This window comes from Dendropsophus ebraccatus, chromosome 7 (assembly GCF_027789765.1).
Source record: "Dendropsophus ebraccatus isolate aDenEbr1 chromosome 7, aDenEbr1.pat, whole genome shotgun sequence".
Classification (NCBI taxonomy): Eukaryota; Metazoa; Chordata; class Amphibia; order Anura; family Hylidae; genus Dendropsophus; species Dendropsophus ebraccatus.
The window spans coordinates 144713745-144996202 of NC_091460.1; the positions used below are offsets into that span (position 1 = coordinate 144713745).

At 42.8% G+C, this 282458-nt stretch overlaps 4 protein-coding genes, 1 long non-coding RNA gene and 1 other non-coding gene across 10 annotated transcripts; 3 read left to right on the forward strand and 3 right to left on the reverse strand.

Annotated features, from left to right (window-relative positions):
- Positions 1-40797: 40797 nt before the first annotated feature.
- Positions 40798-50159, reverse strand: LOC138797083 (uncharacterized). The gene is made up of 3 exons (XR_011363891.1): positions 50070-50159; positions 41009-41144; positions 40798-40903 (listed from the first exon to the last, which is right to left on the reverse strand). It is a non-coding gene; the product is annotated as an uncharacterized lncRNA (long non-coding RNA).
- A 136-nt stretch (positions 50160-50295) lies between these two features.
- On the forward strand, positions 50296-56018 carry LSM6 (LSM6 homolog, U6 small nuclear RNA and mRNA degradation associated). 3 transcript variants are annotated; one of them, XM_069976877.1, is made up of 4 exons: positions 50296-50392; positions 52454-52555; positions 53487-53600; positions 55785-56018. In XM_069976877.1, exons 2-4 carry the CDS (start codon positions 52462-52464, stop codon positions 55817-55819), a joined length of 243 nt encoding a protein of 80 aa, XP_069832978.1. In that variant the 5' UTR covers positions 50296-50392; positions 52454-52461; the 3' UTR covers positions 55820-56018. The 3 variants fall into 3 exon arrangements, with proteins under 3 accessions (XP_069832978.1, XP_069832975.1, XP_069832977.1); XM_069976874.1 differs by having other exon boundaries at positions 50308-50426; XM_069976876.1 differs by having other exon boundaries at positions 50308-50415.
- Positions 56019-87835: 31817 nt separating this feature from the next.
- On the forward strand, positions 87836-106023 carry REELD1 (reeler domain containing 1). Its single transcript, XM_069976216.1, has 7 exons — positions 87836-87869; positions 93579-93798; positions 99067-99289; positions 100635-100768; positions 102141-102393; positions 103283-103346; positions 105421-106023. Exons 2-7 carry the CDS (start codon positions 93594-93596, stop codon positions 106021-106023), a joined length of 1482 nt encoding a protein of 493 aa, XP_069832317.1. The 5' UTR covers positions 87836-87869; positions 93579-93593.
- Positions 106024-122147: 16124 nt separating this feature from the next.
- SLC10A7 (solute carrier family 10 member 7) lies at positions 122148-243583 on the reverse strand. Of its 2 annotated transcripts, XM_069976878.1 has the most exons (12): positions 243205-243562; positions 233548-233630; positions 228322-228458; positions 219965-220040; positions 201689-201727; positions 154352-154387; positions 154086-154169; positions 144199-144364; positions 142747-142798; positions 140932-141005; positions 126866-127011; positions 122148-122426 (listed from the first exon to the last, which is right to left on the reverse strand). In XM_069976878.1, the coding sequence occupies exons 1-12, from the start codon at positions 243302-243304 to the stop codon at positions 122388-122390; spliced, it is 1032 nt and encodes a 343-aa protein (XP_069832979.1). In that variant the 5' UTR covers positions 243305-243562; the 3' UTR covers positions 122148-122387. The 2 variants fall into 2 exon arrangements, with proteins under 2 accessions (XP_069832979.1, XP_069832980.1); XM_069976879.1 differs by lacking the exons at positions 122148-122426; positions 126866-127011; positions 140932-141005; ... (2 more) ...; positions 154086-154169; positions 154352-154387 and adding an exon at positions 181760-181879 and having other exon boundaries at positions 243205-243583.
- LOC138797960 (U2 spliceosomal RNA) lies at positions 161793-161985 on the reverse strand. Its single transcript, XR_011364047.1, has one exon. It is a non-coding gene; the product is annotated as a U2 spliceosomal RNA (small nuclear RNA).
- Positions 243584-274700: 31117 nt separating the features above from the next.
- POU4F2 (POU class 4 homeobox 2) lies at positions 274701-276216 on the forward strand. Of its 2 annotated transcripts, XM_069976882.1 has the most exons (3): positions 274707-274789; positions 274859-274907; positions 275284-276216. In XM_069976882.1, exons 1-3 carry the CDS (start codon positions 274707-274709, stop codon positions 276214-276216), a joined length of 1065 nt encoding a protein of 354 aa, XP_069832983.1. The 2 variants fall into 2 exon arrangements, with proteins under 2 accessions (XP_069832982.1, XP_069832983.1); XM_069976881.1 differs by having other exon boundaries at positions 274701-274898.
- The last annotated feature ends 6242 nt before the right edge of the window (positions 276217-282458 follow it).

A 282458-nucleotide genomic window follows, 5' to 3' on the forward strand; every position in this document is an offset into this window, starting at 1 on the left:
GGAGAGGGAAGAGGGGGACGAGCTATAAGGGGGAAAGAGGGTGACCAGCTATAAGGGGGGAAAGAGGGGGACCAGCTATAGAGGGGGAAAGAGGGGGACCAGCTATAAAGAGGGAAAGAGGGGGACCATCTATAAGGGGGGAAAGAGGGGGACCATGTATAAGGGGGGAAAGAGGGAGACCATCTATAGAGGGGGATAGAGGGAGACCATCTATAAAGGGGGACTATCTCCTATAGGATTAGCACCCTCCTCTCCTGACATCCTCTGTGCTGCTCGGACCTCTCCTATAAGATCAGCACCCTCCTCTCCTGACATCCTCTGTGCTGCTGTGACCTTGGGGGGGGGGGCAACATCAGGGGACCAGGTGAGGTGGCGATATGTTTATTGGGGGCAGTGGAGGTGGGGTGGGCAATGCTTACTGGGGGTAGCAGCAAGGGACCAAACATTATGTTTATTGGGGCCAGCAGGGAGGGGAGGCAGGCAGTGTTTATTGGGGACAGTGGGGGGGGGGACGCAGTAGCAGATTATAATGTGGGCGAATTGACTGGGGGGGGGCCCAGGTTGGGTGGACAGCCCGGGGCCCAGGGTACATTTAATCCGCCACTGATTGCTGTTGCCTAAAAAAGTCTAAAAATATGCCCCCCCCCCCCCAAAAAAAAAAGACAAAAAGAAAGACCAAATACCGTAATATCACATCAAATTCTTCTTTCTGTACATAGGGCTGTGTGTGGTAGAAGAGCTCGGCGACATTCAAGCTCGGGTCATGGTGGCGGTCGTGGAGATAAGCTATCGATATAAATTCCTAGAAAACCTCTCCAATAGACAGGAAGCAGATTTGTCAGCTAGCATCGGTGGGTTCCTACTAACACAGTTACTTTCCACAGACAAAATAACATGCAAGTCGGAATCTGAATGCAAAACTGGGAGAATTTTTTTTTTTTATAATAGATTTGACCTGTAGAAATTGTACACTGAACTTTGTAGAAAATGTTACCAAGGAATGTAATGAATCCTTTTGTCATCTAGTAGTGGAACAAATTAGTTCCTGTCTATTGGGATTATGTGTAATTCTACAGGCTTTATTGATGCGTCACGTGGAATACTTTCTAACTCCCAAATGTTGAAATAAAATTGAACTTTCAAATTCAAAAAGTTTCTCTGTGCAGCGATTGTGTGGCCCGAGTGACCTCCGAGCCAAGGACAGAGTTAATTATATGGGAGATGACGGACCTTTACTGTTAGCAGAATGTTGCCAACCGTAGGTTTACTGTAAAGCCTGACAAAGTCGAGAAGTCGAGGAGATTTGGACATTTAGCATCAAATGACAAAACATGAATACGTCTGTTTGTCAGACAAACCTGCAGTCCTGGCACGATCAGCAAACTTTCTGATATGTATGGGAAAGGAAGGATTTAGCATGTTGGATTTCACCAAGCCTAAAGCTGGGCTCACACTGTGTTTTTGCAATTATTTTTTTTTTCATCTGTCTTATAAAAAAAAAATGGAGGAAAAAACAGATGCATCGTCTTTTTTTAGTGTACACAAAAATGTGGTTGATCAAGTTTTTATGCATGCCAAAAAAAGGATGTGTTTTGACAAATCTTAAAAAAAAAATTATAATGGAAATAAATGAAAAAAAAACAGATCAAATGGATGCACAAAATGTATCAGTTTTTCCATCCACTTTTTTATCTGTTTTTTTTTTCCCCCAAAAAAAAACGCAACGCAAGAATGCAGTGTGGCCCAAGCCGTATTCTACTTTCCTATGGGAAAAACAGTTGCAAACTAAATGATTCCACTTTTTTGGGAATTCGGTTTTAGGTTTATGTAAAAAATTAACTCTCTGCTCTTTGGCAAAAAACATCAATAGTAAATAGCCAATATTAGTATAAAATGTCCAGGGGCATCGCTAGGAATAAATGTCCGTGGCACAAGCCTCCAAAGTTTAACCAGCTTGAGGGGAAAAACGAAAAACAAAAATTTTTTTACTCACCTGTCACCCATTGCTGAGCAGCTCCTCTCCCAGCAGCGCATGTTCTCCTGTCATCATGTGGCGCAGGCAGCATAATACAGAGACACTGCCTGCACTGGATGTCCCTGTCCCTACAGGGCATTTATAATATGGGGACTACTCAGGAGGGGGGCATCTACAACAGAGGGACTACTCAGGAGGGGGGCATGTATAATAGGGGGACTACACAGGAGAGGGGCCATCTACAACAGTGGGACTACTCAGGAGGGGGGCATCTACAACAGTGGGACTACTCAGGAGGGGGGCATGTATAATAGGGGGGCTACACAGGAGGGGGGCATCTACAACAGTGGGACTACTTAGGAGGGGGGCATCTACAACAGTGGGACTACTCAGGAGGGGGGCATTCATAATAGGGGGACTATACAGGAGGGGGCAGACAACAACAGAGTTAGACTCCAATCAGAGAAGATGTCACTTGTGAGTCCCTGGATGTACTGTAACTGTGCTGTAATATGCAGGTATAATGGTCTGCATGTAGGGGGTTGTATACAGTATGATAGCATTAGTCATTAGGTGGTGGTATTATGTGGTCAAGGCATGGCGGGATTATTTTTGTATGCTACTATAGTTTTAGTAGGGTTTTCGTTTAAGATTCTTTTTGTCTATAGGCTACATTTTTGTTTTTATGTCTTGCATTATAAATGTATTGTTTGTGTGAGAAGAGGAATTACTATTAAATATAATTAATATTGGCGAGAATTGGTCAGGAATCAGCTTTTTCCATTCTTCACAGTGAGTGGAAACCACTTGTGGCAAATTGATGCAACTCAGAGGCCCCGCGTCCCGTATGTTTTAGGGCTCTAGCGACGTCCCTGAAAATGGCCATTTTTTTTTACCTGTTTAGGTCCATAAAACGGACATTGAAGCAGCAAAACATGCCAGCGACTTTGGTAGTCCAGAATACTATGAACGGGAAGCCAAGTTTGAATACTGTGCTATCAAGTCACTGTGGTGTGTGGTAATTGTACCTGGGTGATGGTATGGTCAGGTACTCCAAGAAATCGGCATAATGGAGCCGTATACCACAGGTTAGTTTCCATAAGTCCCCACTGCACTGTATTTGCACTTTAATTGCCTAATTATAGCAGTATATTCGCATTGTCTGATGTACCATTACAGTCATGTTATAATCGGATAATTTGACCATATATTCCCCCGATGAACCATGTTGAATATTGACAGGGAAACGCGTTGAGCAGGTTTTTTGTATAGCAAAGAGGAATAATTCATTTCTTTTCTATGTGATAATTGTTAATGTATCATGATATTCATTAGGCCGGTATATAATTCCCTACTGTAGCGTTGCCCCTTTGAGTAGGTTGACCCTGACGTTACTTATTATCTAGAGTTTTCTCAAACAATGTTTGTTGTGGTGTTTTTACACTTTTAGGCTATGTTCACACTACGTATATGTCCCGCCGCATATTTTACGCGGCCGGACATATACCTGTGAAACTCCGGCCGGGGATTTACATAAGTTGCGGCCGGCTACGTACGGTCCGCGAACTTACGCCCGTAGTCTACTTACGCTTCCCGAGCGCCATATGTAGCGATCTGACAGAGGTCTTTTACTTGGATATCTTCGGCTAGCCCCGGACACTCCACAGAACCTTTTGGATCGGCAAATCAAAGTGCAAAAATGAAGAAATCGCCACTCCGTACGGGACCGCATGTTACGCTATGGGCGTAGGTTACAGCATTTCCGTCCTGAAACAACGGTCTGGTTCATTTTTTACGGCGCCTCATACGATCCGGGCGTAAGTTCTTACGTAGTGTGAACTGTGCAGCCGTACATCGTATACTTTCCATTGTACGCAAACTATGTAAATCTCCGGCCGCTTATTCACGGAACGCGCTACGGCCGGAAACTTACGTAGTGTGAACGTAGCCTAAGGCTATGTTCACACAGCATAAAAGTACGCCCGTTGTTGCAATCTGCAACAACGGCCGTATTTTGTACGCCTAGACACCCTGCATGTTCTTCTATGGGATTGTTGGTGTATGAAAGGGGTTGCCCAGGCAGGACACTTAAAGAGTCACTGTCGTATTTTTTTTTTTTTTTTTTTGAAGAAATCAATAGTCCAGGCGATTTTAAGAAACTTTGTAATTGGGTTTATTAGCCAAATCTGCCATTATCTGCATGTAAAAAGCCTTTTCCCAGGTCCCCCCCTCCTTCCTCTTTTTCATCCACTCCAAAAAATCTGAAAATTGTGACTTGTTGCAGGAGACGTCCCCTGTCTGTTCTAGGGAGAGGGGAGGGGGGAGGAGGAAGGAGGGAGTTAGCCGGCAGCAGAGAGCAGAGAACAGAGGATTACAGGCACAGAGCTGGGTGACAGCTGTAATCCGAGCTCAGACAGGTCACTGGTGACTGTCACAAGAGATATCACGTTAGATATTTGTAGATTAACTCTTTGTTGTCCTGTTTTGGTCTTTTCTTTAGCTCTCTCCATAGGAGAACAATGAAGACAGAGGGGAGAGCTTCAAACTGCTTTTTCATGATAAAAATGCATTTTTCTGATAATAAACCCAATTACAAAGTTTCTTAAAATCGCCTGTACTATTGATTTCTGCAAAAAAAAATTTCACGACAGTGACACTTTAATGGATATATACCTGGGAGGGGGGGGAGGTTTTGAATAAAATAAAAAAAAACAACATACACTCACCTTTCTGGGTCCCTCACCATATTCTGCAGCCCTGGTCCATGCTTTGCACCTGGGTTTAAGGATGTGTTGTTATAGTCCTGCTCAGCCAATCAGCATCAAAGGCTAGGTACCACTGTAACTGCTGATTGGCTGGCTGGGCCTGTGACATCAGCGGCTGCATAGCTGGGACTACAGTGGTATAACACTGGCAGCTGTGCGGTTTTATGTATGTTTATATATGTTAAATAGCTATTCCTTTTTTTAGGCCGGAGTTGTCCTTTAACCATTTATCCCTGCCTCTGTGTACACCCCTCATTGATGCACAGTAGACACGTTAAAGGGGTGACCTACTATATCAGACACAACTCATGGACACATACAGTATGTCACAGTTTCAAAAAGAACACAGACGTTTGTTTTTTTTATCTCCCATAACACCTAATCGAATGTTTTGACTTTTACAGCCGATTGTGTAACAGCAAACCTAAAAAACTATTGTACTTCTATAGGTTTTCCTGCCATTTATTTGCACAATGGACTTTAGTTCAGGACATTTTCTGGAGCCTTCAGACGGAATATTACATTAGGACAATTATAGGTAATAATCAGGAGACGTAACCTCTCCTACCTCCCAGTCTTTACTCCGCAGCTGTTGGCCGTCATTAGAGAGTCCGTTGACCTAGTTCCAGGGCAGTTTTGTTCACTTATTTTACCACAAATGAGGAACAGGATAAAGTTATTAACCACCAAAGGCCAAATTTACCATGAGCATGAATGTTTATCCTGAAAGGGCCAAAAATACACATAAATGCAGCAACAATTATCTGAAGCTTTTTACTTACTTTCCCCCCTGACTGTCACACTGGAGAAGTTATTATACTTACCTCTCAGTGCTGCTATGGTATACTATTCTTATAGATTGGGAACATGGAAAGTAATAATGCAAATCTGGTAGAAAATGTTGTATTGGCCACTTCATCACTTGACCATGTGCTAAACTTTTATATTGTTACACAGGCTGATGAAGGCCCGATCAATATTGTAAATGAGCACCGATCTGCTAGATCACTGGGCCTATTACATGGCTTAATGATTGTCTATCAAAGGCTGCACGGACATCATTAGCGATGTCCATGCAGCCCTTGCCCAAACAGTTATTACATAACCTGTCCACACTCCGGCTGTTCTCCTGACCTCTGCATGCTTCTCGGAGCCGCGGCATAACTGTATGGAAGGTTTTCTAATGACATACAACATTAGATGGTGCGGTGTCAGGAGCTACAGCGACACCATCCACAGCCAGAGGCAGCTATAATATATGGTCAGGCTCCTGCTGTAATGGCCGGCATTGGAGCAACTGTAACATCTGGGAGGATAGACAGAGGGAGCAGGCTGCCATCCTGTAAAATATGATAGGGGCCCCAAGGCCTAAGACAATCCCTTGCACCTGCCAGGTGTCTTTGTCTTTAGTTTTGTGTTATCTTTCAACGACTAATATAGCAGCGATCTGCTGCCGTCGCTCTGTGAAATAGGTGTCTGCAACCGCACACCGACTCTATCTGCTAAGGGCTTCCCGGATGATCAGCGATCACCTGGGCAGCCCCCCTGCAGCTCCCCGCGACCCCCCCCCCGGTACTCACCCGCGGCAGCGCTCGTTTACTTGCTGACAGCGCTCTTTGCTCCTCTCAATCACCCTATGTAATAGCGGCTTTGGTTCACCTTAGTAATTTGGCAATAGTTTGGCAAAGTCCTCCATTACGCATGAAGCCTAAATAAAGGTCCCGGTGCAGCAGGAAGAAGCAGAGGTGGATGTCTGGGAATAAATCAATGTCCTGTCTAATTTTGTTGGGAAATCAGTCATATACGTATTTATTCTAGTAACTGCATTGTGTGCGCCGCACTTCAAGTGACATCAATCACCTCCCCGAGCAAAGAGGAAAAAGAAGACATTTCATTCTGGAATCGTCTGTGGAAAATAACTTTTTCACACGTACAGGATCTGCAGCAGACTTGATGGCCCAGAGTTACTGCGCATTGAATCTGCAACTTCAAATCTGCTGCAGATCCTGTACGTGTGAACGCACCCTTTGTGTGATTTTTTCCCCTTCTTGTAATGTAATCTCTAAAACGGCACAAATGACGGCTATTTCTTTCCATGAGCGGGGTGTTGTGCCGAGGGGCCTCTCCCTGCAGCCACTTATTATATGTAGGGATGGTCCGAACCGAGTTTGGTTCAGGTTCGTACGAACCCGAACCCTTGGTAATGATTCCCGCTGTCTGCCCGCTCCGTGGAGCGGGCGGATCCAGCGGGAGGACCGCCTGGAAAACTGGGATACAGCCATAGCCAAAGGCTATATCCCAGTTTTCCAGGCGTTACTCCCGCTGGATCAGCCCGCCCGCCACGGAGCCGGCAGACAGCGGTAATCCGGTGCCGAGCGTTCGGGTTAATACGAACCCGAACCTCGGCAGGTTCGGACCATCCCTAATTATATGTTGTGTAGTATATTATATGTTGTGTAGTATATTTTATATGTTGTGTAGTTTATTATATGTTGTGTAGTATATTATATGTTGTGTAGTATATTATATGTTGTGTAGTAATAAGTTCTCTTTTCTTTGCTCAAACTCTTTCATATTTTCCGCATCATTTTTGTCTTTATTCATACACTGCGTCGGCTGCGATGGTTCTTATTTGTTCTTATTTCTTGTACATGTCTATGTATTATCTTGCTGTAGGTCCTTTTCTTTGTTGTGACCTGATCAGGGCCGCTTCTGCCATAAGGTGACATGGGTATTCCAGATTCCACAGTATGGCAGATTCTGCGCGGTCCCGGAGGGGCGGAATAATCCTCCCCCAATGCTGTCATTTTAGTTAAGTTTAACTTAAGCAATCAGGGCCCCTCTCAGTCCCTGGGCAGCCGCTCACCTCTGTCCTCAAGTCTCTGCCTTCAATGCTCACCGGCATTGAAGGGGTTAAAGTGTCCCTGTCTTTATAACTTTCAAAATCTAAATCAACAGTAGATTTTTTTTTTTTGCTTCATGGAGAACACGGCACTTCCTGTTTTCTGATTCTTTTTTTCTAAAACAGTCAGAAAACAGGAAGTCGTGTGTATCTCCGGCCATCTGAGCGCTCACAGAGAGAAGGCCGTCATGTGATTGATGGACACATGGAGACGTGACTCTCTGTACTGGCCGGAATTCCTGTGTTTAGTCGGTTTTTTTGCCCCTGAGGAGAGCGGCCTGCTCACCAGATCTTCTCCCGGCCGGATCCAGGCTGTGCATGAACAACAGAGGCAAAAAGCTGTCTGAAAATTTAAAGTGACAGGGACCAATTTGGACCCTATCACTAAACTGATCTATGATCACTATGATACAACTTGTCACAGTAATCATAGTAATATAGTTAGAAAATGTAAAAAAAATAACAAAAATGTAAAAAAAGTAAAAAAAAAAACACTTTTTTTTAAAGTAATTGCACTATTCTAACGGCGGTTAATAGTCGCGGTTTACACCCAGAATGCCGGGAACCACCTCCATATTAAGGTGCGTTTACAGATTTATCTGACAGATTTTTTAAAGCCAAAGCCAGAAATAGACTATAAACAGGGAACAGGTCATAAAGGAAAGACTGAGATTTCTCCTCTTTTCACATCCATTCCTGGCTTTGGCTTCAATGATTTGTCAGATAATCTGTCTGTGTGAACGCACCATAAATCTGGTACATCCTTGAATAGAGTATAGCACACAGGCTTAGGGTCCATGTACACAGAAAGATTATCTGACAGATTATCTGCCAAAGATTTGAAGCCAAAGCCAGAAACAGACTATAAACAGAGATCAGGTCATAAAGGAAAGCCTGAGATTTCTCCTCTTTTCAAATCCAACCCTGGCTTTGGCTTCAAATCTTTGGCAGATAATCAGCCAGATAATCTCTCTGTGTAAACGCACCATAAGCAATAGGTCAGAATAATTTGAATTACATTTTAATTATCTAATTAACACACAAGTTCCAGCCTGTGCTCCACGAATGGGGGGGGGGGGCTCTGCCTTCAATCTATGAGGGGGGGTTTATCATGGCGCAGTGTTAGGGGGGAGACAGCTGCAGCAAAGCGAAGATTTATTCACCTTGTGGGACACTCATACACTCATACACTCTTAGTGCCAACATTTCAACATAATTTCCAGGAACATTTTGCTGCTGGGCGATGTCTCTGAGCCGCTCACATGGTATACAACATGGACGGATCCTCTTACCTGGTATATTTAGGGGTGGGCTGGTAAAGCCAAGGGCATTTTACATCTAAAACCACACGAAACAGTTACCTGGAAATGAATGTTTTCAGGTGTTTTTAGGATGAGGTCCTTTAATAATCAAGTCATTTAGATTCTACAGCAATTATTAAAGGGGTTGTTCCCCCCAAAAATATTTTCTTTCAAATCAACTGGTGCCAGAAAGTGCCAGAGATCTGTAATTTACTTCTATTAAACAATCTCTAGTCTTTCAGTACTTATCAGCTGCTGTATGTTCTGCAGGAAGTGGTGTATTCTCTCCAGTCTGACACAGTGCTCTCTGCTGCCACCTCTGTCCATCTCAGGAACTGTCCAGAGCAGCAGCAAATCCCCATAGAAAAGCTCTCCTGCTCTCCAGACTTTAGAGAATACAGCACTCCCTGCAGGGCATACAGCAGCTGATAAGTACTGGAAGACTTGAGATTTTTCAATAGCAGTAAATTACAAATCTCTGGCACTTTCTGGCATCAGTTGATTTGAAAGAAAAGTTTTGGGGTGAACAATTCCTTTCAGCATAGCAGCCATTTGTTGTACAGTCTGTGTCTTCAATATCTCCTTGGTCCAGTTCTGATGCTTCCCTTGCATTTGCTTTTGGGGTCAGCATGGGCACTACGGTTGGTCTGTGGCTATGAAGTCTCATACACAGTAGGCTGCATTGCAATGTGTCTTCTAAAAAGTTTGTAATATAGCTTTTTCGGCAAATGTTGCTCTCTGCTGCCACCTCTGTCTATGTCAGGAACTGTCCAGAGCAGGAGAGGTTTTCTATGGGGATTTGCTGCTGCTCTGGACAGTTCCTGACATGGACAGAGGTGGCAGCAGAGAGCACTGTGTCAGACTGGAGAGAACTTCCTGCAGGACAAACAGCAGCTGATAAGTACTGGAAGACTAGAAGTGAATTACAAATCTACATAACTTTCTAAAACCAGTTGATTTGAAAGAAAAAGATTTTCACTGAAGTGCCCCTTTAACTACTTAAGGACAGAGCCGAAAAGGCCAATTTTCCATTTTGCGTTTTTTTTTCCTCCTCCTTAAAAGAGCTATAACACTCGTATAGCGTCTGTCACCTTACTGTGGTATATATCTGGATTATGCATACACCCTAGCATTTGCATTTTGTTTCTGTACTTTAGGGGAGATTTATCAAACATGGTGTAAAGTGAGACAGGCCCCGTTGCCCCCGGCAACCAATCAGATTCCACCTTTCATCCCTCACAGACTCTTTGGAAAACGAAAGGTGGAATCTGATTGGTTGCCGGGGGCAACGGGGCCTGTCTCACTTTACACCATGTTTGATAAATCTCCCCCATTGTATATATATATATATATTTCTGCCTGTGTTGTTTTTATATTCCGGCAATGAGTCTTATTATTCAGTATTACCTGATTCTGCAGCGATACCGTAACCATCAATCTCCTGGAAATCCGGCAAATTCACAAATCTCAGAGACTAAATGAGGCGACATTAACACTTCTCTATCCAGGACGTCCATGTAAGATGCAACGACAGCAAGAAGCATCAACAAATATTATGAGTGTGAAATGAATCAGCCGTCTCCTAATGAACTGTGTTCTAAGTGTCCAACCTGCGAGACGTTCTGCGCCACATTACTATGCGCTGAGATGGTGCTGGGGAGATAGTTTGGGGCCTGATGGATTTCTCGCTGCCATTTAGTGGCTGGTGCTGTATACATAGCTATACAAATTGGATTATAATCAGCATTCATCAGCCGTAATAAAGCCAGCATCCCACAGATGTGTTCTCAAGAAATAACCATGAATCAAAGGCGCGCTCCGTAGTCGTCAAATATTTATCCTTGGAGCAGCCGAGCATGTTACTTATAGTGGAAGCACGATGCTATCATGTACCGTCTGACCTCAATACGGAGGAACAGGCTGCTGCAAAGGAAGAAATCTTTATTCATATTAACCAATCTGTATGTGTCCTCAGGACATTTTTTTCGGTATGAGAATAGCCATGGCGCTATATAGATGCAGTTATTCACACGCTTCATTTGTTGTAAGAAAGGCGAGCGCAGACGGAGAGCGGAGATATTACCCGTAACAACCGGTCTGATCCGGGCATTTATTAGGTAGAACAATTACATCTGGAAACTCATTGGTTGATATGGGAAAAAGTTTATCTGAACTTATTGTTTATGAATAAGGCCCAATCTGTACGGCGTGCAGAGTTATGTGGGGTGGTCAGGGCCTGGCTGCCAGCGCTGAGCCTTGTGCGTGAGTCCTGCAGGATAGGGAGGGCGGGGAGGGCTAGGGAGGTCAGGGAGGGCTAGGGAGGGCTGGGGAGTGTAATAGAAGACAACGATCAGCCAACATTAACGATTGTCGGCTGATCGTTGTCTGACGTCTTTCAACAAAGACAGCAACAATCTACTGCCATCGCTCCGTGGTATAGGAGTGGTGGCAGCAGACCTCTGCAATTTGCTATGGGCTGCTGACAGCACTCGTTTGTTCCTCGGCATCGTCTGGTATGATATGTTTTATCTCCCCATCAGCTATTTGCCCATGTCTGCAGCTCTGGGCATGATATACACTCACCGGCCACTTTATTAGGTACACCTGTCCAACTGCACGTTACCACTTAATTTCTAATCAGCCAATCACATGGCGCAAGTGCATTTAGGCATGTAGACATGGTCAAGACAATCTCCTGCAGTTCAAACCGAGCATCAGTATGGGGAAGAAAGGTGATTTGAGTGCCTTTGAACGTGGCATGGTTGTTGGTGCCAGAAGGGCTGGTCTGAGTATTTCAGAAAATGCTGATCTACTGGGATTTTCACGCACAACCATCTCTAGGGTTTACAGAGAATGATCCGAAAAAGAAAAACCATCCAGTGAGCGGCAGTTCTGTGGGCGGAAATGCCTTGTTGATGCCAGAGGTCAGAGGAGAATGGGCAGACTGGTTCCAGCTGATAGAAAGGCAACAGTGACTCAAATAGCCAACCGTTACAGCCAAGGTAGGCCGAAGAGCATCTCTGAACGCACAGTACGGCCAACTTTGAGGCAGATGGGCTACAGCAGCAGAAGACCACCCGTTACTAGCATAGTGTACCTAATAAAGTGGCCGGTGAGTGTATAACTACTGACAGAGTCTCTTTATGGTCTTACAAAACTATAAATATTGATATATTTTTTTAATAAACATAATGATAAGGATAAGTTTACCCTGTCCAATGATTAACAACAACTGTGCCTATTGACCTATAATTGAATCCATCGGGTTCCATCAAAACTGACAGAACTCCAGATGGAGAGTCCAACCAGAACATTTGATGGCCGTGCGAATGCAGCCTAATGTTATAAATTATTGTGAACATACCGTATATCACAATTAATAAGTGGACATTGGCCTATGATTTATCCTGTCGCTGTCTTCCTCTCAGAGACCACATGTTACTGTGATTTCTGTCAAGCTGTTAATTGTCTTTTGCAGAAATAATTGATTAATAATGGCCATATATTACAGAAAGGGCTCATCCTCCGATACATCCTCACTGACTCTATTCTCCCACTTGTCTGAATCTCATACAAAAAAAGTTCTAATGCATCCAAAAATGTAATTCATATTTCAGGGATCTAGAATTTTTAGAAATTGTACAGGTATCTTCATAATAATCTGCTGTGGATTTGATGGTGTGGCTTTCAGCTATTTTTTACATTGAATAAAGGGGTACTCCACTCAAACATAACTGATATGTTATGTTTGATATGTTGCTGCCCATTGTGAGACTAACAATTCCTTCCATACTGATCCTGGCTCAGCACTCAATTGCTATGGGCTCCAGTAGCCCATAGCAATCAAGCACTGATCTCATTGATTAATGCAGTACATATGTGCTGCATTGATCTCTATGAGAAATCAGTGTAGTTAACATAGAAGTCCCCAAGGGGGACTTCAAATGACTGTGTAAAAAAAAAATATATATTCTCATTAATAAAAAATCCCATCCCATAATAAAAGTTGAAATCACCCCCCTTCCCATTTTATAAATAAAAATAAATTAATTAAAAATAAACGCTGTATGAGGAATCTCCCTATTAACTATTAACCCTTAGGGGACACAGTAAATTTTCAGTTTTGCGCTTTCGTTTTTTCCTCCTTGTGTGTATAAGGCCATAGCGCGTGTATGTTTCCACCTAGAGACCCAGATGAGCCCTTATTTTTTCGCCGCTAATTGTACTTTGCTTTGCTGTAAAACTAGAAAAAATATATATGTGTGGAGAAATTATGTGTGGAGAAAATATATGGGTGGAGAAAATGCAATTTTTTCTTTTTTTTTTTTACACCGTTTGTCAGTTAGGGTAAAACTGACTTATTATATATGTTCCTCAAGTTGTTACGATTACAATGATATGTAACTAGGTTAAAAAGTTGCATTTACGCAAGTAAGGTACCAATAGAAAGTACAGATCATGGTGCAAAAAATGATATATCCTTTGTAAGGATGGCGATAGAGCAATTTTAAGAACATTTAAAAAGGTTTACATTTTTTAAAAGCTAAAAAACAGAAAGTGCAAAAGCAACCCACAGGTGTACAACCCTGTAGTGTGAACAGAGGCATAGAGGTGCTGCCATTTTTCCATTTTTTTTTTTACATATCGTTGTAATTGTACCGACTGGAGGAACATAGATAATAACATGTCAGTTTTATCATTAAGTGAACAGCAAAAACACAAAACCCCCGAAATGAAAAAATGCTATTTTGTTTTCCATTTTAAATATTTTTTTCTGGTTTTGCTGAATATTTTATGGAAAAATTAAAGGGGTAGTGCGGCCATTTACTTTTTCTGCTTATTTAACACACATTACAAAGTTAAATAACTCTGTAATGTGTGTTGATAAGCTGACACCTCCAGAAGTTAAATAAAGTATTCATACCAAGACGAAAAGGGCCCTCAATACACGTTACAAGGAACACTGTTATTCCGTTAAGACAGGGAAAGGTGTACCAAGGCTAATTTCCCATGTCAGGGAGACGCATGGTGGTGACACCAAGGTACTACAGTCCGTAGGCTTAGAACGAGTGTTTCCTAATAAAAATGGCGGACGTGGCCATCAATATCTACTTCAGAGAGAGTCTATGTGGATAAGTAGACTATATGCAGTGGGACCCATGGGCCTTAACGAACGCAATGATTTTGGATCCTTTTTGTAATTAATATTTGTTTTTAACATGTTTTTAATGTTTTGAATATTCATATATCTTGTTACCTATTTATACAAGACCCTCCCCCGGCAGTGACGTCCGTGGGCCTGACGAAACGTGCCATGTGCACGTGAAACAGCTGTCGCCTAGACGCACCTGCCTCTATCTCCCTTCCCCGCACACATGCTGAAGTGAATCCCAAATAAAATGGACTATGTTTTGCAGTAAATGGTATTCTTCTATTGGATGAAATTCCTCTTCTCCCGGGCGCCATCTTGGGTCAATCAGAGCGGGGGGCAGTCCTGTTCTCCTTCCTCTTCGCTGTCTTCCACAGCAGTGAATGGGAGAGGAAAAGGCCTTTTCATTGGATGGAGCGCATCACATGGCTTCCAGCTTGCTCAGCTCTGATTGGCTGAGCTTCCTGGAAGCCATGTGATGCGCTCCAGCCAATGAAAACGCTGCCGGTGCGCTTGCGCACTAGCAAACTTTTTTCTTCCATTTACTGCACTTGGACCCGGAAGTGAGGACAGTGGATGAAGATGGCGGGGACACAGCCGGCGGGAAATTCAAACGCCAATCGTCACCAGAGGTATGGTAAGTATATATCCTTTGTGTGTCTGTGTTTTTTTTTTGTGGGGGGGGGGAGGTGGCGGAGTACTCCTATGAGTCTAGCATTGCTAAGTATAATTGGTGTCGCAAAAAATAAGAGCTCATGTGGGTCTGTAGGTTAAAAAAAATGCAAGTGCTATGGCCTTTTAAACATGAGGAGGAGAAAACTAAAGCGTTAAAACAAAAATTGGCTCGAAACTTGAGGATTATCTAGGTTTATTCCACCTAGATTAATAATCTATTGGGAGAGTTGGAGAGAAGGAGATTCAATAGAAGGAACACAAATTGTTGGCTGTTTATCTTTCAGTATAAGGCCATGTTCACACAACATATGTTTTACATAAATCACGTCCGTTGCTGCAATTTGCCGCACAGACCTGTCAGTTCACACAATGGAAAAGTATGTAGAAGAATATTATTATGGTATCCGCACTCAAAAAGGTACTATTACACTCTTGGTTACAGAACGAGCATCCAACAATAAAGAGTGTTAGAAAATGGAAAAACTGATTTAAAAGTGACCAGCATTGCTTGGAAGGTGTCAGCCTATAAAGAAATGTTATTCCAGAATTATTCAGTAAACGTGTCTCAGGAGTGGAGACGTCCTGGCATTTGCAGTAACTTTTGATATTGCTTCAGACAAGTCATAAGTTACTGATCACACCGGGTGTCACACCTGAGACCTGCTGCAGTCCCGACATACGACCAGGTGTAGCACACGGCAGGACACCTCACTCCCCAGCAGGCAGAACATCCATATTGTTTGCTCCATAGTATGTAATGAAGTGAACAAGTACGATTTGATTGACAGTCAAGGAGAGACACGCACTGACGTACACTGCTCCTGGCTTTATCTTGGGATTGCAGCAAGTCTCAGGAGTGAGACCTGGTACAATCAGTAACACTTGTCATGTTCAAAGTTAATACACACGACAGTAAGGCTTTAAAATAAAATACTACAAAAAAATAAATAAATAAATGGCCAGCACATCTAATACAACTATCTTCACTTTACAGGTGCATGCATGGCTGCAATACACGCAAGAGAGAAATGCAACAGCACACTGCAAATGCTTAAGCATGTGGTTACAATAAATTATTGGCTTTGCCACACTACAAGAAAAACTACATGTAGCTCCAGTCTAAGAGGTTTTCTATGGGGATTTGCTGCTGCTCTGGAAAGTTCCTGACATGGACAGAGATGGCAGCAGAGAGCACTGTGTCAGACTGAAAAGAATACATCACTTCCTGCAGGACATACAGCAGCTGATAAGGGCTGGACGAATGGAGATTTTTTAATAGAAGTATATTACATATCCCTGGTCCTATCTGAAAGAATTTTTTTTTGTGAACAACCCCTTTAAATCTTATTAAAGCAGCCAATTAAATTTCAGCTCTCATTTGTTTTTCTCTCCTCGTTTGTATTGTAATCAATTGAATCTAAATTGTCAATGACTGGAAGGAAAATATCAACAAGTAAAAAAAAAACGCAAAACAAAAAAAAATAAATAAAGAGAAAAATGTTTATGAATAAGTCTGAATGTGAGAAATGTTAATGTCACGGCTAAATGAATTAAGGGGGCGACTCGGAGGAAAGTGTAATGAAAGAAACTGTCAATGGGAAACAGTCGGATCCATCCAGAGTGCACATATTGTGTGGGAGGACTCTGCTCCCAATCCTTAAATTATACCTATGACTAAGAAAACTGGCTAATCTCTGCAATGTTTCTGGGCCATAAATGAAGCTGAAATTACGCAGTGGTTGAAGCTTTAAATAACATTTCGTGAATGTTACCGGCAAAGATTCTTCTGAGCAACTGCAACATTTTTTGTAAAACATCTTCTTTTTTGCATATAATCCTGAGAAATGAGCAAAAAAACGTTCTAGGAAAGGAGAAGATGAATTGGAGTGAGAGAGAAATAATTTTTCATTGATGTTTCTCGAGCCAATTCAGACAAAGAGAACATCAAGTGCCCTTTCAGGTAGGGTCACTAAACATAATATGAGGAAACGTGAATCTTCATCTTATTGAGAATCAGCAAATGTTACATAGAAAGAACAAATCACCGGACATCGGAACAAGCTTTGCTGATTATGTCACCGCACCGTATGATGAGACGCAATACACAGGACTTTATGTTACATGAGGCTTTAGACAGGTTGGATGTTTTAGTGCAACTCCTCATACAAAGCTACAATAACTTTATAGTTTTTTATTTACATAGCCACTTCTTTTGAAGTAGTAGCAGTAGTAAGGGGCTGCCCTGATCAAGTGATATAGTCACACAGTGCTATACAGAGCAAGGTTCAGTTTCCCTCATCTCTTTAAGGAACAAACAGATGTTATATCCATTCCAGATGTTAAAGTAGCAACTCTGACTGTGCATGCCGATTTCACCACCTCAGACGATTGAGAAGAATCCAAAAGCCTGAAACCAATGAACAAAAAAAGAGCAAGGCCACCCCCAAACATTTCATATTAGACAAGAATAGACTAGAATCTGACTTTCAACTTTCATTTGTATAAGCCTGATAAGAGGTAGCCTATCTGCTAGAGATGGGTTGTCCCTAATGTGATGAAGATCTCAGAGCACACAGTAGGACAGATTGTTAGCCTTTTGACCTAGCAATAAAGGTCATCTGCTTTTCATAATGGCTTCAAAGGGGGTGGGGGCTTTTAAGGATGTGATATTTTGTATATTTAGTGAGGCCATTACAATATAGTGAAGCCATTACAATATGGCTAGAGATGTTTACATTCCTTACAGCTTATGTTAGTAAACACTAGTGCTACGTAACTAACTCCTTTTGTATCTCAGCCAATGAAGTACTGACTTGAGCCTTAGTAGAAGAATACACACCCCAGGATATATATACTGGCTGCCATGTTTGAATAGAGGAGATCCACCTTAACCATCAGTATGTCAGGGTGCTTGATTCTCAGTGCGCACTATAAGGCTATGTTCACACTACGTTCACACACACTTTGCACGTGTGTGCACATTGCCTCTCCTTCTATGGGGTCCCGGCCGGAGCATATACACATCGCATACGCTCCGGTCGGGATCCCATGTGGCGCCGCAAACAACTGACATGTCAGTTTTCTGCGTCCGCAATTCAGTGAATTGCGGCCGCAGAAAGACCTGTCAGTTCACACAATGAAGCGAGGGCAGGAACCGAGCGGTGTTTCAGGAAAAAAGACTACTTTACCAGCATCCCTGATTCGTCACCGATCGATTATGGTAAAAAGAACAAAGCAGCGGTATATCTGATGGTCCATTTAGGGTACTTTAAAGGTGTTATCCATGTTTAGAAAAAGCAAACACAGAGGGAATGCAGGCACCACGGCTTCCTCTATTCTACAGACCCAGTGTCCGATAGCACATTCTATGCTTTGTGGTGCACGTTGAGAAAGCAATAAATTCAGCAATATAGATAAGCTTCACAAGAAGTTACAATGGCACTCACCACGATGTCAGCGACATGGATGCTTTATTTCAGGAAGATACAAACAACAGTAGCAGGTGTGTTGCAATAGTGAGAGCGACTATGGTTTCGCGCGTGCACGCTTCTTCCGACTCACAAATTAGGACTAAACTGATGCATTTTGTGAAATGAAACGTATTTCAAAGCATTTCAGAAGCTGTTCTGTTTGAGACATTTACACTAATCCCCCATGTGCCGCAATAATTTATAACCTGTCCGGGCCGGGCACGCTCAGTCCATCTGCATTTGCAAGGTACTAGCACTAGCAGTTGGTCTCTTCTTAGCCTAAAAGCAAGAGGGATTGTGGGAAAGTGCGTGCATGGCAACAACAGGGTGGCATTTCAGTAAGGAAATACATGGGGGGAAGACAGTACAGGGATGTGAGTTACTTTACTAAAAAATTGCCCTCCTCTACCTATATGTACAGTAAGTAGTATTAGAGATGAGCGAACTGGGTTCGGGTTCGAGTCCTTTCGAACCCGAACGATCGGCATTTGATTAGCGGTGGCTGCTGAACTTGGATAAAGCTCTAAGGTTGTCTGGAAAACATGGATACAGCCAATGACTATATCCATGTTTTCCACATAGCCTTAGGGCTACTTCAGAAGCCACTGCTAATCAAATGCCGAAAGTACGGGTTCGGATCGACTCGAGCATGCTCCAGGTTCGCTCATCTCTAAGTAGTATACATCTGATTTGACCAACTCTGCTACATGGCATAACCCCATTAACCAAGTTCACACTTATAATATAATTTTCCATATGTGTCTCTCAGCAGCTCTGCTTGTGAATGTTATTACGCACTCTATGTTATAATGTATCGGAGCCCACTGACTTTGCTCATTCGTTACAAATTGCAGATTTGTCTATGATGTCCTTCTAAAGTTCCCAGACGCTGCATAAAATAACAGTCAGGTTATCTCTGAAATATAAGCCTACATGCTTTATTCTTCCCGTGATACCAGAGATAAGTACCGTAGTCCATGGATTTATTTAATGTTCCCTTAAGATGTTTCAAACTGCAAAAATAACCACTGACCACAGGATTTACTGCCGCTTAATGTCCAGCCGGTGTCCCTGGGCACTTCCAGGAGGTTGGTTTACTATTGAGGTGAGGACATTCTGTAGCTTTTTATTTTGGCTCCATAATCGACCAGTATATAATGTCTGGTACTCGGTGCCCTCGCTGTATAGTACACGGAGTCTGTTAGTGGCTAATGGGCTCCTGGTCCATGTGAGGAGACTTGTCAGCACTCCTTGGTGTTAAGCGTCACAATTACATTCACATTTTATTATATTTGTTTGCATAGAAGAATGTGTAGAGATTCTCATAGTCATAGATGGAAAATAATTTGATGCTTAAAGATTAATTCAAATTTTTCCCTTATTATTTATATTGAAAACCTAATGGAAGTTTTTTTTTTTTTTTTTTTAAAGAAAATTACCTTTACAGACACTAATCTTGACCCTCAGTGTTTTCTATATACAGTTGTGCTCAAAAGTTTACATACCTCGGCAGAATTTTTGTTTTCTTGAATGAAAACACACAAAAAAAATTTTTTTCCCCACTCGTGGTTAGTGGTCGGGTGACGCCATTTATAGTCAGACTACTGGGTTTTCTCTTTTTGACTACCAAAAAAAATCCAAATGACTCTAATCAAAAGTTTACATTTCCCAGTTCTTAATCCCGTTTATTGCCGCCTCTAACATCAATGACAGCTTGAAGTCTTTTGTGGTGGTTGTGGATGAGGCTCTTGATTTCCTCAGATGGTAAAGCTGCCCATTCTTTTTAGCAAAAAGCCTCCAGTTCCTGTAAATCCCTCGGCTGTCTTGCATGAACTGCGCACTTGAGATGTCCAAATGATCAAATCAGGACACCGAGATGTCCACTCCAGAACCTTCACTTTGTTCTGCTGTAGCCAATGACAGATCGGCCATCTGTTGATGGAGTCTGCCCTCAGGCAGGCTCTAAGAGAAGATTGCCAATAGTACTGATCAATGCTATGCTAAGGCATTGATCAGTATATGCAATCCAATGATTGCCTATTTTAACTGTAAAATAAAAGGGTAAAAGAAAAAAGTTTTTAAAAATAAAAAAACCCTTTTAAAATAAGTTTAAATTACCTCCTTTCCCATTAAAAAAAATTAAAATATCTAAAAAATAAATAAACATATTATATATCATATCATGCAAAATTGTCAGAGCCTATTAAAATTAAAAAATAACATTATTCTTTCCACACAGTGAACAGCGTAAACAAAAAGGGGAAAAATCAGGATTGCAAATTTTTTTTTTTTTAAAGTATATATAAATAAATAAAAAATTTATAAAAAGTGGTCAAAATTTTTCTTGTTCAACAATATGATACTAATAAAAACTAGAGATTGTGGCACAAAATAAAGTTTTCCTCTAAAAAAAAAAAAAAGTTTAAAAAGATTAAAAAACAACAAAAAAGTAAACTTTACAAGGCTTTACAAGTGCGGCCAGCTAAGGTCTGATCGGGATCGGTTTTATAGCGCACAGATCTGCACGCACAATGAAATTCATTGCTTTTCTGATTTCCTAATTTAGCAACTTTATTCGTTTTTTTTAGAGGTGCCCTAAATTTAACCTCTGATGTGTTCGCCAAGACGCTACTCTGCATTGATTTTTCCCTTTTAAGTTTCTACCCAGCACTTGTAATCCCGGCCTCGGCCTATGTGCTATATATTATTGCTACTTTATCTCTTTGCTCACACGGCTGCCTGATAAGCATGTAAAATAATGCAGAGAGAGGGATCTCCCGCTAGGTGAGAATGTTTCCTGATAATCTCTCTCACCCAAACTATTTTTCATCCAGGGTAAGATGTCGCATCTCTATATCGGGCTTACTCCTGGAAATGAACCATTTGGCCGGTGTCTTAATCATTTATTGACTTTGCGACTGTTTTAGTAGGAGACTCTTTGTCACAAGTATAGAGAGATGCATCACACGGGCTGGAGGAGTTCCAGGATCTATTGTACAATTAAATGGCTCTGACTAAGCTCCAGGCTAAACAGCTAATGCCTCACAATTTCATACATAAAAGGCATAAAAACAATCAGTCTATAGGTATATCTGTATACGGCAGGCGATACTGTCTACAGAAATGGATGAAATGAAATGTTGTCAAGAACTATAGAGAACCTGGTTCTAGAGTCACAATCAGGCATCTCCTACATAATAATATGGATACATTAAAGGGGTATTCCAAGAAAATAAAAAAGTAGGGGATCCCGGGGAGTCCGACCTCTGTGCTCCCTGCTCTCTGTATCGGGCCCCGGATTCTGTATGATGAATAGAGTGGCTGGTACAGCACGTGATCCACGGCTCTATTCATTCCTATGGAGTCGACAGAAAGAGACGAGTACATCGCTCTTCCAGTGTACTTGGCTCTTTCCGGCGGCTCCATAGAAAAGAATAGAGCCGCTGGTCATATGCCGCATCCGCAGCTGGGGCCCGATACAGAAGCCGGGGCCCGATACACAGATCAGTTATTTTCAGATATTTTCTTGGATTACCCCTTTAAACCTCAAATAAATACAAGACGCCCTGTAAGGTGGACACGGCTGAACTGGAGCGGGTGCAGAGGAGGGCGAGCAAGGTCATTAGGGGAGTGGGGGGGTTACAGGACCAGGACAAGTTATCAAGCTTAAGGCTATTTAGTCTAGAAAAAAGACGTCTTAGGGGCGATCTGATCCCAATGTACAAATATATGAATGGGCAGTACAGAGATCTTTGTAGTGATCTCCTTACAGAGATCATCACACACCAGCAGCACAGACATCATCACACACCGGCAGCACAGAGATCATCACACACTGGCAGCACAGACATCATCACACACCGGCAGCACAGAGATCATCACACACTGGCAGCACAGACATCATCACACACCGGCAGCACAGAGATCATCACACACTGGCAGCACAGAGATCATCACACACTGGCAGCACAGATATCATCACACACTGGCAGCACAGAGATCATCACACACCGGCAGCACAGAGATCATCACACACCGGCAGCACAGAGATCATCACACACCGGCAGCACAGAGATCATCACACACCGGCAGCACAGAGATCATCACACACCGGCAGCACAGAGATCATCACACACCGGCAGCACAGAGATCATCACACACCGGCAGCACAGAGATCATCACACACTGGCAGCACAGAGATCATCACACACCGGCAGCACAGAGATCATCACACACCGGTAACACAGACATCATCACACGCCGGCAGCACAGAGATCATCGCACACCAGCAGCACAGAGATCATCACACACCGGCAACACAGAGATCATCACACACCGGCAGCACAGAGATCATCACACACCGGCAGCACAGAGATCATCACACACTGGCAGCAAAGATCATCACACACCGGCAGCACAAAGATCATCACACAGCGGCAGCACAGAGATCATCACACACTGGTAACACAGAGATCATCACACACCAGCAGCACAGAGATCACACACTGGTAACACAGAGATCATCACACACCAGCAGCACAGAGATCATCACACACTGGTAACACAGAGATCATCACACACCAGCAGCACAGAGATCACACACTGGTAACACAGAGATCATCACACACCAGCAGCACAGAGATCACACACTAGCAGCACAGAGATCATCACACACCGGCAGCACAGAGATCATCCCACACCGGCAGCACAGAGATCATCACACACTGGCAGCACAGACATCATCACACACTGGCAGCACAGACATCATCACACACCGGCAGCACAGAGATCATCACACACCGGTAACACAGAGATCATCACACACCAGCAGCACAGAGATCACACACTGGCAGCACCGAGATCATCACACCCCGGTAACACAGAGATCATCACACACCGGCAGCACAGAGATCATCACACACCGGCAGCACAGAGATCATCACACAGCGGCAGCACAGAGATCATCACACACCGGCAGCACAGAGATCATCCCACACCGGTAACACAGACATCATCACACACCGGCAGCACAGAGATCATCCCACACCGGCAGCACAGAGATCATCACACACCGGTAACACAGAGATCATCACACACCAGCAGCACAGAGATCACACACTGGCAGCGCCGAGATCATCACACCCCGGTAACACAGAGATCATCACACACCGGCAGCACAGAGATCACACACTGGCAGCACCGAGATCATCACACACCGGTAACACAGAGATCATCACACACCAGCAGCACAGAGATCACACACTGGTAACACAGAGATCATCACACACCAGCAGCACAGACATCATCACACACCGGCAGCACAGAGATCATCACACACCGGCAGCACAGAGATCATCACACACCGGCAGCACAGAGATCATCACACACTGGCAGCACAGAGATCATCACACACTGGCAGCACAGAGATTATCACACACTGGCAGCACAGAGATCATCCCACACCGGCAGCACAGAGATCATCACACACCGGCAGCACAGAGATCATCACACACTGGCAGCACAGAGATCATCACACACTGGCAGCACAGAGATTATCACACACTGGCAGCACAGAGATTATCACACACCAGCAGCACAGAGATCACACACTGGCAGCACAGAGATCATCACACACTGGCAGCACAGAGATCATCCCACACCGGCATCACAGAGATCATCACACGCCGGCAGCACAGAGATCATTTGCTTTCACAGGAGTTGAAAAGGCTGGCTTATACGTGCGTCTGACGTATGGTTTGTCCCAAGGGTATCAAGGGCATAGATTTGTTAGAATAATATGGGCGCGCTATTTTAAGCACAATCCCGGCTGTGACATTATTACCCTTTAGCCTACAGAATTCTTCTAGATCCACATTCAGAGAAGCAGAGTAACCGTATGTATTACTGAGATGTCAGGTAACTGTGCTCCAATACATCCCAACTGCACTCTATTATACACTGATATACAAATGTCTGCCTCTGATTTTGATTGATATATATAATCAAAGAAAGAAAAGAACAGCCAGTGCTTGTATAATATAAAATCTACCAGCTACAGCTTTTCATCACTTCATCGTGGTCAAACACCCTTCTAAAGTTTCAAAATATTGTAATAAAAAAATATATATCGATTTTATCAATTTTATTCATATATTATTATTTTTTCATTAATATATTTTAAAACTTAAGATTAAATATATAACATAATATGTATAAATCATTTATAAATAAATAAAAATATAACAAATAATAATGTATAAATACATAGAAATAAAATAAATATATAAATAATTTAATATATTAATAAAAAAAAAATACACACAACACACATATATATATATATATATATATATTTTTTTTTTTTATTAATATATTTTGAAACTTTAGAAGGATGTTTGACCACAATGAAGTGATGGAAAGCTGTAGCTGGTAAAATAGATTACACATGCACCCATGAGCAATGTTCTCTATGGTAGGATCCATACTGCACTAAACAAGCTGTGTGAGTCTGAGATTAGAGAACTGTATAGGACACAGTAAATGGACATTGTCATATTCCCCTAGTTGCCTCATCAATCACAGTAGAGTTTCTGTGACACTTCTCTAGGAAATCCTCCACCTGCAGCGTATATAACTTTATATGGGCCAATTTAATATATTTTTTCATGTACATTTTTATGTCTTTCATTAGCATAACTAGTTGTATGTTTATTAGGTATAGTACAGGGTCTGGTGGTGTAGCCATAACGTTTTCTGACTGCCAGTGTCAGGAAAGAATACACTACTTCCTGCAGGACATACAGCAGTTGATAAGTACTGGAAGACTGGAGATTTTTAAATAGAAGTAAATTACAAATCTGTGTCACTTTCTGGCACCAGTTGATTTTAAAGAAAAAAAAAATTTGGTGAGCAACCCCTTTAAACCTTTTAGAAATATGAACCCAGGTAGCATAGAATAGTGAGATAATCAGCTTTTTATTTTTAGCAAAAAATCACTTTAAAAGGAGTCTCTTCTTCAACATATATTTCACATATAATTTGTTAAGTGGGAAAAATCCTTTAAGTTTCTGAACAAGCGCAGTGGATTTTTTTTTTACTATATGACCACCAGATACATTAAATAATTGCATCAATGGTGACTTTATAATTTTATGGATAAACAGATATGAGACTTCATCTCGAAGGCGTTAGACATTAATCCTAAATATTTTAATTATCAGTCTGTAATCTTGGTGCAGCCTGGATGTGACTCACCGCACAAGGAGCAATTTATTCCCTGGCAAAGTTACATTAAACCTAACGGCATTTATTTTGTTTAGGGAAGAAGCTGCAGCCTCTTTTAGTTTTTTTTTCTTTCTAATCTATGTACTTACCATTCTGTGTATCTATCCATGACTCTCTATAGCAGTGGCCTACACCCAGTGACTCGGAGCCACTATTCATTTGCAACTAGAGATGAGCGAACTTTTCAAAAGATTTTTTCGGATTTCATAGTTTAAACCATCTATATGATACGGGGATAGTGTATTTGGTTGAATTTAGGGCTCTACATGTCAGTAACATCACCATTACAGGGTCTATGCAGGAAACTCACCATTACAGGGTCTATGCAGGAAACTCACCATTACAGGGTCTATGCAGGAAACTCACCATTACAGGGTCTATGCAGGAAACTCACCATTACAGGGTCTATGCAGGAAACTCACCATTACATGGTATATGCAGGAAATTCACCATTACAGGGTCTATGCAGGAAATTCACCATTACAGGGTCTATGTAGGAAACTCACCATTACAGGGTCTATGCAGGAAACTCACCATTACAGGGTCTATGCGGGAAACTCACCATTACAGGGTCTATGCGGGAAACTCACCATTACAGGGTCTATGCGGGAAACTCACCATTACAGGGTCTATGCGGGAAACTCACCATTACAGGGTCTATGCGGGAAATTCACCATTACAGGGTCTATGCAGAAAACTCACCATTACAGGGTCTATGCAGGAAACTCACCATTACAGGGTCTATGCAGGAAACTCACCATTACAGGGTCTATGCAGGAAACTCACCATTACAGGGTCTATGGGGGAAACTCACCATTACAGGGTCTATGCAGGAAATTCACCATTACAGGGTCTATGCAGGAAACTCACCATTACAGGGTCTATGGGGGAAACTCACCATTACAGGGTCTGTGCAGAAAACTCACCATTACAGGGTCTATGCGGGAAACTCACCATTACAGGGTCTATGCAGGAAACTCACCATTACAGGGTCTATGCAGGAAACTCACCATTACAGGGTCTGTGCAGAAAACTCACCATTACAGGGTCTATGCGGGAAACTCACCATTACAGGGTCTATGCAGGAAAAAGGTCACAAATGCAGTAAAGGAGCAGCAGTTGTGATTGGAGGCCAGTGGAGGTCCAGCAAGTCATTTGAGGCCAGTACAGGAGCAGCAGTAGTCAACATGGAGGACAGGCAGGAGCAACAGTAGCCAACATGGAGGCCAGGCAGAAGCAGCAGTAGCCAACATGGAGGCCGGGTAGGAGCAGCAGTAGCCAACATAGAGGCCAAACAGGAGCAGCAGTAGCCAACATGGAGGCCAGGCAGGAGCAGAAGTAGCCAACATGGAGGCCAGGCAGGATCAGCAGTAGTCAACATGGATGCCAGTTAAGTCCCAGCAGTAGTCAACATGGAGGCAAGGGCAGGCACAGCAGTAGTCAACCTGGATGCCAGTTAAGGCCCAGCAGTAGCCAACAAGGAGGCCAGGCAGGAGCAGCAGTAGCCAACATGAAGGCCAGGCAGGAGCAACAGTAGTTAACATGGAGAGCAGGCAGGATCAGCAGTAGCCAACATGGAGGCCAGGCAGGAGCACCTTCACCAGGTATTTTTGTCTCTCAGGATAAGAAGGATGTGATATACACACTTTCAATCAGAAGGGTCCAAGTATAGAAATTGTGTGTGTGTGTGTGTGTGTGTGTATATATATATATATATATATATATATATATCACTTAAGATACAATGCTATACACCTGAACCAGGTATTTTTGTCTCTCAGGATAAGACAGAAGTGATACACACTATCAGAAGTATAGGACTTGTATATCTGTACTGCACATTTTGGTTCCGTGCACCCTTTGCTGTCCTATGCCTAATCTATCTATCTTTCGCCCTCTCTATATTTCTCTCTCAATCACTAGATGTTTCTCCTCTCCGCTTTTCTAATCTTTACTTTCCTTTCCCACAATGTCTTCTCAGTAGTCTGTAGTACACAACAGCAGCTTGCTTCCTCTCTCTCTCTCTCTCTCTCTACACACTGCGTGGTGCGGTAATGTGACCACTCCTTTTAAAGCAATACCGATGTCACACAGGGGTGGGCTAGTGCAAGATCCCTGCTGATTGGATGTGTTCCGGGCATCATGGGAAAGAGCTTTTCCCGCCCGGAACACTTCCTGCTTTCTAGAATGGCGGCTGCCATTTTAGTAAGCAAGAAAAAAAAATTGTAGCGGATTTCCAAAAATCCGAATCCGATCGGACTCGGATTTTTGGGAAAATCCGAACCAGATCCCATACCGGCCGAACCGGTTCGCTCATCTCTATTTACAACCCCCGACACTGAATGGCAGCAAAAGGTGTCAGGGTGATAAAAGGCAGAAAAATGTGGGAATCACCGCTCAAAAAAGCAAAATTTTTAATAGGTGAATACTCCAAAGCATCAGTACTCACACATAATATACTTTATAAACACCTTCACGGGTCCTTAGTCTGTAATCTCATTTGCACTTTTTTTTTAACCTAAAGCCAGAAGTGGATACAAATAAAGTAATAAATATAGACAATATAAATAATAATATAAAATATATATATAGGCAAAGTGAAAAAAAAAGACTGATTCTTATCGCCCCCTTTGTGGCTTCAAAAATGCATCGAAGACTGCTGCAAAGTGGGATGTGAAAAACCAAAAATTTTCCATTTACATTTATGCTTAACTAGGGTTAAAGAATGAATTTTCAAATGATTCATTATGCAGATACTCAGCCAATGTATAAAATCCAGCTAGTACTACTCCATTTACTTGTCGTTCTATTTCAAACTTCCTGGAATGCTTTAGTAAGGTCATGTGATCTCATAGTGACCCCCCTGGAAATTACATGTGTTTCCTTGCTCTTAAAGGGGTTAGCAATCTGCACCGTCTCAGCAGAGACTGCCGTATAAAGTTGCATGGACTGTTCTACGCAAGAGGAGACAGAGACTCCCATTAGAGTAAGGGTTCTATTAGACAAAGCGTTTTTTTGTTTTCGCCGATTAACAATCGCAATGAGCAATTTTGGGAACGACCAGAAATCATTCACCATAATGCACAGAGCCATAACCATTATTTACTATCGTTACTAAGATCGTTTACTCCTTCTGATCCCAGCAAAAGAAGGAGCAATGTAAACATTCACACAACATTAGGCAATATTTAGCGAACATTTAGTGAATGATTAGTATACGATTAATGATGATTTTACGTTCAGCTTAAAGAATGCGATCAACGACACACAAACGATTTTTCCTGCATACACATGGAAAGATTAACATTTAAATTTGAACACTTTAATAATTTTTCACACGATAATTGTCCTGTGTATTAGGGCCCTTCCTCAGGGCCGGAGTCAGCACCCGGCTTACCAGGGCAAGTGCCCACCACTGGCAGATTATAATGTGGGCGCTTTGGGCGGCTGACTGAGGCCCACAACCATCCAAACCGCCCACCTCTGATGACACTACAGCCGCAGCTAACTACTATATAGAGGCAAAGAGGACGAGAAAAATACCTATAATCTGGAAGATTCTGTGAGTTGTGGCCAGGAGACATCTTTATGGTGTCCTGAACCAGATGGAAAAGAATAAAAATAGTGAGCAACTCAGATCAGAGAAGACGCCCCACGTGAATCACTCAAAGTAACTGTACTGTTATCACTTATATGATGTGCAGAGTCTGTCTACCATTGCTATCTACCTGCAAATGGGTCAGTGTATGGGGGGATACAGATATTTATACTGTGGATGTTGGTTTTACTGTCGCCACCTGATTTGCTCCACAAAGGCGCCCGCTGAGACTCTGTCGCCCAAGGGCCCACAAAACCCTGCAGCCAGCCCTGCCCTTGCTGATAATTATTATACAGCTCCTGAGGCGCAATTCTAATGGATTCCAAGTGAGTGGCTGATCAGAGGTTACATGGCTGCTTACATAGATATAGTAATGTATCGATGCAGCAAAACTGGGATGAAACGTCCGAATCTGCAGGAATAGTGACAGACAATGTGAAAAAAACGGCCATTCTTTTTAAAAAGGTTCATGCTAAAATGATAACCAAACGGGCAGTAAATATGTCTGTCTCCCCTTTTTTTTCCAGAGGGCAGAAAAGCAAATATCATTGCAAAAATGACTAATAAACGTTGTCTATGTATTCCTTTTTTTTTTTGGGGGGGGGGGGGGTCTTTATTGTTCTGTGGTGTGCTGTAAAATAATTTTTGGGAGGGTTTTTTCTGCTTTTAATGCAACTATTAAGAGGCTAAGTTAAAATAATGGCACACTCCAATAATTAAAGGGGAACTATCGGCAGGTTAGACAAATGTAAATGTCCTATTACACAGAGTGGCGGCCAGCAGACCATTGCTAGTGGGATAGTTTTCTTTCAACATGTTTAAAGACAACAATCAGCCGACATTGTGCATGTCGTCTGATCATTGCCTTTATATGTTACATAACGTCCGATAATCGGCCAAATACGGGCGATAATCGCTTGGTGTAATAGAGTCTTAAGCAGAGACTTATCTGTGGTGATAAGAAGAGGCTGCTATAAAGTCATGTGTACATCATTACAGTAACAGGTGACTCTAGTAGGTAGATAACATCTATGCAAGTCAATAGCAGGTCCCTGTGGAATGACCTTGTAAAGGTCACAGACTATGCTCAGTAATGTTTCACATCCATCTCAAGGTCACAGGTCCTGTCTATTGTCATTTATGTCCATGAGGCTTACTGTAAAGCATTTAAACAGGTACAATACAATAATGTACTATCCTGGGTAATACGGACATAGAAATTCAGGACTCAAATATCTGTAGTCTTCATTCCATTTATAGAAGCTTTAATTAACACTTGTCATAAAATATGAAGCGGAGCTGGGTGAACCTTCAGCATGGGAGCTAGGCTAGTGTTCCTTCCCGTAAAGCATAGCATTAAAGGGATATTCCACTTAAACATAACTTTTGATATGTTGCTGGCCGACATAACAAAGTAACAATTCCTTCCATACTTCAGTTCAGTCTCCTTTCCCCAGTTCTGAGCTGCTGCTTTCTGCTGAAGACACAAAAATCTGTGTGTGAGCTTTTCTCTCTGTCTCCCCCTCCCTTCTGAGACGGCTGATGTAAACAAGTCCCTGGCAGGCTGTATCTGCAACATTGTAGCTTCTTTAGTATCTGATTTTAATCAGTAAAAGAAAATCTAGGCGATACATTCCCTTTAAAGAAGTTTTACAGTGATAAATTTGGTGCACGGCAAGTTCTCCACCTCCTTGGTGCTATTTGTGCTAGAATTCTCTTTCATTTTACTTAGTAAATCCTCCCCAATGTCTATAGACTCAAGGAAAAAATTTAACTTGTCAGAATGGTAATTTTTTGTTAATTGACTTCTCTCTTGATACATTTTGAAGCAGATTGGAAAATACATTGAATTATTCAGCAAGCCAAATACTGGTGGTATAGCGGACCCGCAATGACGGGTTCCTCGAGGACAACGATATATAAGATAGAACCTAGCAGGAGACGCCGTTTTCTTCTTTCTGTTATTCATGATGATTTGTATTAACAAGAGGAATAATAACCTGGCAAATAAACAAGCAAAACACTTCAATAGTATAACATTTATTTTTATTAAATTACAGGGAAAATTAGCATTTTTTTATTTATTTTAGAGACGGTTTTATCCCCAATGTCGTTACTAGCAAATAAGAGAAACTGGTAAAGTAATCCCCTTCTGCATGCATAGGCAAAATTGTGATTAAAAATAGCTTTTTATTCCTGTGCAGAATATCCATGAATGATTTACAACATTGGCGCAGTCTTAGTTATACAGTCCTTGCTCTAATTAGGTCAGGAAAATAGTTGACTGTAGCGTAAGTTCCACAGCAGATCGGATTATGTGTTAAAATTCATTAGATGAAGCCGCCGTTCTAGGTAAATACGGTGTTTTCCAGTGCAAGAAAAGTTAAATGTTTGATATCTATTCGGGATATAAACCAAATATAATTAGGCAAAGCAAGAGGAAGCTATTGTCGCTTTGTGGGTTAAAAGTGCACGGATCTTGGCAGGTTCACTAATAATTTAACTTGGCTGGCCTTATTAAAAAAAAAAGATGATATCAGAATGTTGACTTAAAGTAATGAAGAATTATTCCCTCTTGATAGAGATATTTAGAATGCGCCGTAGTCTTCATGGGGTGATGCTCTTCTCCGTATTTCACTTTTTGAAGTGCTTCCAAAAACTGCTCAATATAATCATTGGAAATATATCATGTGATAACGCTGATCATTTATCGAGATCATTTTTAGAGGAACACCGCATGAAATGGTGAGCTGCTTACTGTCCATTTTGTTGCTTCTGCTGCTTAGGGGCTGATATGGGAGATGGGGGTCAATAGGGCAGGGCTGTCATCTGTACATTCATAGCTGGTGGACTGGCGGCATTCTCTGCAGCACCTTCATTCATACAACAATGTTTCATCACAAAATTACAGCAACAGGTGTTATCAGGATATAAGGATAAATGGAGGGGCTCACTCTCTATAAAGAGGCAGTCTGCACATCAGAAAATGGAGAGGGCACTCACTATAATACGGTTCCTTTATTGTTTCTTACTTTATAGCGAACATTAGCAGCCGACTTCATGGACGCCAGCACCTTCCATTTTCTTTCTACTATCTGGCCACTGCGTTAAAGGGGTGCCAGCGTGGGGGCACTTTTTTGGGGGGACCAGGGAGGAGGTGGCTAAAATAAAAGACATCCACTTACCTCCCCAGTTCCAGCGGCGGGTCCCGCATCACGATGCTCCGCTGCCCGGTTCCCAGCCGCTTCCTGGTGTCTGACGCCGCCCGAGACGCTACGTCTCAGGGCCACTCAGCCACTCATTGAAGGAGGCGGGATCCGAGCGGACTTCAAACGGATCCCGCCTCCTTCACTGAGTGGCTGAGTGGCCCTGAGACGTAGCGTGGACGTCTTTTATTTCAGCCACCTCCTCCCCGGTCCCCCCCAAAAAGTGCCCCCACGCTGGAGCACCCCTTTAAAGAGGCACTGTCATTTCAAAAACTTCCCTCCAATTGTGATATTTGAGGTTTCGTGATTTCTAACATATCTGTAAATGAATTTACCAAAACTTTCTCTATACCCATCAAAAACAGCCCCAAACACCTTCACCCTCTCAAATACACGTTTACAAAAACAACTGATGGCGCCCTGGAATCTGATGGTCATTCTATACGGTCCTCTCTCTGCGCTCCCCCGGCTATTAGACACTCTATGATAGTCAGGGATACAGTTATTACATGGAAGTTGATGTGCCAACAATACGGCCGACCCTTTAAATGTTACAAACACTTCTCACTATGGAATGTTCCTGACTTACCCCTGGGAACTTACAGCCGGCTACTTTCAGCATGGAAACTAAAGGGGTGAAGGTTTTAGGTGACTTACTTTACTCCTTAGAGCTAATTCACAAGGAGTAAAACTGGCTGAATTCTCCACCGTGGAATCCCGCCAGCGTCTGTGTCATACTGGCAGTCTATGGTAGGGCTTGCGTGCCTCCTTCCTCCACGCGGAAGAATTGACATGTCAATTCTTCTGAGCAGAGAGGCACGGAGAGAGGAGGTGTGCAAGCCTCCCATAGACTGCCAGTATGACACGGAGGCTGGTGGGATTACACGGTGGAGAATTCCGCCAGATTTACTCCGTGTACACTGGCCCTTAGACTGAAGATGGTTAACTATGTCTGACCTTTTTCACATCCCTGCCTCCGACTTTCTTTCATACCAGCAACTTAAATCGTACTTCGCATCTAGATTTAAAGCCATTGCCTCAGAAGCCCCCTATTGACTTTGATCCCCCCCCCCCCCCAGGAAAATCAATACCTCTTCTATAGAAGAAGGTAATACCGCGCCTACTCCTGGCTTCCCCCTGGGGAAATATTGGGAAAAGGTGCTAAATATACCCCAGCTAGCACATACAAAAAGGGCTATACACCTTCCGGAAACATGTAATCAATAACAAAAAATGGAGGGAAACACAACTTAAGATTCTACCCAACGCAATATACGCTGTTACGCTACCACCTTCTCCCTCTCTTCCTGATCACAGAGCAGAATGCCTGAAATGCAAATTTCCCAAAACAGACCTCCTCCATGGCATTTGGGCTTGCCCACACCTGGAAATCGATTGGAGGGAAGTAACAAACATTTTGAAGGACTCTACACCTTATTCCTCCTATTTAACCCCTGTAGAAGTGCTGTTCCATGTAGGTCTACAGATGAATATTACAATCATCTCTTTACTCTCGCCCATCCTACCTTGGCCATAGCTATGATGTACACATTGAACGAATGGATATGGTCTGTCCCGCCCTCTGTAGCGCAAGTGAAAAATAAATTGCAAAACTGATTTTACTTGGAGTGCAGACTTACCCTATGGAGTAAGGAAGAATAAACCGGTTCTCTCTTTCGTAAACTAAGGCCCCTTATTGTCAAACACTTCTCAAGTACAGAACTGAAATACATAGTCCAACCATTTACTCAGTCTCCATGGTACCTAACAGAGGACTTGAAAGGGTCTTTGGGCACACTTAATCTGGACCATCCTAGGTGTAGTCTTCCTCCTCTAGCTACCCCTACAGTGGAGTTTCCCAGCTGGAACCACATGCATGTCCAATGTTTCTGGGATGTCAAGCTTGTGATCAATGGGCCTGTGATGGGGGAATTAATCCTTATGTTAATAGTTTGTGTTTACGCTGATACCTATTTGAATGATTATATACCTTGCATCCAGGACTTTGGTTAAATCTCCCACTTCTCAGGAAGACCCAATGGGTGTCAATTCCAAAATATGTTGAGCAAACCCGGCACTCACCAAATCATTTTGCTCACTTATTGTAAAGCAGTATGCATCAGGTTTCAGTAAGGACGCGTTTCGGCCAAGCATGGCCTTCATCAGCTAAGCTGATGAAAGTTATATGCCACGGTGGGATTGTCACTTTTCATGCTTGAGAAAGAGCACCCAACCCTGCAAACATTGCGGATTTACTATAGACTGCACTTTGGGTGAATTGTCTTCATTGTAAGTCATTGTGGATTTATACGTTTTATTACATAAATGTTTTAAAAGGAATTTATGTGGAAGTGTGTTCTTTTACAATTATAGGTTTGAAGAGCTTAGACTGTGTATCTGCAATCTGTAAGCCACACTACCTGCTGAAGATGATCCACATTGTTCCTACAAGGTAAATCTCTCATCCCTAACCACTTGATAAACAGACCGGACCGTTTTTGAAAACCTTTCGCTGGCAGAAATTTTTATATTTTTTTATCACTACTACCTCTTGGACCTGCGCCTGTTTTACCCGCCTTGGAGTGGAGGAGGATACTGATTATCCACAGGATGGACCATCATAAACTGATTGGAAGGATGCCAACACCTGGAACCCCCCACTGATTATTTGATCATCATGACCACAGAACCAAGTGTAAATGAGTGGGTATGTTATCGTCAATTTTCACATAAAGCCTGCCTGTGGAAGACTGTATGTGAAGATCGGTCAGTGTTACTTCTTCGGCAGCCAGGGAAAATAATCAGGACCCTTACAGTCACACTGCGGGGGTCTCGATAGGACAGTGATGGGAGCACAGCCCTCTATAAAGCGAGCTCAGCTCCTGCGCTTACCAAATAGAGCTCATGCATATAATGGTGTAAATAAATGCCATGCGTCGTTAAAACACAGTTTCCATGGCATACATTTACATCCATTGTCATTTAAGGGAATCTGTCACTAGGTTTATTCCGCCTTAAATGAGGGCAGCATAAACTAGAGACAGAAATGCGGAACAGATCAGTGTATTATTTGTATAATTCTGCTCAGCTGTTCTCCTAATATGCAGGAGAATAGGATTCTTGCCACACCCCTCCCCCCACCCTCCAGCTGCTGATTGTCAGTTTCTGCCTATACACAGCATGGATAGATAGCTGCCAATCAGCAGCTGGTGGGTGGAGTTTTCTGCTTCTCATGAATATCCAGGACTACTGGGCTCATGCACATAATGGAGAGAACTACTTATTGTCCATGTTATTCAGGAGGAGATCTCTGGATCAGCTGCACAGAACAATGTAAGTGATACATCATCCTGTTCAGCTTCTCTGTCACTAGTTTATGCTACCCTGAGATAGGACACCATAAACTTACTGACAGAGTCTCTTGTTGTTTAATTTTTATTTTTTTTTTTTTTGCAGAAATCAATAGTGCAGGTGATTTTAAGAAACTTTGCAATTGGGTTTATCCTCATTCAAAAAGCCTTTCCCCGGGTCCCCCCCCCTCTCTCTCATGCACTGCTCATTATCAGGAAATCTCGACTCTTTTACTTCAGTCGGGCCCTGTGTAACCTATGGAGAGGGGAGGGGGGAGATTAGTCGCCAGCAGAGAGCAAAGAACAAAGGATTACACGGTGGGACCTGTGTGAAAGCCGGTATTCAGAGGTCAGAGAGGTCAGTGCTGACTACAGAGGAGATAGCCTGGTGATGTAGCTGTAAATTAACTCTTTGTAGTCCTATTTTGGTGCCTCATCTCCCTCCACCCATCCCCTCTCAATAGAGAACAATGAAGACAGGGGGGAGAGCTTCAAACTGCTTTTTTAGATTAAAAAAAAGCATTTGTCAGCTAAAAAAACCCAATTACAAAGTTTCTTAAAATCGATTTCTGCAAAAAAAAAAAAAAATTTAAACAACAGTGACACTTTAAAGAATGCTCTATTATATTACTATTATATTATATATCACAAGATCACACAACGAGTTACATCCGCAGCAAATATTTTCATGCGTACGGCATTATGTTTTGTTTTTAAGGTGGAATTTCAGTCATTGTTTTTTTTCTCCTCGACCAAATATAATCTTGAAATACTTTGAGGGAAATATTGTGAGCAATATCACTTCACTTTCCAGATATTATTCACAGTGGGAGGAAGAGTATTGGAAAATGATGGTCAACATGCAATCTGGCTTTTAGCTTCGCTCTCCCAGGAGAAATTTCATTATCTTTTCTGTTTCAAGTCTTGCCTTTTAAGCTTCCAAGGTCAGCTCTGTCTAGACTCTTCAGCAGCTTCAACTTCCTGCAGCTAACACACATTCACACAATAGGTGCATGACCTCAAAATGCGCCAGACCCCCTGACTAAGCGGGGAGTCCTTTCTTTCATTATTTCTAGCAATTCGCTAGGTTAAAAATGGACTGATGTAGCGGCACAGCTCGCCTGGCTGTGATGATTACACTTCTAGAATCTACGCCGCTACCTTGTTAAGAGTGACATCATACCATATTAACCATCTAGCTGCCAAAGAATAAAGAAACCATTTTGCTCTATATAAAGATATAGTATATACAGTATATAGTATGTACAGTATGTGGATTAGGAGGGGGTGTCTGTGTCATTCTTATAGCCCTATTTCACGGAACGATTATCGTTCATAGACTCGCTCCAACGACCGCTCGTTAACGAGCACTTAACGATTTTTTTAAGCAAACGATAACGCGTGTGGGAACGTGAACGATATCTGTAGTGTAATGATTTTTATGCGGTCGTTACATCGTTACATGGTCGTTTAAAACGTGGGGAGATGTAGGTAGACATTTCAAGAACGACTGAAAGATTTTTTATTCAACGAAAAGATTAGCGAATTATTGTTGAAAGACCAACGATTTTTTTTCAACATGTTGAAAAAAAATAGTGAACGACTCAACGACGATTTCGATGTTGTCGTTCGCTCGTTTACAGCTATTCCACAGAACGAATATCATTAACGTTTGAACGATTTTATGAACAATAATCGTTCAAAAAAGTTCAGTGGAATAGGGCCTTTAGGGCTATGTTCACACACAGTATTTTGCTCAGTATTTTGCAACCAAAACTAGGAGTGGATAGAAAACACAGAAAGGCTATGCTCACACACTGCTAAAAATGAGTGAATGGCCGTCATTTAATGGCAAATAACGGCCATTGTTTTAAAATAACAGCAATTATTTGCCATTAAATGACGGCCATCCACTCAATTTCAACATTGTGTGAACAGATTCTTTCTGTGTTTTCTATCCACTCCTGGTGAAGCAATGAAGGGATTGGGGTAGGGGGACAAGACAGGGTAAGGGTCCTATTAGACGGCCCGATCAATAATGTAAAGGATTGCCGATCTGCTAGCTTAGCGTTTGTTTACTTAGCCTATTACATGGCTGAATGATTGTTTAGCAAGGGCTGTATATATATATATATATATATATATATATATATATATATATATATTAAGCGATGTCTGTGCAGACCTTGCCCTAAACCAGGGATAGGGAACCTTTGGCCCTCCAGCTGTGGCAAAACTACAATTCCCATCATGCCTGGACAGCCAAAGCTGCTTTGGCTGTCCAGGCATGATGGGAATTGTAGTGTTGGCACAGCTGGAGGGCCGAAGATTCCCCATCCTTGCCCTAAACTGTTATACATCACCTCTCCACGCTCCCACTCTTCTCCTTTCCTCTACTTGCTTCTTGGTGCCGCGCGCTGCAGCTTCGGATCAGTCTCTTAACTGACAGGCCGCTCAGCCAATCACTGGACGGGAATCAATCAGAGGGCGGGAGAAGACCGGGAGACGTAATGTATAACAGTTTATTTAATTGGTTATTACATGTAGTGATGCGCGGTCAGCGGCCGATGATTCTTGGTCCAGACCTAAAGACACGATCAGCCGATGATAGTTGTCTCTATTACACAGATAGGCCTAATTCGGACAATTAATGCTACGTGTAATAGGGCCCTAAGTTTCAGGACACCCTTTTATTTAAAAATTGAAAGGGAATATAACGTATCTGAATACCCCAGCAAGTATTGGCTGAGGGGACCTATCTTTTAGGCTATGTCCGGAACCTGGCCGCCATCTAAAACATAGGCCCCCTCACCTATTGTATGTTATTATACGTTAGGACATACAGCAGCTGATAAGTATTGGAAGACTGGAGATTTTTTTTATAGAAGTAAATTACAAATCTCTGGCACTTGCTGGCACCAGTTGATCTAGAAGAAAAAAAATGTTGGTGTACAACCCCTTTAATGTGGTTTTCCAGGCATTTTACATGTCTATCAAACTGTAGTGACGTTGTAATGGGAAATCCATTCCGGAGAAACCCTGCCCTGCCCTATTTGGCTCCTGTTTTCTCAAGGAGTACAGCTAATTCTAAGGCAACTAGGAAACATGTAATACATTTAGGCAGGTAAATATAGTGATCACCTATAGTAATTTTACTGCAGGTTCTTAAAAGTGAATGTATCACCAGATACATCGCATTCAGATTTTACCGTAACAGATCAGCTCCAGCAGGGGGATGCTGGGGCCGCAGTCCTTTTTTTAAAATTGCTGCCCTGTTCCTGTGCATAGCACCAGTCTATTTCCGAGCACTGGGGGCAGGCCCGTTGGCCCCCAGTGTGACGATCTCCCTTTCCCTCGGTGATGCGGTTCCATTGATTCTAATAGAGCGGCGTCAAAGACTCGAGGGCAGATCATGGCCTGCCCCCAGTGCTCGGAAATAGACTGGCGCTATGCACAGGAACGGGGCAGCGGTTTAAAGAAAGGACAGTGCACCAGCATCCCTGCGCCAATCCGTTAAAGGAGAAGTCTAACGGAAATTTTTATTGAAGTATTGTAATGCCCCCCAAAAGTTATACAAATCCCCAATATACACTTATTACGGGAAATGCTTATAAAGAGCTTTTCCCCTGCACTTACTACTGCATCAAGGCTTCACTTCCTGGATAACATGGTGATGTCACTTCCTGGATAACATGGTGATGTCACTTCCTGGATATCATGGTGAGGTCACTTCCTGAATATCATGGTGATGTCACTTCCTGGATAACATGGTGATGTCACTTCCTGGATATCATGGTGAGGTCACTTCCTGAATATCATGGTGATGTCACTTCCTGGATAGCATGGTGATGTCACTTCCTGGATAACACGATGATGTCACTTCCTTGATAAAATGGTGATTTTACTTTCTGGATAAAATGGTGATGTCATTTTCTCAATAAAATGGTGATGTCACTTCCTGGATAACATGGTGATGTCACTTCCTGGATAACATGGGGATGTCACTTCCTGGATAACATGGTGATGTCACTTCCTGGATATCATGGTGATGTCACTTCCTGGATAACATGGGGATGTCACTTCCTGGATAACATGGTGATGTCACTTCCTGGATAACATGGGGATGTCACTTCCTGGATAACATGGTGATGTCACTTCCTGGATAACATGGGGATGTCACTTCCTGGATAACATGGTGATGTCACAACTCCCAGAGCTGTGCAGGCTGTGGCTGCTGGAGAGGATTATGGCAGAGGGATGTCCCTCAGTGTCCCTCCTGCCATCATCAGCTCTGGGAGTCATGACATCACCACGTTATGCAGGAAGTGACATCACCATGTTATCCAAGAAGTGACATCACCATGTTATCCAAGAAGTGAAGCCTTGATGCAGTAGTAAGTGCAGGGAAAAAAGCACTATATGTGCGTTTCCTGTAATAAGTGTATATTGGGGATTTGTATAACTTTTGGGGGGCAATACAATACTTTAATAAAAATTTTCACCAGACTTCTCCTTAAAGGTAAAAAACCCAAAGCAATATACCCGATGGTCCATTCCTTGAAACCCAGCAGGACCAGAGACTGCAATGTAAAGCAGCGCATTTTAATAGGGCGATTGTCAAAAAAGGAAACATAAATTATGTAAAACATAACATCGTAATACAATCTTAAAATGGTCCATCAAAAGTAAAGTATCCTGCAAATTAACTTATCCAAAATAAATCTGCAGAGTGCTAACACGAAGCCATTAAAGTCTCTGGAAGCGTCTTCCCTTCCATGTGATTCACGCTCGGGCTCTTAACAAAGGCCGTAAATATTACCTCGGATCTTAAACTTAATCATAAAGTTTTATTTACCCGCTCATTGAGGGTTCTGAATGACATTAATGTTACTGCTCGGGAAAGAAAGCGATTGCCCCTCACTTTTGTAATATTTATAAGAGATTTGACAAAGGCCGTGTGCCTGATCTTTAATGTTAGAAGAAAAGATATTAGCCCAGAGATTGTGCGAGTTAGAAAGAGATATGAACTCTATCATTCCACTTTATGACCTTTCATTTAAAGGCAACCGCCATTGTCTGGCATCTCAAGGCCGGCCACGCGGCAGATGTGGGGACGCATAAACTTTTATTACTAAATTATAAATAATTTCTATTACTTAAAATGTTCACCTTGCAAGTTCATCTTGATTATAACACAAGGGCAGCTTCCTCCTCAGATCACTGCTGATCTATAAAGATGAAAAAGGATTATTGCACCCCGCTGTGTAAGAAGTACTTACAGAATGCAGAGGACATTACCGTAACAGAGTGTCCGCCACATCAACCTCTCATACCTGGCTCATACATAGTGGGGACGACTTTGTCATGTTTCACCTGAGCTCACTTATAGACGTAGATTTCTTCCATGCGTCGTAGAATACCATGAAGGTCTTAAAGTTAATATGGTATGAAATACGGTATCTCATAAAACTATAGGGAGATAAGAGAAAAGGGGACGTTACGTTAGAAATCATAAGGAAAAGTTAAGTATAAGTATATGTTTTGCAAAATTTTTTTACATGATGTAAATATTTTATGAAAAAACTTGATACGCGAATTAACAATTTGAAGAGTAAAATGTCACGAAAAATAACTTTTGACATCATCATGTGGGCGTTCACATGGCAAATGAGGTTCAATGTGGTTAAATGTAAAGTTATGTCCTAGGGGGAGTAATAACCTGCAGCATCCTATGTCCTAGGGGGAGTAATAACCTGCAGCATCCTATGTCCTAGGGGGAGTAATAACCTGCAGCATCATATGTCCTAGGCGGAGTAATAAACTGCAGCATCATATGTCCCAGAGGGAGTAATAACCTGCAGCATCATATGTCCCAGGGGAAGTAATAACCTGCAGCATCATATGTCCTAGGGGGAGTAATAACCTGCAGCATCCTATGTCCTAGGGGGAGTAATAACCTGCAGCCTCATATGTCCTGGGGGGAGTAATAGCCTGCAGAATCATATGTCCTAGGGGATAACCTGCAGAATTATATGTCCTAGGGGGAGTAATAACCTGCAGCATCATATGTCCTAGGGGGAGTAATATTGGGGCAGTCACTGGTAGAGAAGGATCTGGGTGTACTCATAGATAATAAACTACAGAACAGCACACAATGTCAGTTAGCTGCTTGTAAGTCCAGCAGGATACTGTCATGTATATAACAGGCCTGGACTCTACCGCTTTATATCCTCATCTGGAGTATGCTGTCCAGTTCAGAGCACCAATTCATAGAAAGAGAAACAGATCACTGATCTCAGGGAGACCAGCCAAAGATAACACTGCTGGTAAAGCGCTCAGTGCAGTGAAATCCTAGGTGCATTGCCCCCTGGGAAATATGCAAAAGAAGAGCCCATGGAGCCTCATTTAAGAGTCTCCAAAGACAGGACTAGCCAGATATCCCTCCGGGAAGGGCCCAGCCAAGGGGCGGCTCCTGTAGGGAAACCACCATTAGGGCCACCCCTTGGCAGGGCCCTTCCCGGAGGGATATCTGGCTAGTCCTGTCTTTGGAGACTCTTAAATGAAGTTTAAGGGGAGATATGATTAATTTATTTACATATATAAATGGCCCCTACAAGAAATATGGGGAAAAGATGTTCCAGGTAAAATCACCTCAAAGGAGAAGGGGAAACTGCCTCCGCCCGGAGAGACAAGGGGGCGCCGCCTCCGCTGTCCAGAGCAGGAGAGGTTTTCTATGGGGATTTGCTGCTGCTCTGAAAGGTATTCAGATTGGTAAATTACTCCAGTCGTCCAGTACTTCTCAGCTGCTGTATGTCCTGCAGGAAGTGGTGTATTCTCTCCAGTCTGACACAGTGCTCTCTGCTGCCACCGCTGTCCATGGCAGGAACTGTCCAGAGCAGCAGCAAATGCCCATAGAAAACCTCTCCTGCTCTGGACAGTTCCTGACATGGACAGAGGTGGCAGCAGAGAGCACTGTGTCAGACTGTAAAGAATACACAACTTCCTGCAGGACATACAGCAGCTGATAGGTACTAGGAGGCTTGAGATTTTTTTTTTTTAATAAAAGTCATTTACAAAGCTGTATAACTTTCTGACATCAGTTACCCTTTAAGGGAAAGAATTGTTGGATTCATCTTTTTTCTGCATGGTGGTGCTTCTAGCCACAGCCTGCAATTGGCCCCAACTATAATGCATAGCTGGTGACCAGGAGTGCCACTGTGCAGGGCAACATCTACAGAGCCATTTATATTAAGGACCTTATGATTGCTGCAATATTACATTGTTATATCTACTATACCCACATTACTTTATGAGGTTATATGATGTTTTGTTTAATAAATGGAAATTATAAGCAGGAATATTCCTGGTCTCCTGCGCAGTACTCTGTAAGATAACTATACATTTCTCTTACTAAAAGCAAAGCAAGGCCAAAAGTGACATCATAAACACAACCTTACGTCCGTCATCGGTCAGTGTTTGGCATTGTTGCCAGGTAACAAATTACACAATCGCACACATACCCCCGGCACGGTGTCCCTTGCATCCTGGATACAGAGTTCTGACGAGGCTGCAGGTAAGAACGCCGAGACATGTTTTCTCATAAAGCAAATTACAATATCTGGCAAAAAATTATATGGATTCCCTTCTATTAGAACATTTTGTAGCAAATACATGAATTATAAATGTCACAAAAACAAAGCTTGTTTAGTAGTTTAACATTCCGCTACAATGAAACTATAGTTCTAATTATTTATGTTTTCCAGATCAATTAAGAGGAAACAATTATGGAATCATCAACAAATAAATCCCAGTGGTTACTCAGTTGCTCCAGGTTATGGAGGGCAAACGTTGCTTTCTATAAGAGAGGCAATACAACCCGTACAAGTAGACCAGAAAAACTTTCCGACCAAGTTAATGGAGGGGACTAAAAGTGCAGGACATGGGGGGGGGGGGGGGGGGGGGTTTACATCTGACACTTTGGGTGTCTACCAAAGCAAGCTAAATCAACTGGCAGATGGGCCTTCGTATTCCACAGGTAAATCAAACAGCAAGGTGAAGCACACGGACTACGATATCTTCAAAACTTACGTTTTATATATATGTACATTAGGTGGTTACTACAGCCCACAATGCATCACTCGCTCTTTCCACCCATCCCTCCTTGTGAATATTCATCCAGCACTCTGCAGTGATGAGCGCCAAAGTGCATAGTGCAGCCTTAGTATTCCCGAGGACTGGCTGCCGTCTCCCCCCCAAACTCACCAAACGGACTAATTTACATATTAACCCCTTTAGGACCGAGCACATTTCTGTTTTTGCTCTTTCGTTTTTTCCTCCTCGTGTTTAAAAGGCCATAGCGCTTGCATTTTTTCACCTACAGACCCACAAGAGCCCGTTTTTTTTGTGCCACTAATTGTACTTTGCAATGGCAGGCTTAATTTTTGCATAAATTATGCTACAAAACCAGAAAAAAATTAAATGTGTGATGAAATTGAAAAAAAAAACCAACACATATTTTTTTAATTTGGGGGAGTTTTGTATTTGTATTTATGCCGCTCGCCCTGGGGTAAAACTGACTTGTTATATATGTTCCTCAAGTCGTTACGATTACAACGATATGTAACTTGTGTAACTTTTACACAAAACCTTAAAACCTTTTTTAAAAAATTAATGTTCCTTAAAATTGCTCTATTCCCAGGCTTATAACACTTTTATCCTTTGGTCTATGGGGCTGTGTCAGGTGTCATTTTTTTGGCGCAATGATCTGTTCTTTCGGTACCTTACTTGAGTATATGCGACTTTTGTTCACTTTTTATTACAACTTTTCTGGATTTGATGTGACAAAAAAATGCACAATTTTTTTAACACCATTTGCCGTGCAAGATCAGGAATGTGATAATCCAATAGTTTGGGCGAGTGCGCACGCAAAAATACCAAATATGTTTGTTTATTTATTTCTTTTTATTTATAACATGGGAAAAGGGGGGTAATTCAGACTTTTATTAGGGGAGGGGATTTTTTATGAATAAAAACACTTTCTTTTTATACTTTATACTTTAACTTTGAGTCCCCCTGAGGGGCTTTTAGTATTATTGCAGTGATCTCCCATAGAGATCACTGCAGTATACTTTATACAGCAATGATCGATGAGATCATTGCTGTATTACTCTGGTCTGCAGCAGACCAGAGCAATCAAATGCCGAGCCAGGATCAGCGTCCCGGCTTGGTAAGCAGAAGGGATCTCCCCTCTGCCAGGCCAGTAATACTTTTAAATGCATCTGTCAGTACATGATTGATCCTTGTAAAGGCTGTGAGAACGTACATGATCATTGTCAGTCTGTCTGGGCCATGTAAACCCTTACGGTATCAAATATGCTTGCACCTATAAGAAAGTGAACTTAGTGGGGTTCAGTAGTTCTGACCTGTGTTCCATTATTTTAGGTTGGGTTCACACTACTTTTTTTTTTACGTTTTTGTAAAAAAAATGGATGGAAATGCATCCTTTTTGTTCCATTTTTTCCATTGACTTTAATTATAAAAAAGAACGGATCAAAACAAATTCTTTTCTTTTTTTTTAGCGTACACAAAAATGTGGTCGACCATGTTTTTTGTCGACATTAAAAAAAAAGATGCGTTTTGTTTATAATGGAAGTCAATGAAAAAAAGGATCAAAACAGATGCACACAAATACATGTTTTCCCATCCGTTTATTACATATAACATTGGCCCCGTTGTCAAAATCTGTTTGTCTATGACAAGTGCCGACCCTGGATGGAATACTGTAAGCGTAGGGAACACATTTAGGCAATAAAGTAGACAATAGCAGAAACACAAGTGGATGACTGAGCGGGACTGGACTGGAGGGATCAGGAAAAATCCCCCTTGTAAGAAGAATAATCAGAGACTATAAGGAGGAAGATTCCCCCGATCCGCATCAGGTCGTTCAACAACAGAACAGTCCTCACAGTCAGCTGAGAAGAAACGGCCTTCATCAGTGCAGATGTCAGTCCAGGTAAATCTCTCCATCTTATGGTGCGTGTACACGGAACGATTATCGTTAGAATTTCCATGATAACGGTGGCATTTGAGCGATAATCGGCTCGTGTAAACACAGCGAACAATCAAACAATGAAGGAGAAATCGTTCATTTTGATCTTTCAACATGTTCTCAAATCGTCGTTGGTCGTTCGCTAAAACTTCGCAGATCGCTTCATCTAAACAGTCCTTCAAAGATTCACCCTATATGTGAGATGGGCTTAAGCGATCTTAAAAACGATCGTAATAACGATTTTTCTAACGATTTATTCTTCTAAACGCTGATTGTTATAAAAACCAAATTGTTGCTTCAAAATCGTTAAACGATCGATTGGGCGAATTATCGCTTCGTTTAAATGGACCATTAGCCGTGATGCTGTGGCAGCTGGCAGGAGGTAAGTCCGGTGGTCCTTCCTCATGGGCACCAGACAGAGGACAGTGCAAGACACTTGGAGAGCGAAATACCAGTCAGTGGCATAGCACACAGGATAGACAGAAGAGTAACATGAATATCTGGTATATGGTGGCATAGCCCCCTCCTCTATAGGCCACCCCATAAGCAGGGCCGTATTTACCATTAGGCACCCGTGGTCCGGTGCCTAGGGCAGCACCTTGCAGGGGGGCAGCACCAGGGAGCAGGGGGACAGAAAAAACAATTTTTTTGGTTTTATTTTTTTAGTTTCCCTCCTCCCGTTCAGACTTGCCAGTAAATCTGGTGTCTTTTCCAGGGGGGGGGGGGGGTATGGTGGTATTGGTCAGGTCTGGTATCGCCAATAGGTGCATCTAGATGGGGCGTCTTCAGGTTTAGTGCCTAGGGCAGCAGCAGCTGTTAATACAGCCCTGCCCATAAGGACTCCTGGACGCCTAGGCTCCTCATCCTCCAAGGATTCATAGATGGACGGACTCTGGATAAGAACCTCGCTCATGACCACCTGTGCCACGCTGCCAACCTGTCACCGGGCAGACACACAGATCCACGGTGGTGGAAACACAGGGGTAGAGATGCAGTTCTCTAATGGTGTTTGGAAGGCTTTTAGGACTCACATTTTTGTGGTGGTTGTGGAAGGTGTATGCCACACAATTGCACGCAGAAATGCTCAAAACAGCTGGTTCGCCCATAGAACGCCGTTTTGTATGCGCGTTTTGCTGCATACAACTCAGCTGTTTTAGTGCAGTTCACTTCACTTCAGAACTTATCATGTAAAACTAATTGCCCCTATTATAAAAGTTTACCTGTCCCTAATTCTATTTGTAAAGATACAGAAAGCTGAAACGCAAGTGATGTCACCAAGATGGCGGCGCCTGACGGAACAGCAGCGGGATCCACAATTAGGTAATGTATTAGATACAGACTGCAAAGGTGTCTGTGTGGTTACAAATAGATACACTGGATAGTGCAGGATTGCTGTGTTATGAGAGGTGGGCAAAGGATCATGGGAGCCCTTCCCACCACTCTGCTCTCCTATCAGCCACTGCTGCTCTCCTCTCGGCCACTGCTGCTCTCCTCTCGGCCACTGCTGCTCTTCTCTCTGCCACTGCTGCTCTCCTCTCTGCCACTTCTGCTCTCCTCTCGGCCACTGCTGCTCTCCTCCCGGCCACTGCTGCTCTCCTCTCTGCCACTGCTGCTCTCCTCTCTGCCACTGCTGCTCTCCTCTCGGCCACTGCTGCTCTCCTCTCGGCCACTGCTGCTCTCCTCTCTGCCACTTCTGCTCTCCTCTCGGCCACTGCTGCTCTCCTCCCGGCCACTGCTGCTCTCCTCTCTGCCACTGCTGCTCTCCTCTCTGCCACTGCTGCTCTTCTCTCTGCCACTGCTGCTCTCCTCTCTGCCACTTCTGCTCTCCTCTCGGCCACTGCTGCTCTCCTCCCGGCCACTGCTGCTCTCCTCTCTGCCACTGCTGCTCTCCTCTCTGCCACTGCTGCTCTCCTCTCGGCCACTGCTGCTCTCCTCTTGGCCACTGCTGCTCTCCTCTCTGCCACTTCTGCTCTCCTCTTGGCCACTGCTGCTCTACTCTCGGCCACTACTGCTCTCTGCTCGGCCACTCTGCTCTTCTGTCAGCCACTGCTGCTCTCCTCTCGGCCACTGCTGCTCTCCTCTTGGCCACTGCTGCTCTCCTCTCGACCACTGCTGCTCTCCTCCCGGCCATTGCTGCTCTCCTCTCGGCCACTGCTGCTCTTCTCTCGACCACTGCTGCTCTCCTCCCGGCCACTGCTGCTCTCCTCTTGGCCACTGCTGCTCTCCTCCCGGCCATTGCTGCTCTCCTATCGGCCACTGCTGCTCTTCTGTCGGCCACTCTGCTCTCCTCTCCGCCACTGCTGCTCTCTTTTCGGCCATTGCTGCTCTCTTTTTGGCCACTGCTCTCTTCAGCATGTACACGTTGCCTCTGGACACTGTATCAGCTATTTCAGAGAAGGCGACGGGCTTAGCCACTGACCTGAGGCTCCCATCTCGCTCCCTTAGAGTAACCACCAGTCATCTCCTAAACCAGAGGAAAGGGCAGAATGGAAGAAGCTCCGGACATCTGGGACCGCGGGATCAGCGCTCGTATAGGACGATCCGTGCGGATTAAAAATAAATCCTATTAGTAAAGTGATTTTATTTTACATTCCAAGAAACATAAATAACTTTTTTCTGCTGTTGGAAAAACTCTATAACTTGTGATATTTTTATGTTTCCATTTATTCCGAGCTCCGACCTCTATGGATTCATCTGTGAGATACGTAGAGAAAAATAAATGAACTTTTAAAATAGAAAAAAGAAAGTTGTCAAATCATCTGGTGCCAAAAAAATTATAGAGTTGTAATTTACTTTTATTTCAAAATCTCCAGTCTTCCCATACTTATCAGCTGCTGTATGTCCTGCAGGAAGTGGTGTATTCTCTCCAGTCTGACACAGTGCTCTCTGCTGCCACCTCTGTCCATGTCAGGAACTGTCCAGAGCAGGAGAGGTTTTCTATGGGGATTTGCTGCTGCTCTGGACAGTTCTTGACATGGACAGAGGTGGCAGCAGAGAGCACAGTGTCAGACTGGAGAGAATACACCTCTTCCTGCAGGACATACAGCAGCTGAGAAGTACTGGACACCTGGAGTAATTTTCCAATCTGTATACCTTTCTGACACCAGGTAATTAGTAAACATTTTTTTCTCAGGAGTACCCCTTTAAATCTTGAGGTAACCCCTTCAGTTCAGTCTATAAGGTGAGCCCCTCACAGGCCACCATAATCAGTGGCGGTCTTTGGCACCAAGCACCCCAAGCGCTCGCTTGGGGCCCCCAACATCCATGGGGGCCCCCACGCCCCGCTCTTGTGCTCAAGACCGCTGGACAGGGCCACTGCCCCGCTCGCTGCTGCCATCTGAACTGTAACTATGAGCACTCGTAATGAGCGCTCATAGTTACATGCAGCAGCACTGACAGGGCGGGAGACATTGGCTCCCTTCCTGTCAGTCACTCTTGTGGCTGCAGGAAGGGTTTTCCCTGCGGTCACAAGTGGCAGCTTTGTCCTTGTGGTGCCGGCGCTCCAGTGGCATCACTGGAGCATCGGCGCCAGGACAAGGGGAGTGCGGCCTCTTGTGATCACAGGGAAAACCCTTCCTGCGGCCACAAGAGTGAAGAGAAGAGGAGACGCCCGGACCCAGGTGAGTATAAGTGTTTGTTTTATTGTGTTATATACTATATGGGAGGGGGAGCACACAGGGGTCTGTTTAACTGGGGGAGCGCACAGCGGGGGTCTATATAAATGGGGGGAGCACACAGGGGGGCTATATAACAGGGGGAGCACACAGGGGGGCTATAGACTACTGGGGCTTCACAGAGGGGTCTATATACTACTGGGGGCAGCAAGCACACAGGGGGTCTATATACTACTTGGGGCAGCAGAATGGGGTCTATATACAACTTGGAGAGCACACAGGAGGTCTATATCCAAGTGGGGGAGCACACAGGGGGGCTATATACTAGTGGGGCAGCACACAGGAGGTCTATATACTTCTGGGGGAGCACACGGGGGGGGCTATATATAACTGTGGGAACACACAGGGGTCTATATACTACCCGTGGAAGCAAACAAGGGGTATATACTACTGGGGGCAGGACACAATGGGTATATACTATTGGGGGGAGCACAGAAGGAGTATATATTACTGGCGGTAGCGCACAAGGGGTATATACTACTGGGAGCAACACACAGCGGTCTACTGTTTTGAAACGCGTGTCGAGGGGGGGGCCCAGACATAACTTCGCTTGGGGCCCCAGAAATGCCAAGACCGCCCCTGACCATAATGTCAGCTTTATGGTGACCACATGTACAATGGTGATCATATTTACAGCTATCCCCAAACAAAGGAACCGGGGACGTAATGTACCGGTGTACCGGAGCTTCCCCCATCATCTCCCCGTGTCCCGTGCACTGCTGCTTCCTGCAGGCCGAGCACCGAGGAGACACGGGGGTCACATGACCGCTCTGAAGCACGTGACTCCGGAGTTATTATACATAGAGGAGGCGGCTTCTTCATAGACGTGACGTCATTTGAATTGGCCCCGCCCCCTTTTCGCTGTCTGGTACAGAGCTTCGCATATTGGTCAGGATTGTCCTCAGACGCGCTCCGTAGGGTGGGAGGCGCCACAGAGACGTGTGAGGAGGGACGGCGCTTTTTTTTTCAGGCGGCATCGGAACTCGAGTGTCCTGGTAACAGCGTGTGTGGAGGAGCGGTGTGTATAGTGTACGGACACGTATTTGGTTCCTATCGGGTGTGTGACAGACAGAGCTCCTGTGTGTGGAGCGTCTCCATCCCGCGGGGGTTCTCTATAGCAGTAAAGCCTGTGAGGTGTCCGGGCTGATACATTGTGCAGCGCATGGACCTCAGTGTTTGTGCGCCCCCTGCTGGTGATATCATAATCTGTGCGCTATATTACTGTATGTTCTCCTATAATCAGGTGACATCACTGATGACGTCATGGTAACAGGCAGGACGTCATCTATATGGTATGGGGCCATAGAAAGGAATGGCTCCTTATTCTGGACATGAGTGGGTGTGTGACGGGGCCTCAGGGGAGAGCATCACACTAAGCTAGTGGGGTCTTCTCATTGGTTAGTACAGGCAGCAGTGACCGCCAGGGTCACATCCACCTCAGCTCAGAATCTTCTAGAAGTGGCCTGAGATACTAGAGCCTTATCCTATTCAAGAGACCTGTGGTGGGGTTACACAGGTTTATCTGACAGATTCTTGAAGCCAAAGCCAGGAATGGATGTGAGAAGAGGAGAAATCTCAGTCTTTCCTGTATGACCTGTTCCCTGTTTATAGTCTCTTCCTGGCTTTGACTTCAAGAATCTGTTTGTGTAAACGCAGCCTAAGACTTTGCAGCTACTAACAGTGCGGAGAGGGCAGGTGCCTGGAGACTTAGTAGAAGCTGCGGCATATGCGGGGTGCCCCCTTAAAGTGTCACTGTCGTGATCTGTCGTGACTTATAATTGAGTCTGACTGATCACGTGACACAGAGCCATGAGAGGACAGCGCTTATAGTGCAGTCTGCTCCTGATCGACACAGGTGTGAGCACTCAGACCCGGACGGATCAAAACTTTTGACATGTCCCCTGTGACGCGTGTCCCCTGTGACGCGTGTCCCCTGTGACGTGTGTCCCCTGTGACGTGTGTGACGCGTGTCCCCCGTGACGCGTGTCCCCCGTGACGCATGTGACGCGTGTCCCCTGTGACCTGTCTCAAGTTTTGTGAAACGACAGTGGCACTTTAAAGTTGGGCCACTGCAGACCTAATGTCCCATCACCCTGACCAGGCACCATCTGGAAACCGGGGAATCAGGGTCAGCGATTTTAAGAAACTTTATAATTGGGTTTATTAGCCAAAAAAATGCATTTTTATCATGAAAAAGCAGTTTGAAGCTCTCCCCTCTATCTTCATTTTCTCTATGGAGAGGGGAGGGGTGGAGGGAGATGAGGCACCAAGACAGGACAACAAAGAGTTAATTTACAGCTACATCACCAGGCTACTCCTCTGAAGTCAGCACTGACCTCTCTGACCTCTGAATACTGGCTGTCACACAGCTCCTGCTGTGTAATCCTTTGTTCTCTGCTGCTGGCTAATCTCCCTCCTGTCTCCATAGGTTACACAGGGCCCAACTGATGTAAAAGAGTCGATTTCCTGATAATGAGCAGTGAATGACAGAAAGGAAGGAGGCGGGGGCATGCTCAATTCAACTACAATCTCCAGGAAGTCCTGGCAGTGGGTCTCCATGGGACCTGCAAAAAAAGGGGATTGTGGGAAAGTTGGTGTTCTGTTGCAGGGTCACAGTCCAGAGAGGAAGTCAGAAAGTGTTCACAAGAAGGGAATGGAGCCGCAGTGGCACATAGTCCAGCTGCCTCAGGATTCATTGAACCCGGGGTGCTGAAGTTCCCAGTACTCAGGGTGCTGATGAAGTCTGGGTGGCTGGGAGGAGGGCAGAAACCACATGACTACTTACTGCAGACTAGGGTGCAGCAAACACAGACAGCTATAAGGTACAGGGGAGGGCTGATATACCATAAGGGAGTTGACAGGTTCCCTTTAACCTTTTAAGGGTCCTTTTACACACACAGGTATCTGACAGATTTTTGAAGCCAAAGCCAGGAACAGAGTATAAACAGAACAGGTCATAAAGGAAAGACTGAGATTCCTCCTCTTTTCAAATCCAGTGGCCTGCTTATTGTGGTTAATTTTCATGACTTTTTTTTTTTTTTTTTCCCTTATATCAGATATCAGGATGAGTTTACGGAAACAAACCCCGAGTGACTTTTTGAAGCAAATTATTGGCCGACCAGTAGTTGTGAAGCTGAACTCTGGAGTTGACTACAGAGGTAACACTTTATCTAATGATTATGATGGTGACTTTTTCAGTGGTCCTTTACACTAATTTTTTTTCAAATAATATTCACAATTAAAGGTGTAGGGGTTTTACTGTTTGACTGACATTAAAGGGCTATTCCACTCACACATAACTTTTGATATGTTGTTGCCCATGGTGAGACTAACAATTCCTTCCATACTCCCCCAGTTCTGAGCTGCTGCCTTCTGCTCCCCCTCCTCCCTTCTGAGATGGCTGATGTAAACAAGTCCCTGGCAGGCTTTATCTGCAACATTGTAGTTCATCAGCAACTTGACCTCAGAATACCCTCCTAGCATTACAAGAAGCTACAATGTTGCTGATACAGCCTGCCAGGGACTTGTTTACATCAGCCGTTTCAGAAGGGAGGGGGTAGGAGGGGGAGACAGAGGAGAAAAGCTCACACAGATTTTGTGTCTTCAGCAGAAAGCAGCAGCTAAGAACTGGGTGAAGGAGACTGAATAGATAATATCAAGTATGGAGGGAGTTGTTAGTCTCACCATGGGCAGCAACATATCAAAAGTTATGTATCAGTGGGATATCCCTGTGAACAACATATAGGATGCACAGTGTAATGTTTTTGGGATGCAATTCTGTCAATTCTGTGGTAAAGCTAGTCAGGTATTAACTGTTCCAAAAAGTCGCAGGACAGAAGTTAGAATTTATTGTTTACCCATGTTGGATATTTCTAATATTTTACATAGTTAAAGGTCTGAAAGATACCTGTGGGGAATCAATGAAATGAAAATTTGATATGGTTGTACCGGTCCTTTGACTTCTTTTTAGACACTACATTCTAACACCCTAATATGCAAAGAATTGTATTGTCTCTATATTAGTTTGTAATAAAAATGTAATCTGGTACTGTATACATATACTAATAGAATGATCTGTCTGGTTTCCAGGAGTCTTGGCATGTCTAGACGGGTACATGAACATTGCTTTGGAACAGACAGAAGAGTATGTGAATGGACAGCTGAAGAATAAATACGGAGACGCCTTTATTCGAGGAAATAACGGTAAATAACGTCCTAATAGCTTTTCAGTCATCTTCTGATTTATACTTTACAACTGATAAAAAAAAAAACCTTCAAATGGAGTATGGTTGTCTGAACCAGCGTTACCATTTCCCTTGCCTGTAGGGTGTGTGAAGCTGGCCATACACATCAGCTAGAAGTAGGTTGGTTGTACATCCTTACACCTTTTTTACTATATTACAGGCTATGGTGATTAAAGTTTACCTGTCATTATAGAAAATATATATTATAAAACAGATTTTTCCGTGTCACAGACATGTCAAACGTTGTTATGGGTTGGGCTCTGAGTGTTCAGACCACAACCAGTCAGGAGAACCAGCGGGGAGACGACTGCTGCTGGACGTTCCTCTCCCCACTCTTTGTCTGTCTGACTTGGACAGCCCCATAGACTTATATTATGCGACATCCAGGTCTCATAACACAGAGCCAGGAGAGAACGCATGGAAGCACAGTTATCTCTCGGCTTGTTCTCCTGAGCAGTAGGGGCCTGAACACTCAGACCCCAACCGATCAAAACTTTTCATGTCTCTGTGACGTATCAGGAGTTGTTCCCAACAGCACCTTTAATACAATAGTCCAATCGATGGCTTTCGGGTATGGTAGGATGAACACCAGAATGTCAGCAGCCCGAATGCTGGAAGGAGGACATCAATAATAAACAAGGCCTGGCATCCAAGAATGATGGAATTAAAGCTTTGAAGTTATTTTTACCTAACTGGATACTTTAGGACATTTTTATACCCTAAAGTTTCACCCAATAAACAATTTTAGTCAAAAATCACGCAAACTGACTAGTGCCAAGCACACTTGTACATTCTCTGAACCTGAACAGTTGGCATTTGACTCTCCACGGTTTGAGAAGTTGGATGCTGCCCTAGTGAATCCTGGAAAACATGGATACAGCCTTAGGGTATGTTCACACACACTGTCAAAATGATGGCCGTTTTTCTTGGAAGGTCGTCATTCAGATGTATGAACATAGCGTAAGGCTGTATTCATGTTTTCCTGGCAGCCCTAGGGCGGCATACAACTATTCCAGCCACAGTGAGTCATACGCCAAGCGTTCAGGAACAATTCAGCAAGTCCGCTCCACACTAATACTAACCTAAATCCTGGAGTGGTGATTCATGTGGATTTTTATACTATCCCGACATCAGAGAATTTGTGGCCACAAAATCTGAATGCTGTACCCTAATGCTACCACAGGTGTTCATTGTACGGGATATCTGCAATGCATGTCCTGTTTGGAGTACCTGTAATACCTTTTTTAATTACTAGAGGAGGTTACAGGAGAGACGTTTGCATCGTATATTTGTCTTAGCAGCTAGAGTTCCTGACTGCATTCTGTTACTTTTAGGGTCTTTGCAGCTGATTTCACTGCTTTACATTGAGAAAGGTGAAATCCACAGTTAAAATGTAACTTTAGTCACTAATCTTTGGTGCAATGCAGCATGATCCACACAATGATTTTTGGTTATGTAATGCCTGTTGTAGCCAGAGGTTATCCAGGATTGGAAAAACATGGCTGCTTTTCTCCACAAACAGCTCCACACCTGTCCTCAGGTTATGCATGGTATAACAGCTTGGCTGTATTCTTTTTCCAGAAACTGTGTCATTCTTGTCCTCTGTTTAAAGTAGAGCTCTGGCCAAATCCAAAAATCCCAGGTGGGCAGGGGCTGGGGAGACATAATAAAGAAGTCATACTTACCCATTCCTGTGCCCCTGCAGCACAGTGTTGCCAGCTCTGACGGCCTCCAGTGTTTGGTTTCTTCTGGCTTCTTGCATTGTCACATCCCGGCAGGAAGTACCCCCTCAGTCGGTTAGTTACTGTATCGGTGTCCCACCACAGTCAATGACTGGCTGAGCGGACATTTCTGGGCCAGGATTTGATCTCACTGGACTGGGAGCTGCAGGAGTCCGTCGGGGGCACATGAGCAGTGGTGTACGGGTTAGTATTACTTCTTTATTATGTTCCCCCTGCCGTCTGGGATTTTTTAGCCTGGGTAAAATTGTGCTCCAAAACTGAAACACGTGGGCCAAGCCATAGACTTTTTTTTTTTTTTTTTTTTTTTTTCAGAACAAATTAGATTGTTACTCGGGTCATTGGCATCGTTTTTTACATTTGTATTTTTCTGCTAACATGATTTTTTTTTTTCTCGTTTTCAGTCTTGTATATAAGTACGCAGAAGAGAAGAATGTGAATTCATCCATTTTTATTTACTTTTGTATGGAGAGCCCATTTATCTTATTTTTGAAGATAAACGTGCAAGTAGTTTGTCTGAGATTGTTAAAATGTGGAAGAAACAATTTTCTTTTTAATCTGGGAATCAGTTTATGCTCATAGAACATTAGTTTTTTTTATGCTGTTCATTACACTGTAAAATAAACAAGTTATGAGACCTTTTTGTTCTTTTTTTTGTTTGTGGTGTAATAAAATATTCATGTCATTTTGAAATTGTGTATGTTTATAGTAATTGCAAAAACATTTGTATGCAGTGAAGAAAAAATACTTGAAGTTTTTATTTATAGAATACTGTATATTAGTACTATATATCCTATGTAAGCAAGTATTTATTTTAATTTATAAATTCTTTATTTTTTCTTTTAAAAACAAAAAAAACGATAAATCATTTCAATCTAATATCTTATATATAAAATATTAGGTATCCCCACTGCACTGAGCTGCTGTTCCTGGTTTCCCTTTTACATACACTCACCGGCCACTTTATTAGGTACACCATGCTAGTAACGGGTCGGACCCCCTTTTGCCTTCAGAACTGCCTCAATTCTTCGTGGCATAGATTCAACAAGGTGCTGGAAGCTTCCTCAGAGATTTTGGTCCATAGTGACATGATGACATCACACAGTTGCCGCAGATTTGTCGGCTGCACATCCATGATGCCAATCTCCCGTTCCACCACATCCCAAAGATTCTCTATTGGATTGAGATTTGGTGACTGTGGAGGCCATTGGAGTACAGTGAACTCATTGTCATGTTCAAGCAGAAATCGAGACTCATCAGACCAGGCAACGTTTTTCCAATCTTCTACTTCTTCTTCCGTCCAATTTCGATGAGTTTGTGCAAATTGTAGCCTCAGTTTCCTGTTCTTAGCTGAAAGGAGTGGCACCCGGTGTGGTCTTCTGCTGCTGTAGCCCATCTGCCTCAAAGTTCGAGGTACTGTGCGTTCAGAGATGCTTTTCTGCCTACCTTGGCTGTAACGGTTGGCTATTTGAGTCACTGTTGCCTTTCTATCAGCTCGAACCAGTCTGCCCATTCTCCTCTGACCTCTGGCATCAACAAGGCATTTCTGCCCACAGAACTGCCGCTCACTGGATGTTTTTTCTTTTTCGGACCATTCTCTGTAAACCCTAGAGATGGTTGTGCGTGAAAATCCCAGTAGATCAGCAGTTTCTGAAATACTCAGACCAGCCCTTCTGGCACCAACAACCATGCCACGTTCAAAGGCCTCAAATCACCTTTCTTCCCCATACTGATGCTCGGTTTGAACTGCAGGAGATTGTCTTGACCATGTCTACATGCCTAAACGCACTGAGTTGCCGCCATGTGATTGGCTGATTAGAAATTAAGTGGTAACGTGCAATTGGACAGGTGTACCTAATAAAGTGGCCGGTGAGTGTAGTTTCTTCTATATATTGCTCTCAGGTTACTCTTCCTTTCTACTTTCTGTGTTCTCATGCCCCTACCTGGCCCATGAAGTCTGCTGTTTATAAGGATATACACTCACCGGCCACTTTATTAGGTACACCTGTCCAACTGCACGTAACCACTTAATTTCTAATCAGCCAATCACATGGCGGCAACTCAGTGCATTTAGGCATGTAAACATGGTCAAGATAATCTCCTGCAGTTCAAACCGAGCATCAGTATGGGGAAGAAAGGTGATTTGAGTGACTTTGAACGTGGCATGGTTGTTGGTGCCAGAAGGGCTGGTCTGAGTATTTCAGAAACTGCTGATCTACTGGGATTTTCACGCACAACCATCTCTAGGGTTTACAGAGAATGGTTCGAAAAAGAAAAAACATCCAGTGAGCGGCAGTTCTGTGGGCGGAAATGCCTTGTTGATGCCAGAGGTCAGAGGAGAATGGGCAGACTGGTTCGAGCTGATAGAAAGGCAACAGTGACTCAAATAGCCAACCGTTACACCCAAGGTAGGCAGAAGAGCATCTCTGAACGCACAGTACGGCCAACTCTGAGGCAGATGGGCTACAGCAGAAGACCACACCGGGGGCCACTCCGCTCAGCTAAGAACAGGAAACTGAGGCTACAATTTGCACAAGCTCATCGAAATTGGACAGTAGAAGATTAGAAAAACGTTGCCTGGTCTGATGAGTCTCGATTTCTGCTGCGACATTCGGATGGTAGGGTCAGAATTTGGCGTCAACAACATGAAAGCATGGATCCATCCTGCCTTGTATCAACGGTTCAGGCTGGTGGTGGTGGTGTCATGGTGTGGGGAATATTTTCTTGGCACTCTTTGGGCCCCTTGGTACCAATTGAGCATCGTTGCAACGCCACAGCCTACCTGAGTATTGTTGCTGACCATGTCCATCCCTTTATGACCACAATGGACCCAACAACTGATGGCTACTTTCAGCAGGATAATGCGCCATGTCATAAAGCTAGAATCATCCCAGACTGGTTTCTTGTACATGACAATGAGGTCACTGTACTCCAATGGCCTCCACAGTCACCAGATCTCAATCCAATAGAGCATCTTTGGGATGTGGTGGAACGGGAGATTGGCATCATGGATGTGCAGCCGACAAATCTGCGGCAACTGTGTGATGCCATCATGTCAATATGGACCAAAATCTCTGAGGAAGCTTCCAGCACCTTGTTGTATCTATGCCACCAAGAATTGGGGCAGTTCTGAGGGCAAAAGGGGGTCCAACCAGTTACTAGCATGGTGTACCTAATAAAGTGGCCGGTGAGCGTATATCATTTGGTCCACTAAGTACCCAGCAAATTGACTGTAACATCAGTTCTGGAAAATGAGTAATGGGTTAGTGACTGACAGCACATAACATTACAGAAAGTAGAACTGGTCTACTTTGATTCATAATGGCGGAAGAGATAAAATCCTCATAATGCAGCCCTTTGACACTGGTGGGGGCAACATAATGGCTGTAAATCACTTAGGCATCAGGTACATCCTCTTTAATCTGACCCACGGATAGAATGGCGCCGTCACAGGGAAGCCGATGCCCCGGTATGTTTTTTGAACCGTGGCTTGATTCCCGTGTACGGTGCCATTCTATCCAAGGGCACTGGGCCGGGGCTGAAACACAGGAAGCCCCCACCCCACCCCCCCAGTAGGAGGGAATTCCCTCCCCTCTATGATGCGGCTTCATTAGAATCAATGGAGCTGCGTCATAGAGGGGCGGGGGATTCCGCCCACTAGGGCGGGCTGGTCCGCCTCCTGTGCTTCAGCCCAGGACCGGTGCCCGTGGATATAACAGCGCCATACACGGGAATCAAGCCACGGTTCAAAAAACGGACCGCGGCATCGGCTTTCCCGTGACGGTGCCGTTCTATTCGTGGACCTGGTGGTACATCTTTAAAATCAACTGGTTTCAAAAAGTTATATAGGTTTGTAATTTACTTTTGTTTAAAAATCTCCAGTCTTCCAGTACTTATCAGCTGCTGTATGTCCTGCAGGAAGTGGTGTATTCTTTTCAGTCTGACACAGAGCTCTCTGCTGCCACCTCTGTCCATGTCAGGAAGAGCAGGAGAGGTTTTCTATGGGAATTTGCTGCTGCTCTGGACAGTTCCTGACATGGACAGAGGTGGCAGCAGAGAGCAGTGTCAGACTGGAGAGAATACACCACTTCCTGCAGGACATACAGCAGCTGATAAGTACTGGAAGACTGGAGATTTTTAATTAGAAGAACAAATCTGTATAACTTTTTGAAACCAGGTGATTTGACAGAAAAAGATTTTCTGTGGAGTACCCCATTAACCGTATAGGGTATAGTCTTTGAAACTGCCTGACCACCATAATGGAGATCTGAGGGAGGATCAGTATTAGAAAGTGGACAGAGAAGGAATCAATATAGCCATGAAGCTTATCCTGCTCTAGAATCATGCTGCCTTGTCTTTAGATATATATTTTTTTTCCTTTCGCTATTATGTTAATGACCGTCCTGTAATCCAGAAAATCTGATTATCCGGCAATTGCTAATTTTCACATAAGCTTTTAAATTCCTTTCTGCGGACTAGTGCTGTCATAGAGTATGATGGGGAATTCACCGGAGCAGCGCTGCTGTTTCTATAATCTCAATCATTAGACATAAGACGTGCTCAACCGTGAGCGTTTCTATAAAACCAATTCAGATTTACATTGTTTTACATTGCAGCACAAAACTGTTAATGAGAAAAACACAGGAATTACACAGTCAGATAACTTCCATAATCAGACGCATTGTTCTCTGGAACGTTCCTGGTCACATGACTGCTGTTCAAAAATCTCGTCTTACTTAAATTATCCCTCTATAGGCATCGTCGTTTATACTGTTCCATGGTTTACATTATACAGTGATGATCTGACAGTATTTTTTCTTTCATTATATACACATATATATATATATATATATATATATATACCTGTATATATATATAATGATATGCTGGGCTATATATATATATATATATATATATATATATATATATATAATGATATGCTGGGCTGTATAGCTTGTGTGGTAAGACCAGTAGGAAGAGGGAGATTGTGATCCCGCTGTATACAGCTCTAGTGACATCACATCTGGATACTGTGTCCAGCTCTGGAGACGTCACCTACATAAAAATACTGATAACATACTACGGGTCCAAAGACGGCTACAAAAAACGGTGGAGGGTGTCAGGTAAAAACCATATCAGAAAAGACTTAAGGATTTGATTCTGTATAGTGGAGGGAAGAAGGGAAAGGGAGGACATGATGGAAACCTTTATATATGTTACAGGAGGAAGAAGGGAAAGGAAGGACATGATGGAAAACTTTATACAGGAGGAAGAAGGGAAAGGACATGATGGGAACCTTTATATATGTTACAGGAGGAAGAAGGGAAAAGGGGACATGATGGAAACCTTTATATATGTTACAGGAGGAGGAAGAAGGGAAAGGGGGGACATGATGGAAACCTTTATATGTGTTACAGGAGGAAGAAGGGAAAGGGATGACATGATAGAAACCTTTATATATGTTACAGGAGGAAGAAGGGAAAGGGAGGACATGATGGAAACCTTTATATATGTTACAGGAGGAAGAAGGGAAAGGGAGGACATGATGGAAACCTTTATATATGTTACAGGAGGAAGAAGGGAAAGGGAGGACATGATGGAAACCTTTATATATGTTACAGGAGGAAGAAGGGAAAGGAGGACATGATGGAAACCTTTATATATGTTACAGGAGGAAGAAGGGAAAGGGAGGACATGATGGAAACCTTTATATATGTTACAGGAGGAAGAAGGGAAAGGAGGACATGATGGAAACCTTTATATATGTTACAGGAGGAAGAAGGGAAAGGGAGGACATGATGGAAACCTTTATATATGTTACAGGAGGAAGAAGGGAAAGGGAGGACATGATGGAAACCTTTATATATGTTACAGGAGGAAGAAGGGAAAGGGAGGACATGATGGAAACCTTTATATATGTTACAGGAGGAAGAAGGGAAAGGGAGGACATGATGGAAACCTTTATATATGTTACAGGAGGAAGAAGGGAAAGGGGGGGGGACATGATGGAAACCTTTATATATGTTACAGGAGGAAGAAGGGAAAGGGAGAACATGATGGAAACCTTTATATATGTTACAGGAGGAAGAAGGGAAAGGGAGGACATGATGGAAACCTTTATATATGTTACAGGAGGAAGAAGGGAAAGGGAGGACATGATGGAAACCTTTATATATGTTACAGGAGGAAGAACGGAAAGGAGAGACATGATGGAAACCTTTATATATCTATCTGCCTGGTATATACATCTATCTATCTGCCTGGTGTATACATATATCTATCTGCCTGGTGTATACATATATCTATCTGCCTGGTGTATACATATATCTATCTGCCTGGTATATATATATATCTATCTGCCTGGTATATACATATATATATCTGCCTGGTATATACATATATCTATCTGCCTGGTATATACATATATATATCTGCCTGGTATATACATATATCTATCTCCCTGGTGTATACATATATCTATCTGCCTGGTATATACATATATCTATCTGCCTGGTGTATACATATATCTATCTGCCTGGTGTATACATATATCTATCTGCCTGGTATATACATATATCTATCTGCCTGGTATATACATATATATATCTGCCTGGTATATACATATATCTATCTGCCTGGTATATATATATATATATCTGCCTGGTATATACATATATCTATCTGCCTGGTGTATACATATATCTATCTGCCTGGTATATACATATATCTATCTGCCTGGTGTATACATATATCTATCTGCCTGGTATATACATATATCTATCTGCCTGGTATATACATATATCTATCTGCCTGGTATATACATATATCTATCTGCCTGGTATATACATATATCTATCTGCCTGGTATACACATATATCTATCTGCCTGGTATACACATATATCTATCTGCCTGGTATATACATATATCTATCTGCCTGGTATATACATATATCTATCTGCCTGGTATACACATATATCTATCTGCCTGGTATACACATATATCTATCTGCCTGGTATATACATATATCCATCTGCCTGGTGTATACATATATCTATCTGCCTGGTGTATACATATATCTATCTGCCTGGTATATACATATATCTATCTGCCTGGTATATACATATATCTGCCTGGTGTATACATATATCTATCTGCCTGGTATACACATATATCTATCTGCCTGGTATATACATATATCCATCTGCCTGGTGTATACATATATCTATCTGCCTGGTGTATACATATATCTATCTGCCTGGTGTATACATATATCTATCTGCCTGGTGTATACATATATCTATCTGCCTGGTATACACATATATATCTATCTGCCTGGTATATACATATATCTATCTGCCTGGTATATACATATATCTATCTGCCTGGTATATACATATATATATCTGCCTAGTATATACATATATCCATCCTAAGATAATAAGAAGGGAAATACTAATAGGGCCGACTAGGTAGAGCACTTCTAGGATGAGAATATTATTCTTAGGTCCACGATTTAATGGACTGAAAAGCTGAGGGGCTACTGAAGAAAGATTGAGACAACTTGTAATTAAAACTAACAGGTTAGGGATTCCATCAGTACATAAGGTCTCCACTAGTGATAACATCTTCCTGGAATGGCCTCAGCTGGAGAGAAAAAAAACAAAACATTTTGGGGCCAGAGGTGGTGTCCTTACTATCTGGGAGGGTTATATGGATGAAGCTCTGGTCAGGAGATAATCTTAGTAAAAAAAATATCCTGCGAAGAACTAAAAGTGAGTTACACACGTTTGGTTCTTAGGGGGACAAAATTAAGATTGTGGCAGATAAGAAGGAGTTTCCACATGAGAAGCTTCCCAAAATCCCCAGTTATGTTTATGATGTCTTACCAGGCCGGTTGCTTCTTACCCATTTCTCGGGCCTGATATGTTATGTCATGTTATAAAATTTGTGGAAAAACTAATAAAGTCCCCAGTTATGTAGTTACCCCTCCTCCGCAGGGGAATACAAAGGGCAAGGGAGAGTCAGATGGTCGGAGCCACCGGGAAGAGGGTAAAGGTAGGAACATCATCCTCATCCCTACTTATAATCCCCACAGGTACATAAATGGCAGTGCCAGAGAGAGGCAATTGGTCCTGGTTCTCAGGGGCCGGAGGGTCAGGGTCATTACATCAAGTTATTATTTGTGAAGACACCAAATGGGTCTAAAACAATAATAAACCTGAATCGTTTTAATCCCTGGATAACCTGCAGAAGGGATTCACAACAGTGTGAGAAAAAAACGATTGTTCCCCATTCCAAAAAAAGTTGTTTAAAAATTTGTTCCATAGAAAAAGGACGGTTACTATCACATTCCCATAAATCATTAGCACCAGAGACACCCCAGGTTCCCCATAGAAGTGGGGGGGGGGAGGTTTCCCATTTTCAGTTTTCATGCCGTCCCTTTAGAGCAGAATTGTCAAACTCATAGAAAATGGGCCGAAATAAAAAATTGGACAAAGTCGCGGGCCAACGTGGCAGGGCTGTGGCCTAGTATGCTGGCTTCTCTATGGCAGGAAGAATGCAGGATCACGGGCAGTACATATGACATAGACATGGAAGCCAGTGGCAGATTAACTGTACCATGGGCCCCAGGCCGTCCACAGAACGTGCCCCTCCATGTCATATCTTTTGTTTACCTTAGGTGCCGCACTTTTATAACATCTCCTACCCACCTCTATACACGCTCCCTATGCATAGTGCTCATAGTATAAATGCCCCCTTCTGTACTAGCTCCCTTAATAGTAACCCCTAATATTGCCCTATAAGGTAGTTGCCCCACACAGTAATTACTCCATTTTCCCCCACACTGTAGGTAATGCCATATTAGTGTCCCAAATAGTAATCAGCCCCCCTTAATAGTGCCCCATAGAGCTGTTAATTACCTCAATAGTGCCCCATAAAGTAACTACCCCCCATTAGTGGCCCACATGGTACTTTCCTTCTCCCCTCTAGGTGAATGGGTTGGACTTACCTTTTCCGGCTCCCACGCTGTAGCTCCTCCACCTGCAGGCGGCATGTGAGATTATGTCATCACGCTGCCTGTGCCAGGACACGGCGTCGCCTTCTATTACAACTCATTTCTAGGCCACAGGCAGCATTCGACATGTGGTTTAGAAGATGGTTGTAATAGAAGATGGCGCTGTGTCCTGGCACAGGCAGCGTGATGTCATCATCCCATGTGCCGCCTGCAGATTATAATATGGGCAGTCCAGGCGGCCATCCGCACCATCCATATTATAATTAGCTGCGCTGTCCTATCGACAGGCCAGCTCTAGGAAATCAATTAAAATAATGGCACTAGGGGCCACAAATTTGTCCCAGGGGCCCGAGAGTATGACATATCTGCTTTAGAATATCTTTGGACCTGAAGGTATTCTCAAAGATGGTGATAAAATTTGTAGCACATCTAAGAAAGACTCAGAACAGATCGATTAGGCAGGAATCAAATGCGGAGAAATTGCCGACCCGACACTTTTCTAAGGTCCCCTCGGCTTTCTCTATTAGGGGTTAATTGAGAATTGGGAACAATCCTACGTAGTCACGCATCCAAAAATTGTTCTTCTCATTTACTTTGTCTTTTGTTGCCACTTTGCCTTTTGTTTGAACTTCGCTATTAAAAGTAGGCTCCACTACGCGAAGGTAATTCTTCAGAAAGCCATTTCTCCAGATATTTGAGGAAGGGATTAAAGTGTTTTATAAACATCCGCACTCGCTGTACGTTACATCTATTCAAAGGAGAAAAGGACAAAGAACTCTTCCACACGAGGACTGTGTCCCAAGAGGAGAGATTTGTAACCACGACCAGAGAGTTTCGGAAAGATTCGGGTATTGTTTTATAAAGTATCCTATGGTGCATGAAGCCATATTTATAATGTTCGGATCTGTCGTATAAAGACAAATCTGCTCATGTGCAGAAGCTCTTATTTCTTAGGACAAGTTATAGTTTACCTTGAACTCGTGGTGGGACACCCATCAGCTGCTGGAATGAATGGGCACGGCTACGAGTAATTGCTGATTACTTAATCACCTCCTGCTTCCTTGTTTTTTTCCACATTGGTTACGTGAGGGTTTATTAACCCCTTCATGCCAAAGGCCATTGATGCCAGGGTCAAATTAATGCAATGTTCCTCCCCGCCTTCTATGAGCCGTAACGCTTTTACTTTCCCACCTACAGGGCCGGTTGGGGTGTCATTTTTTTTAACCATGATCTCTAGTTTTTATTGTTATCCTATTGGTGTAAAAGAAAAATTTTGATTGCTTTTTATAATTTTTTTTCTGATTCTATAATTAAAAAAAATATAGCAATCCTGGTGTGTGTTTTTTTTCTTCTCTTTTTGTTTACACCGTTCACCGTGCGGGAACAATATTGTTATATTTTAGATTGGACCATTCTGCAGGCTATGACATGTAATATGTTTATTTTTGTATATTTTATATTTTTATTTGTATAATGGGAAAGGGGTAATTTAAATGTTTATTTGGGCATATATATTTTTTTCAAAATATGTTTTAAAACTTTTTTTTTTCTTAACACATTTTGTAAGTCCCCTTAGGGGGCCTATATATGCAATGGTCAGATTGCATATACTGATCTATGCTGTGGCATTGCATAGCACTCATCAGTACTATCGCGCATAGAGTCTGCCTGAGAGCAGACACTATCTATAGAACGCCGATCCGACAGGACGCAAGGAAGTGTTTTACCCCCGCCTGTCAGTGTAAGTGATCGGGACCTGCAGCCATGTGCAGACAGGTGCTTATCCAGTCACTGACTTCCTTAAATACAGCGATTGCTATGCATTGTGGCGTTTAATGAGTTAATACTACGTGACCGTGGCTGCCTGTCAGTACCCCCAGCTCCGGGGACACTGATGTGTGTGGGTCCGCTCAAATTAAAGGCCCTTTCACTGCAGGAACATATATATACAGCTTGCTGACATGAAGGGGTTAACTAAAATAGGTTTCTTAAACTAAGTTTAAAGGGCCAGTTTATATTTTCTTGCGATATACCAGTGTTGTATACCAGTGTCTCGAGCCCTGGATAAATTCAGTAATAATATTTTAAGTACAAGTAATTGTATTATTCCAGTTTTTTTTATTTTTTTTAATGTAGATAATTCTCTGAATAGCCGGGATTTAATTTACTCTATGGCTTGTAGGAATTAAAGGGACACCTAATATGTATATTTTATGTTAATTTATTATCAATTATTTAATAAGGATATTTCGACCGAACAATATTGTTAATTCTTTCTGTAATTCAGCCTTTTCCAGTAATGTTATTAAACTTTATTTAATTGCGTTTATCTTACAAGGGGGCATTTATTTTAATTTTAACGCTTGAATTATTATTTTCATTCCCTGACTTGGATTTACACAGGATAACCAATGTTAGGCCTGTGGTCTCTTAAAACCATCATCTCCAGCAATTGCCATTGATCACAAACAGAGCTGAACCGAAGGTACGTCAGCCGGTCAGCCAGTCAGTCAATCAGCCGGTCAGCCAGTGCCCTGCATTGTACTAACAAGGAGAAAATACTAATAAAAAGCTGCCTACAGATGGGCTTCAGTTTTTGACCCATATAAATAGTCAACAGGTGCCGCTAGACAGACTAAAGCTGATCTTCATAGTTCTTTCCCATGTAGCTTTGCCTCTTGGTTTCTATACTGGATTCCTTCAAGGAAGAGGAACAAAAGCAACAATATGCGGTTCAGGGAAGAAACAGAGTGCTGCACCTCACACCTATGGCTGATACTAGTGCCGCTAGGCTAAATAAAAAACACATCAGAATTTTGTGTATGAATTGATCAAGCCATACTGCCCCATGTACCTCGTGCCGGTATCTGATACACATGGGTCCCTACACTAAGTCCACACCGTGCCAGTCAGTGGCCACCAACCCCGCAGGCGTGCACAGTCAGGGAACGGGGGCCAAGGGACGGCCCTGCGACCCCCATGCCACAGGACCAGACCCAAAAACACCACACCAAAACCCGGCCAGCACCGCCGGCGGAGAAGGTCGCCCCCAAGCAGCACAAGTCTGGATAAGGAATTACACTCACCATAGCTGCAGCAAACAGAATGGGAAAAAACAGGAGGGATTAAAACCATGTGCACTCAGGTGTCTCCTGCTAATTGCGGTCATGTGGGTCTCACCAGGAGGAGTGCAAAACACGGAGAAAAGAGAGAAACAAAATGCGGTTCAGGGAAGAAACAGAGTGCTGCACCTCACACCTATGGCTGATACTAGTGCCGCTAGGCTAAATAAAAAACACATCAGAATTTTGTGTATGAATTGATCAAGCCATACTGCCCCATGTACCTCGTGCCGGTATCTGATACACATGGGTCCCTACACTAAGTCCACACCGTGCCAGTCAGTGGCCACCAACCCCGCAGGCGTGCACAGTCAGGGAACGGGGGCCAAGGGACGGCCCTGCGACCCCCATGCCACAGGACCAGACCCAAAAACACCACACCAAAACCCGGCCAGCACCGCCGGCGGAGAAGGTCGCCCCCAAGCAGCACAAGTCTGGATAAGGAATTACACTCACCATAGCTGCAGCAAACAGAATGGGAAAAAACAGGAGGGATTAAAACCATGTGCACTCAGGTGTCTCCTGCTAATTGCGGTCATGTGGGTCTCACCAGGAGGAGTGCAAAACACGGAGAAAAGAGAGAAACAAAATGCGGTTCAGGGAAGAAACAGAGTGCTGCACCTCACACCTATGGCTGATACTAGTGCCGCTAGGCTAAATAAAAAACACATCAGAATTTTGTGTATGAATTGATCAAGCCATACTGCCCCATGTACCTCGTGCCGGTATCTGATACACATGGGTCCCTACACTAAGTCCACACCGTGCCAGTCAGTGGCCACCAACCCCGCAGGCGTGCACAGTCAGGGAACGGGGGCCAAGGGACGGCCCTGCGACCCCCATGCCACAGGACCAGACCCAAAAACACCACACCAAAACCCGGCCAGCACCGCCGGCGGAGAAGGTCGCCCCCAAGCAGCACAAGTCTGGATAAGGAATTACACTCACCATAGCTGCAGCAAACAGAATGGGAAAAAACAGGAGGGATTAAAACCATGTGCACTCAGGTGTCTCCTGCTAATTGCGGTCATGTGGGTCTCACCAGGAGGAGTGCAAAACACGGAGAAAAGAGAGAAACAAAATGCGGTTCAGGGAAGAAACAGAGTGCTGCACCTCACACCTATGGCTGATACTAGTGCCGCTAGGCTAAATAAAAAACACATCAGAATTTTGTGTATGAATTGATCAAGCCATACTGCCCCATGTACCTCGTGCCGGTATCTGATACACATGGGTCCCTACACTAAGTCCACACCGTGCCAGTCAGTGGCCACCAACCCCGCAGGCGTGCACAGTCAGGGAACGGGGGCCAAGGGACGGCCCTGCGACCCCCATGCCACAGGACCAGACCCAAAAACACCACACCAAAACCCGGCCAGCACCGCCGGCGGAGAAGGTCGCCCCCAAGCAGCACAAGTCTGGATAAGGAATTACACTCACCATAGCTGCAGCAAACAGAATGGGAAAAAACAGGAGGGATTAAAACCATGTGCACTCAGGTGTCTCCTGCTAATTGCGGTCATGTGAGTCTCACCAGGAGGAGTGCAAAACACGGAGAAAAGAGAGAAACAAAATGCGGTTCAGGGAAGAAACAGAGTGCTGCACCTCACACCTATGGCTGATACTAGTGCCGCTAGGCTAAATAAAAAACACATCAGAATTTTGTGTATGAATTGATCAAGCCATACTGCCCCATGTACCTCGTGCCGGTATCTGATACACATGGGTCCCTACACTAAGTCCACACCGTGCCAGTCAGTGGCCACCAACCCCGCAGGCGTGCACAGTCAGGGAACGGGGGCCAAGGGACGGCCCTGCGACCCCCATGCCACAGGACCAGACCCAAAAACACCACACCAAAACCCGGCCAGCACCGCCGGCGGAGAAGGTCGCCCCCAAGCAGCACAAGTCTGGATAAGGAATTACACTCACCATAGCTGCAGCAAACAGAATGGGAAAAAACAGGAGGGATTAAAACCATGTGCACTCAGGTGTCTCCTGCTAATTGCGGTCATGTGGGTCTCACCAGGAGGAGTGCAAAACACGGAGAAAAGAGAGAAACAAAATGCGGTTCAGGGAAGAAACAGAGTGCTGCACCTCACACCTATGGCTGATACTAGTGCCGCTAGGCTAAATAAAAAACACATCAGAATTTTGTGTATGAATTGATCAAGCCATACTGCCCCATGTACCTCGTGCCGGTATCTGATACACATGGGTCCCTACACTAAGTCCACACCGTGCCAGTCAGTGGCCACCAACCCCGCAGGCGTGCACAGTCAGGGAACGGGGGCCAAGGGACGGCCCTGCGACCCCCATGCCACAGGACCAGACCCAAAAACACCACACCAAAACCCGGCCAGCACCGCCGGCGGAGAAGGTCGCCCCCAAGCAGCACAAGTCTGGATAAGGAATTACACTCACCATAGCTGCAGCAAACAGAATGGGAAAAAAAAGTATCAGCCATAGGTGTGAGGTGCAGCACTCTTTTTCTTCCCTGAACCGTATTTTGTTTCTCTCTTTTCTCCGTGTTTTGCACTCCTCCTGATGAGACCCACATGACCGCAATTAGCAGGAGACACCTGAGTGCTCATGGTTTTAATCCCTCCTGTCTGTCCCATTCTATCTTTGATAGCTATGGTGAGTGCAATACCTTATCCAGACTTGTGCTGTTTGGGGGCAGCTTCCTCCGCCGGTGGTGCTGGCTGGGTTTTGGTGTGGCATTTTTGGGACTGGTCCTGTGGCATGGGGGTTACAGGGCCGTTCCATGGCCTCCCTTCCCTGACTGTGCACGCCTGCGGGGGTGGTGGTCACTGACCGGCACAGTGTGGACTTAGTGTAGGGACCCATGTGTATCAGATACCTGCACGAGGTACATGGGGCAGTGTGGCTTGATCAATTCACATACAGAATTCTGATGTTTTTTATGCAGCCGAGAGGTACTAGTATCAGCCATAGGTGTGAGGTGCAGCACTCTTTTTCTTCCCTGAACCGTATTTTGTTTCTCTCTTTTCTCCGTGTTTTGCACTCCTCCTGATGAGACCCACATGACCGCAATTAGCAGGAGACACCTGAGTGCTCATGGTTTTAATCCCTCCTGTCTGTCCCATTCTATCTTTGATAGCTATGGTGAGTGCAATACCTTATCCAGACTTGTGCTGTTTGGGGGCAGCTTCCTCCGCCGGTGGTGCTGGCTGGGTTTTGGTGTGGCATTTTTGGGACTGGTCCTGTGGCATGGGGGTTACAGGGCCGTTCCATGGCCTCCCTTCCCTGACTGTGCACGCCTGCGGGGGTGGTGGTCACTGACCGGCACAGTGTGGACTTAGTGTAGGGACCCATGTGTATCAGATACCTGCACGAGGTACATGGGGCAGTGTGGCTTGATCAATTCACATACAGAATTCTGATGTTTTTTATGCAGCCGAGAGGTACTAGTATCAGCCATAGGTGTGAGGTGCAGCACTCTTTTTCTTCCCTGAACCGTATTTTGTTTCTCTCTTTTCTCCGTGTTTTGCACTCCTCCTGATGAGACCCACATGACCGCAATTAGCAGGAGACACCTGAGTGCTCATGGTTTTAATCCCTCCTGTCTGTCCCATTCTATCTTTGATAGCTATGGTGAGTGCAATACCTTATCCAGACTTGTGCTGTTTGGGGGCAGCTTCCTCCGCCGGTGGTGCTGGCTGGGTTTTGGTGTGGCATTTTTGGGACTGGTCCTGTGGCATGGGGGTTACAGGGCCGTTCCATGGCCTCCCTTCCCTGACTGTGCACGCCTGCGGGGGTGGTGGTCACTGACCGGCACAGTGTGGACTTAGTGTAGGGACCCATGTGTATCAGATACCTGCACGAGGTACATGGGGCAGTGTGGCTTGATCAATTCACATACAGAATTCTGATGTTTTTTATGCAGCCGAGAGGTACTAGTATCAGCCATAGGTGTGAGGTGCAGCACTCTTTTTCTTCCCTGAACCGTATTTTGTTTCTCTCTTTTCTCCGTGTTTTGCACTCCTCCTGATGAGACCCACATGACCGCAATTAGCAGGAGACACCTGAGTGCTCATGGTTTTAATCCCTCCTGTCTGTCCCATTCTATCTTTGATAGCTATGGTGAGTGCAATACCTTATCCAGACTTGTGCTGTTTGGGGGCAGCTTCCTCCGCCGGTGGTGCTGGCTGGGTTTTGGTGTGGCATTTTTGGGACTGGTCCTGTGGCATGGGGGTTACAGGGCCGTTCCATGGCCTCCCTTCCCTGACTGTGCACGCCTGCGGGGGTGGTGGTCACTGACCGGCACAGTGTGGACTTAGTGTAGGGACCCATGTGTATCAGATACCTGCACGAGGTACATGGGGCAGTGTGGCTTGATCAATTCACATACAGAATTCTGATGTTTTTTATGCAGCCGAGAGGTACTAGTATCAGCCATAGGTGTGAGGTGCAGCACTCTTTTTCTTCCCTGAACCGTATTTTGTTTCTCTCTTTTCTCCGTGTTTTGCACTCCTCCTGATGAGACCCACATGACCGCAATTAGCAGGAGACACCTGAGTGCTCATGGTTTTAATCCCTCCTGTCTGTCCCATTCTATCTTTGATAGCTATGGTGAGTGCAATACCTTATCCAGACTTGTGCTGTTTGGGGGCAGCTTCCTCCGCCGGTGGTGCTGGCTGGGTTTTGGTGTGGCATTTTTGGGACTGGTCCTGTGGCATGGGGGTTACAGGGCCGTTCCATGGCCTCCCTTCCCTGACTGTGCACGCCTGCGGGGGTGGTGGTCACTAACCGGCACAGTGTGGACTTAGTGTAGGGACCCATGTGTATCAGATACCTGCACGAGGTACATGGGGCAGTGTGGCTTGATCAATTCACATACAGAATTCTGATGTTTTTTATGCAGCCGAGAGGTACTAGTATCAGCCATAGGTGTGAGGTGCAGCACTCTTTTTCTTCCCTGAACCGTATTTTGTTTCTCTCTTTTCTCCGTGTTTTGCACTCCTCCTGATGAGACCCACATGACCGCAATTAGCAGGAGACACCTGAGTGCTCATGGTTTTAATCCCTCCTGTCTGTCCCATTCTATCTTTGATAGCTATAGTGAGTGCAATACCTTATCCAGACTTGTGCTGTTTGGGGGCAGCTTCCTCCGCCGGTGGTGCTGGCTGGGTTTTGGTGTGGCATTTTTGGGACTGGTCCTGTGGCATGGGGGTTACAGGGCCGTTCCATGGCCTCCCTTCCCTGACTGTGCACGCCTGCGGGGGTGGTGGTCACTGACCGGCACAGTGTGGACTTAGTGTAGGGACCCATGTGTATCAGATACCTGCACGAGGTACATGGGGCAGTGTGGCTTGATCAATTCACATACAGAATTCTGATGTTTTTTATGCAGCCGAGAGGTACTAGTATCAGCCATAGGTGTGAGGTGCAGCACTCTTTTTCTTCCCTGAACCACAAAAGCAACAATATCTGCGTCAAAGGACTCTCTCCCTGTAAAGGCTTTACATAGACTGCATCCTTGAGTACTATTTATGCACTTAAAGGGGAAAGACGAATCTAATCTGGTGATAGTCCCCTAATGTGCTGATAGCCCCCATGCGAGGAGGATAGTATGTCTCTTACCTTCCTCCTCGGCGCTGTTCCCGTGCAGTTAGCAGTAGAATCCACAGCCCAGAGCACTGCCCGTCCCCAGCCCACCAATCTGGCCCTCTCCTTCTAATGATAATCAATGGATCATCATGATGGGGCAGGCAGTGCTCTGGGCCGCGGATTCAACTACTAACTGCGTGGGAACAGCGCAGAGGAGGAAGGTAAGAGACATACCCTCCTCCTTGGTGCCCCGTACGCATCAGGGGGCTATCAGCAGGTTAGACAAATCTAATAGAAGAAATGATAGAAAAAAGTACACAGGCCTAAAAAAATACTCTGGTTCAATTTTGTTCCAGAAGAGAGATTTGCAGACTTCTTTCCTGTGACCATTGCCTGTAAGACCAGCAACTGGGTCTCCTTAAAGTGAATGTGCCAGCAGTACATTCACTTTAAGATATGCACATGAATAGAATAGTGCCAGTGCCGCAAACTTTTTTTAAACCATGGCCTGGTTCCTGCGTATGGCGCCTTATATTTCCGGGCTTTGGCCAGGGGTGGAGCTCTTTAGCCGTGCCGGCCCGCCCCCAGTAAGAGAAAACCCCTGCCCCTCTATCATGCTGCTCCATTAGAATCCATGTAATATTGTAAGTAAAGTAATCAATGAGGTTATGGATGGAGGTAAGAAGTTATTCATGTATAAAGCGTCTCCTCTAGTTACGTCATTTTGCCCACATCTACACAGATACTCTATGAGTGACATCATTTCTGCAATATTTTGCTCTGTATTTCATAATAAGATACTGCAGATGGTTGGGCATAGTCTCATTATTATTACTGGATGACCACATTGTTGTACATTAACACTATTCCCATCTTTTAGATCAGGGCCGGGGAACCTCAGCCCTCCAGCTATTGTAAAACTACAACTCCCATCATGCTTGGACAGTCATAGCCAACGTTCCCTGCCCCTGTTACAGATCAATGTCTTCTTTTTTGCCATAGTTCTATTGATAGATGCATTCACTTATTATTTGGGAATATTCTAACATAAAATTAAAAACTTACAATGTTACAATAAAATACCGGTAGAATTGTATCTAAAATCTTCTGTGTCTCCTATAATGGGACAATGAGAATTCCTATAAGAAGTGGAAGGAGTTGGGCGAGTTGTGTTGATCTGTTCGGGGGATTTGTGTATCTCCTCCGGGAGACAGAGCATTGTGCTTTGTAGAATCCTTTTGTTACGGCCAAATCCCATCCTGCTGGGCTGACAGCAGGGACAATAACAATTTCCCAACTGGGAGTTAAAGGATGTGCCGGCTGATCCTTCCTTGTTGTGTTGCTGTCATCCTTGAGGAGTCATTCCAAATCAAGTTTAAGGGAAGAAAGTAATCAAATTAGGACTGTCTATCAACACCAAAGGGGTGAGGACTCCACAGGCGCTACATGATCTGTGACAGCTGTTGCGCACACTATTAGAGAGATTGCTCTGAGCCGCTCTCTATAGAATCCCTCTGGCTGGGTCTACGGCACATATTACCACTTGTGAGGTTTAGGAGAAGCGTCCTGATTAAACATGCTTCTCGTGGTGAGTAGACCGACTGGGCCATTATTGGTGGTTTAGGCTTAATTGGGCGTCTTGAGAGGTTTTACTTGACTTTGGACACTAAATTGATCTTAATAGCAGTGATTGATTAGCTTGAAGGATTTGTATTTACTGAGTACTGAATAAAGTTATTAACGGCATCGGGATCGTATTGTAGCGCAACATAAACGATTATTATATATTTGCTTTATATATATATATAGGATTGATTTATTGTTCACAAAAATCTTATTTATTCACCGCATGTCGGCTGTAAGACCTACCTGTATTCTATTATTCTATATTCTGCATACATTGTACCTGCCCGCGCTGCTTTATTTCCCAATCTTATAACCACTATGACTCCTTTTATCTCCATTAGTGTCAATCTAATTTTACAAAACATTTAAAGGGATTCTGTCACCTCCAACCCCTAAACTAAAGTCATCTGTAAATCGGATAAACAATACTGATTGCAAATCTGTAAATTGTAGATTTTTACTATTTTGCATTTCCAAGCTCTAAGCCGACAAGCTGGGCATGTACGAGCATAGAGAGGACGACTGAGTACAGGAATATAGTGGAGAGGACGACTGAGTACAGGAATATAATGGAGAGGACGACTGAGTACAGGAATATAATGGAGAGGACGACTGAGTACAGGAATATAATGGAGAGGACGACTGAGTACAGGAATATAATGGAGAGGACGACTGAGTACAGGAATATAATGGAGAGGACGACTGAGTACAGGAATATAATGGAGAGGACGACTGAGTACAGGAATATAATGGAGAGGACGACTAAGTACAGGAATATAATGGAGAGGACGACTGAGTACAGGAATATAATGGAGAGGACGACTGAGTACAGGAATATAATGGAGAGGACGACTGAGTACAGGAATATAATGGAGAGGACGACTGAGTACAGGAATATAATGGAGAGGACGACTGAGTACAGGAATATAATGGAGAGGACGACTGAGTACAGGAATATAATGGAGAGGACGACTGAGTACAGGAATATAATAGAGAGGACGACTAAGTACAGGAATATAATGGAGAGGACGACTGAGTACAGGAATATAATGGAGAGGACGACTGAGTACAGGAATATAATGGAGAGGACGACTTAGACTCCTTCATTTGTCGGCTTATAGCAAAAGAACACAAGAACATAGAAAGATACAAATTGCAGATTCACAATCAACGTTGTTAACTCTATCGACTGATAACTTAAGTTTTAGAGGTGACAGAGTTCCTTTAAACTTTTACATAAAATACAGTAATCCGTTTATATGCAGGATTTATCAGTTATCTATTGTTGTAAAACAAAAAGAAGTCAAAGAATTTGTGGGGCAGTATGTTTGTATGTCTTGCATGTGTGTTTGTTTTTTTAATTTAATTAAACAGTAATAATCTAGGCGCTCATCACTCATGTAAGGAAATTGTACTCCACCTTTATGGCCATATCCTAAAACCTAGGGTTAGTAGTTATATAGGTGTCTTAGTCACGTTATGGTTGGCTTCACTTGTAGCATTTCCATCAATATTTTATAGTCAAAACCAGTGGTAGAGACAATGACGAAGGTTATAATGGGGCGATACACACCTTTTCCTCTTTGTTTTAGTCCCACACATCTTGGCAGGAACAGTTCCAGGAGTCAGTTTCTTAAGGAATAATTTCTTTATTCAGTCAATGTGTGAGTTTATATTATTAACACAGTTAGAGTGGTGGTCAAGCTTTCACTTATTTCCCCCTGCCCCTTGTTCTTCCCTTTCCTTTCTGTTGGTGTCTTTTTATGTTTGTTTTTTTATACTTTACCATCATACAGTTATTCATAATGTTGTGTTCACCTATGAAATCTTAGGGTTGTATGTTTGACCTCTAAATGATATGTTGATATTTCCTCTTCTTGGCTCTTTAATGCACCCTATTAAGTTACGTTAATGGTTACCTCCTGATACATTGTTTTAACTTTGCCTACATATATACACTGTGTATGCCGTATGTCAAACTGAATAACTCTTTTTGAAAGAATAAAATACTAACCCGGCCTATAGCAAATATATAAGATTAGTTGAAATGTCCGCAATAAACCCGAAATATTTCTTTTCTATATAACAATTATACATCACCTGTTTTTACAAAGTTAAATTTTTATTTTATTTTTTTGCAAATTCTGAACTAAGGCTGGGATCACACTAACTTTTTTTCATCTATTTTTTGCAAAGAAAACGGATGCGTTTGTGTGCATCCGTTTTGTTCAGTTTTTACTTTGAGTTCCATTATAAAAAAAGGATGGAAATACATCCTTTAACTTACGCAATTAAGTGGTCGCTAACATTTTTGTGTTCGCTAAAAAAACAGATGCACTAGGATCCATTTTTTTTAATAGTAGAAATCAATGGAAAAATGCATCTCTTTTTTAATCCTTTTTTTTTGTAAAAACGGATGAAAAAAACGTAGTGTGAACCAAGCTTAACAGTTAAAAATTGGACAAATCTATGTTTTATAGAAACACATCATCTTTGCCTATGGAGGGATGGTATCAGGTCTAATTTCGTATTCTTCTGCACACTGGCCCCACTCCCGCTGAGCAGATGAGAAGATCTACTTGGTATCTGAACCCAACACTAAACCTGTATATCTTGGTGGTTACTGCCCTGCTGGGGCGCGGAGGACAGCCGCCTTCTGCTGCTTTTTGTGACTTGCTTAGTGGAGGAGATCAGAGATATTCAGGTGTTATCTTAGGAAGGAAGACAGAAAACTTTATAACTGTACAAGGATGGGTTTTTTGTACGTAAGGTTGGAGAGCATCCTTAGAAATGTAGAAAATTCACGCTGGTGAGAAAAGCGTAACCTTGAGAACTCCTCGCCACTCCACGAGTTCAGTCAGGTAACTCACTGAAGGATCCTGGGGAACAAATCAGAGCTTTGATTTGTGCCTGAACCCAGGAATAAAAAGCATAAGTAATGGAGTGAAGTGAGGCAGATGGCTGTGTGTTCTCCAAGACTCTATACCATGTGAATGTGAATGATCTTACGAGTCGGGATGAGAATATGATAAATGTTGAGCATCATCTGATCATTAAAACGTCTTCTTTTTCCTCCTCAGTATAGCACAGAGGACGCTCAATGCAACATTATTTTATTTCATGTGTAACATAAATTACATTTTAACACAAACTGTTCCCATAGAAGCCATGGGGAAAGGCTGAAAAATCAGTTTATTATAGGAAAAAAGTTCACTGTTCTGGGCGAGGATCAATGTTTTAATCAAGTAAGTTTGGAAATGGTTTTGTTGAATGCTCGAGGGTATGAACGGGGCGTCATTCATCCATCTATCATGTCTCTTCTGGCATGGGGGTGTTGTACTAAACTGACGGAAAGAAGAAATCGGCACAACCTGCACTTATTGTTCTGGATCTAGTTTGCTGCAATAAGTCGAAGTACCAGGCCCAGACACTGCAAAAGATGGATAGGTGATTAATAACAGAGTCATTGAGAACCCCTCTAAGGTTCCCTTGTGCCAATGTACAACAGCTTTTCACTTTTCCTTGCTCTAACCTAGCTTATTGGCTTTAAACCATTCCTTGTCAGGATGCATTTACTTAAGGGGGAACTCCACAGGAAAACAGTTTTTCTATAAAAAGTACATTAAAAGTTCTATAGATGTGTCTATACAATGTATTACCATATCTGTGCGGTTCTGCCACACTGGTAGCTGATAGAAATCCAGGAACTGAAGAAAACTGTCCCCTGTGCCAATCTTTATGATCTCCTGCTCCCACTGCTCTCCCACCTTAGGAGACAAATCTTCCAGGCCTCTGTCTCACATTGTGTGTGTTTGCTGAGCACAGGCTGATGATGCAGGCAGGGGGCAGGGCGTGATGTCACAGGAGGCGGGGCTGGATCCCCCAATCCCCGGATTGATTCACCATCTCTGACCGGCCAGAAGCAGCTGCAGCAATTTCACTGATTGTGCAAAACTCTGCAGTGAAATTAGGGCTGTGTTCACACATGTTGGAGTGTCATTGCAGTACTGCAGCATATTGACAAAAATGATGCAGTAACATAATATCGGATAAAGTCTTTATTGTGGGGCTCAACTTCAAAGGTAAAAGATGCTTGATCATAATATATGTGTGGAGATGAAAATAATTTTTTTACAGAAAGTTCTTTACTTTATTCCAATAGTTTAAGGGGGGGGGGGTATCTTCACCCAATTTATATAACTTTTATTTTATTTTACTATTATTATAGGATGGATTTATTTATATATTAAAAAACCTCTATGAACCTCTATGAATAGTGCACTGATTGCTCATAGGGATAAGTGCAGTACTTATGTACTGCATTGATCTATAAATCTGCTAAAGGCAGCCTGTAGCAATCTCCACAGTTTGGTAGCCCAGAAGGCCTCAACCCACTTCTGGGAGCCTCATCCCACTTCTAGGAGCTGATTCCCCCACCAGACTGCCCATGCAGGTATTTTAGGCCATTTAAATGTCGCTGTCGGTTTTGACGGCGGCATCTAAATGGTTCAACAGCCAACACAGAGCATTACAGCCACCACCGACTTCCGCACACAAACCCATCTCGGCACGACCCAGTCAGCTAAGCACTCATCAAGAAGGGACAGCACAGCAGCCAGTGATTGGCTGAGCAGGTTGTCACTGCAATGAAAGGTTTGGTGGCAGCTGCAGTCAGCGGGGAACACAGAGACACAGCAGTAGGACACTGAGGGAGTGTGGAGAGGTAACCATAATCCTTATTATTTACTATATACTGACGCTGGGGTACCCCTTCCATCAGCTGTCAACCAAAAATCAGCTGTTACACGGAGTGCAATGAAAACGATCAGCTAACGAATGAGCGATTGCTTACTCCTCGGCTGATCGCTGTCTTTATTACACAGGGTGATAACTGCCCCATTCATCCTGATTCGGCAGATAATTGCTCTGTGTAATAGGCCTTTAGCCCTTTAAAGGGGTACTCCAGTGAAAATCTTTTTCTCTCAAATCAATCATTTTACCATTATTTTACTATTCTCTACATTTGCTTTACTAGATGAATTAATGCATAAAATTTCCAACTAAAAAACTTATAATTTCAAAACTATCATGGTGCAAAATGATGCATTTGGGCAGAGTAAGTAAATGTGAAATAGAGTCAATAGGCATTCGGTTTAATCATCACATTATGCAGATATTAAGCAGCAACAAGTGTGAACTGCTCCAACCATCGTCCTGGTCACACTGACCCACAGTCTCCTTGAGTACAGTGATTAGAGGCAATTTCCCTCTGTTTGTATTGCATAAACCAAGGTGACTACAAGGATAATAGTAATACACCACACACCCATCATAACACACATCTATAACTCCTCTAAAGTATTTGCTTGTAATATTAAAAATAAACGTCTGACTACAAATCACTACAAAGCGTCACTATAACAACAAATTAATCTACATATATACATATATATACTTCATAAATTAAGATTCATTAAAAACAAAACTAAAATATATATACATTGGTGCCTTGGATTACGAGCATAATCCGTTCCGGGACGGCGCCTGTAATCCAAATCCACTCTCACACCAAAGCAATTTTTCCTTTAAGAAATAATAGAAATGCAGAAAATTGGTTCCACGCCCCAAAAATAATGTAGTTTTTTTTTATCCTGAATGGCTGGTAAAGCAAATGAAACATTTAGAATCAGCTGAATCTGTGATATTATAAGTCACTGTACAGTATAGCAATCAGCATGTGGTGTATAATGTATAGTAACTGTATAACCCTGATAACATAGCAGCTGGATATGTGATATATAAGTTACTGTACAGTATAGCAGCATGTGGTGTATAATGTATAGTAACTGTATAACCCTGATAACACAGCAGCTGGATATGTGATATATAAGCTACTGTACAGTATAGCAATCAGCATGTGGTGTATAATGTATAGTAACTGTATAACCCTGATAACACAGCAGCAGCTGGATATGTGATATATAAGTTACTGTACAGTATAGCAGCATGTGGTATATAATGTATAGTAACTGTATAACCCTGATAACACAGCAGCAGATGGATATGTGATATATAAGTTACTGTACAGTATAGCAGCATGTGGTGTATAATGTATAGTAACTGTATAACCCTGATAACACAGCAGCTGGATATGTGATATATAAGTTACTGTACAGTATAGCAGCATGTGGTATATAATGTATAGTAACTGTATAACCCTGATAACACGGCAGCAGCTGGATATGTGATATATACGTTACTTTACAGTATAGCAGCATGTGGTATATAATGTATAGTAACTGTATAACCCTGATAACACAGCAGCAGATGGATATGTGATATATAAGTTACTGTACAGTATAGCAGCATGTGGTGTATAATGTATAGTAACTGTATAACCCTGATAACACAGCAGCTGGATATGTGATATATAAGTTACTGTACAGTATAGCAGCATGTGGTATATAATGTATAGTAACTGTATAACCCTGATAACACGGCAGCAGCTGGATATGTGATATATACGTTACTTTACAGTATAGCAATCAGCATGTGGTGTATAATGTATAGTAACTGCATAACCCTGATAACAAAGCAGCTGGATATGTGATATATAAGTTACTGTACAGTATAGCAGCATGTGGTGTATAATGTATAGTAACTGTATAACCCTGATAACACAGCAGCTGGATATGTGATATTATAAGTTACTGTACAGTATAGCAGCATGTGGTATATAATGTATAGTAACTGCATAACCCTGATAACAAAGCAGCTGGATATGTGATATATAAGTTACTGTACAGTATAGCAGTATGTGGTATATAATGTATAGTAACTGTATAACCCTGATAACACAGCAGCTGGATATGTGATATATAAGTTACTGTACAGTATAGCAGCATGTGGTATATAATGTATAGTAACTGTATAACCCTGATAACACAGCAGCTGAATATGTGATATATAAGTTACTGTACAGTATAGCAATCAGCATGTGGTGTACAATGTATAGTAACTGCATAACCCTGCTAACACAGCAGCAGGTTGTAGATACAGGATGGAAGTGCAGATCCCCATAATGCAGTAGTGTAGTACAACAGGCTAGAATAGAGAAGCAGGGCTGCTGGCAGAGATCTGTGTGGTGACATGACAGCAATGGGGAAGGGGTGTGTGTTTATCATGGACCAATCAGGAAGTAAGAATCACAGAGCTGTGCAGGAGGTCAGTTACAGAAACTTTACTATACAGCAGTGTGAATGGCCGAGTGTGAGTGCAGGCACATTATAGCAGCAGTGTGTATAGCCGAGTGTAAGTGCAGGCAGAATATAGCAGCAGTGTGTATAGCTGAGAGTGAGTGCAGGCACATTATAGCAGGAATGGAGAGGATGGGAAACACAAGGGCTGACAGAGACTGCAGGGAGCATGAAGGAATAAGCAGGACAGATGTGGGCACATAAATGTAGCACTTTTTGTCTGGGAAGAGGGGGGTTACAGCTATGGAGAGATTACCTCCACAGTCCTGTCCCCTGATGTAAGCCCCAGCCTGAAGTGGATCTGCTATGATTTGGAAGGTGAGGTAGACTTCCCGTGTCAGAGTACAGTGCTGTAGACCCCACTATGCAGACCATGCCCCTCCCCCGCTCCCCCTTCTACCCAGTACAGGGAGCTCTTACACCAAAGCAATGCTCTTACACTAAGTTACAATTTTTATTTATTATTTTATTAAGATTTGCAATCTTCTTGCAAAACGCTCTTAAACCAAGTTACTCTTAAACTGAGGTACCACTGTACTACATTCAATTCTTTTTGAACTTTTGCTCACATTTAATTTAATTTTACAGTTTATATTATTTTAAATCCAATACGTAGCACAATACAACAGACACCATACAGCAGACTGGCATGGCCTAAGCTATAGATTTCACTTTTTGGCATTGCTGTGCAGACTGGACTATCTTATAAATGACAAGTCTACTGAGGAATCACCCACATAACACTTTGTATAGAGTCCTGTCTGCAACTTTCCAATCTCTGAAGTTTCAATACTCATTTTCTTGACTCTATTAGTGCCAGTTCACATGGAGTAAAACTGGCAAAATTCTGTGGTGGAACTCTCCAATGCAGAATCCCGCCAACCTCCATGTCATTCAGGCTGTCTATGGGAGGGCTGGAACGCCTCCTCTCTCCGCACCTCCCTGCTCGGAAGAATTAACATGAACTTTTACTCCGTGTGAACTGGCCCCTAGTGTATGAGATGTTTTCTTCCCATCATCTCTCATTCACTGCAGCTGTCTTAGGACCAGTTCACATGGAGTAAAAGCGACGGAATTCCACGGAGGAACTCTCCGCCACAGAATCCCGCTTGCCTCAGTGTCATAAAGTCTGTCTATGGGAGGGTTCGCGTGCCTCCACTCTCCACCACAGAATCCTGGTTGCCTCCACTCAAAGAATTGACATCAGGTGGGCGGGATTCCGGACGGAGAGTTCCTCCTTCATATTCTGCAGTTTTTTCCCGTGTGAACATACCCTTACAGAGGAAGAACCCAATGCCCTGCGTGTATCAGCTCAGCAGGCTAGTGTATGCCCCTCAATATGGAAGCCCTCAGCTACATTTTTAAACAAAATCTAAAATCAATGTTAGGCTATGTTTACACACTGTTTAAATTTCATGGATGGCCGTCATTTACTGGCAAATAACTGCAGTAATTTTAAAATAACAGTAATTATTTGCCATTAAATGGCGGCCATCTACAATATTTCAACAGTGTGTGAACATAGCCTTCCTGTGTTTCCAATCCACTCCAGGTTTTGGTTGAAAAATACTGGGCTGTAATACTGTGTGTGAACATCGCCTTATACCAAAGAGTCCCCTTACACACTATAATATAATTGCAGAATCCAGCTTTGGGCTATGTTCACACTACGTATATTTCCGGCCGTAGTGCAAACCGCGAATATACACACGTAGTTTTGAGGTTGATGCGTTCGCTTGAAAGTATACGATATACGGCCGCACAGTGCACACTACATATGAACCTACGCCCGAATCGTATACGGCGCCGTGACAAATGAACAAGACCATTGTTTGCGGCCGGAACTGTTCCAACTCACGGCCGTGGATTTCCATGCGGTCCCGTACGGAGTACTTTTTTCAGCCAAATCGAACTTGATTTTTATATTAAAAAGGTTTTGTGTGGTTTATTGGGCGAAGATTTCCAAGTAAATGACCTGCCTCAGATCGCTTCGAAACAAGCTAGGGAAGCATAACTGTACTACGGCCGTATGTTCGTGGTTCGCCCACATGTTCGCAATGCGGCCGCATGTCTATTTTTCACACAGCCGTAGTTTCAGCCGCACATGTCCGGACGCGTACGAACTACAGCTGGACATATACGTAGTGTGAACATTGCCCAGTCATGATTTTTTATCGGTGATCTAATCCTAGTGCTAGAATTTCGCTATACAACCGAGGGGTTAATATTTGTTCCAGGGCAAAAATACTCTGTGGTTTTGGATGCTTTATAATTGCCGGTGAACTTGCCAAGATTAGCAGAGCGATCCCAGCTCAGTTCCTGGCAGCCGCCCTAACAAGCCCTCGTAGTGCGCCAGGCTGATGTACAGTTGGCTCGGCTGTATCCATCACTGCGTGGTGACAGGTAAATGCCTAAAAGTCGAGATTGATTAACGCCCTGTAGACGGCCGGCCGTGCACACACACACACACACACAGCGTTTTTTTTGCTGCCAGTTAACTTATGATGAATGGCTATTTGTTTTTCGGGTGACTGCGGTGCGGACGGCAATAACATGGAGAGCGGCACATGGCTATTGAATGTAATATAAAACGTCCCGCAGACCTCAGTGATAACCGCATTTGTTTTTTTTTTTTAAACTCAGTTTTATTAAAAATGTAGAAAAGAGCAGTACAAAAGAGAAATAGCACATGTATCGTCAATGGAGGAATAACATGGACAGTTCCAGCATGTTCATCAGGTGGTAAGTATAACAAAAGGCGCTGCGTAAAGGCAAATTACAGCCAAAACATGAAATGTTTGAAAATGAAATGAAATTAAGTCGTTGGGGTTGGGAACTGCGTGTTCAGGGCATGGCGCAGTTGGAGGTACCTGAAGAAGGAGGTACGTGGGATGCCAAAAGAATCCCTGAGGGAGTCAAAAGTACGTATGGCATGGTCTATATACATGTCACTCACATATAGGACCCCTACCTGAACCCAATAGTGCTGCTCAGGGAGAGATAATAGATGCGAGAGAGAGTGGTTATTCCATAGTGGAGCCTCCAAGGGGGTTCCCTGAAACTGCAATTTGTTCCCGGCTGCTATCCAGACCTTACGGCCCACTTTGTGGGCTGGTAGGGCCTGAACTCGGGGGCAGGAAGATGCCTCCAAGTAGGACCACAGTGAGATCGGGGAGATAATAGAGGTATATATTGGGGAGAGACATACCTGCATTATCCTTTGGGCGTTGTAGTTTAGCAAATTGAAGTTTTGATCGTAATGAACCCCATATGAAAGGGATCATAGCGAAATCCAAGTCACGGAAAAAGGATTGCGGAATTGGGACAAATATATGTTGCAGGGTATAAAGGCATTTGGGTAGAACCACAATCTTAATTAAATTAATTCGGCCCACCACTGACAGCGGTAGCGAGGCCCAGACTCTAAATTTGTCACGGAAATGTCCCAACAATGGAAGGGCATTTAGTGCTAGTGTCTGAGTGGGGGTCTTGGCAATCATGATACCTAAATATTTGAAATGGTCCACTATGATCAAACCATCCAACATGGAGCCCACGCTACCATTTCTAGAACTGTAGTGAGGATTTGCCCCAGTTGATGGAAAGGCCGGAGTAGGACCCAGATGTATCGATCAGCCGAATGGCCACAGGCAAGGATCTTTCTGGGTCAGACAGGAATAAGATGAGGTCGTCGGCATAGAGGCCGACTCTGTCCTCCCCGGCAGAGTGGGGAATACCTGACAGTAAAGGGTCATGTCTAAGAAGAGAAGCGAGGAGAGGGGACAGCCCTGGCAGGTACCCCGCTGCAGGGAAAAGGAGGGGGAAAGTAATCCATTTAAAGCTATGGAGGCTTTTGGGGCTTCATATAGAATAGAGATCCATCGGACAAAATCCTGTCCAAATCCCATCCTTCTCAAGACCTCCAATAGGAAGGAAATTTCCACTGAATCAAAGGCTTTGGCTGCGTCGTGGGACGCCAAGGCCCAATCCCTATCAGCATACACTCCCCGCTGGACAATCACCTGTACCCTCCTCAGATTGTCTGACGTACTACGGCCAGGGATAAAACCAGATTGGTCCGAGTGTATGATGGTAGGGACCAACTTATTAAGGCGGTTAGCCAGCAATTTAGTTAGGATCTTATAATCAGAATTTAAAAGTGATATGGGTCTATAGGAGCCACACATCAGGGGGTCCTTGTCACGCTTTAGCAGCAGTACTATGTTGGCGTCATAAAATGAGTCTGGTAGCCTTCCCGCCTCAAATGCTGCGTTAAGCACCTCCAGTAGTTGAGGAAGAAGGATGTCTTGGTATTGCACATATAGCTCAATAGGGAAGCTGTCCGGCCCGGAGGCCTTACCTTTAGCCAAAGATGACAGCGCATGCCTAAGCTCTTCTAGTGTTATAGGAGCGTCTAGGAAAGATACAAAATCATTAGTAAGGGTGGGAAGGGGAACAGAAGCTAAGAATAAAGAAATCTCTGCCGGGGAGCGAGTCAGTCTGGTACTATACAGGTCCCTGTAATACTGAACGAAGACATCTAAGATGTCCTCATTGCCTGTGACCAGACGGCCTGCGGTATCTCGGATTTGAATTATAGCTGGAGAGGCAGTGTTCTGGTGGATGAGATAAGCAAGGAGACTGCTCGATTGGTTGCCCTGTTCAAAGTAACGTTGGTTTGTAAAGAACACTTTGCGTTTTGCTTTTTCATGTAATACAGCCATATAGGATCTACCAGCCTGCAGCCATCCCCTCCTATTTTGTTCTGTAGGCTGGGCAATAAACTCTGCTTCCAATCTGGCACATAGGGCAGCCGCCTCATCCTCCACCCGGGTCGCCTCCCGCTTGTGGAAGGAAATTGAGGATTGTACACATCCCCGGAGATAGGCCTTTAGGGTCTCCCAATATAGCAGGCGACTGTCCTCTGGCCGATTAGCATGTATAAACACCATTAACTGGTCTGGGATTCTATCCCGTTCCCCAAACAATGACAACCAGAACGGGTGGATTTTCCTCGGCCCTGATGGGGCAATAAAGGGAGTAAGATTAAGATCTACTATAAGGGCCGAGTAGTCGGACACTGCTCGTTGGACATGGTATATATCTGTCATAGCCACCTGGGCACGGGAGTTACCAAATACATAGTCAATGCGGGAAAGGCTATGTCTACCCGCCGTGTGGCACGTGTATTCCTGCACCCGAGGGTGAGCCAATCTCCAGAGGTCTAGCCAACCCACTTCAGTCATGAGCCGCGCCAACGGGGTAGGCCCAGCAGCAGCTTCAGGCCCTAGGGCCGTGTGGAGTCGCAGGGTCGTACGTCATATTGTAATCACCCATACACAGTATTATGGAGTTTGGGAATGCCGATGCAAACTTAATGGCTTCATGTAAAATACTTATAGGGGCCGGGGGGGGGGGGGTAGGTACACTCCCAAGAGGACCACTGACACCTGGGCAATTCTCCCCTGAACAAAAACCGCCCTTCCTTCCGGGTCTACATAAGTATGACCTGGTTCCCAACGCAGGACTCTGTGGATTAGTAAAGATACTCCTCTAGATGCAGAGCAGGCCCGCTTCTGCCATGAGGCAGGCTGAGGCTTCCGCCTCAGGCGGCATCTCTTGGGGTCCTGCAGGGGGCGGCAGAACCTTCCCTGACACCAGTGGCGTCTGCGTCTGGCATTTGCACTCCGGGGCTGGGTCCAGCTCCCCCCAGCTCAGCCCCTTTACAATCACATCCATTTAGCAGACGTGCCATGCGCAGGCACGTCTGTTACAGCACACTTCTGATGGCTGACGTCACTTTTCTGACGCACCTCAGAGGAGCCGGAAGGGGAAGGAGAAGGAGATGAGGGAAGCCAGGCCCCAGAAGAAGGAAGACACAGCTGAGGAGAAGAGTAAGTGTTCTTTAATTTATTATTGTGTCCACTTGGAGGCTGCACAGTGAGCGGGTGGGCAGGGGGGATGCTGCAGAGTGAGTGGCAATGGCGCCCCCCCCACCCAAGCACAGCATGGCCTAGCTCCGCTCACCCCTCCTGCCCCACAGAGACAGTGTCTCACTGTGGCCTCTCAGACCAGCACGATCCGTACCCCTCCTTCACCCCCTGCCTCTCTGCCTTACCTCACAGACAGGGTCTCAGTACGGCTGCAGCGTTTCCTGGACCCTGTGCTGGAGCGACCATGCCAGAGCCTGTCAGAGTACTTAACCCCTTCATGTACTGCAGTGTGTAAGTCACACAGACTTCACTTACAGGCTGCAGCACAAAGGGTTAAAGAGCTTCAGAGAATTAGAGGTCTGCTTCTTCACTTCTTGTACAGTGATAACCCCTGACCTCCGATATCCAGCTGCCAGTAGGTAGAAAAATGTGCGGGCTCCGTGCAGAGGTCAGGGGTCACCAGTGCAGCGCAGTGATGAGGTTCTGCAGCAGCTGAGGTGTATAATGAGGTTCTGCAGCAGCTGAGGTGTATGATGAGGTTCTGCAGCAGCTGAGGTGTATTATGAGGTTCTGCAGCAGCTGAGGTGTATTATGAGGTTCTGCAGAACATCATAATACACAATGAGAAAATAAGTTTACTTATAGCTGAGGTATCGACGTGTGAATAGTTGCTACACAATTGATTCTAGCATGGGGGGGGCGCCATTTTAATTTTCGCCTCAGGCAGCAGAAAAGCTAGAATCGGCCCTGATGCAGAGGAGTGTGAAGCATGCAGGGACCATTGCACCAGGGTTTTGCTAGGTATCTATATGACTCCGGAAGCAAGTGCGTCTCCTGAAGACACAATACATGTGGATTGTACCTCCTGACGTGTTCGAATACCATTGCTCTCTTACGCGAGGTTCCCAGACCCCTCACATTCAAGGACATTAATCGTGTAGTCATGTCGAACTCGTTCACCTCATACAACTAAGAACGTAACACTCAAACAACTGGTAAGCAACGAAAAAACTTACAATGAAACACAAAAGATCTACGTGGCTTCTTATACGGGGGAAGTCTGAGAAGCGAAATCTCAGATACTCAGACTTAGTACTTCAATGGGTAACCGGTGTAACCTATGTGCTTTTAGCTACCTAACGAACCCAACGATTGTGCGCCCTCAGGCGATCGCTTCTGTAGTTGCTGGCACCCCAGGTATGCATGGCGGGCAAGGGAGAAGCAGCAAGAAGGAGGGAAGGGGGGGGGGAGGGGAAAGGGGGAGGAAATGGAAGGAGAATTGAGGGGAAGAGGGGGGGGGGGGGGAAAGGGGGGAAAAAGGGGGGGGAAAGGGGGGGGGAAGGGGAGGGGGGGTTGAGGGGAGGGGGAGGGAAAAATGGAAGGAAAATTGAGGAGAGGAGGGGGGGGAGGGGGGGGGGAAAGAAAAAAATGGGGGGGGGGGTAGAGGGGGGAAGGGAGGGGAAAGAGTATACACCTAAACAGTAGGATGTCTGCTCTGCAGCAGCGGTGTGGCAACGGTGGTGCCGAGACCAGTGTCACTGGCCCCGGGCCTCAACGGAGTCCTGTGTGGGGTATAGTGCAAGGAGAAGTCTCAGTTATGTCTCTGTGGAGAATAATCATACTTGCTCGACAGGGGATCTCCGCAGTCATTAGCGTGGGGATGGCGGCGACAGGCGGCCGCGACCCAATGATTGAAGCCAGTCATCGGCCTCGGCAGGGGTGTTGGAGAACATGGCCCGTTCATCATAGATAACCCGGAGGCGGGCCGGAAAGGACATGGAGTAGATGATGCGCCGCTCTCGCAGCTTGGCCTTCACTGCTGTAAATGAGGCCCTCGTTTTCTGGAGAGCAGCGGAGAAGTCCGGGAATAGCTGGATGTTGGCATTCTGGTATGTTACTTGGCCCAACTGGCGGGCAGCGGATAGCGCCGCGTCTCTGTCCCGACTGCTGAGCAGGCGCACCAGGAACGGCCTCGGCAGGGCACCAGGTGGCAGCGGCCTGGAAGGGACCCCGTGAGCTCTCTCCACCGCGAAGGCCATAGAGAAATGCGCGTCAGGGAGGATGTCTTTAAGCCAATGCTCAGCAAATGTGCAAGGGTCCTTTCCCTCAGCCCGTTCGGGAAGGCCTAGGATTCTCAAGTTATTGCGCCTGAGGCGATTTTCAAGGTCGTCAGCTCTCTGGGCCCAGGAGGTAGCCGACTTATCTAGGGCTGTGATCTTAGCTGGCATGGGGGCAGTCATATCCTCAAGGTGGGAGATTTGCATCTCCGTCTCACTCACCCGGGCCCTAAGGTTCTGGAGGTCCTGACGTAGTAGTCCAACGTCAATCTTCACCTCCTCAATCTTCCCCGTCAGAGCAGAGGTGGAGGACTGTATGGCGGCAAGTAGTTGAGCTGTAACTTGGGAGAGTGTAGGCTCGGGGTCCGGATCCTCCGAGTCGGCCGCTGAGGTGTTTGGCGCCATCTCGGCGTCCCGGGCTGCCCGCTGCTGCTCGGCACCATGTTGGTCAGTCGGCCGGAAATACTCTTTAAGCTTTTCTGCAGCGGTGGTCTGCCGTGTGCGGTTCATTCTCTTGCTGGGGCGACCCCTTGTCATTCAGGTTCAGTCTGGCGTAGTTTTGCAGCTTATATTGGCAGGATAAAGCTGGGAAGCCGGTTACCAGCCGGAGCTCACATGCAGCACGTCTGCTCTGCTTGGCGGTCAGCCACACCCCCTCCTTTGGGTTTGTTTTTAATCTGCACTTAGTTGTATTTTACATATTTTATTTCCTGAAATAGATTACAGACATAGGCCACGCCCACACCGCACCTTTTTTGGTAACTTTACACTTTTTTTTTTTTACAATGTTTTATGCAAACTGCAACCATAATTTGCATGAAATTGATAAGTTTTGTTGCCAAAATGGCGGCCGTTCAAAAAACAGTTGTCAAACGACCTAAAAAGGATGTTGCGTGGTTGCGGCCTTACAATGTATTGTGTATAAGCAGTGAACCATATGGCGCCCCAATGATTGACTCTTTTATTCCTATGGAGTACTGTAGAAAACAATAATGACCATATGACGTCATGACTTTCAGAGTCCCTACTGCCGACTTGTCTGGGCCCCCACCATACCAAAAGAAATAATCCAAAAACTTTTTTTTACAGGGGATAATATCTGCTAAATTACGAGCCATTTAGGCCATATTTTCAGCCTTAAAAATAACTATTGTTTTATTCAAGAAAATTTTTGTGTTTTTTTCCATGAAAAATGTTAGTTTTTTTTGTTACTGTTAAATTAAATTAACTTTTAAGATGTTATACGGACATTAAAAAAAAAAGTTTAACTGCACCAGGAGTCAGATCCTAGTGGACAGGGATAGTGATGGGGACGCCTGCTGTGTCGCTGGTTTTCCCAGTTACCAGTGAGTAAACACCAAGAGGAGAAGACTCAGCAGCATCCAGCAAATCTTCAAATAAGCTTTATTGCATCTCCAAGTACAAGCGACGTTTTGACCTCACTGATCATTGTCAATCATCTCTATGCCCTGAAATTGGGGGCTGCAATAGAATATGGACAGTATGAGTGGCTATGGGCATTCCTGGGAAGCCCCCCATATTGTCCGTGTTACCGTATAATCCACCAATGTAAACATGTACATGTGTACACACACACACACAAATACACACACACACAACACACACACACAAATATACACACACACACAAATATATACACACACACACAAATATACACACACAACACACACACACAAATATACACACACAACACACACACACAAATATACACACACACACACACAAATATACACACACAACACACACACACAAATATACACACACACACAAATATATACACACACACAAATATACACACACAACACACACACACAAATATACACACACACACAAATATATACACACACACACAAATATACACATACAACACACACACAAATATACACACACAACACACACACACACAAATATACACACACAACACACACACACAAATATACACACACAACACACATGTTGTATCTGGTTTCCAGTTACGATGGTCCAGAAAGGAAGCTGAGGCGATTGTAAGTTGAGGGATCATTGTCGATGCACAAACAAACACAAATAGGGAGAAATACACAAATATGCCTCCCCCAAACATCACACAGATACTACAAGCACATGCAGATTATTCACACAAATACACACACACACATACACACATATATATATACACACACACACACACACACACATACATACATATACATCTATTATGCTAGCACACAAATACACATAACAGATAAGCAAATTTGCACACACAAACACATCACACAGATACAAACATATGGATAATATATATATATATATATATATATATATATATATAGAGAGAGAGAGAGAGAGAGAGAGAGATGGAGGAGGGGACACATTAGCTGTGCACACTCACACACACACACACACACACACATACACAGATTACAGCAGCCATGTTTCAATTTAGTTAAATATCAAGGTGGTTTCCTAGAATTAAATAAAAAAGTAGACGTCCTAAAACTAATATCAGATTGCCCCATTTGTCTTTAGAATGTTCTCCCTCTGGTAAAGCTGACATGTTATCTATGTTCCTCAAGTCCGTATAATTACAGTGATACCAAAATGTATATAATTTTTATTTTAATATACTACTTTCAAAACACAAAAAAAATAGATGTGTTTACAGTTGCTGTATTCTGATCCTTATAATGTTTTAATTTGTTATTTGTTCTTTTTATCGGTACCTCACTTGCAAATATGGAATTTTTTTATCGCTTTTTTCCTGTTTACCATGTGAGATTAGGAATGTGATCACTTATTAGTTCAGGCGTTTCTGTATGCCGAGATACCAAATATTTTTATAATTTTTTTTTGTTTACATTTTTTATTTCAAAAATAGGAAAAAAAGGCGTTGTTTTAAATTTTATTATGGGATGGGATTTTTTACTTTTTTTTGTAGTGTCCCCTGCGGACTTCTATGAGCAATACACTGACTGCTTATAGAGATCAATGCAGTACCTATGTAAGCCTGTAGCAATCGCTGTAAGTACAATGGATACGATTTTTATGATTGCACTGTGGGCAGACGATTCCTCCCACTGGACCACCAATGAAGGCATTTAAAGACTATTTAATTGTTGCTGTCATGTTTGACAGCGCCATCTAAATGGATAAATAGCTGGCACAGGCGATCAGTCCATACCTACTATAAGCCATGGTCCTGGTCGCGGGCGGTACAGAGGGATCATGTTGTCAGCCATTTTGTACTCCCTTAGAGACACCATGATATCCAGATTTACAATGAGTCCTTAAGGGGTTAAATGACTGCACAAACAATACAGGAATCATTTGTGTGGACTGGCCTATTGGATTAATTGGGCTGTGTAAAAGCCCTGTAAACCAGCACCAATCGCGCCACTTGTTTGCTTCTGTAGACGGTCTTACATCAGGCCATCTAGAAGGACCCTTAGGAGGACGTGAGTGTGCGATATAATGTAGATAAAATATATAAATAGAGGGGCATAAATCCATGATAAAGTGTAATTTTTCTAATGCAATTAAGCTATTATTATTGTTTGATGTTTCTGCTTGCATGAAAATTTACCTTCCTAAATATGTTCTCTGCTTTCTCAAGGTGGAAGATTTCTCCATGTGCAGATTATGGGGAACGTTGTGGATCTGCGTCAGTCTGGGCTTTATCTCCTATTCTGAAGCCTTCTCTCATGGTGGAAGCCTCGCCGCCTGCCGGGACATGAAACCAAAGCACATTCGAGCTTTGCCCCAGAACCCCAGGAAAAACTATGTCACCGTTTATACCAATCGATCTTTTTATCGACCAGGAGAAAAGGTTCCTGGTAACTTGTTTCTATTTATTTTTTTTACTTTATAATTAAGATAATTTAAAAAAAATGAGAATATACTGTATAATGGCAACAAAAAATATTTGGTAAAATGATAGTATTTCTATATCATAGCAGAGTAATGGGTCAAGTATGATATCAGATTGTTGTATAAAATAAGAAAATTTCATCCCAATGATCCTTGACCGAGTTGGGCCACGCGGCTACTGAAGACATCACATATGATTGCGGTATACTATTTGCATTGTACATTACCGATGTCCATGTAGTCCTTGCCCAAAACTGTTATACATTACCTCTCAAGGCTCCCAGTCTTCTCCTGCCTGACAATTTTCCCAACATGCAGTCAATTGGTTCCACAGCCCAAAAATAATGTTTTTTGTTTATTTTGAATAACATGTAGAACAGCTAAATCTGTGATATTATAAGTTACTGTACAGTATAGCAGCATGTGGTATATAATGTATAGTAACTGTATAACCCTGATAACACTGCAGCTGGATATATGATATATAAGTTACTGTACAGTATAGCAATCAGCATGTGGTATATAATGTATAGTAACTGTATAACCCTGATAACACTGCAGCTGGATATGTGATATATAAGTTACTGTACAGTATAGCAATCAGTATGTGGTATATAATGTATAGTAACTGTATAACCCTGATAACACTGCAGCTGGATATGTGATATAAGTTACTGTACAGTATAGCAATCAGCATGTGGTATATAATGTATAGTAACTGTATAACCCTGATAACACAGCAGCTGGATATGTGATATATAAGTTACTGTACAGTATAGCAGCATGTGGTGTATAATGTATAGTAACTGTATAACCCTGATAACACAGCAGCTGGATATGTGATATATAGGTTACTGTACAGTATAGCAATCAGCATGTGGTATATAATGTATAGTAACTGTATAACCCTGATAACACAGCAGCTGGATATGTGATATATAAGTCACTGTACAGTATAGCAATCAGCATGTGGTGTATAATGTATAGTAACTGTATAACCCTGATAACACTGCAGCAGCTGAATATGTGATATATAAGTTACTGTACAGTATAGCAGCATGTGGTATATAATGTATAGTAACTGTATAACCCTGATAACACAGCAGCTGGATATGTGATATATAAGTTACTGTACAGTATAGTAATCAGCATGTGGTATATAATGTATAGTAACTGTATAACCCTGATAACACAGCAGCTGGATATGTGATATATAAGTTACTGTACAGTATAGCAGCATGTGGTATATAGTGTATAGTAACTGTATAACCCTGATAACACAGCAGCTGGATATGTGATATATAAGTTACTGTACAGTATAGCAGCATGTGGTGTATAATGTATAGTAACTGTATAACCCTGATAACACAGCAGCAGCTGGATATGTGATATATAAGTTACTGTACAGTATAGCAATCAGCATGTGGTATATAATGTATAGTAACTGTATAACCCTGATAACACTGCAGCAGCTGGATATGTGATATATAAGTTACTGTACAGTATAGCAGCATGTGGTGTATAATGTATAGTAACTGTATAACCCTGATAACACAGCAGCAGCTGGATATGTGATATATAAGTTACTGTACAGTATAGCAATCAGCATGTGGTATATAATGTATAGTAACTGTATAACCCTGATAACACTGCAGCAGCTGGATATGTGATATATAAGTTACTGTACAGTATAGCAATCAGCATGTGGTATATAATGTATAGTAACTGTATAACCCTGATAACACAGCAGCTGGTTATGTGATATATAAGTTACTGTGCAGTATAGCAGCATGTGGTGTATAATGTATAATAACTGTATAACCCTAATAACACAGCAGCTGGATATGTGATATATAAGTTACTGTACAGTATAGCAGCATGTGGTATATAATGTATAGTAACTGTATAACCCTGATAACACAGCAGCAGTTTGGAGATACAGGATGGAACTGCAGATCCCCATAATGCAGTAGTGTAGTACAACAGGCTAGAATAGAGAAGCAGGGCTGCTGTTAGAGGTCTGTGTGGTCACATGACAGCAGTGGGGAAGGGGTGTGTGCCCAGCATGGACCAATCAAGAAGTGTGAATCCCAGAGTTGTGCAGGAGGACAGTGACAGAAACCTCTCTATACAGCAGTGTGTATAGCTAAGTGTAAGTGCAGGTACATCATAGCAGGAATGGAGAGGATGAGAAACATAAGGACTGACAGAGACTGCAGGGAGCAGGAAGGAATGAGCAGGGCAGATGTGGGCACATACATGCAGCGCTCTCTGTCCGGGGAGAGATGGGTTACAGCTATGGAGAGATTACCTCCACAGTCCTGTCTCCTGATGCAAGCCCCAGCCTGAAGTCTGAGACTTCCTGGGTCAGAATACAGGGCTGTAGACCCCGCTATGCAGACCCTGCCCCTCCCCCACTCCCCCTCCCACCCAGTACAGGGAGTTCTTAAACCAAAGCAATGCTCTTACACCAAGTTACAATTCTGAAAAACTGTGCTCTTAGACCAAAACGCTCTTAATCCAAGTTACTCTTAAACCAAGGTACCACTGTGTGGCTAGAGAGAGAGTGAGAGAGAGAAAATTACTGATAATCAGATTCGTGGAACAAGCTCGCGCTGTTGACGTCCTTTACAATGATAGACGATGTCCTGCTCCTCCTCACTCAGCTTTGCTGCCAACCACAGATTCACAGCTGACAGTGTTTTCTCAGTCGGTTTTGGCCAAAATCTTCTTCTCTATTTATTCTGCTAAATATATAGATGACGCATCATTGTTCTGCATGACCCAAACCAATAAATTATCCTTGTGCTCGTGACAGATAGTAATTTCTGATAGCACTAGACACCAGGCAACTCTTACCATTGGCCACTGTAAAAATGACCCCCTGGTCTGGAGCTGGTTCAGTGAGGTACAACAGTGACTTTTACTTAAAGGTGAATCATCAGAAGTATATAACTTGAACAGTTTCTTTGTACTTAACATCTTTCTACATGGCGCCTGCCAGAGATGGGTCTCTGATGTTACAGTGGAGATTGTTGTGTATATGGAGGCGTCCTTTTGTGAATTGGATAGATAGTGACTAGAGATGAGCGAACCTGGAGCAGCTGGAGTCCATCCGAACCCGAACCTTCAGCATGTGATTAGCAGTGGCTGCTGAAGTTGGATAAAGCCCTAAGACTATGTGGAAAACATGGATATAGTCATTGGCTGTATCCATGTTTTCCAGACAACCTTAGAGCTTTATCCAAGTTCCGCAGCCGCCACTAATCAAATGCTGAAGGTTCGGGTTTGGATCGACTCCAGCTGCTCCAGGTTCGCTCATCTCTAATAGTGACCCACAACCCAGTGGAATGGGAGTCCTTTAAGTGTATCTGGGCCGGGCCGTAAGCCACATTTCGGATCCCAGAAATGACTAAGGGTATGTGGAGGAGCTGCCCCTCAGTGTGATACCTTGGTCAGAAAGTAGATCAAACTCTCTTGGTTCCTTGATAAAATAAGCTCCTTGGCTCAACAACTCCCATAGGTCGCACTATCTTTATTAGTTGTGGTGCTGACTTCAATAAATCTCACTGTCACTATCATTATGTCTTGATGTGTTGTTTTTGTATCTCCCATCACCTCCCAGCTGAAACGGGGGCTTCTTATACTGGTTTAGGCATCTATCTGTTTGGCATCCACTATTAATAGTGCTCAATATCTATCTATATACGGCAAGCATGGTGTGGAGAGATAGGTGGTATATATATATATATATATATATATATATATATATTATACCTTTGATAACTAACTAGTGAATTGATGTGTTGGTGCTGACCACTATCAGTGGATCGGCCGTACATAGGTCCTCTCTGGTTGCTCCGATTTTCACGTACGTGTTACCATCCTTGACACTTTGGACTAAATGGACCTTGTTGTTTATATTGTGTGACAACATGTTTTGTCCCTGATGATCCTGCCATGACTTTGCAGGTGAAACATGTCGGATAGCTTATTAATTAGGTGTCGTATTGCCGTACTCATTGTCAGTTTGTGTGTGTTTGCATGTTTCATTCACCCATTTATTATTTTGTTCTGCGCAGGGGAGGCATTGGGGTCACCTTATTAAGGAGGTGGGTTCCCAAAAGGCAGGATCAGACCCATCACATCTTCTGCTGGATACCTACCAGTACCCTCAATTATTTTATATACATATAATATGGGTTATATGTTGTCCTAAGCCTGTTGATACTGTAATAATCTTTGGTCATGGTCTCCTGATAAACCCTGCCAACCATGCAAACACTCTTTACAAGTAGTGTCGTATATCATATTAGAAGGAGAAAGGACAATCTGCATGACTTCATTCGTTACAGAGAGTGCTGCTAAAAATAATAATAATCTAAGGCGACCAAACATGTATTTAGGTTAGCGTTTACTAATCTTCGGTATTGGCTGAAGATATGATATGTACTTTGATATATACATAAGTGTCCCTGTTATTTAAACATTTTCTGCAGAAATCAATAGTACAAGCGACTTTAAGAAACTCTGCAATAGGTTTTATTAACCAAAAAGCCTGTACTCAAAAAGCTTTTTCCCAGCCCCCCCCCCCTTCAGTTCTTATCTGTTCATTATCAGGAAAAGCCATCTAAATTACAGAGAAGCAAAGTAAAGACGGGTTATAACCTATTGAAGAGGGAGGGGCCGAGGGGGATGAGTGAGCAGGGAGAGCAGAGAAGCAGCTGTGCAGTTCGGAGACAGCCTGGGCACATAAACTGCCGGATTCACAGGTCCGAAAGGTCAGTGCTCATCTGGGATCTTGGTGAGAGAAGATTGCAGGATGTTGTGCTGTGCAGGGCTGCCTTTTCTCCTCTCCGTGCTCACTCACCCTCTTGACCCCTCCCCTCTCCATAGAGCATAATGGACACAGAAATCCTGCTTCTTCTGAAGTGTGTGTGGGGGGGAGGTAGGAAAACAGCTTTTTGAGCACATGAATAGCAGTTTTGCTTCACAAAACCTATTACAGAGTTTTCCAAAATCGCTTACTTTGATATTTATCGATTTCCGAGAAATTTAAATGACAATTACACTTTAAGTAATACAGAAAATGTGAAAATACGTCTTGATGGGAAAGTCCCCCCCCCCCCCCCCCCCCACAATATTCTGGTCACTGGATGAGTTTTGAGAAATCTTGGGGGGATTATGAGGAGATGATATTTGAGGTATTTAATTCCTTGCCATTTCCCCTGCAGTTACTTTGAGAAGTACGAGAGATTTCATGGGCTTTTTCCTCCAAGCTCGGAGAGTATCGAATGACCAAGTAGCTGGGTCCTTTGTGTTCATTCCACCTGGCTCCAAACTACTGCGCTGCTATGAAGACGGAGACACTGTGACCCATTCAGACAAGTCCCTGAAAAGGAATCTGTCCTTTGTGTGGAAGTCACCGGATCAGCCGGTGGGAGACATTCAGTTCTTGTGAGTGTGCGCCAGACTTATCCCGTCCTGGTGGTTTCATCTTCTTTATAATCCACCTCAATCAGGAGTTATTACTATAGAGAATCAACGGCCACGTGATATATTACTATAACCTGGCGGTAAATAAGAGCGAATGCCGCGGGGGACTAACAACCTAAGAACTTGGACTCTCTTTCCACAGTGCTGACCTGCTGCTTCCTTTCTTACATCCTGACTACTCTTCTTTTTACACCTAACACTAAGGCTGCATTCACACGTCCTGTACAATTGTCCGTGGTTGCGGATCCCAGACCACGTAGGATTTTAGGGACCATTCTAATGAGGACAGCCATTCACACAATCCGTGCCAAGACCCGCACCACGAACCGCACCGCTAAAAAATAGGACATGTCCCAGTGCAGATGACGGCACGGATTACCCCCCCTCCCCGGCAGCAGGGATGACAGGAACACATGAGCCGGCTAGCACGGGGCAAGTAGTTCTCCTCTGCGCTCCTGTCATTTCTGCTGCCGTGCAGTGGGGGGCTGCACTTCTATTGGGGGATCCGCAGTCCTCCTCCAGTCATCGTGGCACAGATTGTGTGAATGAGGCCTTACATTTATTGGAGCTAGAAATGAAATTAGAAGCCGGGATGTCTGGGCCCGGGACAAGGAGTTTTGGGGCCCTAGGCAGAGAAGGCAAATGGTGTTATGTGAGCGCAGAGTGCGTGGCAGTGCCAGGTAGAGTATCAAAGTAGCCTGGAAAAAAAATGTAAAAGATGAAAATTGCGCCCCCTGTCATTCACCACAAGATGGCACCCTAGGCATTGCATACCCCTGTCCACCCTTTGTCCTGGCCCTGGCTCATGTTGTTCCTCCCTCTTGCTTTACATTGCAGCCTTGCTTGTTTAGATGTGCATCGAGCTCTGCAGGAAGTCACTGCATGAAGGGTTAATTTAGAGGAGAGATGGATTAGGATGGAGAATTGACACATTTATTAATGAGGAGAACAAAAAGATTGTCTTCTGTTTTGATAATGGAAACTTATTGATTATATTACCATACATTATCATAGAAGATAATGCTAAAATGATGATTATCCTGGGTTACAGCTGAAGCCCAAAAATCTAAAGGACAAAAAAATAAATAAATAAAATTTTTTTTGGGGGGGTCGTGGCATTAAGGGCTTGGTTTCCCCCACATGCATTGATACAGTGTATACATAATACAGCGCCCTCCCCAACCTTCTCAGATATACTGTGAGAATACAGCGAGGCAGCAGGTGGCACCGGGGAGAGGATAAACCCTGGGGGGCTCTGATGTGACCGAATAATAAATATCATAACCTCTTTCTTTGTTTCTTACAGTGTATCAGTTGTTCAGTCCTACTTTGTGTACTGGGCACGAATTGAATCCAACGTCATGACGGGCAGCGTTCTTAACTGGACATCAGGGAACCAGGAAACGAAAGCATCAGACATGGAGACGTCGTCTGTAAAAAGTACATGGATTACTGTGTGTTACACTGAGAAGGTGTTTCTTAAAGGGAAACTGTTGATACTATAAGATAGCTGTAAGATCAAGGAGATACATTGTACCTTTCATATATCCAGCTGTGCTTCCATAACATAGAGAAACACTTTTATTCTGTGGTACAAGGAGTCAAAGAGGCGTTGACTGTCGCAGCGATTGGCTGAGCAGCCTGTGACACTGCGGGAAGCCGGTCGTAAGGGAGCATGGGCACAACATTGAGAAAATGAAAGTGTGTCGCTTACTTACAAAGCCTAGAAAGTTATAGAGATACAAGAGAGGGAACAGGTGGTGAAGATTTTCTTACACTGATTTGTTACCAAACAGAACCAGAAATATGTTCACACTGCAGAATACGCGAGGAGGCCGTGCAAAAGACTGCGCTTGAAGTTCCACCCGTCCCATTGACAGAGTGAAATCCTAAGGAGCCATCTCTTTCTCAAGTTCAATCTGCTGTCCGCCCAAAGAATTAACATGTCGATCGAGCTTGAGAAATTCACTTTGAGAAATACGCCCAACCTGAGCTCAGGGGGGGTGCTGTTTTCCCAAAAAAGTCATATTCTTTTACCAGTACTGGATAACCCCTTTAAGGAAGTACAGTGAAGAGATAGGCAGACGGCTCCTTAGGATTTCCCTCAGAATGGAACAGAGCAGCCTGCACGATTTGCACATCGAACAGCAGAAGAAAAATTGAACAACATTTTTATTAAGATCGGGAAAAATGTCAACTCCCAAATATGCACAATGCAATAGGAAAATAATGAACTCAAAGGTGTCCAAAGCCTTTCAGGCAGGAGATAGCTGGGAAACAAATGGCCGAGCTTACAAGACACAGAGAGAGAGCTTTGTGCCTATTTTTAGGAGAATATTTGGATTTTTCACCCATTTTTGGTCCAAGTTCTATTCATGAACCAGTATTCGATGGTTGAATATTTTTTTAGATGCAACTTTTTTTTTAATCTGCCTGTTTGGAGTATTCAGCCACAAATTCCCATAATCCGGGATTAGCGCCCAATTTATCATTGCGACAAACTGGTGGCGGCCTACGTCTGGTCAGCAGCGGGGGAATTTTTTGCACACTTTTTTATTTTTGTGACTTTTTCCTTAGATGCAATCACTATGGCAGGGCTAAATCTTAATAAATCAGTCACAAGATATTGGAACAAAATATCCACCGCTCCTCATTAGAAGAGTCCCACACACCAGACTCCTTAGTCCCCTTTGTTCTTTGTTTTATAGCTGAATAAACATTATTGCTTAGATATCAGCAATAGATCCTGAGACGTCTTTTATCGCCATAAGACTCGGTTAGTAATATATGACTGCTCTCTCTCTCCCGACAGACCCCAGGTATCCCAACACTTCGGCCGGTGCCCACAGGACAGATGTGGTTGGTGTTACCAGAACCAAACCACCAGAAATTACAGAGAGAACGAAGCCAGTCTTTCCTAATGTCACCTCTATGATCAGAACTTCTCCACAGTCTGTGACCAGCGGCAGCCGCAGGGTCCATGGACCGACCGCCCAGACTGTCACATTACAGAACGTCAGGTCCCAGCATCCAAACCTGACAGTCACTCCGGGGATAAACAGCAGGTACTGCAGGTTGTATCTTGCTTCTGGGTGGATAGAATCTTGTTCAGTATTATGGTATCAGAGTATTGCATTTAAAGGGGTTATTCCACAGACAGCACCGCTCTTGTCTCCAGGTCAGGTGCTGTTTGCAAATAAGCTCCATGCACTTCAATGGAACTGAATTGCAAAACCTGCACCCAAACTGGAGACAAGAGCGGTGCTGTCTATGGAAGAAAGTGGCCATGTTTTTGTAGCACTGAATAACCCCTTGAAATAAAATGTCATCCTAATATATATATATATATATATATATATATATATATATATATATAACTTTTACTTATTACAATGTAAATCAGTACTTGCATTTTGTGCGTCACCACTGACAGGAAATGGAAAATAATAGAAGGACAAGATCTGTATTGTCTCCAGCTCACATCCTCCCTTCATGTTTAGAACATGAAATCCTGTTGTTTTGTTTTATTACGGGGTAGGAATACATTTAGGTTTATATATATATATATATAGGAGGACATTTATTAAGTCCGATGTTTTTTCCGCCGGACTTATAAATGTCCCCACATTTCCGGCGCTAAGGGGATTTATGTAGAGGCGGACTGCCTCTACATAAATCCCGTGCGCTCCGGTGCGCACGGCCGAAAACCTACGCCAGCTGAGGACTGGAGTAGGTTTTCGGCGTATCTTTTGGTGGAACGAATGGTGAACTCCACCCCCTACACCCCCCCCGGCGTAGCCAGTGGAAAGTGCAGATTTGCGAATATTTTATTCGCAAATCGGCCATTTGCAAATAAAATCATGCGCAAATCGGCACTTTCCGCCAAAAAAAAAAAGTGTACGCCCCTTGATACATGTCCCCCATAGTGTCTGATGTACTATTTCTTTGCTGCAGGGCTGAACAATTACTTGTAGGAAGACGCACAACTCCTTGCAGCACATGTGAAAAGGAAAGTAAGGCAAGTATCTAAAAAGCAGCATTTAAAAAACAAACAACAAATAATATAATTTAATGAATACCTGGTCCATAATTGGCCAATATTAACAACTCTAGTAACACATAAAAACTATTCTCAGTACATCACTATGTTCACCTCAAGCTATTGGTGACTGGCTTTATCTGCAACATTGTAGCTTCTTTGTAATGCTGGGAGGCTTAATTCAGTTCAGAATAACCCTCCCAGCATTACAAAGAAGCTACAATGTTGCAGATACAGCCTGCCAGGGACTTGTTTACATCAGCTGTCTCAGAAGGGAGGGGGAGGAGGGGGAGACAGAGTAAAGCTCACACACAGATTTTTGTGTCTTGAGCAGAAAGCAGCAGCTGAGAACTGGGGAAGGAGACTGAATAGATAATAACAAGTACGGAAGGAATTGTTAGTCCACCATGGGCAGCAACATATCAAAAGTTATGTATAAGTAGAATACTCCTTTAACACCTGCTTCCCTTACCTGTCGTCTCTCTTGTGGGCAATATTCTCTATCTCTCCCTCTGTACCATTCTATTGATGTCATTCAGCTTATTTTACTTGTTTTTTATTTCAGCCTCATTATCATACGCACGGCATTCTGGGATTAACGTCACTTTAAATAACAATAATACTTATAATAGTAATTCCGTGTCCCCAGGGCCTAGACAAGCCACATATATAATCCGGAGCTTTTTTCACTCTGTACTCCAATTGCCTTTTTTACTCAATATACGTTTTTTTTAAAGATATAAAAACAGGGTTGTTATGGAAACAGTCCAGATTGAGATCATTGCTTGGTTTATAATGTAGGTCCAATCTATTACCCATCTCCATATAGAAGCTGATCAGATTAGTCCGACAGAACCGATCCCCCATAAACCCCCATAAAAATCCCTCAAATACTTTACCCACAATAGATGTTAGACTTACAGGCCTATAGTTTCCAGTAGGGATGGTCCAAAACTGCCGAGGCTCAGGTTCGTACGAACCCGAACTCTCGGTAATGATTCCCGCTGTCTGCCCGCTCCGTGGAGAGGGTGGAAACAGCGGGAGGACCGCCTGGAAAACTGGGATACAGCCATAGCCATAAGCTGTATCCCAGTTTTCCAGGCGGATTTCTTCAAATCAACTGGTGTCAGGAAGTTATATAGATTTGTAATTTACTTCTGTTTAATAATCTTCAGTCTTCCAGTACTTATCAGCTGCTGTATGTCCTGCAGGAAGTGGTGTATTCTCTCCAGTCTGACACAGTGCTCTCTGCTGCCACCTCTGTCCATGTCAGGAACTGTCCAGAGCAGGAGAGGTTTTCTATGGGGATTTGCTGCTGCTCTGGACAGTTCCTGACATGGACAGAGGTGGCAGCAGAGAGCACTGTGTCAGACTGGAAAGAATACTGATAAGTACTGGAAGACTGGAGATTAAATAGAAGTAAATTACCAATCTGTATAACTTCCTGAAACCAGTTGATTTAAAAGAAAAAGAGTTCCCCTTTAACTCCACTTTTCTTATTTGTAGGGTCATATCTGAACCATGATTGTGTACCCACCCGGTCATATCTATCCTTTCTATAACTGTAATTCTGTCCCTTTAGGTGAGGAAATAAAAAAATGCAAGGGGCGCCTCCTAGTGTAGTAAGTAACGTACCGTATAAAACGTCCCTCCACCATACGCACCTAGTGCACATGCTCACCTGATGCGGCTGTGCAATCACATAGACACACCTCTATATCGGGCTCTATGGCTGCGGGTTCAGCGCTGCTCCACGCGGCACATTTTGGATATCCGTATCGTTGAATCATGATTCAAAAACATCAGTCTGGATGGGCCGACCATAAAGAGAGGCCTTAGTGTGCGGACGCAGGTGCTCTAGCGTCTCTTTACGGTCGGCCGACTCGGACTGATGTTTTTGAATCACTTACAGGAAGCCCCATGACGGTTGTCAACAAATAGTCGACTTTACAAAAAATTGCACGAGAATATTTCCTTTCCTTGTCTCCTCCTTGTCGCCGTATCGTCCAACCTGTAACAAGAAAACTGATAAATTATCAAACCTTATTTCCAGCCGACGTCTCCGGGACTGAAAGCGTCTTCTGCAGAACCGACCTCTTCTCCGTCTTCCTTTGCTCCGTTCACCGTTCAGCTTTTACCAACTCAGGAAATGATGAAATCGCCCATAAAGTTCATCCTCCAGGATTCTCCCGTCCTCGTTTCTTCTCCTTCTCCGACCACCACGCGCTATAACCAGCTCAGGGCCACCAAAGAGCTCTCCGCTAAGTTCTTGCAGCCGGAATCTCCGGCTCTGGAAGGGAATACAGAACTCGGTACTTCTTCATGGGTGACCCGGTCTGGCCAGGAGTTGGGCGTTCCAACCATCGAGAAGGAGAATAAAGGGAGAGGGATGCAGCTGGCTATGACGCAGCTGGGGATCCTGCTGGGCTGCTCGGTGGTCCTCGGGATGGCGCTCGCTGCCGCCCTGCGCTGCCTCCACGCTCAGTACTGCCACAGGAGGACCGAGGTTTCCTTCAGTGAACCGGACAACAACGTCATCACCCTGAGAGAGAACGGGGAGATGATGCACCTCAAGAAATTCAGGGAGAACAGCTTTGTGCTGGTCCAAGCAGAATATAACTGGATCACTCCGGCTGTCAGCGGAAAGTCACCGTAACAGTCAATGGCACAAAGAGAGAGATCAAGCAACAGCGCTGGTATTAGTGTGTGTGCTGTGTAATGCTGGGACCAAAGACTCATAGAGACGACCATAGAGATAGAGAAAGTAGGAGCCAAACGATAGGACTGTCTGTAAGTGTCGCTACCAGTCAGGACCAGAGGATGACTAAGTGTCACTGTCATCATAAAAACATTTCATGTGTCATAGAGACATCACAGAGTCATGTCATAGAGACATCATAAAGACATCACAGAGAAATCATAGAGACATCACAGAGACATCATACAGACATGTCATAGAGACATGTCAGAGACATCATAGAGACATCACAGAGTCATCACAGAGACATCATAGAGACATCACAGAGACATCATAGAGACATGTCATAGACATATCATAGAGACATCACAGAGACATCATAGAGACATGTCATAGATATATCATAGAGACATCATAGAGACATGTCATAGAAACATCATAGAGACATGTCATAGATAAATCATAGAGACATCATAGAGACATGTCATAGATATATCATAGAGACATCACAGAGACATGTCATAGAGACATATCATAGAGACATCATAGAAACATGTCATAGAGACATAGAGACATGTCATAGAGACATATCATAGAGACATCATAGAGACATATCATAGAGACATCATAGAGACATGTCATAGAGACATAGAGACATATCATAGAGACATCATAGAGACATCACAGAGACATCACAGAGACATGTCATAGAGACATATCATAGAGACATCATAGAAACATGTCATAGAGACATAGAGACATGTCATAGAGACATATCATAGAGACATCATAGAGACATATCATAGAGACATCATAGAGACATGTCATAGAGACATAGAGACATATCATAGAGACATCATAGAGACATCACAGAGACATCATAGAGACATGGCAAAGGTTTTGATCGGTTCACACTTGTACCGATCGTGAGAATGAGCGGGCAGCGCTCCCCTCTCTGTGTCAGTGAAAAGAGTCGGGCTCCATATACTTATATTAGGACTTACATCATGATATGTCAAAAAGGTGTTTATGATGACAGGTGCACTTTAAGGCTGGGTTCACACTATGTATATTTGAGGCTGTATTTGGTCCTCATGTCAGGTCCTTATAGCAACCAAAACCAGGAGTGGATGGAAAACACAGAAAGGATCTGTTCACACACTGATGAAATTGAGTGGATGGCCGCCATATAACAGTAAATAACGGCCATTATTTCAATATAACAGCCGTTGTTCTAAAATAACAGCAAATATTTGCCATTAAATGACGGCCATCCACTCAATTACAACATTATGTGAACATAGCCTTTCTGTGTTTTCAATCCACTCCTGGTTTTGGTTGCAATATGAGGACCACAATACTGACTGAAATATACGTAGTGTGAACCCAGCCTAAAGGGGTTGTTCACCAATTTTTTCTTTCTTTGAAATCAACTGGCGTCTGAAAGTGCCAGAGATTTGTAATTTACTTCTGTTAAATAATCTCAAGTCTTCCGGTACTTATCAGCTGCTGTATGTCCTGCAGGAAGTGGTGTATTCTCTCCAGTCTGACACAGTACTCTCTGCTGCCACCTCTGTCCATGTCAGGAACTGTCCAGAGCAGGAGAGTTTTTCTATGGGGATTTGCTGCTGCTCTGGACAGTTCCTGACATGGACAGAGGTGGCAGCAGAGAGCACTGTGTCAGACTGGAGAGAATATACCACTTCCTGCAGGACATCCTGCAGCTGATAAGTGCAAATTTTTTAATAGAAACAAATTATAAATCTCTGGAACTTTCTGGCATCAGTGGATTTTAAAGAAAAACATTTTTGGTGAACAATCCCTTTAAAGGCAGCACAAAGGCAACCCAACAGGTTACATACAGTCGCCTCCATTCCCCAATCTGCAAACGGAGCCTTCGACTATAGGTGTGACTATAGCGAGGGTGACGGCCGGCAGGAAGGGGCGGAGCTAAATGCTGCTGGGAGGGGAGGAAAGGGACACCAATAAGATATAGGATAAAGTTTCATGTGTTTCTTTTATATCTATTACTGATTCATGTAGTAAATAAGGAAATAATAATAATAATAACAATAATAATAACAAGAACAACAACAACAATAATAGTAATAATAAAAACAAAAGGAATAATAATAATAATAATAGTAATAATAATAATAATAAAAACTATAGGAATAATAACAATAATAATAATATTTTTGATAATAATAATAGTAATAATGATAATGATAATAATAGTAATAATAATAATAATAATATTTTTGATAATAATAATAGTAATAATGATAATAATAGTAATAATAATAATAATAATACAGTATTATATTTATATATATTGAATAAATATAATATTAATAATATTTTTCTTTTCACAAACGGATGGGCAGTACAGATGTATTTCCATTGACCTTGCTGTAGAATGACGCTGTTTTATGCCGTGTAGCTTAGTATCAGAGATGAGTAAAACTGCAGTAAGTTTGAGTTCACAAAACCCCTCCCCCTCCCGGCGGCTGAAGAAGATGGCTGCCGCCCTGGGGAGACCTGGAAACATGGACGCAGCCGATGGCGCTTACTGTGGTTTCGCTCTATTCTATTAGTACGGTATTCATGTGATCATGTGACTTTTATATTTATTCTTCTGTCTGTCAGTAGGAGACGTTAGTAAGTAACATGGCGGCTCGTATCTTATTCAGCTGCTTAATATCAGATCATAAATAAACGTATTTTACGCGGCTCGGTATTGTTATCTTTCCGTCTCTTCTCACCTCCATGTTGTATCCCCCACAGCTCAATCTGCAGACACTTTGCAGGGATATTGGACGTGTCACATAAAGTATCGACTGTAATAATAATAATAAAATCCCAGGAAGCCAAGTGTCATTAGGTAAGCCATTATAGCGACATAGACGGGAAATAATCGCCGGCTTCTGGGAGCGAACATGACTGCTATCAGGTGTAAATGGAGGGAGAGTCTTGGCATCCATTCACACCTGATAAGGGGAGATGTTTAATTCTAACAGCGAGAAGACCGCGCAGAATTACTTCAGGTCAGTTCGATACTTTCATTCTCACAATTTTCACGTTTCCTGACAGAGCTCCGCAGGAAAGAACAATAGGAGGTTATTTGTATCCAGGAGAATAGAAGGGGATCTGCATCTTATTGTTTGGGTAGAAATCAGTCTTTTCTCCCAGTCAGTGTATACGGATCTCTGGTAATATTTGCTGTATACAATAACCGGCGGCATCTATCGGCAATCGCAGCTCATCTCTCCCGTGGCCACAAACCATACAGGCCCCTCTGGGATACATAACAAAGAGTATTCGCACTAAGGAGGATTCGCTTCAGAGCTTCGCAGTAGGTATAAAGCAAAGCTTGCATTAAAAATCAAAATTTTCTTTTAAATCAATTGGTTTCGGAAAGTTATACAGATTTGTAATTTACTCCTATTTTAAAAATCTCCCACCTTCCAGTACTTATCAGCTGCTGTATGTCCTGCAGGAAGTGATGTATTCTCACCAGTCTGACACAGTGCTCTCTGCTGCCACCTCTGTCCATGTCAGGAACTGTCCAGAGCAGGAGAGGTTTTCTATGGGGATTTGCTGCTGCTCTGGACAGTTCCTGACATGGACAGAGGTGGCAGCAGAGAGCACTGTATCACACTGGAGAGAATACACCACTTCCTGCAGGACACGCAGCAGCTGATAAGTACTGGAAGACTGTAGATTTTTAAATAGAAGTAAATTACAAATCTGTATAACTTTCTGACACCAGTTGATATGAAAGAAAAAGATTTTCGCCGGAGTACCCCTTTAATAATCAGCACTGTGTTGTACAGATGCGATTTGTTACAACCATGAATAGAACTGATTGGAAGATGCCGGGGCAGATATAAGCCACTTATCCTTACACATCTATCATAGTCCACCAGAGAAGTCCATTGTCCCTAGTGCTCCGGGACCTTTGACAGTCCTTAGAGGCGGTGTGTGGTCCCTATACTATGTTATTGAAATGGCTGATTATCTGTCTGGTCTCAGGACGGCAGAAACTTCTCAGCTACAAAATATTCTGCAACTGCTGAGAAAGAATAATCATTCCTAGAGTAATGAATGATGGTAGTGTTCCCCTATAGACAGCTTGATAGATTGCTTACAAGTCCCTGTAATGTCCTCATCCACTCCGGCAGCAGACAGGACTCTGGGACTGCTGTGCAGAAACAAATGAGGATGTCAGCCATGATTCATTAGAACATCTTAAGGTGATGTGCCTCTAATCACAGGGTTGGTAAGCAGCGACCCCGGATTGTTCTACAGGGCTGAGAGGTCACAAGTGCCCGGGTGCTCTTGTAAATTGTGCTGCCTGCTGCACCGTACAACCTCCCATTTTTAATGTTCAATTACCTGTAATGTAAACCTGCACGGCCCTGGCAGGGATCCTGATCTTTCATACATGATGTCATTGGATCAAGTCAGGTCAGCGGCTGCTAAAAATAGCTAAACGTAAAGAAAGAGAGTCGCACAAAAGACGGGGATCCAGGACCGCGCCGGGGGAAAAAAATCAGGACTGTGGCTGTAAACAGATTTATTGTTCTTTCATATTTATATTTCTAGGTAAAATCTTCCAGAGAGCCGATAATCATATAAAAAAATGAAGAGATAAAGTAAATAAATGAATAAATACATAATAATAATAATAATAATAATAATAATAAACACTCTTCGGTTTTAGTGATGTTAATTTGTCACATTACCGTGTAGTTAATTTCAGTTCTGTGCTGGAAACTGGGTGGATTAGATACTGAATTACCAGAATAAACATATAAAGTTGGCACAATTCATTGATAAAAAACATAGGAAGGCCAAGTGTGTCCCGTGTGCGTCTTGTGTGTGTCCCATGTGTGTGACTGCGGAGGTCCCATGTGTGTGACTGCGGAGGTCCCATGTGTGTGACTGCGGAGGTCCCATGTGTGTCCCATGTGTGTGACTGCGGAGGTCCCATGTGTGTCCCATGTGTGTGACTGCGGAGGTCCCATGTGTGTCCCATGTGTGTGACTGCGGAGGTCCCATGTGTGTCCCATGTGTGTGACTGCGGAGGTCCCATGTGTGTGACTGCGGAGGTCCGATGTGTGTCCCGTGTGTGTCTTTGTGTGTGTCCCATGTGTGTGACTGCGGAGGTCCCATGTGTGTGACTGCGGAGGTCCCATGTGTGTCCCATGTGTGTGACTGCGGAGGTCCCATGTGTGTCCCATGTGTGTGACTGCGGAGGTCCCATGTGTGTGACTGCGGAGGTCCGATGTGTGTCCCGTGTGTGTCTTTGTGTGTGTCCCATGTGTGTGACTGCGGAGGTCCCATGTGTGTCCCGTGTGTGTGACTGCGGAGGTCCCATGTGCGTCCTGTGTGTGTGACTGTGGAGGTCCCATGTGCGTCCCATGTGTGTCCCATGTTCGTCCCATGTGTGCGTCCATGTGTGTGTGACTGCGGAGGTCCCATGTGTGTCCCGTGTGTGTCTTTGTGTGTGTCCCATGTGTGTGACTGCGGAGGTCCCATGTGTGTCCCATGTGTGTGACTGCGGAGGTCCCATGTGTGTCCCATGTGTGTGACTGCGGAGGTCCCATGTGTGTCCCGTGTGTGTCTTTGTGTGTGTCCCATGTGTGTGACTGCGGAGGTCCCATGTGTGTCCCATGTGCGTCCCATGTGTGTGACTGCGGAGGTCCCATGTGTGTCCCATGTATGTGACTGCGGAGGTCCCATGTGTGTCCCATGTGTGTGACTGCGGAGGTCCCTAGCATCACTTCATCACACAACTCTCCGTACCAGTGTGTATTGGGATCAGCAATTCACAACAAGTCACAACTATAGACGCCTTAATGCCACTTTCTCTATCTAAAATGACGGCACAGGATGCACTTCCGGCGGCTCCGTCAGTAATAAGACATTTATCTTTATTAGTAGATGTTAAATAAGTCTAAAAGGAAAAAAAGGACATTTACTAAAATCTAAAATGTGCGATTTTTCTGCAGCGTATTCCTTTGTTTTTTACCTTGACAAATAGGACTAATCTAACAAATATTCGGAAATTTGTGAATAAAGATAATCACAGATAATTCACAGAATAGTTGCAAAAAATTGCACAAAAAATTCACACGCCACTGACCAGATGTAAGCCTGCGCCTGTTTGTGATAAATTGGGTGCAAATCCCAGATTATGCAGATTTTTGGGTGAACACTTAAAACAGGCAGATTTTTTATTTAACAAAAATGCACCCAAAAAGTATTTACCCATCAAATACTGATTCATAAATAGAACCATATGTTTAATTGTTAATTCAAATTCAAACAGCAATACTTTGTTTTTTATGTGCCATTGTTGCGGCTGATTCAGCATTTTGAGGCTACACGTGGTGTCTTGGTCAGTGTTCAGTCAGTAGAGAGGGTCCAGACACAGAAAAGGTGTAAGGGCAGAACAAATCACGTTTTATTGACCAGACGTCGGCCTGCACCAGTTTTTGTGACTTTTTTAAAAGCTGCAAATGATAAATTGGGCACAAATCCCGGATTATGTGAATTTTTGGGTAACAGTAAGTTTAAAAAAAAGTTGCATCTAAAAAAATATTCGCCCGTCGAATACTGTTCCATAAATAGAACTTAGACCAAAAATGGGTGAAAAATCCAATTATTCCCTTAAATATAGGTGATAAAATTGATCAATTTCCCCCCTTTATTTTCTGTTGCTTATTCCTCCCTCTTTTTAGTTCATTGTCAGTAAATCCAATAAAGGACTTCATGTAATGCCACAAGTCTACCACAGGAGGGCAGTATTGTTAAGTATATTCTTTTTTTTAAACCAGTCCTATTGTGTTTCTGTTAATGGTTCCACAATACATGGATATCCTGATGCCACAAGGTCCGTGTGTCTGTAATTTCATGTTCAGCGATTATTATTCTAGAAAACGTTCATTTGAATCGTTAGGAAATAACTTAAACATATAGGTGACTGAAATAATAGAAAGTATATGAATAACCTATATCTGGCACATTGTCTCCATGGCCGTTGGTGTATGACACGCAGAATAAACAGTGACAAGTCCTGACATGGGATCACGTAACCGTTCAGACCGGGACTGTGTTGTACATGAGACTGACGCTGGGTTTTGTCAGTAACCTCCATTGATAAGGAATTATGCGGAGTCTGAGGTGGATTGTTGGCGAGAATCTGCATGAAAACCGGGTGATATCTGCTTCCCGTTGTTTTCATTGAAATTTGGGGAATTTATCAAATTAGTTCTAAACGTGTTTGTGTCTTTATTACGCTTTTGGCCGTTCCAGGGTCTCTTCTGTACGCCAAGTGTACGAAAATGTGCACGGAGACGTGCTGACACGCCTCGGCCGTTATTATGTTACAGTCCGGACTGAGGTTCCTTTGCGCCTTGTTTTTTTTTTTTTTTGCTGATAAGTTGCAGTTGTTAAATATGGCGTGACTACCAAAAGAAGTTTAATGACAGACGTCGGCAATCGTAGAATTTTATCACAATGAAGGAACTTTTTGATGTTGACATACGTAAAATGATGATAATCCCCCCGCCCCCCCTTTGTGTTGCGGTTCTCATTGTGTCCTTTGGTTTGGGATTTTTTCTTATATAAATTTGAAATTCAGATTGCAGAAAAAAGTGATATCACTTATGGGTTATGTTTCCACAATGTCTTTTTTTATGTTAAAAACTTTATCAAAAAGACGGATGTTTTTTTTAGTGAAATAGACGTTATGACAGGAAGCTGACGCCCATCATTAACCCCTTAAATGGAGTCAATGCAGCCTTTAAGTCTAAGTGACAGGAGGTGCAGCTCCTGTCACTTAACAATCTGGATCCCCGCAGTGTGATCGTTTTTCCTGATGGCCAGAGAAGTTCTACTTACCTCCAAGCGGTTCAATCGTCAATCTTCTCATAGAGTCTGCCACAGACAGGCTGTACGTAAAGAGCGCCAATAATAATGCTGATCAATGCAATGCTATGGCACAGCATTGACCACTGTATGCAATCTAATGATAGTGGAAATAGGCCCCAGTGGGACAGGGGGAGTGTAAAAAATATTAATGTGCCAAAGCCCCTCCCCCAATAAAAGTTTAAATCACCCCTTTTCCCATTATAGATCTATTAACGTATATTGTTCCTATACGGTGAAATGAGAAGCATCAGGATTGCAGATTTTTTGTTACATTATATAGAAGAAAAAAATTAATAAAAAGCGATCAAAATGTCCGATCTAAACAAATATTGTAGTAATAAAAACTAGAGATCATGGTGCAAAACAATTACGTCACAAACAGCCCTGAAGGTGACAAAATAAAAGTGGTGTAAGAGACACAATACGGCCATTTTAGTCATAATTATTTGCAGGAAAAAAAAGTTTTACTGTAAACAAATAATAAAACATTAGAAAAGCTCTGTAAACATGCAGATGGACTGTCATATAGAAGAAAGATATCGGGCCTCATTTACTAACAAAGCGTCAATTCTGTCGCCCTATGTAAATCTCAGAGTTTTTTTTAACAGGTCAAAACTAAAACCCGACCATCCCCCCCCCGCACTAGAGGTGGCCGGTTTTTGCAATAGAAAACCTGCAAGAAATGATGGCTTGTTTAGTAAATCGGTCAGTTTTAAGGGCCACACCCATGACACACCCACTTGTCAGGTTTCTAAAAAAATTGTGTCGCACACCATTAGTAAATATGTCGGAACACTAAACCAACAGGAAAAATAGACAAAAACCCAACATTTTGCTGCTGGGAATTTGTTAGTAAATCAGCCCCATCACATCAGCTTTACCATAAAGTGCATCACGTAGACACAGGAACCCTCCAAAACTTACAGCCTAGGGCTATGTTCACATGACGTTTTTTCTATATATTTTTTTTCTACCAATGACAATCTTTATTTTGAGTTCCAAATGATGTCCGTCATTTCGCATTTTGGGCGCCCATTATTACAATGACGGCAGTTGGTACATTATTCTACTTCAAGCCCTTTTGGGTGCAGGTTCTTTTTTGAAGTTCCATTGAATTTAGTAGTAAAGACGATGGAAAGGACGGGAAAAATAAGTGTGTGAACTAAAGAAAATAGCAATTGCTTGCAAAATAACGTCCACAAATAATTGTCATGAACATTATTCGTTATTCAATACACTGTGTGCAATGGGCGACCGTCGGTAATAACAGAGCAGTTTTTTAACCCCTCCCCCCCAGCCACTTTTCATTTTTGCACTTGTTTAAAAGACCATAGCGCCTGCATTTTTTCACCTACAGACCCACATGAGCCCTTATTTGTTCAACAACAATTGTACTTTGCAATGACACCTATTTTTCCATAAAATTGCCTGTGAAACTGACAAAAAATTATTTGTGCAGTAAAATTTAAAAAAACACATGCAATTTATTTAATTGGGGGGAGGGGGGGTTTTGTTTATACCATTTGCTATGTGGTAAAAATGACGTTATCTATGATCTCCAATTCATTAAAATTACTATAGGAAACTTATATAACTTATTTCATTTCGAGGCTTTTAAAAGATTATAGCATTTTATTTTAAATAAAAAACTAAATGTTAAAATTTAGTTATTACCATTCTTATAGCGCTTTATCCTTTGATCTATGGGGCTAATCTCTTTCTCCTCTTCTTTGCTTGCATATATGCAACTTTTTGATCGCTTTTTTATTACAATTTTTCGATGTGACCGAAAATCAGCAATTTTGCACTTTGGCATTTTTCGCACTTATGCCGTATTCTGCGTGAGATCAGGAATGCAATAATTTAATAGTTCGGATGATTACACAGCGGTACAAAATGTTTTTTATTTATTTATTTATTTAAAAAAAAATTCATTTATTGTGAAAAGGGGGAATTTAAACTTTTAATATCGGAAGGTTTATTTTATTATTATTATTATTATTATTATTATTATTAAAAAGAATGTTTTTTTTAAACTGCATTAACTTTAGGGGGTGCCAATGTTCAATAAACTGATTTCTCATAGAGATTAATGCGTTATCTATTTACTGCATTGATCTATGTCAGGGGTAAGGAACCTTGGCTCTCCAGCTGTTGCTAAACTAAATTTCTCATTATGCCTGGACGCCTTAGGCTGTCCAGGTATGATGGGAGTTGTCGTTTTGCAACAGGCTGGAGAGCCAAGGTTCACTACCCCTGATTTATGTAATAGGCACTTTATTACTCTGGGCTTCTGGAGCCCATAGCAAAGGTATGCTGAACCAGGATTAGCGTCATTGCGGCGCCGACTCCAGGCCCAGCAGGTAGCATGGATTGCCTCCCTCACGATCAAATCGCATGCGCGGGGTGGGGGTGGGGATCCATGTCTGCTGATAGCCACAGACCCCTCTCTGAATCCCCCCACCTGCCACAGGACGTACCAATGAGCTGGATTTGAAAGGCAGCAGCTAATAAGCCAACTGCAGAGCTAACACAGCATTCACTCATCTCTAATTATAATAAATGGTAGACTCTAATGCTGCGTTTACACGTAACAATTATCGAGCGAATTTGCACGATAATGATCGAATTCGAACGATAATCGTGCGTGTAAACGCAGCAAACGATCAAACGACGAGCGAGAAATCGTTCATTTTGATCTTTGAACATGTTCTCAAATCGTCGTTGATCGTTCGCAAAAAATTTGCAGATCGTTCCGTGTGAACAGTCGTTCGCTGATTTAACCAATGTGTGAGATAGGCTTAAGCGATCGCAAAACGAATTTTCGGTACGAAATATCGTACCGTCTAAACGCTGATCGTTAGGAAAAAAAACCCGTTACTCCGACATCGTTAATCGTACGATTGGGCCAATTATCGTTTTGTGTAAACGCAGCATAATAGAATCAGATGTTTAATATTATAGTTTATGGAACGAATATGATTACCATGAGATGCATAAAACTGAACATTGTAAATGTGTAATGGATGGTATATTGTAGTATTTAGTAGTGTGTGGATGGTATATTGTAGTATTTAGTAGTAATATAACACACTAAGGGCCCAAACACAAACACAACGGCAATGCAGCGCTGGTCTTCTGATTGATGCTCCGTGTAATAGGAATGATGGCGGCAGCAGGCCTCCACTAACATGAATGGGCGACCCAGATGACCTAAGGATGGCCAGGGCAGCCCTTCCCGCAGCTCCCGCTTACTATCTGTGAGTTTAAAGGCACAAACACGAACGGGGAACGAGGAGGAAGAGAACGCTGTTGTGAAGTTGTGACCAAATTCACAGCAGACTGCGATTAGTTTTATTTATGAGCGCTAGAAAGATAGAAACTCTAGCCCCCCAGCAGGAAAGTGTCATTTCCGCCTATTTTCTTGTGGTTTCTGGCAGGTTTTCTTTTTTTCTGTTAGACCATGAAGTACAGCGGTACCTTGGATTAGGAGCATAATTGGTTCCGGGACAGCGCTTGTAATCCAAATCCACTCTTACACCAAAGCAAATTTTCCCACAAGGAATCATTAAAATGCAGAAAAATAGTTCCACACCCCCAAAATAATGTTTTTTTTAAAAATTTTTTATTCTGAATAACTTTTAAAAAAGCTGGATATGTGATATACAAGTTACTGTAGAGGATAGCCAAGCAGCATGGGGTGTATAATGTATAATAGGTGCATAAAAATGAAAAAAACAGCAGCAGTTTGTAGATGGAGCTGCAGATCCCCATAATGCAGTAGTGTAGTACAACAGGCTAGAATAGAGAAGCAGAATAGAGAGCTGCTGTCAGAGGTCTGTGTGGTCACATGACCTCACAGGGGGGGGGGGGTGTTCAGCATGGACCAATCAGGACGTGAGACTGACAGAGCTGTGCAGGAGGACAGTGACAGAAACTTTTCTATACAGAAAAGTGAATGGCTGAGTGTAAGTGCAAGCACATTATAGCAGCAGAGCAGCAGTGTGTATAGCTGAGTGTGAGTGCAGGCAGATTATAGCAGCAGTGTGTATAGCTGAGTGTGAGTGCAGGCACATTATAGCAGGAATGAAGAGGACGATAAACACAAGGGCTAACAGAGACTGCAGCAAGCATGAAGGAATGAGCAGGGCAGATGTGGGCACATACATGCAGCGCTCTCTGTCCGGGGAGAGAGGGGTTACAGCTATGGAGAGATTACCTCACAGTCCTGTCCCCTGATGTAAGCCCCAGCCTGAAGTGGATCTGCTATGATTTGGAAGGTGAGGGAGACTTCCTGGGTCAGAGTACAGGGCTGTAGACCCCGCTATACAGACCATGGCCCTCCCCCACTCCAGGGAGCTCTTACACTAAAGCAATGCTTCTAAACCAAATCACAATTTTGAAAAACTGTGATCTCTTCTTGCAAAACGCTGTCAATCCAAGTTACTCTTAAACCAAGGTACCACTGTATACAATTTTTTTTAACATGAGATACTAAGTATGAAGAATGCCACAAAGTTGCATCTGTGATAGCGACTGTATATGGTGGAGATACACATTGGGGAATCTCCTGACATATATCTCCACTGGACACCACAAAAACATGTAAAAATCCTTAAAAAAATCCTTAGTGAACCACAGAGCCATGGAATGTGGAGCTTTGGAATCTATCCATGAAGCCATATTATATTGTATTGCTCGTCCTCATACTGTACATACCATGATCGGTACCTGAAATGTTTGTAGGGCTGGGTTCACACTGCCTTTTTGCTATTTGTTTTTTTTTAATCAGTTTTATGCAAAAAAAAACTAATGAAAAAACAGATGCATTGTGTGCTTCTGTTTTAATCCGTTTTTTCATTGACTCTCATTATAAAAAAATTCCTTTTTTGTGTACACAGAAACATGGTCAACCACATTTTTGTGTCGGCTAAAACAGACGGATGCATTTTGATCCTCTTTTTTTTATATAATGGGAGTCAAAGGAAAAACAGATCAAAACACAAAAAGCATTTGTTTTTTTGTTTAAAACGGATAAAAAAAATACAGTGTGAACCTGTGAACCCAGCCTAAGGGCGGGTTCACACTACGGAATTCTCGCGGACAATGTCAGCGGAATTCTGTCAGCTGTCCGCCCGCACATCTGTCATGTCACTTCTTTTAGCGGATCGCGGAATACGCCGGCCCATAGAATGGTGTCTATGGAGCCGGCGGAAAAGCGCGTGCCCGTGCGGGCGGACAGCAGACGGAATTCCGCGGACATTGTCCGCGAGAATTCCGTAGTGTGAACCCGCCCTTAGGCCCCGTTCCCACTGAGCAAAGCTAGCGGAATTCCGCGACGGAATTGTCCGCCGCGGAATGCCGTTAGCCTCCCGCTCATAATGGGAGTCTATGGGAGGCGCGCGCTGCTGCTCTGTACGCGTTGAAGAATGAACATGTTCATTCTTCAGCGCGGACAGGGCAGGAGCGCGCGCCTCCCATAGACTCCCATTATGAGCGGGAGGCTAACGGCATTCCGCGGCGGACAATTCCGTCGCGGAATTCCGCTACCTTTGCTCAGTGGGAACGGAGCCTTACATCAGAAAACAAGATGACAACCAATGTGTTTGGTGGAAACAGAGAAGGGCTGACACAGATGACACTTTGCGGTTAGACCTGTGGCATAGATTTGATGATGAACTGTAGAGAGCTCTGCCCCAATTATTCATGATGCGGTGAGCCCCGAGATCCAGTCCGCAGGTCACCCCTCGTGGTACGGACAGATTGCAGAGGTCATGTAAGTGCCCCCCAACCTTAAAACTGCAAAAAACACAGCGGACAAACCTCAGTTTCTAAAACATCAATGATAATTTAAATCAACTTAATAGAAATTTGTGTTATTGCAAAAAGGACATAAAAGTTTCTAGTTTTTATTCCCTTTAAACTCGTCTTACCAGACACAATCCCGCTAATATATACCAGGCTTACATGTGATTACAGGGACACTGTATATTTGTAGTCGCTGTGTTTTTGAATGGGACACTTTTGTTTATTTTTAAAAAAAATTCTAAATAAAGATTTTTTTGCGGTGACAGCAAATCAAGCGATGCAAATTTTTTTCCTTTCAAATCATAATACATGGATGGCACCATGCTGTGTTCATGAAGAGGCATTGTCATAGGCAGAGACACTGGGAAATGTTTCATGTAATAGCCCGGCCTTCTTCTCATAAGTCAGTTTAGATATAAAGAGATGAAAATGTAACAGTCAATGTAGTGTGAATTCCCTTTGTAGTATTGTTAAAAGCAAAAATAGGACTTGTTTTTTTATGCTCCCCATAACAAGCGCTGTGTGCAATCTATTAGACAGATTTTCTTATAACTCGAGTCTCCATTACATTGTATACAACATGACATTGTCGCCTTTGTTTCTTTCCTTCATAGTCCATTGAATTTGGGTAAAGTCGGGATTTTTTAAAACAAACAGTATTGAAATACCAGTCATTGTTTGGACTCAAACAGCTGGAACGGTCCCATTTGCTGCAAAGCCATTGAAGTGAATGTGTAACAAATTCCAGGATTGCTGCAGCATACAGTATCCGCTGTGTGAGATTTGTGGCGGACTTGCTACAAATAAATGTATCTAAAATCACAACAACATGGTACAAAGGGAATAGTGCAGGAAAGGCATGATAACTACAGATGAACGAGTAGTGAAATATTCAAAATTTGATTAGAACAGACCACAACATTCGACTATTCCATTGAATATCGAACCCTATTAAAGTCTATGGGAAAAAAATGCTTGTTTCTTGGAGACCTCGTAGTGGTCGAATTTAGATTTAGAGTTCACCATGACACCTCAAAAATTGATGCAAACACCTCTGGAATGCAACTGGGACAAGGGAAGCATGTCAGCATGCATCTAACACACCAAAGTCGCAGTATTACATCACTATCACAGCCTCTAAACAATACACTCCAAACACAACATATAGCGACAGGTGCCAGGTGTTTTACCGCTCTCAATGAGGCGCAGAGTGCAGAAAAAAAACCTGAGACACCATTTTGTTTTTTTGGTTCAACAATGCCTACACAGGCATATATAATATATCTCAACATTTACGTGTGCCAACAAGCGACAGGTGCCAGCTGTTTTACTGCTTTCAATGAGGCGCAGAGGGCAATCAACTACTGCAACAATTACTAACTAGGACAAAATAGTCTAACACAAGTGTATGCAATATTATAAGCTACGTGACTGCCTGTTGTCACTATCTGATATTCTGCTAGTCTATGCGCTCTCAATGGAGGAAGCAGCTATATGCTGTCTGTGCTGTGTAGTAGCCCTGATGAGGGCTTTTATGGTCTCTCCTGCCTACAATCTTCTAAAACCTCACTGTTCCTACTCCAAAATCTATCCACTCAACTACCTGCAACATGTACACTGGAGGAGGAAGTAGATACACTGCAGCTTATTCGTCACAATGAGTAGCAGCTGCTTGCCTGTTTCTAAGAATTAGCTGATTTGCTGGTAGCTGGTTGATTTGCTGATAATCCACAGATAAATGCTGTGCTGTGTATAGTTATAGCCCTTAAAGCAGGGACAGTCCATCCAAATGAATATTAAGGCTCTGCTAAAATTCGTTAGGAGGGTGGGCTAGCTGGGGAGAATTGGTGCACTGGGGGGGGGGGGGGGGGGGTAACCTGCACCAAGTGCACCCAAACATCTCATTACCATATCAAATGCTTCTAAGCTACTAATAAGTTTCCCTTTAAAGTGTACCTGTCAGCTCCACGGAAACTTTTATTTGTACTTATTGCTCTGAAAAAATTCTGTCTCTGACCACTGCATTGTGTAAATCCTATGCTATTCCAGGAAAGGTTGAAATAAATTGACAATTACTATTAACTTTGTCAATAGATGTGTCAACATAGTAGGGATGGAGCCGTTTAATAATCAGTATAGCGGCACTCAGTTGTCACTGTATTCCTGCATCCCTGGAAGGTAACAGAGATAGCACAGCTAAGTTATGAGAATTGTAAAAAGACGATAAGTCCTCATTATTATTATTATTATTATTATTATTATTATTATTATTACTATTATATAATAGTTATTAGGATATACCTGCATTATAATAAGGCTCAAACACAAACAGGTCTCTTTAAGATTTTTATTTCCCAAATAAAAAAAATACAAAGATGACATAGGACATCAACATGGCTTCTTCTTCTTCTTCTTCTTCTGTATAATCACCAAATGCATCCATAAGGCACTTAGTCAGGTCTTTATTTAAAAAAATAAAATATGCATCGAAGCAAACATTCCCAAACACGAGTCTTTTTGTATGACGTCTGTATGTACAGTATTGCACATATTTACACTTCCTTCCTTTGACGTTACAATGGGACCTTGGGCTGCCGTGTTAGCTTCAGGGCCTGGAACATGAAGACAAAAAAATACAAAGTTATAAACGGGTAGATACTTGTCCTGGCACATCAATATCCATCGACATAATGTAAATGTGTTGGCCTATTAGTTTGTTCTGGCCGGGATTTACACAGATTATATATATTGTATGCATTACCTCTCTGACTGATATACAATGCAGGTACAGCCAAGCAGAATTGGTCATTTAAAAGCGTCCGCATAAGACAAACTCTTTTTAAGGGCCTGTCCACATAAAGTTTTGATCTTCCACCAGAAGTATATGTCAGGCGGACTCTCAACGTATTTCTTCAACAGATGGTGTACGCCACTGTAAAGACTCCTAGTGGGATACGTTGCCTTTTCCCAGACAGAGGCCCAGATGATTTGCATTTAGAAAGTCTTTCGAACCTTTCACTTTTTCAAATTTGGTTAGGTTGTGGCCTCCTCATCATTCTGCACTCGATGCTAAACTTGAAAACTAAATTTTAGAAATTTTTGGGGCCCCTTTATTTCTTGCTCGTGATCTTCCAGTGATATTGGTCCTAAATGGACAGTGCAAATACTGGAACTCCTCATGGTTTCCACTAAACAGATAACCTGTAACTGATGCCATACTTGGCCATTCACTCCAATAGTATAATCTGATCTGTCAAATGGATACTTGATATACACGCTTAATGTAGTTGCAAAACATGACTTGAACAAGGCCTAAGGGTGGTATTACACGGGCCAATGGGGGCCCGACAATAGCTGTAAACGAGCGCCGATCTGCTAGATCGGTGCTCGTTTACTGGGCCTATTAGACGGCCTGATAATCGTTTAACAAGGGCTGCAAGGACATAGTCACTGATGTCCTTGCAGCCCTTGCTTAAACTATATACTTTACCTATCCACGCTCCAGGGCTGCTCCTGCGGTCCGCTTCTCCCCATGTCCCGCGCACTCTAGCTTCAGAGCGGCCTGTCAGCGGACAGGCCACTCAGCCAATCACAGGCCGGGACCGCCGCAGCTGAAGGCTGCTCTGAAGCTAGAGCGCACGGGACCCGGGGAGAAGTGGACCGCAGGAGCAGCCCTGGAGCGTGGATAGGTAAAGTATATTGGCATTCGACATTACATTCGGTGCCTGACAAATATAGGTTCTAACCTATATCAACGATCAACAGATGATCGTTGTCATCGACTGATCGTTGTATTTGTTACACGGAGCGATAATCGTTCCGTGTAATAGTACCCTAAGAAGAAACCCTCAACAATGGATATTTACACGGTATTCTCCAGTTGGGCATCCAAAGATCAGCTGCAATTGGGGAGCTCCCTATAAAATTTGAATATGCAAAAAAGGGGTCGGTGGAGCCTCGGTTGCGAGTCTCAAAACACGGGAATAGCCAGATATCCCTCCTGGGAAGGAAAGCTATAAATGTAATAAACATAATTATACTGGGACAACGTTAGATAGACGATGGGTAGAGATATTGTCTCCATATCGGACTGGTAAATGCGTTGAAATAAGTTTTTAGAAGTCTAGGAATAAAAGTAACACTTCTAACATGACAATGTGAGAGTCTTTTGTAGTACTTTCCTGATAGAGCATTAGTAAACAATCACTTCTTAAGATTTATTTGCACAAAGACTTTTTCTACTTTGAGATTTCAGTCACACTCCAGAAGTAGAAATGCGGAATCCGAGGCTGTAAATATTTAACATCAGTCCCACATTAACAGTTGGCATAGGTGTCATCGCTGTTTTCAAGAAGCCACAGGGGGCAGAACAATATCACAATGTGACAGTGAGGAATTGCTTGTGATTGACTTAATTACTGGGGAACGTAAAATAGATTTCAAAACAGTCTCTTTTGTATAAGAGGAGAAGAAGTATTTAAACAGACACTTTACTTTTTCCCCTGACTTTGAAAGCATCAAAAGACGTCTCAAAGAGAGAGAGTTTCTTTATTAACTCCGCCACTATGTTAGCTCAAGGGTACGCCATTGTCTTATACAGCAAGAGAGAACACAACCTTCTTTCTATGGGGCTATAATATATATATATTTTTTATTTACGGTCATAACAATCAGCCTTCATTTTTTTTTAAGTGTTACTATTTGAATTTGAGAGAATGCTCAGAATCAACCCCTATACCGGGAGGCAAATCCACCCGGCTCAAAGACTTTGCTTTATGACAGAGAAGACCCTTCTATCCGTGCCAATAAAATGACAAACGTCTCAAACTCGGCTGTATATGGGGAAACGCAGATCATGCTATTGCATAGAGACTACCATAAGGACAAGCTATAATGGGTCTCACTTCATCCTCTGATTGCCCCAAATTCAATAAACCCAACTCGGATCTAGTACATTGTCTATGGGGACGCACAGTAAGAAAAATGGAGAAAAGTATATGATTTTCCTTAAAAAAAAAAAAGTTACTATTTGATTAACATTTTTTAAAAGCACTAAAACTTTAGCTTCCAGTCTATTTGCTCTGATGTGGAGGAGTATAAGGAAAAAGTTTTAATGAGGAGACGAGTAAGAAGTAAAACTAAATAATTGGTGTTTAGATAAAATTGAGTCGTCGGCCTCTAGTAAAATCACGGACAATGAAGATGAGGCGGTGCGGGTGATCAGAGCTCTCTCTTCAGATAAGACATCAACCCCGTTACTTTATAAACTAACACCAAGAATTCTGAGGAACAAAAATGTTGTTTAAAGGCGATGAGTGATTCCTACTAGACTATACAGATAGGAATGAAAGAATGAAGCATTTCCATGTATATTACTGGTTACCTTCAATATACAAAAAGTTTCACTAAAGGGGTATTGTGAATAAAAAAATATAAATTCAACCAGTTCAAAAAAAGATACAAATTTGTAAAATACTTCTAGATAAAAAAGAAAAAACAAAAGTCTTCCAGTAGGTCCGATGATTTTTTCCCCCTCCAGAATGGTTTCAGGCTGGAATCTCTTACTGAGCTCTCTTGCTGCTGCTTTGGCTGGATCTGGTATACAAGCCCCCGCTTTATTCTCGTATGGCATACCCCTCCTGCCCCCGTTTGCACAGATACCGTTTCTGCCTGTGTGTCCACCGTTGGAGGCTGCAGAAGGTGGAACAAGAAACAGCAGGGGGCGCTACCACTGCCAACAAGGCAAGACGCATTATAATATACAAGTAAATCATTTTATATGGCCAAAATTCTTTATCTTAGGGTGCGTTCACATGTACAGGATCCGCAGCAGATTTGATGGTGCAGATTTGATGCTGTGTTCAGTTATTTAGATCAAATCCGCTGTGATACGGTATGTGTGGAGCTACCCTTATACATACAGTACAATGAACACTGCTATCAATATGTCTTGTGGGGTAACCCTTGTATATGGTACAGTATATTACATGCTTAACCATTAGTACTACTTCTGTAAACGAAACAATGACTGTTTAATGGTCTGACCATAAATAAGCCATACAATATTATATAAGCCATACAATATTATATAAGCCATACAATATATAAGCCATACAATATATAGGCCATACAATATTATATAAGCCATACAATATTATATAAGCCATACAATATGATATAAGCCACACAATATTATATAAGCCATACACTATATAGGCCATACACTATATAAGCCATACAATACTATATAAGCCATACAATATATAGGCCATACAATATATAGGCCATACAATATATAGGCCATACAATATTATATAAGCCATACAATATATAGGCCATACAATATATAGGCCATACAATATATAGGCCATACAATATATAGGCCATACAATATTATATAAGCAATACAATATATAGGCCATACAATATATAAGCCATACAATATTATATAAGCAATACAATATATAGGCCATACAATATATAGGCCATACAATATTATATAAGCCATACAATATATAGGCCATACAATATATAGGCCATACAATATTATATAAGCCATACAATATATAGGCCATACAATATTATATAAGCCATACACTATATAAGCCATACACTATTATATAAGCCATACACTATATAAGCCATACACTATATAAGCCATACAATATTATATAAGCCATACACTATTATATAAGCCATACACTATATAAGCCATACAATATTATATAAGCCATACAATATTATATAAGCCATACACTATTATATAAGCCATACACTATATAAGCCATACACTATATAAGCCATACAATATTATATAAGCCATACAATATTATATAAGCCATACAATATTATATAAGCCATACACTATATAAGCCATACAATATTATATAAGCCATACAATATTATATAAGCCATACACTATATAAGCCATACACTATATAAGCCATACAGTATATAAGCCATACAATATTATATAAGCCATACAATATTATATAAGCCATACAATATTATATAAGCCATACACTATTATTACACACATTATACACATTACCTTTTGTCTGGAAAGCATCCAGGATTTTATGGTTGGCACTAATACACTCCCAAGTAGAATCTGAGCCGGGTGATAAATCAACAAGGGAACAGATATTAATGAGAGATGCTCGTATCCCGCAAACACAATCTTCAGCATCGGAATACCTGGAGACAAAGACAATTCTATTACTTATGTGCAGATGAACACTTACTACTTATAGCACACACTACATCAATCCCATCAGATCATTAGAATAGACATCCGGCAGGACTTATTAAAGGGGTAGCTCACCAACATTTTTTTTTCTTTTAAATCAACTGGTGCCAGAGATTTGTAATTTACATCTATTAAGTAGTCTTCCAGTACTTATCAGCTGGAAGTGTTGTGTTGAAGTCTGGAGGCCCAGAAAGTTTTTCTATGGGGATTTGCTGCTGCTCAGGACAGTTCCTGACATGGACAGAGGTGGCAGCAGAGAGCACTGTGTCAGACTGGAAAGAATACACCACTTCCTGCAGGACATACAGCAGCTGATAAGTACTTGAGATTTTTTTTTTTTTATAGAAGTAAATTACAAATCTGGCACCAGATTTTTGGGTGAACAACCCCTTTAAGAAGTGTTCAAAACTTTACATCGGGTAGTTATATAATCAGTTAATTTAGAGAAGTATCACCTGCTCCTCTATTACATTATATTATATCACAACAATAGCAGATTTTTTATTTACACAATAAAGAATTCATTGTTTATAAAGAGGAGGAAAAAAAAGAAGTTTGGCGTTCTATCGGTCTGGAGCGGCACAAGTGGAATGTTCCAGTATCTAACAACATAAGCCGGAAAAGTAGAGCACAGCGGTGAGCGAAGAGCCCGAATATCCCTGAATAAAAGCCGCTCCGGGTGGCACATATGGGGCGGCGGGTCTGCTCATCTGGCTATGGCTGGAGCAGTAGAAATGAAGTGGACTCTTTCTAATGCTCTGACGGTAAGGACTATGGTTGACAGACTCTGAGGAGACTTTATGAGATGGCATTTGACTTTATGGAAGTGAGCAGCCGGCACGCATTTAGAGGGACTTGAAGCTGTCATAACGAAAAGTGTTTATAAAACATTCATCAAAAATGCCTCTTTAATACAATGCATTGTCTGAGAGATGTTAGGAGGCGCACGCTGCAAATGGATTCTTCTCTGACTAAAGTAATTTCTCTCCAAACAGATTCTCCCAATGCGAGCGCAGTATACGGCCCTGACAGAGCACTTCCCAGCACATTACTACCTGCACTGGGGAAATCACTAATGTACGGCCTGCCAGCCTCCCATGTCACACATGACACATTCGTCTAAAATTACCCAACAGAGTTTGACACCGCAGTATAATCCATAAGCAGCAGCAGCAGCTCCTCCAGCCGACGTCTGACATCAGGGAAGCTTCACCTGCCGATTCCCTTCTCACAAGACACTACAAGAAATCTTTCATCTTACACTGGAAAGAGACTAGAACTTCCATCTCCAAAACTAAGAACGTCCAGGTTAATGTCCTGACCGCACCTAAGGGGTTAATGTCGCTTCCCTCGCTGTGAAAGATACTAAAGGGGAGAAAGCGAACTGCTCATCGATTCTCCTGATAGTTCTATAAGTGAGAATACACAGTAAGGCTGGAATCACAGACTGAAAAATATAAAAAATATATATAAAAACCTGCTGTAAAAATGATTAAAAAACGGTTTAAAAAAATACTGTAAATCTAATGATGCACTCTATTAAAGTCTATGGAGAAGTTCACAAGCTATAAAAAAGGGACAATGCTGGAATTACAACTTTTTTTTTGGCCATAAACTTTCATAAACCACATTATTATGTAATAAAAATGGCTGCTACTTTGCAGTGTGTGAACCCAGCCTAATAGTTTTCTTCTCTGTTATAGTTAGGGGTTGGTTACTTTATACCATAGTCAGAGATTGCGGTGCAGTTCGACCTCCATAGCCCCCCGGTTATCTCCATATCGGCCCACAGTTGTTTTGAATAGAGACGCAGGTACGTCACATGACCGTCGGCTTTATTAATTTCTATAGACACACTGCTGTACTCTGCTTTCTCCGGCAGCTCCATTCATTCTCTATAGAGCCGCCGGAGAGAGTTGAGTACAGCACTCGGTTCTTTATAGCAGCTCCATAGGAATGAAGAGTCACCAATCACGTGTCGTACCTGAGGCTCTATTTAAAGCAAAGGAGCCGCAGGCTGATATGAAGATCATCAGGGTATGGAGGTCGGACTCCCTGCAATCTCTTACTTGTCCCCTATCCTGTGGATGTATGCAAAGAGGTAATGAATGTGATGTTATTTGAAGAAAATGTAGTGCATGGTTTGTTTGTCAAAATCAGCATAATTCCAGGTTACAGGGGTAAGAGACACTGTAGTGAGAGTCACCGGACTTCCTCCTGGTAGTACCAGTCCTAAAAGTGTTGTTTCTCCACATTAGAGTATAAAGTATAGAGGGGGGGGGGGCAGGAGATTGAGCCCTGGAGGAAGGAGTGGGGGACCTGTCATATGGCGGTGCTTACTGCCGGGTATTTGAGTGTCTATTAGAGGAAGCGATTTTTAACAATTAACAAGAAACAATTGCAAAGAAGATTGTTTATCGTTAACCTGAAATTGTTCATGATATTACACAGAACGATAAACGTTAGTTAATACAATCGGTTTTTCCATCTGATCCCGATAAATGAAGGAACATTGTGGAATTACACTGAACGGTTAGTGAATGATTGCGGAATTACAGCGAACGATTAGCGATGATTTTGGTGTCAGCACCAAACAAAATTTCTCGTTGGTCATTTGATGCATTTACATGAAATGATTATCGTTTAAATTTGAATCATATAACGATAATTCGCACCATAATCGCCCCGTGTAATTGGGCCCTAAGAGTCGGTAAAAGTAGAAATATTCCGGAGAGACCGATTGTTTAGTGGTAGCAGCAGTCCGTGATGTGTGCACGCTGAGGGGCCGTGTAGTGCTCGGATTTCTCTAGGAGGGGGTGCTTCCTCTGCCTTTGGGGCTGTCAAGGTGCGGAGTAGGCTCAAATGTGATAAAAAGAAACTGGTGGGTTTGGAGATGTATCAGTCAGGCCAGCAAGAGGGGTAAAGAAAATGATGCAGAATGTTCATTTTTTCACCTACAGGATCCACAGCAGATCTGCAGCAGATTTGAAGTTGCAGACTTGCTTGAATCTAATCTGGGCCATCAAATCTGCTGCAGATCCTGTACGTGTGAACGCAACCTAAATGCATATTCATGCAGTATTTTCAGCTGTAAAAAAAAAAGTGGCAGGTTTTTTTTATTTAAAAAATTGCCTTTTTTTGTATGAAGTTTTTTTAATGACTAGAAATACAAATTTTAAAAAGCTGTTTTTCCAGCTATAATCCAACCAAAAAAAAAAAAAAGAGCATAATTTTATGATAGGAGCATTAGGGCCCTAAAATGAATGTGTGTGTGCACTGCCGATTTACTATTAAAGGGAATCTGTCATCTCCCGGGCCCTACCTGAGGTGCTGACAGTGTGCTGTAGCTGGCCGTCCCCTGGTGAGCATGGAGCCTTTTGGTAATTTGTCCGCGCGGTGGATTATGAGCAATCTCAGGTCTCCTACTGTAATGGAGTCCAAGAGGAGTTGTTTGTGCCGAATCACCACTCCTTTCTCCTCCCTCTTCTTCATGAATAATCAATGCTGCCCGGCCTCCTGCTCGCTCAGCTGTCAGCCAGTGTCTCTGATTGCAGATCAGTCCTCTGTAGGCAGTTTATGTCTTAAAGAAACACTCAGATATAGTTCAATCTCTGAAGCCAAATGTGTTGGAGCTGTGGTCTAGGGGTAAATCACCTGTCAGATCCACTACAGATCCACCAACAGCTCATTCTTTGGTTCAATCCCCTGATGGAAATGAAATAGAGGTCTTTATTTGTTTCTCATTATTGTATCATTTTTAGGGCTATGTTCTCACACAATATTTTTGCTCAGTATTTTGCAACCGAAACCAGGAGTGGATTAAAAACACAGAAAGGCTATGCTCACACACTGCTGAGATTGAGTGGATGGACGTCATTTAATGGCAAATAACTGACATTATTTCAAAACGGCAATAATTTGCCATTAAATGGCAGCCATCCACTCAATTTCAACAGGGATTTAAACCAAAGAATGAACTGCTGGCAGGTGTGTAGACAGCAGATTTACTCCTAGACCACAGCTCCCCCACATTTGGGCACAGAAATGTAACTATATCTGAGTGTTTCTTTCAGACATAACCTGCCTACACGGGACTGATCTGCAATCAGGGACATTGGCTGACAGCTGAGCGAGCAGGAGGCCGGGCAGCATTTATTATTCATGAAGAAGAGGGAGGAGGAAGGAATGGTGAGGTGTGCAAGAGTGCACCACAAACAACTCCTCATTGACACTTCATTACAGTAGTAGACCTGAGATTATGCATAATCCACAGCACGGAAAATAACCAATAGGCACCATGCTCAGTTTTGTGGCTAAAAGAGGCGAAATTACATTGTGTAAATTTGGCGTTACATAGTAAATGTGATGCATGGAAACAAACAGTAAGATTGCTAACGTCACGAAGGACCTGTCCCAATTTTAGTTATAAAGAAGATGCCACGAGCTCTGAATTAGTTTACATTGTCGCACTACAGTACTGGCACAGTCGCAGAAACTGTCCAGAGAAGCAGAGGTTTTCTATGGGGATTTGCTGCTGCTCTGGAAAGTTCCTGACATGGACAGAGGTGGCAGCAGAGAGCACTGTGTCAGACTGGAAAGAACACACCACTTTCTGCAGGATATACAGAAGCTGATAAGTACTGGACAACTGGAGATTTTTTAAATAGAAGTAAATTACAAATCTCTATAACTTCGACACCGGTTAATTTGAAAGAAAAAGATTTTTTGCTGGAGTTCCCCTTTAAGAAACATGGCATTCAGCAGGAACACAAGAAAACACCACAGCGATTTATCAGTCATTAATAGACATGTAATATAACTGTATATTAGAACTAATATGAAAAGTATAGAATATGACGAATTGTCTGACGACGCCCTTCCATCATCAATAGTCGCTGCCTGGGGTGGTGACACTCAGTCAGGCTCATTTAGCGACAAGGTGCAGCACTGAAGTCTAAACATGGATGTCTGGAAGCTACAAGAGAGGTGGGAAAGGAAAGGAACGTCTCCATCTGCAGATGCTTGTGGATATGCCCCAGCAGAGGAGGTTAATGCCATTAACAATCTCCTCTTAGCAGGCTGTTTATTCTCTCCTTTTTATGTACACAGGCGGAGTGTCACACAGACATATGAAGGCGCTGTCATTAGACGCAGCAATCGGCCTTTGAGTGTCTCTCCCCATTATGTGCATTCCTTGGAAGACACAAACCAAATAAATAATTGGAGAGGTACGGCCCAGAAATGACAATTGTTATTCATGCGTCTCTTTGTTGCGAGCTGAGATTGAAAGATGTACACTTCAAGTGAAAGCAGATCTCTGGGGCGAGATCCTTCAGTTCAAACGTGGTAAACAACTGTTGTTTCTCTGATGCTCACTTTAGTACTGCTGGAGGCAAACTTTCTAAATATTAATAAAATCCTACTGCTCGCACTATGTACAGATGAAGAGGAGGCATCAGGAAGGGAAGCCTTTGGTGACATTTCTGGACACATCTGAGAAATCCTGGAATCAAAGGATTTATGTGCCGGCTGGAAGAGGAAGGTAACGGATCCACAGTGTCTTCTTTCTTCTTTCTATATAGAATGCAGGCGCTCTCCTTCCTAGATCCGCTGTAATTTACCTTACTACACGTCTTACAGAAACACACAGCACAAGCTGCAACTGGGAAATACTGGAATGAATGAAGATCAGACTTATTATGTATACTAAGGGTTGTAGAACACAGGAGGATGGAGGAATATTATACTCTAGGTATAGTGAGCAACATGCTAAGGGTTAAAGGGGTACTCTTTCTTTCAAATCAACTGGTTTCTGAAAGTTATACAGATCTGTAATTTACTTCTATTTGAAAATATCCAGTCTTCCAGTACTTTTCAGCTGCTGTACATCCTGCAGGAAGTGGTGTATTCTCTCCAGTCTGACACAGTGCTCTCTGCTGCCACCTCTGTCCATGTCCGGAACTGTCCAGAGCAGGAGAGGTTTTCCATGGGGATTTGCTGCTGCTCTGGACAGTTCCTGACATGGACAGAGGTGGCAGCAGAGAGCACTGCGTCAGACTGGAAAAAATAAATCACTTCCTGCAGGACTTACAGCAGCTGATAAGTATGGAAATACTGGAGATATTTTTTTTTTTAAAGGAAACCTGTTCCCCCCCCCCCCCCCCCCCCCCCCCCCGTGCTGGGGTGACGGGCTCCCGACCCCCTGTTAGATCCCCCTATACTTACCTCATCGCGCCGGGTGACTGAGATTTCAGCGCCCAAAGCCCGACACACGCGCTCACAGGAGAGTACGATGCCCATAGAGAATGACGGCGCATTGGACTTTGGACATTCATTCTCTATGAGCATCTGACTCTACTGTAAGTGCGATAAGGTATGTATAGGGGGATCTAACAGGGGGTCGGGAGCCTGTCACCCCTGCAGGGGGGGGGGGGGGGGGGGTGACAGGTCCTCTTTAAAAGAAGCAAAATGATAAATTTATATAACTTTGTAAAACCAATTGATTTCAAATAAAAAGATTTTTGTCAGAGTACCCCTTTAAAGGGAACCAATCAGCCCAATTGGGCAGATATGGTTCCCTGGAGCAATGTATAAAGCTCCTGCAGCAGCCGTTACTGGCCTCTCTGCCTGTCAATCATTCCGGTGGAGTGCGCTGACAGGCAGAGTGCGGGTAGCCGCCCAGATGACTACTTCCCCCCCCCGTGTGTGTCACAAGCCGGGGGAAATAAAGTCATTTTTCCTCAATATAAGCAGGAGCTTCATACATTGCTTCAGGGAACCATATCAGCCCAATTGGGCTGATTGGTTCCCTTTAAAAAAAAAAAAAAAAAAAGCCTCACCTAATGGTAAATTTGCTGTAATGCATTAAAAAATAGTAACCTTTTAAAAAGTGAAAAGACAATTTCTATCTGCATGTGTGACAGGTTGGGTATAAGTAAGAAAGCTCCAGCAGCGCTTCCAGTGGACTACTGACCGGGGGAAGAAGGTTTTATGGACTGATGAATCTAAATTTACCATCTCTGGTACACGGGTGAAGGGATGGTTCCTCAGTGTGAGGAGGAGGAAGATCAGGGGCTGTTTTGCAGGATACAGAGTTGGGACCATGCACAGGATGACCGACACACTGGATATAAAGGGGCTACAAAAGCATTTTCCTGAGCTGAGTAATACCCTGTGATGTATACCTAGTCTGGCAGGGGTCGTTATTACAAAAAAACAATGATTAAAAACATACTTCTATGTTCTGTCTAAAGTGCAGAAAAAAATATCACTACGGCACTTCCCGAAAATCAGACTATCCGGGCATTAAAGAGAGAATAACTCAAAAGAGTCTTAAAATATAGGCGATATGCACAGTGTATGCACAGTTACTTATCCTAGTGTCCTATATGGGATCATTTAACAGCAAACGTCTTTATTCCAGCATGGCAACGAACAGCAATGTTTCAACCCTTGAGGTGGGGAAAAAAAAGGGTTGAAACGTTGCTGTATGTTGCCATGCTGGAATAAAGAAGCTTGTTTCATATGAAACCGCCTTGGTATGCTGTTAGCCCCTTCTTTTTTTTTTAGAACTATCTAAAGAGACAATAAAAAGGTCTCCAGACTAAACCCCAATGAGCTTATTTGGGACAAACTGGATAAAAGAGTAAAAAGCAAAAAAGAAGGAACCTACAAGTGCAGAATAATAATTGTTGGAACAATGTACGGGAAATATTTCTGAACTATATCTGGATTTAACTATAGAAACACCGCTGTGATTGTGTAAAGCTCTTATATCTGCTAGAAGCGGCTACACCTTCACGGCGGCCATATGTATATGGCAGAAACCAGCAATGTGTAGAGAAGAACCTGGCACTCACTAAATTATTTTCTACATGTATTTAGTGCAGAAGGCATTTATATTACATCAGTAAGTGTTTCAGCCAAGCATGGCCTTCCTGAGCATTGGCTTTAGCTGGTGAAGGCCATGCTTGGCAGAAACGTGTACTGCTGTAATAGTGATGCATTCAGTACTAAATAAATGAAGAAAATTATTTGGTGAGTGCCGGATTGCACAATTCTGCTGTTGCCCTGGCCGCATGATTGAGCTGTGTAATAGGCTATGAAGGAGCGGTGAGCTAGAAGATTGGATCTCACTTACGGCGCGGCCCTTTCTGTGTGATATAGCATTTATAATAGCGGACCACAAGAGAAGCTCCAAAAACAAAAGAACTGCAACAGTTGTGTCAGTATATTTTATTTTTGGAGCTTCATGTGAATGGGGATTAGAGGCGTTCTCCTAATATTGACACACCACACCCAAAGCAAGTTGGTGCATTCTGTGTGTTTGGTTCCACAAGAAAAGCTCACACTATTACAGTACCTTAACAGTCATTGACCTAATACAGAACTTTTTTTTCTTGTCCTCACTGCCCTAGGCCACAAAGGGTACAAACTTCCCTACGCTAGACCAGGATAGATGCTGACAATAACCACCACTGCCTTCCACCTGGATGGTGTTTTATACTATCTGCCTGGATGCCGTGGGGCCCTCTATATAAAAAAGGATGCAGCATGTTAATATTTATGTCATGTGATTCTGTATTGTCCGGCCTACAGGGAACAGTACTCGGCTCCCTAATTTTTGAAATGCAGATGCTGGGTAGTATCCCACAGCAACCAGTCCATTTTTTAAAAATTTTTTAAAGGTCTTTAAAAGGAGGCCGTCGGGATTCTGAATTTTGCCAGTTTTACTCCGTGTGAATTGGCCCTAAAAGCAGCAACCTCCCACGCCTGTCATTCTTGCACTCAGCATAAACCAATATTAGACAGCCCAGTGAACTGCAGGAATATGTCCAACCCCAGTATTACTCACAAATCAGCAGTGGCAGCACTACACGTCGGATACCTCTTCTCATCTAGTTCCACTGCTGTGAACTTCAAGTTTACAATTGATACATACTAATACTAGTCAGGTGATAGCAAGTACTAAAAGTCAATCTAAAAACTGAGTAACCCATTTTATTCCTAGGTACTACCTAAGGATATGTTCACACTGAAGAATCGGCGAGGAATTAGAAGTGGAACTTACAACCTATTTCCCGCAGATTCTGCTTGAAATTCCACCTGTAAATTATTGACATAGCAATGTCCCATAGTATTGAATGGGATTTCTGCTATGTTGTTAAAACGGCAGAATTTCCATGTGGAATGTTCCGTCGCAGATCTGTTTTCCACCCAAAAATTTGACATGTCAATTCTTTTGGCGGATTCCGCTAGAGAAATCCTATAAAAGTCATTGAATTTCTGCTTTCCACTTGCTTTCTGTTCGAATTCCGCTCAAATTCTGTCAGAGCTGAAGAAGAGTAAATTTCAAGCAGAAAATATAGAAATTGATAGATAGATAGATAGATAGATAGTGTGTAACATACTTTCCTACTACATAACTATACACTATATCCACTGGGGTTCATTTTTTCCCCCCCAAATACAAGCTACAATACATTCCATTCCAATAATTTACATGTGCAGATCAGCATCTCAGACTCCATTACGGAGTAATTCTTTCGTTTTAGAAGCACTGAAGTGATAGTACACGGCTTTCTCAAGGCATTCTCGATCATCCTGAATGAACTCCAAATGGCTTCCTGCCGGGTATTCCAGCAGGATTACAAGAAGCTATAGCTCAATGTCATTTTCAATGTGGAGCTTCATAATTAAAGGTCAAATAGTCACTTCATCCGCAATCAATCAATAGAAGAAAAGTACTAATATCAAGCGCTAATCAATCAATGGCAAAGGTACTAATAAAAGAGATGAATCAAGTGAGCACGTGCATGTTTAGGTCTATGCCTCTCCGCCTGCTATACAAACAAGGAGAGAAAAGAGATTCACATAATGACACAAATGGTTGAAATTGAGCTTAAAGTGATCTTGTCTGTCACCTATCTGCAGGGGGCGCTATAACAAATCTACCTGAGATACACTGCTTTTTTTTAAGCTTATCCCTGGATGACCCACATTTTAATATTAAATTTTAATAAAGTCATTAATAACATTTCCATGTGAGATTCCATTTCAACATGATCAAGTTTTAGTGGTGATAAGTAACAGGATTCTGTCTGTATTTCTAACATGGCTAATCAGACAGGTGACAGGCTAAACACTAGGGGATATTGGGGGGGGGGTCACATATAGCATCTGTTCAGCTGTATCTTAATCAGTATTATCATAATTAAAGTGTCCCTGTCGTTATAACTTTCAAAATCTAAATCATCACTAGATGTCATATAAAGCAAGTTTGCAATTTACATTTTTTTTTTAAGTTATCATGGAAAACAAGTATAGCTGTTATATAGCTGCCTTCAGGAGACTGGACCTGGATACAGTAAGTATAGCTGTTATATAGCTGCCTTCAGGAGACTGGACCTGGATACAGTAAGTATAGCTGTTATATAGCTGCCTTCAGGAGACTGGACCTGGATACAGTAAGTATAGCTGTTATATAGCTGCCTTCAGGAGACTGGACCTGGATACAGTAAGTATAGCTGTTATATAGCAGCCTTCAGGAGACTGGGCCTGGATATAGTAAGTATAGCTGTAATATAGCAGCCTTCAGGAGACTGGACCTGGATACAGTAAGTATAGCTGTTATATGGCAGCCTTCAGGAGACTGGACCTGGATACAGTAAGTATAGCTGTTATATAGCTGCCTTCAGGAGACTGGACATGGATACAGTAAGTATAGCTGTTATATAGCTGCCCTCAGGAGACTGGACCTGGATACAGTAAGTATAGCTGTTATATAGCCGCCTTCAGGAGACTGGACTTGGATACAGTATATATAGCTGTTATATAGCTGCCTTCAGGAGACTGGACCTGGATACAGTAAGTATAGCTGGTATATAGCTGCCTTCAGGAGACTGGGCCTGGATATAGTAAGTATAGCTGTAATATAGCAGCCTTCAGGAGAGTGGACCTGGATACAGTAAGTATAGCTGTTATATAGCTGCCTTCAGGAGACTGGGCCTGGATATAGTAAGTATAGCTGTAATATAGCAGCCTTCAGGAGACTGGACCTGGATACAGTAAGTATAGCTGTTATATGGCAGCCTTCAGGAGACTGGACCTGGATACAGTAAGTATAGCTGTTATATAGCTGCCTTCAGGAGACTGGACATGGATACAGTAAGTATAGCTGTTATATAGCTGCCCTCAGGAGACTGGACCTGGATACAGTAAGTATAGCTGTTATATAGCCGCCTTCAGGAGACTGGACTTGGATACAGTATATATAGCTGTTATATAGCTGCCTTCAGGAGACTGGACCTGGATACAGTAAGTATAGCTGGTATATAGCTGCCTTCAGGAGACTGGGCCTGGATATAGTAAGTATAGCTGTAATATAGCAGCCTTCAGGAGAGTGGACCTGGATACAGTAAGTATAGCTGTTATATAGCAGCCTTCAGAAGACTGGAACTGGATACAGTAAGTATAGCTGTTATATATAGCTGCCTTCAAGAGATTGGACCTGGATTTCTGGTAAGCATAGCTGTTATATAGCAGCCTTAAAGAGGAGGTACATCCTCTTTAATCTGACCCAGGGATAGAACTGCGCAGTCACGGGCAAGCTGGTGCCACGGTCCATTTCTTGAACCGTGGCGCGGATCCCGTGTACGGCGCCGTTCTATGCACGGATATCGGGCCGGGGCTGAAGCACAGGAGGCGAGCCGGCCAGCCCCCAGTGGGCGGAAATTTATAATAATGAATGTACATTGTAAACTTGCTTTATTTCACATATACTGTTGATTCAGACTTCGAAAGTTATAAGGACAGGTACACTTTCAAGGAATAAACAGTCTATTTACACAGGGGGCCCTGTGCTGGTGTAAGATGTCCTATATTTATTAGGAGGTGCATCTCTACCTTTCTGGGCACCATACAATATGCTAGCTATAAGCTGCTGTAGTTTACTTCTATAAATTTACACCAATTTTCTTGGCATGACATTTAAAGAAGCTGTAAGACCAGAACAGACCATTCTTCCCTTCCATTAAGCCTTTTTCAACTTTTATAGAAAGTTCTGTGAGCAGCGCAAAAATGTTGCAATATGTTTGAGCAGAATTGGGTATAAGGAAATATTCATGGCGTAGAGGGTATAGGGTAGATTTTTGGTGGTGTTTTTTTTTTAGGTTTGTGTGCTCTGGGGTTTGGCTTTGTGTGTGTTTTCTTGTTTCTTTATAGGACTTGGAAAATGTCCAAAACTCACCAGATTTATAAATGTAGCTCTAAATTGTCTTTCTATTGTTTTGATGGTAATTGTACACATTGCATTAACACAAGTACATTTAGCACAGCACTAAAATTCATACATTCATGGTTTGTAGTTATTTACGTTGATCGAAAGTCTTTTATTATAATTGTAACATTGTTAAGACTCTCAATAAATTTCCTTTGGTCAAAAAAAAACAAACAGCAAATTCAATTCATTAGCCATGATTTGGAAAGACACAGCCTGGTCTTTATAGGATCTCACAGTAACCACGGAGAAGGGGCCTCGGTTAGGTAGGTGCCCAAAAACTCCAATCTTCACTCTAACTGAGCTCCAAAGATTCTGTATGCAGATGGCAGAACCAGTCAGTATGTCAACCATCACTGCGGCACTCCACCTATCTCGACTTTACAGCAGAGTGACCAGAAAGACGACTCTACTCAGAAAAACCCACATGAAAGCCTGCCGGGAAGTTTCAAAAAAGCACCTAAAGGACTCTCGAACTGTCCATTTCTTTTGGCCTCAATTGTAAGTGTTATGTCTGGAGGGAACCAGGCACTGTCCTTTACCTGTACAGTATCATCCCTACAGAGAAGCATGGTGGCACAGGGATACTGGACAGAGCTGAAGGCCCTATTCCACGGGCCGACAGTGAGGAGCAAATAAGCGCAGTCAGCGCTCGTTTGCTCCTCTATTCCACGCGGCAGCAGCGAGCAGGTGAGTCTGGGGAGGGCTGGGGGAAGCTGCTAGATTGTCAGGGCAGCCCATAGGATATAGCGGCGGTCTGCTGCCGCCACTCCTACCCCATGGAGCGGCGACAGCAGATAGCTGCTATATAAGTCGTTTGTCTTTCAACATGTTATAAGACAAACGACTTCAACGATCAGCCAACATGAACGATGCCTCGTTTCCTCCTATTTCACGGGACGAATATCGGCCTTATCGGTCGAATACCGCCAATATCGTTCCGTGGAATAGGGCCTTGACAGAGACGTTGAAAGGAGAAAATAATTAGTAATGTAAACTGACGGTCCCCATCCAATCTGACAGAGCTTGAGAGGATCTGCAGAGGAAAATAACAGAAAATCTCTAAATCCAGGTGTGCAAACCTTGTGGCATCATAACCGAGAAGACTGGAGGCTGGAGTCACGGCCAAAGGGGCTTCCACTAAGTACAGAGTACAGGGTCTGAACACTTCTGTCACTGCAAGTATTTTCATTTTCAATAAATTAGCAAAGATCTGTAACGTTCTGTCGTCACTTTGTTGTTTTGGCGTACTTATTCCAGAATAATCGGGGAAAACTTTTCTTTTTTTTCTAGCACAAGGCTGCAACATAACAAAACATAAAAAACTAGGGCTTAAAATTTTCCGAATGCAATGTGTAATGGTGTCATGGTGCTCAGCACAGCGCTAGCATCACATCTGCAAGAGACTGCCTACTCAGCAGAGAAAGAACAAATAGGCATATCGGTAGAAAAAGATGAGGTATAACAATAATAATAAAAAGAATTCTTACGTTTTTATTATTAATAAAAAGTGAAAAATAAGTAAAGAAAATAAGTGATATTTCATATAAATATATATATCATGCCTTGTTTAATTCAGCCTTTTACTTACCTAATGTAAGCGATTTATGAGTTGAACAAAATACTATTGCAACTGTGTCTGCTGGTGTGAAGCCAGTGTTTTTACTGCAACGAAAAAAAAACACGTCCATTATGACCTTGTATACGCTCAGAAAAAGATGTATACAACAAAAGGGAAATATTTTCTCATGTTTGGCTGATTAAGGAAGGGAGGGAACCTATTATTACCTAGAATCCCTTATACTTACCCCAAAGAACGAAGTGCCGCTCCTGGAGCCGCACCCACTGCAGAGATATCACTGTCGGAAGCTCGGTGCGTGCGCATCAGAGATGAGTCCGATGTACATGGTCACTATCATTTGTCCATGGTCACCATCATTTGTCCATGGTCACCATCATTTGTCCATGGTCACCATCATTTGTCCATGGTCACCATCATTTGTCCATGGTCACCATCATTTGTCCATGGTCACCATCATTTGTCCATGGTCACCATCATTTGTACATGGTCACCATCATTTGTCCATGGTCACCATCATTTGTACATGGTCACCATCATTTGTACATGGTCACCATCATTTGTACATGGTCACCATCATTTGTACATGGTCACCATCATTTGTACATGGTCACCATCATTTGTCCATGGTCACCATCATTTGTCCATGGTCACCATCATTTGTCCATGGTCACCATCATTTGTACATGGTCACTATCATTTGTACATGGTCACCATCATTTGTACATGGTCACTATCATTTGTACATGGTCACTATCATTTGTACATGGTCACTATCATTTGCACATGGTCACCTTTATCTAAATGTTTTTATTTGTGTTTTGATCCAGCATTAGTAACATTTGTGTTCCAATGCTAGACAGCATTATTTGCCAACAAGCCAGCATTAGGGCAGCTTCACAGGTACAGGATAACAGTGGTTTTCACGCTGCAAGTTCCGCAGTGATCCTGTGTCCTGTCATTTTCTATGGCTTTAGATACTTGCAGTGGATTTTTCATTCCGCTGCGAGAATGTAAAGCCCCTTCCCATTGAAACCCCCGCTGCTAGACTAATACGTTACCTGGCCACGCTTCTGCTTGCTTTTCTGGCTCCTTGACGTCCCAGTCAGCCAATCAGTGTGCTGTACTCCTGTAGCCACTGATTGGCTGAGCAGGACATCAGGGAGCCGGAGAAGCAGGCAGGTTATGTATTATCCCGGCAGCGGTAAGTTAAATGGGGAGGGGCTTTACATTATCGCAGTAGAATAAAAAATCCATTGCAAGTATCTAAAGCCATAGAAAATGACAGGACACAGGATTGCAGTGGATTTTTCAGGTGATCAATGTCCCGCGGCACAGCTTCGTTCCGGTCTCGCTGCGCTGTTAAAATCCGTTGCGCGCTCATGTCATCCACTGCTGTGACCCCTCTTCTGTCTGCTGTCATTGAACGCCGGAAGTCACACTTTACAATGCATTCTCTATGGGAGAGCGTGACTTCCTGCGTTCAATCATATGAGGGGTTGGGAGGTAGCGATAAAAGTTTTTGTGAACTGCTGCTTTCAGGACTGGCTAGAATTCCAGCTGCCTAGACAGTGTGGACGCTACTTGAGAATAGTGCAGTGTCTTGCAGCGTCCATTAGCTCGTAATGTTTTATTCTCTAGGTCTGGCACCTGGTGGAGACCTGAGAAAAGGTTTAATACATGAGATGTTTCATTGTTTTATACCTTTTACCTCCCGAAGAGAAGAATGGTGACACAAATAAGCGGTTATGAAAGGGAACACTGGTAATATTTCCGTCTGGACCACAATAAGATTGCAATGAATGAAATGACTAATGTTGGGCTTACCTAGTAGAAAATAGGAATGTTAAAAGCATAAACGCCAACTGGATAAAAAATACTAAAAAGAGAAAGAAAAAACAGGTAACGTTATTTATCTTATATCTGCAATACAAAGTCTGAATATAACCGAACAGACGTGGTTCGAGACGTTGCTGCTTACAGGGGACAAGTCAGCAGAAGAACAGGGATGGAAATCAGACTATAACTAGACGGCTTTTTGGTAATTGAGTTGCTGAATTGGCTGTAGATTTAGAGATATAAAACTATTTTTGCCCACATGTTATCCAGGAAGTGGCATCACCATGTTATCCAGGAAGTGACATCACCATGTTACTCAGGAAGTGACATCACCATGTTTATCCAGGAAGTGAAGCCTTGAGGCAGTAGAAAGTGCAGGGAAAAAAGCACTTTATAAGCATTTCCCGTAATAAGTGTATATTGGGGATTTGTATAACTTTTGGGGAGGCAATAAAATACTTTAATACAAATTTACACTGGACTTCTCCTTTAGGATAAATATAGGTCTGTGTCTGATGCCAGAATACAGGCAGCGCTGATTTGGGTTTCTCTGCTCTACTCCACAATCATTATTAGGCTGGGTTCACATTGTGTTTCATTGGTACATAGGAGACGTATATCAGCATCCCAATTGTCACCATATTGGTGCATTGGCGACAGACTCATCAAGTTTAATGAATTGGAACATAGTCAGCTAGTGACTAGGTTTGGTTCATTTCCCGAACAAATACTTTTATTTTGTGGAACTCAAAAGTGCAGCAGCAAAATAAAAGTATATCTTTAGGAAATAGACCAAACACAGTCAGAAGTAGATTGTGTTAAATAAATTAAAGGGATACTCCAATAAAAAAAAAAAAAAAACTTTCAAATCAACTGGTGCAAGAAAGTGCCAGAGATTTGTAATTTACTGCAATTCAAAAATCTCAAGTCTTCTAGTACTTCTCAGCTGCTGTATGTCCTGCAGGAAGTGGTGTATTCTTCCCAGTCTGGAGAGCAGGAGAGGTTTTCTATGGGGATTTGCTGCTGCTCTGGACAGTTCCTTACATGGACAGAGGTGGCAGCAGAGAGCACTGTGTCAGACTGGAAAGAATACACCACTTCCTGCAGGACATACAGCAGCTAATAAGTAATGGAAGACTTAAGAATTGTCAATAGAAGTAAATTACAAATCTCTGGCACGAGTTGATTTGAAAGAAAATAAAATCACTGGAGAAACCCTTAAATTTCCAATGTACTAATGTAGGTCAGCTCGAATCCAGTTTTACTCACTTGTAAAGGGAAAAATTCCCAAACTACAATATTCATATGTTGGCAAATAACTTTTTATACCATACATGTCCAGCTACTACCAGACTTTTCTAGAAAACAGAGGATAGTGGATAATACCCGTGCCCGGTTGCAATATGATAAACATGCAAAGTGAATTAGAGGTGCACTTACTGATAAATACAATGACGACCAGACTGAAGGTGTCCAGGTCAATATTTGGGTTAGAAAACGTATCACAAAAAGTTGTGTAGATGATCATGAGAAGGACGCAGCTGCTAATGGCACCAAATGGAGGCTTCTTCCTCTCCAGCCAGTCCTTGATGTACCTCCGCACAATCTGCAAGAGAGGAGCCAACAGGTTGTCTCTTTCAGGCCTCGCCGTACAAGATAAACGCAAAGTGAACTTGACAGCAGAAAGACATAAAGAGGAGTGAATAATTCCAATGACTGCCACAGCGGATTTCAAAAGCTTCCCAGCCGCTACCGTCTTATTCTGGGGAATTTAACAATTTTAGTGCAACTTCCACTGGGCACCTATAATGAGAGTATATTTTCAAATGAATCAAATCTGTCCTTAATTATGTCAAATGTTCTTTGCCGGCTGTCACCGAGACAAGCCCATTAAGACTCCCTGATGTTTATCTCCTCTGCCGATACTAATGGATGTGTGTAATTATCACAATCCCTCTTGCATCAACAGACAATTCCGAGTGCAACTTCAGGAACCTTAAAATGGTGACATCTTCAGGAATTTCATCACGGTAGATAATCGAAAGTGATCCATGGAACACGTTAATATTTAAAAACGCCAGGAATGCGCCAGAAGTTTTTAATTAAATTATAACTTATGCTTGAAAAGCAAAAGTGTATGTGTTGGGGGAGCTTAAATAATTCACAGTCTGAATATCTGGAGTTTTCATGAATCTAAAGATAAATGCCATTTGATTTCTTTTATTTCCACCCAAAAATTAATGCAGGAGAAGGAATTAATCATCACCTGAGTAATTAACCGGGGATGTGATGACTCGGAGAAGGGAGAGATGAACATTATAATCCGGGAAATGTTTATGGGAGATTAGATTAGCCAGGAGCGGGGAAAAAAACTCTCGAAATGCAAGATTATTCCAAAAACATGAATTACGTCTGTATCCTATGGGCAGTCTTTATACCACTATGCAAAAACAGCATGAGGGCCCCACTGTACAGACAGCAATGAGTTTTATACACAGCATGGCACACAAATATATAAGTAAGTGGGCACCTTTATAAAAGCTACCTGCCGAGAGGGAGAGAGAACGAAGAAGCTTCTATCGTGTAACACTCCATAGAAAGACGCAGCGATAGAATATAAAATGAACAGTTCCGCAGCTGAACAAGAGATAGAATATACAACTAGGTGGAAGAAATATTTAGTTATCGGGATTTGCAGAAAGGTTTCAGATGAACAAAAACATTTAAGTTGAATAATAATAATATAAGTAGAAACAAAAAGGGTAGCGGCCTCTGGAGAATGTGGTAGTCAAAAAGTTCAGGTGTTATGCATGTGGGTCTCCATTCCATTCATTCTCTATGGGAGGCGTGAAAACAGCCGAACAATTTACTTGAATATTTGTGTGATCTGCGGCTCCATTTTATCTGGAAGCTTTGAAGCTCTTTTTGAGATTGTAGGGGACCTCAGTGGTCAAATCCCCTGCGATCAGAGAGTTATCCCCCGATCCTGTGGATAAAGTCAGGGCATTATCCAGACTCACAGTTAAATCCCTTTCCCATGGGGTAAAATCACATGAAATCCAAGAAGGTCCATGACATTTACAGGAAAGCAATGAGGTTGGGTAAAAGTTGTGGCGGCGTCCAATTTTTTATTTAAATCAAACAAAAAAAGATACCAAATTTGGTTTTGAAGGTCCACAATGGGATTAGGTGAATCCTGGGTGGTGGCAGCGGATGACAACAGGCGACCTTACTTTTGGGGGGTGCCTTATTTTTTGGGGGGATGCTTTACTTTAGGCTAGAGGTTAGAGTAGTTGTGGTGTCTTATTTTAGGAGGGTGTTTTATTTTCGGGAAAACAAGGTAGTTCACACAGAAGACGTCACTGCTCCCAAAGTTTTTTCTTCAAGTTTGTTTTCCTTTTCAATTCTTTTTCGCAGCATAAAATGTGACTGCTGAGCACTAGTGTTGATGTCGTAAAGAGCCTAATATGTATTTCTTATAGGCCACGCTGACTAGCTGTTCTATATTAGCCATTTTATGTCTGTTTTTACAGATGGCGGTAATTTTGGTGCCAAAACGCAGCTGTTTTATGCAAATGATGGCCACGTTTCGGCACTTAAATGACGTTTGTGACAAAAAAGGGGGCAAAATGGGCAAAAAAAAAAAAAAAAAGTTGTGTGAATGTAGCCTTAAAATGGATTTGACAAAAAAAAACATTTTCTGCATCAGGTCAGAACGTAACTGAGCAAATTCTGTGCTCAACCAATGTTTCATGACTAGAGATGAGCGAACCGGGTTCGTGTTCGAGTCGATCCGAACCCGAACGTTCGGTATTTGATTAGCGGTGGCTGCTGAACGTGGATAAAGCTCTAAGGTTGTCTGGAAAACATGAATACAGCCAATGACTATATCCATGATTTCCACATAGCCTTAGGGCTTTATCCAAGTTTAGCAGCCACCGCTAATCAAATACCGAAAGTTCGGGTTCGGATCGACTCCAGCTGCTCCAGGTTCGCTCATCTCTATTCATGAACTTTTCTGAGCATAATGGCTTACACAAATAAAAAAACCTGCAATTGTGCCGTTCTGCCCTGGTGCAGAGAATGATTAATTCCTTCCTTGTCTTCAGAATTATTCTGCTTTCTCTACTCTGGGCACTGGTTCATATGAAAGAAAGTTTCCGATACCAAATTACCTTGTATTGGCATCACAAGCATCCAGCGGTAATAGTCCTCAGTGAGTCCTTATTTCCAGGCTGTGCTATGGACTAGAGAACATGTAGAAACAGCTGCTGCCGGCCACAGCGGTGCATTGGCTTGGCTCCTGTCACCAATCTAGCAACTTGTTACTACAGCCCACACAAGGGTTAATGACTGGCCGGGTAACTAGAGAATGCATGAATGATAATGTGCAGACATGCTTTTTATTACTTATTCATGGAAAACAGTGGGTTTTGGTGTGCTTCTTTGAAAAATGTTCAAACTGGTAGAATATACGGGCGCACTGTGAAAATTCTATGTCATTAACATTTAATCATAAATTGCTCTTTAATATAAAACATAAAATAAAGGTCTGTCACAAGCACTTATGTGCAAGGGAAGGAGATGGCATGAAAGCGTATGGGAAGTCACACACCGCACTGACTCTCAATAGCATCCCCGGGCCTTGTTTAACCCCTGCCCACCTGGAAAGCACCCAACATGATGAATAGCACCTTACATTATGGTATCTGTCCCATTTGTTGGGTCAGTTGTAGCAGAGGACGAGGTATGATCCGCTTCTGACAGTATATAAACTCATATAGCCACATTCTTAGCCGGCATCTTATATATGTGATGTTTCAACCAAAACGCTCTTGTAAAAATAAATATATATTAATGTATTCAGAGATAGAAAAAATGCAAGAGCTAATACATCATACGTCCCAAATTATTTATTCAGGGGATGGGGAACCTTTTTTTTTTTTTTTTTTCGGCCACAGCCCATTTGGATATAACGTTGATTGCGTGTCTGACAGCGTAGCTATTCATGCACGCCAACCATTCATCCTGCACTTGCCACATCTGTATTAACTTTGTATTAACCCAATTAACATAGTTTTACTTTTTCACTTTGTTTTCATTACTTTAAAAAAATTGTTAATATTTTTGAAAAATCGCCAGCAGCACAGCTCACAGTGCAGAGGCCGACGGACAGTGACAGGCAGAACATAGAACAAAGATGTATCAAAGGGTGTAAACTGCCCACAGCGACCAATCACAGCTCCTCTATCATGTTACCAGAGCTGAGAGCTGAGCTGTGATTGGTCGCTGTGAGCAGGTTATACCAGTCTTTAGAGAAGGAGACACATAAAAAGAAACATATTATATATTGCAGCGTGCATTATTATTCCTGCATGGTCAACAGCGTATACAAAAAGCTCAAAAAACGCCAGATGATTTTTTTTATTACATTTTATATTTAAAACAATTTATAAAAAGTGAGCAATATGTCCGATCTACACAAATATGGTACTAAAAAACTAGAGATTGTGGCGCAAAAAGTGGTGCCCCATACAGTAAGTGAAAAAATAAAAGCATTATAAAAGTCACAATAGGGTCACTGTAATCACACCTATTTGCAAAAAAATTTTAGTGTTAAAAAAAATTGTAAAACTATTTTTACACCTTTTGATAAATGCCCCCCATAGAGTAGATGGGAGGACTGGACCAGGCTCAGTATCTATATCACCATGCTGCAGTGCTGAAACAGAGCAGGAGACTACAGGGCTTAGACAGCCTCAAAGTTCCACAATAGTTGGGGGCTGCAGAGCGGGGCTGCCCCTTACAGCTGCTATCAGTATCCAGGTTCTCACTGTTATTGGCGGCTGCTGCAATCGTGGAGCTTCACTTGTCACTGTCCGATTGGGACCTCCACAGTGTAATGTGGGGGTTCCAATCATTGTAACTGACTGTCGGAGGTCTCTTACCTTCCTCCTAGCAGTCTGCTCTGCGATCCATGTCTGCCACAGGCCGGCTCTATGCAGAGATCGCAGATTACACTGATCCCTGCTATGCTATGGCCACAGGCCGGCTCTATGCAGAGATCGCAGATAACACTGATCCCTGCTATTCTATGACCACAGGCCGGCTCTATGCAGAGATCGCAGATAACACTGATCCCTGCTATGCTATGGCCACAGGCCGGCTCTATGTAGAGATCGCAGATTACACTGATCCCTGCTATTCTATGACCACAGGCCGGCTCTATGCAGAGATGGCAGATTACACTGATCAATGCTATTCTATGACCACAGGCCGGCTCTATGCAGAGATCGCAGATTACACTGATCAATGCTATGCTGTGACGTACCAACGGTCAGTGTTAGTAATGCAATATAAATTGTTAGGTCCCTAGGGTGACCTAGAAAGTTTAAAAAAATATGTCATAGCCCCTCCCCCAATAGAAGTTTAAATCACCCCGTCTTCCCATTTTATAAATAAAACACATAAAAATAAACATATACAGTGATCCCTCAACATACAATATTAATTGGTTCCAGGACGACCATTGAATGTTGAGACCAAAATTCTATGCAGCACAGAACATGTAGTATCACACTAAACTCTGGAGAATCACTACTAGACATCCAACCAGTGCAGGCACGTCACCAATACTGGGGTTTTACTAGCAAAATGGCCACTTTCATTGGTTAATCATCTAGTTATTTACAGGTTCCGCAGATCCTGACTGTGTAGCATTGTATGTTGAGTCTGGTCTCAACTTACGATGGGCCAAAAAGGACCATTGTAGGTTGGAAATATTGTATCTTGAGGCCATTGTAAGTTGAGGGATCACTGTATATATCGTAGCGTCCAATCTATTAAAATAAAACAATATTATTCCCGCATGGTCAACGGCGTAAACAAAAAAGCACAAAAAAACGCAAAGATTGATGATTTTTTTATTACATTTTATATTTTAAAAAATGATAAAAAGTGATCAATTTGTCCGATCTACACAAATATAGTACTAATAAAAACTGGAGATTGTGGCTCAAAAAATGACACCCCATACAGCCCCGTAAGTGAAAAAATAAAAGCGTTATAAAAGTCACAATAGGGTCACTGTAATCACTCCTATTTGCAAAACAGTTTTAGTGTTAAAAAAAAAAATTAGTAAAACATTAGAAAAAGTTATAAAAACTGCATATCACTGTATTCAGAATAATGATATGTTACTTTTACCGTAAAGAAATATACACTCACTAATCCCCCTTGTGTCTGTGTTGTTTTCACATTCTGCTGCTCTTGGTTATGACCCGCTAAGCTGGGTCTTCTAAGGCTCCATGAAGTGAGCTCATAGAGGGTCCTCACAGTCAGTGATGGGAAGCAGCGATCATGCCGTCTCCTGTCATTAACCACTTAAATGCAGTGGCATATAAGTATAAGTGACAGGAGCAGCTCCTGTCACTTTCTGATTGGGACCTCCTGCAGTTTGAATCTGGGCGTCCTGACTACTGGAGATCACATATAACACTGATCAATGCTTTACTATGGCACAACATTGATCTGTATAGGCAATCTTATGACTGCAGGTACTGTCCTCAAAGGGGACTTAAAAAGTGTTTAAATATTTTTTTTTACTGTTTTTAAAAATATCCCAAAGCCCCTCCCCCAATAAAAGTTTAAACCACCCCTTTCCCATTTTATAAATAAAACATGTTAAAAAAAAACAAAAAACATTTGCAATTATATCGTGCACAACTGTCAGATCTATGAAAATATAACAATATTGTTTTCATGTGGTGAACAGCGTAAACGGAAAGAGGAAAAATGCCAGGATTGCTGATTTTTTTTTTTTTTTTACATTATATATGAGAAAAAAAAAAATTAGGAGATCAAAATTAATTTGGTATTAATAAAAACTAGAGACCAAGGCCCAAAAATAATTAGTTGCAAATAAAGTTGTGCTGTTAAGAAATAGTAAAATATTAGAAAAGCTATAAAAACCTATATATTGTTGTATACAAACTGACCTATAGAATAGAGATAACCTGTCAGCTTTACCATAAAAGTGCATTATGTAGACAGGGAAAACCCCAAAAGTCACATAATTGCATTTTCTTCCGAATATTTTGGGGGTTCTGTCATACAGTTTATGGTAGACTAAAAAATGCCATTACTAAGTAAAGTTGCTCCTGAAAAAAAATAAGGAGGAAAATAAAAATTGTCCAGGTCATTAAGGCTAAAATCCACTTTGTCATTAAGGGGTTAATCTGGGCCTATATGCACAATTATAGGTTTAGAAGGGTGAAATAAATCTTTATATATATATATATATATATATATATATATATATATATATATATATTTATAGTCCAACTTAAATGTTAACATAACTTTAGACTAAAAGTTTAGAGAAACCTAAAGAGGTATGAAAAATTCATTGGACGCCCCTCAGATCCCAGCCTGCTGTAATTGACTTCAGTATGATACATTCTATATATCATAAACTCTAAGGACACCGGCCATGTTAGGGCCCTTGCACTCTGATTGAAAGTGGCTGAATTTACAAGAGGAGTCAGTGTGGCGGATTCCTCTTGAAATTCTGCCTGTCCTATTTCTTCAATGGGATTTCTCTCGCACCTCTCAGCTCAAAGAACGTTCATTCTTTGAATGGAGAGGAGAGGCACAAGAAAAATCCCATTGAAGAAATAGGACAGGCAGAATTTCAAGAGGAATCCGCCACACTGACTCCGCTTGTAAATTAAGCCCTTTTTTTTACTCAGTGTGCAAGGGCCCTTAAGGTGAAAACACACAATCAGTTGCTCTTCAATTTGCAATACTGCAATTCTTCCATTACTCACTACTGGAAAGTGGCATGATGTTGTAAAAACTGCAACACAACCTCATTCTGTGTCTTCACCCTTGTAGAAGTTACCTTTTCTGATGAAGGTTCTGCTGTCTTCATTTAAGTGTTCTCTTCTCTTCCCACTGCGCTCTGGTTATATACATTTGTATACATAGCTGAACATTACAGTCACTGTGAAATTCCCCACGCAGCACATGTTTTCTATGTATACCAGTGATAAGGAGAAGGGAAGCAGACTACCTAAACTCAAACCGGTCCTGTCACAATTACCAAAACAAAATAGTCATTTTTATGCCTTTATAAAAAAAAAAAAAAAAAAAAAAGAGCAAGGTTTGGATAGCTTAACAAATAATAAGGACTGAAACAAAGTGTAATCAGAAAATGACGTATTGTATTATGTTTTTATGTTAATTTTTTTCTTTTTGAATTTTGGTGATATTTTTTCTAATTTTCCATTTTTATCTATACTATAAAATAATCCAGATATCTTGCAGTTTTCATTCTTCCTACTGGATCTAAAACTAAGCTGAGACTTCCTGTTGTGTCTGTGGTGATAAGAGGAGGCTGCAGTAAAGTGATCTGTACAGCATTGTAGCATCATGTGACACCAGTAGATAGGAGACAATGGCAGCTCCCTCTGGAATGACCTCTTCACAGGTCAAAGAGCGCGCTCAGTAATGTCTAACATTGTTCTTAAGGGGACAGACTATGTCTATTGTCGTCTATGTCCATGGGTATTGCTGTAAAGCATACCACTAAATGCAGTTAATAACAGTCCAGACAATATGGCCGCCCCCATAACAAAGTACAAATAGTGAAATAAAGTCAGAAACAGATTAGAATAAAAGAACAGAATAGAATAAAATAGAATAAAAGAAAAACTGACTAATCAGTAAAAGAAAATTTAGGTGACACATTCCCTTTAAATAAAATCAAGGATACTGTTTAACACAGGGGATTATGAAAAGTTACATAAAACTTGACCCATCTCATGTTCAGCTGCGGCAAAAGGCAAGATAACAACCACCGGTGTCTGTACGCGAATGATCCAGTGAAAATAATTTCCTGTAATCACAAAAATCCCTAATAGAACATACATATTAATGGTGAGATAGGATTCAACTCGCTTATTCTGAATATACTCACAAATATGTCGCCCGGATTACTATTTAATATTGATGATCTGAAAACTAATTAAATATACATGATGTTGGACTAACATTGCTGGTGACATCTGCAGAGCTTTGAGCAAGAGGCCGTTCATTAGACACCTCCAGAGAATAACTTGGATGTGTTCAGAATCTGATCTGTCACCCACAATTTTCTCTGAGCGTCTCCTCTTGTTTGCCTATTGACCAAAGCTTCTGTGCTGGTTACTGGATGCTGCATACTTATATATTCTACAGGAGTGCGATATAGTTCAGACCTTACTGAAGGACCACTGTACATTACCCATCCTCCTCTCGGCTATAGAGTCTCTTACTACCGTCATATTACTGACTTACATAAAGAGCGGTGTTTCCTTCGGTTATAGACTTTAGGTTGTGTCATCTACCTACAATATATACTGTGTATTTTGGTCATTTTGTTTATGAAATAACAAAGGGAGAAGGAAGACAAAGGGAGAGGAAAAAGACAACAAAGGGTTGTCTCAGGATCTGTAGATATGGTCCATTACTAGGTTTCTGTACAGACAGTCACAAAGCCGGTCAATGACCATCATGGGACAACCTTGTTGTAGCTGGGAATAGGGCAGCTGTTATGTGGGTCTGGTGGCGAGAACCCTATCAATTAGACAAGATCTGTCCTGGGGTCCGTTCGGCAGATGATGCAGTTATTTTCATAAAAAACAACTTTTAAACTTGCAGCTCTTTGTCAAATTGCTGTGGCCTAGAGTGTCTGTGCCCTAGGATTCACCCTCCCTCAATCCCTCCTACCCTCCCTCTTCATCACTTGGAATGCCCCAGGCAGGATTTCTACTATTCATCACCTGAACACTGCACAGGTGCCTTAACGATCTGGCTCATGTGCAGTGTTCGCACAGGTGATGAATAGGAGAAATTGTTCTAGGGCCATTCCTAATGATGAAGAGGGCGGGGAGGAGGGACGGAGAGGCAGTGCAAGTCTAGGGCATTTAAACTTGCAGCATAGACACTCTAGGCCATGCCAGTTTGGCACGGGCTGTAAGTTTAAATGTTGTTTTTTATGACAATAACTGCATCACCTGCCGAACGGACCCCAGGGCAGATATTGAATTAAAAGCAACTGATTGTACAAGTGGTTTGGGGAGAGCAGATTGTGGGAACAGAGTCACTTTAAAGTCAACTTTATGAAAATTCTACATTGAAATCTAGGGTACAAACTCCAAGAGAAGTGAAGTGGATTACTGGGAGAATAAACAGCATGGGTGCTATCAGTAACAGACTGTAAGATAGACTTTAGCTTTACAGCATTTCCACATGTTAACTGATTAATAAAAAAACAAGCAACATACCTGACCAATGATCAGCGGAACCACAACAGTCATGAACAACTGAGAGAATATGGAGGTAAAGGGCACGGAGGAGGATGATCCCAACTACAGAAAAGAAGAGACACAAATCAAGGTAAGCCAATGGGCCCCTTACTTGTCCGGGTGACACGGATGGGTCTATGTTTTTGGGAAGAATTGTAACAGAGGCGGCTTCCTAATAGAATGCACAGAAATATATAGTAAATGGCACAAGATGTTAACAATGTAACGTTAACATGTCTACTTACAAATAACAGCAGCAGCATTGGGGTCACAACAATACCCTGAAAGGAAAAACAGCGAGTGTTACAATACCACAGGCCTTTCATCATTTTGCATAAATTATTAATACTTTTAGACATATACAATAAACTCACGCAACTTCATAGGTTTTATGAGGAGATTTATAGTGTTTTACACCAGATTCGTTTTTTTTGGTTGTTGTTTTTTTTTTTACAGGTGTATTGAGGAGCTTGTTGAAAACTTTTCACGTTTCTACCATATTACGTTAGTTTGTTACTTTTCGCTTTGCTAGAGCTGCTATAGTCGGCTGAAGACTGAGTGCACATTTCTCATATAGTAACAATGGCTCAGCCATAGGGCTTATTAGTCAGATACTGCGCTGCTGAGTGCTGGGGGCATTGGGACAGTCTCTACTTGCTGCAGTTACTACAGACTTCCAAATGGCCCACAGGAGCTGCATTACAGCAAGAACAAGTGTTTAGAGCTGCATGGTTGGGTTTCCATGGCTGAGAAGCTGCACAAATGTCTCAGATCACCGACCGCTAAGCAGCAGCTGGTGCGGTGTGAAGCAGAGTGTCATTCTGACTATGTACACACATTCTCTAGAGTCAGGAGTCGGGATTCGCCATCTGGCAGTCCGATGGACAAATCTGGGTTCATCGGATGCCAAGAAACGACTTCCTTCTCTAATGCATAGTGCAAACTGTAACGTGTGGTAGAGGGGCTACAATGTGCAATGAAACAATGTAACAATAAACAATGAACAATGTGCATGAAATAAAGCAAAACTGAGTACAATACATTGGAGGGTGTCACATACAAAATATCAATTCTAAGTTCATGAAAAGAGTTTCATAATCGAGGAGTTAAAAATATTGAGGAGTTAAAAAACCCGTAAAAACACCAGGATTTCTCCTAATCTCCTTGTAGCCAAACACAATCGGGGACTCCCAATGAGGAAATGGCATAGCGCCTCAGTAGTAGTGGTCAGTAGTACTGTTTTCTAGTTTCACCTCAGTAGTAGTAGTCAACTCAGTAGTAGTGGTCAGTAATAGTACTGTTTCCTAGTTTCATCTCAGTAGTAGTGGTCAGTAATAGTACTGTTTCCTAGTTTCATCTCAGTAGTAGTAGTCAGTAATAGTACTGTTTCCTAGTTTCATCTCAGTAGTAGTGGTCAGTAATAGTACTGTTTCCTAGTTTCACCTCAATAGTATACACACCCTCTTAATATTCAGCTGCTGAGAAAAGAAACCCTTTAGCATTAATGATGCAAGGCACAGTTTAAGACTATGGTCATGCAATCTCATTTTGCAGCTGTATTTTTGGATGCGCGTCATGTGTAATTATCAAAATATGGGCGCAAATAGAATGTCGTGTAGAGAGGAGTGCAACTGGAGCATGCTCGAGTCCAATCGTTCGGCATTGTAGACAGAAGCAGCCCTAGGGAGGTCCAGGGAAGCATGGATACAACCAAACGCTCATTGCTCTCATCTCTAATGTTGAGTGAACAAAGCCACAAAGTGTTGTTCCTTAAGGGAATCGGTCAGCTAAAATTCATGGTCATTAGTTCAAGAAGACACATGGTACCTTCCATCAATCAGTCTGTTCTTCCATATACATACCATATATATTTACATAGAAAAATGCTTTTATACTTTAGTAAAAAGAGTCAAAAAGTTGTTCTCTGTACTACTGTATGCTCCACCACAAGGGACTGTGGAGGATGGAACATTGTAAGGAGTCGTTTCTGTGCCAAATTGTACAATGGAAGGATGGGTTTCCGGTAATTTATTGTAGACTATACAGTGCTGTGGTCTGACTTCAATGACAGACAATACTGATAGATTTGGCAAACAGGGCTTCTAAATAGGATTCAGTCTTAACCCAAATATGTGCAGTCACATGCAGGTAGATGCTGCATGCAGGTAATCTTGAGCTCCATGCAGGTAGATGCAGCATGCAGGTTATGTATGCAAGCATGCAGGTAGATGATGCATGCAGGTAAGCGTCGCTCCATGCAGGTAGATGATGCATGCAGGTAGATGATGCATACATTAAAGCTGAGCTCCATGTAGGTAGATGATGGAAAATGACAAAAACAAACAAAAAAGGAGAATCAGCTCACCCAAATGTCCTTAGTCAGTGTATAGCAACCCTCGGTGCAGCACGGATGAAAATGGGCCGACTCCCATCCAGGAACAATAGACCAAGGCATGCAAATGCAAAAGATGAATCCAGCTCCAACCAGTGCGATAAAATCCAAAAATTTATTCACATGTAGAAAAAATACATAAATTTAAAAAACATGGACGTCCATACATGAAAACACCGACGCGTTTCAGAGTCTAAGCTCCTTAGTCATGGCTGACTTTCACTGACTGAATGCCAATGGATATAAATATTGGCATTCAGTCAGTGAAAGTCAGCCATGACTAAGGAGCTTAGACTCTGAAACGCGTCGGTGTTTTCATGTATGGACGTCCATGTTTTTTAAATTTATGTATTTTTTTCTACATATGAATACATTTTTCGATTTTATCGCACTGGTTGGAGCTGGATTCACCTTTTGCATTTGTAAGTCTCAGTGTATGCACATCTAATATTTCATACAGTCGTGTGCATTGTAGTAAGCGTGCCAAAAGACAATATAAGTCAGATCAATCCTTTTTGTATGATAACAATTGACATGCAGGACAGTTAGAGGGGAAAAAAAAAAGAATCACATGGCATATTTGTCAGGTTCACAAGCTACATTTCCTAACATTTTTGACATTGAGAAACACACAAAAATGTCTCAGTAATAGTTATACATGAATAATTGAAATGAAGCAAGTGTTTATACTACTACTGCACCCAAGAGGAAGAAGCGTCATGTAGGTCTAAACAAACCCAAATGTGACACCAAGGGACAACATGAACATCAACCTTATACAGAGCTCGGACTTTAACCCCTTCAACATCACTTTTACAAATCCACACGGGACAGACGTGTGATTCAGAGCTCGTAATGCCCTGCACAGACACGGAGTTACCGTATATAAAGTGCCATCCGCTTCAGCTTACTGAATATAGATTCTACACTGACCTCAACCATCTGCACAGAACAGCAAACCTGCCGTATAACCAACACCTAAGATCTGGCATTCATGGACAATGAAAATGTGGCAGATGGATGCTCAGTGTCCCTCTAGTGCCCTGTGTCCCTCTGTCATCATCCTCTCCAGCAGCCACAGCCCGCACAGCTCTGGGAGTCGGGTCGTGACGTCACCATGTTACCCAGGAAGTGACATCACCATGTTATCCAGGAAGTGACATCACCATGTTACCCAGGAAGTGACATCACCATGTTACCCAGGAAGTGACATCACCATGTTACCCAGGAAGTGACATCACCATGTTACCCAGGAAGTGAAGCCTTGATGTAGTAGTAAGTGTCGGGGGAAAAAAGCCCTTTATGTGCATTTCCCGTAATAAGTGTATATTGGTAATTTGTATAACTTTTGGGGGGGGGGGGGGGGGGGGGGGGCAATACAATACTTTAATAAAAATATTTGCCGGACATTAAACATTTTTCTATTTTAAATAATTTTTTGAATTTTAAAAAAATAAAACATGACATACAGTGAAAAGTATCAGAAAACACTGATACAATATTGTACAGGAACAATGAAATCACAACCATGAAAATAAACTAATTGATAGCCATGAAATTACTCGAATGGAGGGGAGAAGTCCCATACGTGTGTAATTCTGCACTTGGAGTTCCACGTTGAGGGGTAACCTGTCTAATAATGCGCTTAGCCTTGGCAAAACTTTGTACAGCAGAAGTATGGCCAAAACTGTTAATTAAACATTTTGTAAGAATATATAGGACTTTATTTTACTGTAACAGATGATCAGATCTGACAACTAATTTGTCCAATATATGTGCTGTGGATTTATAATTCAGCCCTATTCATGTGACGTGACTTAGGGCAAAAAAAGGACAAGGCTCTGGGGACGGACCAGGTCTCTACATAAGAGAATGCCGCCTCTATTAATTGGATGTAAAGTGTTTGTCTGGCTGCCCGTCCCAACTATACATGTGCACTGAGTGTGTATTTGCACTTCCCTCTCTGAGTGATTATCTGTCCTTCTGGATGCAAGGTCATCACCATCACAGTTTAAGTCATTTGCAAAGCTGAGCTTTCCAACAGCAATCGTGTTGGTGCAAAGAGGCTTCCTCCTAGCTCCAGCATGCCCAGGAACTTTCAAGAAATCCATTTACACCTCTGATGTGAAAGGCTGCTGCCATAGATTTCAGGAGTTTTAGCAGTGTTAAAAGAAAATAAAAAAATAAAAAATAAAAACTCAATCGCAAGCAAAATGATAGAAAAATTGGGAATCAATTCATCCAGATCTCTGCAGATACATTGGCATGACTGGAAAACATCATATTCTAATGTGAAAAATCGATCTTGGACTATTTCTTATTTAATAATTAATAGGGAAGACTTTGGATCACCTCTGACTGGTGAAGTGTTGGGAACGTCTTCACCGAATAACCCCTTTAAGTAATGTGTGAAATATGTACAGCTGAAATCACAGATGAGTCCTCAATGTATTCTGTCTATATCAATCTATAGCATAAAAATGAAAGTCTGTCTGTCTGTCTGTCCTCTATAGACTTCCAAACGCCTGAACCGTTTGACCCCAAATTTGGCCCACAGATACATTGGGTGCCCGGGAAGGTTAGAGCGAAGGTCCCGTCCCCGCCAGATGTACAGGAGGGGAGGGGAGGGGGAGGGGAAAGAGCGCCCCATAGAAATGAATGGAAAATTTCCATACTGCACACAGGTGATATAATTAGCTGCAGCTGAAACGGCAGTTGGAGCCTTAGCAACCAATAGGATTACTGCTTTCATTTTCACAGGGAGCTGGAATCTGATTGGTTGCTAGGGAAGCTGCCTCACAACAGATCCACAGAAATAAATACAGTAAGGCCCCGTTCCCACTGAGCAGAGGTAGCGGAATTCCGCGACGGAATTGTCCGCCACGGAATGCCGTTAGACTCCCATCGGGAGTCTATGGGAGGCGCGCGCTCCTGCTCTGTACGCGCTGAAGAATGAACATGTTCATTCTTCAGCGCGGACAGGGCAGAAGCGCGTGCCTCCCATAGACTCCCATCATGAGCGGGAGGCTAACGGCATTCCGTGGCGGACAATTCCGTCGCGGAATTCCGCTACCTTTGCTCAGTGGGAACGGGGCCTAAGGGTGCCTTCACACACACCGGATTCGCTGCGGATCCAGTGTGATCAAACCCTATGACACCACATACTTGCAGAGAGATTGACATCCCGCTGCGAGTATGAAAATAACCCCTTGGAGCGTAACTTGGAGGCTAGGTTCACACTGCGTTTTCAGCATCAGTTTAACGGATCCGTTTTTTTTAACGGTCAAAAAAGTAGTGTCAACAGTACTTTATTGTGCGTAAAAAAAAAACGCATCCGTTTTGATCTGTTTTTTTTTATAATGAAAGTCAATGAAAAACGGATCAAAAACAGATGCACACAAATGCATCAGTTTTTTGCAAAAAACGGATCCGTTAAACGGATGCTGAAAACACAGTGTGAACCTAGCCTTACACTGACAGAGGCCGCCATCATCCTGCCCGCACAGACCGCTGTTAGATGGTGCAGCCTCTCCTCCAGTGTGTTCAGCGCTGTGCTGCTTCTGCCGGGCACGGCTCTCTCCTCACGGCTCTGGCCGCTACACACACCGCTCCAGCTTGCTTCAGAAGGGACGTCCAGAGCAGTGAGGAGAGAGTTTGGCATTTTGGATGTTTAAAGTTTTTACATAAACATTGCAGAACTGTCGGGGTATATAGCGTATAAAGAGATATATAGGGCTCCTGGGGATTTCCACTTAAACAAAAAAAACAAGGGTATACATTTACCTCCTGGGCGACCTTGGAACAAATCTAATTAACACACTGACACTTTATAGCCGGGAAGCGCCGGGTACATTTTCTAGTATTCGATAAATATAAGGTTTCTCCATTGAATGTGTTGTCCACTGACTTCCATGCATTGAAGTCTGTTAATCACGGGAATAATGGACGTCTTTTCAGTTTTTTTGTTTTTTTTTAACATTGTGTGAACATAGCCTATGGCTGTATCCAAGTTTTCTAGGCAGCCTTAGGGCTGCAGACAACTTCTTCAGCTACCGGTAGTCCAATACTGAGTGTTTGGGTGCGGACGGACCTGAGCATACTGGAGACTGGCTCATCTCTCGTGGCCACCTCTACTCTTTTCTTGCATTCATCTCTGCTAATCTAAAGTTTACCATTCTGTGCAAAATATTTTATTTTTAATCATTCCAGAGTTCTCAACTCTATTTTATGGATCTAACCCTTTCCCTGCCAGGAGTTTTTGGAAATTTCTCACCTCCAGTAGCCAGGAGACAATTTTCACACTTCCAACATATACGAATAAAACTGAAATCACAGCATAAAAGAATTACACTAAACCAACACCCATGTGATTTCTGAAAGCAGGCACCTTGTTAAACCTCACTCTGTTCTTTATATACACAGGCACCTTCAGGAAACTTTGTGTTTAAATTACTAATATTAATCGAGGCTAAAAGTCTGACCCAAGCATGAAGCGATATGCACCATCTACATGAGCACAGTTCACACATATGGCTTAGACCTATGTCTAAATCCCCTGGAACTGAAAAGACAAAAAAAAATCTGGAATCAAGCACAATAAAAAGGAAAAAGTAAATGTATTTTTTAGGAAATCAACATGGGTTGTGATTACAAGCAGTTTTGCAATATACTCGCTTTATTTTAGTTTTTATAAAGCTTCCTGTTTAACCCCTATATGACCCATGCTGTACGGGTATGGCATGGGCATCTGTGAGCAGACAACTCATGTCATCCCGCACATCATTACCTGCTGTGTAGCTATGAAGCTGAGCTGACATGTCGCATCAATCCAGTGTAAGCGACAGGAGCTGCTTGTGTCACTTACCAATCGGTCCCTGATTGTTTTTCCTGACTGCTGGAGGAAGAATACTTACCTCTGTGCGGTCTGATCGGGAATCTCTTAATAGGCTTTATCAAAAGAGCACGGAGAACACTGATCAATGCTATGCTATGGGACAGCACTGATCAGTATAGGCAATCCAATGATTGCTGGTAATAGTCCTGCAGGGGGACTTAAAAAGTGTAAAATAAATAAATAGGAATAAATCACCCCCCCCCCTTTTCCATTATACAAATAAAAAATGCAAAAATAAATGAAATAATGAAACATATATATTGTAGCATGCAGAATTGTCAGATCTATTAAAATATAACAATATTATTCCCACACAGTGAACAGCGTAAATGAAAAGGGGGGAGGGGGAGGGGCAGGACCGCGGATTTTCTGTTACATGAAATACAAAAAAATTTAATAAAAAGTGATCAAACGTCCAGTCTACACAGTGCAATACCGGGTCAATGTCTGGAGAGGACACAGCAAGCTCTTTTTCTATCTCCCAATTCTAAAAATCCATTTAATATATGGTCCCCAGATAGGGGACGTATCAGATATTAAACTGATAAGAACAGATACTACACTTGGTCTTAGCCAAAAGGCCGATAAGCAATATGGCACAAAAATTTACATCCTAATTTTCCGTTGGTACTGGGTTCCAGTGAATGGTAGCCTACGGTCCCGGATGAGTGTTGGCGATATGGGGGAGGTGGGGAAACCATGCCATCTGGTGGGGGTGCCCGCTTTTAACTAATTTCCGGAAGGTATACTAACTAATAATAATATATCCATCTGCACTACCCACACACAGTCTATTCACCGTGTAGGACTATAGGATCCAGCATGCACACCTGTGCCTCCGAATCCGACACTGTTCACAACAATCTCCAGTATAACAATATTTGTTCCGATTCCACTATAATGGTGGGACTAGATACAATTGTACACGTGTATAAAACCAATACATGCAGTTTAAAATTGAAAGATAGCCGTATATCGTGAAACCAACCCGTTCCTGAGCATGCCCCTCCTCAATAGCAACAAAACTTCTAACTAGTCACGTTTTTCTGTGGAAGCGCTTCTGGTCTTCCCTAATTTCTGGAAGGCCATTGATATCACAGACAACAATACCAAATACACCAGAATCTGTACATCGGTTTATGTTTCGGTGGCCCAGTTTAGGTTCAAAATATCCCTCACCCATCACCTGTTGAAGGCATCCAAGGCCATCATACCACTACGATAGAGGTCTCCTGAGCCCCCCACCCATGAGTGGTTCACAGATATCACCCATATCCACCTTATAGAAGAGCTCACGGCAGTTTCCTCGGAGGCAGTAAAAAAAAAAAAAAAAAAAACCACTGCGATATGGGTCCACTGGCTAAACTTTAAATCCTCCGATGCTTTCAGGACCACCTTTGTGAACTGATTTTGGCATGGGTGTGTTCTTCCCTCGTGTTGTGTGCCATTCCCTACATTCTAATGGTGAACGGCAACTATTTTATTCCCCTACTCTACCAACCAGTAACCTCTGAGGACCTTATATATATATATATATATATATATATATATATATATATATATATGTGTGTGTGTGTGTGTGTGTGTGTGTGTGTGTGTGTGTGTGAATATGAAGAGAGTTGGCGATCAAGAATCCATTCAAGCCTCCTGAGACAGCAGAGTATGATGGTTTTTTGTTGTTGTTGTTTTACAAATCAAAAGCCATAATAAACAAGAAAAAGCCATAAAAAAGAAATATGAATATCTAAAGATTATCTAAAAACATATTGTACTGGCTCTCTGAAGTGTATGGACAATAAGTCAAGAGGTGAATCAGCTCAGGACATCTACAAGGTATTATAGTCTGGACATTTATATCTTAATTCCAGATATGCTTTGCTGCCCTCCAACGGTCGTGGGACAACAAGGCAAAGAAACTCCAGGGAGGGATTGTTCCGTCGCAGCAGATGGCACATTGCTGGAAGCAGAGTGTGTTACAATTCTGTTATCACCATATAATATCCATTTCATTATTTACTGTAAAAGGGGAGGTGGAGGTGGCCGGCATAGCCTGCCCAGCGCTCGCATCTTCTAATATCGTCTACTCTATAGATTCAGAGAACCAGAACTGGTCGCATTTCACACAATTTTCAGGTAACTTTTCTTGAGTAGATTTTTTTTCTGTACTTGAATTACAACTATGTTTCAGTTTAGTTATAATTCAGTTGTATAATTTAAAACAAGAACATTTCGTATTTCATCTTGGCCACAAGGTTGTGCTATGGGGCTTCTATAATTTACTTCATTGCTAAAAAAGTATTTCACGGAGTAGATTCTAAATTCCAAAGGTGATCCGCAATATATTGCAAACTGTAAGGTAATTGATAACTCTTAAGTATGTACAATAACATATGTGTGTGTGTATATATATATATATATATATATATATATATATATACACACACACACACATACACACAAACACGTTCTATAATATATATACTATAAATGCATCAAGGTAAAATTAGCAATTTTACAATTTAAAAATCTGTAATAATGTATGTAAATCTTATCAATTCTGAGCTTTTACTTTGTAAAAAAAAAAAAAATGTTTTAATTGCACAATTAATCTGGTCTGTTAAGACTAATATATATATATATATATATATATATATATATATATATATATATATAGCTATATCATTTTTTCCATTTTCTATTATTTTTATTAATATTTTTTTTTATCTTTTACACTAGCGGTGCTGGTGGCCCTTCATTACGTTGGCATGGTCAAATCGCATTAAAGTCTATTTGCGTCTCCAGAGAATCTCTCTGCCAGAAGTGTTTTCTTCAATACGATTTCCTGAACGCACTTGCTTGCTGTGCCACTTTATCTTAACCCTTGGATTCCTGAGTACACTTTAATACCAATAAATCTCAATTTTTATAGTTCTCATTCCTTTCCTGACAAGGTATCTGGAACAGAACTCCGTAAGTCACGATATTGGAGATCAATTGTTTCTACTACAGAAAAACAAAAGATTTTGGTAATTTCAGAACAATCCAAAATTCATTTCTATGAGAAAAAAAAATTCTGATATTCATGACTGGAAGGAAACCAGGAAACTTAACAGCCTAACCCAGAGGCATTAAAATAGCAGGTTTGTAAGTCGGCAATCACTCGCCTGTCACCGCTATTACAGGGTGGAAATGCAGCGGCGAGATGGAAACTTCTGTTTGTTTCTGCTTAGGAGCCCAATTAATAAAGAAACAATAATAATAGTATGAAGTTGTAGTGGAGTCGGCTGTCATAGCGGGCACAAAGTCCATCGCATCAGTCACATGACAGCTCGCAAGCAGCATCAATTCTAACAACTCGCACAGCGACTAAACAAACTCGGCACATATCGGGAGTAACTACATACTTACCTGAGCAGAAGCAAAAATATCATATCGGAAGGGAATCACAATGCTCATATTCTAGTATATAATGTAGCCAAAGATTTTTCTAACAGGGATGAGAAAGCAGGCAGTCCAACAGAGGATATCAAAGACAGAGAAAATGACCTTCGTCTTCTATGCCGGCGAACAGTACGGACATATATAATGATAAATTACAAATGAGATGTATAAATAAAGGAATTTTCTACTATAACAATCCTTAAAGGGATACTCCGGTGAAAATCTCTTTTTGAAATTGACTGGTTTCAGAAAGTTAAATAGATTTGTAAATTATTTCTATTTAAAAAGTCTTCCAGTACTTATCAGCTGCTGTATGTCCTGTATTCTCTCCAGTCTGACACAGTGCTCTCTGCTGCCACCTCTGTCCAGAGCAGGAGAGGTTTTCTATGGGGATTTGCTGCTGCTCTGTCAGTTCTGACATGGACAGAGGTGGCAGCAGAGAGCGCTATGTCAGACTATATCATTCTGAATCCAGTTGATTTTAAAAGAAAAAAGTACCCATTTAACTTTAAAGGACAGGAGTTTCATTAAATAGAAATAGATCTATCAATCATGCCAGCGGGGGCAGGGAGCAGCCTTGTGGGACCATCCAGATGACTGGCTAGCCTATTTATTGCTGATATAAAAAACTAAGATCTCTCTGAAAGGTTTTAGTCAGATTGTTATAATAATGAAGCTTGTCCCAGATTTAAGAGGAAATTGTCAGGAGCTTCATGCTGCCCGAACAATTTCCAAATAAATCTGTTGGCTTTATAAGAATGGTGGATCTCAAATAAACGATTGTTGTAGTTTGTAGAATAACGAACAACAAGTCCGCAGTGTTAGTAAAATAAATTAATAAATAAATAAAACTTTAATAAAGAATCACTGTTATATCCAACTATATGCAAAGTAATTGCCCCCAAGAAAGAAGAAAACTGCCCCTCTAGGGTCGGCTATAGCTACCTTGTAAGTCACCATCCAGCCCATGGGAGAGTCTGGAATATAGCAGCCAAACTAGACTGCACTGCCCACCCGCATAGCGCTGATCCAGCCCACCCCTTTTTAATGATAATGATTGGGGCGGGTCAGCCGGAGACGGGCAGTGCTCCTAAAGGGTGCCCCAGTGCTCCTTACAGTGTCACCGGACATGGAGAACACAACTAACTGCACCAGGATATATTAGCAGATAAGGATATGTGGATAAGGATGTGGTCTCCTCAAGGAAGTGTACAAACATTGCCCGTTTACAGGGGGTCCAGCGGCCTCTTTACTAATATCAATTTTCCTATAGAGACTCAGGGCTCTACTACATGGGGTAATTATTGGCCGCACAGGCTGGTATCGCCCTGTGTAAAATAACTTGTGACCGGCCAAACAAGAAAACACTCCGATGACCCGGATGTTCTATCCTGCAAAACAATTTAAACTTAATCAGCTGTCAGCCATATATCTCCTAATTTAAAGGGACAGTGTCATCAGAAAATGACTTATTGTGTTAATAATGTTTTAATGTAAAACATACTTTTTAAGAATTTTTGGTGACATTTTTTCAAAAGTTTCCATTTTTATATCTATATTATATAATAATCCTGATATCTTGCAGTTCTCATTCTCACCACTGGGGCTAAAACTAAGCTGAGACTTCCTGTTGTGTCTGTGGTGATAAGAGGAGGCTGCTGTAAAGTGATCTGTACAGCATTGCAGCATCATGTGACACCAGAATATAGAGGAGACAATAGCAGCTCCCTATGGAATGACCTCCTCACAGGTCACAGAGCGCGCTCAGTAATGTCTCACATTCATCTCAAGGGGACAGACTCTGTCTATTGTCATCTATGTCCATGAGTCTTGCTGTAAAGCATGTTACTAAATGCTGTTAAGAACAGCCCAGGCAAGATGGCCGCCCCTATAACAAATATAATTAAAATAGAAACAGATTAGAATAAAAGAACAAGTTTTACTATCTGACTCTAACCAGTAAAAGAAAATTTAGGTGAAACCTTCCCTTTAATGATGATGTGTGGCCAATGGGTGATTGCAAAAAAAAAAGCTGCACGATTGATGAAGCTTTGTAAAGGCTCTATAAATGAGCACCAATCACCAAGATAGGCTGAGGATATACAGCCTATGCTCATTCTTCTGGTCTCCAGTCCTCCATGCACTGATCTAGAGGATGTCTGCTGGGCTTGTGTAGACACATAGTGAAATATAACTCAATGCTTTCCCTGCTTCCATTATTGATTGGATCTGAAGCGATCCCTTCATAAAAATGATCACCCATATGTACAAGCCGCTCTCCCTGCTAACAGTGTACAGGATTTAGATTTGTAAATCATATGTATCTGGCGTCATAAATAATTTATCAATGAAACTTTTACCTTGGAGCTACAGAACCTGCCGGGATATATAAGGGGGACACACAAATCGCAATCTCCCTAATAGAAAGGTCCTAGAGTATTTCCCTCCCTATAACAACTGGTAGATTCTGATCATCTACATTCTGCTCTGAGGTTACCGCCATCTCTCCTACACTGAGGTTTCAGGTTCTTCATTAGACAATAGCCGTGTCAGCCTAAAGTGGGGACATTAAAGGGGTTGTCCGGCGATAAAAAATTATTCACAGAATAACACACATTACAAAGTTATACAACTTTGTAATGTATGTTATGTCTGTGAATGGCCCCCTTCCCCGTGTCCCACCACCCCCACCCGTGTACCCGGAAGTGTGGTGCGCTATACATTACCTGTCGCGTGCCGACCACGGTCTCCGATCGTCAGCAGTGACGTCTTCTTCGGGAGCTTGGCGGATCTTCCCGAGTGCCGGCCGCCCTCTGCAGCGTCATCCGAAGCTCAGCCGCGATTGGCTGAGCATAACTGTGCTCAGCCAATCGCGGCTGAGCAGCTGATGACGTGGCCGCGTCATCAGCCGCTCAGCCGCGATTGGCTGAGCACAGTTATGCTCAGCCAATCGCGGCTGAGCTTCGGATGACGCTGCAGAGGGCGGCCGGCACTCGGGAAGATCCGCCAAGCTCCCGAAGAAGACGTCACTGCTGACGATCGGAGACCGTGGACGACACGATATGCGGTGAGTATAATGCACCACACTTCCGGGTCTAGCGTGGGTGGGGGGAAACACGGGGAAGGGGGCCATTCACAGACATAACATACATTACAAAGTTGTATAACTTTGTAATGTGTGTTATTCTGTGAATAATTTTTTATCGCCGGACAACCCCTTTAATATTCTGTACAGAAGGGTTTTTTATGCACTTCCACATATAGATGCTTAGGTTCCCACACACTTATTTTTAATGTAAAACAATAAAAAAAAAAGTCCATTTTACAGGTTAAGGGTATAAACCCACACACCGTATATGCAGCGTATTTACTGCTGCGATACGCAGCAAATACGCAGCAAACACGCAGCAAAAACGCAGCAGATTAGATCTAAATAACTGAACACAGCATCAAATCTGTACCAACAAATCTGCTGCGTATTTGCTGCGTATTTGTTGCGTATCTGCTGTGTATACGGTGTGTGGGTTTGTACCCTAAATCCTCTTCTGAATGCAGAAGAAAGATGGCCCCTTGTTCTTACAATTGTTACGCCTGTAAAATTACTTTTTTTTTTTTTGCTGTTTAGTCAAAATATTTATGGAACATTCATCTAGAAAACTGCCTGTTAACATAACATAGCCTAAGTACCAGACTATGTTCACAAGAGAGGGAATTATTATTCTTTCCAAAAAAGAAAAAATATGGCTGTAATTTGGAGGTTAATATGGAGGTGTTTTCAATATGATATACCTTCCTTGCTCATTATTTACCACCTGCTTTCCCACAGTACAGCCTTTTTATCCCTATTTCAGACATTGAGTGAAAATAAAACAAAATTATAACCGTATTTTGATTTTGTTTACTGTAACCTAAAAGTGAATTTAATTATTTTAGGTATTTCTGTTTTTTGGGGTTTTTTTTCCACTAAAATGTGTAGTAGATATGTGAATCACTAACTCAGAGATGGTATGATGGGATTGTTTGTTTGAAAATGGCTGAGGCCCTATATATGTTATATGTTTGTTTTTGCTGTTGTAAAACTTAAAAAAAAAAAAATTAAATTAAATTAAAAGTTTTTTTCTTAGTACTGGAGCATTGAGATCAATCATTTGCATACCCCCTACCACAGACATAGCCCCCCTGTCTACAGCTTGCTGCCAAACACTTCACTAGCCCTCAGCAATGCACTGACCCTCAGCTATTCCACGGGCCGACAGTGAGAAGCAAAAAAGCGATGTGAGCGACTGTAAAACGACATCAACGATCAGCCGACATGAACGATGCTGGCTGATCGTTGCCTCCTATTCCACGAGACGATTATCGGCCGATAATCTTTCCGAGGAATCGGGCCTCTACCCTCAGCTACGGGGCTTGGCTCCTCCCTCGAAACATAGCGTACGTGTCAAAAGTCATTGTTCCCCAGAGGGTGAGAGCCTCGAAGGACAGAGACTTGCTAGCACCAAGCCAGGGCGTGAAGATCATCTTGCGTCTGTCCAACACACTGTGGTGACGTTTTTCTTTTTTATGTTTATCTGCATGTTGGAGATTTTTTCATCTTTATTGTGAAAATTGCAATATATATTTATAAAGAGAAACAAGTTTTTCGCAAACAAGAGGTTGTAGTGTGTCATTACTTATTGCATTGGACTTAATACCAAGGGAGCGGCTTGGTTTGGGACCTGGTCACACAGTGTGAATAGCACCAGCGGTATTTTTCTATAACCCCTCCACACATACACACACACACACACACCTCTATGCAACCACTCCTATGCAATTCAATGCTACTGATAGCTTAATGTTTTCTTTCAAATCAACTGGTGCCAGAAAATGACAGAGATTTGTAGTTTACTTCTGTTAAAAAAAATCTCCAGTCTTCCAGTACTTATCAGCTGCTGTATGTCCTGCAGGAAGTGGTGTATTCTCTCCAGTCTGACACAGTGCTCTCTGCTGCCACCTCTGTCCACGTCAGGAACTGTCCAGAGCAGCAGCAAATCCCTTAACCCATATGTTAGCTTGTTGTACAAACATGTTAACTTTACTGTTGGCACTAAAGTCAGTGCTTATAGATTTTCTCTTTTGTAATATGTTCTTAAAAAACCTAATAAAAACATTGAACCAGAAAACGTCTCCTGCTCTGGATAGTTCCTGACATGGACAGAGGTGGCAGCAGAGAGTACTGTGTCAGACTGGAGAGAATACACCACTTCCTGTAACTACTGTAAGACTAGAGATCTTTTAATAGAAGTAAATTACAAATCTCTGGCACCAGTTGATTTGAAAGAAAAAAAAAGTGTTTTGATGAACTACTCCTTTAGTATGTGTTGGAGTTGGACAGATTCACTTTAATACCAATATAAAGGGAAAAATGCAATACCAATACAAAACGCAACTCCAAAAACAGACTAAGGGTATAAACACACACACCGTATACGCAGAGTATTTACTGCTGCGATACGCAGCAAATACGCAACAAATACACAGCAGATTAGATCTAAATAACTGAACACAGCATAAAATCTGCACCATCAAATCTGCTGCGTATCTGCTGCGTATACGGTGTGTGTGTTCGTACCCTAAGTGAGTAGAGTATTAAGTTGTCCATCAGCTTGTAGACTTGTAGGTTGAACGCTGCCGTCTGATTCCTCACAAGCCCAGAAGCCCATATCCTCCCGTCTTGTTTCTTAAACTCACAGACTTGGCGGCACGGATGATTTGCGGGATACCTAGAGCTACGACTTCAGTGAAATCCTACGGTATCACACTTCACTACACAAAACGCTTTTCAATCACTCAGCCAAGGGCTTCCACAGAACAAAAGGCAGATAAACTATCTGACAGACACCAGATTCCTAGAGAGATGTATTAATCCGATCTATGCTTCCTATCAACTCCACCAGACTACTCAGTCACCAGATAGAACTCCGCTACTACACGTACATTAGTAACACCCCCATCATCTGTTGCTCCAGCAATATTACAACTTTTGACTTTAGACAGTGAAATTAACGGTAAGGCTGGGTTCACACTGCATTTTTGTAACCCGTTTAATGTATACGTTTTATGCAAAAAAATAGATGCAAAAATCAATATAATTGCGTGTCATCTGTTTGGATCGGTTTTTCCTATGACTTCCATTTAAAAAAAAAAAAAAAAACGGATTGAAACCGAAGCATTTTTTTTTTAACAGACACAGAAGTAGTGTTGACTACTTTTTTTTTATCAGTTAAAAGTATCAATCAATTAAAAACACAGTGTGAACCCAGCCTAAGAGCCTAACTATTTCTCAGTCCACAGCATTTACTGCAGGTTCCTGAATCCGTCCGGCTAAGAAAAAATCCTGCAGATTTAGTTAAGTGGCAGAGTTTAACCCTTTCCCTGCTAAGGACATATGTCATACCTCCTCAGAGGGAACCATCTCTGTGGCCTTAGATGGATGAGATACAATTGGCTACTTAAAGGGGAACTCCAGCAAACTCATAAAAAAATAAAATGCACAAAAAGCACAAAGGTGCACTCACCAATCATTACACACATTTTCTGCTGGTCTATGCTTCTCTTAGCCCTGGATTAAACTTTTGCAATGATCCCAGTTCTACATCTTATCACCCGGCCGGGAAACTACATCTCCCAGCATGCATTGTACCTGAGAGCCAACTGACAAGTATCCGCCTCATTTTGTAGTATCTGCCCATCGCTGGCTCCATCTGCTTCTGCTTTACACTGTAAAAACAATATCTATCTATTCATCTACAGAGAGAGCGAGAGAGACAGACAGAGAGAGAGAGAGAGAGAGACAGAGAGAGATAAGAGAGAGAGAGAGAGAGAGACAGAGAGAGATGAGAGAGACAGAGAGAGATGAGAGAGACAGAGAGAGATGAGAGAGACAGAGAGAGAGAGGCGACGGCCTATATTCCCTTATACTGCTCAGGAGGCTTAAAGATGAAGTGTGGTGAAAATGTTATTAAAGTATTGTATTGAGACCCATGACTTATGTAATTCCTAATTTGTAAATAACCCTGAAGTCTTGGTCACCAGGTATCTCAAGTCCCTGCAATTTGTTGCCTGCTGTTCAGTCCATCACTAGTAATAGAGAAACAAATACTGAACACAGAAAGTGGGAGTGGAGCTCAGCTCGTGCTTTATGCAGAGGAGACTGGACTGTGTCTCAAAGGTCTTCATCAAATGTATGGTGTGTGAATTTAAAGGGGAACTATCAGCTGGTTAGATGAATCTAACCTGCGGATCTGTCCCTATTGCACAGGAGACGCCGAGGAGGCAGGTATGTCTCTTACAGTTAGTACTTTGCTCCACAGCGCCGATCTGGCTAACCCGCTCCAATGATTATAATTAGGCGAGGGCCGGCCAGGGGCGAATCTGCACTTTGGGGGGTGGGTGGTGCTCCTAACAGTCTTACCGGACCATGGAGCAAAGTGCTAACTGTAAGACGCATACCGTCCTCCTCTGCTTCTCCAGGGATATAGGGACAGATCAGCAGGTTAGATTCATCTAACCTGTTGATAGTTCCCCTATAAATTCACACACAATACATTTGATGAAGAACTTTCTGAGACTGAAAATCATAATTCAGAATCTGAAGCAGTAGTTTGCTCCACGGTCCAGTGAGACCATTAGGAGCACTGCCCACCCCCATAGCGCTGATTCGGCCCTCTCAATTCATTATAATTAGAAAGGGACGGGCTGGATGGGGGGGCGAATTGACACTATGGGGGCAGGCAATGCTTCTAATGGTCTCACCGGACTGTGCAGGACACGACTAACTGCACTGGAATGGCGCTGAGGAGGAAGGTAAGAGACATAATATAAGAGACATACCTTCCTCCTCGGCGTCTCCTGTGCAGGGACTTATCAGCAAGTTAGATTCGTTTAACCTGATAATTCACCTTTAGGGTAGCTTCACACGTACCATATCGTAGTGGATTTTCTGCTGCGGATCAGCACCGGATTTGACTAAATAAATGAACAAAGCATCAAATCCGCACTGTAAAATCCGCTGTGATTTGGTACATGTGAAGCTACCCTAAATCTAACCTATTCCTCTTGCTGTGCGCACACAGTGCTGCCTCCTGTATCTAATCTCCCCCTTCCGCGTTTTTAGCCTGCATTCAGTGCTTAGTGTAACCTCTTCCTTGCTGTGCTGCTGTTGCTTCTTTCATATCCACTCGCAAAGCATCTGGCAAAGTCAGTGCATCAGTACACCTGTTCTCCCCTCCCATGCTATCTATAGTGCTGTACAATATAAACCAGCAGCACAGTGCCAGCTTGTTTAGTGCACTTTCACCAGCACTATATCAAGGCATAGCAGAGTGGAGAATGCGCTTCTCTGTGACTGAACAGGTCACTAAGGGAGGAAGTAAAGTTTGTATGCACCATGTTGTTGCACTCCGGAGCTCCACCATCACCTTTGTCCCCACTCTGCTGTAACCAGGCCATAGAAACAACGGGTCTGTGATAATAAGTCATTTGTATGTGGAAATCAGTTTGCTGAGAGAGAATTTTACACAGATGAATTACAAAAACAAAGCATTGCAGCCGCCACTTTAATTGGAGCTGTAGTTATAGAAAAGCTTTAGGAGCTGTTACATATTAAAGGGGAACTATCAGCAGATAAGATTAATCTTACCTGCTGATCTGTCCCTATTGGACAGGATAAGCCGAGGAGGAGGATATGTCTCTTACCTTCCTCCTTTTCCGGTGCAGAAAGACCATTAGGATCACTGCTAGTCCCCATAGCCCCGATCCGCTCCTGGCTGTGCCGCTACATTAACTATCATTAGAAAGGGGCGGGCTGGATCGGAACTATGGAGGCGGGCAGTGCTCCTAATGGGTGCCCCAGTGCGCCTAATGGTCTTTCTTGACTACATCGGAACGGCGCTGAGGAGAAAGGGAGCAGACATCCCTTTCTCCTCGGTGTCTCCTGTGCAGTACCAACATAGCAGGTTAGATATGTCTGACAGTTCCCCTTTAAAGTGTTGTTTAAATTTTTTTTTTTTTTTTTGCAGACGATTTTAAGAAACTTTGTAATTGAGTTTATTAGCCGAAAAATGCATTTTTATCATGAAAAAGCAGTTTAAGGCTCTCCCCCTGTCTTCATGGTTCTCTAAAGGAGAGGGGAGGAGTGGAGGGAGATGAGGCACCAAAACAGGACAACAAAGAGTTAATTCACAGCTACATCACTGGGCTATCTCCTCTGAAGTCAGCACTGACCTCTCTGACCTCTGAATACCAGCTCTCACACAGTTCCCGCTGTGTAATCCTTTGTTCTCTGCTGGCGACTAATCTCCCTCCTCCCCCCTCCCCTCTCCATAGGTTAGACAGGGCTTGACTGATGTACAAGAGTCGAGATTTCCTGATAATGAGCAGTGAATGAGAGGGGGGAGGACCTGGGGAAAGTCTTTTTGAATGCAGATAATGGCAGATTTGCCTAATAAACCCAAATACAATGTTTCTTAAAATCGCCTGGACTATTGATTTCTGCAAAAAATAAAAAATATGACAGTTCCCCTTTAAGCTGTTCCTGACTGAGGGTTTGGCCACGTCTGTACTTCACACAAATATATATATTTGTACAAAAAGAACTGGGAAAGAAATCAAAGAATCTGTGCATGGAGTGTCTGTGGCGGACAAACAGCAGACCACACAGCTGATTTAACATACGAGCGTTCAATCAATGATGCATTGAGGCACATGACAAGTCCAAGTCAAAACCCATTATATTCAAGTGGCCCTTTTAAATTCCACCTCGGCGCTCTGACCCTGTTGCTTACCGCTAAAGACTTTACAGGGTTTTTATTTTTTTTTCGGAAGCATTGAGGGGAGGCTTTTGTTTTGGCATTTGCTCAGCGGCACCTTCACAATTAACACCGCCAGGCTTCCCCTCTGATCAATTATTCATGCCGATGACTAGCATATATTTTGAGCTCCTTAACTTCACATCAGAAGTGTGCAGCAAGAGATGACACGCGTGTGTGCTTTGCAGAATAAAGGCCTAGGCTCTGAAGCAGGTTTTTAACGCTAAATGGGAACAAGGCTAAGAGAAATGAAATCAACACTTTGAGTCAAAGTTAAGCTTGAGGCAAGCTGCAGGCGCTGCACAGCATGGGAGCAGCCGGCTCTGGAACATGCCCGTCTACTGACAGCTGAATGAGAGTTTGAAGGCCTAATGGTAAGAGATGTTCCACCAATGGAAGAGCGACGTAACTTTGCTCTCTTAGTTCACCAGCCGCGCTTATCACTTCAGACTATCAAGAAGGTGTCACTTTTAATTTTTTAGCCATAGTGCTCCGCTATCCCCCTCACCCGCCCCTCACTTACTGTTCTGCATTATTAAACAAGCCATAGATAATAATCACCGGCAAAATAAAGAAAACATTAGAATGGGCCCAAAAAAGAAAAAAATAATAATTATCTGTGTACCTTACAGCTAACGCTCTTCTCATAGGTGATTTACACGTTCTCCGATCTGATGTGATGGCGGTATTTACCTCATACGCAAATGCGCAAAATTATAACCTTCATGTCTTATAAACAGCGTTATAGCAAACGGCTCACTAAAGGGGTAGTCACAGCTATACCTGCGGATCACACATGGACGCTAGTAGTTTTTATGGCCAGAAATTTCCAAAACGCCCCAAAAAAACTTCAATGCGGCGCATAGCGTTTTTTTCATGCATTTGCATTTTTTCATGACGTTTTTGTCTTCATGTGTGCATTATCTTTTTTGTTGTTTAGGCGTTTTTGTGTGTGAACCTTTTTTTTCCCCCTCCGCCATCACATGACCTAGCTGCCGGACCACAGAAGGTGATAAAAACAGAAGAAAAAACACCATATACACAGCAATGGCGTTTTTGGGACAACCACAACATTCCCACTTAACTTTATGGGAGAAAAAAAAAAAACACAGTCTCCCCCCCCCAAGAAAAACAACACCCCCATTAGCTGCTTTTTGGAAAAACTGCTACAGAACCTCAAAAGAGAGGCGAGAAAACTCCACTGTAACAAAATAAAAACCCCATGTATGTATGTAAGGCCAATTATAAACTTCCATTCCAGCTAACATCTGGGCACTGGCATTTTTCCAAGATTTCTAGGCATTGTGCAGCCAGACAAAGTTTTTTTTTTCTTGACTCTTATCAATGGCCTATCCTCAGGAAAAGCAAACAATATCTCTTTGGTGGTGGTGGGGCAGCATCCTGCCAATGAGCCAGCTGTGACACCCACAATACACGACGAATGGAGCCAGGGGCAGATGGCGCCATACATTGTGTGGTGGCGTTGCTGGGTTACTGCAGCTTGGCTCCTGTTGGCTTCCGGCTCAATTTACTGTGTATTGTGGGGGCTGCGGCTCCACCGTCAGATGATCAGAGAGAAAAGCTCACACGCAGATTTTTGTGTCTTCAGCAGAAAGCAGCAGCTGAGAACAGGGGGAAGGAGACTGAATAGATAACAAGTATGGAAGGAATTTTTTGTCTCCCCATGGGCAGCGACATATCAAAAGTTATGTTTGAGTGGAATACCCCTTTAATGATACCAAAATGTCTCGTACAATCACTGTGTATGAGACCCTATGGTTTCTGGGAAGATCCCAAATGTCAATATTAAATAATAATGTCTTTTTGTGGAGACACATACACCAGGACGTTACACCACATACTACTATTATACCTACAGCAATGATTCATTCAGAAAACTAACATACAACTAAACAGTATAGCTCCAGATGAGTTTTAAAAGGTTTAGCCCTAAAAAAACAGCAAATAAGAAAATGCTCAGAGGAAAAGATCCTGAAGATTTTCTGTTAGATGTGGAATTCCTTTTCTTCAGCTCCTGACACTCTGGGAAATAGAGTGCATGTCTATTACAGTCCATACACAAACACCACAAGGTCACAGAAGAGCCGGAGCACAGGTCAAATGCATTTATTTTCATAGTCTCAGATATGCAGGTGCGGCTCGGGGTTTTTTTTGCTTTCACCATAAAGCAAAAGTACAAAATGAATTATAGCTCTAAAGAAATTAAAAGAAACCTTCCGTCATATCACCACATGAAAAGAAGCTTGAAAACAGCAGACTGAAAACACAAATACATTATATTTCATGTACGTAACGGGTCACATGTGCAAGTACAAATATTCCTTAAAATTAAAAGGGGTACTCCGGCAAAAAACTTTTTCTTTCAAATAAACTGATTTTAGAAAGTTATATAGATTATATAGATACTTCTATTAAAAAAAAAAATCTCCATTCTTCCAGTACTTATCAGCTGCTGTACGTCCTGCAGGAACGGGTGTATTCTCCCCAGTCTGACACAGTGCTCTCTGCTGCCTCCTCTGTCCATGTCAGGAACTGTCCAGAGCAGGAGAGGTTTTCTATGGGGATTTGCTGCTGCTCTGGACAGTTCCTGACATGGACAGAGGAGGCAGCAGAGAGCACTCTTAATAATTCTAAGTGTTATGACAAGTTATTGGTAGAAGTTATAGCTTTAATCAGAATCACCCATCGTATGTTTCCAATTTACACAAGATCATTATTTCTATATTCTGATATTCTAATGTTTTTGTTTTTTTTTTATTCGCCCATATAGTCTGTATGGTAAATACCAGGCAACTTTTTTTTATTATTAGAAATAAACTAGTTTTTCTCAGTGTAACCTTTGTATATATGGGTCACCCCCCGGCAGCTGGTGGTCTCTAAACCTAGAGGCCAGCAACTTTGTTCTTACAGACAGCTGAATCTCAGCTTTGGGTCAGAGAGCCTACCCACATTTCCTGCAACATCATCTTGGTGGAGAATGCGGCATCTCAGCAGCATTCTAGGGACTGTCACTGAGGTAAGACCACAGCTAACGGCATAGAACACTGATGAGTAAGCAAATTTTGATTCTTACTGAGCTCTGCCTTCTTCCTATGTGTAGTAGCTTCGGGTCACAAGTACAGTCCTTGGGTGTGACGTGTAGGTGTTGGCACCTCGCTGATCAACTATTGATAGCTGATCCTGCAGAAAGACTATCAGTTTTTTAGCATACAAATCAAACTATATAAAAGAAGAATGCTTGCCAATGACAAGAAGAGAAATTCTTATGAAAAGCACGGTATGGGTTGCCAGTGAGAGGATCAATACCATAGTGGTGGTTTTTGGGTTTTGGAGCCACGTACGATTTGCTTGTCACTTCAATGTCGCACTTCCCATCAGCGCGGCCGCAAGTGAAAGATTTAAGTAAGAACAACTGAAATGTGCAGTTTCCAAAATAACCGTCAGACAACAAAAATACTGAGCAACAAAAAGAGACGGCATTTCATGTATCCAGACAATAGTAACAAGACATTCACAATTAGAGTTACAATCTGCATTAGTTAAGTTACTTTGAGAATATATTGTATTTTTTTTTTTTTTATTATCTTCCACTGGTCCTGAGATGCAGCCTATATTATAGCACACAGCTGCATTCCCACTTCTGTTGTTGGTTAACCAGCAATTTTTTAATCTAGAAAATAAGAAAAGAGCTTACCATCAAACTGGCTTAAAGGGACATTCCACTCAAACATAACTTTTGATATGTTGCTGCCCATGGTGAGAGTAACAATTCCTTCCATACTTATTATCTATTCAGTCTCCTTACCCTAGTTCTCAGCTGCTGCATTCAGCATAAGGGCCCTATTTCACAGGACGATTATTGTTCGAAAAATGGTTATATAGTTCGAATTTAAACAATAATCATTCCGTGTAATTGCAGGCAACGATCGAAAAATCGTTCATATGTCGTTAATCGTTGATTTAGATCTGATCCTAAAATTATCATTAATCGTTTGCTGTAATTCCACATTCGTTTGCTTTCACTAATCGTTCAGTGTAATTGCACAATGGTCATGGTTTTGCTGGGATCAGATGGAGTAAACGATCATAGTAACGATCGCAATAACGATCGTAGTAACAATCGTATCTAACGACTATCGTTCTGTGTAATATGGTAAACGATTTCAGGTTAACGATAAACAATCTCGTTTACGATCGTTTATCGTTAAAAATTCGCTCTGTGTAATAGGACCTTAAGACACAAAAAACTGTGTGTGAGCTTTTCTCTCTGTCTCCCCCTCCTCCCCCTTCCCTTCTGAGACTGCTCATGTAAACAAGTCCCTGACTGGTTTTATCTGCAACACTGTAGCTTCTTTGTAATGCTGGGAGGGTTAATCACAGTGAGTTCAGCAGCAAGTGCCCTATTCCACCGGACGATTATCGTTCAGATTATTGTTAAATCATTCAAATCTCAACGATAATCGTTCGTTTGAATAGCAGTTAACGATTAACGACCGAACGAGAAATCGTTGATCGCTTTATAAGACCTGGACCTATTTTTATTGTTGCTCGTTCGCAAAACGTTCGCAAATCGTTTGCATTGAATAAGACGTTGGTCGGTCATTCACAGTAGATACGAACAGAATAGCAAAGAAATAGCGAAGAAAAACTGATCGCAAGTACGATCATAAGTAACGATTATCGTTCCATGGAAATGAGTGAACGTTTTCAGGTATTTCGCAATAGTGGTCGTTTGAGATCGTAAATGATTATGCGAACGATAATCGTCCGGTGAAATAGGGCCCCAATGTGACCTCAGAATAATCCTCCCAGCATTACAAATAACAACAATGTTGCATATACAGCCTGCCAGAAACTTGTTTACATCAGCTGTCTCAGAAGGGAGGGAGGAGGAAGGGGAGACAGAGAGAGAGAAAAGATTTTAGTTTTTAAAAGAAAGCGGCAGCTCAGAACTGGGGGAAGGAGACTGAATAAATAACAACAAGTATGGAAGGAATTGTTTGTTTCACCATGGGCAAGCAACATAGCAAAAGTTATGTTTGCATGGAATACCCCTTTAAAGGGGTTATCTAGGATCACTAATCCACATTCGTAGTAATTATCCATCCACTGCATGTGGCTTTATTTTCTGGTTTTGTGGTCAGCACAGAACTCCAGCACCAAGCCTCAGAATACATTGGTCCTTTAGTATGAATTTGTTCCAGAAAGTCTTGTCTTGGTACTAAACCTCTATAGAAAACACTCAAACTCTGCATGAAAGGGGATGAAACTGGTCCTTACCGATCTTAGGTAACACCTAGCTCTCCAGGGTAGGATCTCAGCTCCTATCCCTATAAAGATGGAGGAAACACATAGAGGTGGATTGGGAAGGGGCCTGTTTTTAACATCTCCGCTTCCTGCGCCTGCAGCAATGGGTGGTGGTGGGGGTGGGGGGGGGGTGGGGGGGAAGAGAACCTCCATTATGGTACCTTCATGAGGGAGGATGCTGTGGAAACCATTGGTTTTTATTTTTTTTTCTATTACAGCATTCACCATATGGGATATTGCATTACTGTCTCATATAGCTTCTACATCTTCGCATGGGTCAAAACCTATTATGTTTTATTATATTTTGGCAGTTTCTATTTTTTTTTTTTTTTTTAAAGAGGAAATGGGGGGTGGGTTGCTGTCACATAGTGGCATTGTGAGGTCACCGCAATCTACAATCATGTGAGGTCACCGCAATCTACAATCATGTGAGGTCACCGCAATCCAGAATCATGTGAGGTCACCATTTTCCACAATCGTGCAAGGTCACTAGAGATGAGCGAACTTGCCGGATTTCTGGTTCGTATGAACCAGAAATCTCGGGGTCTGATTCCCGCTGTCTGCTCGCTCTGTGCAGCGGGCAGCCATTGGCATTGGCTGTATCCCAGGTTTCTAGGCGTTCCTTACACTGTATCCACCCGCTGTACGGAGCGAGCAGACAGCGGGAATCAGACCCCGAGATTTCTGGTTCATACGAATTAGATGAAAAGATGCAATTGCGTCGTTGGATCTTCGGAATCTTTGCTGATCACTTCAAAGTTGCATACATGTAGGGAATGATTTCTGGCGGCATATCATATAGGCTACAAATGGCCGATTCCTGGGATGGCGCGTCAATAAAAAAGCTTTTGTTTTACACTGGCCCGATTACCTGTGAAATACGTCTGCCACTCTCTTATTGATCGGATTATACTTAGGCAAAGGATTGTCATTTCTCATTTATGCAGCAAAAACTAGTCAGCCAGATGGCATAACACTTTCTGCAAAATATCAATTTCCCGGTTAAGCGATTACCTAAGCAGGACGGGGCTCTTTGTTTCATGTAAAACCCAAAAAATTTATTTATTTTTTCTTTTGTGTGAAAATGCAGCGACATTCAGGACCGGCCTCTGTATAACAGCAGAACATCCTCCACCAGGCGAAACTCAATGATGGCCCATTCCTGCTTTTATCCTCTTAAGGGCCAGTTCACACGGTGTAAAACTGGTGGATTTCCCCGCCAGTCTCTGTGTTATACTGGCCCTTACACAGCTGCCATTAAGAAAGGGGACATTATTAATCAGAATTATTACTTCTGTTAGCTGAGAGGTGCATTGTCATTGGGGAGAAGATAGAGACTGCTTATTTACTATCCTTTGCTCTTCTCTCCAGCAATGGTTGACTGCACAGCCGGGATCACGGCCTCCTCCTCTACAATGTGCAGCTGGTCATTGCCCGGCTGATCCTCTTCTGTCCTCACTCAATAGCTATTATGTGTAGCCGGGGATGACAGGTGACATCTGATTGGAAGACCGCTAAGAAGGTGTGCGGCCTGTGAGGGCTTCCACTTATCGTACAGATTTATTAAAAAAAAAAAAAAAAAATCAGCAAGCCTGATGTTTTTTTCCTTTTTTCGTTTATGCCGTTCACCGTGCGGGAACAATACTGTTATATTTAAATAGATCAGACAACTCTGCATGGTATTTTAAAGTATCACTGTCGTTTAATATTTTTTTGCAGAAATCAATAGTACAGACGATTTTAAGAAACTTTGTAGTTGGGTTTATTAGCCAAAGAATGCATTTTTATCATGAAAAAGCAGTTTGAAGCTCTCCCCCGTCTTCATGGTTCTCTCATGGAGGGGAGAGGGGTGGAGGGAGATGAGGCACTGAAACAGGACAACAAAGAGTTAATCATCAGCAGGCTATCTCCTCTGAAGTCAGCACTAACCTCTCTGACCTCTACTGGCTTTCATGCAGCTCCCGCTGTGTAATCCTTTGTTCTCTGCTGCTGACTAATCTCCCTCCTCCCCCCTCCCCCCTCCATAGAACAGACAAGGCACGACTGATGCAGCAAGACATGATTTCCTGAAAATGAGCAATGAAAGAGAGAGAGGAGGGAGGAGGGGGGACCTAGGGAAAGTCTTTTTGAATGCAGACAATGGCATATTTGCTTAATAAACCCAATTACAAAGTTTCTTAAAATCGCCTGGACTATTGATCTCTGGAAAAAAAAAAAAAAAAAAAAAGGAAAAGAAAATATGACAGACACTTTAAACTTTTATTGGGGGTTTATTGTATAAGGGTTTTTTAAAAAAAACTTTTTACACTATTTTTTTTTTTTAACAGTTACATATGCAATCATTGGATTCCACATACTGATTAATGCAATGCCATTGCATACTATTGATCAGTACTATTGTCGATCCTCTCTTAGACTGTCATTACCTCCGGTGCCACCGATATATGAAGGGCCGCTCACATTTGAGCAGCCACACACACACACACACACACACACACACACACACACACATTAAAAGCCCCTTCAGTGCAGATAGATAGATAGCTATATTGTAACCCTTTCATCTATCTATATCTAAGTAAATTTCTCTTGCAAGGACTTCTTGTGTTCACACTTATTTTTTTGCATTTTTGAGGGCCTCCTATTTTTTTTTTAGTATTTTTAGTAAAATCAGAAGTGGAAGTGGTTCAAAAAAAAACTATAATGGAAAGATTTGCCCAATTTCCTGTGTTTTGGACCCAATAATGTGAGAGAAAGCCTGTAAGTGCAGACATATTGTTATAGCATAATACAATGGTGATTAAATCACTTACAATTAGTGATAAATAACATCTCGTAGTAAATGCAAAATTTAACTTTAACACAAAATGAATATATACGCCAAATAATTCCACAGAGCTGAACTAGCAATGCACTCTCTCAACCTGGATCTACTCCCCATTTACTTAAATGATATGAATTTATAGAATACTAAGATGACTGGGTCCTGTTTGAAGAGCCATAGATATCCCCTAGGTAATTAACATTGCGGTGGAATGTGAAATCAAGTCTATTTCATTAAAGGAAAAAGAGAAGAGAGAGGGAAAAAAAAAGGCCGTTCTCTCTCTAGTGTTGTGCTGCTGGGGCCGTTGTCCATCAGTTAGCGAGCTCTCTCATCTCAATGCCCTACTGTATAATTAACTCAAGCTAGGATTGTTATCCAAGTAGGTTAAAAGAAGTGATGGCATAGCCTGAGTATCATTAACAGCATGATGATGAGCAGCTCCTACTGTCTGTATCCTGAGCGCAGGGCCTAAAAGAGTCATCAGAAGCAGGAGATGAGCACCGTATGTTGTTTTTGCATTATAAGAGTGATTTAAGTAGGTATCAAGAGATTCCCATACTAGATCTGAAGCAAAGTCAGAATAGATCTGAGGCCGGCCGTGCCTTGATTAGGTGGATAGTTAGTGCAAAGCAACTATGTGAAGCTTCAAAGTCCAAGATGGTTTGTGCAATTAGAATAGAGGAAGCAACAATGGTTGATGAGACGGCTCCGATAATAACCCCTTCCGTGCCGGGATGGGGAGACACTTGCCGCAATGCTCATGGCCGTCATACTTCTCTCAATGTATCCTATAGGGCAGCTATGATGCGGCCCGGGGACAGTGTTGATGTCTTAGATAGAAAGTAAAACCAATAATCTGTGTGTTCCGAAAAGAAACAAAGTCCAAAAATATCAACCAAGTAGCCGTAGTCTTTACGCTCGGAACCAGACTAATAAAAACTCTGGACATGTCAAAAGATTTGCTTTAAAGTGACACTGTCACCCCATTTCTGCATTTTGACTGCTCTTCACAGGTGTAAAGGGTAAATGTTGCAGCTTTCATTACTTATTTTATATCACACCTCTTGGTGCTTGTTCTGGTAAAAAGTCATTTTTATCACCTGTGGATTGGTATATGTGGGCGGGGCCTCACAGCCTTTGTGCCACATCGCTCCTCCCCTATCACCACTTAGCCCCACCCACATCTGTGACGTCATTTCCGCATAGGCCCCGCCCCCTCACCAGTCATTGGAAGGGTCAGCATTAAGCTCTAGGCCCCACCCCCTAGATGGGGGCGGGGCTAAGTGGCGCTAGGGGCAGTGCGATGTGGCACAAAAGCTGCGAGGCCCCGCCCACATATACCAATCCACAGGTGATAAAAACGACTTTTTACCAGAACAAGCACAATGAGGTGTGATATAAAATAAGTAATGAAAGCTGTAACAGTTACCCTTTACACCTGTGGAGAGCAGTCAGACTGCCAATAGGGGGAGACAGTGTCACTTTAAGCCTTCAATATTCTAAAGAATAAAACTATAATGAAAGTTTTTATTGTAATCTTAAACCTTGTGTATAACATTACAAGAAGTATAAAATAAGTATATTCTTTGTTTAAAGGGGATTTCTGAAACTATAAGTAGGGGTTAGGGCTTGGCAATTCATCAAATTCATTCAAATACTAAGATCACAAATGCCAAACGCCCCCATCCACCCACAAGATCGCCGCCCGCACAGGAGATCACCTCCCGCCACCATCCAAAGTAGAACCAGGAGCAGCAGCCGCCAGGTACTGAGCAACCCCCTGGGGCAGGACAGAACCAGAGCGCGATTACTGGAAAACGGGTGAGGACTCGTCACTACGCTACTACGCTACTACTAATACTACTGCTCCCACAACTATTGCTACTACTACTCTTACTCCGAATGGTACTACTCCCACTTCTGATACTATTACTATTTTTGCATACACTACCCAGCCTTAATAGGGGTATAGACTAATAAAACTGGGCATGGTTCAGGTCCAGTGCAAGCTCTTTAGTCCACCTTGCTGCCTCTCCCTGCTCTTTTGATGATTTCAAATACACTGTGGCCAATCAATGACACTGCAGTCTGTCCAGTACATGGTCAGAAGAGCTGAGACAGCACTCCATTAGAGGACGGGAGTGACCACGCTGGACTCGACAAGGTGAGTATAGCCTGTTTTAATATTTATACGCCTAGAAGACTATCATTTATTGTTCTATTTTTCTTTAATGTTAGCCCATCTATTTATTCTATATGTGCTTGACCTCACTTAAAAGTCATCCATCCAGCTGTGGCACAAGAGATTTCCCCTGACCGCCCCATGCCTCCGCATGCTGAGATATCCTTATTTCAATAGGGAAAGGGGAATAAGCCATTACCAGACACCTCTAGATAAAAGCCATAACCGCCCGATAAGAGGATGACAGAAATACAGCAATTTGTCACTTTAAACACAGAAGCAAAGCTCCCTGAGCTGCCCCTTGTTTACAATTAGTGATGATGATTACTGAGCGCAGCGTCATTACCCAACCCATCCCCCCCCCCCCCCAAACCAAGAAGCAGAACAACCACCGGGGGACGCGGTCATATCCACCTGACGCAGCAAACAATTATCCCATTTTACTTCATGTATTGCTGCAGAATTGTTAAAAATTTTGCTTATTAAAAAAAAAAAAAAAGAGAGACATCTGTAACACTTGAGTATATAAAGATATAAAGAGATATTCCGGATTTAGTTTGTATCACAGTGTTGGTGAAGCTTTAAACCAGAACTTTTATTTATCCAAGTACTTAAAAGACAAAAGTTCAGGTAAATAGGTGAGCATGTTTCACGCACCTGTGCCAAGTTATGACTTCGATCATAAGATCATGATGAAGCGCACTTGTGTAAAACACACTCATCTATCTAGCAGCACTTTTGTCTTTTAACTTGGATAAATAAAAGTTATAAAGTTTAAAGCTTCCGCGTCCTGGATTTATATTATCCAAGGTGAGCTACATCATTCTTTATTATATTTGTATTGTTACATTACAGTATGTTCTGCCAATATGCCAATGGGTGCCCCACTCAGAGTCCCTCACCAGATGGAAATGCCTCCCTAATGTCCTTTTACATTTATCGACCTTCCGTTGACCGCAGCTGCAAGCGAGTGGCGACCGGCTAGAGATCAGCGCTTACTAGCAGTAACTTTAAAAGGCACAATGAATTAAGCAGTCAAGCTGCAAAAAACAATGACTGTACTGTTCATGTGGCCATTTAAATATACTGCTATCTGCCACACATCCCCTGTTCACACAGACGTGTGTCTGACAGCAATATATATATATATATATATATATATATATATATATATATATATATATTAACGCAGTACGAAAGATGCGATCAGCTGAGGATCAGGTGTTTTCCCGCTCCCAGTTCTCAGCTGAAGACACAAAAATCTGTGTGTGAGCTTTTCTCTCTGTCTCCATCTCCTCCCCCCTCCCTTCTGAGACAGCTTCTGTAAACTAGTCCCTGACTGGCTTTATCTGCAACATTGTAGCTTCTTTGTAATGCTGGGAGGGTTATTCTGAGGTCAAGTTGCTGATGAACTCTCCGGAACTGTGATTATCTCTTTGGACATTACAACGAAGCTACAATGTTGGGGATAAAGCCAGCCAGGGACTTGTTTTCATCAGCCGTCTCAGAAAGGAGGGGGAGACAGAGAGAAAAGCGCACACACACACCCCCCCAGCAACCATTACAACAAGGTTCAGTTGCTATCATTTGCTGCTACTTCCAGTCAGTATTTTATTTATTTACAATTTTTACAGCCCCTCTAGCAACACAGAATGAAAATACCCCAGACAATGATGACTACACAAAATAAAGACCCTTTCTTAAATGGCTGGGGAAAAATAAAGAAAAAAAATTAAAGTTTTTGGACCAACTTTGGCGTCCTGCTGGAATATGTATCTTATAAAAGTAAAGAAACACACGGGAGTCCAAACTCAAATGATCCCGAATTATACAACAAATCTCATATACTTAGAAATCAAAAAATAAAAATAGTCTCATGAAAAACTAATCTTACAGAAACATTTCAGTGAGAATACTGTCCAATAAAAAACAGTATAATAGTAACCTAATGAGTACAGATCAGTAACTGCGAGACAGTCACAATGCAGCCCTCTCCTACTGAATTATGCCATAGAAAATCCCATGTCTGCTGAACCACACAGCTTCTTGGATATCAATAATTCAGAGTCTTAGTGGGAAATGAGGCCACATAGAAAAAAGGAGCTATGACTTGTATGTAAACAGGACCCAGGAGAGTGTAAAATCATCTGCTTTGTTACTTAGGAACAATATATTGACAAGCAGTAAATATCCAGAACAAAAGAAGAAAATCACTGTCAGTGACTACAGACACGGAGGCCGATAGACCTCCATGACACAAGAAAGAAATAAACCTGGCAGATCCACTCTAACCGTATGAAGAACGTAAGGACTGGACAAACAGGATAGGATAAATCCTCTGCATATCTTAGGCCGGGTTCACACAGCGTTTTTGCAATCTGTTTTTTTTTCTCATTCATTTTATGCAAGGAAAAAAAAAATGATGAAAAACAGGTGCATTTGTGTGCATCTATTTTGATCAGTTTTTCAATTGACTTCCATAATAAAAAAAAAAAAAACACATCCACAATTTTTTTTTCTTTTTTGAGTAGACAAAAATGTGGTCAACCACATTTTTGTGAACACTAAAAAAAGGATATATCCTAAAAAGACCACCTGACCTGCCTGGGTCACTATCAACGATTTCCTAAACAAAAAGGCTTACTACTGTTAAATCAATATAAATCTCTTTATTATCTCAAATAACAATAAAATCGCAACATGGAGTAAAATTCATGCACACAAGGAGTACTGTCTAAACCAGGCATGTCCAAAGTCCGTCCGGAGGGCCATTTGCGGCCCGCATTCCGAACTTTTACGGCCCCCCAGGTATCCAGCTTGCTATTATCTGCCTGTGTTATAAAGCATATAGCATGTAGCATGTAAAATGGTCGGCCCTCGCACATGTTCACTTCATCAAATTTGGCACTCTTCGAAAAAAGTTTGGACATGCCTGGTCTAAATATACAAAAATAATATAGATACAACAGTGTACCCATAAGATGTAAAGGTATCCACTACTAATGTGAACACTGCCAACAAAGCCAATACCATCCTATAGGCAGTGTTCACATTAGTAGTGGATACCTTTACATCTTATGGGTACACTGTTGTATCTATATTATTTTTGTATATTTAGACAGTACTCCTTGTGTGCATGAATTTTACTCCATGTTGCGATTTTATTGTTATTTGAGATAAAGAGATTTATATTGATTTAACAGTAGTAAGCCTTTTTGTTTACTAAAAAAAGGATGCGTTTTGCTCAGTTTTTTTTTTTTTATCCATTTTTTTTATAATGAAAGTCAATGGAAAAACGCATCAAAATGGATGCACACAAATGCATCCATCTTTCATCCTTTTTTATGTTGCATAAAACGAATGGGGGAAAAAAACGGAATGCAAAAACACAGTGTGAACCCGGCCTTATACACAATTTTTTTTTTTTTCATTTTACAAACAGAAAACTAAAATAGTAGACAATTACTTATTATACAAAGTTCAAAGCTTATGTATTCTCTTACACAAAAAAAAAAAACACCTGCATTATTTTATCAGATGGTAATCATGTAAGCCCCCTCCATAGGCCACATCTAATTCTGGTTTCCTCCATCGCTCATAAGAGTCTCACCGGACCATGGCGCAAACTACTGACTGCACCGAAGCAGCAGCAAGGAGGAAGATTAGACACGTACTTCATTCTCTACGTTTCCTGTGCAATAGGGACAAATCAGCAGGTTAGATTCGTCTAACCTGCTGATAGTTCTTTTTAAGGAGTCATTTTTGGTAAATTAAGTAATTTAAAAAACAAATTTTAGAAATCACATAGATTTTCACAAAGGGGGAAGTTGTTTGAAATGACAGTGACAACTTAAAGGGAACCTGTCACCTGGCACTACGGCGCAGAGCCCATCCGAGCCTCCGATACTTACCCTTTCCAGCAAGTCCCGCTCCTGGACGGAGCGATCGCCTTCGAAAGCCGTGCGCGCGCTCTGCCGAGATAGAGAATGACAGCTCCAGCCTTTCTCTATGGGCATTGGACTCATCTCTGGTAATTTGCATACAGCGCGCGCTCATATTCTGGTGCCGATATCTCCGTCCGGGACTTGCAGGAAAAGGTAAGTATCCGGGGCTCCATTGGGGGGGTCGGGCGGGCTCTGCGCCGTAATGCCGGGTGACAGGTTCCCTTTAAAAGGGAAGTCAGCACAATGTATGACATCTTATGAAAGTTGAACTGATTCATTACGTTCCACCCAAAAAATATTTATTCAAGTGCCCCTGGCTTAGTAACAGTACCAAATATCTCAACCTAGAGGTGCAACCTGAATCTGGTAACCTTCATGTGATTTGCACTGGATTTCTTGTCCCAGGTTTAACCTCCACAGAAGTAAATAATAATGTGCGTGCTGAAGTGCAATTGTCAATCTGAAGCCCCCCAGTGAGCGCTTCTGCAGCCTGTGTGGGGGCCGCTATTACACCCTCTAAGGTGTTTGTGAATGTTCTGCTTACGGTTCCCTTTAAAAACCATATACCTTTTGGACATGTAAAATAATCAGATTTTTTAGAATCCTAAACTGCGTCACCCTTCTAGGTTGTAGATTTCTGTAGTTAAATAGAAAAAAATAAAATCTATCAATAGTGGAAAGAACAGATATTGTACAGCATAAAAGGACTCGATTCCTGCAACATTTAAAGGGAATATTGTAATTATTTTGCAGCATCAATACGCAGCTGAAATGAGTAAGTAAAGAATTGGCGGGATTTACATTTCATTACAGGAAATAAGGTAAAATTGTTGTGTTGCTGACATAAGCCTTAATGTAGTCATATTGGCAGATTACTAAAGAAATTACTTACAATCCCACTTGCAAAATCGGCTTTATTTAAATAAAAACGTAATACATTTTAAAATCCGCCGTCTAAATGTGCCCTTTTATGACACGTTTTATTTCAATTCCTCTTGTTTGCATAATACACTTCATTCTGTGAAATACAGAGGCACAAACATCAGGAAGGTGTCAGGAAAGTGACAGCTATAAGATATACTGGATATAAGGAAATCTCTCTCCTTCTTAAAGTCGGCAATCCGCAGCTTCACTGCACAGTATATAGTATACACCGGTATATACACAGACATTAGTGTCTGCAGAACAAATCATACCGGTCACATATCAGTGTTATAAAGTGCTGCTATACAATGACTCCCCAAATAAAATATGGAAAAAGCAGAATTCCTTCCAGACGATATTTGGCACCTAAACTGTCCCTGTCGTCATAACTTTAAAAACCTAAATCGACAATAGATGTGATATTAAGCAAGTCTGCAATTTACATTCATTATTTTATTTTTGTTTTCATGGAAATCATGGTACTGGACCTGGATACAGTAAGTATAGCTGTTATATAGCAGCCTTCAGGAGACTGGACCTGGATACAGTAAGTATAGCTGTTATATAGCTGCCTTCAGGAGACTGGACCTGGATATGGTAAGTATAGCTGTTATATAGCTGCCTTCAGGAGACTGGACCTGGATACAGTAAGTATAGCTATTATATAGCTGCCTTCAGAAGACTGGACCTGGATACAGTAAGTATAGCTCGTATATTGCTGCGCTCAGGAGACTGGGCCTGGATACAGTAAGTATAGCTGTTATATAGCAGCCCTCTGGAGACTGGACCTGGATACAGTAAGTATAGCTGTTATATAGCTGCCTTCAGGAGACTGGGCCTGGATACAGTAAGTATAGCTGTTATATAGCTGCCTTCAGGAGACTGGACCTGGATACAGTAAGTATAGCTGTTATATAGCTGCCTTCAGGAGACTGGACCTGGATACAGTAAGTATAGCTGTTATATAGCTGCCTTCAGGAGACTGGACCTGGATACAGTAAGTATAGCTGTTATATAGCAGCCTTCAGGAGACTGGACCTGGATACAGTAACTATAGCTGCTATATAGCAGCCTTCAGGAGACTGGACCTAGATACAGTATATTTTACAGCATGATAACAAAAAAAAAATCAATGTATATTGCAGACTTGCTTTATATCATATCTACTGTTGATTTACATTTTAAAAGTTATAACAACAGGAAGACTTTATTTTGACCTAGAACACTTACAAAATATGCGACTGATAGATGCAGGACGCCTCTTTGGGACTCACACCTATATGAAGGTATGAAGGCAAGCAGTTGTACGCAATTTGAAATGCTTTTAATGGGAGCAGCTTAAGCGGCATAGCACAGAGATCTAGACTGTTTACATGACTCTGGCGGTTATGAAACCCATGTAGTTAATGTTGTTACACTGTTTAACCTGATTAGCAGCAATGAGAGTTGCGAATTATGTAGAAGAGTTGAATCTGCTGGGAAGAATCCTATAGGATGTGAATCAGTATAGTGAGAAAGCAGAACTCCTACAGCACACTACACAGTGACAGCCCGCTCAGCCAATCACAGACTGCGGCAGGACAACGCACTGATTGGCTGAGCAGGCTGTCACTGACCGAGGACCAGGAGAAGCCCCGGAGGACATCGGGGGAGCACAGACAGGTTAGAACGGCTGCTTTATTGTTTTTTTAACATGATGGCAGCAAGATAAATTTACAAACCAAAGGACTCCATTCTTTCTGTAGAATGAAAATCCGCTAGCAGACTGATTCTAATGGAGTCGTGTCAGAGAGGAGGGGGTTCCGTCACACTGAGTACCTGCAGGCCTGCCCCCAGTGCTCTGTGTCAGGCCAGCGTTTGGGAAAAGGCCGATGCCGAGGACGGAAAAAGGACGGGCAGCATTATAAAAAAAAAGGAACTGGCTGGCAACGATTGATGCTTTAAGGTAGAAATGACTGCACACAAAAAAATAAAATAAACCATGAAAGATAGCAATGAAAAGCTGATGAAAAACCTTACGCTTATGCTTTCCATTCATTTCAATGGACGGCACAGACTGCTGGAAGAAAGCTGCTGATTTATGGAAAGATCTAACATACTACAGCGGACAATGTCAAATATTAATAATAATTCTATTCAAGCTTTAATTCAAGATTGCGATGAGTGTCAAGCGTACGGTATGTGTATTTTTATTGACTGCTCTTCAATGGCTGGATCAATATGCCATACTCATACCTACAAAAGGAAAGATCACGGGCTCCGTCAGAGAGAAAGAAGCAGAGTAAAGAGAGAGAAGAGGCTTCAATGCAATCGGCACCTTTCTCCTGCATGTTAAAGCGGCTCACACAATAATATGAATAATTTACCTCGCAGAAACTTCACATGTGCCGAGTACTAGAAGCCGACCACTGGCATTTTCACTTCAAATTTGTACACTCTTTAGTCAACAGGCTTCATCTGCATTTCTAACACCTGCTTCAGTCATCTGTGAAGCGCCGTTATGAACAAATTTCCCTTTCATCTTTATACTGTCCATCTAGAACGCATACACAAAAAATTGTACAAGGGGAACATAATTATTTAGCTTTTACGCGGGTGACACGGGTCTGCTCGCCGAAATATTTTGATCATTTCTTGAAAGAAAATGGTTATTCAATGGGATAATACCTAAAACATTGGCGCTTTTTATCTTCCTGGAATCAAACGTGTAATAGTTTTTCTTCTCCTGATGATCATTAATTATACATGGGGAGGGGGATGAGACGGGTTTCATTGTTGAAATACAGTAAATGCTTCACTTTCACAATGGTCTCAGCTTCAGTACATAGATGTATGTTGTTATACTATGGACTCATAGCACAATAGGCTTCTTTACCAATACGAGTGGTACCTTCCACCATAGTCTATGATCATCTCTGGAGCCAAGATCTCCAATATGTATTCCGTTACCAGAGCGGAATGGTAACCGATCACTAATGTCTATGGGAGACACCATTGCCTGGAATCTATCCCCGTAAGAACTAACAGTAACTCACCTAAACAAGGGATGGGGAACCTTCGGCCCTCCAGCTGTTGAAGAACTACAATTCCCATCATGCCAGGACAGCAGACGGCTGTCCAGGCATGATGGGAGTTGGAAGTTTTGCAACAGGTTCCCCATCTCTGACCTGAACAGATCACCAACTGCGGGCAAGTAATATAAGCAACCAGAGTTAAAGGGCTTTTTCGACAAAAATCTTTTTCTTTCAAATCAATTGGTGTCAGAAAGTTATATAGATTAGTAATTTACCTGTGTTTAAAATTCTCAAGTCTTCCAGTGCTTATCATCTGCTGCATGTTCTGGAGGAAGTGTTGTATTCTCTCCAGTCTGACACAGTGCTCTCTGCTGCCACCTCTGTCCATGTCTGGAACTTTCCAGAGCAGGAGAGTTTTCTATGGGGATTTGCTGCAACTCTGGACAGTTCCTGACATGGACAGAGGTGGCAGCAGAGAGCACTGTGTCAGGCTGGAGAGAATACACCACTTCCTGCAGGACATACAGCAGCTGATAAGGACTGGAAGATTTTTAAATTAGAAGTAAATAACTTTCTGAAGCCATGTTGATTTGAAAAAGATTTTCGCCAGAGTACCCTTTTAAGTCAACCAACTTCCTTCCGTCCTGTTTGAAAGAGTAAACTGATTGCCAATTTGATCAACAATTTTCAAAGTTATTTTTCAGCCGTCTTCTAAACATTAGATGGAAATGTGCGGACTTTATTTCTGCACTCAGGAAATAAAAAAACACAATAGTTTTCAGTCTTAAAATACATGTGACGTGTACGGTATATGAACAGGACGTCTTCAATATTTGTTCGAGACGAGTCTGAAATAGAACACACTGAGTAATTTCTACAATGTTCTGTAGGAAACTACAGGATTCTTCTATTTCCCAAATCACTTCCCTTTATAAAGAAAAAAACATTCCAGGCATCCGGTGTGAGGAAAACTAAAATCTACTATTTAAATCTACTACCCCAGCCCTGTCAGCAGAATAAAGGCGTCATTCCTGACAGGTCATATTGTGCCAATGGAGGGAGAAGAGGAGCTGTCACTATGTGCCGGAGAGCACGCCGAGATTTCATGGTTCAAAGAAATCTTCATAGCGCATCACAATTCTGTAAACTTATATGTATAAACAAACACCGTCCAATGTAATATACAGAAAGGTAAAAAAAAATGTGGAAGTATAAAATGTAAATATTATTGTATTTACTATAAATAAACAGAATAATTGTTCATAAATATTTCCAAATACCCAAATAAATAGTCTAAAAAGGTATAAATATAGTCTAATAAGGTATAAATGTAGTGTAATAAGGTATAAATATAGTCTAATAAGGTATATAGTATAATAAGGTACAAATATAGTCTAATAAGGTATAAGTATAGTCTAATAAGGTATATAGTGTAATAAGGTATAAATATAGTCTAATAAGGTATAAATATAGTATAATAAGGTATAAATATAGTATACTAAGGTATAAATATAGGAGTAATAATCAGAAGTGTTAGGAGCCTCATCTGATTGACGGTGCTTAATATAGAGAACAGGCCGCTCCTTACTGACAGGGTAAACTATAAATCAATTATTGTATTCTAACAAATAAAATGAGCTGAGTTTATTGGATTGTCAGGAAGATTCCTACTAATTACATATAAAATAATGAAATGCTAACAAAAATCTAATTTATAGTAATTGAAAATTTTAGACTACGTTCTTAAAAAATAGATTTAGAAGTTGCAGTTCTTTGAGTAACTGAATTAGCGTCACAAATTTGCAAGACAAATGGCCCCTCTTATTAATGTGTGTACACCGAGCCCCGAGTGTGACTATACAGGCAACACAACCAATTCTAATTCTATTCACTTTGAAGGCAGTTTAAAGTGGTGGTCGAGGCTGTGTAGGGGCTCTTTTACATGCCATGATCTGTAATTTTTATCAGTACCATATTGGAGTAGTTGGGACTTTTGATCAATTTTTATTTTAGATTTTTTAGATATATGATGTGACCAAATATAAAGAAATTCATCGCACCGTGTAAGAGAGACAACAATCATCGGTTGATTGTTTCTTCAGGTCCGGACTTAAAATCATCAGGCGCTGGGAACACATTATATATAATAATACATAGCCGACGGCTGATAAATGTGTAAAAACAAAACAAACACAATATGTACAAACCTCTTCACGCTCCCTGACGTCCTGCTAGCTCTGGCCTGCTCCCAGCACTGTCCCAGGAACTGACTGAGCCACCTAGCAGGACATCAGGGAGCGCAGAGACATATGTACAAGTTTTTTCTTTTACAAGGGCTGTGCAGACATGACTAATGATGTCTGTGGAGGCCTTGCTGCCTGATTATCGGGCAGTGTATAGGCTCAGTAAGTAAGCGCTAATCTAGGAGATTGGTGGTCATTAAGGGCCCTATTCCACTGGATGATTATCGTTTGCATAATCGTTAACGATTAACGACCTCAAACGACCGCTATTGCGAAAGTCCTGAAAACGTTCACTCATTTCCATGGAACGATTATAGTTACTTATGATTGTAATTGCGATAGTTTTTCTTCACTATTTCTTCGCTATTGCGTTCGTATCTATTGCGAATGACCGAACACTGTCTTATTCAATGCGAACGATTTGCGAACGTTTTGAGAACGAGCAACGATAAAAATAGGTCCAGGTCTTATAAAGCGATCAAAGATTTCTCGTTCGGTCGTTAATCGTTAACTGCATTTCAAACGAACGATTATCGTTTAGATTCGAACGATTTAACGATAATCTGAATGATAATCGTCCGGTGGAATAGGGCCCTTACACTATTGATTGGGCTGTTATCGGATAGTAGGAACCTCAAGGTCCTTTTACCCAGAACAATATTTAGCTGTGTACTGACAAAAAACAAACACCAATGAGCGAGACTGACTATTATCTGGTTATTATCAGTGTCTTTACACAAAACAAACAAGCAATCAGGCTGCATTAATGATTGCTGTATTTTTCGTGTGGCCATTAACATTCATTCCTGTTTGTGCGGCAGAAAACAATAAATTTAACTTTTTCACAGAGCGATAGGTTTTTTTAAAAAGTTTTTCACATCACAGCGTTTCTATGACGCTTGGTGCTGATGATCGCCCTGTGTAATAGGGCCGTAACTGGTGGCTGCATTTACTTTCTTATTTTTAAGTGCATAAACGGACTATTGTTTTTATGCAGCTAAGGCAGGGCTACAAAAAAAAAAAAAAAAAAAGAAGACTTTGATTACCTTTTGGTCCCGCTGGACAGAACTTCCTGTTGTCAGTCCAAACAATAGAAAGTATCTGCCAGCCGTTCACTGGGTACTTGTTAGACAGCACTGAGTGGGTACTTCCTTATGTTGACGCCTGTCAGCCCTGCCTTACCATAGTTACATTTACAAAATAGTCCCTGGGATACCCCTTAAAGAGACAGTGTCATCAGAAAATGACTTATTGTGTAAGTAATGTCTTTATGTTAAACAGATTTTTGGTCACTTTTTTTTTTTCAAATTTTCTATTTTTCTACCTATATTATATAATAATCCTGATATTTTGCAGTTCTCTTTCTCACCACTGGGGCTAAAACTAAGCTGAGACTTCCTGTTGTGTTTGTGGTGATAGGAGGAGACTGCTGTAAAGTGATCTGTACAGCATTGCAGCGTCATGTGACACCAGTAGATAGGGGAGACAATAGCAGCTCCCTGTGGAATGACCTCTTAACAGGTCACAGAGCGCGCTCAGTGATGTCTCATATTCACCTCAAGGAGACAGTCTGTCTATTGTCATCTATATCCATGAGGCTTACTGTAAAGCATGTCAATAAATGCTGTTAAGAACAGCTCAGACAATATGGCCGCCCCCATAACATACAAAAAGTGAAATTATAAAAAAAAATTCAAGTCAGAAAATAGAAACAGATTAAAATAAAAGAAAAGGTTTTAGTCTGTGACTGTAATCAATAAACGAAAATTTAGGTGACACATTCCCTTTAAGATGATAATTGCATTGTTCTCTAGTGATTAGATAATAAAGCCGTCAAATCCCTCTGACTTCCCTCTGGGGAGAATCAGTATTCTTCACAGCGCTGTCACTTTATTACACGATTACCCCTCCTGCATAGGGAATAATCCCAAATAATTAAATGTATTTAGGAAATGATGGTGAGAAGGTATAGTCCTTATAAATGACTCTATACATACGACAAGGCTCTAATATTATAAATACTCCTAATAAATAAGCTGAAATCCTCTTACCATGGTGAATGGAGGCGAGTGCCGCTATGTGGTCCCAGACACAGGTCCTGCCATGTGGCGCACACAGAGCAGACACTCGCCTTCCCAGGGGATATCTATACGCCTGCTGCCAGGACCGGCCCCTTTGATAACTAGCTATGTTGAAACACCATCAAATTTTATTAAAACCTCATCAAGGGGAGAAATCAAATCACTTATTAAGCTGTACAATTATTGTAAAGCGAGCAGTTTAAATGAGAGGAGGAGATAATGACATTACTGGCTCAACTTAAAGGAATTCTCCACGGTACTATCCAGAGATATTCTCTTGGCCTGAAATTTATGTAAATTAAATTCATCCATAATTAGTTATTACCCACTGAGTAAAAAAAAAAAAACAAAAAAAAACATAACAGTTTTCTAAAACAATTAGTTCTTAAAGGCAATGCATTTTAATTGGGGATGGGCAATGTTTAGCAAAATGATTTTGTAAAGAAACGAGTGGGGGGGGGGGGGGGGCATGCCAAAAACCCCATATATGTATAGTATCAGAGGTGTATAGTATAGTATCATCAGAGGCGTATAGTATCATCAAAGGTGTATAGTATAGTATCATCAGAAGTGTATAGTATCATCAAAGGTGTATAGTATAGTAATCATCAGAGGCATATAGTATCATCAGAGACGTATAGTATCATCAGAGACGTATAGTATAGTATCATCAGAGGCGTATAGTATAGTAATCATCAGAGGTGTATAGTATAGTATCATCAGAGGCGTATAGTATCATCAGAAGTGTATAGTATCATCAGAGGTGTATAGTATAGTATCATCAGAGGCGTATAGTATCAGAGGCATATAGTATAGTATCATCCAAGGTGTATAATATAGTATCATCCGAGGTGTATAATATAGTATCATCAGAGGTGTATAGTATCAGAGGCATATAGTATAGTATCATCAGAGGTGTATAGTATCATCCAAGGTGTATAATATAGTATCATCAGAGGCGTATAGTATCATCAGAGGCCCATATTATAGTAATCATCAGAGGTGTATAGTATAGTATCATCAGAGGCGTATAGTATAGTAATCATCAGAGGCGTATAGTATCAGAGACGTATAGTATCATCAGAGACGTATAGTATAGTAATCATCCGAGGCGTATAGTATAGTAATCATCCGAGGCGTATAGTATAGTAATCATCAGAGGCGTATAGTATAGTAATCATCAGAGGTGTATAGTATAGTATCATCAGAGGCGTATAGTATCATCAGAGGCGTATAGTATAGTAATCATCAGAGGTGTATAGTATAGTAATCATCAGAGGTGTATAGTATAGTAATCATCAGAGGCGTATAGTATAGTAATCATCAGAGGTGTATAGTATAGTAATCATCAGAGGTGTATAGTATAGTATCATCAGAGGCGTATAGTATCATCAGAGGTGTATAGTATCATAATCATCAGAGGTGTATAGTATCATCAAAGGTGTATAGTATCATCAAAGGTGTATAGTATCATCAAAGGTGTATAGTATCATCAAAGGTGTATAGTACAGTATCATCAGATGTGTATAGTATCATCAGAGGTGTATAGTACAGTATCATCAGATGTGTATAGTATCATCAGAGGTGTATAGTATAGTATCATCAGAACACATAGTATAGTATAGTATCATCAGAGGTGTATAGTATAGTATCATCAGAACACATAGTATAGTATCATCAGAGGTGTATAGTATAGTATCATCAGAACACATAGTATAGTATCATCAGAGGCGTATAGTATAGTATCATCAGAGGTGTATAGTATAGTATCATCAGAGACGTATAGTATAGTATCATCAGAGACGTATAGTATAGTATCATCAGAGGTGTATAGTATAGTATCATCAGAACACATAGTATAGTATCATCAGAGGTGTATAGTATAGTATCATCAGAGGTGTATAGTATAGTATCATCAGAGACGTATAGTATAGTATCATCAGAGGTGTATAGTATAGTATCATCAGAACACATAGTATAGTATCATCAGAGGTGTATAGTATAGTATCATCAGAGACGTATAGTATAGTATCATCAGAGACGTATAGTATAGTATCATCAGAGACGTATAGTATAGTATCATCAGAGGTGTATAGTATAGTATCATCAGAACACATAGTATAGTATCATCAGAGGCCCATATTATAGTATGATCAGAGGCGTATAGTATAGTATGATCAGAGGTGTATAATATCAGAGGCGTATAGTATAGTATCATCAGAACAGCGTGTCTGGAAAGCCATACAAATATGGTTGAGTAAAGAAAAAAGAATTACAATAGATTTTTTTTCTGTTTTGGGAATCACCAGGACATAAAGCTTTGAAATAACCCGAAAGGGTCAGCAAGTCAAACAAATCTTCCCATCGATAAGGTAATATGGGTTTATATGTCACGTCTATGGTTGGGGCCTGTTTGCACTCCGCAGTCACATAATTTCAAAGTGCAAACAAGAGTCATGTGTACGTGTGCAGGATGGACGTGCAACTGCATCTTGGGTAAAGATGGCTCTGATCCTTTCATTCGGGAGGTCAAATCCCTGCTGACCATCTATATACAAGCTGTACTGTGGGACTGAGTTATAAAAACCCTCCGGATCTCAGTTTTAACAAACAACTCAATATCTAAGGGAACGTTCACACTACAGAAATTGTGCGGAATTTCAAGTGGACTTCACGTTTCGTCTGTCCCAATCATTCAATAGGACGTCTCCGGCCCACTCCGCCATTGACATGTTCACTCATTAAAGGAAAAGTCTGGCGAAATTTTTATTGAAGTATTGTATTGCCCCCTAAAAGTTATACAAATCCCCAATATACACTTATTATGGGAAATGCTTATTAAGTGCTTTTTTTCTATACTTACTACTGCATCAAGGCTCATGGTGATGTCACGACTCCCAGAGCTGTGCGGGCTGTGTCTGCTGGAGAGGATTATGGCAGAGGCACACTGAGGGACACTGAGCATCCCTCTGCCATCATCCTCTCCAGCAGACACAGCCCGCACAGCTCTGGGAGTCGTGACATCACCATGTTATCCCGGCAGTGACATCACCAAGTTATCCAGGAAGTGACATCACCATTTTATCCAGGAAGTGACATCACCACGTTTTACAGAAAGTGACATCACCACGTTTTCAATGGAAGTGACATCACCACGTTTTCCAGGAAGTGACATCACCACGTTTTCCAGGAAGTGAAGCCTTGATGCAGTAGTAAGTGCAGGGAAAAAAGCAATTTATGTGCATTTCCCGTAATAAGTGTATATTGGGAATTTGTATAACTTTTGAGGGGCAATACAATACTCTAATAAAAATTTTAGCCAGACTTCTCTTTTACTGTGCACATGTTCTTCCTTTCCACCACATCATGGTCTCATCGTGTCTGAGTATTATTCTCCCAGGATCCATCACTGCCCTATAGCTAATCTGCAATAAGCACTCCATCTCCAGCCAACACCAGACCTTGTGTTCCTTTAAGCAATAATCAATGTATATGCAATAAAGTCAGAGAGCGGAGTATACTAATCCCCGAGAGAGGCTGCGGCGGAGATGGAGGACCCTCAATCATTGACTCTGTGCCGGGGTCTCCGCTACACTGGCACCATAATAGAGATCCAATATGGCTCATTAGAGACAATAAGAATATAAATCATTGTATTGGCGTCCGTCTTCATTAGGACAGTTAGCGGCAGTAAAGGATTTTCATTACAATAAGGGAAGTGTTTATATGTGGGGAGGAGTGTGGCACGCGCAGGAGCCCATTAAAAGGAGAAGTCCAGCGAAAATTTTTATTAAGAGTATTGTATTGCCCCCCAAAAGTTATACAAATCCCCAATATACACTTATTACTGGAAATGCACATGAAGTGCTTTTTTCTCTGCACTAACTACTACTACTACTACACCAAGGCTTCTCTTCCTGGGTAACATGGTGATGTCACTTCCTGGGTAACATGGTGATGTCACGACCAGACTCCCAGAGCTGTGTGGGCTGTGGCTGCTGGAGAGGATGATGGCAGGGGGACACTGAAGGACACAGGGCACTGTAGGGACACTGAGAATCCCCCTGCCATCATCCTCTCCAGCAGCCACAGCCCGCACAGCTCTGGGAGTCGGGTTGTGACTCACCATATTATCTGTGGAAGTGACATCCCCATGTTATCCAGGAAGTGACATCCCCATGTTATCCAGGAAGTGACATCCCCATGTTATCCAGGAAGTGACATCCCCATGTTATCTGGGAAGTGAAGCCTTGATGCAGTAGTAAGTGCAGGGAAAAAGCAATTTATGTGCATTTCACGTAATAAGTGTATATTGGGAATTTGTATAACTTTTGAGGGGCAATACAATACTTTTATAAAAATTTTCTGCGGACATCTCCTTTAACGTCCCCCCTCCACATTGTGGTTCGGCAGTACACAAAATCAATCCCATTATAGTCACCACACTATGTGAGCTGGACTTACCAAGAAACTCCCAAATGCGGAATTAAATATAGCAGCGGCCTGTAGAAAAATAAGAAACAGCTTATTAATGTCCTCATATAATAACGGGTAGCATATAATTAACGGGTAGCATATAATTAACGGGTAGCATATAGTAACTGGTAGCATATAGTAACTGGTAACATATAATAAGGGGTGTGACAGCACATTATATATAATGGACCTCCCATAAGCTGTCACCAGAGAGCCCTGACTGTGGCTTATCTCTCAGAAAACAAAGGGGTTGGTAAGCGATTTTCAATCAAGCCTCTGTCAGTGTACTGTCAGGAGAGCCCCATACACCTTATACGACAGCCAACTAAAGTACAGGGTGTAAGGGACCTTTACGGTGCAGACCTGCCCATGAGTGGTTGGAGCACGTGAAGCAGCTGGGGTATCGTAGCTGCTATTTCAACATACACAGGAAAATACATCAATATCACACCACAAAATGACGCAGTAATCACTTCTCAGACTTGTAAATGCAACTTCCATGTTGTGCTCTAATGAAACATTTGTAGCACGATTTTTGGGGAATATTGTAACAAAACAAAAATACAATAATGCATGTGATTTCCAGAAATATAGTGCACCACGAGTGATCTCATACATCCCTGAGGCGGGGTTACCCCATATGTGTTGGAAATATGATCCAAAGAGTGTAGAAATTTTGCCCAAACTTCTTCCCCAAAAGCCGCACAATGTTGCTGATAATCCAATATGTGGAAACACGGCCTAATACTTGCAGCTAATGTAATAAGATTAATGCTAATGGATTTAGCAGAGCCCCCCCCCCCCTCTACACTTAGCAGGGTTCCCCTCCCCCCTCTACATTTAGCAGGGCCCCTCTACATTTAGCAGGGTTCCCCTCCCCCCTCTACACTTAGCAGGGTTCCCCTCTCCCCTCTACATTTAGCAGGGTTTCCCTCCCCCCTCTACATTTAGCAGGGTTCCCCTCCCCCCTCTACATTTGGCTTTGGCTTCAATAATCTGTCAGATAAATCAAGCTGTGTGACTGCACCATTAAATGGGTTTTCCAAAGAAAACATTGATGGATATAAACTGTTTGGCAGATTCACAGCCGCAGCACCGCACTGTAAACCAACAAGCAGTTATCTCCCACCCCAGGGATGGTGAAACAAACCCTTTAAATCCTGAAAAGATATAAAACTTTCGGATCATTTGAATTTCATTTTCATAATTTTTAAGATGCCCATTTGCTATATAAACACATATCTACAGTGGCGTACAGTACAGTTTGCTGTAATATGTATGAAAAATGTGTCCACATTCACATTTTTTTTTTCTTTTAGACAAAAAAAAAAAACTAAATTTATTTTAAACCAAAGTAAAGCTGAAATCAGGAATAATGCTGAGGAAAATTAACTATCTATAGAGAATTCTATTAACTTGTTTGTCTGGAAAATTGAATTATAAGAGATTTTTTCCCTTTTTGGAACCTAAATAAAGTGTAATTTGTAATAATGCCACAAGGGGGCAGCATCAAGTGGGAGACTCCATCAGTGTTTTGTCTCATGTCATCACACTACCAGATTACTAATCATCTCCTTGAAAACCACAGTGTGATTATATATATATATATATATATATATATATATATATATATATATATATATATATATATATATATATACACACACACACTTTCTGTGGTTCAGTATAAATACTACCGCATAGCTTTTTCTGCAGTGTAATGCAGTGCGACTGATCAAGCATGAAACACTTAGGCTGAGTTCACACTGTGTCTACGTACGACTTGGAATCACTGGTGTGTGACACGTGTCTCGGGGGATTCTTCTGTACCAATAAGTGAGAATATAATGTAAATGATGATGTCACAACAAACATTACAGTAAAGAGATGTCCATGTGCTCAGTATGTGCTGGTGAATGTAGAAAGGGGGAGGGGTATAAGAGTAACCAAGGCCATGTTTACACCACGTCCCTTTTTAGCGGTGTTTTTGGATGGACGTCACTCTGAGGCAGAAATACGGCCATTTTATGATAAAGAAGAAGTCTGGCGTTTTCTAAAAGCCGGCAGACGTTAGGGGGGAATTGTTTTCAAGTAACAACTTACCTCTCCCCAAGCCGAGCTGGACCGGCCTCGAGACCCCCGCCGGAAGTCATTTCCCCCACCCTGAGTTGTGATGACGTCTCTACTTGGGTGGAAATGCTTGTTCCAGCTTATAGTATCGGGTGCCAATAAGTAAGTGGAGCAGCGTCTCACCCCAGTCCATCACCCGGGTCATGATGTGGACACCCCAGAGATCCCGAAGCCCAGCGAGGGTGATGCAGCCGCTGAACCATAGAGGAGAGGTAAGTTGTTACTTGGTATCGTGTATCAATATCATGCCGGCAGCGGGAAAACTGTTTGAATCTCTGAGGCACTGTAAGGATACAGCCGTGCAGCTGTGTCAGTACAGTGCCGCAACAATCCAAACAGTTCCCCCGCTGCCGGGATGATTTTGATACATGATGCCAGGTTGGGCATTCAACGTTTGTGTTGTCCCTGTTTCACAGACAGAACGCAAAACGTGTGAATGCAGCCTAAGATCTCCATTTTATGGGACCCTAGTTGGGTATAAAGGAGAAGTCCGGCAAAAGCTTTTATTAAAGTATTGTATTGCCCCCCAAAAGTTATACAAATCCCCAATATACACTTATTACAGGAAATGCTTATAAAGTGCTTTTTTCCTGCATTTACTACTGCATCAAGGCTTTACTTCCTGGGTAACATGGTGATGTCACTTCCTGGGTAACACGGTGATGTCACTTCCTGGGTAACACGGTGATGTCACTTCCTGGGTAACACGGTGATGTTACTTCCTGGGTAACGCGGTGATGCCACTTCCTGGGTAACACGGTGATGCCACTTCCTGGATAACATGGTGATGTCACTTCCTGGGTAACATGATTATGTCATGTCGTGAATAACATGGTGATATCACTTCCTGGATAACACGGTGGTATCACTTCCTGGATAACACGGTGATGTCACTTCATTGATAACATGGTGATGTCATGACTCCCAGAGCTGTGCGGGCTGTGGCTGCTGGAGAGGATGATGGCAGGGGGACACTGAGGGACACAGGGAACTGGAGGGACACTGAGCATCCCCCTGCCATCATCCTCTCCAGCAGCCACAGCCCGCACAGCTCTGGGAGTCATGACATCTCAATGTTATCCAGGAAGTGACATCACCATGTTATCCAGGAAGTGACATGGCCGTGTTATCCAGGAAGTGACATCGCCGTGTTATCCAGGAAGTGACATCACCATGTTATCCAGGAAGTGACATCGCCATGTTATCCAGGAAGTGACATCGCCATGTTATCCAGGAAGTGACATCGCCATGTTATCCAGAAGTGAAGCCTTGATGCAGTAGTAAGTGCAGGGGAAAAAAGCACTTTATAAGCCTTTCCCGTAATAAGTGTATATTGGGGATTGGGGAACCAATCGCAACAAAATCTTGCCTGCAGCTAGAATGCATTGTTATATAACCCCTGGGACATATAAGTATTTGGTATCAGTGTTACTCATGTAGTTCTTCTGACCCCTTTGCAGCAGATTATGACACCTGAGGCAAATGCATCCATTGTCCCATCAGTTTTTTGCAAAAACGGATGAAAAAAAACGGATTGCATAAAAGTAGTGTGAACCTAACAAACCAGCTTTCTATAGCCAGTATTCTTTACACGTGTTCCACGCTGCTGTACCACATCTGCATCGCTAACAAAATAAAAACCATTGTAAAAAGGGATTATAAACAGGACATTGAAAATCCTCTTGTGGAAGCTGTAATAAGACGGGAGCCGAGTCACTGACATATGGGAATGACACAGAAGAGAGAGTGTAAAGAGGACAATCTGAGCGTGTTACTCGCTCACAGCCCCCATTAGTCACTGACTATCCTGAATGACTTCCACCTCTCATAAGGGGCCTATTATTCTCACATGTAGTTATTATACTTCGGATATTTGGACATATATTATGAAGATGATGACAGTTAATAAAAGAAATCTTCAGCGAGCACTCTTTACAAAACGCTCAGACCATGACTCTCCGCAATTCTTACGGGTGAATGGGATATTGTGAGGGAGACTTGCTGAAATACACCCGGGCTTTTAAAAAGACTGTTTAAATGCATACAAAAGAATCCAGGCACTCCGCCACCCAAAGAGATGGAGCTAATAGTTAAATAAAACTAGCCATAAGCTAAACGTGCCTATAAAACACCGGCTAATGTGGAACGCTGACACATGGACGTCCGCTTCCCACCGATCCAGGAGGAGAACGCGATGATGGTAACACAATTACAAAACTGAAATGCTACAGGCCAAATTCTCAATATGCATTTAAAGGGGTACTCTGGCAAAAATCTTTTTCTTTCAAATCAACTGGTCCCAGCAAGTGCCAGAGATTTGTAATTTACTTCTATTAAAAATATCTAGTCTTCCAGTACTTATCAGCTGCTGTATGTCCTGCAGGAAGTGGTGTATTCTCTCCAGTCTGACACAGTGCTCTCTGCTGCCACCTCTGTCCATGTCAGGAACTGTCCAGAGCAGCAGCAAATCCTCATAGAAATCCTCTTCTTCTCTGGACAGTTCCTGACATGGACAGAGGTGGCAGCAGAGAGCACTGTGTCAGACTGGAAAGAATACATATTTCCTGCAAGACATACAGCAGCTGATAAGTACTGGAAGACAGGAGATTTTTTCACAGAAGTAAATTACAAATCTCTGGCAAGTAAATCTTGGCGCCTGACTCCGAACCATTATATCTATTTTTAACCCCTTGTTCAGCTGCTCTTTTCTATGGAAAAACAAACTAAAGAGGTTAATAAAAGTATACAGCAAAAATGCTTAAATTTTTAACTTTAAATAATTACATTAATATTCACATCCAAATCAACTTATTCTGGAAGAGCACGGTCAGTAAAGTTCTGTTCAGGTTTTTATTCTGTTCTTTTCTATTAGATTCCTGATACTTTTGGCGGCTAGGACTGTATGGCATACAGCGCTGCGCTAGTCTGTAAGAGATGAAGGATTTGGGCTAGAAGAATAAGTCGGTTCACTGAGCAGATCATAATGCATCTGTCATACAGGCTGAGCATCTAGAATCAAACAAAAACAACAAAAAGGCAAACAAAAGTTACGACTCCAACAAAGAGCGCACAGGGCCGCACAATTGTCCTAAATCTGCCCACTACACGCTAAACACTGACACTGACAAAGCGTCCGGCGCAAAGACAACCTCACCCCAACTAGTGACACCCAGTTTGCTATTTTAGGGATATGTGAGGAATAGGTGAGGAGTCTTAAGCGGAATCCAATCTAAATTTCCACTTTAAATTCCTCCCATAAAATATAAGCAATGTCCCATTGTGTTGAATAGGATTTCCACTCTGTTGTTCACACAGCAGAATTAATGAGAAGTTTCTGCTCAAAGAATGGACACGTGGATACCTTGGTTGGATTCCGCTAGAGGAATTCCATAGAAGTCAATGGGGCTTGAATTCTACTTGCATTCTGCTAAAATTCTGCTCCGATTCTGCCAGAGCGGAGTATAAGAGGCGGAATTTATCGGCGGATTCTGCTTGTCCTCTTCATTCAGTGGGATTTCTCATGCACATCTGCTCTTCGCTCAAAGAATGAGCATGCGGAGAGCAGAGGCACACAAGAAATCCCATTGAAGCAATAAGACAGAATGACAAGCAAATTCCGCTGCTAACTTACACCTTTTTTACTCATTGTGCAAAGGCCCAAGGCGGGGAATTTTTTATGCAGAAAACTTTTCTCTTCAAGGTAATGTGCACACTAAGGAATCCGGGCGGATCACCTACTGCGGATCCGGCAGCTCACCCCCAGCGGTCCCATAAACTTTATTCTACGGTCAGGCAGATCCAGTCAACAGGTTCATTTCTTGGGTGGACAGCGGAATCTGCCTGACCATTGAGCGGTGTCTATGGTATGGGCGGAGATGAATGCAGCCATGAGCGGGGGGCGAGCTGTGGAATCCTCCCGGATTCCTTAGTATGTACATACCCTCATTCCTTGCCTATTCCTCAGTGTGCACATACCCTAGTAGTGATGAGAGATGATGAGTGATGAGGGAACCTCGAAGGTTCAGGTTCGTCTGAGCGCTCAGCATTTGGCTCTCAGTGGCTAGAGAAGTGTGATGCAGTCCTGTCTGGAAAACATGGATACGTGTTCAGGAAGTTCGCTCATCCCTACTATGTAGCATCCTATCTAGAAAGAACAATAGTACCGCACAAAGCTAGAAGAGCCGATGAGTCAGCGCTACTTATTTACTGAGACAGGTGACAGGTGTTCCTGAATGTCCTGCCTCACAGATTGTACAATACAGGATATAATAACACTCCGCAGAGGAATTCACCGACTGTTTATTAAAGAGGCAGTGTCACCGTTTGTTTTAAATAAATCAATAGGGATTGTAATCCCAAGTAGCGTTGTAATAGACATCAGCCCTAAACATGGGGTCACTAGGTGTCGGCCTTTTTCTCACACTGCCGCCCATGCTTCCTCCTGCCAATCTTTGGTCTTTTCTCCTTAAAAAAAGAGAGAGAAAGAGAGAGACGTTGAAAAAAGAAAACTGTGTGTGACCAACTACAAAAATAACATCCGGTTTTTGCAAAAGATGTCCGAAAATAATAGACATGATCATTATTCTGACATCCGCGCAGACACCGAGTGCATTGGACGACCGTCATTCCATTGGCTCCAATACATTGCATTGAGGTCTGTTAGATCACGGCAAAAACGGACGTATTTTCCCCTTTTTTTGAATGTAGTGTGAACATAGCCCCAGACACGGCTAAGGGATGATACCATTTCCAAGCTGTGAGCTACTGCGTGCTGTGCAACCGTCCTCCTGGCATGGAGACAAGTTGGAAAAGTTGTGGTTTTTTTTGTTTTTTATCACAGTGCTGAGTGGACATTTTACTTTTATGCAGCAGATAATTCCTATTATGCCACAACAGCTGTAGTGTAGGGGTACGTTCACACCGAGGAATGTGGCGGGACACGAAGCTGTGCGGGTGCCGAGACAGGTGACTATGACCGCCATAAGTTAATTTTTTTTTTGCCTCCCCCGGACTTCTGAGGGTTCAGTAAAGTAATTCATCAGGGTGGATATATGCCATTGCTTTATTATCCTCTTCATTCTCTTGGAAAGCTGGGTTACAATCAAGAAGCCGCAGGAGTTGACATTCTACTTTCCTAGGCTCCTGATTGGCAGAACAGCCTCAGCATGCTCCAATCCAGGACTATACTGATGTCTGACTAGCCGCGGGATTTGCTGTTGTGGAGCGTCTGGGTGACCTGCTGAGAGGGCGCTACCACTATATCCACCACCTCATACACTTAGCACTGAGAAATGCCGCGGCCCGTCCGGTTGGTTCTTCACATTTACCTCATTACTCATGGTAAACAGGGATTTCCTAAACTCCGGCCACCTAGATGTCAATTTCCATCCCTGCTCCTCAGATGCTGACGGGAAGAAATCTCTCCACCCGCTCACTGACATCTCTTTGTAGACCTGTTTTTTTTTTTCCTTTTTTGAGGCCTTTTGCCCTTTCAATCATGAAGCATATTACTATACTGTCAGGAGAAAGCCGAGCCGAACAACAGGGAGCCCAGCTGGGATAGGAAGAGGGCAGGAGGCTGACGCATTAACATAATAATCCAGCTGCGCTCCCATAGGCCCTTAGGGCAGACAGCATATTAGGTAGGCCTCCTGTGCAGACCCCAGCCCAAGCCGCCTGTCAACCCCTGCCAGTTATAGACTACTCAATAGCCTGAGCCGCATCCACAGCCAAACGCACAATTACCTGGCTGATAAATACACCAATCCTTATTTTTATGTCCATTTTGTGCATTTCTTACACTTGACCTATTAATTCCTTACACGCAGCTTTCTGCATGACGGCGCCGTCACCCAACCTCATAGGCCGCTCTCAATTTCTCTCATTTGACCCAAGGACAAGCGTGATCTGTAACCAACATCTCAAGGACATAAACCAATCACTAATACATATTACTGGGTCTACAAAAGTGATTAGTCGTCTATGCATTAACTACCAGCACAATGTATATTAACAGGGTACTCTGGTAAAAAAAAAACTTTTTCTTTCAAATCAACTGGTTTCAGAAAGTTATATAGATTTGTAATTTACTTAACTTAAAAATCTCCAGTCTTCCAGTACTTACCAGCTGCTGTAGTCCTGCAGAAAGTGGTGCATTCTCTCCAGTCTGACACACTGCTCTCTGCTGCCACCTCTGTCCATGTCAGGAACTGTCCAGAGCAGCAAATCCCCATAGAAAACCTCTCTTGCTCTGGACAGTTCCTGACATGGACAGAGGTGGCAGCAGAGAGCACTGTGTCAGACTGGAGAGAATATTATTATTATTATTTTATTTATTTATTTATTTATAAAGCGCCCTTAATTCCAGAGCGCTATACAGGCGACAGGAGTAACAAATAAGAACATTACAGGGTCAAAACACATTACATGAATGCAAATGGCAGACTGGTACATGGGGAAGAGAACCCTGCCCGGGAGGGCTTCCAATCTATAAAGAAGGAATATACCACTTCCTGCAGGACATACAGCAGCTGATAAGTACTGAAAGATTGGAGATTTTTTTAATAGAAGTACATTGCAAATCTATATACCTTTCTGAAACCAGTGGATGTGAAAGATTTTTTGCCAGAGTACCTCTTTAACCCCTTAACGACACAGGGCGTATATTTACGCCCTGTGGCCGCCTCGGGGAGTTCAGAGGGGGGCCACGCGACGACCCCACTCTGAACCGCCGCGGTCCCGGGTGCCGCATGTAGCCCGGGACCGTAGCTATTAGCGGGTACGGTCCAATCGCCATGCCCGCTAATAAAGTAATCAGATGCAGCTGTCAAAGTTGACAGCTCCATCTGATTACTTATGCAGCCCGATCCTTGGTGGTCTAGTAGCGGAGATCGGCCCCCCGGGAGCGATCTCCATGTCTGCTGCTGGCCGGGGTCTGCGCCGTAATGGCGCTGATCCCAACTCGTCACTCTGTTGCTTCTGGCTGCAGCAGCCGAACGCAATTGAGTGCCTATCTCATTGATCTATGCTGTATAACTATATACAGCATAGATCAATGAGAGATCAGAGTGCATATACTAGAAGTCCTCTAGGGGGGAATAACCCTAACCCCAGGGGGAATAACCCTAACCCCAGGGGGGCTTCTAGTATATGTGTAAAAGTAAAAAAAAAAAAAAACCCTCCCCTAATAAAAGTTTGAATCACCCTCCTTTTCCCATGTTATAAATAAAAATAAATAAACAAACATACGCACGTTTGGTATCGCCGCGTGCGTAATCGCCCGAACTAATAATTTATCACATTCCTGATCTCGCACGGTAAACGGCATAAGCGCCAAAAAATCCCAAAGTGCAAATTTGCGCATTTTTTGGTCGCATCAAATCCAGAAAAATTGTAATAAAAAGCGATCAAAAAGTCGTATATACGCAATCAAGGTACCGACAGAAAGAACATATCATGGCGCAAAAAAATGACACCTGACACAGCCCCATAGACCAAAGGATAAAAGCGTTATAAGCCTGGGAATGGAGCGATTTTAAGGAACGTATATTTGTTAACAATGGTTTGTATTTTTTACAGGCCATCAGATAAAAGAAAAGTTATACATGTTATATATATCGTTTTAATCGTAACGACTTGTGGAACATGCATAACAAGGCAGTTTTACCCCAGAGTTTACGGCGTAGAAACAAATACCCTCCAAATAAAAGAAATGCGTTTTTTTTTTTCAATTTCACCACACATTAAATCTTTTTCTGGTTTCGCAGTGTACTTTATGCAAAAATTCAGCCTGTCATTGCAAAGTACAATTAGTGGCGCAAAAAATAAGGGTTCATGTGGGTTTCTAGGTGGAAAAATGCAAGTGCTATGGCCTTTTAAACATAAAGTGGAAAAAGCAAAAGCGCAAAAATGAAAATTGGCATTGGCCTTAAGGGGTTAAGGATTGACTAACTGAAAGAGGTTACTTTAGGGTGCCTTTACATAGAGAGATTGATCTGACAGAATTTTGAAGCCAAAGCCAGGAACAGACTGCAAACAGGGAACAGGTAATAAAGGAAAGACTGAGATTTCTCCTCATTTCAAATCCATTCCTGGCTTGGGCTTCAAAAATCTGTCACATAAATCTCTCTGTGTAAAGGCACCCTTAGGTAGTGGCTTTTTGTGTCGCCTTTTTTATGCTTTTTGGGGGGAAATAGCGTGAAAATCCAATATGTGTGAACAAAGTGTGGCTCAACACATTTTACATTTTTTGTCACATATAGACTATTTCATAAGAAATGGTGAGTGCCGCATGATAATCTTTTCTACGTTTTTTTGTTATACAGAACATAGACTACTGCATAAGAAGCTTTTATACACATAATACACAGTTATTTCACTATTTTAGCACTTAAAAACAGACATATATATATATATATATATATATATATATATATATACACACACACACATACAGTTTTGCATAAGATACTGTTAAAACATAACTTTTATTCATCTATCAAGACCATGATTAAGCGCATTTGCTGCCCCCTTGGCTGGGTCCTTCCCGGAGGGATATCTGGCTAGTCCTGTGTTTTGAGACTCTTCGATGGGGCTCCACGGACTCCTCTTTTGCATATTCATGTTTCCCAGGGGGCAATGCACCTAGGACTTCACTGCATTGAGCGCTTTCACTAGCAGCCGGCAGTGTTGTTGTTTGGCTGGTCTCCCTGAGTTCAGCAATCTGTTTCTCTTGTAAATACATTCCTGGCTTTGGCTTCAATAATCTGTCAGATAAATCTGTCTGTGTAAAGGCACCCTAATGTTTTCAGCATCTGGCCAGCGCTGGAGACCCTGCACCCTCCTCAGAGTTATAATTACTGCGCATCAACCACGCCTAGATGACCTGTATCTTGTTTCTACTATAATTTATACATATTTCTTTATACATTTTTATGTATCCAGGGACGCCCTGAGAGGGAAACGTTCATTAAATTAAACTTCTGAGATGTCACAGTGACGTGGCATAAGTTGCAATCGGTAGCGGTCCAGGTGCTGAGACCCTCACCGACTGCTAAAATGAAGGGGCTGAGCCCGGCCACCCACCATACTTCTGCTCATGAAAAACAAGTGAGTGGTGTATGCATTCGCAACATGCACTCAACCCCACCCCCAACCACCAACAATGAAAACTTGATTTTGCTGTTAACTGTCAGAAGTCTGAGGGGATTATTGAGTGCTACAAAAACATGGCGCTTTCTTCCAGAGAGAGCACCCCTTGTCTTCAGTTTGGGTGCAGGTTCTGTACCTCAGTTCTATTAAAGTGAATAAAACTTAATTGCATAGCGCACCTGAACTGGAGACAAGAGTGGTGCTGTCTCTGGAAGAAAGTGGCCATGTTTTTGTAGCACTGGAAAACCCCTTTAATTAAAGGGGTTATCCAGTCTTAGAAATCATATCCAGTTTCTTTGCTCTTAGCTGCCTCCATCCTGGTCATACACTCCACCCATCTCCTCAGATTGGAACCTATGTCTAGCATTTGTGTACCTGGTCCTGTCCCAGGAGAGACTGACTCTGCTCAAAAAAATAAAGAGAACACTTAAACAACACAATGAGACTCCACATCAATCACTGTCTGTGAAACCAACCTGTCCAGTTATGAAGCAACGCTGTCTGTGAATCCATTTCTCCTGCTGTTGTGCAAATGGAACAACTAAGGGTACTATTACACAGAACGATAATCGGCCGATTATCGTTCCGTGTACTCAAGACAACGGTCAGCCGATGATATAAGTTCAGACCTATAATCGTCGGGCGCCGACCGTGCACCGCTACATGTAATAGCGGTGCGCGGCCGACACTGACGATTAGCAAAGAAGAATACATACCTAATTTATGGTCCAGGGTTCTTCTTCCTCAGAGCTTCTTACCGGCTCCCGTGCGCTCCGGCTTCTCAGCGGCCTGTGTCAGCTGACAGGCCCCTCGGCCAATCACAGGCCGGAACCGCCGCAGCCAGTGATTGGCCGAGCGGCCTGTCAGCAGAGACAAGCCGCTGTGAAGCTGAAGTGCGCGGACCCGGGGAGAAGTTAAGAAGAGGAACCCTGGACCATGGATTAGGTATGTATACAGTTTAAACAAAGGCTGCAAGGACATCGGTAACTATGTCCCTGCAGCCCTTGTTTAACGATTATCGGGCCGTGTAATAGGCCAAGTAAACGAGCAACGATCTAGCAGATCGCTGCTCGTTTACAGGTATTATCGGGCCCCCATCGGCCCATGTAATACCACCCTAAGAGGTAGAAATGGCCGGCAGCCACAGACCACTTCTCTCTTCTCATCCTTTGTCTGTTGTTTTGGTCACTTTTGCATTTCGTCATTGCTCTCACCTCACGAGGGTGGTCTGAGGGCCCAACGTCCACAGGTCAGTGTTGTGCTCACAGCCCAACACCGTGCAGGGCGATTAGAGTTTTCCAGAGAAATGCGGATGGGAGCAGGTTCGCACATCATGTGACAGACGTGACTGTAGAGGCCGTGGAGAGCGATCTGCTGCCTGCAACGTCCTTCAGCAAGAGCGGTCTGGCAGTGGGTCAGTAATGGGGGGGGGGGCATTTTTTTGGGGGGCGGCACAGCCCTCCATGTGCTGCCAGAGGTAGCCTGTCTGCCATTAGGTAGCGAGACCCTCAGAGCCCTTGTGAGACCATCTGCTGTTGCGGTTGGGGTTCCTCCTAATGTAGGACAATGCTAGACCTAATGTGGCTGGAGTGTCAAGTTCCTGCAAGATGGAGGCAGTGAAGCTATGGACTGGCCGCCTGTTCCCCAGACCTAAATCCCATTGATCACATCGGGGACATCATGTCTCCTCCATCCACCAACGTCATGTTGCAGCACAGACTGTCCAGGAGTTGACGGCTGCTTTAGTCCCGGTCTGGGAGGAGATCCCTCAGGAGACCATCGGCCACCTCATCAGGAGCATGCCCGGGTGTTGTAGGGAGGTCATACAGCCACCTCATCAGGAGCATGCCCGGGCCTTGTAGGGAGGTCATACAGACACATGGAGGCCGCGCGCACACACACCTTGTCTTGAGGCGTTTCTACTGAAGTTGGATCAGCCTGTAAATTGATTTTCCACCGAGTATCAATACAGACCTCCCTGGGATATTAATTCTGATTTACATTGATCATTTTTATGTTTTATTGTTCTCAACGCATTCACTATGTAACATAGTAACATAGTAACATATGTAATCAATAAAAAATTGCAACTTAAGTATTTCATTCATTGAGCTCTAGGATGTCGTCCTTTATGTGCCAGAGCAGTGTATATACGATTAGTGCAGGGTCCATCCTGATGTGTTACCTTATGGGGGGGGGGGGGTAGTACATACTATCTGACTGAACATTATGCTAACAACCTGGACTATTTTCTTTGTCAGTAATGCAATTCTTCCCCTGAATTCTGACAGATACTGAAACAGTTTTTATCCAACCTGTTTCTATTTTCAATTGTTAGTATACTGTTATAGGGAATGTCATTTTAACCAGCCTACATATACCCATTGCCATGACTTCGGATGGCTGGAAACTTGAAAATGAAGTTCTTTCTTTAAGACATATGTCCGTGTGATACAAGCTGACCAGTGGTGATCTGAGCCACGGGATCTGCACCAGTCCTGAGAACAAGGACAGAATTATCCCCAAATTTAAATGATATGTACAAGGCATGCAGAGCTGGCACCCAATGCATTCTCTATGGGGCTACAGATCATTGCTAAACTGGAAAATGTTCGAGCATCATATGAAGCTTGGGGTACAGAATCAATGATGGAAGAAATAAAATAAAAAATACAAAACAAGGATACTGGAGCCATTGTCCTAAACTAGAATTGAAGGTGAATAATAGTCATGTATAGAGTCCATGAATGTTATAAGCGACGTCCCTGGAGGGGCTACGCAGTCACATTAGGACTATCAGTAATCGTCCTAATTGACAAGTCAGTTTGGGAAAATTGGGAGCCGATTATTAGACGACCAATAATTGTATCTGATCCAATAACGTTCCAAAACTTATAGGAAAGGCCAAAGACACAATAGGATTCATACCGTCCCTGCAATAAAATAGTATAATAGTATAATAGTATGTGCTGTCATTGCGGCCACAATCTCCCATAAAAAGCGTCCAGTGTTGGATTTTCCGGCACGTACCAATAATAAGTGTCACAAAGTCTTCTCTGTGTGATAATAATAGATGTGACACAAATTACGAGCCCATAAGTAATTCTCAGGTACCTTTGATCTGCAACCCTGAACGAATTCAGTTGCCTTCCGTAGCCGGCCTCTGGGACTCGCTCACAATCAGACATCTGGCTACTTTGCTGTTTTAGACTAATCCGGCCCCAAAGGATTATGGATAGGGAAAAATGACACAGAGACAAGAGGGTCCTAACAAAAGCAGTGGATGTTAGCGGAGCTCACTAGGAGGATTGTTAACCCACTCGGCGGATGGTAGAAGGAGATCAGAACTATCTGAAGTGACCTGAAAAACGCCACACACCATCTCACTGTTCAAACATGCATGAGGTTCTGGCTGGTCGTGCCTGTCGGCTGCGCAGCCGATCCAGTAATCAGCTCCGGTTCATTATTCCATTAGCTTTGAGAAAAATATAAATAATTCCCATCAAACAGAATCGGGACAAATTTGTAGAACATTTCTTGCTTGTTACTATTAGTTCTTGCCCTAAAGTTGTCAAAGAATCATTGGAAAGTGCAATTAGTTATGTGCTAGGGAGAAAGCGCTAGAGGGCAGGACACTGCTGTGTATTACAAGGCTCCGCGTTACATCACTATTGGATGGGCTATGCATTATAGATATATACACACAATCATACACGTCCAGAGACGAAAAGACGGATGGAAGGGCAAGATATTTTCATTTTATTAATGCATTGGTGACTGCCAATATGGCTTTCCCCGAGCACAAGCTAGACCACCATCTTGTTATGGCGGCCAACTGCTGTGTCGCTGTGCAATGCAGGCTGCAATTCCTCCAGTTCTAATGCTGGGGATTACAGATACCTCGTATCTCAGCTGTTTAACCGCTTAGATCAGGGGTGGGGAAGCTGTTTCTGGTCGAGGGCCATTTAGGCATTTATAAAATCGTTCAAGGGCCCCCACCCCGAATGTACCCTGTATTGTAATTAAACCCACAAGATTCACCAGTTTTGCACGCTGCTGCATGTAGTCACTAATGATGATCAGTGTACCGCGATGCGGCTCCAGTCTGGTCCTGCAGCACCGTTCAAATCCCGTGGGCACCCACATGACCTCTTCAGCTCCAGCTCTGCAGCTAAGGAGACTGTAAGTCAAGGTCTTTAATGCATCTCTATTAGAGCGCTCTCATACAGATGCATTGGAGACCCTTAGTTCCGGCCTTCAACAGCCCTGGATACAGAAGAGGAGTCGGAACAGCTGTGACGTCAATGCCAGCAGTATTTGCAAGCGCTGCAGAACAGGACTGATGCCACCCTGCGGGACAACGATCATCATTGGGGAGTATATGCACCAAGGTAGAGGGATGGAAAAAAAAATGTGGACCGCTTCTTTAATCCCCAATGATACCCCTGGTCCTGCAGTTAACCCATAAAAATACCCCTGGTCCTGCAGTTAATCCCCAATGATACCCCTGGTCCTGCAGTTAATCCCCAATGATACCCCTGGTCCTGCAGTTAATCCCCAATGATACCCCTGGTCCTGCAGTTAATCCCCAATGATACCCCTGGTCCTGCAGTTAATCCCCAATGATACCCCTGGTCCTGCAGTTAATCCCCAATGATACCCCTGGTCCTGCAGTTAATCCCCAATGATACCCCTGGTCCTGCAGTTAATCCCCAATGATACCCCTGGTCCTGCAGTTAATCCCCAATGATACCCCTGGTCCTGCAGTTAATCAACAATGATACCCCTGGTCCTGCAGTTAATCCCCAATAATAAACCCCTGGTCCTGCAGTTAATCCCCAATGATACCCCTGGTCCTGCAGTTAATCCCCAATGATACCCCTGGTCCTGCAGTTAATCCCCAATGATACCCCTGGTCCTGCAGTTAATCCCCAATGGTGCCTCTGGTCCGTATCCAAACCACCTTCTCAGCTTTCCCTTGCTCTTGCACTGGTCAGGTCCTCTTCCTTCTCCTGTAAGTCAAAGCAGCACATGTCTTCTTCTACAGGTACAAAAAAGAATCTGTGGAGCCTCATTTGAGTCTCAAAACACAGAACTACTTCTTCTACAGGTGGAGCATGATGAAATGACGTCATAGCGCACTGCTCACAGGAGAAGCAAGACCTGTGCTGCCCCGACATACAGGAGCCGGCGTACACAGCAGCCTCCTGTGTCTGGTGACCCAGTGATCGATATTATACTGTGTGCGCCACCTGCCAGATACAGGAGGGCGATCCACGGGCCACATCAGAGGCTCTTAAGGGCCGGAGGTTCCCCACCCCTGCCATATACAAACTGAAAAGAGGAAAAGCTGCAAATCATCCTGTGAGAGAGATGAAGTAACACTCAGGGGTTTTCTCCACAAGCCCTGGCACTATTAGTATGGTGTCACACACAGAATTATCCAGGGACATGACCCAATTCCAGCTGCATTTTTACCCGTGTTCAATAACTGAGAATACAGAACACATTTTTTGTGTTTCTCTTTATATTTGTACTGCATATTTTGAATGTGCCTCTTTTTGTGCTTTATTATCCTCAAATCACATGACCAATAAATTGCATGATTTGTTATAGGAAAACACAACAGACAAGCTGCAATGTAAGGGGCCTATTCCACGGGAGCGATAATCGGCCGAATCGATTATTGCTTGGTGGAATAGAGAAAACGATCAGCCGATGATCGTGATCACAGGCCAGGACCACCGCGGCCAGTGATTGGCTGAGCGGTCTGATAGCTCAGACAGGCCGCACCAGAGTTGATGCTGCGCCGCGGAACCCGGGGAGGAAGACTGAACGGAGGAGAAGACCTGCCAGGTAATATATGGTGCAAGGGCTGCAAGGACATCGGTAACGATGTCCCTGCAGCCCTCGCTCAACGATCATCGGGCCGTGGAATAGGCCCAATAAGCGAGCACCGATCTAGCAGATCAGCGCTCCTTTACATCGTTGATCGGGCCCTGCTCGGCCCGTGGAATAGGACCCTAAAGCAATTTAGAAGAAGCTGGATTGAATAGCACATGCCTAGCACTACCAGACACCACACATGCCAGCCCTGCCCACCTGCCGATGACTGACAGATTTCACACCATTACCTATTACTGTGCATAGGAAGAAGTCTGTGAATCAGCAGCAGGAGGGTTGGGTAAGTCACAGTTAATAAATAATCATGTTTTTTGGGAGAGCTGACCACATCCCGCAAGATCTAAAGTGTAAGATTTCATAACAAATTTTTATATGTCTTTATAACACATCAAAAGTTGTTGTTTTTTTGGGTGACAGTGCCCATTTATCCAGAGTTAGAAAAAAAACAAGCTACTTTGTGTTTGGTATTACAGCTCAGCTCCTTTTACGTCAATGAAAAAGAGCTGCAATAACATAAAAACACAACTGAGGAAAGCAGCTAGTTTTTTTTTTCTAATTCTTGAAAACTATTTAAAGGGAACTGGCATCAAGAAAATGCCATCAAATCTATTGCGATCGTGTTATAGAGCAGAAAAAGCTGAGCAGATTGTGGAAAAATATTCAGTATAATTATAACTTGTTGATGGAAATACTAGATCATTCTGTGATAAGGAGTCCAGTGGGTGGGATCACTCAATGGACTGGACTCTTTAGGATGGAAACATCAGGGATTTCAACTCGTAAATTTCAAGTTATACTGAAGCTTTTGCCATACAGATTATATACAATAATATATATATATATATATATATATATATATATATATATATATATATATATAATCACTCCACTCAGCTCCTTCTGCTCTATATAACATGGTGCTGATAGTTTAGGGAGCATTTTCATGGTGACTGGTTCCCTTTAATAGATTTCTGCTTGATGTATGAGGATATAAACCTAATGGTAACAAACTAAGAAACATCAAAGCAGCAGCGCATCATGGGATGGTATAGGAAGCAAGAGAAACACATTCACACTCACCTCATTGCCGCCAACGGCTTTGGTCAAAATGACAGCTGAGGAGACAGGAGGGGGCATACAGCTAACTGTCTGTAACCTGAAACAACAGAACTGAAGTTAGGGAAAAGAAGACAAAAAGCTCTTTAGGGTACAAACACACACACCGTATACAGATATGTAGCAAATACGCAGCAGATTTGATGGTGCAGATTTGATGCGGTGTTCAGTTATTTAGATCTAATCTGCTGCGTATCTGCTGCGTATCGCAGCAGTAAATACGCTGCGTATACGGTGTGTGTGTTTGTACCCTACGTTCACACTTACCGGATCCGCAGCTGATTTTCTGCCGCGGATCCGCAGCAGATTTCATTTTATTAACTGCACACGCCTCAAAAAAACAACCAGATTGTAAATTGTTAAAAAAATTAACTTTCGATGTGTCACAGTGAAGGTCTATGGAGACCCCTACCAACCAGCAGAAGGAACAGGAAGTAGTGCACGGCACGTCCCCACTGTCAATCATCTCTTATATGGATGCTGCCTAAATGGAGATCGCTGTAAGCCAGGGATTGAAATGCGCTGAGTGCATTCTCTTGATCAGTGAGTGAGACCCCTGAAAAATCTAAACTTTTGACACGTCAATAGTTTTTTCATTTTCTTTTTTTATGACACTGCCCATTTAAGAGGTCCTAACAGTGCTACTAAATGTGGATATATGTATAATATAATATGAAATGTATAAGAAGTTCGGCACTCGCTAGTAGCCCCACCCTGCTCCTTCCCTCTCATCCTCCTGGCAGTCTGCAGCCCTGCTCCCTCCCTCTCCTCCTCCTAGAAGTCTGCAGCCCTGCTCCTTCCTTCAGCAGATCATGCCCCTCAATATTTTACCATTCGTAAAAATCAGAGGAAAGGAGGTTCAAGCTGCCTAAGTGTTATTTTAAAGTGTAACTTTGTTTGTTTGCAGTGATTTCCTGTGTTCAGTTTGCTTATCTGGGAGCTTGGTGAGAGAAGATTGCAGAATGATGTACTGTGCAGGGCTGCCTTTTCTCCTCTTTGTGCTCACTCATCCCTCTCAGCCCCCCTTCTCCATAGAGCATAATGGACACAGAAATCCTGCTTCTTCTGAAGTGAGGGGGGGGGGGGGTAGGAAAACAGCTTTTTAAGTACACAAGGAAACTATTTTGCTTGATAAAACCTATTACATTGTTTTTTAAAATCGCTTGTACTATTGATAGTTATTGATTTCTGAAAAATGACATTTAAAATGACAGTTACACTTTAAGCAATAAAAAGGGTTTAAATATAAAATACCAGTACTAGGTCTCTAATGTTTAATCAGAAAGGTGTTCCCAACCCAGATAGCAACACAGAACGACCAGTGCAAACACTGTATATATACACCTGCAGTTCTACAACATGGCATGCATCTGCCACAAAATTACCGCCCTGTGTAAACAGCTACAATAGCTAGCCTTCTTACTTTACATAAAGAAAATAAAAAATGTAAAAAAAATAAAAAAAAAATCCCTAATTCCTTTAAATGATCAATGTCTTCAACTTCTTGCAACCGATACACAAATCGAGCCCCTGAGTATCAGAGTAATTGCTAATTGTGCTGACCACAATCCCTATTCTCGCCTCTACCTAAACAGCATTGAATATATAGCTCCCTTAGGGAGAAATTGAGCAGCGTTCATAATCATTTGTGCTAAGGGAGCCTGCAGTACATTGCAAAGCCTGGTAATACAAAAAGAGTTGAAAAATGATCTATTGTACAGTCATGTGCTGGTGGGCGTAGATGTGGAATCCAAAATTTAATTTTGATGATGTATTACACAAGTGATGCAATAAAGATTTTGTGCAGATTCAGTTTGGAGTAAATCAGATTTTTGTTTTTCAGCAGTGCGCCGTAACCTTTCAGACTTGCCTTCTTTTGTTTTCCATCTTTAAATTATGCTGAAATACTGGATTTTCGTTCTGTGACTGTGAAGCAGACTGCGGCTGGAGAGGACTTTCATGTATGTAGATCCTGATTGCTTAGCGCCACTAGAGATATGCAGAAAGACAAACTTACCGAGAATACACAGCATTCAAGACTCCCAATCTAGGGCAAAAGTCACCTGCCTTAGTATAGCTGCAAACCTGGAGAATTATATTCTGATTTCTTGGCTTTTAAAGTTTTGGATATTTACATTTTTGCAAAGTTTTATTTTATTTTTTTATTTGATTTCACTTTAACCATTTACAACATAATTTTTGTCTGACGTAAAATGTACAGGATGCCCAGGGGGTCTCTTATGTCCTGGCAAAAAAAACCGCCACCCTATTCATTCCTATGGAGCTGACGGACAGAGCTGAGCACATCGCTCTTCCGACTTAGGCTGGGTTCACACTACGTTTTTGCTATCTGTTTTTGGAAAAAACTAATGAACGACAGATGTAAAAAAAAACGAATGCAACTGCGTGCATCAGTTTTGATGCATTTTTCCATTAACTTCCATTATTCAAAAAAAAATATATCATAACGGATCTGTTTTTTTGACGGACACAAAAATGAGGTCGACCACGTTTTTGTGTCCCTCAAAAAAATGGATCCGTTTTGATCCGTTATTTTTCTTTATAATGGAAGTCAATGGAAAAACAGATTATAACGGATGCACATAGTTGCATCAGTTTTTTCTGCAAAAAATGGATTGCAAAAACGTAGTGTGAACCCAGCCTTACTCAGCACTTTCTGTTGCTCCATAGGAATGAATAGGGCCGCAGGGTCACGTGCTGTACCTGCGGCTCTATTTATAATACAGCAGCTGGGGCCCGATATGGAGATCGTCGGGGGCACAGGTCAGACCCCTTACAATCTCCTATTTTTCCCCTATCCAGTTGATTTTCCTGGAATATGCCTTTAAGGGTCCATTTACACAGAAAGATTATCTGACAGATTATCTGCCAAAGATTTCAAGCCAAAGCCAGGAACAGACTATAAACAGAGAACAGGTCATAAAGGAAAGCCTGAGATTTATCCTCTTTTCAAATCCATTCCTGGTTTTGGCTTCAAATCTATGGCAGATAATCTGTCAGATAATATTTCTGTGTAAATGGACCCTTAGTCCCATACACTTCAATAGGACTTAAAGAGGATGTACCACAAGGTACATCCTCTTTAACCTGACACAGGGATAGAACGGCACCGTGACGGGGAAGCCGGTGCCGCGGTCCGTTTTTGAAAACGCGGCCCAGTTCCCCTGCACGGCGCTGTTCTTTCCACGGTTACCGGGCGGTGCTCAAGCACTGAAGGTAGGCCGGCCCCGGGCCGGCACCGGCTTCCCCGTCACGGCGCCGTTCTATCCCTGTGTCAGGTTAAAGAGGATGTACCTGGTGATACATCCTCTTTAAAAGGTGTTGTCAAGGGAAAAAAAAAAAAAAAAACATACTTAGCCATGCTGCCGTGGTTGTGGGGAAGACGTAAGTTATGTTTAAAGACCTGTCCCTCTCCCCGGCCACTGCCAGTTCCCTGGCCACCTGCTCTGCGTCATTGTTAGTGTTTTCCCAACATCTGATGGCGTCCCATCCCGTAGGAAATGGCCGGTCAGCATAGACCAGTCAAAGCCATCGGATGTTTTTTAAACAGCGCACAGAGCAGGTGGCCTGGGAAGCAACAGCAGTGGGGGAGCGGGACAGGTAAGTATATATCACTGACTCACTCTGACTGCAGATTACTGACAATATAATCATTTCAGCTTAATAGTCAGATGGGCGTGAAAATAATTCTTTTTTTGAGGAGGGGATATCAGGTGATAACCATGATTATACAGTCAAGGGGTATCTAACAGGCACACACCCCTCAATGTAAAACATTCACACACCCCGTATATTGAAGTAACTGTTTATAAAACTAGTACTAATACCAGCAAAATTCAGTTTTCATGATCTCGATGTTATATGGCTTCTCTTCCCAGCCATAGAGGAGAATATAAATGAACTAGAAGGATTTAATGCACCGGTACATCCTTCCCTATTGTCTTTGGGAGCTAGTCCCTTCGTTCTCTCATTCTTTGAGAGTTATAATTCAGCGAGGGTCTGAATCTTTTCCACGATCCCTTCGCTATACTCATCCAAGTCTACCAAATCCTAAGGGAGTTACCAGTTTAAAATCTGAAACACATTAAGCACTTGAAATGATTATAAGGGGCCAATTGTGAAAGTATTCTTGACATGGGGACGGCAGAAGGGAAGAGTGTATGTCTGCTGCGGAATGGGAATAAAGGACACTTATTAGCGCTTAACGAAGAGCTCAGTGTCACACATGAGACGATCCCATTTAAATATAAGAAGGTTTCACGCTCGGCGTGATGAATGCAACTGATTGGCTGATGTCTTTAGCTTAATTTCTCCTGACATCTTAATCCTTCCTCCTCGTCATCTAGCCAAAGAAAATTAACATAAGTCAGATACATAAGCAATACTAAGACTCTTCAATATTTTACTCTGCAGCTAAAGCACATACAGTCTACTCCGCAAAGTCTCTGATTTTTCTTGCTTCAACTTCCTTTTAATCTTTAATAATATAATACGTTTAAAGTGAGGATAATAGCGGCTCTGGAAAGGGAGTTATACTTTGTGAATAGGACAATTAACCAACATAGGAAAAGGATGCCCATAGCATGAACTGGATAACAGTATTAAAGTGTAGCTGTCATTTAAAATATTTTTGAAGAAATCAATAGTACACGCGATTTTAAAAAACCCTGCCTCTTTCTGTACTCAAAGAGCTGTTTCCCAGCCTCCTCCCTTCTTCTTATCTGTGCATTATCAAGCAAATCCATCTACATAACAGAGGAGCAAAGTGAAGACGAGTTTTCTGTGTCCATTATAACCTATGGAGAGGGGAGGGGCCGAGGAGGATGAGTGAGACAAGCAGCTGTACAGTTTGGAGACTGTCTGGGCACATAAAACACTGGATCCACAAGTCAGAAAGGTCAGTGCTTATCTGGGAGCTTGGTGAGAGAAGATTGCAGGATGATGTGCTGTGCAGGGCTGCATTTTCTCCTCTCTGTGCTCACTCATCCCCCTCGGCCCCTCCCCTCTCCATACAGTATGAGGCTGGGTTCACATTACGTATATTTGAGGCTGTATATTTGAGGCTGTATAGCAACCAAAACCAGGAGTGGATTGAAAACACAGAAAGGATCTGTTTACATAATGTTGAAATTGAGTGGATGGCCGCCATATAACAGTAAATAACGGCCATTATTTCAATATAACAGCCGTTGTTTTAAAATAACAGCAAATATTTGCCATTATATGGCGGCCATCCACTCAGTTTCAACATTGTGTGAACAGATCCTTTCTGTGTTTTCAATCCACTCCTGGTTTTGGTTGCTATGAGGACCTGACGTGAGGACCAAATACTGCCTGAAATATACTGTGTGTGAACCCAGCCTAAGGGTATAAACCCACACACCGTATACGCAGCAAATACGCATCAGATGTGATGGTGAAGATTTGATGCTGTGTTCAGTTATTTAGATCTAATCTGCTGCGTATCGGAGCAGTAAATACGCTGTGTATACAGTGTGTGGGTTTATACCCTAATGGACACAGAAATCCTGCTTCTTCTGAAGGGGGGGGGGGGGTAGGAAAACAGCATTTTGAGTACAGAAGGGAACTCTTTTGCTTAATAAAACCTATTACAGAGTTTCTTAAAATCGCTTGTACTATTGATACTTATTGATTACTGAAAAGTGACAGTTATGTTTTTAGTTCAGGGTGCCTGTTCCAGAAAATGGGTCTGGAAATGATAGAACCAGTTCTATTTGCATCTGGAATTCTGTCACAGATGCTCCCTCAGAAGTCTACGGGAGTGTCTGGAATTACGGAAGCTTTTCTGATGCGCATCCAGAAAGCATCTGGAATTACTCGCACTACAATACATTTTTCTCCCTGATTAGGAAATCCTGAAAGCATTCCTGATGGTTTCCGGACCATAAATACTGATTGTCAGGAAATGTTGATGGTTTCCAGAAGCCTCCAGATGACTTCCTAATCAGCATTTCTTGACACTAAAAACTGACACGGATGTGAGAAGGGACAGTATTGACTGCTGCACACCATATTTATTGGACACAGAGGAGGTTAGTTAGTGTTTACAGATTGTTAAAGAGGGTACTCGGGTAGAATTTTTTCTTCTTCAAATCATCTGGTACCAGAAAGTTATATAAATTTGTAAATTACTACCACATAAAATAAAAATCCAGTCTTCCAGTACTTATCAGTTGCTGTATGTCCTGCAGGAAGTGGTGTAATCTCTCCAGTCTGACAGTGCTCTCTGCTGCCACCTCTGTCCATGTCAGGAACTGTCCAGAGTAGGAGAGGTTTTCTATGGAGATTTGCTGCTGCTCTGGACAGTTCCTGACATGGACAGAGGTGGCAGCAGAGAGCACTGTGTCAGACTGGGAAGAATACACCACTTCCTGCTTGAAAATATAAACTGATATAACTTAAAAAAAAAGTTATTAAAATAAAAAAACAGCACCGATTTATTAAGGCATAGGCTCCACAAGACGTCGAAGAGCGCCCTGTGCTATTTGACCCCAGGTCCTTTAGGCTGCATGCTGCAGCTTCTGTGAGTCAGACCTGTTTTTATTTTTTTTCACCACATCCCACAAAAGATTGATCAGACTACGATTTTGGGAAATTGTAACCCTGTGAACCCTTTACAAGAAGGGTTGTACACGCCACAATAATTAGGTAGGGGGTATGTCTGAAAATAACACTGCTTGTGCCTCCCAGCAGAACATTGCCCCGGGCATTACACAGCTTGCCTTCTCATGTCTGTGATACACATGTACCCCCCGTCCTCATGGCATAAAAGAAAACACGATCTATCAGATCAGGCTACCATTTTCCATTGCTCCATAGTCTAGTTCTGATAGTAGGAGAAGTGCTCGGAAGTGGAGTATCGCCACTACCAGAGGAACGGAGATTGTCGGTGCACCAGAGGGTCAAGCAGTTCATCAAAGTATAATAAAAATGCTTTATTGCTTCAAAGGCAACGCGTTTCAAGGTGCTTAGACCTCTTTCTCAAGCCTAAAGCAGACATAAAGGCTCCTTTTCCCCTTCCTAGCTCTTCTCTTACTATTACCCGACCCAGGAAATCGGCAAGCTTCCTGTAACTGGATGTTCTTGGCATGGAGCGGCTACTATATATCTATACTGGGTGTGTGCTCCTATCAGGTGAGTGCATTACTACTACTACTACTACCCCCATCCTCCTATGCTGATGTTGCGCCTATTGTTTTCCTTTTAGCTCTTTACTTACCTAGTCTAGTTCTGAGGATTACATATCCGCTGTAGACTCTTTCAAAAGTGGATAGGACTTTACCAGCTCTGACTGATCTTCAACTATTCAGATTACAAGCCCCATGCATGGCAAGCTACAGGGGAGGCTGTGCACTGACACACTTCTAACATTTATAGTCCAGTAGCTCCTCTGTGAGCAGTACGGGTTAGCCTCTGCTCCAAACGGCAGCCATGGGTTTGAGGACTCAGTTCTTTGTCTGGGATTACTTTGGTGGGTAGTAACCTCTGCGCACCGGAAACATCCATGGCCTGTTATTCTGGAGATGCTCTAATCCAGCTGGCTAGCAACCACAATTTGGCCCTAGTGGGACTGAAAGCTGGTCCCAGGATATGAGGTCAGGATAAGAGGGTAGTCTCTGCAAAGAGGTCATCTGGGAGGTTTCGCTGTATTTCCCTTTCCTTGCCAGGTGCCAGTGTCATATGATAAATAAAGGCATTTACAGAAAAGTGACCGACATAGATAATCAGGGCAGTATTACAATGTAATGGTTGACCAGTAAATATACTAGTAACGCACACTTCCTAGATTTCAGCTTAGGCTAGGTTCCCATCACGATTTTGCAATCTGTCTCACTGTAAGGAAAAACATGGTCAACCACTTTTTGTGTACGTTACAAAATGTAAAAAACAAAATAAAAAAACAGATGCATTTTGATCCTTTTTTTATAATGCAAGACAATGCAAAAGGGAGCAAATAGTATGGCATACAACAGCATCCGTTTTTGCATCTGTTTGCAAAATCGTGATGTGAGCCTAGCCTAAAGCTGCACTGAATTGCAAAAAGTAAATTTTTACTTATTATTATTGATGCGTACACATTTTATAGATATACACCATTTGAATGGAAGTTTCCAGTAAGACTCAAGTGGGCGCATTATCAGAAAATAATAACACTACCAATATGCTGTAGTACTAAGTGTAGACATCAAAACTGTAACGTTTGAAAGAGGAAGAAATCTAAAAAATTTAGTAAAGTATCAGTAAGACAACTTAAAATGTCTGCACGACACAAGACATACCCCTTCAGCAGCCATTCATTGATAGGCGTGAGTGACAGCACTTGAAGGAAAAACCATATTGCTGTGGGGAAGAAGACGAGTGTAAACACCTGGACAAAGAGGTGAAGCTTCACATGCATCAAAGCGCTGGTGAGTTCCTGGAAAGAGAAGGAAATTCTGCATGATTTAAGGGACACTCTGCTAGGAAATAACATGCAAAGACAATAGATACAAGGAACTCTAGATTAAACAGGTATTCATTACAAACAAGCTACAATGTTGCAGATAAAGCCAGCCAGGGACTTGTTTACATCAGTGGGAGTGGGAGTTTTGTGTCTTCAGCAGAAAGCAGCAGCCGAGAACTGGGGGAAGGAGACTGAATAGATAACAACAAGTATGGAAGGAATTGTTAGTCTCACCATGGGCAGCAACATATCAAAAGTTATGTTTGTGTGGAACACCCCTTTAATATTAAAAGGAAATTTTTATGTGTATACACTAAGAAATCAGCTATTTTATCAAGAATGTCACTTTAACAGTAGTAGGTGCACAGGGTTTGTCTACTAACATTAGAACCCCATGAAACCTCCCTAGACTGCAGTGTACAACATCTGGAATGGTTTGTGAAGCGCCAACATGCCGGGTGCTGACTGAGAACCTACAGTAATATGGCAGCATACCCAGATCTAACAAACCATTCCAAACAAATTGTCTCTATTGTAAAGATTTGGAATCACATGGCAGAACAATGTACGGCAGGGATAGGGAACCTTCAGCAATCCCAGCTGTTGCAAAACTACAACTCCCATCATGTCTGGGCAGCTAACAGGAACTGTAGTTTTGTAGCAGCTGGAGAGCCGGAGGTTCCCCATCCCTTCTGTACGGTAACACAAGGACAGATGTACGGCAAACAGATGTTTCTTATTAACCAGCTGATCTGCTGTAAAATCAATAACCCACCTCCCCCAGAGAATATATAGTTACCACATGGCATATGCAAAGCAATTCTCCGCACGGCTGGAGTGTACAGCATAGATGTCTGCTTGTAGTGTTGGTCTGATGAATGAAAGGCAGAGGCTTCTCAACCCTAAAAGGGGTATTCCCATCTCGAATAATACAGTTATACATGTGGGACTCAAAGTCATTTAGGAACCTTGTCTCCTACTCCGACCTGCTGCTCTTTCCCTTTAAATTGTTCACAGCTCGTCGTCTAGGTTACAGACCACCACTGTGCTCTAAAAGCAGTGGTCTGGCTGGTGTATATATATAGATTTAGTTTACATATTTATATATATTATACAGTATATAACTTAGAGGGAGATTTAAGGAGGCTGCAGCCGGTGGCGTACGCCGGGGAGAAGGTGCAGATTCGCCTCTCTACCCTGCCGTACACCTGCCGTATTCTTATGCATAGCCTAATGGACAAGCAGGGGGAGGGAAAGGCACAGCAAGGCGGGGAGGAGGGATGGCCGCCTCCTGCTCCCAATTTATACAAATCTACACTTGCTGGAAACAGGGCGGGCCAGGTTTACTAAGAGGCGTGGGCTTCTTAGTGACACGGCAGAGGCTTTAAGAACTGCCCGTTAGTGGCCTCTGTGCCTGTCAGTCATCCACGCACTGTGCAATGACAGGTAGAGAGCAGTGACTAGTCATGGGTGGCCCAGATGACTAGTTGCCTCCCCTCTTAATGCCTCGCCCAGCAGAATTAAAGTACTTTTTCTCCTTACTAAACCTACTGCTGCAGCCATGGCTGGTTTATGCGCCACCAGCTGCACAGTATCTTTATACCATGATTCTGGGAGCCATATCAGCGCAGTCGTACTGACTGATTCCCTTTAAAGCTGTACAGAGCAGGACTCCTTTCATTAGACTCTTCTCTGCAATACACATTGATGTTCTATGCACTGCTGTGTACTGCATGGTCCCAGGAGGTAAGTGTTGATGCTAGGCATCACCACTTACATCCTTTCTTAGGTATGTGGTGGAAAGCATACATACCGACACTCCCGCAAAGTTCTGACAGTTTTGAGGTATATGTGCAAATGCAGATAGACCTCAAAGGAGCCTACATCCAATGGGGGATCAGGGACAGCTGTCCTGAATTTCCCATTAGAGAGCAATCAGCAGAATGCTTGCCCACACAGAGGGCTCCCAGTGCCGTGCCATAGATTTGCCACCACAGGTATAGCCGATAAGACTGTGTATTCAAGGAGACACATTACCCCACATTACCAGAGACAAGTCCGGAGATATCTCACTGTGCTCACAGTATGCCTACAGGGATTATGACGCATGGTGACAAAATGTCTTCATTCCAACAGATCAGTGTTACATTGATTTGATTGTGGTAGTAATTCCTTCAAAATGTCACTGGGGCTGTTTAATAACATGACAATACCAGGCTGTACATTGCTCATACTACTGTGAGCAGCCTGTGCGGCCTCTATGTGCCTGCGCGGCCTCTATGTGCCTGCGCGGCCTCTATGTGCCTGCGCGGCCTCTATGTGCCTGCGCGGCCTCTATGTGCCTGCGCGGCCTCTATGTGCCTGCGCGGCCTCTATGTGCCTGCGCGGCCTGTAGCCTCCCCAATGAGCCCATCTAGGATGGCAGCTGAGGATTCTGGTGATTTGTCAGTGTGGCAGAACATTCCTTAGACGAGGAGTGTAAAAGCAATAATATCTGCACATGGCATTCATGCCCAATACTGAATAAATTAAGATGTTAGGATGAATAGTTTGTTTGCATTTTCTATTACTTGCTATTTTCTATTATATGTGTATTGATCCTGTGATATCTGTAACTCCATGACTCTTGCTTTTTGGTGTTGCAAATTCAGTAGAGTTTATTTCAATTTAAGTTCATTTCAATTTAAATTCAATTCATTTTAAATTTAAATAAAAATTCATTAAAATTTATTTGCAGGAATCAGTTTTATTAGGCAAAAAGCCTCTCTCTGTACTCAAAAAGCTGTTTTGCCGCCCCCCATTCCTTATCTGCTTATTATCAGGCAAAGTCGTCTTCATTACAGAGGAGTCCATTATAACCTATGGAGGGGGGGAGGGGCCGAGGGGGATGAGTGAGAAGGGAGAGCAGAGAAGCAGGTGTACAGTTCATAGACTGTCTGGACACATAAAACGCTGGATTCACAGGTCAGAAAGGTCACTGCTTATCTGGGAACTTGAGATAAGATTGCAGGATGTTGTGCTGTGCAGGGCTGCCTTTTCTCCTCTCTGTGCTCACTTACCCCATTGGCCCCTCCCCTATCCATAGACCATAATGGACACAGAAATTCTGCGTCTTCTAAAGTGGGGGGAAGAAGGGGTAGGAAAACAGCTGAGTACAGAAGGACACTCTTTTGCTTAATAAAACCTATTACAAAGTTTCTTAAAATCGTTTGTACTATTGATACTTATTAATTTCTGAAAAATGACATTTACATGACAGTTACACTTTAAGGCACTGGACTGATGTTGGACTAAGTCTTCTGAACAGCGACTGCTCCTGGTGAATACTGTATTCCTAATAGGGGATTTGTAAGTATAAAATCCCATGAAATTCATGACAAGTACAACTGTCTCCACCTCAAATGACTACAGTTCCAGGGAAACAATTAGAAGCAAAGCGATACAGACAGCAGAAGTGAATGTAGCGTATGGAAAGATAGAAGATAAATCAGTAAATATGATGCGGCTGATCCTGATGTATTTATGCAGAGCAGAAGAGAAGCTACAAATGATGCCTTCATTACACCAATCTGACTCTAACAGGATGCCCCATGGTGTCTAACAAAATATAGATTTCCAGGATGCAAGGATATAAAAATGCTTTCAGGATATATTAAAACAAACAACATGGGAAATCGAACAAGTGAACGCCGTGAAAAGAAAGACGTGCGAGTATTTCTTGCACAAATATTTAACTTTTCATTTGTGAGACTGCTTCTTGTTTGACATCTATTATACCGTCTTCCATTCTGCATTTTCCCTGTTGGTACATGAATTACATTTGTAGGATTTTGAGGTTTTTGCTGTGCTTTAATAACCATCCTCCTGAGATGTTCGGATAAATAAACGCAATTTGTCTCCAAGCTTCATTTGTAGCTGTTGCATGATACAGACCCATTAACATTCCCATACACGCTGCCTAGCTGCAATAGGATGCTCTTGTGGATTCAATGGCTCAGATCCGCAGTGGGGAAAGGCAAAACACGCTGGAAATGGAATTAAGCAATATAATAATTAGTCTATAAGCTGCCGGATCTACCAGCCTATGTCAGGGCATGAGGTGTGGGAATGCCGCCACCTGATACACACCAGGAGAAACTCATATTTATACAAGACGGCAGTGACTTCAAGAACTACGGCCAAACTATCAATTACTTGTTAACTAGACTGTGTTAGATAAGGAAAAAATAAAACATAGACCAAGTCAGCGTATAAGAGGCAGGGTATGCATGTAACCATTTTCAAAAACTATTTCCTATCAAAGGGGTTCACAAAAAAAAAAACAAAACAAAAAAAACTTTCTTTCAAATTAACTGGTGCCACAAAGTGCCAGAGATCTGTAATTTACTTCTGTTAAAAAATCTCGTCTTTCAGTACTTATCAGCTGCTGTATGTCCTGCAGGAAGTGGTGCATTCTTTCTAGTCTGACACAGTGCTCTCTGTTGCCACCTCTGTCCATGTCAGGAACTGTCCAGAGCAGCAGCAAATCCCCACAGAAAACCTCTCCTGCTGTTCAGACTGGAAGGAATACGCTACGTTATGCAGGATATACAGCAGCTGATAAGTATTGGAAGACTTTAGATTTTTTTAATAGAAGTAAACTACAAATCTCTGGCATCAGTTGATTTGAAAGAAAACATTTTTTGTGAACTAACTTTTTAAACTTATACCAGTGTCAGTGGTGCGAAATGTTGTATTTTGTCTTTAAAATGACAGATTGTAATATTGGACAATGATTTACTGGGTTCAGAACACTGCGCTCCTCATCTATTTTATTTTGCAGTCTACATATTTTATATTACAGTGATATTAAGGGTGCGTTCAAAAGTACAGGATCTGCAGCAGATTTGATGGCCCAGAGTTACTTTGCATTGAATCTGCAACTCCAAATCTGCACCATCAAATCTGCTGCATATCCTGTAGGTATGAATGCACCCTTAAGCTCCCACCCATAGAAACAAATCACTTTTAAGGCAACCCAGTAGTCCTCCACCCATTATATCAACAATTTCATATACAATACCTCTGTTTTCAAGGACAGTCCACTGTTGAAAAAAATAGCAGACACGGCAATGTAGGTTATGGTAATTTCTGGCTTCAATGGTCCTAAAGAGAGGAGAAAATAAATCTTATTGCTGGGTTGGATCAAACAAGTAAGACTGCATTACACTGTATATACTGCACGAGACAAGGTAGACAGCAATACACTGTATATACTGCACGAGACAAGGTAGACAGCAATACACTGTATATACTGCATAAGACAAGGTAGACAGCAATACACTGTATATACTGCATGAGACAAGGTAGACAGCAATACACTGTATATACTGCATGAAACAAGGTACTAGACAGCAATACACTGTATATAGTGCATGAAACAGGGTGAGGTTATTTTGTGGTTATTTGTTGGCAGATTATGGACACATATAGAGCAATGTGCTGCATGACATCTCCGCCACAGATTCAGACAACAATTAGAATATTTGTCAACACATTTCCTGAGTTGTATTGATACTTTCCAGGCAGAGAAACTCATCCCCGCCGCTGAAATAAGACAGGAGACCCCACAATGCAGGTCAGCGAGCGCTTCAGCTCAGTGGGAAGTTATTTGCTGGATCTAGTCATGTTACAGCTCACTAGGGAAACTCAGTCACTGGACAGCACTACTCAGTCACTGGACAGCACTACTCAGTCACTCAGTCACTGGACTCAGTACAGCAGCACCGAAAGACGTGACCCATATTGTATTCTCACTTGTAGCGACCACTATATGACGTGTCAGGATGAACAGGAAAAGCCGGGTGTCCAGAGGAAAGGTCACAGTGCAAGCCCTGTCTACAGAGGCCTCTTGGATAAATCAGTTCCTGCCGCAGATACTCCAGTCATTTTTTTCTGTTGTATTTTTTTTTCTGTCTTTAAAGGCCAAGTGGTATGACTGTGCTCCTTAAAGTGTCACTGTCGTGTGTGTGTGTGTGTGTATATATTATTTTTATTTTTTAGTTTTTCCAGAAATCAATAGTCCAGGCGATTTTAAGAAACTTTGTAATTGTGTTTATTAGGCAAATATGCCATTATCTGCATTCAAAAAAACCTTTCCCCAGGTCCCCCCCCCCTCTTATCTACTGCTCATTATCAGGAAATCTCAACTCTTTTACCTCGGTCGGGCCGTGTGTAACCAATAGAGAGGGGAGGAGGGTGGAAGGACATTACTCACCAGCAGAGAGCAGAAAATAAAGGATTACACAGTGGGAGCTGTGAGAAAGCCTGTATTCAGAGGTCAGTGCTGATGTCAGAGGAGAAAGTCCGGTGATGTACCGTAAATTAACTCTTTGTTATCCTGCTTTGGTGCCTCATCTCCCTCCACCCCTCCCCTCTCCATAAGAGAACCACGAAGACAGGGGGGAGAGCTTCAAACTGCTTTTTCATGATAAAAATTTATTTTTCAACTAATAAACCCAATTACAAAGTTTCTTAAAATCGCCTGTACTATTGATTTCTGCAAAAAAAATTTAAACAGTGACACTTTAATGGGAATGTGTCACTAGGTTTTTTTCTGCCTTAAATGAGGGCAGCATAAACTGACAGAAATGCTGAACAGATCTGTGTATTACTTACACCATTCTGCTTAGCCCTTCTCCTTATATGCAGGAGAATAGGCCACACCCCTGCCCCTCAGCTGCTGATTGACAGGGGACTGCCTATACACAGCATGGATGGATAACTGCTAATACACCGATCTGTTCAGTATTTCTGTCACTAGTTTATGCTGTCCTCATTTAAGGCGGAATACACCTAATGACAAATAAGTATTTAATGTACACCCAATACTATTACATAATGAACTTCTCATTTATGTGTTGCTGGTAAATGTTTTACAAGGACAGCGCTAGATAAACACTGATAATGTAATGCCGACCATGGGTGGAGGTACATTTCACTTCAGTAGACTTGCCAGCTCATAAAAACAAGCAGCTTATAAAACCTGAGGAATTACCAGACAATAATAGAACATCTCCTGTAAAATACATAGATACAGAAAGATGTGGGGATGAATGGGAATATAGTGATGGAGAATAGGCAGCAGCTTCTTTTCCACAGACATCTTTTCAGGATACACACTATATACTCAGTGACAACTATAGAAGCATGGGGATGTATATGTACCAATGTGTCCACAGAACGTAATGGGCAAATGTATGCCAAAAGTGTGACCCCTGTGATGGACATTTGGTAACAGGACTCTGGAAATCTTTTTAATATCTGTCAGGGTTTTTTTTATTTGTTTTTACTTGGGTCGACAACAAGGAGCGACCTTGATGACCAGCACCAGATACAAAGTGTACCTATTAGTACTGAGTTGAGAGGGTCCTTGTTTTCCATGACTCTCTAGTGCTGCATCCAACTTCTGCAGCAGCAGGGAGTCAAAGGCTAAGTGTATGGGTTCGGAGACCCAAACAGTTTGGCATTACATTTTAGTTGCAATAGATTTATCCACAAGTTCCACCAAGGAGCTGACTGCCTGGCCGCACCTCACCATGATGGCCCTCAGGAATGGTCTGGAAGGAGGTATTCGCTGCTGAGACGTCCCGAACTAGAAGGAAACAAGCGCTGATTCTTTCCAGCTGTCCCGGTGATGTGGGGCCTAGAAGTTTTTATAATTGGAACCATTTAGAGTTTATGAAGATACCAGACCTTAGACACATGAGACGTGACTGCATTACAGTTTCATATTTAGAACAAGGTCCGTTCTGTTTGCAGCCGTGAGGAAATCTACCCTGGTGAATAAACGCTTATTCCAGTAGGTGAAAACTGCTGAATTCCTGCAGCAAGACAGGATTAGGAGGGTCAAGAGAGGACTTCTAGTATGAAGAGGGGATGGATGGTCTCCACACAGGATCACAAGGCTCAGCTCTATATATCAGGCAAAGTTTGGAAGACAAATGCTATTGCTGTCACTGTGCCGGCTGTAACACCAATGCAGGAAAGAAGAACTCGTCTCTAGAGAAGAGCGCAACTGGATCAGGCTGAAGTCCGATCATTTGGTATTAGATTACCGGTGGCTGAAGTAGTTGGATGCAGCCCCAGGGAATCCTGGAAAACATGGACTCAAGCTGTAGCATGGCCATAAGCTGTATCTATGTTCTCCAGGTCCCTCTAGGGCTGCATCCAACTTTTTCAGGCACCCGTTTTCAAATGGCGAATGATCAGACTCATTTTTCTATCTGGCTGCTAACCTTTTATTACCAGGTGACACGTGACAAGTGATACATACTAATGCTGCATTTACACGGAACAATTAGGGTTAGAATTTTCACAATAACGATCGCATTTGAGCAATAATCCGCTTGTGTAAACACAACGAACGGTCAAGCAACAAGCGAGAAATCTTTCATTGTGATCTTTCAACATGTTCTCAAATCGTCGTTGGTCATTCGCTAAAAATTCACAGATCGCTTCATGTAAACAATTTTTCTAACGATTAATTCATCTAATTGCTGATCGTTATAAAAACCAAATCGTTGCTTCAAAATCGTTAAACGACCGATTTGGCGAATTATCGCTTTGTGTAAACAGACCATTATACACAGAGAATTGAGCCTGATGCCCCTAGGAGCCGTGATCACAAGCTGTCTTATTGCTTGCATGGGGCAGGATGGGGGTGATAGCTGTGCACTGTTTTCCTTACTAGCAAAGAGAAACAACTCTTTGAAGAAAAGAGTCTCTCAGGAACACTTAAACAGGCACTCCAGCAAAAAAAAAAAAAAAAAAATTCATTCAAATCAACTAGTGCTAGAAAGTGCCAGAAATTTGTAACTTGCTTCTATTTAAAAGTGTTCCAGTACTTAACAGCTGCTGTATGTCCTACAGGAAGTGGTGTATTCTCTCCAGTCTGACGCAGTGCTCTCTGCTGCCACCTCTGTCCATGTCAGGAACTGTCCAGAGCAGGAGAGGTTTTCTATGGAGAATTGCTGCTGGTCTGGACAGTTCCTGACATGGACAGAGGGGGCAGCAGAGCGACTGTGTCAGACTGGAGAGAATACACCACTTCTTGCAGAACATACAGCAGATGTTAAGTACTTGAGATTTTTAAATAGAATTAAATTACGAATCTAAACTTTTTGGAACCAGTAGATTTGAAAGAAAAAAAAAAATCACTGGAAATTCTCTTACCAAATAATGCAGGATTTAAAAAAAAAAAAGGAACTACAACTCCCAGCATCTTGGTAACTCTTGCAGGATACAGAAAAGTGCCTCATCTTCTTCCCCAATAACGGCGGGGAGATTGGTAGCGTGAACTCCTTCCCTCCTCAGCCGGTAACATGCTGTAGGCATTATCATGTCAGCTATTAGACTAAGTGCGCTCATAAAAGTATTAATTATGTTGCTACATATTCTCGTCATATATAATTTACTGCAAGGAAGATCCATACTGCAGGCTGTCAAGTAAAGCGAGAATCACAATAAACTGAACTATCACTGCTAGATGTGACAAGTCAATCAGAACTGAATCCATATAAAAAAAACATATATATATATATATATATATATATATATATATATCTATATATCCTTCTCTTAGCCGCTTCCTTTTTGAGCACAACGCTGTGTGCAGATCTAGCATTACCGCCCTCAGCGATCAGCGACACCTGACCACCAAAGTACTCCCTCCACCTTCTTACCAACTGTAGGACCCCACAGCCTCCAAAGCTGCGCTGCTTCACCTTCACCTACTATTAAAGTGTAATCTGTCATTTAAAATATTTTTGCAGAAATCAATAGTACAAGCGATTTTAAGCAACTCTGTAATAGGTTTTATTTGGCAAAAAAATCCTCTTTCTGGAGGGGGAGGGGCCAAAGGGGGAAAAGTGGGCAGGGAGAGCAGAGGAGCAGCTGTGCAGTTTGGAGACTGTCTGGGCACGTAGAACGATGGATTGACTGGTCAGAAAGGTCAGTGCTTATCTGGGAGCTTGGTGGGAGAAGATTGTTGGATGATGTGCTGTGCAGGGCTGCCTTTTCTCCTCTCCGTGCTCACTCATCCCCTCGACCCCTCCCCTCTGCATAAGGCATAATGGACACAGAAATCCTGTTTCTTCTGTATCCCTCCATGAACACAAATCCAAACCCTGGCAAAAATATAGCATCCCTGCCATGAGCTCCCCCCGGCCGTTGGACTTATAGTGAATATAAAGATCATAGATGATACTAAACAAACCAACCTACTTGCTGGCTGCACATTCTGCTTTCATGTAACCGGCCTCATACAAAAGGTTTAAAATTTTTTTTTATCAGTACAGGGAACTAATCAGTTCAACAGGGCTGATATGGTTCCCTGCATCACTATATAAAGCTGCTGTGCACATACCGCCAACAGCCGCAGCAGCTTTATACCCCAGAAAACTGGAGAATGTGGGGTGTGACCCCAGGACCCAGCACTGGAAGGTTACGGTGCAAACCACTGACCACTGTGGGAAAAGGTCACTCTTTACTGTGCAATATGCCCCACATGCTGCTAACGCCTCACTTCATCCACAGGTGAGTACCAAGAAGGATTGCCAAAATGTAATTACTCTTTGGAGTTTCCACCGTAGTAGCACCCAAAGGGCTCTGCAACTATAACCTGGCAAGTCCAAAGCTCTGCAACTATAACCTGGCACCCCCAGGGCTCTGCAACTATAACCTGCCCCCCCCCCCCCCCCCCCCCCGGGGCTCTGCAACTATAACCTGGCAAGTCCAGGGCTCTGCAACTATAACCTGCCCCCCCCCCCCCCCCCCGGGGCTCTGGAACTATAACCTGGCACTCCCAGGGCTCTGCAACTATAACCTCCCCCCCCCCCCCCCCCCCCCCCCGGGGCGGCTCTGCAACTATAACCTGGCACCCCCAGGGCTCTGCAACTATAACCTGCCCCCCCCCCCCGGGGGTCTGCAACTATAACCTGGCACCCCCAGGGCTCTGCAACTATAACCTGGCACCCCCAGGGCTCTGCAACTATAACCTGGCACCCCCAGGGCTCTGCAACTATAACCTGGCACCCCCAGGGCTCTGCAACTATAACCTGGCACCCCCAGGGCTCTGCAACTATAACCTGGCACCCCCAGGGCTCTGCAACTATAACCTGGCACCCCCAGGGCTCTGCAACTATAACCTGGCACCCCCAGGGCTCTGCAACTATAACCTGGCACCCCCAGGGCTCTGCAACTATAACCTGGCACCCCCAGGGCTCTGCAACTATAACCTGGCACCCCCAGGGCTCTGCAACTATAACCTGGCACCCCCCCCCCCCCCCCCCTAATTTTCTTCTTTGTAAACTTATATAATTAATGGGGTAGTTCAGCAAAAAAAAAAAAGTTATATAGATTTGTAATTTACTTCCATTAAAAAGTCTCCACTCTTCAGTCTTCCAGTACTTATCTGATGCTGTATGTCCTGCAGGAAGTGGTGTATACTCTCCTAGTCCGACACAGTGCTCTCTGCTGCCACCTCTGTCCATGTCAGGAACTGTCCAGAGCAGGAGAGGTTTTCTATGGGGATTTGCTACTGCTCTGGACAGTTCCTGACATGGACAGAGGTGGCAGCAGAAAGCACTGTGTCAGACTGGAGCGAATACACCACTTCCTGCAGGACATACAGCAGCTGATAAGTACTGGAAGACTTGAGATTTTTTAATAGAAGTAAATTACTAATCTCTGGCACTTTCTGAAACCATTTGATATGAAAGAATTTAAAAGAAGAAAACTAAGTTTGGGCAGACATCCCATTTCCCTATCCATTACCAGACCCATAGGTTTTCAGTGGGGCTTCCATCGTATCCTTTGCTCTAGGTTTGACAAGCCTCCTGTCCTGTTTAACAGGATCTGGACTGATGCGCTCTTTGTACGCTGCAGGTCAGACATCCTGTTGCACCATTCTGTTTGACGTCTGAATATATTTTGTGACTTGGCGAGAGCCCAGCCCGAGGCTCGTCCCACCCAGCAGGATTTCAGGCAGGATTTTACATCCGTATTTAGCAGCCAAAACCAGGACTGAAAGATACACAGAGGAAAACCAGACAGGAAAGATTCCCACTTCTGTGTTTAGCCCCAATCATAGTTTTGGCTAATAAAAACGGCCGTAAAATACAGACGGAAATACTGCTGTGTGAAACCAGATGGTTCTGTCACTTTTTTACACTGAATTACACTGGCCGATCTGCGATTCAGGTTCTTTTTTGCAATTATTGAAAACCAAGCCAGGAATGGATCTGAAAAGAGGAGAAATCTCAGTCTTTTCTCTATGACCTCTGTTTATAACTGGACACCATTTGTCCAACCAGGCATGATGGGAGATGTAGTCCTGCAACAGCTGGAGAGCCGCAAGTTGTGCCCCCCTGATCTATAGCAATGTATGTTGAGTCTGGTCTTCAGTTAGGGTGGTCTAGGAAAGCCATTGTATGCTGAAATTGATGTAACCGGATCCCATGGAAAAGGGGCCGCGGTATCTAGACGTGACCTCGAGCAGGAAGAGGGGAGTCACCAATAGGGGGCACAGTGCATAAAAGCTGCCAGTACTCGGCCTCCTCAATAGCCCAAACATCAACTGGTAATAAAACTAACAAAACCTTTAGGCTCCGTTCACACAGAGAAAACTGGTGGAATTCCTCCCCCCAGCCTCTGTCATAATGAGAGTCTATGGGAGGCTCGCGTGCCTCCTCTCCAATGAACTTGTCCATTCTTCAGCGTGGAGAGAGAAGACGCGCGAGGCTCCCATAGACTCATTATCACACAGAGGCTGGCGGGAGTGTGAATGGAGCCTTATACAAAGAGCTTTGTACTGAGCAGCTGCATGCAAGCCTTATATCACCACAATGCCAAGCGATGGATGGAGGGGGACAAAGGTATATAGGTAAAGGTATATACATACAGCGCCCATACACCCGCTCTATAGGTATATACATACACCCGCTCTACAGGTATATACATACACCCGCTCTACAGGTATATACATACACCCGCTCTACAGGTATATACATACACCCGCTCTACAGGTATATACATACACCCGCTCTACAGGTATATACATACACCCGCTCTACAGGTATATACATACACCCGCTCTATAGGTATATACATACACCATCCATACAGCAGCTTTATAGGTATATACATACAGCCGCTCTACAGGTATATACATACAGCCGCTCTACAGGTATATACATACAGCCGCTCTACAGGTATATACATACAGCCGCTCTACAGGTATATACATACAGCCGCTCTACAGGTATATACATACAGCCGCTCTACAGGTATATACATACAGCCGCTCTACAGGTATATACATACAGCCGCTCTACAGGTATATACATACAGCCGCTCTACAGGTATATACATACAGCCGCTCTACAGGTATATACATACAGCCGCTCTACAGGTATATACATACAGCCGCTCTACAGGTATATACATACAGCCGCTCTACAGGTATATACATACAGCCGCTCTACAGGTATATACATACAGCCGCTCTACAGGTATATACATACAGCCGCTCTACAGGTATATACATACAGCCGCTCTACAGGTATATACATACAGCCGCTCTACAGGTATATACATACAGCCGCTCTACAGGTATATACATACAGCCGCTCTACAGGTATATACATACAGCCGCTCTACAGGTATATACATACAGCCGCTCTACAGGTATATACATACAGCCGCTCTACAGGTATATACATACAGCCGCTCTATAGGTATATACATACACCATCCATACAGCAGCTTTATAGCTATCTGTATATACTGTACACATAGCACACCTATAGGTATACACAAACACGGGGTGAGCTGTCACTGCAGGCTGCCCAGGGGTGAGCTGTCACTGCAGGCTGCCCAGGGGTGAGCTGTCACTGCAGGCTGCCCAGGGGTGAGCTGTCACTGCAGGCTGCCCAGGGGTGAGCTGTCACTGCAGGCTGCCCAGGGGTGAGCTGTCACTGCAGGCTGCCCAGGGGTGAGCTGTCACTGCAGGCTGCCCAGGGGTGAGCTGTCACTGCAGGCTGCCCAGGGGTGAGCTGTCACTGCAGGCTGCCCAGGGGTGAGCTGTCACTGCAGGCTGCCCAGGGGTGAGCTGTCACTGCAGGCTGCCCAGGGGTGAGCTGTCACTGCAGGCTGCTGTCCCCGGTACAGGACAAGGAAGTGCTGATGCTCCGCTGTGCAACGTGTCACTGGCGGCAGCTGCAGCCTCTGTGCCTGTCAGGTCCGGGGGCAGCCGCTATCTCTGTACCTGTCTCGGCTACGTGTGACTGGTGAGGAGGAGGATAGGAGTAGTAGTGTCCCCCAGCAGCAGCCCCCCTGTCCCGGCACCCCCCCCCCCCCCCCTTCTCCGGCACTCACCCCCCTTCTCCCCTATGGCCGGACACTCACCCCCCTTCTCCCCTATGGCCGGACACTCACCCCCCTTCTCCCCTATGGCCGGCACTCACCCCCCTTCTCCCCCCTGTCCCGGACACTCACCCCCCTTCTCCGGCACTCACCCTTCTTCTCCCCCCTGTCCCGGACACTCACCCCCCTTCTCCCCTATGGCCGGCACTCACCCCCTTCTCCCCCCTGTCCCGGACACCCCCCCCCCCCCCCTTCTCCGGCACTCACCCCCTTCTCCCCTATGGCCGGCACTCACCCCCCTGTCCCGGACACTCACCCCCCTTCTCCCCTATGGCCGGCTCCAGCTTGGCGGCGGTGATCACCAGGATGATGCCCACGATGAACCACTCTTTCCGCACTCTCTCCAGTAGGCCCATGATGCTGGACCCTTCCTCCGTGGAATCTCGCACAGGCTCGGCCGGTTAGGTGACGCGTCTCTCTGCTACATACATGCGGCACGTCCGGTCTCTGAGGTAATCTCCACACGGGAGGCTCCGGCACGGGCGTCACTGCATCTCAGCAGGGCCCGGCATCCGTATCCAGGGCTGAGGAAGTCTCCCAGCGCGCCGCCATCATTACCGCGCAGCTCCGAATAGCCGCGCACACTACACACAGGCTGCGGGAGGCGGGGCTGGCGGGCGGTGTGAGGCGGTGCTGGCGGCGGGGCGGGCGGTGTGAGGCGGTGCTGGCGGCGGGGCGGGTGGTGTGAGGCGGTGCTGGCGGCGGGGCGGCCTCCCACCTTGTGAGACGGGATAACGGCAGAGCCGGCGGGTCTCCGGTCCCTCTGTAGCGGTATAGAGGAGGTGCGCGGCTCAGGCGGCCGGACCGCACCTCAAACAATCCGGGAAACGGATGAAAGAACCGCATGCGGTTACCTCAGGGCTGGGGCAGGCTGCGGGGTTTGTTGGTTGGGTTCTACTCACACAGGGCGGTTTTCCTGCAGTTTTGTTTTACACGGTTTATCCGCTTGTCCGTCCTCACGTTTATGCGGCAGCATTGCAGCCCAGGGCCTGGTAACCGGGGTTGTTCACCAAAAAATATTTCTTTTAAATTCACTGGTGACAGAAAAGTGTAATTTACTTTTTTTTTAAAAAAATCACCAGTCTAACAATACTTATCAGCTGCTGTATGTCCTGCAGGAAGTGGTGTATTCTCTCCAGTCTGGCACAGTGCTCTCTGCTGCCACCTCTGTCCATGTCAGGAACTGTCCAGAGCAGCAGCAAATCCCCATAGAAAACCTCTCCTGCTCTGGACAGTTCCTGACATGGACAGAGGTGGCAGCAGAGAGCACTGTGTCAGACTGGAGAGATTACACCACTTCCTGCAGGACATACAGCAGCTGAGAAGTATCTTTGGACCCCCCCCCCCCTCCCCTAGTTAGGCCTCATTCAGAGGACGGAACTCCCGCCTTCTATCAGTTACAATGGGAGAGTGTGCGCTCCTCAGCTCTAATAATTGTGACACGTCAATTCTTTGAGCGGAGGCGTGCACGCACCCTGATTGTAACTGATAGAAGGCGGGAGCCCTTCAGCCCTTAGCGCCGATTTCGTAGTCTGAACAGGGCCTTACAATAGGTTCACAATGTGTTTTTGCAGTTCGTTTAACAGATCCAATATATGGACGTTGACTTCCAATTTAAAAAAAAAAGTAATTTTTCTAGCCTACACATAAACGTGGTTGACCATGTTTTTCTGTACATTTAACCCCTAGACGACCAAAGTCATACCTGTACGCCTTGGAAGCCTGTCCCTAGACGACCCTGGGCATACCGTGCGTCCTGTGTTATGAAGCGCGCTGCAGCGATCACAGCATTTATGTGACAGGGGAAGCTCCTGTCACTTACCGATCGGGACCTGCAGGGGTCCCGATCGCTGTGTCGAACGCCGGAGGTCTATTACCTGCCTCTGTGCGGTCCCATCGGCTTTCTGCTCATTGAGTCTGCCACAGGCCACAGGCCACAGGCCACAGGCAGGCTCAATGAGCAGATCGCCTATTACACTGATCAATGCTATGTCTATGCTATGCCTAAATATTTTTTACAATACCCCAAAGCCCCTCCCCCAATAAAAGTTAAAATCACCCCCTTTCCCATAATATAAATAAAACATATAAAAATAAATAAACGTATTATATACCGTAGCGTGCGTAATTGTCCAATCTATTAAATATAACAATCGTCATCGCAAACGGCGTACACGAAGAGAGTGAAAATAGAGCCAGGATTGCAGATTTTTTTGTTATATTTAAAAAAATTAATAAAAAGTGATCAAAACGTCCGATCTTCACAAATATGGTGTTAATAAAAAGTAGAGATCATGGCGGAAAAAATGACCCATACAGCCGCGTAGGTGAAAAACGAAAACAGCTATAAGCGTCACAATAGGCCCATTTTATTAATAATTAATTGCAAAAAAACAAAAAGGATTTCATAAAAAAATATATATATATAACATTAGAGAATCTGTGTAACCTGCATATGGTTGTGTTCGGACCTATAGAATAATAGTATCATGTCGCTGTTACCATATAGGACATTACGTAGACACAGGAACCCCCCAAACGTTTACCATATTGCATTCTATTTTACGATTTCACCAATTTCTATCTTCATAAATAATATATTTGGGATTCCATCATACATGTTATGGTAGAATGAAAGACGCCATTACAAAGTACAACTATTACTGTAAAAAACAACAAGCCCCCACATGGAGGAAAAAACAAAAGCGCAAAAATGAAAATTGGCGCGGTCCACTGGGTCATTTTGGGCTTGGTCCTCAAAGGGTTAAAGTTAGGCAAGTTTACAATTTACATTCATTATTTATTTATTTTAGTTATGGTGGAAATCCCGGCACTTCCTGTGTTCTGACTTTTTTTTTCCCAAGGAGTCTAAACACAGGAAGTGCCGTGTTCTCCGCGATAACTAAAATAAATAAATAGTGAATGTAAATTGTAGCCTTGCTTTATATCACATCTGCTATTGATTTACATTTTGAAAGTTATAACGCCAGCGACACTTTAACCCCTTCCCGTCAGTAATCTGTATATATACGTTCCTGCACTGACGGGGCTTCCCGATGTGAGCGGGAGCACTGCAGTGAGAGCGATTCCTCTCACATCAGTCTCCGGGACCGGAGGTAATGAGAGTGAGCTGCGATCCCTCAGCCGACTCTCATTAACCCCTAAAGCTGTGCTGTGGCGGTCCTGATTGCATGTGCATGTGGGGGTAAGCTCCTTACCTCCGTCCTCTCGGATTGGCGATCCATGTGTAGAGTCTGCTCTCAGGCAGGCTCTATACATAGATCACTGATAACACTGATCTATGCTATGCAATCTAATGATTGTACATTTTACTGTGAATAAAAGTGTAAAAAAAAAAAGGGTAATAATTTTTTTTTTAAAGTATTAAAAAAAAAACCTTATAACCCCCCCCCATAAAAGTTTAGAAGACCCCCTTGCCCATTATAAAAAATATATATATAATAAATAAACATATTACATATCGTAGCGTGCGGAATTGTCCAATCTATTAAAATATAACATTATTGTTCCCGCACCCAACCAGCCCTGTAGCTGGAAAAATAAGGACGCTGGGGCTCTTAGGAGACGGGGAGGAACATTGCATTAATCTGACCCGGACTTTTGTGCATCAAAGGGCTCGGTCTTGAAGGGGTTAAGCACGCCTAACTATTTTTGCAGATCCACAAATATTGATGCAATACGGATTCATTACAGATTTTTTTTTTTTTTGTGAATCATAGAAGAAGCCACATTTTTTTAGTCAGCAAAGTCGTACAGTGTTAGCCCTGATTGTGGGATTTTTATGGTCCACGAATACCTTGGCTATTTTGTCTCCATGATCCGTAATTGCATCTGTATCCGCATCTGCAAATTTGTTGAATTGGTAAAAACACAAAACTATCTTCTGCACCTCCTTCTCTGCCTCTCACATCTCCCCGCTGTCTGATATTCTTTATTAATTTTTATTTGGTGTGCGTTGGCTGAGGGGTCGTCTTATACGGCGAGTATATCCCAAACTCTATATTTTAACTGGAAAAGTTGGGGGTCGTCTTATATACTGGAAAATACAGGTGTATATATATATATATATATATATATATATATATATATATATATATTATCTAGTTTGTTTAGATTTAATCATAAACCTTGGTAAATTGAAAGCTGAGCCCTGATTGGTTGTTATGGGCAACAAAGACCAGTCCTACTGTAAGACTTTAAAGTGTCACTGTCATTTAAAAAAGTTTTTATAGTACAGGCGATTTTAAGAAACTTTGTAATTAAGTTTATTAGCAAAGAAAAATACATTTTTATCATGAAAAAAGTTTGAAGCTCTCCCCCCTGTCTTCATTGTTCTCTATGGAGAGAGGAGGGGTGGAGGGAGATGAGGCACCAAAACAGGAAAACAAAGAGTTAATTTACAGCTACATCACCAGCTCCTCTGCAGTCAGCACTGACCTCTGACTACGGCTTTCATGCAGCTTCGGCTGTGTAATCCATTTGTTCTCTGCTCTCTGCTGGCGACTTATCTCCCTCCTCCCCCCTCCCCTCTCCATAAGTTACACAGGGTTCGACTGATGTAAAAGAGTTGAGATTTCCTGATAATGAGCAGTGAAGGAGAGAGGAGGGAGGGGGGGCAGGGACCTGGGGAAAGGCTTTTTGAATGCAGATAATGGCATCTTTGCCTAATAAACCCAATTACAACGTTTCTTAAAATCGCCTGGACTATTGATTTCGGGAAAAAAAAAATGAAACGACGGTGACACTTTAAAAAAAAAAAAAGTGACTTCCTCCTGAATACAGTGGAGATGCTGTGGTTTTTTCTAGGCTGCCCTTGTGCTATGCTGGCCGTACATACACCAGGGCAGCCTATCCAGATGATAGATGGACAACATTCAAATCAGACTGAAAACTACGCTTATTTCTGCTGATTTCCACTGTTAGCAATGTACTTTTACTTCTGTCACTATAGATACGACGTTACTGCCTATAGGCATTCATATGGACTAGCGCTTTGATGGTTTAGTCTCCCTCCAGCCTCATTTCTAATGTATTGATCTCTTTAACCCACAAGCTGTTATGTATATTGATGTTGAGAGTTTAGTGTGTAAGATCCGCTGGGATCAGTGTAAATAAATATTGTGTAAGAGTGAAGGTATATGCCGCCATTAGAACAGCAGGAAACTCATTTTACTGTTTATCTTCCTACTAACAGCGACCAGAAGTGGTCAAAAAGTCATAGCTATAATGGGGAATGAGATATCCGTAATAAATTGACCCCTCTGTAACAGCAAAAACATCGCTAATGCAAACTGTCCCACGTCCAGAGCAGTAGGAAATGGGGATTTAGGTACATTTTAAAGGGGCTCTTCACCATTTTTTTCTTTCTTTCAAATTAACTGGTGGCAGCAAGTGCCACAGATTTACTTCTACTAAAAATCTCCAGTTTTCCAGTACTTTTGAGCTGCTGTATGTCCTGCAGTAAGTAGTGTATTCTCTCCAGTCTGACAAAGTGCTCTCTGCTGCCACCTCTGTCCATATCAGGAACTGTCCAGAGCAGCAGCAAATCCCCATAGAAAACCTCTCCTCTCCACACTTGAAAGAATATACCACTTCAAGCAGGACATGCAGCAGCTGATAAGTACAAGACTGGAATTTTTTTAATAGAAGTAAACTGTAGTTTGCGTAATGCTCATGTAAAATGATGCAGTTAATTGTAATTTTTGCATCCCCCCCTTCTAAGAGGCAAAACGTTTCACTTTGTACGGCGCTACATGCAAGCCTTTTTTTTCTTATTACCGTATTTTTTGCTTTATATGAGGCACCTATGTTTTAGAGGCGGAAAATAGAAAAAAAGCTGTTTGGTGCCAAACTAGACAGTAAACATCAGCTCCCCCGCTCCTGCAGCTGCTGTGGACATCTGTCGGCGGCAGTAACTTTTTCTCTTCCCATATGTGTGCAGCGGCTGTCTCTCTCACCCACTGGAAATGCCTGTCGCTGAGGGCAGCCGTAGCTTGCCGGGTGTCTCTTTTGGTTCTGACGCCCCAGTGATGAGGGATCAGCTGACTACAGAGGAGATTTACCACATTACCAGCTGCCTCCTCCTACCCAAAAACAGTGCACTGCAAATATAAGAAAGGTAGATGTGCTTTATAAGACACAGTCAGTCTGAGCGCCTCTTATAAAGCAAAAAATACAATACTTTGTAATTAGACCTTTATTTTGCAGTGCAATATACCGTAAAACCAACATGGTATCTTGATTCTGTAGGTCAGTCTAACATTAATACTGTACCCATATTTACATAGCTTTTGTATTATTTCACTGCTTAAAAAAAAACAACAACTATGAAATAAAAACATTTGTCTCCATTTTGGAAGCACAGACAGATATATGACAGATACCATGTGTCTCCTTGACCTAAGCACTATCTTACTGTGCTAGCATTTTAACTCTCTTCCTGCTGTTTCGATTCAGGGCTTCTGAATTTTTTTTAAAATAGGTAGCGATGTGGAAAACTAAACAAACCTCCCATTAAATGCTTTAAAGCAAATTTACCATTAAAAGTAAATTTACATAAATAGGCTGGCGTGGGGTTGCCGGTGCCATTGCCATGGTCCTTTTTTTTTTTTTTTTAAAGCGTGGCCCTGTTCTCGTGCACGGTGGAAGCCTATTCCAGGTCACCGGACCAGCCTGGAGCACTGGGGGCAGGTAGGCCAGCCTGCCTACCCCAAGTGTGACGTTCTGCCCTCCTGCCTCCAGTTCTCCATGCCTGGACAGTGCTTGGGAATAGACCAGCACCCGGCATGGGAACCGGCATACAGTAAATATAGCTGTTATATAGCAGTCTTCAGGAGACTGGACCTGGATACAGTAAGTATAGCTGTTATATAGCTGCCTTCAGGAGACTGGACCTGGATACAGTGAGTATAGCTGTTATATAGCTGCCTTCAGGAGACTGGACCTGGATACAGTAAGTATAGCTGTTATATAGCTGCCTTCAGGAGTCTGGACCTATATACAGTAAGTATAGCTGTTATATAGCAGCCTTCAGGAGACTGGACCTGGATACAGTAAGTACAGCTGTTATATAGCAGTCTTCAGGAGACTGGACCTGGATACAGTAAGTATTGTTATATAGCAGCCTTCAGGAGACTGGACCTGGATACAGTAAGTATAGCTGTTATATAGCTGTTTTCAGGAGACTGGTCCTGGATACAGTAAGTATAGCTGTTATGTAGGTGTCTTCAGGAGACTGGACTTGGATACAGTAAGTATAGCTGTTATATAGCTGCCTTCAGGAGACTGGACCTGGATTTCTGGTAAGTATAGCTGTATATAGCAGCCCTCAGGAGACTGGACCTGAATACAGTAAGTATGACTGTTATATAGCAGGCTTCAGGAGACTGGACCTGAATACAGTAAGTATAGCTGTTACATAGCTGTCTTCAGGAGACTGGGCCTGGATACAGTAAGTACAGCTGTTATATAGCAGTCTTCAGGAGACTGGACCTGGATACAGTAAGTATTGTTGTTATATAGCAGCCTTCAGGAGACGACTTGGATACAGTAAGTATAGCTGTTATATAGCTGCCTTCAGGAGACTGGACCTGGATTTCTAATAAGTATAGCTGTATATAGCAGCCTTCAGGAGACTGGACCTGGATACAGTAAGTATAGCTGTTATATAGCAGCCTTCAGGAGACTGGACATGGATACAGTAAGTATAGCTGTTATATAGCTGCCTTCAGGAGACTGGGCCTGGATACAGTAAGTATAGCTGTTATATAGCAGTCTTCAGGAGACTGGACCTGGATACAGTAAGTATAGCTGTTATATAGCAGCCTTCAGGAGACTGGACCTGGATACAGTAAGTATAGCTGTTATATAGCTGTTTTCAGGGGACTGGACCTGGATACAGTAAGTATAGCTGTTATATAGCTGCCTTCAGGAGACTGGACCTGGATTTCTTGTAAGTATAGCTGTAGATAGCAGCTTTCAGGAGACTGGACCTGGATACAGTAAGTATGACTGTTATATAGCAGGCTTCAGGAGACTGGACTTGAATACAGTACGTATAGCTGTTACATAGCTGCCTTCAGGAGACTGGACCTGGGTTTCTGGTAAGTATAGCTGTATATAGCAGCCTTCAGGAGACTGGACCTGAATACAGTAAATATAGCTGTTACATTGCTGCCCTCAGGAGACTGGACCTGGATACAGTAAGTATAGCTGTTATATAGCTGCCTTCAGGAGACTGGGCCTGGATACAGTAAGTACAGCTGTTATATAGCAGTCTTCAGGAGACTGGACCTGGATACAGTAAGTATTTTTGTTATATAGCAGCCTTCAGGAGACTGGACCTGGATACAGTAAGTATAGCTGTTATATAGCTGTTTTCAGGAGACTGGACCTGGATACAGTAAGTATAGCTGTTATATAGCTGCCTTCAGGAGACTGGACCTGGACTTCTTGTAAGTATAGCTGTAGATCGCTTTCAGGAGACTGGACCTGGATACAGTAAGTATGACTGTTATATAGCAGGCTTCAGGAGACTGGACTTGAATACAGTACGTATAGCTGTTACATAGCTGCCTTCAGGAGACTGGACCTGGGTTTCTGGTAAGTATAGCTGTTATATAGCTGCCTTCAGGAGACTGGACCTGGATTTCTGGTTAGTATAGCTGTTATATAGCTGCCTTCAGGAGACTGGGCCTGGATTTCTGGTAGGTATAGCTGTATTTTACAGCAAGATAACAAAAAAATGTAAATTGATTTTGAAAGTTAAAGGAACACTTTAACTACTGCTACTTAGCCTTCTCTGTGTATGATCTAAGAAAGTCAGGCATCTCCTTGCAGGCAGTGAAATACTTACACAATCACATTATATCCCAAGGTCAAGTATAATTTTTTGTTTCAACAACATCAGACATTGATGAATACAACAAAAGCTTCTGGATGTAAGTGATTGTCCTCCGCTTTGCAGTTCATTCTGACTTATATCCGTAAATGCTCCTCCACCTTAGCATATCCTAAGTGAGTTCTTTAGGGTCTCTTGTATGTGACATGTAAATTAAGGTAATAATTAAAATAACTTCAATCTGCTGCACTCTCTTCTCTTTATATAAATTACAGCAAATTTTATGCAAATCACATAGCTATAGACGTGGCTTATAAACAACCTCCCTTGTGTGTATTAATGTCTGACTGGTAATTTAATGGCAGCCGTAGGCATAAACAAAAGTTTATTAAAAGAGAACTGTAAGTAAAAAAGATCTGAAGACCAAAGTGCCTATACCCTGTGTATTAGGATGTTTCCAGAAAAAGAGCTAGATCATATGAAAGCATGTGTGGGGGTTTTTTAAACATAGATTTCCTTATACATGTATACAAACGTCAATTAAATGCAGCAAATTTGCCTGTTTTTAATATTAAAATAATTTGGCTTTATGTATTTATATTATTACTAATTAGTTAAAACAGTAAACAGTCTGGCTGAGGAGGTAGGTTGTATGTTTCTGTATGACTCCTCAGGGCAAGAATTATGGAATCACAAGTCACAGAGGTGACACAAAGCATTGTTCAGTAACTGAATTTTCTGGCTTGTGGAACCATACCCTAAACACATTTTAAATTTTTTTTTATAAAAGTTAAGTAATAAAAAATATCATGTTTTTATGATTTCTCAATGAATTATTATGAACTCTTTAAGACATGGATTTTACTAATGAAAAATATTCTTTTTTCTATATGGTTCCAACCTTCTCAGAGAGCAGTGACAGATCAGCTTTGAGTTGGATAAAAACCCACACAGTTTGCTGGACAACACTCGCATGTTGCTTTAGCCGTACGCTGTGGATCGTTGTCCTGTTGGAAGGTGAACCGCCATCTCCGTCTCAAATCAATAACAGACAGATTTTTGGTGGGCAGCCTTCGTTCAGCAGATTTGTTGTGGTACCATGTTCTTTTCATGTGATGATAATGGATTTGGTGGTGCTTCGGGGATCATTAGAGATTGCACTTCTCCACAACATTGACTTGTTTAGAGATCTAATTGGTCTTTATGGTGTGTGGTTTGTGGTCCCGCTTGCTTAATGGTATCGTTGCCTGTGATAGGCACAGACTTTGATCAATCCCCCCCCCCCCCCCATAGAGTGCAGGTTTAACTAATCAATTTAGTATATATGTACTGCATTGATCTGTATGAGAAAGATTGCCAACAATAGAGAAATAAATGGGTGGTATCATAATAAATCATCAGTACGTCATAATTCCAACTTTATATTTTGTCACTTTCACAGGGACATACCAGATAACCATTTAGGGAGGGTCAACAGCCAGAAGCACTTTAAGATCCTGTTCCTAGGACAGGACCAACCTGTAGTGCTTGAAGAAAATGTACGGAGTAGACCAGGTGGCTGCTCTGCAGATTTAGCTCCCGGTAGGAATGTCTTCCCCATGGTTCTGTAACCTTCTTTAACCTCTTAACCCCACCCGTCATGCGGCCGTTAAGGGGGATCAGAGAGGGCTCCCGGCTCCCCGGTTGCTATGTGCAGCCAGGGACCGCGGGTATTAGCTGCCGTGGCCGGCTAATTAACTATTCAAATGCAGCTGTTAAAGCTGACAGCTGCATTTGTATAGTGGTGGTTGGCCCCTCTCCCTGGTGTCTAGAGTGGGATCCCCTTCACGCGATGCGATCGCGGAGGGGAGATCCGTTCTAATGAGCCGGCCGGGGCTCAGCGTCGGAATGACGCTGATCCCGGATCGGCAATCCATTCAGATGGTCTGCTGCAGACCATTATAATAGAGCACCGATCTGATGGATCGGTGCTCTATTATATACACAGCATTGATCTCAATGGGAGATCAGTGCTGTGTATATAGAAGTCCACCAGGGGGATCAGTGCTGTGTATATAGAAGTCCCCCAGGGGGGATCAGTGCTGTGTATATAGAAGTCCCCCAGGGGGATCAGTGCTGTGTATATAGAAGTCCCCCAGGGGGCTTCTAATTACTGTGAGTGAAAAAAGAATAAAGTGTTTTTATTAATAAAAATAAATAATAAAAAAAAATGTCCCCCTAATAAAAGTCCACATCACCCCCCTTTTCCCATTTTATAAATAAAAATAAATAAATAAACATGTTTGGTATCGCCGCGTGCGTAATCGCCCAAAATATTAATTTATTTAATTCATGATCCCTCATGGTAAACAGCATAAGCGCAAAAAAATTCCAAAGTGCAAAATTGCGCATTTTTGGTCGCATCAAATCCAGAAAAATTGTAATAAAAAGCAATTAAAAAGTCACATATGCGCAATCAAGGTACCAATAGAAAGTACAGATCATGGCGCAAAAAATGACTCCTTACACAGCCCCATAGACCAAAGGATAAAAGCGCTATAAGCCTGGGAATAGAGCGATTTTAAGGAACGTTTATTTTCTGTAAAAGGTTTTTTTTTTTTTACGAGCCATCAATTAACTTTAAATTAAAGTTATACATGTTACATATCGTTTTAATCGTACCGACTTGAGGAACATATATAACATGTCAGTTTTTCCATAGGACACATGGCGTAAAAACGAATCCCCCCCAAAGAAAAAGAACCTTCCCCATCATGCGCACTTGTAGCCCCAGACGTCTTTTGTTATGCAAAGCCAATCGTATCTAAGCAGCTGATGACGCGCTGGAGGGGGGCCGACATGAGGGAGGGCTGGAGCAGTCAGGTCGGCTTCCTGAAGAGTGATGTAATCGTCCCAAGATGGCGATCGGGACTAAAGGAGTCGACAGTGATTATGTGAGTATACAGTATTACACTCCCGAGTCAAGCGTTGGGGGGGGGGGGACATGGGAAAGGGGGCTATTTACATAAATAACACACATAACAATGTTGTATAACTTTGCAATGTGTGCTATTTAGTGAAAAAAAGTTTTTCACCTGACTACTCCTTTAACAAAGCCATTAAGGACAAACAGAGAGGGCTCCCGGCAGGAGCTCTCTCTGCAGCATGCGGTCCCCGGTTGCTATGCGCATTTTTGTTTACATCAAATCGTGAAAAAATATAATAAAAAGTGATCGAAAAGTCACATATACGCAAACAAGGTACCGAAAGAAAGAACAGATCATGGCGCAACAGATTATGGGCCCTGGGAGAAAAGTGATATAACTGGGTCTCCTTCCACAAGAGCTTTGAGCAAGCTGAAGAAAATTCTTTTGGGCCAAATAAGAACTATAAAAATTTATTCTTGTCTTGCTCTTTAAATTTTTTTCCGAACTCTTCGAGAAATGTATGATGACCGACCCCAGCCTGCCTGACAGGTTACAGAAAAACACTTCAATAACACATAATAATCTTCCCGTATAGAAGAGCCTTTAGTTAGAACCTATTTTTGACCTTTTTTTCTCATTTCTGGCTGCCATCATTATCAGTCAAACGTATCAGCATTTGTACCCATCATTTGTCGTTCAGCCATCGTATTGTGAGTTGCCATCTTGTTCTCGTTGCTTTCGTATATTTATGCATGTGCATGGATCTCTGACTTTTACCTTACACTTTGAGTATTTTATTGAGTATTTGATGGTTTGTTTTTCTATTTATTTCAACTTTTATTCACCACATAGGACGTGTGGTATATGTATTTGGTTCTATTTTATGGATTTATTGGGATTCAATAAAATTTTTATTGGACAAGAAGTATAGAACCTAGAGGACTGATTGTTATTGATATTTTTATGTTGACATGTTTGTATGTTTTTCTTGTTACTGCCTACTATCCTGTCATTCTGTTCTAATATACGTTCATTCATTTCTGTCCTTATGTGTTTTTATATATTCATATTATACTTTTTCAGTTGCTTATATGAATTTACGAGGGTGCAAAGCGCCCCACACTAAGTTCAAGAGAGAAGGTTACTCTAACGAGAGAGACAGGAAACTACTGCTGCTCCTGAGGGGAGGTCTGTAAGTCATAATTGGTCAAACATCAGGTTTTATTATATCGCTGGACCTGAGCTAAGAAACCAATATCTGAGACTGTGCGCAAATATTGTCTACCAGGACCTGGGCCCTACCCGAGGCGTTGGCAGTCTTCTTGTGAGCATGTTACCTTTTGGTAATTTGGCAATGGAGTGCATTATGCACAATCTTGGGTCTCCTACAGTTCTAAAGAGTCAAAGAGGAGTTGTGGCTCAGCATTTGTGCCACACTCTGGAATGCCTAACTACTGCTATCTCCTCCCTCTTCCTATTGAATAATCTCTGCTGCCTGGCCTCCTGCTCACATATGCTTTCTCTGAGTCTTTATATCAGACATAAACTGCCTACAGAAGACTGATCTGCAATGAGGTATAGTATAATCTTCAAGCCTGTGTTGGAGCACTGGTCTTTCTAGAGACCAACAGCAGCTTTTTTCCTAGGTTCAATTCCTCCGATGGAAATGAAATATAGTTATTTCTTTTTTCTCATTATTGTATAAAAAGAATTTTGAAACTAATATCGTAAATGGATTAGAGGAGGGCACTCACCGTTGCAGTTCCCTTCATCTTTATTTTCTTACATCAAACAGTAAAAAAGTCCAACTTTCGTAGCATACTAAATCAGACAGCTTTCCACGCCAACATCCTCTTGCTGATTGTTACAGCTGTTTCGTGCTTCTGCACTTCTACAGACAACCTGCTGTAACAATCAGCAAGGGGGTGTTGGGGTGGAAAGCTGTCTGATGTAGTGTGCTACGAAAGTTGGACTTTTTTTACTGTTTGATGTAAGAAAATAAAGTTGAATTGAACTACAAAGGTGACTGCCCTCCTCTAACATTACCAAAAGGCACCATGCTCACAAGGAGACTGTCAGAACCTCAGGTAGGGCCGGGAGCTGACAGATTCCCTTTAAGAAAATTAGTGCAAGAAAAGTTGCAAAGTAATTTGTAATCCAAGCTGTGGTTAAAGAAATGCTTTGGTCAGAATATTTTTTCATTATTTATACTACTTACCAATGAGCAACTGTGTTTCTGGCTGTTGGCAATTTGTTGGGCTCAATTTATCCATCACCAGGCAATGTATATAATGTAATAATCCCATGTAGGTATACGTGCCTCTGTTATTTTGTATACATACCAGAAGGGCTTAGGCTGCTGAATATATCATTTAGGCACAAAAACTGCATGTTACAAACAAGAATATGTATAAAATAACTCTCTATGGCCACTTGTCTCTGTATAGCGGTTACCTGCTTGAATAGGCTTCTTACTGAGCAGATGATGTGATTTGTTGAACTGTGCATCAAGCTTATTTCTTCCTGTGCCTGGAAAACGTTATGGATTTTTATATGAAAAAAAAAATCACTACTTTGGTGTCCCCATTGGATTATTTGAGGAGAACAATCCTTACTAATTCATTTATGAAAAATCTTGGTGTATGGAATACAAGTTTCCCTTTAAATGTAAGAAGTCCAGGGCGATTTCACAATAATATGGCCAAGAAATTATAAAGTTTTGGCTTTGACCGTTTAATAGCAAGCAGTATAAACTGGCAATTAAGCAGATGAATCCCATATCTATATATGTACTGTATATACCCTAAGGCTGTGTTCACACTACGTTGAAATTGAGTGGATGGCCGTCATTTAATGGCAAATATTTGTTGGTATTTTAAAACAACTGCTGTTGTATTGAAATAATGGCCGTTATTTACCGTTATATGGCGGCCATCTACTCAATTTTAACATTGTATGAACAGATCCTTTCTGTGTTTTCAATCTACTCCTGGTTTTGGTTGCAATATGAGGACCACAATACTGACTGAAATATACGTAGTGTGAACGCAGCCTAAGGGTGCTTTCACACACACCGGATTCGCATCGGATCCACAGCAGATTTTACAGTGCGGATTTAATGCTGTGTTCATTCATTCAGTCAAATCAGCTGCGGATCTGCTGCGGATCCGCAGCAGAAAATCCGCTGCAGATCCGGTAGGTGTGAAGGCACCCTTAAAGTGATTCTGCCACATTGATTACCCCCCTACAAACTGCTGTTATGGCTGTATAGGTGAAACAACGCTGGTTCCAAACATTGGCATTCATAACCCGCTCCTAAAATGTAATTACAGATTCCCTTTATCGTATCTTAATCCCTTACAAACCGGCCTATTTTGGGGGGATGAGAATATTTTTTTAAAAAAAGAAGAAAAATAAAATATTAACTCTGTGATGATTTTTTTTGTACACCATAGAGTTCAACCCCTTAAGGACAGAGCCAATTTCGATTTTTGCTTTTTTTTTCCTCCTTGTGTTTAAAAGACTATAGCACTTACATTTTTCCACCTAGAAACCCACATGAGCCCTTATTTTTTGCGCCACTAATTGTACTTTGCAATGACCGGCTGAATTTTTTCATAAAGTACACTGCGAAACCAGAAAAAAAATAAATGTGTGGTGAAATTGCAAAGAAAACAAACAAACGCATTTTGTTTATTTGGGGGGGTATTTGTTTTTACGCCATTCACCCTGGGGTAAAACTGACTTGTTATATATGTTCCTCAAGTCGTTACGATTACAACGATATATAACATGTATAACTTTTCTTTTATCTGATGGCCTGTAAAAAATTCAAACCATTGTTCACAAATATATGTTCCTTACAATCGCTCCATTCCCAGGCTTATAGCGCTACGATTAAAACGATATGTAACATGTATAACTTTAATTTAAAGTTAATTGATGGCTCGTAAAAAAAAAAAAAAACCTTTTACAGAAAATAAACGTTCCTTAAAATCGCTCTATTCCCAGGCTTATAGCGTTTTTATCCTTTGGTCTATGGGGCTGTGTGAGGTGTCATTTTTTGCGCCATGATTTGTTCTTTCCGTCGGTACCATGATTGCGCATATGCGACTTTTTGATCGCTTTTTATTACAATTTTTGTGGATTTGATGCGATCAAAAATGAGCAATTTTGCACTTTGGGATTTTTTTGCGCTTACGCCGTTTACCATGGGAGATCAGGAATGTGATTAATTAATAGTTCGGGCGATTACGCACGCGGCGATAGCAAACATGTTTATTTATTTAATTTTATTTATAACCTGGGAAAAGGGGGGTGATTCAGACTTTTATTAGGGGAGGGGGCTTTTTATTGACAACAACACTTTATTTTTTTTTTACACATGTACTAGAAGCCCCCCTGGGGTTAGGGTTATTCCCCCTGGGGTTAGGGTTATTCCCCCTGAGGTTAGGGTTATTCCCCCTGGGGGACTTCTAGTATATACACTTTGATCGCTCATTGAGATCTTTGCTGTATACTTATACAGCAAAGATCAATGAGATTGGCACTCGTTTGCGTTCAGCTGCTGCTGCAGCCGAAAACAAACAAGTGCCGAGCGCTTCCCTTGTGTCTAGTGGCGGAGATCGCTCCCCCGGGACGCCGTCCAAGATTGCTCCAAGATGGCGCTGACCCCGGCAGGTAATAGATACGGAGATCGCTCCTCCAGGACAACGTCCCGGGGGGGCGATCTCCGCCACTAGACACCAGGGAAGCGTTGGATACGATAATTGGATGCAGCTGTCAACTTTGACAGCTGCATCTGATTACCTTATTAGCGGGCACGGCGATCAGACCCGGGCTACACGCGGCACCCGGAATCGCAGCGGTTCACAGCGGGGTTGCCGCGCGGCCCCGTTCTGAAGTCCCTTACCGACAATAGGGCGTAAATATACGCCATTTGTTGTTAAGGGGTTAAAGTGTCAGGTCCAGTCTCCTGAAGGCAGCTATATAACAGCTATACTTACTGTATCCAGGTCCAGTCTCCTGAAGGCAGCTATATAACAGCTATACTTACTGTATCCAGGTCCAGTCTCCTGAAGGCAGCTATATAACAGCTATACTTACTGTATCCAGGTCCAGTCTCCTGCAGGCTGCTATATAACAGCTATACTTACTGTATCCAGGTCCAGTCTCCTGAAGGCAGCTATATAACAGCTATACTTACTGTATCCAGGTCCAGTCTCCTGAAGGCAGCTATATAACAGCTATACTTACTGTATCCAGGTCCAGTCTCCTGAAGGCTGCTATATAACAGCTATACTTACTGTATCCAGGTCCAGTCTCCTAAAGGATGATATATAACAGCTATACTTACTGTATCCAGGTCCAGTCTCCTGAAGGCAGCTATATAACAGCTATACTTACTGTATCCAGGTCCAGTCTCCTGAAGGCGGCTTCAGTGTTGGACTGGGGTACCTTGGGCCCACCAGGAAATATTTTATCCTAGGGGCCCACCCTAAATACACCAGATATACCCAGCGCCAAACCTTTCACATTAATATAGTGACTTTGCACAGTGCTGTGTATGTGACTGGCAATGCTCGCTCACTGTTAGTAACTGATCAGACACTCTATGCCAGGGATGGGGAACCTTTGGCTTTTCAGCTGTTGCAAAACTACAATTCCCATCATGCCTGGACAGATGGGAGTTGTAGTTTTGCAACAGCTGGAAAGCCGAAGGTCCCCCATCCCTGTTCTAGTTTATAGGAGCTGTCCAGGCATGATGGGAGTTTTAGTTTTACAACTGCTGTAGGGTCGAAGGTTCCCCATCCCTGCTCTATTTTGAACAAAAATGGCACATTTGGCGTGTTTTTTTATAAAATTGCGTTGCACACCTTTAGTAAATATACCAAACCGAAAATGGACAAAAACTCAACAATTTTCTGATTAGTTAGTAGCCCCAGTGGTAATATGTTAACCCCTTCCCGTCAGTAATACGTATATATATATATATATATATATATATATATGTTCCTACACTGATGAGGCTTCTGATGTGTGCGGAATTGCTGCAGTGAGAGCGACCCTGCACACATCAGTGTGTCCAGGGCTGGGGGTAGTGACAGGCAGCTGCGATCTCGCTTCTGAAAGAACAAGCTTCTTTCAGTGAGCGATCGGGCCCCCTGCAGCCACACTGCGGGGGTCCTGATCATTTGTGCCGACAAGCGGGGGTGAGTCACTTACCTCCGGCCTGTCGGATTGGCGATCCATATGTAGAGTCTGTTCTCAGGCAGGCTATATGCATAGATCACCGATAACACTAATCTATGCTATGCTGTGGCATAGCATACATCAGTACATGCAATCTAATGATTGCATGTTTTACAATGATAAAAAGTGTAAAAAAAAAAGTGTAATAAAGTTTATAAAAGTGTTAAAAAAAAACCTTATACCCCCCCAATAAAAGTTTAAAATACCCCCTTGCCCATTTTAAAAATATAAATATAAAGAAACATATTACATATTGTAGCGTGCAGAATATTAGGATCTATTAAAATATAACATTATTGATCCCACATGGTGAACGGCGTAAACGGAAAAAAAAAAACACACACCAGGATTGCTGATTTTAATAAATTATATATCAGAAAAAAATTTATAAGAAGCGATCAAAATTTTTCTGTTACACCAATATGATATTAATAAAAACTAGACATCATGGCGCAAAAAATTACTCCAATTCGCCCTGTAGGTGGAAAAATAAAAGCGCTGTGGCTCTTAGAAGGCGGGGAGGAACATTGCATTAATTTGACCCGGACTTTTGTGCATCAATGGGCTCTGTCTTGAAGGGGTTAATATCTATGGTGGGTTTTTATTTCTTATGTATTTATATTATCTGACAACATATTCAGCACCATTACTGCCGTAATTTAAGCATTTTTGTAACATTTCATTTTATTTGTAGAACTGACATCTTTGCATATAAAGAATGAAGGAGCAAGTCAAATGGATTTCCCCAAAATGTGAACAAAAAAATATATGGAACATTATCCAGGTAAAGTTCAGAAGAAATTCCAGCATTTTAGCCAATTTATGGGGTGGGGGGGAGGGGTGATGCTATAGTCAGCAGTTGGCTGGGTGGACGTTACTGGGCACTGTACTCTCAGTCATAGAAGTAAGAAGCAGCGAGAAGATGGGGGGGGGGGGGGCAGATAATGTCACAGAGGGAGGTTGGGGCAATTGAGGTAGGTATGTTGTTTTTATTTTATTTTTTATCACGATTCCCCCAGAACAATATATAGATAGAGAGATGTGTAGATAGATAGATAGATAGATAGATAGATAGATAGATAGATAGAGCTATATTTATTTACTTAAAATCAACTGGTTCTTGAAAGTCCCAGAGATGTGTTATTTACTTCTATTTAAAAAATCTCAAGTCTTCCAGTACTTTTGAGCTGCTGTATGTCCTGCAGGAAGTGGTGTATTCTCTCCAGTCTGACACAGTGCTCTCTGCTGCCACCTCTGTCCATGTCAGGAACTGTCCAGAGCTGCAGCAAATCCCCATAGAAAACCTCTCCTGCTCTACAGACTGGAAAGAATACACCACTTTCTGCAGGGCATATAGCAGCTGATTAGTACTGAAAGACTGGAGATTTTTTTTCTAAAATAGAAGACGCGCTGTCCTTAACCAAAACCTTGTAGGGCGGCATCTCTTGCAGAAATATTTGATGTATTTTGCAATATTGCATAAAAAAAAACAACTGAGCAATGTTTTGCCTCTCAACATAGCATGAGCTTTTTTCCTGCACACCTGCACTTGTAAAAGGCTCGTGCTATTCTTTCATGTCATTACTTTTTGATTAGAACCTTTTAGTGCGATACCGCGTCCGCCGTCCAGTGCTCAGGAGTCATACATTGACCGGTGTTGTAATACGTGACGTGTCAGTGGCCTCTAAAGGTTACGTCCACAGCCCTGCATGGCGGGATGATGAGATTCTCTACAGACAAATATTTGTAGTTCACAGTAGATAAAATAAATCCAGTTCTGGAATAATGACACTGTGTTTTTATTTCTCTGGCAGTCGATGTGCGTGCATGTGCTGCGACATTGTAATGCACGTCTGTAAACACCGCTAATAGATCTATATGCAATCAGTCATCCTGACGTCTATTGCCCTAATATAACTTACAATGATGAATATGTGGCAGCGGCTTGGTGGAAGCGGCAGTGGGGGAAATTTTTATGCTGAATTTTTCATCCTGTCTTACTTGCCTTTACCATTTAATGTGAAGTTCATCGTATAGTTGGAGCAAAGCTTAAAAGACTTGTCTGGTTTAGTAAACCAATTGCAATGCCCTAGAGCGGCTACGGAGAGCTCCTCTTGGTTTTCTATTGACTTTCTATTGACTCCAATAGGAAAAGTATCATGTATCACTGTAAGAAAATGTAACATTGGCTTCTCTGCTCCCCCAGCCCATTGCTGGGGGTCCTGATTGTATGGGGCCCAATGAATCCTGTATGACCCTGCACCCCCCATAGTGGGGGGAATCTCAATGTGTGGTCTGGGGGAGGGTGGGGTGATGCAACGCTGTCAATGGCTGGTGTGAGCCATATCATGGAGGCAGACCACGCTACACTGGGTTGGGCTCCAGGCCCCCCCTGCTGCACAGGCCCTGTAGCAGCTGCATGGCCTGCCTCCATAGTAGCTACGCCAGTAAGTAGAGGTAAACATTTTGCTCCCCACCCCTTTAACCCCTTAGCGACCCATGACGTATCTGATAAGTCATGGTGCCGCGGGGGGTGTTCAGAGCTGATCCCAGCTGACATGTGCAGCCTGGCAGTGCCTCTATTAGCCAACTAATTAATCCTCTAAGTGCAGCTGTCAAACCTGACAGCTGCACTTAGAGGCTTTGATCCGTGCATCCCTTCTGTCTAGGGGGATGGATCTCCCCCCCGCGGTGCGATCGCGGGGGGAGATCCGTTCTTCTGCCCGTGCCAGGCCTCAGCGCCGGAATGACGCTGATCCCGGCTCGCCAATAGATTGCTATGGCCTGCAGCAGGCCAAAGCAATCTATGACCGATCTGATCGATCTTTGCTGTGTATATACCCAGCATTGATCTCTATGAGAGATCAGTGCTGTGTATATACAAGTCCCCCAGGGGGACTTCCAGTAAATGTAAAAATAAAAGTAAAAATGTTTTTTTATTAATAAAAAATCCCCTCCCCTATTAAAAGTCCAAATCACCCCCCTTTTCCCATTTTATAAATATAAATAAATAAACAAATAAATAAACATATTTAGTGTTGCCGCGCGCGTAATCACCCGAACTATTAATTAATCACATTCCTGATCTCGCACGGTAAACGGCGTAAGCGCAAAAAAATTCCAAAGTGCAAAATTCCGCATTTTTGGTCACATCAAATCCAGCAAAAATTTAATAAAAAGTGATCAAAAAGTCGCATATGTGCAATCAAGGTACCGATAGAAAGAACACATCATGGCGCAAAAAATGACACCTCACATAGCACCATAGACAAAAGGATAAAAGTGCTATAAGCCTGGGAATAGAGCGATTTTAAGGAACATATATTTGTTAACAATGGTTTGAATTTTTTACAGGCCATCAGATACAATATAAGTTATACATGTTATATATCATAGTAATCGTAACGACTTGAGGAACATGCATAACAAGTCAGTTTTACCATAGGACGGACGGCGTAAATGCAAAACTCCCCGAAATCAAAACAAATTCCTATTTTTTTTTCAATTTGACAGCGCAAATTATTTTTTTCCGGTTTCGCAGCATATGTTATGGAAAAATAATGCCTGTCATTGCAAAGTACAATTGGTTTCGCAAAAAATAAGGGCTCATGTGGGTCTCTAGGTGAAAAATGCAAGCGCTATGGACTTTTAAACATAAAGTGGAAAAAGCAAAAGTGCAAAAACGAAAATTGGCTTTGACCTTAAGGGGTTAAGGAAAAAACAACAACTTCTGCATAGTTCTTTAAATTGACAACATTCAATAAAAATAAGACAACATTCACACATCTGTAGATTTAAGAAGTTCGAAGGCTGCATGTCCAAAATAAAGTCAATCCCTTTTAGGCACACAACGTAGTTATAAAGGTCGTCATTTCATAATAATGACTGCAAATAATGGTATTTCCTTTTGCTATCTTGCGGCCGTCATTTTGACATTGCGTGAAGATTCACGCCAGCAACATTTCAGTTGTGTCACCTTTCTCAAGCCATAGAGGTATCACAGCAAATCCACTAGTGTTCAATCCAATCGAGTGATAATTACAATCAATCATGTGACCATATTATAATATCATAGTGAGCGCCACCTCTTCAGTGAGTATATATTCACTGTGACGCATACATTGATACAAGGATTTCATAGTGAATAACGGTTACACAGACATCGAGGTGAGTATCATAGTCGAATATTATACCATTGTGATGGGCGACAAAACCCGTGTACATTGCCAATAACCGCGTGTTACGAAGTTTACAGTTTATCACAATGTATAAATCACCTAAGCCTCATGCCTGTATGTGCTCTCCATATGTCAGCAGCATTCTGGATCAGTGTGTCAGTCATACGTCACTTCAGCTCCTATGAAGTTGCAGGCTTGCGCACTGTGCAGGCTATTCAATGGCTGCCATGACGGCTCCGCTGCTGTCGTCCGTGCATCTGTAGCTGTCCGCAATTACACAGACCCTTTCATAGGTATAATCATCAGTGCTGCAAATACCGCCCACTTTAATTTTTTGGGGCATATATTGCACTATATAGATGCTGCTTTGTGACATGGAGGCGCTCCCTCTGCCTGAAGAAAAAAAAAAAAAACACTTTAAATTGTTGATGGAGCTTCCCGGCCATTGAGTCCCCAAATGAAACGCTGTAGCTTTTACTAAAAGCGACTGATGAAAACCTCAAAAAAGTTGTATCATCCTGCGGAAAAATCATCCCAGAAGCAAAAGGTAATTCTGGAAATTTCTAATTGCAGCGTTACCGCATTTCTCAGTGGTTGCTGCAGCTTCCCTGACAATTACAACCAATCCTGAGGCGGGTTAAAAGCTGGATACATGACGCCAGCTAATCCTCAATAATACAAATGAAAAATGTTCTTAAAGTGTCATTGTCATTTTTTTTTTTTTTTTGCAGAAATCAATAAAACAGGCAATTTTGAGAAACTTTGTAATTGGGTTTATTAGGCAAATATGCTATTATCTGCATTCAAAAAGCCTTTCCCCAGGTCCCCCCCCCTCCTCTCTCTCCTTCACTGCTCATTATCAGGAAATCTCGACTCTTTTACATCAGTCTTTTATATCGCCAGCAGAGAACAAAGGATTACACAGCGGGACCTGTGTGAAAGACGGTATTCAGAGGTCAGTGCTGACTTCAGAGGAGATAGCCCGGTGATGTAGCTGTAAATTAACTCTTTGTTGTCCTGTTTTGGTGCCTCATCTCCATCCACCCCTCCCCTCTCCATAGAGAACAATGAAGACAGGGGGAAGAGCTTCAAACTGCTTTTTCATGATAAAAATGCTTTTTCTCGGCTAATAAACCCAATTACAAAGTTTCTTAAAATTGCCTGTACTATTGATTTCTGGGGAAAAAAAATTTAAACAACAGTGACACTTTAAGGCTATGTTCACACAACGTGAAAGACAGGCCGTTCCGTGACCCCGGACGTGTCACGGAACGGCCGGTCTCTTTACGAATCATCCTGGCCGGTACTGCAGTAACGTCCGGATGATCTTTTGGCCGCAGGGTTCTGATGCGGGCACATCAGCGTGCGCCTGCCTCAGAACTTGCCACTGCACACAATGAGGCAAGCGGCCGGAGCCGCTCGCTTCATTGTGTGAACTGACAGGGTTTCCTACGGCTGCAATTCATTGAATTCCGGCCGCAGAAAATTGACATGTCAGTTATTTGCGGCCCTGTACGGGATCCTGGCCGAATCGTATACGATGTGTATACGCTCCGGCCAGGATCCCACAGAAGATAAGGCTATGTGCACACCGCGTAGTGTGAACATAGCCTAAATGTGGACAGGTAATAAGTACATGTCATTGCACCTACTGCTAAAAAAAAGTTATTTTTACATGGGAAATTGCGGGTATTACTGCATAATTCTGTGAAAACAGACAATAATGGTGGAACAGTAACAGAAGAAAGAACACACTATAACAAAAGGTAAACTCCGTGCACTTTTCCCCAGTACTATGTAGAGGTAACATTAGGCCTTTAAGAAAATATCTTAATAGATGAAAGTTTAATGGTTCGCTTTAGAAGCTGTAAAATATGAATATGTTCTTTAAATTTTAATTATAAATCAGAATCTCACTACATAGGATGTGACAGTGACTTTCCCGAGATGTCCATTGCCTGGAGAGGGGGGCAGTAATGCCATTTAGCCGTCCCACGGTGTTTCCACAGCTCTAATAGGATGTGAAGGAAATCCTCTTCCCTGTCTACGCCTGACGGGTTTTGCCGAAGTTCTTTGCCGCTAAGGCTCACGGCATGGTCAAATAACTCCTACATTTTTAGGTTAGTACTTACATTTTAACTGTGTTGCAAGTTATTTTTCAAGTAATTTCCATTTTTTTTTTTTTTTTGGGGGGGGGGGGAACTCTACCATGCTCTTAGAGGGAATGTATTGCCTAGATTAAAGGGGTATTCCACTCATACATACATTTTGATATATTGCATGGTGAGACTAACAATTCCTTCCATACTTGTTATTATCTATTCAGTCTCCTTCCCCCAGTTCTTAGCTGCTGCTTTCTGCTGAAGACACAAAAATCTGTGTGTGAGCTTTTGTCTCTGTCTCCCCCTCCTCTCCCTCCCTTCTGAGACGGTTGATGTAAACAAGTCCCTGGCCGGTTATATTGGCAACATTGTAGCTTCTTTGTAATGCTGAGAGGGTTATTCTGAGGTCAAGTTGCTGTGATTAATCCTTCCAGCATTACAAAGAAACTACAATGTTGCAGATACAGCCTGCCAGGGACTTGTTTACATCAGCCATCTCAGAAGGGAGGGGGAGGAGGGGGAGACAGATAGATAGATAGATAGATAGATAGATAGATAGATAGATAGATAGGAGGTAGATAGATAGATAGATAGATAGATAGATAGATAGATAGATAGATAGATGATAGATAGATAGATAGGAGATAGATAGATAGGAGATAGATAGATAGATAGATAGATAGATAGATAGATAGATAGATAGATAGATAGATAGATAGACAGATAGATAGATAGGAGATAGATAGAAAGATAGATAGATAATTGATAGATAGATAGATAGATAATTGATTGATTGATAGATAGATAGATAATTGATTGATAGATAGGTAGGAGATAGATAGGACACTTTTTTTTAACAAGCTAGCTGATTGTAAAATACACTGTATACATCATTTTTATCGTATTAAAGAAATTTCTACTCTTCAGGAATACAATGTACTATACACAGTTACCAGAACTGACTGCTTATTGACACTTTTTACCACCTTAATTTACTACACTGATTGGTGATGTGTGATGAAATAATACAAGGTGAATAGCAGCCAGGCACAAAAGAGTTAACATGGAAGCAACAAACAGCAACCTACAGCAACAAACAGCAACATACAGCAACAAACAGCAACATACAGCAACATACAGCAACATACAGCAACAAACAGCAACATAGAGCAGAGCCTTACCTGTAATGCCGCCCCTGGCCATTTAGAGCCTCTGTCTAATCTGCTGGACTGATGCTGAGAGGATCGCACTGTGTTCTAGACTGATTCTAGACTGTGCGGCGCTTCCTCCCTGCAGCAGGATCGCACAGGAAGTACTGAGACTGGCAGCACGATCCCTGCTGATCCCTGCTGTGCTGCACATCTCCTCAGCCTGGCACAGCATTAACCCTGAGCACCTGCCCCGATCCCTGCCATCTCCACGATCCTTCTCATCAGTCACTGAGATCCCCAAATATTTACAAATCCATTGTTTATATTTATGTAATGATTGTAAATAAGGAAGTACAGAGTGATAGGGGAGGCAGGTCAGTGGGTGATGAGTGCATGGTATACAGCACATGGTATACAGCACATGGTATACAGCACATGGTGTACAGCACATGGAGTACAGCACATGGTGTACAGCACATGGTGTACAGCACATGGTGTACAGCACATGGTATACAGCACATGGTATACAGCACATGTATACAGCACATGGTATACAGCACATGGTGTACAGCACATGGTATACAGCACATGGTGTACAGCACATGGTATACAGCACATGGTATATAGCACATGTATACAGCACATGGTGTACAGCACATGGTGTACAGCACATGGTATACAGCACATGGTGTACAGCACATGGTATATAGCACATGTATACAGCACATGGTATACAGCACATGGTGTACAGCACATGGTATACAGCACATGGTGTACAGCACATGGTGTACAGCACATGGTGTACAGCACATGGTATACAGCACATGTATACAGCACATGGTATACAGCACATGGTATACAGCACATGGTGTACAGCACATGGTATACAGCACATGGTATACAGCACATGGTGTACAGCACATGGTGTACAGCACATGGTATACAGCACATGGTGTACAGCACATGGTATACAGCACATGATGTACAGCACATGGTATACAGCACATGGTGTACAGCACATGGTATACAGTACATAGTATACAGTACATGGTATACAGTACATGTATACAGCACATGGTATACAGCACATGTATGTAACAAAACATGGTATACAGCACATGTTCTATGTAACAGCACATGGTATACAGCACATGTTCTATGTAACAGCACATGGTATACAGCACATGTTCTATGTAACAGCACATGGTATACAGCACATGTTCTATGTAACAGCACATGGTATACAGCACATGTTCTATGTAACAGCACATGGTATACAGCACATGGTGTGCAAGACTTTCCAGGATCAGCGTTTATTTTACAGCCATAAGCTATGTAATAGATATAAGAGAAATCTTCATCCTTCTCATAGACACAAGTGATACATTCAGATACACTCAGATACATTCAGATACACTCAGATACATTCAGATACACTCAGATACACTCAGATACATTCATTAATTCCGCTGACTGTTAGCAGATACTTCGGAGTGTTTAGTTTCCCTGATCATCACTCCTCTGAACATCCCAATGACCATGCAGCGTCCCCTCTACATCTATCTATCTATCTATCTATCTATCTATCTATCTATCTATCTATCTATCTATCTATCTATCTTCTATCTATCTATCTCCTATCTATCTATCTATCTATCTCCTATCTATCTATCTCCTATCTATCTATCTCCTATCTATCTATCTATCTATCTATCTATCTATCTATCTATCTCCTATCTATCTATCTATCTATCTATCTATCTATCTATCTATCTATCAATCATCTATCTCCTATCTCCTATCTATCTATCTATCTATCTATCTATCTCCTATCTATCTATCTATCTATCTATCTCCTATCTATCTATCTATCTATCTATCTATCTATCTATCTATCTATCATCTATCTCCTATCTATTTATTTTCTATCTATCTATCTATCTCCTATCTATCTATCTATCTATCTATCTATCTATCTATCTATCATCTATCTCCTATCTATTTATTATCTATCTATCTATCTATCTATCTATCTATCTATCTATCTATCTATCTATCTCCTATCTATCTATCTATCTCCTATCTATCTATTTATCTATCTATCTATCTATCTATCTCCTATCTATCTATCTATCTATCTATCTATCTATCTATCTATTTATCTATCTTCTATCTATCTATCTATCTATCTTCTTTCTATCTATCTATCTATCTATCTATCTATCTATCTATCTATCTCCTATCTATCTATCTATTTATCTATCTCCTATCTATCTATCTATCTATCTATTTTCTATCTATCTATCTATCTATCTATCTATCTATCTATCTATCTCCTATCTATCTATCTATCTATCTATCTATCTATCTATCTATCTCCTATCTATCTATCTATCTATCTCCTATCTATCTATCTATCTATCTATCTATCATCTATCTCCTATCTATTTATTTTCTATCTATCTATCTATCTCCTATCTATCTATCTATCTATCTATCTATCTATCTATCATCTATCTCCTATCTATTTATTATCTATCTATCTATCTATCTATCTATCTCCTATCTATCTATCTATCTCCTATCTATCTATTTATCTATCTATCTATCTATCTATCTCCTATCTATCTATCTATCTATCTATCTATCTATTTATCTATCTTCTATCTATCTATCTATCTTCTTTCTATCTATCTATCTATCTATCTATCTATCTATCTATCTATCTATCTATCTCCTATCTATCTATCTATTTATCTATCTCCTATCTATCTATCTATCTATCTATCTATTTTCTATCTATCTATCTATCTATCTCCTATCTATCTATCTATCTATCTATCTCCTTCCTATCTATCTATCTATCTATCTATCTATCTATCTATCTATCTATCTATCTCCTTCCTATCTATCTATCTATCTATCTATCTATCTATCTATCTATCTATCTCCTATCTATCTATCTATCTCCTTCCTATCTCCTATCTATCTATCTCCTATCTATCTATCTCCTATCTCTCTATCTCCTATCTATCTCCTATCTATCTATCTCCTATCTATCTATCTCCTATCTATCTATCTATCTATCTATCTCCTATCTATCTATCTATCTATCTATCTATCTATCTATCTATCTATCTCCTATCTATCTATCTCCGATATTCTGAATGTTACATGATATAGTTATATATATATATATATATATATATAATTACAATCTCAGAGTTAGATATTTCATTTATCACTTTAGGTGTAACACAGATATTACAGATCTACAAACCACAATCACCCAAATGTAAAACTTTCCTGCTCAATCAACATATCGATTATCCTTTAGCATTACATCGGCAGTCGATATCTCTATACCCAGGCATCCTGCCCACCTGCTCGCCCTGTAGTGTAACCAGCAGGGGAGGTGTAAGACCCCCACACTGAGCAGCCCCCCCCCCCCCCATTATATCACTATTACAGCTCTGGTCGCCCCTTGAAGAGTTGGCAAATCCCACCGACCTTGTTAATTAGAAGATGATGTAAAGTTGGAGCCATTCTCAGTGACAACCTGGGGTGGTTAACTCCTTCCTTGCTGTATGGGGAGCTGAGAGGGCTGGAGATGCCTGACTGGGAAGGAGAAGGAATGAAGAAGAGCTCCGTGCAGCCTCCTGGCGCAGACACACCATGTATTAGGAGACTCCATGAGACACATGATACATGATACATGAGACATGATACATGACAGTCCTAGTACACGCTGTATTATAGCGCACACTCTATTATGGCGCAGACTGTATTAGGAGACTCCATGATATACATGACACACATGATACATGATACATGAGACATGATACATGACAGTCCTAGTACACACTCTATTATGGCGCAGACTCTATTATGGCGCAGACTCTATTATGGCGCAGACTCTATTAGGAGACTATGGAGCTGCTCATTTCCTCCATTATTATGAAAACTAATAAATTCGTCAAGGCGAATTACGCATCCAAATCCGATGAGGCAGAGCAGGTTCCATATTGAAGAGCTGGGGCTCCTCGGCCTAAATGAAATTGCAATCTAATCATTCCTGCCTGGGCCCCGTAATTTGCTTAGAGATGTTGTCGGATTTGGCGCACAGCGATATTGGCGCAATAATTAAATGATCCTCAAGCTCTTAACTTTGATTTATTTCATTTCTTCAGGATGGCGACAGTCAGAGCTGTACAATGTAATGGAGGGGTCTCCTGTCTGAGACAATCCCCTGTGCCTGGCTGCATTGTGTCCTCCCAGCTGAGGAGAGACGAGAGCAGCTCAGCTCTGCTACATAGTCACTGACTGCTCTATACCCAGATACCGGGTTAACCCCTTCATAGCTGCAACACAACTATTACAGCTGTCTGTGAAGAGGAAAAACATGTAGATGTACAAGATGCTGCTGCTTCCTATATTATTACTACTATTATTTGTATTACTATTATTATTAGTATCATCATTATTCTTTCTATTATTATTATTATTACTCTTCTTCTTATATTATTACTACTATTATTTGTGTCACTATTCTTTTATTATTATTATTATTATTATTAATATTATTAATATTACTATTATAACCATCATTTGTATTATTATTACTCTTATTATTATTATTATTATTTCTATTAATATTACTCTTATTATTATTATTAGTAGTAGTATTAGCATTATTATTATTTCTATTATTATTATTACTACTATCATTATTAATCTATATATATATAGTGCTGTAAAATATGATACAAAACAAGTGTGTAAAGGCCAGTAAAATTCTCCCTATTCCGTCCATGAACCGCAGCAATCGTCTGAATCTAAAGAACTATGAACTCCATGAATTATCTGAGTAACTAGTGATGTATTCCCAGTCTGACTGCAGGGATCACATCACATTTCTCTCCATGATGTCAGTGCACAACAAGTGTGTTCATATAATGTCACTAATGTTAGTGTAAGACACTGCTACAGGCAGAAACAGCAATGGCCGGAATACTGACAGGGGGAATTGTTACATGCATAATAAAAATAAGAGAATGAAATATGGAATCAACGAATATCTATTGTCAAGCAGAGAAGGAAGGTAATACAGTGTCTGAGACACACACACACACACACACACACACACACACACACACACACACACACACAGCTGTCCAATCAGAGAGGAGCTGGGAACCCTTGGAAGAGAGAGGCAGGATGTGCCCAGCATCCAATCCACATTGCTGCCTCCTCCTCTCATACCTGCCAGGCCAAGGTGTACAGCAGGAGCCCCAGCACCAGCAGCAGCAACAGCCGCCTGAGCAGAGGATCCCCCACAGGGAGAGACAGAGACACCACATTACAGGGACAGGGATGATGGAGGCAAAGGGGACAGGGCACAGCATCTCAGTGAGGGAAGGGTGAGGGAGCCTGGGACCCATGGCTGCACCAGTCCTCCTGATCCCTGATCCTCCTGCTCCCTGATCCTCCTGCTGCCTGATCCTCCAGCACCCTGATCCTCCTGCTGCCTGATCTTCCTGCTCCCTCATCCCCCTGCTCCCTGATCCTCCTGCTCCCTGATCCTCCTGCTCCCTGATCCTCCTGCTCCCTGATCCTCCTGCTCCCTGATCCTCCTGCACCCTGATCCTCCTGCTGCCTGATCTTCCTGCTCCCTCATCCCCCTGCTCCCTGATCCTCCTGCTCCCTGATCCTCCTGATCCTCCTGCTGCCTGATCTTCCTGCTCCCTGCTCCTCCTGCTCCCTGATCCTCCTGCTTCCTGATCCTCCTGATCCTCCTGCTCCCTGATCCCTGATCCTCCTGCACCCTGATCCTCCTGCACCCTGATCCTCCTGATCCTCCTGCTCCCTGATCCTCCTGCACCCTGATCCTCCTGATCCTCCTGCTCCCTGATCCTCCTGCACCCTGATCCTCCTGATCCTCCTGCTCCCTGATCCTCCTGCACCCTGATCCTCCTGATCCTCCTGCTCCCTGATCCCCCTGCTCATGCCCAGGTCACTGACAGGAGGCTGAGCTGCTTCTTAGTATCCAGGACCATCAAAGATTAATAGCAGGAGAAGAGGGAGACCCTGGATGGGAGGAGGAGTAAGAGGGGCAGCAGAGGAAGGGAAATCTTACAGCTTCTATTTACTCTCGGGGGGAGGAGGAGAAGGATAGAGACAGAAGCCACGTTCCTTGTCACAGGGACAGTCTGAGAGTGAGAGGAGAGGAGGAAGCCTGGACCACCACCACCACCACCATTATCTAGTTCTGGGGGTCCCTGCGCCCCTCCACCACAGCTCAGCATGATGATGATGTCTCTGAACAGCAAGCAGCCCTTCAGCATGGACGAAGCCAAGTACTCAGCCCTGCACTCCTCCTCCCCGCACTCCTCGTCGTCGGCCACCAGCTCCCCGAGTATCAGCAGCGTGAGGACCGGCAGCACCGGCAGCAGCACCGGCAGCTCGGAGGCGATGAGACGAGCCTGTCTCCCGGCCCCTCCGGTACGTAGTGTGCACGACCACCGCTCACGCTGACAGCTGCCCCTGCTGCTTATGTGCTTGATGTTTTTTTCATGCCTGCAGCTCACCCTGCCCATCCGGCGCTTCCCCCTCTTCTTCTTCCTCCTCTTCTTCTTCTTCTTCTTCTTCTCCTTCTTCTTCTCTTTTGCCTCCACTTATGTATGCAGCCGCTCTTGCCTTTCATATTAATTTTTATGACCTGGGATGTTGCATGGAGCTGCTGTTGTGCTCTCTCCCCTCTCTTCTCTCTCTTCTCTCTCTCTTCTCTCTCTTCTCTCTATTCCAGGATTATTTTAACATTCTGGAAAAGTTTTAATCGCAGAATTCCCAGCAGACAGTAATGTGTGCTTTCTATTTGACATTGCAGAGCAATATATTCGGGGGTCTGGATGAGAGTTTGCTGGCCCGTGCAGAAGCTCTGGCAGCTGTGGATATAGTCTCTCAGTGCAAGAACCACCACCACCACCACACTCCTCACCACAGTCCCTTCAAGCCGGACGCCACCTACCACACTATGAACACTATCCCCTGCACCTCTGCCTCCTCTTCCTCCTCAGTGCCCATCTCCCATCCTTCTGGGGTGGCAGGCTCCCACCATCACCACCACCATCACCACCATCACCACCACCAGCCCCTGGAAGGAGAACTGCTGGACCACATTACCCCAGGGCTGACACTGGGGGCCATGACAGGACCTGATGGCTCGGTGGTGTCCACTCCAGCTCACCCCCACATGTCAGGCATGAACCCCATGCACCAGGCGGCACTCAGCATGGCACATGCCCACGGGCTGCCCTCCCACATGGGCTGCATGAGCGACGTGGACGCCGATCCCCGGGACTTGGAAGCCTTTGCTGAGAGGTTCAAGCAGAGGAGGATCAAACTGGGGGTGACCCAGGCGGATGTGGGGGCTGCCCTGGCCAACCTGAAGATCCCCGGGGTGGGCTCCCTCAGCCAGAGCACCATCTGCAGGTTCGAGTCCCTCACCCTGTCCCACAACAACATGATCGCCCTCAAGCCCATCCTGCAAGCCTGGCTAGAGGAGGCGGAGAAGAGTCACCGGGAGAAGCTCACCAAGCCCGAGCTCTTCAACGGGGCCGAGAAGAAGAGGAAGCGCACGTCCATCGCCGCCCCGGAGAAGCGATCGCTGGAAGCTTACTTCGCCATCCAGCCTCGACCCTCCTCGGAGAAGATCGCGGCCATCGCCGAGAAACTCGACCTCAAAAAGAACGTGGTCCGGGTCTGGTTCTGTAACCAGCGGCAGAAACAGAAACGGATGAAATACTCGGCCGGGATCTGAGACTGGAGCCGGGATCTGAGACTGGAGCCGGGATCCGGGACTAAAAAGCGGCCGGGGATTTTATAAGGGACAGCAGAGTTTTTATTCTTTCCGTGTACATAGCCGGGACCTTCCCTTATATCTCCCATAGGTCACTAGTGTCTTGCTGACTCCTCATCTACAGTCAGTTAATGGACCAGGACTGCACAAGTAAGACACGTTTTTTCTTATTTTTTTTTTCTTCCCGATTAATCGCGACTAATTTGTAAGACTATGCGGATCCCGGGAAAAGAGACTGATACTCGGGACTCGGTTACTACAAAAACCTTTCTCCAATCGAGTCCAATGATAACGTGATAAATCAGATATAAATATATATAAATATACAGTACTTCTATTTTTAATGTGATGATGATGATGATGATGATGAGTATATTTGTCCCCTGTTGTGACTCTACAAAGCATCACCCTGATGTATGTATCACTATTTTTATTACTATTATTATGATTATTATTTCGTTGTTTTCCTATGGGGGATGATGCGTCGTTTACAAAGTTGATTTGCTGCTTCTCGATCTGTTTCACATAATTTATTGCACAGAAAACGCAGGTTTTAAATACAAAGCAACAAATACGGATTGAATGAGATTCATAGACATCAGCATCTGTAGATTTCCATAGCTGGGGCCCTCAGTAGGGATTGGGGAGCTGCTGCTTACATATTTAATGGGGATCCCCACACTGCCGGTGAGCAGTACCGCACAGTGTGAACAGCCAGCAGTGATACAACCCACTTCTCACTGGGGCCTAATGTACAAGCAGAATAGTGTAAATAGGACGTTTCGTTTTACACACACACAACACATATAAATATATCCTGACCGGTTTTTGCTGTATTGATTCCAGGTTTTCTGTCCCGTAAAAAAAAAAAAAAGACTGGATTTGACTTTGTTTTGCTATAGACTCTTTTATTTATGATGGTAATGTGTTAAGTTATTCCAAATGTTTATTCGTCTTTTATTAAAAAAAAAAAAAAATAAGAGAGAAAAAAACTTTGACAATTGTTTGTAAAGAAATTTTATTTTAAAGAAAAAAAAGTTTGTCTGGATTTGTGTGAAACTTCCAGCATCTTCTATCGGTGGTAATAAAAGGATGTACATAGCAGAGCCCAGTATTATTTCTGAGAGGTTGGATATATAACCAATAATCGATGATGATGATGATGATGATGATGAGGATGATGGATGATGGATGGTGTGAGGGGCTGTACAGCAGACAGTTGTGTGTCAGTCCTAATGGAGTCCTCTCCCAGGAGACTCATCACAGTCAGGAGTTTATCACCATATTATTGAGCTGTCTCTGCTCCCAGTTTGTCTCCCACTTTGCCCCAGTTGGGGTGATAATCATCTGACTGCAGCCTGAGGGCAAATATCTGCCCCATAGACTCATCTTACCCATCAGCCACCTCTTCTATACTGGATTATTCTATAGAATCTTATAACTATTAATGGGAGGAAATATCTGTGCAGGTTTAGTGGAATCTCCTGTGTGATGATTGTGATTGTGCAGCAGCCTCCGAGCATTGTTAGTCAGGGAGGATCAGTCACAGTCAGGGTCCTGGGATCGGTAATTACCGGTAACAAGATTTAATATGTGTCTAGAAGATGTTGTATAAGAGCTGCACATATACACCTATACACCCATACAGCTATACACCCATATACCTATACACCCATACACCTATACACCTATACACCCATATACCTATACACCCATACACCTATACACCCATACACCCATACACCTATACATCCATATACCTATACACCCATACACCTATACATCCATATACCTATACACCCATACACCTATACATCCATATACCTATACACCCATACACCTATACACCTATACATCCATATACCTATACACCTATATACCTATACACCTATTCACCTATACACCCATATACCCATACACCTATACACCTATACATCTATGCACCTATACATCTATACACCTGTGCACACATACACCTATACACCTATACACCTATACATCTATACACCTATGCACCCATACACCTATGCACCTATACACCCATGCACCTATACACCTATGCACCTATACACCCATACATCCAGATACCTATCACTATAGCATCAAATTTATATAGAAAGGATGGAGACATAAAGCTGATAGAACATTCAGCACCAGGGCCAGCTCCATCCATCCTGCACACAGGGCTCCATCCTCCTGCCAACAGGGCTCCATCCTCCTGCACACAGGGCTCCATCCATCCTGCACACAGCGCTCCATCCATCCTGCACACAGGGCTCCATCCTCCTGTACACAGGGCTCCATCCTCCTGCACACAGGGTTCCATCCTCCTGCACACAGTGCTCCATCCATCCTGCACACAGGGCTCCATTCTCCTGTACAGAGCTCCATCCTCCTGAACACAGTGCTCCATCCTCCTGCCCACAGGGCTCTATCCTCCTGCACAGGGCTCCATCCTCCTGCACAGGGCTCCATCCTCCTGCACACAGTGCTCCATCCTCCTGCACAGGGCTCCATCCTCCTGTACACAGGGCTCCATCCATCCTGCACACAGCAATCCATCCATCCTGCACACAGCGCTCCATCCATCCTGTGCACAGGGCTCCATCCATCCTGTGCACAGGGCTCCATCCATCCTGCACACAGCGCTCCATCCTCCTGCACACAGGGCTCCATCCTCCTGTACACAGGTCTCCATCCTCCTGCACACAGGGCTCCATCCTCCTGCACACAGGGCTCCATCCATCCTGCACACAGCGCTCCATCCATCCTGTACACAGGGCTCCATCCTCATGCACAGGGCTCCCTCCTCCTGCACAGGGATCCATCCATCCTGCACACAGGGCTCCACCCTCCTGCACACAGGGCTGCATCCTCCTGCACACAGGGCTCCATCCTCCTGCACATAGGGCTCCATCCTCCTGCACACAGGGCTCCATCCTCCAGCACACAGGGCTCCATCCTCCTGTACACAGGGCTCCATCCTCCTGCCCACAGGGCTCCATCCTCCTGCCCACAGGGCTCTATCCTCCTGCACACAGGGCTCCATTCTCCTGCACAGGGCTCTATCCTCCTGCACACAGGGCTGCATCTTCCTGCCCACAGGGCTCCATCCTCCTGTACACAGGGCTCCATCCTCCTGCTGACAGGGCTCCATCCTCCATCACACAGGGCTCCATCCTCCTGTACACAGTGCTCCATCCTCCTGTACAAATGGCTGCATCCTCCTGTACAGAGCTCCATCCTCCTGCACACAGGGCCCCATCCTCCTGCACACAGTGCTTTATCCTCCTGCACACAGGGCTCCATTCTCCTGCACACAGGGCTCTATCCTCCTGCCCACAGGGCTCCATCCTCCTGCACACAGGGCTCTATCCTCCTGCACACAGGGCTCCATCCTCCTGCACACAGGGCCCCATCCTCCTGCACACAGTGCTTTATCCTCCTGCACACAGGGCTCCATTCTCCTGCACACAGGGCTCTATCCTTCTGCCCACAGGGCTCCATCCTCCTGCACACAGGGCTCTATCCTCCTGCACACAGGGCTCCATCCTCCTGCACACAGGGCTCTATCCTCCTGCACACAGGGCTCCAACCTCCTGCACACAGGGCTCCATCCATCCTGTACACAGGGCTCCATCCTCCTGTATACAGGGCTCCATTCTCCTGCACAGGGCTCTATCCTCCTGCACACAGGGCTGCATCTTCATGCTCAGAGGGCTCCATCCTCCTGTACACAGGACTCCATCCTCCTGCTCACAGGACTCCATCCTCCATCACACAGGGCTCCATCCTCCTGCCCACAGGGCTCCATCCTCCTGTACACAGTGCTCCATCCTCCTGTACACATGGCTGCATCCTCCTGCACAGGGCTCCATCCTCCTGCACAAGGCTCCATCCTCCTGCACAGGGCTCCATCCTCCTATACACAGGGCTCCATCCTCCTGCACACAGGGCTCCATCCTCCTGCACACAGGGCTCCATCCATCCTGCACACAGCGCTCCATCCATCCTGCACACAGGGCTCCATCCTCCTGTACACAGGGCTCCATCCTCCTGCACACAGGGTTCCATCCTCCTGCACACAGTGCTCCATCCATCCTGCACACAGGGCTCCATTCTCCTGTACAGAGCTCCATCCTCCTGAACACAGTGCTCCATCCTCCTGCCCACAGGGCTCTATCCTCCTGCACAGGGCTCCATCCTCCTGCACAGGGCTCCATCCTCCTGCACACAGTGCTCCATCCTCCTGCACAGGGCTCCATCCTCCTGTACACAGGGCTCCATCCATCCTGCACACAGCAATCCATCCATCCTGCACACAGCGCTCCATCCATCCTGTGCACAGGGCTCCATCCATCCTGTGCACAGGGCTCCATCCATCCTGCACACAGCGCTCCATCCTCCTGCACACAGGGCTCCATCCTCCTGTACACAGGTCTCCATCCTCCTGCACACAGGGCTCCATCCTCCTGCACACAGCGCTCCATCCATCCTGCACACAGCGCTCCATCCATCCTGTACACAGGGCTCCATCCTCATGCACAGGGCTCCCTCCTCCTGCACAGGGATCCATCCATCCTGCACACAGGGCTCCACCCTCCTGCACACAGGGCTGCATCCTCCTGCACACAGGGCTCCATCCTCCTGCACATAGGGCTCCATCCTCCTGCACACAGGGCTCCATCCTCCAGCACACAGGGCTCCATCCTCCTGTACACAGGGCTCCATCCTCCTGCCCACAGGGCTCCATCCTCCTGCCCACAGGGCTCTATCCTCCTGCACACAGGGCTCCATTCTCCTGCACAGGGCTCTATCCTCCTGCACACAGGGCTGCATCTTCCTGCCCACAGGGCTCCATCCTCCTGTACACAGGGCTCCATCCTCCTGCTGACAGGGCTCCATCCTCCATCACACAGGGCTCCATCCTCCTGTACACAGTGCTCCATCCTCCTGTACAAATGGCTGCATCCTCCTGTACAGAGCTCCATCCTCCTGCACACAGTGCTTTATCCTCCTGCACACAGGGCTCCATTCTCCTGCACACAGGGCTCTATCCTCCTGCCCACAGGGCTCCATCCTCCTGCACACAGGGCTCTATCCTCCTGCACACAGGGCCCCATCCTCCTGCACACAGTGCTTTATCCTCCTGCACACAGGGCTCCATTCTCCTGCACACAGGGCTCTATCCTCCTGCCCACAGGGCTCCATCCTCCTGCACACAGGGCTCTATCCTCCTGCACACAGGGCTCCATCCTCCTGCACACAGGGCCCCATCCTCCTGCACACAGTGCTTTATCCTCCTGCACACAGGGCTCCATTCTCCTGCACACAGGGCTCTATCCTTCTGCCCACAGGGCTCCATCCTCCTGCACACAGGGCTCTATCCTCCTGCACACAGGGCTCCATCCTCCTGCACACAGGGCTCTATCCTCCTGCACACAGGGCTCCAACCTCCTGCACACAGGGCTCCATCCATCCTGTACACAGGGCTCCATCCTCCTGTATACAGGGCTCCATTCTCCTGCACAGGGCTCTATCCTCCTGCACACAGGGCTGCATCTTCATGCTCAGAGGGCTCCATCCTCCTGTACACAGGACTCCATCCTCCTGCTCACAGGACTCCATCCTCCATCACACAGGGCTCCATCCTCCTGCCCACAGGGCTCCATCCTCCTGTACACAGTGCTCCATCCTCCTGTACACATGGCTGCATCCTCCTGCACAGGGCTCCATCCTCCTGCACAAGGCTCCATCCTCCTGCACAGGGCTCCATCCTCCTATACACAGGGCTCCATCCTCCTGCACACAGGGCTCCATCCTCTTGCACACAGGGCTCCATCCTTCTGCACACAAGGCTCCATCCTCCTGACCAGGGCTCCATCCTCCTGCACACAGGGCTCCATGCTCCTGCACACAGGGCTCCATCCTCCTGCACAGGACTCCATCCTCCTGCACACAGGGCTCCATCCTCCTGCCAACAGGGCTCCATCCTCCTGCACACAGGGCTCCATCCATCCTGTACACATGGCTCCATCCATCCGGCACACAGGGCTCCATCCATCCTGTACACAGGGCTCCATCCTCCTGCACACAGGGCTCCATCCTCCTGAACACAGTGCTCCATCCTCCTGCACACAGGGCTCCATCCTCCTGCACACAAGGCTCCATCCTCCTGACCAGGGCTCCATCCTCCTGCATAC

Bases quoted from the DNA above. Each gene is read 5' to 3' on its own strand.
- SLC10A7 (XM_069976878.1), bottom strand. From the start codon at position 243,304: ATGGGCCTACTGGAGAGAGTGCGGAAAGAGTGGTTCATCGTGGGCATC. The intron at 144,365-154,085 runs GTATGTTGCTTG...CCTCTCTTGCAG, and splicing joins TTCCGCTGATCATTGGTCAG to ATTGTGCGGAGGTACATCAA. The intron at 127,012-140,931 runs GTAAGTAAAAGG...CTTTGTCTCCAG, and splicing joins TCATAAATCGCTTACATTAG to GTATTCCGATGCTGAAGATT.
- REELD1 (XM_069976216.1), top strand. From the start codon at position 93,594: ATGTGCAGATTATGGGGAACGTTGTGGATCTGCGTCAGTCTGGGCTTT. The intron at 93,799-99,066 runs GTAACTTGTTTC...TTTCCCCTGCAG, and splicing joins ACCAGGAGAAAAGGTTCCTG to TTACTTTGAGAAGTACGAGA. The intron at 100,769-102,140 runs GTACATGGATTA...CTCTCCCGACAG, and splicing joins GGAGACGTCGTCTGTAAAAA to ACCCCAGGTATCCCAACACT.
- LSM6 (XM_069976877.1), top strand. From the start codon at position 52,462: ATGAGTTTACGGAAACAAACCCCGAGTGACTTTTTGAAGCAAATTATT. The intron at 52,556-53,486 runs GTAACACTTTAT...TCTGGTTTCCAG, and splicing joins CTCTGGAGTTGACTACAGAG to GAGTCTTGGCATGTCTAGAC. The intron at 53,601-55,784 runs GTAAATAACGTC...TCTCGTTTTCAG, and splicing joins CTTTATTCGAGGAAATAACG to TCTTGTATATAAGTACGCAG.
- POU4F2 (XM_069976881.1), top strand. From the start codon at position 274,701: ATGATGATGATGTCTCTGAACAGCAAGCAGCCCTTCAGCATGGACGAA. The intron at 274,899-275,283 runs GTACGTAGTGTG...TTGACATTGCAG, and splicing joins CCTGTCTCCCGGCCCCTCCG to AGCAATATATTCGGGGGTCT.